We start from the raw sequence: 287351 nt of genomic DNA on the forward strand, positions 1-287351 counted from the left end.
GTCTGACTCTTCATGACCCCATGGACCAGAGCACGCCAGGCACTCCTGTCTTCGCTGCATCAACTACCGTAAGTGTTTTAAATTTGTTGTTAGCTTCCCTGAGCCCGGTTTTCTGAACTGGGAAGGGCGGGGTATAAATAAAAAAATATTATTATTTATTATTTATGTCCAGTAGCAACAACAATTTTATTATTTGTACCCTAGCTATCCACCTGGGTTGCCCCACCCACTCTGGGCAGCTTCAAGCATATAGGAAATCATAACAAAACATTAAACATTAAAAACCTCCCAAAATGCTTTTATTTGGGGTTGCTGTCCTGTCTCTGCTGCGGATCACAGTGGACTCCTTTGAATCTCATTGTGTCTTAAAAATGTAAAGGACCCCTGACAGTTAAGTCCAGTCGCGAACGACTCTGGGGTTGTGGCGCTCATCTTGCTTTACTGGCCGACGGAGCCGACGTTTGTCCGCAGACAGTTTTTCCGGGTCATGTGGCCAGCATGACTAAGCCGCTTCTGGAGAAACCAGAGCAGCGCACGGAAACGCCATTGACCTTCCCGCCAGAGGGGTACCTATTTATCTACTTGCACTTGACGGGCTTTTGAACTGCTAGGTTGGCAGGAGCTGAGACAGAGAACTCACCCCATTGCGGGGATTCGAACTGCTGACCTTCCGATCGGCAAGCCCAAGAGGCTCAGTGGTTTAGACCACAGCACCACCCACGTCCCCATTGTGTCTTAGGTCTATGTGAAGCACTACGAATTGCGACTCCTTAGTCGCCTTTGATTGGACTTAACCATCCTGGGGTCCTTTACTCTCTTTTTTTTAACCTTACAAATTGCAGGGGCTTGGGCTCGATGAACCTCAAGGTCCTTTCCAACTCTGTGGATGCTGCTGTTGTCTGATCGTAGCTAAGCTCTGGAACTCACTGCCACAAGAGGCATTTATGGCCACCAATTTAGAATAATAGAATCACAGAATCGTAGGTCTTCCAGGACTCGCAGCCAAGATGGTCGTCAGGTATGGCACCTTCTCACTTTAATATTGCTCAACCAGAGTACATTTATATACCAACTTTGGCTTCCCAGCTTCATGGCTGGGTGAGGATTCGAACCCTGGTCTCCTAGGTCCTAGTCCAACACTCTAACCACTGCACCACATAGAACACTGGTGTCGTATCTTTCCAGGTTACATAACATTCAGATGATATAAAATACATCTTTGCAGCCCCAAAGCTAAAAGAAACAAAATGGCTTTTAATTACAAGAGCACAATGAGTTTTAAAGGAGACTCTTCTCTTCCATATGCATGTGAGAGCAGCAAGCAGCAGCCACACTCACTGCTGGATAGTTTGGGCACTAAGAGGATCCAATTCCCTCTCTCTTGAAGAAGCAGCCTTAATTTTCCATGAAGGATTATATATATTTTTTCCTCTAATATTTAAAAAGGGGCAGAAGTTAGCCAAAACCCCGTCCCTTCCTGCATTAGCTATCCATATCTGTCGGGAATTTGCTTTTTTACCATGCCAACTATAAAGCTGGGCATTTGTCCCACTTTAAAGCATGCTTGGACTGGAACAATTACCTTCTAGTCTGCATTACATTTTGAATCCAAGTTTAGGGCAAGCCTGGGAAAAATGTCATCTCTCACAATTGGGTTTTAATTGAGGACAGCAGCAGGCAAATTGATACTCTGAAGAGGCAATTAGTCCCATCTTGGCAACTCTCTTATAGCTGCTTCCGCAACAAATACCTAAGCTATCCATGGAGGTGATAAACCTGGGTTTAGGCCACTGGTTCCCACATATTTGGGGGTACCACCCCCTTGGTTCCATAAACTCACCCCCAGTACACCCTAGCCTATAAAAAACATTGTTCAGAAAAGTAGTTGGCAAGATCCACTTAGGAAGAGAACAATAAAATCCAAAACAGTAAAAACTAATCACATATCTATTCAAAATCCAGTTAAAACTATTTAGGTTAATTAATTCAACAAAATTGATTAGTTTGATCCAGTGAAGCGAACTTTTTGAAGTCAAGATCGTCATTTACAACTCCAGTGCCCCTCTGCTACTTACTCCTAGTTAATTCCATAGCACCCCACTAGTCTAGTGCCATGGGTAGGCAAACTAAGGCCCAGGGGCCAGATCCGGCCCAATCGCCTTCTAATCCGCCCCACGGACGGTCCAGGAATTGGTGTGTTTTTACATGAGTAGAATGTGTGTTTTTATTTAAAATGCATCTCTGGGTTATTTGTGGGGCATAGGAATTCATTCTCACCCCCCCCCCCAAAAAAAATATAGTCCAGCCCCCCACAAGGTCTGAGGGACAGTGGACCAGCCCCCTGCGGAAAAAGTTTGCTGACCCCTGGTAGGCTATACCACTTGGACCCTTGCATGGCTGAATACTCTTCCCTATAAAAGATATACAGTGGTACCTCAGGTTAAGTACTTAATTCGTTCCAGAGGTCTGTTCTTAACCTAAAACTGTTCTTCACCTGAAGCACCACTTTAGCTAATGGGGCCTTCTGCTGCCACTGCACCGCTGGAGCACGATTTCTGTTCTCATCCTGAAGCAAAGTTCCTAACCTGAAGCACTATTTCTGCGTTAGCGGAGTGTGTAACTTGAAGCGTATGTAACCTGAAGCGTATGTAACCTGAGGTACCACTATCAAGAAGGGTGCAAGCCTAGACTTAACTCCCGACATGTCTTTTTTAAATAAATGTAGAACATAATTTTTAACGGGGGTAAGCATTCACTCCCAGTTGAAATGCTGCAGCCCAGACAGCAGTTTACAGAGCTCAGTGCTAAGGCCAGAAGGATAGACCAAATTACCTGAGAGGTGAAAGGGAAACATTCTGATCCCAAACTGCTGTCATGGTCCGGCTAAATGCCGAGAAATGGTGGGAGGCACCAGCTGGGGAACCGCCAAGGGTAGGAGGTTTGAAGAGGGAGGAGCAGAGACAGGCGCGTTGGCATAGTCTCAGATTACTTGGGAAGAACCCAGTGAAGATTTGGGCAGCTGTCCGAAGGCCAGCTTCAGCCTCTACAACTGCAAGTCCTACTGAGAAGAGTCACCGTGCTCCTTAGGCCTGGCACCCCTGGGCAGACCTTGTTTCTTCTAATAAAGAGTTAAATTCACTTACTCAGTGTGATTTATTACTGACACCTGTTATTCCCCCCCCCCCATCCGTATAGTTAAAGCTATGGTTTTCCCAGTAGTGATGTATGGAAGTGAGAGTTGGACCATAAAGAAGGCTGATAGCCAAGGAATGAATGCTTTTGAATTATGGTGCTGGAGGAGACTCTAGAGAGTCCCATGGACTGCAAGAAGATCAAACCTCTCCATTCTGAAGGAAATCAGCCCTGAGTGCTCACTGGAAGGACAGATCGTGAAGCTGAGGCTCTAATACTTTGGCAACCTCATGAGAAGACTCCCTGGAAAAGACCCTGATGTTGGGAAAGATTGAGGGTACAAGGAGAAGGGGACAACAGAGGACGAGATGGTTGGACAGTGTTCTCGAAGATACCAGCATGAGTTTCACCAACAGACAGGAGTGCCTGGCGTGCTCTGGTCCATGGGGTCACGAAGAGTCAGACATGACTAAACGACTAAACAACAACAACTGCAAATAACCATGGATCACTTCATACAATGGTCAGACATAAATGTCAAGACATAGCATGAATGGCACAGGTGTTTCACAGCACACTGATCAGGAATAAGAAACCTGCAGATCTCCAGGAGTTCCAGATTCCATCGACCCCGAACCAACAAGGCCAAGTATTATGGAAGCTGTGGTTCAGTAACATCTGAAGGACCATGTATCCCCCAACCTTACCAAAGATCCTCGTTGCTCCCACCAGCCCCAGCCAGAATGATCAATTGTCAGGGATAACAGATATAGCCCCAAACCTCTGGAGGTTGGGAAAGGCTAGTATATAGCTGGAAAGGTTGGCATCTGTCTTTCTCAGGAGACAATGGAAGATAACACCTTTAGGAGTGAAGTCAAACTGCTCAAAGGTAACAGCACCTGGTAGCAGCTTGTGAAATAGCCCTCAGTTGGACTAAGTATCGTATTTTTCTGTCTATAAGACACCCCCATGTATAAGATGCCCCTATCTGGGGGGACTCTGATTTAAGAAAATGGGAGATCTATCCATTTATAAGACACCCCCAAATTTCAGACATTATTTTTTAGGGGGAAAACCTAGTCTTATACACAGAAAAATATGGCATTTCTTCTTGCTAAATGTATACAGTACTGATGTATTCTAGATGTCAGAGCTAAATAAAGTTCTATACTGTTTAGGTACTGGTAGTTCTGATCCTATAATTCCCAATAGAAAAGCTTCTGGTTTAGTTTTTTTTTTTTTTTTACAAATGTTATCTTAAACATCTTTTCCAATTCATTATACATCATTTCCCAGTAAGTTTTAACCTTATTACAAGACCACCACATATGAAAAAATGTACCTTTCTCTTTACATTTCCAACACTTTCTCGATTTTGATTTCTATTGTACGTTTTTGCCAGTCTACTAGGTGTTAGATACAATCTATAGAACATCTTCATATAATTTTCTCTTAAAACCATAACATGCTGCAAATTTTATATCCATATTAGTCGCTTCCATGCCAATATTCAGTGAGAATCCGTGGCTTGAGGTATATATCGAATATAGGGAAAGCGTGTGAGCACATCTAACCTACTTATTGCATTGTCTTCACCCTAGGGCACGGCTGGTGAAGCTGTTGCCCTCCAGATATTGTCGGATGAATATAACTCCCATCATTCTCAATCACTGGCCATGGTGGCTGGGGCTGATGGGAGTTGGAGTCCAACCACATCTGGAAGGTTACACGCTTTCGCTTCCTGTTCTAGCACAGAACCTTTACCCCCATAGCCCTAATTTAGCCCGGCAAGTCTCAGGGCTTGGACTGCAAACCACAGCCACGTTGCCCACAGCTGCCATCATGTGATCTGAAGATAAAATAATCCCTATTCTTCCAATGCATCAAGAAGTCCACACTTTTAAAATCTGGCGGCTTTCTCTAGATCCCCGCATGCGAACAGAAGGCAGCGCCGAGTTCGAAAGCTCCAACCTCTTCATGCAACAGATTGAGAGCATGCTTTATCAATTTCCCGATTCTTCCTCTGAATTGTCGGCTTCAAAAATGTTCGTCTGTAGAAGATTTATGCTCCAGCCTCACCAAAAAAAGCAATCCACCTTCATTGCGACGTCAGGTGACAGGTGGGCAGACTCAGGTTACCAAATTTAGGACTGAAGCTGTAATACCTTAACACCAAAATATTTCACTAAGTTTTTTTCAAACTTACAACGGAGAGATTTTGGATGTTACCATAACTGTGCATAGCTCTCATTTACATCAAAGAGGCTTTTGCACACACACCCTTTCTGTCTCTCTCTCTCTCTCTCTCGGTGTCTGAAGAATGTTTTTAATGAGATTGACATGCTGGCTGAGCGCATAAGACACTGTTGTTTACTTGTATTGCAGTCCAGCCACCCCTAGTTCCACATACCCAAAGAACCATGCCAGCTCTTTTCATGTAGGACTTTATTATAATATGATTTACAAACAGTTGGGATTCTTTGCCTGAAAATCCTTCACAGAATGACAGACCAATAATTTCGTCTCTCTAGAAAGGAAGCGGGATAAACTGCTTGCCAGAACAGCTTTTCTTCTTTACCTACAGAGAAAAACATTGCATTAAGGGAAGTTTGAATGTCACTCTGACGGGATCGGCAGCTTTGTTTACTAATTGCTAAATTGCTGCAGAACCTGAATGGTTTCTCATTTTCCCCTTGCTGTGTTAGTCCTTTCTTAAAAGTTTCATTTTTAAAATTCTAAACAGACCATGATAGCACTGTAAAACATTCCATAGAATGCAATGGACCTATTAAGTAATTTAAACTAGGGAAGCAGTCTTTACATCAAACTGATCTCAGTCTATTGAAACTTTTAAACTGTATAAAAGGCATTGTACAGTACGATAAAGGTATTTCTAATAGAAATGTTTATGCAACTAATTTTTTTTGGAAGACATCATCTCAGATGAGACATAAAGTATGTGTTGTTGTTTTTGTCAAAGCTATTGTCATATGAAAATGTGTACAGATTTTAGAGATCAATGCTTGTGGTTAATTGATTTCTGTTTCTTGAATCGGGTGACAGTCCTTTGCAAAAGGTAACTCACAAAAAGTAACTGTGGAAATATACCAGCAGATATGCCTATACTTCAAAGACCAGCCTGATCTGAAGGAAATCCTTTGCCTTTGTACAACGTGGTCATCGTAAGTGCCATGACCTAAGCTCAAGAAACTTTGCTGCCTGTTTCCTCAAAACACTTTCTAAACTCCCACTTTGCAGACACTTTAGGACAGGCTTCATGAGTAGGGAAGAGATGAGGCAGGACTATCTTTAAGAAAGAAACTGCCTTTCGATTATTTGCAACTCCGTAATTTCTTGAACTCCACTGATAATCCCACCTCAAGGATGAGACAACTGAACATCTTGCTGTGGAATTTTAAGTACAACTGCAGTGTAGTATTTCCAGAACATTTGAAGCTACGCATTTAAAGATAGTATCAAGCATGTCTCTACAACACCCTTCCACCATATCTCTCTAGCGTTGTCTAGAAAAACATTGCACTTTGATTTCATTTCTGCCAAATGCGTGGATTGATTTTAAGCAAAATTCTGCAGGATGCAAATATTCATGCAATACCAGACATTCATAAACAAGCACTTCTAGAACAAGCATCCTAAGTACTTTAACTACATTCTATTTTTTATTTATTTCACCACCCTTTACATCTATTTTCCAGCACCACTTTACCTGTTGACTTTGAACGACCCTCACTTTCTGATTACCCCTTAGTTCCTGGTTGTGGAATGGTAAAAAAAAAAAAAAAAAAACATGCAGTGAAGCAATTAGCAATGTAAATTAAGGCAAAACATGCAATGCATAGCAGAAACACTGTTGGAAGTCAGATCAACTAAAGAGATATACTGATTAACACATGGATTAAAGTCACAATTGCTTTCCATTATACAAAATGCCATTTTTCTCCAGCTTAATTGCATGATTTCAAGGCATGCTGAGGATGCACTTCTGCATTCTGTGGAGAGAGTTTGATCCAAAGGAAAGCTGCAGACTGAACTTTTCAGGGGGAAAAAGTTTAAGTCAGCATAGAGCCAACATAGGGAATTCACTGCCACGAGAGATGGAGACGGCCACTGACAGCCATCTAAACTAATGATTATTAACCATAATGGTTACATGGAGTTGCTGTGTTCAAAGGCAGCGTGCCATTGAATGTAAGTTGCTGGGGAGCAAAGACTACTGAAGGCTGTTGCATTCTGTTATTGTCTGTTGTCTTGCCAAAGGCAAGCAGGGTTCCTCTCCATTCTTCCTCACCCACCCAGGACCCAACAATGGGAACTTGGACGCAATGTGGCTAGTGTGCAGCCTTAATAAGCACCCTTCCAAAAAATACATGTGCATCAACTCAGGTGCAGGACACAGAGAAATATCCTGCAAGAAAACTCCAGTATTAGCCAACAACCACTGCTGTATGTTTGGAATTAACAGGGAGGGGGTGGTGTCAAACTGTGCCATGCATTGATCACTGATTTTTTTTAAGCATAAATGGAAAATTCGCTGCCCCATTCAACCGCACAGAACAGAAGACCTAAAGGTTGGAAACTCGTATGCCAATACTTACAGAGCAGCAGCACCAGAGATGATCTCAATAAGCTCCTTGGTGATGACAGCCTGGCGGGTGCGGTTGAATGTCAGAGTCAGCTTGTCAATCATCTCAGCTAGAAAGGGAGACGGGAGAAGGTCAATGACAAAAGTATCAATAAATCTTAAGCTACTCAACCATTTTACTTTGCCCACTGGTTTTAAGTAAAGAAGTGTTTTGAGTACGTTATATAATCTACTTTCTTGCTTGCTCAGAACCAAGGACTTAAATTACTTTAAACTTGAAATTTTGTAAATATTGCAAATCGCTGAATATGAAAGGGTACAGCATCAAGGATTCTACCAGCTACTTTCTGGGCCAAGGGCTAATTTCTATACTGTCTTTTCTATCCATAACAATTTCTGTTATAGCTTTCCATTATAATGAACTCTAGCAATACTGTCTTCAGGCAAGTGCAGTGCAATCCTATCTACAATGCTCAGAATCACGCCCTATTAACTTCAATGGTGCTTACTCCCAAGTAGGTGTGCCTAGGACTGAACAAAGCCAAGGTCTTTTTGTAAAGCAAATAACTAAAAGACAGCTATTCTAGCTGGTATGTAAACATGTGGGATGTGAAACTTATAGCAGTCAAGTACAACATTCCTACAGTGGACATGTTGGGGGATGTTTTGTACCACTCAGGAGAAAACTTCCTGTTTCCTCCTGAGCTGGGACAGACTTGAATTGCATTTGACTTGAATTGGATGAAGCCTATTCTGGGCAGAGGAGCAGACGTTCCTCTGTGTTGTTTTGTTCTTCTTTTTCTCCATTTTGTGGTTCTGTATGTTAGGTAAAGTGACTGCTCAGTTGCAGTCACTTGGAACCAGTTCCCTTATGGGGCAGTTTATATAGTTATATACTTGTGTAACCTAAGTCTGCCTTCAGGGATCTATCTGTGAACCTGAATGAATCTGTTACACTACTTTTATATTCAGTTTAATCAGATTCTCGTGTCTATTCTTTTTAAGAGGGATCAGAAGGGATCTTACCAGGAATCTTGAGTAGTGAGGCCCAGACGAGCCAGCAACAAGCTAACCGCTGTGTAATTTTAAAAGGGGGATGTTTGGAACTGTGCTAGGATATGGAACTTGCTAGCGCAAGTTCGGAAGGCTATCATTAAATAATATATCCTCTCCTGCCTCCCTAAACATCCCCACAAAACAGAATCTTGCCTGCTCTCCACTGGGCCTCTTATCTAAATTTTGGTAGTTTCTGCTTTTGCTGCTAACTTATCACTGTAAACTGCATGGAGAGTTCCTTACAAGCATTCTTGCTGGCATTGTCCATAGCAGTCATCCTTGCACTTTGCTCACTAGTAGTAGACTCCTTTAATGAGTAGTAGATGATGTTTGCCAATGTAAATTCCTGATAGTTTCGCAGGACATCTGCATCAATATCATCATAGATACTAAGGCTTTCTGAAAAACGAAGAACAATAATATAGGTGGCTTGTTAGTTAACATTTATCAGATACAGTAATAGCAAGCCAAACACATATATGATGGAATTTCAAAACCACTGCAGATTAGCAATGAGCTTTCTTTTTTTTTTAAAAAAAAAAAAAAGAAAAACACACAGGAAATCCTTAGCTTTCCAGCTATAAGCAATTTCTATTTTACAAAATTCAACTGGCACTTGCACACTGTTAGCTCTAATCTTGCCTTTTAAAAAGCAAAATAAGAGGCAAAGAATACAATAGTAATAATAATAATAGCAACGACAATGTGTCTATATACAGCATCGATAATTTTAGACCAAAATTCTTTGCTTCCTACCCACACAGTGTGTGCCACAGGGCAATGGTTTGGCCTTTTGCAATTAAGCACTTATGGAAACACAAACTTTAATCAGCATAAGAAGCAATTGCACACAAGGGGGGAATGCCCCTAAAAATACAGTTATTTACTAGCCAAAGTCTACTTACCAGCACCAGAAACAGTCTCAAGAGAATAGATGGGTTTCTCATCTGTCTTGTAGGAGATGACGGACCTAAAAGAAAAAGAAAGCTCTGCTGAACAGTTTTAGTGACATGGCTTGAGAAGATCTGCCTGCCAAATGTTAAAATCCAGATACACTTAAGCAGCATGCAGAATTTCCTCTATTATCCTGGTGGCGCTTGGAGCCACCAAACAGAAACCCACATTCAGACACCAAGCAGAAACCCACATTAAAACGCTAAACTATATTCAACTCTACTGACCTCTCTCTGCCCAAATCTTCTATTCCCCTTGAAAATGATGGAATTCATGCTTTCTCTTACCTGAACCGATTATAGATGACTGCTCCTTCATCAAATTCGTATCCAGAATTCAGCAGTTCCAAGGCAATGATTGACGCATCTCCAAAGGTGGGAGGCTTCCTCCCCACTTCCTTGAAGTTCAACAAGAAGTTCTTGCTGTGTGTCCTAAAACAAAAGCAAGCCCGCGTGTAAAGTAGACCCGGCCACAGCGAAACACGCTTGAGTTATTATCCAACTGCTACGAGTTCTATACGGGGCTGGTTTTGAGAAGCGCCCAGAAACTTCCCTTGGCCCATAAATGCAGCGGCTAATGAGGGCGGCACCCATTGCTAGTGTGATTCTCCCTTACTGAAATGATGGCATAGACAGGAATGTTTACGAATACCTAATGAAAGTTAATGATGATGATGGAGACAAATGCTCCCCACTAGGGACAGCATTCTGCAACTGGGGACCCACCACTGAAAAGGTCCTGTCGCAAGTTGGCACCGACTGGGCAACCCCCCGTGTTGGCACCACCACCAAGGTCTCCCCCCCCCCAGTACCCCTCCTCTTCTTTCTTTGTATTCCAGTCAACTGAGCACCTCCATCCTTTTCACCATCCACTACATTCTGGGGCTTAAACCTGCCTCAACCTTCCAGCTTCTGAGCAATTAAGCCTTAGCCCTCAAGCATAGGTGCAGTGATCCCATGGTCCTGTCGGATGCATCTACACATCAGCTCGCCCTCAGCAGTCTTCGGGTAAGTATCACTGCCTTACATAACAATTCTGAGCATATTCAGTTGCTCCTAAGACAGCGTTCTCAGAAGGAAGCTCATTGCAGCCTTTGGGATTAATGCAAAACTACCAGTGGAAAAGGACGCGGGTGGCACTGTGGGTTAAACCACAGGACCTAGGACTTGCTGATCAGAAGGTCGGCAGTTCAAATCCCTGCGACGGGGTGAGCTCCTGTTGCTCGGTCCCTGCTCCTGCCAACCTAGCAGTTCGAAAGCACGCCACTGCAAGTAGATAAATAGGTACCACACTGGCGGGAAGGTAAACGGCGTTTCCGTGCACTGCTCTGGTTCGCCAGAAGCGGCTTAGTCATGCTGGCCACATGACCCAGAAGCTGTATGCCGGCTCCCTCGGCCAATAAAGCGAGATGAGCGCCGCAACCCCAGACTCGGTCATGACTGGACCTAATGGACAGGGGTCCCTTTACCTTTTACCAGTGGAAAGCAAGGTTCAAATTCAAGGAAAGAGCTGCTGTTCCCCATTACCTCTGAAGTATGCCTCTCAGCTTGTCACCGATTCCGACTAACATGACCTCTTTACCCGCATCTGTGAGGGCGGTGACTTGGCTCTTGATATTTTTAGCCACAGAAGTGTGGATAGCACCACAGAGGCCACGATCGGAAGACACCCCTATGAGAAGATACTTCTTCTTGTCCTCAGGGGCCTTGATTTCCGCTTTTTCATAAAGAGCTAGTAAAGAGAAGAGGGGGCACAGCCAACAGCAGGCATCATTAGCAGCCATCAAAATACAGCGGCATCAAAAGATACGTGGTAGAACTTCCTTCCCGCCATCTGTCATGGATGCTTTAGCTGAGGTACCTGCATTGCGGGGGGTTGGACTAGATGACCCTTGGGTCCCTTCCAGCTCTAAGATTCTATGAACTACAGTACTTCCAATAAGAACCACTTCTACAAGAAATAATGCCCCACCACCTCTGTTACTTAATCAAATTCCAACAGACGGATCAAGATCATGCAACAGAAACTATGAGCTTCTTCAGTATGATTTACTTTTCTGCATTTTGAAAGCTTGTTGACGACCCAATGTTTGAGTTAGCAAAACTGTAGCACACACCATTTATGATTAAGTCACAGCCTACATGCTGTGACAGGGAACCAGGCAGAGGGCCTTCTCGGTAGTGGCACCCGCCCTGTGGAACGCCCTCCCACCAGATGTCAAAGAGAAAAACAACTACCAGACTTTTAGAAGACATCTGAAGGCAGTCCTGTTTAGGGAAGCTTTTAATGTTTAATAGACTATTGACTATTGTATTTTAATATTTTGTTGGAAGCCGCCCAGAGTGGCTGGGGAAACCCAGCCAGATGAGCAGGGTATAAATAAATAAATAATAATAATAATAATAATAATAATAATTCCATCAGCATGAAGGGACTGTTGCACCCCTAGTAACAGCAGGTGAGACACTATATGCAATCAAGGACAAAAAGAGTGCGAGGTATTTTCCGCACAAGCACAAAATATGTCAATGACAGAATACAATGTTCTGAAATTTTCATCTTAGCAACAAAAGCCACTCTCAAGTTTCTAGTCATGACCATATAGATAGGCTCTTGAGTGTGTGAGCAATACCTAGCAAAGTGTTTAAAACCAAAGGGGGCTCAGAGGTTTTTCCAATAGTGATGGGGTAGGTGGTTCAATATCTTGAATAGTTTCTTATCAACCCCCTTGTAGCAGAAATACTTTAAACAATGTAAAATTACAATGGCTTGTATCCAACAAAGTTCTTTGGTGACGCTTGCACAACATAACTTCAAATTCATTTCCCCTCCTGCCATGTCATCCCCCGCTCCCTGGTTCTGGGGGTTCCCAAACATATTTGCACTAATGGGACGACTTTGTTGGGAACAATCCAATATATAAAAATATGCTTGATTCCCATACATTAATGGAGGCTGCTGATTTCAGTCTATTTTGGTGTAGAATTTGGCTTGGCAGTTTGAATTTATTTAGAACAATATTTAATGTTGTTTTGGATTACTTTCTTTAAAACAAAACTTGGTACTGTATTTTATATTTGTATCATTTTTTTGAATTCTTTATGAGTTTTGTATTTTATTATTGTAAATTATTGTTCTCGAAGCTCCAAACATGAGTCTGACCAAACTGTGGGAGGCAGTGGAAGACAGGAGTGCCTGGCGTGCTCTGGTCCATGAGGTCACGAAGAGTCGGACACGACTAAACGACTAAACAACAATTGTAAATCACTTTAGGGCATCTCTCAATGTGTGAAGCAATATATAAAAGTAAACAAGAAAGGAGGTAGGGAACCTTTGGCTCTCCAGATGTTGTTCACTGGTCATGCTCGTTATGGCTGGAAGGAATTTAACATCTGGAGGACCACAGGCTCTTTATCTCTGCTTTAAAGGACCAGGGCTTTATAAATCTAGAGAAACATCAAACTTTTGAGCTAACTTAACGTATCATCGTTTCCAATGGCCCATAGCTAATGCAAATTTTAAAGATAATTTGCAAGTCTACTTAGAAGTAGTTCATCAGAAAGTTATAGGTCAGAAAAATATCCCTCCTGTTGGTTTCTGCTTTCTTCAGTGCAGCAAATGCTAGTCACAAGACAATGTTTACATTCCACAGTCAGAGTTATTGTTGGATTCCCATGGGAATGGGAGACTGGATGTGACGTACACTGGTTTCCTGTTTTTCAGTGTTCTGTTGTTTCTTTGTTAGAGAGGGAGTTGCTTCTCTGCTCTCACAGAGGCAAGATGTATGTCTGTATGCTCTCAGCATAGCTTGTAAATAAACTTCATCATGTAGCACATCACCTGCTTATCCTTTCGTTGCGTGACTACGCTCTGCTTGGGCTCAAGATAAGACGAGCCTGTATCAGCTCCAGATGGGCAGGAGCTGATCAAAATCTCACACCTCCCCCCCCCAAATCCCCCCCCCAATGATTTAAAGGCTATTCCTGAAGATCAGCCACAAGAAAGGCAACTTTGCTTACCCAATGCCCCGACTCCATAAACTCTGGCAGGCTTTAACTCTCTCTCTGCCCTGGAATACTTTGCTGCGGCAACCATCTTCATGGACTTGGTAATTTTCTGGATGTTCTTGATGGACTTTAAACGCCGGGTAACTGCACAGATGAGAGTGAATGAAGAAAGGGAGGATTTCAAAGAGACACTGAGAAAAAGAAGCATTAGAAAAGGATCTAATTGAGCACTGGTCTCTGTAACAAGTCAAAATCAACCCATCTGTAGAGCATTGGTGTTATGCAGCCAAATCTACCAGTGCAGGGATGAATAACCAGATGTTTGACTACAGTTCTCATCACCGCTGACCATTGTCTGTGCTGACAGGAGGAGGAGATGAACAGCATCTAGAAGATCACAGGTTTACCTTCTCTGCAGTCGTTTTTGACATTTCAGGGTATGCATCTAGAACAGAATACTTACTATCTTTCAAAGTTGCCATATTCCTGACTTGGACCCTGAAAAAACAAACACAAAACAGATACTTCGTGTCAGGGAACTGCCATCGGAGCCAAGAGTGGAGGTAAGGCTCCCCGACCATGCAGGAGAAGGGACCAGTAGAGGGAGAGAGAACACTCCCTTTGGGGAAGGTAATCAGCGTGACACCGGGGAGGAAGGGGATCAGGGAAGGACGTCGGAGAGAGGGCTCCAAGACTCTTCCACAGAGACCAGCGGGGAGAGTCCAGGACCTCCGCTGGCTACGCCTACTCTGCGCAGAAAACTTCCGCGCAGGGAGGCTAGGCGGAGACTGGGCGTCAAGGAATTTTTATGTTGGAAGAAGTTCAGGAAATGCCCACTGACGGATTCTGCCAGTGACTGACACAGCCATGGAGAAAGGGCTGTCCAGCCAGGGAAAGGTTTAGCCAGGCAACGTTGCCTAGAGCTTCAGCATCCTTTACGCACGAGCAACCCCAATTCCCATTATACTTCGTTTCTTTAAATGTTATTTCCCGCTGGTAGAACGGTGATTCACAGTTTTTCTAGGTTCAGAGGCACATCTGAAGGCCTAAAGAACTGCTGTAGGTACCAAAAAATAAATAAAAATAAAAATCACAGGTGGTACTTGGCAATAATAATAATAATAATAATAAAGCCAGCAGGCATCTGGGGAGAAAGACTTTGGCAATCCCACCTGCCACTGAACCAAATGTTTTTTTGACTATACGTGATTTTGGTTTTAGCTGCTATCCCTGGAATGTTAACCCCAGCGTAAGCTGAGAGTTGCCTGTATATATTTATCATATTCATATATATGCCAACAGCGAATTCATTCTCTGCAACCAAAACAGCCTCATCTATGCATAAGAGGCAGATACCAGCAGGCATGAGTGAGCCCCAAAGTTGGCAGATGTACAAAAATATATAAATGGGGGGGGGCCCGAATCCCCCAAAGGCAGCCTGATGTTCAGTAGTCACAAAGCACTGGTGCTTTGCTGTTACGGGAGTGGGACAGCTGAAACGCTGAACTAGGAATACTGCACACTGCAACATTTTGTTGCAGGGCCCACTTGCTATAGGTAGAAAGCTACGGAAACCCACAAACAGTAAAGCAAAGAGGCTGAAAAACAAGCTGGGACAAGTGGACAACCCATGCCAAAACGATTGGGCAGAAACCTTGACAGGAGGAGGGCAAAGGGAAAAGAGATATTTGGCGCAGATTTACGGGTGCGCCACCCTTGCCCCGCAAATCCCACCACACTCCTTAGACTGGCGGTGGAAATAATGCAGGTTAAGCGGCTGAAATAATGCAGATTAAGCATTGCAATGCAACAGCAAAATGCCTGGGGGAGGGGAGCAATTGAAAGATAATTCAAAACGCTGCCCCTTCCCAGGATGTGGAGAGGAGAGGAAAAGAAAAGAAGAGAAGAGGATGCAGGTGAAGCTTCACAGACCACCTGCTTTTTTCTTTTTCTGCATTCTGACGGGAAAATGCAACTAGCAGCCTGAAATGTAGAAAATTATAACCTTGAGAGGGAAGATATTGGAGGTTGAATGGGACATATCTGCTGCCTAATAATAATAATAATAGCAGCAGCAGCAGGTCAGGTTTCAACCGTGGCTCGTGGGACCTCTGAGCATGTGCAGAGTGCCTTCTCTCATTACCCCCTCGGAGCAGAAGGGCCTTCACCTACCATTGCGGCTGCGAGAGGGCTGCGGCGGCGGCGAAGGCGGCTCCCCGGGACAGCATGACGGCAGCGGCCTTTCCTCGTCTCCTTCCGTCCCCGCCTGCGGCCTCCCTTCTTCTCCTTCCTTCCCTCGCGCGCTGCCCGCCCGGACCCGGCGGCTTGAAGGTCAGAGAGCCACCACCGCGCATGCGCCGCAAGAGCTCCACCTCGGGCGCGGGGCGAATGGTAAGGAGGAGAAGGACACGGCGGGCGAGGGGAAAAGACAGCTTCCGGGTGAAAGGGCGCCGGAATTTGGAGCCTCGCTCTACGTTCGTCTCTATGGTCCGCCACAAGGGCAAACCGGTCGGGTTTTACCTCTTCCGGACTCTACGGTTTAAACCTCTTATGCCGCGCAGGGGTGGACCATAGAGATGAGGGGCGAGAGCGGCCCTTCTCCCACGTGATCCCATAGAGATGGTCCATAAATAAATAAATAAATTTCAGTATCTGAATACATTGTACGTACGTGTTTGTGTATAAATACATTATAGATTAAATACACTAGATCTATAGGTAGAGAGATGCGCATTTGATATATCTATCAAATATTTTTAGTCATATAATATATCGTAGCTGTCAACCTTTCCCTTTTCTTGCGAGGAATCCTATTCGGAATAAGGGAATTTCCCTTAAAAAAAGGGAAACGTTGACAGCTATGAGACATATATATATATATGTCTATATATATATATATAGACTAAAAACATTTGTTAGATATATCTATATAGACATCCAGACTGCGCATCTATAGATCTAGTGCATTTAATATTAAATTTAATAAATGTTATATTTAATATATAAAAATATTTCACATCTATAATCTATAATGTGTGTGTGTGTGTGTGTGTGTGTGTGTGTGTGTATATATATATATATATATGAAGGATATGTAGACTAAATACATTTGATAGATATATGATAGATATATAGATCAGCTGTTTGCCACTTCTTTTAGCAAAAAAAGAGGGATACCGGTAATTATAAGAATTGCTTTAACAGTGCAACTGAGCCGTATCAAGGCCAGGCCCTATTGAAAACCCTCTATTCCAACGGGTCGGCTCTGAGTGTGACTGTGCATCACCCAATAACAATTATATTAAAAAACCCGCATGCTAGAAAGGTGTTTAAAAAACCGCATCTCCTTCCACTGCTGCAAGTGTTGGCGTCCTTCTTGCTGCAGCCGCCCTTATGTCCAAATTTGGAACCGGAAGTCAGCGTCTCTCTACCCCTCTACCCTTTCGGTCGCTCCCGTTCTATGGGCATGAGGGATGGTTATATTCGTCACTTCCGCTTCCGGCCCTTCCTAAGAGGGGGAGAGAACCCGGAAGCGGCTCTGGTTTGTTGTTCGTTTGCTGCCCTGTCGCTCCGCCGCCGCCGCCGCCGCCGCCGCCATGGGGAAGACGGACTTCCTGAGCCCCAAGGCCATCGCCAACCGCATCAAGTCGAAGGGGCTGCAGAAGCTGCGCTGGTACTGCCAGATGTGCCAGAAGCAGTGCCGGGATGAGGTGAGAGAGGAAGGGGTTTTTTTTTGGGGGGGGGAGGCGTGTTGTGTGGAAGGGTGCCCAGTAGAGCCTCCAGAGCCAGGCGCAGCATATCTGTTTCGTGTTTTATCACCACTGCCATCATCATCATCATTATTATTTTATCTTATTTACCACCCTTTGCCAAATACCCCAGGGCGGTTCACAACAGAAAAAAGAAAATACAAAGCCAGAACGCAAAATACAGTGGTACCTCGGGTTACATACGCTTTAGGTTACAGACTCCGCTAACCCAGAAATAGTACCTCGGGTTAAGAACTTTGCTTCAGGATGAGAACAGAAATCGTGCAGCAGCGGCATCAGGAGGCCCCATTAGCTAAAGTGGTGCTTCAGGTTAAGAACAGTTTCAGGTTAAGAACAGCTCTCCGGAACGAATTAAGTACGTAACCAGAGGTACCACTGTACATAACAAAAGGAGAAACTAAAACAAAGCATTAATATCCCCGTTGTTGTTTAGTTGTGTCCGACTCTTCATGACCCCATGGGCCAGAGCACGCCAGGCACTCCTGTCTTCCACTGCCTCCCGCAGTTTGGTCAAACTCATGCTGGTAGCTTCAAGAACACCATCCAACCATCTCATTCTCTGTCATCCCCTTCTCCTTGTGCCCTCCATCTTTCCCAACATCAGGGTCTTTTCCAGGGAGTCTTCTCTTCTCATGAGGTGGCCAAAGTATTGGAGCCTCAGCTTCAGAATCTGTCCTTCCAGTGAGCACTCAGGGCTGATTTCCTTCAGAATGGAGAGGTTTGATCTTCTTGCAGTCCATGGGACTCTCAAGAGTCTCCTCCAGCACCATAATTCAAAAGCATCAATTCCTCGGCGATCAGCCTTCTTTATGGTCCAGCTCTCACTTCCGTACATCACTACTGGGAAAACCATAGCTTTAACTTTACAGACCTTTGTCGGCAAGGTGATGTCTCTGCTTTTGAAGATGTTATTATTATTATTTTATTTGCCACCCTTTGTCCAAATATCCCAGGGCGGTTCACAACAGAAAAAAAGAAAATACAAAGCGAGAACGCAAAATACATAACAAAAGCAGACACGAAAATGAAGCATTCATATCCCCACCCACCCACAAACATTTGAAAAGCTGCAGAATTTAAAAATCTATTTGACCGACAGACAAAGCTTCGCAGGTATGTTGCCCCTGGACACGGGAGCTCTGCTTGACATTAATGGCTCATCACCTTTGCAAGAAAGGACTCTTGTGTATCTTCTGGAGTTGTTCTTGAGTAAGATATGCTTTGGAAATCCGCTCAGGTTAAATATCTCTGATAATTTAGGATACCGTACACCCTTGGAACTTACAACATTACGGCCTTTGGCTAATTAAATCATCTACGACCTTTTAAACTATCTGTGAAGGTGGGGATTATTGTTTTTGTTACTATGGTGTGTATTTTTGTGTTTTACATTGTAAACTGCCCTGTGATATATGGATGAAGGATGGTATAGACCTTTAATAAATATGCAGTAATGATGATATCCTGTGAACCGCCCTGAGACCCCCAAGTATAGGGTGGTATTTAAAAGCAATTACTGTAGTAGTAGTAGTAGTAGTAGTAGTAGTACAGTGGTGCCCCGCAAGACGAATGCCTCGCAAGATGAAAAACTCACTAGACGAAAGGGTTTTGCGGTTTTTGAGCTGCTTCGCAAGACAAATTTCCCTATGGGCTTGCTTCGCAAGACGAAAACGTCTTGCAAGTTTGTTTCCTTTTTCTTAACACCGTTAATACAGTTGCGACTTGACTTCGAGGAGCAACTCATAGAACGCGGTGTGGTAGCCTTTTTTGAGGTTTTTGGTGATTTTTGAAGCTTTTCCAAAACTTCCGACACGTGCTTCGCAAGACGAAAAATTCGCTAGACGAAAAAACTCGCGGAATGAATTAATTTCGTCTTGCGAGGCACCACTGTAACATAAAATATTTGTGTCTGGGTACGAAAGCCGTAAGCAACGTCCTTCCAGAAAATGATCAAGGAAAACGCTTCACACATTTTGCATTTCCACCTAAAGTTTTATTGTGGGGTTTTTTAAATGCAGGTTGCTTGTCATCTCTGAGTACAACCGTCTTTTTACATTTCCCTCCTAGAATGGCTTTAAATGCCATTGTATGTCAGAATCTCACCAGCGACAGCTGCTGCTGGCATCTGAAGATCCTCAGCAATTCATGGATTATTTTTCAGAGTGAGTTTGGCCACTATATTGGCACTGTTTTTACTGCTGTTTGTTAATTATTGTTATATATTATAATCATACAAAGGCATATCACGGAATTCAGTGCGATACTAGGGAAATCATTTGGTCAGTGCATGTTTTTCAGCTTGCCTCACAGAATAATTTTCCACCTTTACTTTTCCTGCATGGTGTTCTGTTCTGCAATTTTTTGTAGATTTGACCTGCATCCATAAACTTTTACAACACTTTCTAGAAAAAGAAAAACCTTAGATACCAGGACAAAAAACAATTAAGCAAGCAGCACAACCTTTTCAGTGTGGTGATTTGCACATACAAAGAACTTTCAATATGTGGATGGTTGTTGAATGAAACTGGAGCATAGTGGAGGCTTCCCACTATGCTTCCCACTATGGGGAATTGATCTACCCTTATGTGATTGGGACCAAGTAATCTTCCTGTTCATGTGCCAGAGTTTCAGTATAATGAAGAGATCAAAGTCACATCCAGCTCTTACCTAGGAAGAGTTCTGTGTTACTCAGAAGCTAGCATATTTGCACACAAATGGAAGCAGTTATCTTCATATCTGATTTTGGTCAGACATACATTTGCTGCAATTGTCCCTTTTATATTTCCCTAGGGAATTCCGGAATGATTTCTTAGAACTTCTCAGAAGAAGATTTGGTAAATCACTTGGTTGGAACAGAATCACATTTCTTAAAATTCAGAGTTCTTTCTATCTAACTTCAGACTTGTTATTAAGAGCCTTTTTTCCCTTCTAGGAACAAAGAGGGTCCACAATAATATAGTATATAATGAATATATTAGTCACCGAGAACACATCCATATGAATGCTACCCAATGGGAAACTCTGACGGATTTTACCAAGTGGCTAGGGAGAGAAGGTAATTCTGTCTTCTGTTTGTGAGTGGATGGCTTCAAAAAGGAAACCAAGAAACACCTAGGAATTCTGGTGTTGAAAATGTCTGAGAGCATTACCTTGCTGTTGCGAATTATTCTATCTTTCATTCCGTTGTTCCAAATTCATCTAATCCAAAGGGACAGTGTCATATAATGGATAGTTGGGCACAGGCTTAATCTTTTTTAAAAAAAGCAGCAACACGTTACTAGTACTTAATGATTGTGACAGTATGTTTGAAAGTGTGCAAGTAATGGTCTAGCCGTTACGATGGGTCTCAAGCCCTCAATGTGTTAGGGATTTTCCCCACATACAAATACAGTGGTACCTCTACTTACGTTCACCTCCTGTTACGTATCCTTCAGGATATGTACACGGCAAATCTGGAAGTATTATTCCGGGTTTTGCCGCATGTGCAGAAGCGCTCTACCGCGCCGCGTGCATGAGCCGAAGCACTCTGTCACCACGCTCGCATGTGCAGAAGCGGTCCCCCTGGTTGCAGAAACCTCAGGATCTGACCCGAGCTCCGGAACGGATCCCGTCTGCCACCGGAGGTACCACTGTACAGAGGCTCTGGTGGATTGAGCATATGAGACCAAAAGTGGGTCCAACAGTCAAGAAGGCGGTTTCTGCACATGTTGTAAAAGGAAGCAAGGGGCAGATGGGGCTCATCAACCTGGGAAAGTAGCCCATTAGGAGCAGGAAAGCTCTGATCCTAAACCTCCACTGCCTTGTGAAATATCTTCAAGAGAAATAACCCTACACAAATCTGGAGCAGAGTCCCTAAGACAGTTGGATGGCGCCTTGTATGCCTCCTTCTGGCAACTCCTGCAGCCATGCTGGTGCCAAATGTCTTGCTCTGCTTTCCTTTGGACTACAGTTGTGCCCCGCAAGACGAATGCCTCGCAAGACGGAAAATTCGCTAGACGAAAGGGTTTTCCGTTTTGGAGGTGCTTCGCAAAACAAATTTCCTATGGGCTTGCTTCGTAAGACGAAAATGTCTTGCGAGTTCCTGCGGGTTTTTTTCCCCTCCCCCCTTTTTCTCAAGCCGCTAAGCCGCTTATCAGCTGATCCTAAGCCGCTTATCAGCTGATCCGCTAAGCCGCTTATCCGCTAAGCCGCTTAACAGCTGAGCCGCTAAGCCGCTAATGGTCTTGCTTCGCAAGACGAAAAAACCGCAAGACGAAGAGACTCGCAGAACGGATTCTTTTCGTCTTGCGAGGCACCACTATACATCAGCAAGGCCAAGAGAGGGGATCTTGTCGTCTGGGGAGCTCAGGACCTCCAGACACACTCCCAGGCTTGTGCCCTGGGGAGGTCACTTCGGTGTTGCTAACACAGTGGTTTGACTTCACACGGTTTGACCCTCTCTAGACAGGTGGATTCATAACCCTTGAAGGTTGGGCAGTGCTAGCTTGGGATGATGGGAACTGTAGTCCAAAACTCCTGGAGGGTACCATGTTGGGGAAGTCTGGTGCATACACTTGTAACCATCTTACAGTGCAGATGGCCAGGTGTGGGAGAAGAGGGAATTGATTTGCAGCTGAAAGAAGGGTTATGGGCCCTCTCTTGGGTTTGTAACTGGGAAGAGATTTGAACTGGAGGTTTTTGGCTCATTCCCTTATTGCCCAGTACAGTACCCCAGCTCTCTTTAATACAGCAACAGAGATCTGATAGCTTGTCATGCCACAGCATCAACCTGTGACTAATTTTGTATTGACTGAAAAAGAGCATCTCAATTCCTGGACGTACATTGCTGTTTCTTGTTTCTGAACACCCATAAGCATTCTCTTGCTTTGTGTGTTCTTAAGGCTTCTGCAAAGTGGATGAAACTCCCAAAGGCTGGTACATCCAATATATCGACCGAGACCCCGAGACGATCCGTAGGCAGCAAGAGCAGGAGAAGAAAAAGAAACAGGACCTGGATGATGAAGAGAAAACGGCCCGATTCATTGAAGAACAAGTCCGGAGAGGCTTGGAGGGGAAAGAGCAGGTCTGCAAAGGTCTTTTCCATCAGATTCGAAGTGCATAGATTGGTCTTCTTATTTACCAGTAAGCAGCAGGAGTTGGCGTGGTGCAAACATTTCAGCAGGGGCACCAGCTTGGCTCTGTAGTACATTTGCAGCACATCAACTTGCCTGCTGCTTTGCCTCCCTATCTCTTGGTAATAATAATAATAATAATAATAATAATAATAATTTTTATTTATACCCCGCCCTCCCCAGCCAAGGCCAGGCTCAGGGCGGCTAACAAGCAATAATAAAAACAAGCTGAATGAATACAACTTAAAAACAAGATTAAAATACAACAATTAAAATATTGAAACATTAAAATATTAAAATGCAGCCTCATCACAGGAGGAGAAAGGAAAAAGAAAGAGGCAGAACAACTCTGTCTCACAGGCCCTGTGGAAAGAAATCAGATCCCGCAGGGTCCTGGTCTCATGAGGCAGAGCGTTCCACCAGGCCGGAGCCAGTGCTGAAAAGGCCCTGGCTCTGGTTGAAGCTAATCTGACTTCCTTAGGGCCCGGGACCACTAGGGTGTTGCTATTTATGGACCTTGAAGCTCTCTGTGGCGCATACCAGGAGAGGCGGTCCCGTAGGTACGAGGGTCCTAGGTAAGCAACAGTGACCCAGCTGCTGGGAGGGCAAGGCAGCCACAAGGCCGGTGAGCTGCAGACACACTGATAGAGTGCTCCTGACAGTGCCTTTGCACCTTGCTGACCTGCCTGCCACCTCCCTGCTCTCCTTCCCGATGAACAAAGGCGACCCACCTGCTGGGAAGCTAGCATAGTTGCTCTGCTCCACTGGCAAGTGGTTCCTGCGTTGGTGGCAACATCCACCATCATCCCTGTCTTCCCTTTCTTGATTCCCAATGCGTCCCTGACCTGTGACTTTCCCAGCTGCAGATCTTGCCACTTTCATCTGCCCAAAAGCCGCCTGTTCTCTAAAAGGGCTCCACTTAGTCCATAGAGTCTTGCTTAACTTCCCTCCTTCATCCTCGGTCACTGTTAAGTTTAAACTCCCAGAACTGCTCTGGCTTGTGTTCGTCAGTGGTGTGCTCAAGCCCTGAAGTGGCTCTGTTATCCTCTCGCAGGGAGAACCGGTCTACACAGAACTGAACAGAGAAAACGAGGAGGAGAAAGGTAAATGGATATGGAACCCTGTGATCTCCTCAGGCAAGGCTTTTGCGGGAACCAATTGGCAAGCCTGAGATTGAACTCATTGTCTGGAGAGCATGAACTAAGATGGAACATCTTTTTTTCCTTTATTTCAGTGGTATTTAATTTGTGCAAAGGAGCAAGCACTTCAACAGCGTCTCATTCCAAAACCAGGTCAGTGTCTTTCCAGTCTGCATCTTTTGTTTCTCATCTGCCCTTATTCGGACGGTGAATATTTTGCCAGTCGACAAGTTTGTTCCACGGGGTGCCCCCCATATCCTGACTTTTCTGCCTCTCCCTTCACACCTCAGAGAAAGGAGAACGACCTTTGGGATTGTACTCCAAGCCTAGGAATTGCTTCCCGGCGTGGCAATCTTGCCAGTTTATGTTTTCCTTAAAAAAATCTGGAACAGGTGTCAGCCTTCAGCATTGCACAGAACACGGGGTCAGCGTTGGAAGGGTAGAATTTCAAGACATCTCCTGTCCATCTCCCTGACTCTTTCCATAACTTCATTTCATGTCCCTATGGGCTCTTAACACCCTCCTACCTAAACCCAGTTGCACCATCAGCAACCTTCGTTTTCTGATCCTTGACCAGAAATGGAAGGGGTGGTTTGAAAATACGGGGAGAAATTCAACATCGTGCTCTTGCGATCATTCAGCCCTGTTGTACCAGCAAAAGCCCTTGTATTGCCTTCTACTGCTACGTCTGTTGAATCCAGACCATAGAATTGTATCCAGTGCTAGCCATACTCGGGGTACGCTTCATGTTACATAAGCTTCAGGTTACAGACTCTGCTAACCCAGAAATAGTGCTTCAGGTTAAGAACTTTGCTTCAGGATGAGAACAGAAATCGTGCTCCGGCGGCGCAGCAGCAGCGGGAGGCCCCATTAGCTAAAGTGGTGCTTCAGGTTAAGAACAGTTTCAGGTTAAGAACGGACCTCTGGAACGAATTAAGTACTTAACCTGAGGTGCCACTGTAATGGGAATATCTCGGGATACCTCTGGATGTGAACGGGATCTGTTCCGGAGCCCCATTCGCATCCTGAGCAGAACGCAACCTGCATCTCCACGTGTGCGGGTCGCGATTCGCCGCTTCTGTGCATGCGCATGATGTTTTGAGCGTCTGCACATGCACGGGCAGTGAAACCCGGAAGTAACCCATTCCATTACTTCCGGGTCACCGCGGAGCGCAACCTGAAAACACTCAACCTGAAGCGACTTTATTTTTTTTTTTATAAAATTTTTATTGGGTTTTCACATTTTATATAGACAAAAACAAAGACACAAAAAACAAATAAACACATAAACAAAAAAGAAAATAAGAAAACAACAACAAACATATATACTTTCCCGAAAATGTTATTTCCTAACCCTGGTCATTGACTTCCCCCTACCCCCTCCCTTGCATCCCCATTTCCAAATTTATGTCAGCAAATTGGCATTTCCCTGTCTTAATATTAGTCCTTTTATAAAAACAAACAAAATTATTTTTTTCTAAGTTGGACCTCAATTCCCTTCCAACGATTTCCCATTTTGTCTTGAATAATGATCTTTTTAACCAAATCCCATAATCATGAGTGTTGTTAGAACTTAATTTTTCCCTCCCTCCCATCCCCGGTTTGCGTCCCTTCCCAAAGCATGTCCAAAATAACAGTTCCTAGCCCGGGTTCCTCACGTCCGAGGCCCTCCAGTCTCTTTCAGTCCCTCTCCGCCGGTCTTGTTGGTAATCCTTTATGCCAGTCGTCACATCTCGAAAGAGTTCTTTCACCATCAATCCAAAGTCTCTTCCCATATTTGCAAACAGCTGCTGAAGAGTTTCCACAAGGCATGAATCTTGAAGGTAATCAAAGTCAGAGTCTATGTGGAGGCCCCGATTATATTTCTTTATTTTAAATTCCTTAATTTCATAGACTCCCAGGACCTCCACTTTCGTCTTCTGCATCTTTCGTGGATTTATAGTAGATTTGCTCCAATAATCTCCTTGTTTGTATTCCACAGGCGTCAGCTTCTGCTCTGTATTTTCCCACATCACTTCTTCTCTTTCTTGTTTTGTCTTCTCCTCTTCTTTTATTATCATTTCTGGTTCAGCTGTGGATTCTTTCTCATTGAGGTCCTCGTTACATTCAGCAGAACTACTTGTTTCAGAAGTCAAGGTCATCAATTGTTCACTCATAGCCGTAGTCTGCTCTTGTAAGATTCCAACCAAATAGAACATCCTTTCGATTTCTCCCAGTATCTTTCCATCCACAGCCATTGTAATTCCACAGAATTCCCTCTAGAGGGAATCTGGTTACTTAGTATTCTTTTCCCCAACAGTCCTTTGTCTTGTTATTGTTTCTTTATTTCCAACAATTTTAGATCAATTGTAACTCTTTTTAATCCAGAGGTAACTTAGGTAGCAATTTTCCACTATTAACAGTCCGTTTGACAGCTTTGACAGCTGTCAAACTCTGCACTTCTTAAACCAGCTCCAAAGCAGGACGCTCCCGGGCCCGGGAGGGGGGGTTGTTTACAACAGAACACAAAACATCCAACACTCCTCTCTCCTGCTCAAAATTTCCAAATCTTGGAAGTTACTGTCTTTTTTTTTTAAAACTCACCCTTTACAGGGTGGGCACTCCAGCTTAGTTCTTTTTTCGTTGCTCTAGATCGTCTGCAAGGTGGGGGGTGCGGACTTCCTTTTAGCACATCCCCCGATCGTCTCAAATTCAGTGGATAAATTTCTTAAAAGCCAAGTCCAAATTACTCACGGGTTGTTTTTTCAGCCGAATTTCAAGGAAGGAAGTCAGCGCTCTCCGGTCATGGCTCGCGGCTTCGCTCAGCAGAGGTAGCGATGGACTCTCAGTGCCACGCCACCCCCCGTATCCCCTCCGCAGCCTTTAAAAAGGCTCTTCGCGAATCAGGGGGGGCGCTTAAGGCACCCGCCGAGTCTTCAGTCCGCAGGCACCGCGCCTGCGGTTTTAAGGGTCCCCGTGTCGCCGGCACGGCAAAGACCCGTCCCCTGCTGAGCCGATTCCCTCCGGAGCCATTCCCAGATCGCGTCAACCCCGGAAGTAACCTGAAGCGACTTTAACCCAAGGTATGACTGTACCTAACATAGGCTCATTGATACCAGTAGGTCTGAGTAGAATTCCATTGAATTCAACCCTTATTCACTTGGGAACGGAATAAACGGAGCATGATAGGCAGAGGTACAGAGCAGCATTTAATGTCCCAGCACAGGACTTGAGTTTCTCAGTGGCAGTGGGATTGGCACTCTGCTGGGCCAATCAAGCTGCTTCTTGGAGAGGGGGTGGGCCCTTGCTGCCCCTGTTAAGTGTTATGTTTCCCTGAGAAAGCTTGCAGTCTAAGGCTGCAGGACTAGCCCCACTTATCTGAGAGTAAGCCCTGTTGAATTCACTAGGACTTAGCTTCTGTGTAGACAGGGGTGAGGTTTGCATTGTTTGTCTGTGTTCTCTTCTTTCAGCGCACTTGGATCCAGTGCATTGAAGGAGGCGGGAGCAGCACCCACAGTGAAGCGGAAAGAAACACCTCAGAATTCAGAGAAAGAGAAGAGGAAGAAGAAGAAAACAGCCCTCGATGAGATCATGGAGGTGCAGTGAGATGAAATTTGCAGAATTAAGTTGCAAATGCAAGAAAAAAAATAGGGAACAAAGCATGGAGATCTGCAAGAAACATAAAGCAGCCATGCAGGGTTAAGATTTTCATCTGAATAGCTTGGAAAAGCAGTGGCGTAGCGTGGGGGGTGCAGGGGGGGCCAGCCGCACCGGGCGCAACATCTGGGGGTTAGGGTTAGGGGGCGCAAATCCACGGGTTAGGGGGTGCAAATTACTTGCCTTGTCCCGGGTGCTGACAACCCACGCTACGCCACTGTGGAAAAGTAAGAGGTTTACACTTCACACTAATCCGTATCATGGCTTAGCACCAACCTGCGAGTTTCTAGAAAGGAGATTACAGCTGCTTTGCATTTTGCTCCTGCATTTTGTTAAGCCATGGTTTGGTGCATTGTTCAGATTTGGGCTTCTGGTTTCGCCCTTTTGGACAAACCACAACCCATAAACGTTAGGGCGGACCTAGATGGCAGCCCATCGTTGGTCTGGAGAGAGCTAACCCGGAGGAGCAAAGCAGTCCCTATCTCTTCTCCCAGAGCCCATTAATTCACGCTTCTCACTATAATAAGAAGCCCCCTTTCTCAAAAACACCAGCTCTCTCCGCACCTTGACTAAAATGTGACAGGACTACCGGGGGCATTGCTGCAGGGAAGTGTATGGAAAATATAATCCAGACTATAGGTTTTTTAAAAAGTTCAGATTCTCACGGTTGAAATGTTGAGGGGTGGGCTGGGGGAAGCATATCCCTATCAAGTGGGGTGTGGTCACATGTTGTTGGTGATAATCTTACCCCTCTGGAAGTCAAAAAAATCCATTCTTTGGGGGCTGGTTAATGCCCCTGTGATTCTGGACAAATCGAAACAACAGAGCATGTGCTTCTCCAGTGACTATATTATAGAGACATTTGTATTACCCTCATCTCCCCACTACTCCATAAGTAACCAGGGCTCATAGGACAATTCTATATTCCCCTGCTGCTTTCAGATACAGTGGTGCCTCGCAAGACGAAAAGAATTCGTTCCGCGAGTCTTTTCGTCTTGCGATGTTTTTCGTCTTGCGAAGCACGGTCTGTCGCAACTGCGCCTCTTCAAGTGGCTTTTTAAAAAAAGCACAAGACGTTTTCGTCTTGCGAAACAAGCCCATAGAGAAATTCGTCTAGCGAAGCAACACAAAACTGAAAAACCCTTTTGTCTAGCGAGTTTTTCGTCTTGCGAGGCATTCGTCTTGCGGGGCACCACTGTACCAGCTCTGCTATAACATATAATGTTGCCAGGTTCTGCATAGCAGCACTCAAAATTCGTTGGATGATGACCTGTGCCACAAACTGGATTTAATGAACACTCATATCAGAGTGATTTGTAAATTGATAGCCATAGGCTTTTATATACTAACCTTTTATGCTCTTCTGTTTAATGCTCTTTTTTTAAATACATTTTTATTAATTTTAACATGCAAATTATAAAACGTACCACACAAATTATGACATCTGTTTAATGCTCTTAACCCTTTTTATAGATTCTTTTAGCTGCTTTTAGAGTCTTATAGGTTTTGTATATATACCTTCTGTTTTAATAATTTTAGCTTTCCAAAACGTTTTACGTAAGGGACGCAGGTGGCGCTATGGGTTAAACCACAGAGCCTAGGACTTGCCGATCAGAAGGTCAGCGGTTCGAATCCCCGTGACGGGGTGAGCTCCCATTGCTCAGTCTCTGCTCCTGCCAACCTAGCAGTTCGAAAGCACGTCAAAGAGTCGGTCACGACTGGACCTAATGGTCATGGGTCCCTTTACCTTTTTCCAACGTTTTACAGATTTTAAATGATTGCAACCCCCCCCCCGCCACTTATGCTGATCTATGACCATAATAAAGATGGAAGCAGCACACTTTAAATATCATCCTTCTTTTGATCTTAAATTTGAACCAGTTGTGTGTCCTTTCCTCTCTTAGTTTGAGGAAGAGAAGAAGAAATCTTCCCGGACAGACCATTGGCTGCAGCCTGTAAGTATCCAAACGGGGACCCTATCATTCAGCGTGCAAGCTGCACTTTCACTTTCAGGCTGGTTCCATCCAAACGATACTCTTTGTGTCTGGGCCAAACAATGTGGAGTATTGGAAGGGTAGCACTTTATTTTTAATCTGGGTTCAGAATGAATTTTTTAAAAGTCGACTTTCAAGCCCCATAACTGCACGATGCATTTAAAGTAGCATGATGCCACTTTAAAGAGTCACGGCTTTCTTCAAAGAATGCTGGGAAGTGTAGTTCTTTGAGGGTGCTGGGAGTGCTAGTTTTCTGTGTGCATTAGGGAAAGGTGGACAATGGGACAAGGCCACACCAGCTGTGACCGCAGTCTGTGGCACAACAGTTAGCCAAATAAACACGGCCTCTGAGTTGCAGCCTAGGTCCTCCTGCAGTGCCTCACAGGCAGCATCTGCTGAAATCCATGAGAAATGAAAGGAGAGCAACCTACCTGAATGTATTTTGTCCTTTTAAAATCTCTTTCCCTCCCCCCATGAATCAGATGAATTTGTTTTAATTTGTAATTTGAATTGAACAAATGGGGGAAATTGCATGTGGTGGTAATATGAAGGGATTGAAGAATGCTTTTGTTTTGATTTATTTTTTGTATAATTTTTATTAGATTTTTCTACTTTACATTTTAGGATATTCATTTGAACAACCTTAAAATACCAATGACTTCCCTTCTCCTTCCATGGTTCAATTTGCATGCTGCAGATCCCTGCATATTTTACATAAACTAAACCATTCGGTGTTCCATTTTCACATCCATCAAAACCTATTTACACTGTTGAGTTTATCTTAATGCTGCCAACGTTTTCAAATGTTCACAGTTTTCACCCATATATTCATTACACATTTTCCAATCTTCTTTAAACATATATTGTTCCTGTTCTCTTATCCTATATGTTAAATCTGCAAGCTGCGCATAGTCCATCAGTTTAAGTTGCCATTCTTCTTTAGTTGGGACCTCACTTGTTTTCCATTTGGGGGCTAACAAAACACGGGCCGCGGTAGTGGCATACATAAATAGCCTTTCCTCCTCTCTCTTCTCCAGGAAATTGTGGTCAAAATTATAACAAAGAAACTGGGTGAGAAATACCACAAAAAGAAGGCAGTTGTCAAGGTGAGCCCGCCGGCCTTTTATCTGTCAGCAGACATGTTTGTTATGGTTCAGGGGGGAGGTATTTGGCGTGGTTGAAGCAGCGGTGCTGCGGGGCTCAGGGTTTTCCCAGACACTGATCTGCATTCCCACTGGGCTGCTGAGACATTAGGCAGGGATGGGGAACCTGTGCCCCCCCCCAATGTTGCTGCCATCATTCCTGGCCAAGCAAATCGGTCTCTTAAGCTTAAGCCAAGAAAAAGTATTGAATATCAATATACGTATCAAGGCTTTGAGATTAGACCACTGAAGAAGCCTGGAAAAGTACCGTATTTTTTGTCCTATAGGGCACACCGGCCCATAGGACGCACCTCGTTTTTTGGGGGGGAAATGAATTTTAAAAAAATATTCCCCCCCCCCGCCGCGGCTGCCGCCCCAAGCCTTGCGCACACCTGCCCGAAGCACGGGGCACCCTCCGGAGGGCTCCCCGTGCTTCGGGCGACAGGCTGCCGCCCCAAGCCTTGCGCGCTCGGCGGGACCTCCTGCCAGGCGCGCAAGGCTTGCGGACACTCGCCGGGGCTGCAGGCTGCTGCCCGCCAGCCTTGTGAGCCCGCGGGAACTCCCGCCGGGCTTGCAAGGCTTGCGGATAGCTTCCTGAAGGCTGGAGAGCGAGAGGGGTCGGTGCGCACCGATGCCTCTCGCTCTCCAGGCTTCAGTGAAAGCCTGCATTCGCCCCATAGGACGCACCCCGATTTCCCCTTCATTTTTGGAGGGGGAAAAGTGCGTCCTATGGGGCGAAAAATACGGTACCTTGGGAGTGTGCTACCAGCAAGCCCCAGTAAAAGGGCCTTATCGGGGGTGAACAGCGGCCTCTTGATTACTTTGACCGCCAGGGCGAAACAGGTGCAGAACTCCGGCACCCTGTCTAGAACTTCATTAACATCCATCTACAACTTCACTAGCATCTCTCAGTATTGTGAACAACATCAAACTTACCTTTTGTTGGTATCTTCATGAACTTACCTAAAAAGATAAAGAAAACAAAAGACTGAATTGAGCACTTGAAAAATCCATTGAAATCAGACATTATAAGTTCATCTTAGGTTGGGTAGTTCGTAAGTTTCTGTGGCTTTGCATAAGTGTTTGTATTTTTCTCAGAAGATTGATAAAGAATGCATAATCATTTTGGTAATTATTGTGTGTATATTAGTTGCCAACGTGTTGCATGAGTTGTACTACTTCTATCAGCAGTATTAGGGATGCGGGTGGCGCCGTGGGTTAAACCACAGAGCCTAGGACTTGCCAATCAGAAGGTCGGCAGTTCGAATCCCCGCGATGGGGTGAGCTCCCTTTGCTCGGTCCCTGCTCCTGCCAACCTAGCAGTTCGAAAGCACATCAAAGTGCAAGTAGATAAATAGGTACCACTCCGGCGGGAAGGTAAACGGCGTTTCTGTGCGCTGCTCTGGTTCGCCAGAAGCGGCTTTGTCATGCTGGCCACATGACCTGGAAGCTGTACGCCGGCTCCCTCGGCCAATAAAGTGAGATGAGCACCTCAACCCCAGAGTCAGCCACGACTGGACCTAATGGTACGACTGGACCGCAACCCCAGAGTCAGCCACGACTGGACCCTTTACCTTTATCAGCAGCACAGGTTGCATTTTTCTAGCATCATTTCTGGCCAGGCTGGGAGATGGAGGTCCAATAGCCCTGGGTGTGCTGCAGGTTCCACATTCATGAATCAGAGAGCCCCGGTAAAACCAGGCATTGGACCTACGAGGGCCGGGTTCATATCTAGTGCCTTTGGGAAAGCCAGGTACCATGGAAAATTTAAGTGCCTTGGGAAAGTTGCACTGCTGAGTCCCAAGTTTCCCATCTGACATGGGAGATCCACCGTTCCGTTCACCCACCTCACCCTGGCAACTGTTTCATTGCCTCTAGAGCAGTCATGTCCAAAGTCCGGCCCGGGGCCATTTGCGGCAGTGGAGAGGAGAGTGCTTTTAAGGAGAGAGGGAAGAAAAAGGGACACACACACACACACACTTCCTTTAAGATTTATTTGCTAGTCAAACCTCGTCAAGAGGTTTGTGCCAAGTTGGTGTTACGTTCCTGTTCATATTTTTTGAACTTAAAAGTTGACAGACAACCTTTATTACCAATAATATGTAATGTACTTTACAATGTTCCTAACGTATATTTCAGTTTCCTGGATTTTTTCCCATCTGGCCTTCAGATATGAAAGGCAGAGTGATTTAACACCTGTTTAGATTTGTCATCCATGTGACAAAATGGAAATGAATGCCGTTTGCAATTAACTTTGCATGAAATAGTTAATTTGCATTTTATTTAATTTGCATTTCATTTCAACGGTTCAAAGAATGTCAGGTAAAATGGTCGGCCCTCACGCACGTACACTTCATCAAATCTGGCTCTCTTTGAAAAATGTTTGGACACCCCTGCTCTAGAGAATGGGCCTTTTCTGCAGTGGCTCCCCATTTGTGGAATGCTGTTCCCAGAGAGGCTCGCTTGGCGCCATCACTACATGTCTTTAGGCAGCAGGTGGAAATAATAATAATAATAATAATAATAATAATAATAATAATAATAATTTATTATTTATACCCCGCCCATCTGGCTGGGTTTCCCCAGCCACTCTGGGCGGCTTCCAAAAGAATATTAAAATACTGTGATACATCAAACATTAAAAGCTTCCCTAAACAGGGCTGCCTTCAGATGTCTTCTAAAAGTCTGGTGGTTGTTGTTCTCTTTGACATCTGGTGGGAGGGCGTTCCACAGGGTGGGTGCTACTACCGAGAAGGCCCTCTGCCTGGTCCCCTGTAACTTGGTTTCTCACAATGAGGGAACCGCCAGAAGGCCCTCAGAGCTGAACCACAGTGTCCGGGTAGAACGATGGAGGTGGAGACGCTCCTTCAGGTATACTGGACCAAGGCCGTTTAGGGCTTTAAAGGTCAGCACCAACACTTTGAATTGTGCTTGAAAACGTACTGGGAGCCAATGTAGGTCTTTCAAGACCGGTGTTATATGGTCTCGGCGGCCTCTTTACCCAGGCCTTTAGCCATTAAATAATCTATAGCCCATTAAATTTCTGTGAGGGGACTGTTATGATTATTTTATTATTATGCTGTGTATTATGTTTTTACTATTATGCTGTGTAAATTATGTTCTTAGTGTTCTACACTGCCCTGGGATCTTTGGATAAAGGATGGTATATAAATTGAAATAATAATAATGATGATGATGATGATGATGTGCATTAATATTATAGGAAGTAATTGACAAATACACAGCAGTTGTCAAGGTGATTGACTCTGGAGATAAACTGAAGCTTGACCAAACGCATCTGGAGACGGTGATCCCAGCACCAGGTAAGCCGTCTCGCCAGACCAATAAGAGAAGACTTTGCTGGATCAGGCCCATCTAGTACCAACCAGATGAAAGCAGGATCTGAGCACAGTTTTTGCCTCCCAGGCTGCCTCTGGCACGGGAGATAGAGCCTGGCCAGAATGCCTAGTAGCCACCAACTTGAGATTTCCTATCCCCTAGACCAGACTTCTTAAACCTCGGCCCTCCAGATGTTTTTGGCCTACAACTCCCATGATCCCTAGCTAGCAGGACCAGTGGTCGGGGATGATGGGAATTGTAGTCTCAAAATATCTGGTGGGCCAAGGTGCTTTCTGTTGAATCCAACCACTTTAAAGCCCAGGTGGAGTGATACTAGATTGAAAGTTAGGCTATCAGTTAGCCCTTAATTTAAAATTGTAGCAGAGGGGGGAAATCTGTTTATGAAGTCAGTTGACAGACTTTCATAGACTAGATTAACACTGTTAAAACTGTGTTTATGGAAGACAATCTTACTCGGCTACGAGTGATCGCCAGAGAAGAAGGTTGTTTGTTTGTGATTGGCTGTGGCGGACTTTGTTTTCATGTGTGAGTGGGTGTTTTTTGGTGGGTGTTTTTGAATCAGATTAGCCATATTGATTTGTATGCTGTTGGTGGATTCTTGTCGTTGTCTTGTTGGGCTGTGGATGTGATAAAGGGGAGCCATACCGGGCTGAAGGCTGAAGTGGAAGACCACTTGTCCCCGTGTCAGTTTCAGTTTGTTGGTTAATTTTTCTAAGAAGGCTGTTTCCCATACTAGTTGGTACCATTGGTCCATGTTTACTCCCGATCAAATCCCACCTTCTCAACCTCCCCAATGCCAGAAGGCAGCAATGAAATTGGGAGATGGAGCTCTGTGAGCTCAGGCGACAGAATAATGTTTTGCATGCAGAAGAATCCAGTTACTAACCCCAGTGTCTGTGCATTCAGAAAAGACAGCATCAAGTTAGGCTGACCCAGGGTTTCACTCGATCTAAAGCAGATTCACATGTGTTCATGTTTCAGGCAAAAAGGTACTAGTTCTAAACGGGGGCTATAGAGGAAATGAAGCTACCCTAGAGAGCATCCATGAGAAAAAGTTTTCGGCAACGATACTCATTGAAACTGTAAGTATCTTTTCACCCCTGCTGTCTCATGGTGTGCTGTTTGGAACGTTAACAAGGCAGTCCTGTGCTTACTCAGAAGTAAGCCCTACTGTGTCCAGAGGGTCTTACTCCCAGGTAAATATTGCACAGGACTGCTGCCGAAGCCTCATTTTGGGTATTTTGGCACCATAAATGAAATATTAAAATATTCCCCAACCCAAAATGCACCCCCCCCTTAGAATAGAGCTCTTGATCAATCTTCTCACTAATCCTGCATAACGCTTTGCCAAGTCCCAGCCTAACCTGTGCATTTTTCCAAAGCTTGGCAAACTCCTAACATTTCAGCTTCTATTTACTGCTAATGTCGTTTTAAGATTTCTGTGTCATCAGTACTGTTTGCCTAATGGACGAAAGAATCTCTCTCCTTGCCTGTTTTTCTACCCTATTTTTCCTTTTCTGGTCACTTTAGTTTCCTGTGCTTTCCTCTTGAGTAAACAGTACAGTTTGGCAGGGATGGAGAGATTATGAAAAGAGCTCTGCTGGCTCAGACCAAATTCCCATCTAGCCTAGCAATCCTATTCAGCATCATTCGCAACTGATCACAAGGGTGGTATACTAACAGCCTTATCCAGCATTGTTTTTTTCTGATCCACTTTTAAAGCCGCCCAGGTCAGTGACCATCACCAAATTTTGTGGGAGAAAATTCCATAGTTCAGCTATCTGCTGCATGGAGAAGTATTTCTTCTTCTTTGCCTTGAATCTCCCACTATTCACCTCCGCTTTCTCTATACCATGCAGAATTTCATATCCTTCTTTCATTTCCCCCCCTTACTCACCTTTTATCTTCAAATTAAAGGTAAAGGGACCCCTGACCAGTAGGTCCAGTCGTGACCAACTCTGGGGTTGTGGCGCTCATCTCACTTTATTGCCCAGGGGAGCCGGTGTACAGCTTCCAGGTCATGTGGCCAGCATGACTAAGCCGCTTCTGGCGAACCAGAGCAGCGCACGGAAACACCGTTTACCTTCCCGCCGGAGCGATACCTATTTATCTACTTGCACTTTGACGTGCTTTCGAACTGCTAGGTTGGCAGGAGCAGGGACCGAGCAACGGGAGCTCACCCCATTGCGGGGATTCGAACCGCCGACCTTCTGATCGGCAAGTCCTAGGCTCTGTGGTTTAACCCACTGCACCACCCGCATCCCTTATCTTCAAATTAGGAAGCCCCAAATGTCCTAACATTTCCACATAAGCAAGTCTCTCTAGCAACTGCCTGACCGAAGGTTTCCTTTTGCCTGACTTCCCTTCCCAGGGACCTCTGAAAGGACGTAAAGTTGAAGGCATCCCCTATGAAGACATTTCCAAGTTGGCCTGAGATGATTGGAAGAGCAGACGGACTGGGAGGTACCCTACCTACAGATGCCTTGATGCACTCAACTCCACTGTGTCGGAGTTTTAGAACTTGTATTTTTAAAAAACCAGAATTTTATTTTATTTTTACGTAATGAACCGATGATTTTTTGTGGCTAAATCCCTTACACATCAAAATTCTGCAACAGTGTAATATTTAATTTCAACTTGTCCAGTGCATCTGATGGGAAGCAGTCATTCCATTAAGCCCTCTCTATAATCTGCTGCCAGCTATAAACAGTTGCAGCCTTCCAGTTGCCTTGTAGAATTATTGGAAGTCAACAAACAAGGAGTGATTCATCTGCCAAATGGGGTTAAAGGTCATGGGTGCAGATTTTGGCCTGCCTGGGAAGGGCTGGACTTATTTATGTACCGTTTGTGAAATATGATATCAAGGTAAATGACCCATCTCGTCTGTTCTCGAGCTGTCGCCCATGAATAGTTGAGTTAGAAGAGGAAGCAGTTCTCCGATGGTTTGCTTCCTCTTCTTTGCTTGCCCTGCCAGCCAGCTCAGTTTGTGGCTAAGCCCAAACCCCATTTCATTCTCCCAGCTAAGGGCGGTCTAGGAAAGAGGCACTTTTCAGGTGCTGGCTCAGTCCTCGCTTCAGTTTTTCTCATGTTCCCCCATCACCACCCTAATGTGATTACAGTGGTGCCTCGCAAGACGAAAAGAATCCGTTCCATGATTCTCTTCGTCTAGCGGTTTTTTCGTCTTGCGAAGCAAGCCCATTGACGGATTAGAGTATTTGCGCTATTAGCGGCTTTTAGCGGCTTATCAGCTTATCGGATCAGCTGATAAGCGGCTTAGTGGCTAAGAAAAAGGGGGGGAGGAAAAAACCCCCGCAGGAACTCACAAGACATTTTCATCTTGCGAAGCAAGCCCATAGGAGATTCGTTTTGCGAAGCACCTCCAAAACGGAAAACTCTTTCGTCTAGCGAGTTTTCCGTCTTGCGAGGCATTCGTCTTGCGGGGCACCACTGTAATGAAAGTACACTTGGAGGAATCCGCTCCCAGGTAACCCTGTGTTAGTCAGGTTATGGCAAAGAATACCCCATGGGAGAGTCTGCCTAGGATCCAAGGACAGTGGTACCTCGGTTTACGAACTTAATCTGTTCCTGAAGTCCGTTCTTAAACCAAATCCGTTCTTAAATGGAGGCGCACTTTCCCTAATGAGACCTCCCGCCACCGGTGCCCTTCCACTGTTCGACTTCTGTTTGTAGACCGAGGTAAAGTTCACACACTGGAACACTACCTCTGGTTTTGCGGAGTTCGTAAACTGAATAGTTCATAAACAGGGCTGTTCGTAAACTGAGGTAGCACTGTAGTTAAACACACGGGGTCCATGCTCGTCGCCGTTTCATGAGCTTTTACCTGATTTCCTTTTCTACAGCCCCTCGTCCTGCTGCAACATTGTCTCCTAAACAGTCTCTCAGCTGTTTGGAGGTCTTGAGGAGTAGCTGGGAGACATCCTCGAAACCCCCCCAGAAGGGGCACCCCATAGCCGTTTGGATCCTCTCGTCTGAACCCCTACCCCTTCCTTGGACGAAATGGGTGGTGTAACACAGGTGACACAGACGTTTATTTTTGGGAAATAGGGAATACGGCAGACCATCACCATGCTGTTTTCTGCATCTAGCCCTACACCCTCCCTTCAAAATGCTCCAGTAGTTTTGTAAAAAATGTATAATGACTTGTACAGTGATTTTTTTTTATGGCTGTTTAAAAATAAAAGAGAATATTTGACAGTGTGTCCTTTTTCCTCAACGCATTCACAACGATGGGACCTCCTCGAGTTAAGAATATATATTTCCGCCTCAGCAGACAGTGTGAAATAATTAGGAGGTTTTCTTTCCAATAAGCAGCTGGGCAAGCCAAATTTAATTTCAGAAAGAGGACCTGTGTTTACTCCCCACTAATTCAGTCCCCAAACGGCTCAGCGTTCATAAGTCCTCCTGAAGCAAATGTTGCCCTGTGTACATGTGTCAGGTGTGGGAAATGGGACTCAGACACAGCTCAGAGATCCATCTAGGAACCTCTGTATGTGTGGTGCTCTCAGCAGGGAAACATACCTGTCAGGAAACTGACATCAGAGCAACAGGCGAAGGAGAAGCTCTCTGATTCTGCAGGGGAAGGAACAAGCACTAGGGGGAGACGCAGCTTGATGGAGGGGGAAGGAAATCAGCGTAACACCAAGGAGCCAGGAGAGCAAATGGGAGAAGAGGTGGAAGGGCTCCGGGATTCTTCCTTGGAAGTCAGTGAGGAGAGCCCTGGTCCTCCACTACCCACACCCTCCTTGCGCAGGAGACTCCCGCGCAATGAGAAGTGGAGACGATTGGGAGTCAAACAACTCTTATGCTGGCAACGGTTTAAGAAACGCCCACAGACAGACTCTGCGAGCGACTGAGGCAGCCACGCTGAGATGGGCTGTGCAGTCAGGATGGTTTAACCCAGGCAGCCAAGCTCCAAAAGGGGCAGTTTACGCACGAGTAACTCCAAACCACTACAATACCTGTAGTGATTTAATGGATGTTTTAGTTTAGATTTGTAGCTAATACTGTGTGACTTCTGTCCCAGCTGCAGTGGTGGAAGCCCTGGAGGCTTCGCCAAAGAAACTAAACAGACGACATCATCCCCAAAAGGAAGCTTTTTATTCTCTTTGAAAAATACATTTTTCCTACCAGGACGGCTAATCTTCATATATATATGATGGCCATATCTTACTTGGCCTTATTTTCAAACTCCACAATGTATGCCAGTTGCTTTTCTGCTTTTCCACGACACCCAGAAAGGTTATGGAGGACCCTAGATATGAACAGAGAGGTGCTTGCTGTCTTTAGTGGGGAGAAGGTTTCATTGTGCTGGGGTAGGCAGTGCGGGATCTGCAGGCTGCATCTAGCCTGCCAGGGCTTTTCTCTTGGAAAAGGGCTTTTCACCTGGAAAGACAGGTTCACAAGCAAATCACCAGCGGGGTGGGTGGAGAAGAGCCTTGGCCAATCAGATGCTGGCCATCTCCTGCCTTTGCTTTAGGCCCACCCATCCTTTCAAGGATGCTTCGGATAGCTGTATAAAGTGGGGACAAGGTAATCTGTGTAGTGGCCGTCGAGAAAGCCCTTCCCACTGTTGTGCACGAACCAGCAACGGACAGCAGTCCCAAAGACACGGTCCAGGCGGTAGTCTTTCTGCACACCTCTGCAGGTAAAGCAAAATCAAATAAATAAAACCACTGGCATGCAACAAAGCTGAATGGAAGAATAGTTTTCTCATCGTCCTCACTAATCTGCGGTTGGCAGGATGCTGTTTGTTAGGGGGAAACGGTTTCAGAACCGTTTTAGGGTGTCAAAAAAGAGGAACCTTTCTTCACCTGCGGTGGGGCTGCCCAAGTCTGGAGGCTGGTTTGTCAAGGAATGACCAAAATACTCAAAACGTCCCAATCTAACTTCATAGCAGCTTTGTTTACTAAATCTATGGGACAATCAGTTGAAAAGTGTCAGCTCTCATGAACTCTTGACAAGGGTGCTGGTGGCTGGCAGAACTTCCATTTCCCCAAAATGGAAAACCTTGCAGGATTCAGAACTTTTGGTTCCGTATAAAAAGATGTGGAGTTCAGTTGAAAAAAGAACTCTTAAATTACATGTTTCCCAAAGCTTGGGAGGACCCTGAAAAAAAAACTGCCATGTGGTTGGATTTTATATTGTACACAACTCACAGCTTTCCTCCTCACTACAGTGTGAAATTTTGCCCCATCCTGTTCCACAATAAACCATGAACAAAGAGATTCACTGTGAGCAAAACTACATCTTCACATCCCATTCTGAGCATCTCTGAGGTTGAGAGGCTTTGGTTTCGGCTAACTCAAGTGGTTTACCTGGTGACAGTGAGTTTGTGGCCTTTCACTTCCATGGTAGCATCAGCTTTCCCCGGATCTTGTCCAGGCCGCTCATTATAGATGTGCACGTCTGGCTCCAGCATGAACTGCCCTGGTGGAGGAGAATCATCACTTGACATTAGGCGGTCCTGGGGGGCTGTGTGAGCCCCCCACAAGCACATTTGTAGACGTGGAAACACTCGTTAAAGAGGGTTACCCCTTGCACAACTATAACCCCGAAATATTTGCAGGCGGGAGTCATAACGGTTGCAGATCTAGCATAGCCATTGTTTCCCCAATCCATTTTACATTGAAAATGATGTGGGATCGGGGACCTGTTGTAAATGTAGTAAATGTTGCCAATTTAACCCTGTGAGCCATATACACTTACGACAGCTGGGAAGGGCCATGGCTCAGTGGCTGAGGCAGTGCCGGATTTACGTGTAAGCTAAACAAGCTATAGCTTAGGGCCCCACTCTCTTGGGGGCCCCCAAAAAAATTAAAGAAAAAAAATACCTGGATGTACATTTCCAAAATATAAGATAAAAAACAAATAAAATAAAACCTACATACAGCAACAGTTTTTTGTGTTGTGTAGGCTCCTATGACGTAAGTAATGGGCCCCACCTACTAGCCTGCTGCCTAAAATATCACTGGTTTGCTCATTTCTATATATAGGGTGCCTACATTTTGCATGGACTGTTATGTGCAAATGACTTTGGATACCTATTACTGTAGGTCCATAAATGACCAGATAGCATATATTCAACAGGAAAAAAAACAGTGGCAATTTGTTGTTGACAAAGGACAGCTGGACATATAAAGGGCCCCATTACCTTCAGTAGCTTAGGGCCTCATCAAACCTAAATCCGGTCCTGCCTGTGACCACAGTAACAACATTCAGAATGGTTCAGATGAGAATTCTGTTCTTCTAAAAGGGAACCCTCTTCTTTAACTTCTGCCCACCCTGGTTTTGAGCATTTCCTCTTTTCCCTAAAGCTCAAGGACCCATGTATACACAGCAACAAGCAGCACTGAACCACACTCCCTGCCTCCAAGGAGACTTTACCGATCAGGCCGTGCACGCTGGAGGAGAAGTTGCTTGCAGGAGGGACGTAGATTCCCAGGAAGTCAACATGGACTGGGTGCTTCTTCCATACACGGTGAAGCACAACCACAAAGGACAAGTCCCCATCCACCGTGATATTGACTTTGTTGTCGCTCTTCACAGAGACCAGCACTCTAGGAAAAACACCAAGTAGATGCATGAGTAGTGCGTTCTGAGTCTTCTACTCAGAAACACATTTGGTTGGGCTTTGGCCGTCTCATTGTGAACCAAACAGAAGCTAGCTGTCGTGTCCCGTAAACCTGTCAAACGCTGTCTTGGTTGCAACATGGTGTCATCATCCAAAGAGCAGCCTCACCCATATGGTGTAGAGCAGGCATCCCCAAACTCGGCCCTCCAGATGTTTTGGGACTACAACTCCCCTCATCCCTAGCAGGACCAGTAGTCAGAGGTGATGGGAATTGTAGTCCCAAAACATCTGGAGGGCCAAGTTTGGGGATGCCTGGTGTAGAGCAGGGATAGTCCATGTAGTGCTCTCCATATCTTTTGACGGACTACAACTCCCACCATTCCTAGCTGTGATGGCTGAGGCTGATGGGAATTGTAGTCCAACAACATCTGGAGGATTGCATGTTGACTGCCCTCGGTGTAGTGGCTAGAGTAGTGAATTTAAACAGCTATGAGGAGAATGGGACTTTCAGTCTTGGCAACTGATTTTCATGCAATATGAGCACCAGGAATGAGGTGCTCTGCTCATTAGGTCTGACAGTCAACCAAGTCTGTGGCTTTGCTGATAAAGAGTTAACTCCATCTTTGAGCTGTGTGATTACAAACCAGCACACACCTTATATAATAATAATAATAATTTATTATTTATACCCCGCCCATCTGCTGAGTTTCCCCAGCCACTCTGGGCGGCTTCCAATCGAGTGTTAAAAAAAATACAGAATTAAATATTTAAAACTTCCCTAAACAGGGCTGCCTTTTAAAGATAAGATAGCTGCTTATTTCCTTCACACCTGAAAGGAGGGCGTTCCACAGGGCGGGTGCCACTACCGAGAAGGCCCTCCGTCTGGTTCCCTGTAACCTCACTTCTCGCAATGAGGGAACCTCCAGCCCTCGGCGCTGGACCTCAGTGTCCGGGCAGAACGATGGGGTGGAGATGCTCCTTCAGGTATACAGAACAGAGGCCTTTTAGGGCTTTAAAGGTTAGCACCAACACTTTGAATTGTGCTCGGAAACGTACTGGGAGCCAATGCAGATCTGTATTGTGGCATTGCTGATTTGGGGGGCTCGCATAGTGCCATGCAAGTCTCTTTCCCTGCCCCACACCTGAGGCCGTTTATGACACCACCAGGTGGAGGGCAGGTGGGTGTGGGTTGGAATGCAAATACTCCAATAAAATTTCAGGAACACACACAGGCAACCTGCAGATCACTGTTGGGGCACACAACCTAAAATAACTCTCCCCCACCTAGGGAGATCAACAAGTCTAGGGAAGCCCTGATGCTCATCCGATTTCCCTATTACCTCCTTCGAATGAGGCTTCCTAAATTGGACCAGGAGAGGGATGTGGTGGAGGAGCCATCCTTCAAGCTGATGCCCTCAGTGCTGACTTCAATCTTCAAGCCTTTCTTTTCGAAATTGAACCCGATTTTGCCAAAGTAGGTATGTAGCTTGTTGTTCAATGGCTTTTTGGCCCCAACTAGCTGCCCATTGACAGCAATCCCTACAAAAGAGAAAGAAAGCAGTGTTGGCGTTTCTGCAGATGTACTGCAATCCAGGCTGGCCTTTTTTTGGTCTCTTAGAAGAGTTTGAAGAAGAGTTTGGATTTGATATCCCGCTTTATCACTCCCCTTAAGGAGTCTCAAAGCGGCTCACAATCTCCTTTCCCTTCCTCCCCCCCAACAAACACTCTGTAAGGTGAGTGAGGCTGAGAGACTTCAGAGAAGTGTGACTGGCCCAAGGTCACCCAGCAGCTGCATGTGGAGGAGCGGGGAAGCGAACCCGGTTCACCAGATTACAAGTCCACCGCTCTTAACCACTACACCACACTGGCTCTTACAATTTCATCCCCCTGAACGTTTCTGAACTCCCATGTTTCTATGACTGTTTCCAAATGCACAAAATAGCTGCAGAATGGCACTTTTTTCTCCCTTACCAGACTTGGCATCTGAAATTAAGTTCAGGATCACTCCAGGTTCGGAATCTATATTGAAGCAGATGTTCTTATGCTGCCTCGGCAGGTTGATGATGAAGTGGGGATCGTTGTCGACTACAGACAGAAACAAATGGTGTATGATCGATGCATGGGTGAGTACCAAAAGTATTTGCTAAGTAAAAAAATCTTCAATTGCTTATGCAATAGAATGTAATTAATAATAATAATAATAATAAATTTATTTGTACCCCTGCCACTCTGGGCAGCTCACAATTTGCATTGAGGTCCTTCCTAAAGCTGTCAATCTTCTGCAAAGAAGTTCTTAATCCAATGGTTCTCAAACCTTTTTTTGGCCACCTAAACCTTGGTTTCATGAACTCATCCACAGCGCCCCCTACCCTGTAAAAAGCCTTATCTAGAATAGCAGAAGCCACAGTAATAAGACAACAAAGCCCAAACAGTAACAATCAATTGGCCATTCATTCAAAATCCAGTTAAAACTATTTAGTTTAGTTAAGTCAACGAAAATGATGAACTTGATTCAGTGATGCCACCTTCGTAAAGTCTATTAGTCCCACCCAACCCCCACCTCTGTAACTGTGTTGACCCTTGGGGGGCAGTACCCCCCAGTTTGGGAATCACTGCCCAAAGCAATGGCTAAAGGGCAAAGACATAAGTGAGAATCAGACAGGCTGATCTCAAAACTGAACTGCAAAAGAGAATACACAGAGCAATCATGAATTACACCCCGCAATGCCACTCTTAAATCATGCCCTGTGTGACACACATTGCACCTGCAAATGGGTTTTTGCTATTTCCAAACTCTGCATTGCAGTGGTACCTCGGGTTACATATGCTTCAGGTTACATACGCTTCAGGTTACAGACTCCGCTAACCCAGAAATAGTGCTTCAGGTTAAGAACTTTGCTTCAGGATGAGAACAGAAATCGTGCTCCTGTGGCGCAGTGGCAGCAGGAGGCCCCATTAGCTAAAGTGGTGCTTCAGGTTAAGAACAGTTTCAGGTTAAGAACGGACCTGCAGAATGAATTAAGTACTTAACCCGAGGTACCACTGTAATTGAAAACAACCCCCCCACCCCACCCCAAAGGGAGCTCTAAGAGAAAACAAACTTTGCAATACCACCAACTTGATCTTGGAGCTTTTCGCTCCAGCGCTTTACAAATAACACCCAGTTTTGAGCCAATTGACTTGTCTATGCACCACTGTGGTGCCTCCAAAAACAAAACTATTTGGAAGTGGCAACAAACTTCCTTCTTTCGAATTGCTAGAATATGTGACTCCTCTGCAACGTGCGACCAACAAACCCCATCCTGAGCATCCGTTAAATTGTTCTCTGGATTTTAGGACCAAACAGAAAAGCGCACAATGTTAATTGCATGGAATCATTTAATGTGTCCGGTGTTCTTTAGCTATAGCAGCCACAGGTGCAAAAAAGAATTGGGATTGTGGCATGCAAGGAGTTAACCCTTTCCATGCTTCTGAAACCTCCCCCCACCCGAAGTTTTCTGCGGAGGGTAGCAGCTGTGGGGGAGAGCTTCATTGGCAAAGGAAGAGAGTTAAATATTTCCTCTCTGTGTACCCATCAGTGCTGGATTAGACAATGGGCAGACAAAGCACATCCAACTTCGCTGGACTAGCTTAAACCCCACAACAATATATTGTTATTCACATTTTATACTGTATTTTATGCTGCTTTTTGTTGCATCAATTAAGTGTTTTAAATTTGTTGTTAGCCACCCTGAGCCCAGTTTTCTGAACTCGGAAGGGTGGGGTATAAATAAATTATTATTATTATTATTATTATTATTATTATTATTATTATTATTATTACTCCACACTCTCCCCCCATAGATTTATTAAAGAAAGCACAGATTTATTGCAACACATGGAAAGATCCAATTTCCTCGCATCATTTCTATTTACGTATGTCAGTGGGAAGCCCCCTGGTTTAGCTGGGGATATGGAATAAAAAGAGAACATGTACACCCCAGGCTGAAACCAAGGGACACTCTTTCCCCTACTCAAATGTAGCCCCCTAAAAACTCTTTCGCTCCCATGTTCACATTCACCCCCGTACAGTGGTGGCAGAATGCAGGAAGATCAACAGTAGATGGCGCCAGAGCCAAGGGTAGAACGCAGGAAGACTGACAGTAGGTGGCGCCAGAGAGGCAACTATTTCTAGTTTTGCCTCTGCCCTCCTCCCAGCTGAGTTCAGAGACAGTGGGATGGAAATCCAGCACAGTATCTTCTACCTGCATGTATCCCGCTTTGAGGTAGGTTCTTTGTGCCCAAGGATGTGTTGGAATGACCAGGCTTGGACTGGCCTAAAAGTAAAGGTCCTGTTGTGGGAGAAGATCGGGGAAATATAATTATCCTTCTGGTCAGCAGCAATCTCTTTTTGGAAGAAGGAAATATTGTCAGAATGGAAACCGCAGCTGCGTTTCAGTTACGTACTCCTCGCAGCAGAGGTGTCCTTGGCAATACTGGAGGCGTTGGCCATAGAACGATGACTTAGAACCAACCACATCGTTAGTAACACACTAATTGCCATCTTCATTCATGGCCGGGCATTGTTTTCTTTATTTATCCCAAAAGCTAATGCTTTATGGGGGATATATCAGGGTAAGAAATAAATAAAATGTCCTATCTCAAAGATATCAGTAGTCTATGCAACAACGACAAACCCTGGTTTTATGTTGCCAGTATAAAAATTTCCTTATTCCACAATATAAAGCGGGATGTTCTTATGTCAATGCAGGCATAATTCTTGCATATTTCTTAGTTATGGCTGCTGCTGTTTTTTTTTTAAAAAAAACAACAACAACACCCAAATGCAATTAATTCTTGAAGTGTCTTTTTTTTTTTAAATGGCCCCATGCTCATTAAAAAATGGCCCATGTTTATATCACTGGAACAGAATGCATCATAATACTTTAAGTGTCAGTGGTCAATCAATGGGTTTTCCTGGACGCATGGGAACTGGGCAGCAAAATGTGTTGGAAAACCCAGACATAGCTGCAGTCTTAGCAGCTAGACAAGGCCCCTCATCACAGTTTCCTCCATTATGACAAGATGCATCTAAATCACAGTAAAGGTAAAGGGACCCCAGACTATTAGGTCCAGTCGTAACCGACTCTGGGGCTGTGGCGCTCATCTCGCTTTATTGGCCAAGGGAGCCAGCGTACAGCTTCCAGGTCATGTGGCCAGCATGACTAAGCCGCTTCTGGCGAACCAGAGCAGCACACGGAAACGCCGTTTACCTTCCTGCCGGAGCGGTACCTATTTATCTACTTGCACTTGACGTGCTTTCGAACTGCTAGGTTGGCAGGAGTAGGGACCGAGCAACGGGAGCTCACCCTGTTGTGGGGATTCGAACTGCCGACCTTCTGATCGGCAAGTCCTAGGCTCTGTGGTTTAACCCACTGCCCCACCCGCATCCCTTATCTTCAAATTAGGAAGCCCCAAATGTCCTAACATTTCCACATAAGCAAGTCCTAGGCTCTGTGGTTTAACCTACAGCACCACCCGTGTCCCTTAAATCACAGTAACTACAGTGGTGCCTCGCAAGACGAAATTAATTCGTTCCGCAAGTTTTTTCTTCTTGCGAGTTTTTCGTCTTGCGAAGCATGGTTTCCCATAGGAATGCATTGAAAATCAATCAATGCGTTCCTATGGAGACCCTCCGGGGACAGAGGGGAAGCGCTGCGTGCCTTCCCCTCTGTCCCCGGACCTGTTTAAAGCAAGGGGCGGCGGAGAGAAGATCGCTTCTCCCTGTTGCTGCCCCTTGGTTCAAAAGGGGTCCGGGGAGAGAGGGGAAGGCGCGCGCGCGCCTTCCCCCCTGTCCCCGGAGATTGCGGGGCTGGCAACGGGGAGAAGCGATCTTTTCCCCGCCGCCCCTTGCTTCAAAAGAGGTCCGAAGCAAGCCCATAGGGAAATGCGTCTTGCGAAGCGGCTAAGAAAATGAAAAACTCCTTCGTCTAGCGAGCTTTTCGTCTTCTGAGGCGTTCGTCTTGCGGGGCACCACTGTATTTCTAAATTAGCACACGCTCAGACGGCAGTAGAGAAGTAAGTTTTAATGCTCCTGTTGCTCTCTCTGGTTCTGTATCTAGATTTGGGCCGACAACCCTTCAGGCAGAGGACTTCCCTTCATAAAGGAGGACACACGGCCACCTTGAAGCGAGGAAACCCAGATGGCGATAAAAAAGGGGGGAGGGAAAGAGTCCAACATCTATTACCTGCATGTATGGCAGAAATAGTTGGACCCATGACAGCCGCTAACGGACCCTGAGGTTTCACCGTAGGTTTCGCCCAAGATGGGATGGAATTGTCAGTCGGTGCTGGGCCAATAACTAAGGATCCTGTTCAGATAAACCAGAAGATAACTGTCATGTGCAATTAGCGCATTGTCCACAGAGCGTTTGGGTTTCACTTTAACAGCCTCGGTCCAGTATACCTGAAGGAGCGTCTCCACCCCCATCATTCTGCCCTGACACTGAGGTCCAGCGCCGAGGGCCTTCTGGCGGTTCCCTCGCTGCGAGAAGCCAAGTTACAGGGAATCAGGCAGAGGGCCTTTTCGGTAGTGGCACCTGCCCTGTGGAACGCCCTCCCACCAGATGTCAAAGAGAACAACTACTACCAGACTTTTAGAAGTCATCTGAAGGCAGCCCTGTTTTGGGAAGTTTTTAATGTTTAACAGACCACTGTATTTTAATTTTTTGTTGGAAGCCGCCCAGAGTGGGGGTGGGGTATAAATAAATAAATAAATAAATAAATAAATAAATAAATAAACTAACTTAACGGTGCAGCTCTCATTTTAACATTATATAATAATAATAATTTATTATTTATACCCCGCCCATCTGGCTGGGTTTCCCCAGCCACTCTGGGCGGCTTCCAAAAGAATATTAAAATACTATTTGCATCGTTACCACAAATGTGCCCAACGCAGCCATTTTTATTTTTTTTTTTAAAAAAAGGAGTTAGCAGTGCAAACTTTGAAGCAGTAGAGGCTGGTCCATTTGGGTCAATGGGGCGCTGCTTCACCAACCCTCCCTCGGTTCACTCACAACCACTATGGAGGGTTTGCTCTGCTTATTGGCTTCCTCCCATTTAGTCTCAGTGTGGCTCCTGTGGAACTCAGCAGGGCAGAAGGGGGGACGGGACTAGAATTAAGACAGTGCCTCTGGCTCCAGCTGCTGTTGGTGTCCCTGCCTTCGGCCCAACTAACCTCAAAGGGCACCAGCCATCACTGCCTTGATGATGATGATGATGATGATGATGATGATGATAATAATAATAATAATAATAATAATAATAATAATAATAATAATAATAATTATACCCTGCCCTTTCCGGTTCAAAAGCCGGGCTCAGGGCGGCTAACAACAAATTTAAAACACTTTAAAACAATTATAAAAGCAGCATAAAATACAGTATAAAAACATGAATAACAATAAAAATCAAAAATCAGTTAGATAATCCCCAGGGCTAGCTGGCTGAATTGGTCCTACTTGGGCCAGCGAGGAGGCCAGGGGAGAATTAGCTGTGGGGTCTCAGAGCGGGTGATCTTCATAAAAGGGGAGGGAAGAGAAGGAAAATAAAAGATCAGGCTGAATTCAAATGAAAGGCCAGGCGGAATAGCTCTGTCTTACAGGCCCGACGGAAGGAAGTTAAATCCTGAAGGACCCTAGTCTCATGGGACGGAGCATTCCACCAGGTCGGAGCCATCACTGAGAAGGCCCTGGCCCTGGTGGAGGAAAGTCTGACTTCCTTAGGGCCCGGGACCTCTAAACTATGGTTATTCATGGACCTTAAGGTCCTCAGCGGGGCAGAGCAGGGGAAGCGGTCCCATAGATACGAGGGCCCTAAGCCACAAAGGGCTTTAAAGGTGCACGACCATAGCGTCACCTAGCAAGAGAATCCTTCTCTCCACCATAAGGGTGTGTTCGGACCAGGGCTGTCTTTAGCATATGCACTGCCGGGGTACAAAGACCCGCCCAGTGCCCCCAAATTTTGATGTAAGAGGGGGGCGCCAGATACGTTGATTCTGCAGCTCTTCCGCAAAAGAGAACGGAAATGACCCAGCAATCGTGGTCAACCGGTTGGACATCCCAGAGGGAGATAATTAAGAGCTTAGGTAGATTCAGCGGCAGGCACCTGGCGCCCCCGGAATTTGGCGCCCAGGTGCCCCGCACCCCTTGCACCCCAGGGAGAGATGGCCCCACCCGGGACAGCAAGAAGAGGAAGAGTCGTGCATCATAAACCTTTCTTTTTCTTTCTTTCTTCTTTCTTGCAATTGACCAGTATGCACATGGGCGTAGCCAGAATTTATGTTGGAAGGGGGGGGGGGGAGAACTCAGCTATCTGCCAAGTGATTGGTCAGTTAGTTTAAGTATTTTTATTTACCGTATTTACGTAAATCTAATGCGCCATCCAGTGGCGTAGCGTGGGGGGGTACAGGGGGGCCCCGGCCGCACCGGGCGCAACATCTGGGGGTTAGGGTTAGGGGGTGCAAATCCACGGGTTAGGGGGTGCAAATTACTTGCCTTGCCCCGGGTGCTGACAACCCACGCTACGCCACTGGCGCCATCGAATCTAACGCGCACCTCAGTTTTCAAAACCTTGAAACCCAGAAAGTATTTGCTATGTTAGCGGTGTTTTTCAAGCTTGCAATCGAATTTAATGCACCATCAAATCTAATGTGCATGCTAATTTTTGCGATGTAATTTGGCCGAAAAAAGGTGCGCAGTACATTTGAGTAAATACGGTATTTACTTGATTTAGGGGGGCAACTGCCCCCCTGCCGCCCTAGCTATGCTCATGGATGTACACATTTTACAAGATAAATAAAACCCTATTATAAAGGCCTTCTAAAACAATATAGGGCAATGTACTTAAGTTGTCAATCCCCCCCCCCTAATTCCCATCACAACTCAAGAGCCTGATGAGAAACAAGGTTTTTCATGCGTGTATTTCTTAAATCACCTCTGATAGAAACACAAACAATTCTGGTATATTGCATGATACATATAATATTATACACTCCAGGTATCCTGAAAGAAACCAGCACTTTGAAAGATGCATAACAACAAGGCATATACACATATAAAACGCATATGTGCTAATACTTGTGAAATTATGTTGCAGGACTGCAGGGCTACATGGGACTTGATTCTTCAATACATATAATATACTTTTGTATCTGTACCATTTTGCATATAATTAGTCAGGCTTTCCCCACCTTTGTTTTCATAGAATCATAGAATCATAGAGTTGGAAGAGACCACAAGGGCCATCGAGTCCAACCCCCTGCCAAGCAGCAGTACTCGGACAAAACTGGGTGCCCCATTGTGGGCAAAGCTCAGCAGGTTCCGTTGTTTATTTATTTTTAATTTCATGAAATATATGCACTGCTTGATTGCAAACAACAACCTCAAAGCAGTTTACAAAAAGGACAAATCAATAAAATTATGAGTGAAAACAGGCAGAACATTCAAAAAATGAAAAGCAGCAATAAACTAAAGAACACACCAGCATTCTAGATGCCCGGGTAAAAGTAAAAGTAAAGGGACCCCTGACCATTAGGTCCAGTAGTGACCGACTCTGGGGTTGCGGCACTCATCTCGCTTTACTGGCCGAGGGAGCCGGCGTACAGCTTCCGGGTCATGTGGCCAGCATGACTAAGCCACTTCTGGCGAACCAGAGCAGCGCATAGAAACGCCGTTTACCTTCCCGCCAAAGTGGTACCTATTTATCTACTTGCACTTTGATGTGCTTTTGAACTGCTAGGTTGGCAGGAGCAACAGAGCTCACCCCATCACGGGGATTCGAACCGCCGACCTTCTGATCGGCAAGTCCTAGGCTCTGTGGTTTAACCCACAGCGCCACCTGCGTCCCAGATGCCCAGGTAGGCTTGTCTAAAACAGAAATGCGCCAAAAAGAGTACACCTGCCAGATATCAATAGGCAGTGAGTTCCAAAGTGCAGGCACCGCCACACTAAAAGAATCAATTTCTTACGTATGACTTTGTCGGATCAGTAATGGTGCCGATTCTGCACTGTTCAAAACCCTTAACAGAAGTCAGGTGATGGTCCTTTAAAGCCCGTCTGAAACTCTGGAGAGAGTTACTGCTGGTCAGTGTAGACAACACTGAACCAAATGGGCCAATGATCAGACTTCTTTTGGCAGCTCCCTTGGCTCCTACATTTCTCAGATGGCCCCTGCCTCCTTGCTGAGACAACACCTTGCAAAGCTCAGCCAGCAGGGCCACTGGGATCAGACCAGTTTAGCTTCTCGCTTCCTTTTCCCCTGCAAAAAACCCCCAGGATCCAGCAAAGGATTTAAACCAGATTGCCACAAGAAATGAATATCTGGTGAAGAACAGCCGGTGAATGCCAGATTCTGCCTGGGTTCATTCCCATAATATCCAAGGCAACACAATGACCAAGTACAACAATGCGATGTCAATATAAACTCTTTATATAAGCTATACAGAACATTAAACAGTATGAAATATGCACTCTCTGCAAAACCAAATAAACAGAAATCTTATAAATCTCTGAAAGTCACAAAATATGCACTCTTGATGATTATCTATTGTATAGATTATATAGAGTTTATATTGACATCGCATTGTTGTACTTAGTCATCGTGTTGCCTTGGATATTACTGATACCGTTTGAAACACAGGGCTTTAATTGTTTGGGTTCATTCCTGAGCATAGGGCAGTATAGATGTGGCTTGCTCAAATCCTCTTTCCCCCCCAATACAGTGGTACCTTGGGTTACAGGCGCTTCAGGTTACAGACTCTGCTAACCCAGAAATAGTACCTCAAGTTAAGAACTTTGCTTCAGGATGAGAACAGAAATTGCACGGTGGCAGCGGGAGGCCCCATTAGCTAAAGTGGCACCTCAGGTTAAGAACAGTTTCAGGTTAAGAACGGACCTCTGGAACGAATTAAGTTCTTAACCCGAGGTACCACTGTACCAGAAGATAGACGTGCTGTTCTGAATAATACCTAACAGGAGTATTTTGAAACTGTTTGCCACTATTTGTGGGAGAGCAGCCAAAGCCAACATTTAGCGCCCCCTCAAAGATCAAGCCTTTGTTGCATTTGTTCCGCCAACAGGAAATCAAAGAACAGCGAGGAAATCTTTGGGCAGGGCCGGCCCAAGACATTTTGGCACCTGAGGCGAAAAACAAAACAAAATGGCGCTCCCTCTGGTCTCTGTTCTCCCACCCCAGGGAAGAGAGGGTGGAATAAAGATCTACATTGAGATCTGCTGCCAGTGGCGTAGCGTGGGGGGTGCACCGGGCGCAACATCTGGGGGTTAGGGTTAGGGGGCGCAAATCCACGGGTTAGGGGGCGCAAATTACTTGCCTTGCCCTGGGTGCTGACAACCCACGCTACGCCACTGTCTGCTGCCCCTGTGGATCCTGGCTGCCTAAGGTGTTTGTCTTCCCTTCCCCCTGCCCTTGATCACCTTGGTCACCCTCCTCTGCACACCTTCCAGCTTGTCAGCATCCTTCTTAAATTCTGGGGCCCAGAACTAGACATGGAATGTGTGGCTTACGGGACTGATAATGATCTAGTCCATGGGTAGGCAAACTAAGGCCCGGGGGACAGATCCAGCCCAATTGCCTTCTCAATCCGGCCCGCGGACGGTCCGGGAATCAGCATGTTTTTACATGAGTAGAATGTGTCCTTTTATTTAAAATGCATCTCTGGGTTATTTGTGGGGCATAGGAATTCACTCATTTCCCCCAAAAAAATATAGTCCAGCCCCCCACAAGGTCTGAGGGATGGTGGAACAGCCCCCTGCTGAAAAAGTTTGCTGACCCCTGATAGTCCAACCCTCTGCAATGCAGCAATCTCAACTCAAGCATCCATGACAGATGGCCACCCAACCTCTGCTTAAAAACCTCCAAGAAAGGAGAGTCCATAAGCTCCCAAGGGAGACCGTTCTATGGTTGAACAGCTCTTATCATCAGAAAGTCCTTTCTAAGGTTTGGTTGGAATCTCCTTTCTAGGATTTTGAATCCATTGGTTCACATATTACCCCTTGGAGCAGCGCAAAATAAGCTTTCTCCATTTGACAGCCTTGTAGATGTTTTAAGATGGCTATCAGATCACCTCTCGGCCTTCTCTTCTCCAGGTTAAATCACAATGGGCTTAATATCAGCGGCTTCCCCTGTCTTTAGGTTTTGCACTCTCCTCCCCCATATGGTCACTGCAGGGGGGGGGAGGGGGAGCGAGTGAGCACAATGCAGAGACCCATTTTCTCTTACCGGCATGTATGGCTGATGCCGTTGGGCCCATGAGGAGAGATGAAGGATCTTTTGCCCCGGATGTGGGCTTGGCCCAAGCTGGGATGGAATTCTCAGGCTTGGGGTGGCCAACAGCTAAAGCACCTGTAAGAAAAAGGGAATGAAATTACAACAGACCTACAAAAAGGTAAAGGACCCCTGGATGGTTAAGTCCAGTCAAAGGCGACTATGGGGTGTGGCGCTCATCTCGCTTTCAGGCCGAGGGAGCCGGCGTTTGTCCACAGACAGCTTTCCAGGTCATGTGGCCAGCATTACTAAACTGCTTCTGGTGCAATGGGACGCTGTGACGGAAACCAGAGCGCATGGAAATGCTGTTTACTTTCCCGTCTCAGCGATACCTAGTGTGATGGCCTGGGTTTCGGACTTAGAGGCTGAACCTGAGGAATCCCAGCCTGTACAGGATTCCCCGCCTCCAGAACCAGCTGAGCCGGGGCTGGGGCTTGAGCCTGAAGGGTCCTCACCTGCGCTGGATCCTCAGGTGCAGGCATCAGCCGAGTCTGCTCTGGCTCCTGAGGTGAGGGAGGACCCGTTGCCTGCAGGTGCTCCACTCTCAGCCCCGTCAGGGGAAGCGGAGGTTGCCTCTGGGTTCGGTAACCCTCCAGCCTCTCCTGAGCTGCAGAGGCTCAGGGCAGAGAGGCAGAGGGAACCAAGTTCCTGCAGGAGGAGTGTTAGCCTCCAGGCCAGGAGAGGCAAGTCACCAGAGGATTGGGGCAGATAAAAGCCAGCCAGCCCCAGTCCCAAGTTGCTGGAGCAACATTGTTGGTTGCTAGTTCTTGCCTGAATCCTGTCCTGCTTTTCTGCCAGAGCTTCTGACCGGCCCTGGCCCCCTGCTTGCATGCCTGTTCCTGACTTCACCCGACTCCCTGCCCTGCACCCAGCTTCAGCTACTACGGACTACCTCCACGTTGCACCTTCGACCACGGACCGGACTTGGACCTCGCCTCTCAGGCAAGCCACGGGACCAGCACATCTATTTATCTACTTGCACTTGACGTGCTTTCAAACTGCTAGGTTGGCAGGAGCTGGGACAGAGCAAGGGGAGCTTACCCCATTGCAGAGATTCGAACCGCCGACCTTCCGATCGGCAAGCCCAAGAGGCTCAGTGGTTGAGACCACAGCACTACCCACGTCCTTTACCTACAGACCTATGTAGCGCTGTGTCGTACCCTGACAACTGGGAATAGCATGGAACCAACCTGGGCAGCACCCTCTTTTGCGGTCTTGGGGCGAGTCGGCCAACATCAGCTCGTCTCCACTTGGGCTCTCAATCAACATCGCTGTGTATGGGGTCACAATGTGATGGTCCAAAGACATCTGCAAGATCTTCTTTGTGATGTTCCTTTTCAGGGCAGCCGTAGTGGCCAGGTTTCTAGGTGGTACAAAAACAAATTATCTTAAAGGCTGCCCCGTGGAAGATAGAACAAGCTTCTTTTCTCCTGCTCTGGAGGGTAGGACTCAAACCAAGTTGCAAGGAAGGAGATTTCCGATTCAACATTACAAAGAACTTTCCAACTGTTAGAGCTGTTTGACTGTGGAACGGTCTCCCTCACAAGCTTGCAGACTCTCCTTCCTTGGAGGCTTTTAAGGAGAAGTGGGATGGCCATTTGTCATGGATGCTTTAAAAGAGATTTCTGCCCCCCCCCCACCCTGGAATCTGCTGCAACCGGTCTGGGAAAATTAATGAGCAGACGCTTAGACTTGATTTCATCGGAACTGAGTGAAGATGGCGGCTGCCAGCAGCGAAAAGACCTTTGGATTGATTCGGCAGAAACACCAGTGTGTGAGGAGATGCTGCGAACTTATAGAGGGGGATCATAGACATAAAATCCACACAGAAACACATCATTGCTTGTTTCAACTCGCTTGTGGGAACAACTCAGAGGCTGTGAAAGAAGGAAGGTTAACAACAGGAAGATTTAAAGGAACCATCGGAAGTGACTATGAAAAGCAGTAGAAGTATGAGATGATCAGAACCCTCCGAACTTGAAGCATGGGAAGTCCTATTTAAAAAATTATAATTTGGCAGAATATTTGGATTCTTTGATATGTATATGTATAATTTGGAATATTTAATGTGATTTGATTGGATTGTTAAAGTGGAAAATTTAATAAAAATGAATTTAAAATAAAATAAAAGAGATTCCTGCATTGCAGGAGTTGGACTAGATGACCCTCGACTCGAAGTCCCTTCCCTTCTATGATTCTGTGATTCTATGAACCCTCTTCGCTACCAAGGGATGAGTGAATCTATCAAATTTTGTTTCTCTCCCTTTCATATCCATATCCATTTGTGAACTTTTTTTTTGGGGGGGGGATTTCTCAATCCGTTTCAGCTTACATGTTGCTTCTTAAAGGGTGACTTAAGCAAGTTTGTGTGTAAACTGAGCCAGTCACAATCCCACTCCACAGAATGCGTATTAACTGTACAGTTACAGATAGGTAGCCGTGTTGGTCTGCCATAGTCAAAATAAAAAAATTCCTTCCAGTAGCACCTTAAAGACCAACTAAGTTAGTTCTTGGTATGAGCTTTCGTGTGGATGCACACTTCTTCAGATACCCATAAGATACCCATAATCAGATACACATAATCACTAGTACTGGGTCTCAGCTAGCATTATTTCAGAGCTAGAATTACAGAAATTCTTTCTCTTCTGGGAAGGCTCTAAGAAATCCACTGAGTGCTTTCCTTCTCACCTCTCCGCCATCAGTTGGTTGATGGTAATGTAGGCCCACAGCTTTTCAGTGAATTTTGGGTCTGCGTGATTATCTTTGCTCAGGAACTCATCCAGTCCCTCAACATCGGCCAGAGTCTCCAAGACTAGCTGTGCATTGGACTAAAAATGGGGAAGAGAAATAAGAGAGATACAAAGAAAGAGATACAGAGAAACTTCCCCTCAGGTGCTATGTTGATGCAAATAAAGTGTTTCTTACCCATCCTTCAAAAACAGGAATGGGAAAATCGGTCCATTTCCAGTTTCTCCATTTTCCAATCAAAAGTTCAGTTTTTCACATTTCCACATTGGTTTGGGAATTCCTGATTTTAAAAGTCCTCAATAAAATCCATCAGCATTTTAGGGAGAATTGCTCCTAATATATGCACATTTTTATATGCAATTTTGGCTAATTTACTTATTTTTGCAAGCAATTTCCCCCGAATAAAATGCATCTGTTGCATGTTATTTTTGTTAGGATACGTATCTCACATATGTTTTGCCTAGTCTATGCATTTCTGTACATGTTGCAACAGCTGGAGAACTGCATTGCAGATGTGAATTTTGAAAGATGGCTGCAATTTGGTTTGCGTATCGTTTCAGGAAGTGTGAATTAGGTAAGTTCACCCGGTAAATAAAAAACTGATTGAAATTTCATCCCCACCCCTACTGAGAAAGCTCCCCACAGTGGCATAAACATCGGCACTGGGGATTGAGATAAATGGGCAAACCCTGTACTCACGGCAGTGGCTGTGATCATACTCTGCAAGTGTTGCACGTTTTCAGTGTCTACTTTTCCTGCGACCACAATCTCTGAGCCTCCAAAATAGTTCTGGAAAGTGTTGTGGGTGACATCGGACACCATTCCGTGCGGGTAGTTGAACTCCAGCTTTTTGAGAAGTGGCGTGGAGACTTGGTTGTAGAATTTCTGCAAAATCCAAGGAGGAAAAGAAGTGAGGACAGCTTGGTTTTTAAGAGAAACTTGCATCTCTAGCCAAATTGAGGAATTATGCAGAACTGGCCAAATTGACTTACAAATTGCAAGACAAGGACAACTGTGACTTCAATTTTTTGTAGGGGTTCCTCCAGGTGTCCTATTTTTAGTGTGCAACCATTCGACTGGCCAGCTAAACCAGGTAAGCGCAACTCCTTGCTTCTTGCTCGGTCCTGTATACCTGAAGGAGCGTCTCCACCCCCATCGTTCTGCCCGGACGCTGAGGTCCAGCGCCGAGGGCCTTCTGGCGGTTCCCTCATTGCAAGAAGTGAGGTTACAGGGAACCAGACAGAGGACTTTCTCGCTAGTGGTGCCCAGCCTGTGGAAATAAGCAGCTATCCTATCTTTAAAAGAGATCTGAAGGCAGCCCTGTTCAGGGAAGTTTTTAATATTTAATGCCGTACTGTTTTTAACACTTGATTGGGAGCTGCCCAGCGTGGCTGGGGAAACTCAGCCAGATGGGTGGGGTATAAATAATAAATTATTATTATTATTATTATTATTATTATTATTATTATTATTATTATTATTGCTCTCTCCTGTCCCTTATTCAGCAAACGTGAGAAAGAAGCACTTTCCCATAGCAATAAGCCTAGGGCTGCTAATGTCCTTTGTGCCATGATTCCTAAGTGTTTTCATAGCCAACTGGCTGGCTGCTGGGTGTTTGAAAACCAGAGGCAAGGGATTTCAACAGATAGATGGGACAACCCACCTGCCAGTCGTGAGACACCTGAATGTCATGTGATGGAGAGGCGGGTTTGCCTCACCAACTTGTCACAGTTATCTGGCCCCTCAAGCTAAAACACCTCTATTAGAAGAAAGGTCCTAATTGTATAAGCTGCTCAACAGTGGGACAGATTGCCTTGGGAATTGACGGGGTCACTTTCACAAGGTGTATTTTTAAACAGAGGCTGGATAGCCATCCATTCAGGGATCCTGAACTTCTTGCACCTGCAAGAAGTTAGTTTAGATGTCTTCCAACGACCCTTGCAAGTCTTTGGTTCTATTAAATCCAGATAATTTAACAGATAACCAGATGATAAGATGATGATGATGATTTTTGTAAAGAGGATGGATGTGTCATGTTTTCCTTTCATTCTCACCCTCCTTTGTGTTCCATGAAATTTTGTATAATGGGGAGAGAGGGTGGAAATTCACCTTCATTTGAGATGAGGTCTCCTGGTTCCCAAAAACCCTCTGGGCAACGCCATTGTTTTCATGAGCCAGCCTTTTCAGAAAATCATAATCCACGTCGAATCCGATACCAAGGCAGAACAAAGAGATATCGTCCCGAATGTTCTTCTTCACGTTCTTCTGAATTGTAGGCAGCTTAAGTTCTCCTGATGGGGAATGGAAAGGAAGGAAATGGTCACATTCACCCAGGACTGTTCCATTAAAGTGTTGCATGTGAGTCCCAAAATGAAGGAAAAGAATAAATCAAGATGCTGTTTCTTGGTAAAATGGTACCTTGGTTCTCAAACGCCTTGGTACTCAAACAACTTGGAACCCAAACACTGGAAACCCGGAAGTAAGTGTTCCGGTTCGTGAACTTTTTTCGGAAGCTGAATGTGCTCCATTTTGAGTGTTGCGCTTCCGATCTGAGTGCCGCACTTCTGTTTTGAGTGTTACGCTGTCTGTTTTTGCTATCTACTTTGCGTTTTCGTGGCTCTTTTTTGTTTCGTTTTTATGACTGTGTGGAACCCAGTTCAGCTACTGATTGATTGATTGATTGATTGATCATCTATTCCAGGGGTAGGCAACCTAAGGCCCATGGGCCACAAGCGGCCCACGGGGGGGTCATTTAATCGGTCCACGAGCCACCCCCAAACCGAGCCCCCCACTCAGTGAGTCCCCGCGCGCTGCGCTAAACGTGTCTGTGCAGACGCAGTCACTGGAAATCGCTGGCACTCACAGTCCGGCCCATGGAGGGATCTCCGCTGGAGTGAACTGGCCCGGGTGAGGTAAACCTTGTCGACCCCTGATCTATTCCGATCCCCTGCAATCACAGCTAAAGAATCCCTGATGGATTGGCCACCCAACCCAAAAAACCCCTTTGTGCTGTGATGCTCTCCCCAATGCTACCACATTATTTCTCTTCAGAGGGGATATAGCACAATAAAAGTGAGACAATCTCCCCCCTGCCCCCAAACGCTTGACCGCCCCAATAGCATCATGAGAACAAATATTCATGAATGGGCAATGGAAAGGATATTGTGTGTGTGCACATGCATGCATGCACACAACAGGTTTAACTGAACTCAGTGGTGCCACAGGCTAGTTAGTCATGTTTAGGACCACAAGGAGAAGGGGACGACAGAGGACGAGATGGTTCTATAGTGTTCTCGAAGCTACCAGCATGAGTTTGGCCAAACTGCGGGAAGCAGTGGAAGACAGGAGTGCCTGGCGTGCTCTGGTCCATGGGGTCACGAAGAGTCGGACACAAGTAAACGACTAAACAACAACAACAGGACCACATTGTAGACACAGGATTCTTACCAACGGTAGGATCTCCATCTGACACCAGCACGATCATGGATACAGAGTTTGGATCCAACAATCCTAGACTTGTAGCTTCATTTAAAATAAAGATGGCCCGGAGAAGGGCGTCGTTGATGTTTGTTCCTGTTTCAAAAAATGAGAAAGAGGCAATAAGCAGACAGATACAGAGGGAAATAGGCACATTTAAATCCTATTGAATTTAAGGACATCCCTATTTCCCCCAATCAATGGGAGAGTTACAGAGCAGTCCTATAGATGTTTACTCAAAGGTAAAGCCAAGTTCAGTGCGGCTTCAATGAGTTGAGTTCAATTGGGCTTACTTCCAGGTAAGTGAGCGTAGTATTGCAGGCATAGTATTCAGTGGGGCTTTCGGACCCTTAATTTTGGAGCACTGAATTCTGAGTACAATAATTTACTACTCCTCCTCTTCCTCGAGTTACAATTACCAGTGACCCTTAACGAACTACAGCAGCTAAAATGATTTCAGGGGGAGGAACACGCTTCAAATGTGCTTTACAAGTATACTGCGTACATAATCTGATTTAATGGATCATCACTGCAGATAGCTCAGCCGGTAGAGCATGAGGCTCTTAATCTCAGGGTTGTGGGTTTGAGCCCCACGGTGGGCAAAAGATTCCTGCGTTGCAGGAGGTTGGACTAGATGACCCTCATGGTCCCTCCCAACCCTGCCATTCCATGATTCTACGATCAGTCACTCCCAAATCATCCCGAGAGCAGAGCTAATGCTTAGCATTCTCAACAAACTACAAATCCAAGGATTCTTTGGGTGAAACTATTACAATTCAATTTGTATTTAAAGGATTATAGATCAGGCATCCCCAAACTCAGCCCTCCAGATGTTTTGGCCTACAACTCCCATGATCCCTAGCTAACAGGACCAGTGGTCAGGGATGATAGGAATTGTAGTCCAAAACATCTGGAGGGTTGAAGGTTGGGGGATGCCTCTTATAGAGCTTCCTTGTAGTGCAGGTGGATCCCAAGAACATGAGAACACAAGAAGAGGCTGCTGGATTAGACCAGAGACCCATGAAGTCTAGCATCCCATGTCGGCATCTCCACTCTGCCAAGCTGATAAAGCCTCATTTTCCTCCGGCCAAGCCTTCGGAATCACCTCCGACAAATAATTAACGACCTGAGCCTTTGATGAGGCCTCAGGCACGTTCCCCTTAAGCGGAGTTTCCAGCAGCATGCGGAAGTGATGAGATTTATGGCTACATTGCAAAGAGTTTTATTTCTAAGCTATGCAGACAGAAAAGACATCCTCTCTTTATGAAAGCAGAGAGCAATTGAACAACTAAGGAACAACGGAACAGGAAACCACTAACGTCACATCCTGTCTCCCGTCTCCCGTGAGACTTCCAACAGCCTAGAAGGTCTCTGGAATGTGAACAGAGTCCTGTGACTCCAAGCAGCTGCACAGTGGCAAACAGAAACTAACATCCCATTCTCACAGTGGCTGACCAGATGACTGTGAGAAACCTGCAAGCAGGATTCAAGCACAATAACACTCTCCTCCTCCTCTGGTTTCCAGCAACTGCTGTTCAGAAGCCTTGCTGCCTCCAACCGCATGCATGAGACTCTGTTGCTTATTTTTCTCTCATATATATTGGTGAAGTAGGGCTGCCTTCCCCAACATGATGCCCCTCCCCAGTGTGGTTGGACTCCAACTCCCACCAGCCCCAGTCCCCATGGCCAATGGTCAGGAATAAGGAGAACTGTAGTCCAAAACAGCTGGGGGGGCACCAGGTTGGGGAAGGCTGAACGAGAGCATGTCCTGCAAAAGGGGGTTACCCAAGATGGTGAGGCGTCTACAAATGGTGGGCATTCCCCTATTAAAATTTACTCCAAATCCCATCTCCTCCATCACCCTCTTCATGAAGCTCCAAGAAACGTTATCAAATGCTTTTTCTGCATCTATGAACATTAATGCTGCTTTTTTCTCATTTCTCACTTCCAGGTACTCTATAATATTCAATACATTTCTGATATTATCTTTAATTTGTCTGCCTGGAAGGAATCCAGCCTGGTCATGATGAATGAATTCTTTTTTAGAAAAATCATTCTATTTGTCAATACAAATACAAATAATTTATAATCATTATTTAATAATGAGATCTGCCTATAAATCTGCCTATAATTTTTTACTAACGTCACATCCAAATCTTGCTTTGGTATCAAAGTTATATAGGCCTCTTTCCATGTTTCCAGAACTTCTCCTGTTTTTAAAATCTTTCATTGTGTCTTTCAAAGGGTTCACCAGCTGCTCACTTAGTTTTTTGTAATATTTTGCTGTTATTCCATCTGGCACTGGAGATTTCGAGAGCAGGGCGTGTTTAGTCTGGGAATATAAGATTAAAGGGAGATGTCTTCAAAAAGGGAAAAGGATGTCATGGAGAAGATGGATTGGACTAGTTCACCGTTGCTCCAGTGATCTAAGTAATGCAAATTTAATAGAAACAAATTTCAGCTGAAAATTAAAAGCAAGAGCTTGCTTTGGGAGGTGATGGGTTTTTTCACCAGAAGCATTTCAACAGCCGAGAGATGACCTGCTACCAGCAATGCTGTGGTTTGAAGCTTCCTGTGCTGAGCAAGGGCTCGTGCACGATGATCTGCAAGATTCCCTCCGACTCTAATTGCTTCTATGATGCAGTCCATAAACCTACTTTGGGACCATGCTCACCTCCATTGGGATGGATCCCCTCAATGTACTTCTTTGCGGCTTCTGTCTCCGATCTGGAGGCTTGCACCAATTGGTCTCTCCAGCACCGGACGTTGTGGTTGAAGTCGACGACTGAAAATTGGTCTGCGGAGCGAAGTTCCCCTAGGATGGTTCTCATGGCTTCAACCGTCTGTAAAATGAACCGTTGCAGTGATAACTATGGTTGCTGCTCTCCATTCATATAACGTAAAACCATAGAACATTAATCCATTTCACAACTGTAGCACTGCATTGCCTACAATGACTGGCAGATACTGAATTTTGTTATATTTTGCAACTTAGCGAATTGTGCAATTTTCTTCATCTCGTGAGCTATCTGGACATCAACAATTGCGGCGATGATGACCTCAAATGCAATCCCTTGCCTATTTTCTCAGATGCAAAACCCACTGTCTTCAGTGGAGATTTCTCCCTTGTAAGGGTGTTTAAGATTATGGACTACATTTTTCATTATTAGGGGATAAATTTTAGTTTTAATGGGTCAGAGCTTACTGTGGTTGATGCACGGACACCTGACATGCCGCAAACCCTCTGGCATCTGTTTATATTTCAGGGATACAGGTATGCAGAGATGGCAGCTGGTCCCCCAGTGTTAACTCCTATGGAATCTCATAAACCCTGATGCGCACTTTCCCTTTCCATTAAAAACCTCTTAGAGGCATGAAAAAATAAACAACCCCGAACCGTTAACAGCTCCTTATCTTAACTCCTGTATCAAGCTCTTGCATTGTTAAAAGACCCCCCTCCGAAGTTTCTTATTAAGTTTTCCCAATTTTCACACATGCATTTCAATACATGATAATAACCTCCCCCCGACTTCCCAACCCCCTATTCCAAGGTGTTTCTGTTCCTCTCTGCTGTACTCTGCCTTCTATCTCTTAAACCTTAACAAAACTCCTGGAATCTTCAGTCCCTTCTGTTGTTTATAGTTCAAATCCTGATTGCGTGTTCATCATATACAGTGGTACCTCGGGTTACAGATGCTTCAGGTTACAGACGCTTCAGGTTACAGACTCCGCTAACCCAGAAATATTACCTCGGGTTAAGAACTTTGCTTCAGGATGAGAACAGAAATCGTGCTCCGGCGGCAGCGGGAGGCCCCATTAGCTAAAGTGGTACCTCAGGTTAAGAACAGTTTCAGGTTAAGAACGGACCTCCAGAACGAATTACCATAAGTTCTTAACCCGAGGTATCACTGTAATAATATTTCTTTAAATAATCTGGACATTCGGTGTTTTATTCCCCTCCAAACACACGTTACCTTTCACCAGGTCAAACTGATTCCATTGGTCTTTTTCACGAAGCTCTGCAAAATTTTGCCTCAGGCTAGATCAGAAACGAATGCCACCATCAGGCTGGAAAAAGGTTCCCCTGCCTCTGATTTCTTAAAAAAGCAGCAACAATGAAACCATCTTCTATCCAAAGGATGACACCTTGCCAAGATGGATGTCTTGTTGCTTCAGCCACTTACCTGCCTCATTTTCAATCCCCACATTGAACCGCTGACATCGATCACAAAGAGGATGTTTTTCGGAAGAGGATCCAGGTTTTCAGGAGCAAAGTAGTGGATAAAATACCCGTTGAAGATCTGCAAAATAAAAAGAAGGGACTCGGCTGTTTCCTAGAAAAGGAATATAGAAGGTACCGTATTTTTTGCTCTATAAGACTCACTTTTTCCCTCTTAAAAAGTAAGGGGAAATGTGTGTGCGTCTTATGGAGCGAATGCAGGCTGCGCAGCTATCCCAGAAGCCAGAACAGCAAGAGGGACTGCTGCTTTCACTGCGCAGCGATCCCTCTTGCTGTTCTGGCTTCTGGGATTCAGAATAATTTTTTTCTTATTTTCTTCCTCCCAAAACTAGGTGCATCTTATGGTCTGGTGCATCTTATAGAGCGAAAAATACGGTATTTTATTTTTGGAAGTTCTGAAATGGTCACGACTTCTGGCAACCCTTGTGGGTCATGAAATCAAAATAATAAGCAGTTATGTCTTGCTCATTCCTATGGAATATTTTAGCCTGTGTCTCCCCAAGCTGTTTGCTTTGGTGCCAGAGAGTCCAATTGATAGACGACTATCTAGCCCGCATTTCTAAGCATGCTCTTTAATGTGCTCCCCATCTGCAGAGCTAATGTACCTCCAGTTCGCCAGCTTTGCTGTCTCTGTTGACATCGTAAGTGACCACAAAATGGCCATCGACGGCTGTAGAAGAACAGGTGGGACACTTTCGTTGCTGGGCCACTGTTGGTTTGAAGGATACATGAGCCTTGAAGGAAGATCACAATGGCATAAGTGAGGCATTTTCATGCAACCGATTGTATTTGCATAAAGGTAAAGGGTAAAGGGACCCCTGACCATTAGGTCCAGTCGTGACCGACTCTGGGGTTGCAGTGCTCATCTCACTTTATTGGCCGAGGGAGCCGGCGTACAGCTTCCGGATCATGTGGCCAGTATTACTAAGCCGCTTCTGGCGAACCAGAGCAGCGCACGCTTATGCCGTTTACCTTCCCGCCAGAGCGGTACCTATTTATCTACTTGCACTTTGACGTGCTTTTGAACTGCTAGGTTGGCAGGAGCAGGGACCGAGCAACGGGAGCTCACCCCGTCATGGGGATTCAAACCGCCGACCTTCTGATCAGCAAGCCCTAGGCTCTTTGGTTTAACCAACAGTGCCACCTGTGTCCCCTTGTATTTGCATAAACCACAGCTATAATTTGAATGCAAAACCTGCGGGCAGTTTTAAAAGCTCTCCTTTCCCCTTTCAGTCCTGCATTTGCAGATGACGCAGAATTAAAAAAACAACTATCTGTCTATTCTAAATGTTTTTACACTGCCCCTCGGTTATATTCTCTGGATGGTTTCATGCAGTGCCATTTGGATAAACAAGCAATTTTATGCATGCATGGGTTTAAATAAATCCCAGATTGGGATTTCAGTTACAGGGGCTTTATTCCTCCCCCTCCAACTGCAATCTCAGTCTGGATTAGGCCCTTTAACATCAAAACAAATTTTCCTTCCATTGCAAAACTGTGGAGGATATAGAACAGGCATAGGCAAACTCGGGACTAAACTGCTTCTGGCGCAATGGAACATCATGATGGAAACCAAAGCACAGAGAAACACCCTTTACTTTCCTGCTGCAGTGGTACCTATTTATCTACTTGCACTGGTGTGCTCTCGAACTGCTAGGTTGGCAGGAGCTGGGACAGAGAAACAGGATCTCACCTCGCTGTGGGGATTCGAACCACTGGCCTTCTGATCGGCAAGCCCAAGAGGCTCAGTGGTTTAGACCACAGCGCCCTCCATCCGCATCCCTCATGACTAGTAATCATGACTAGTAGCCACTGGTCGCCTTAAACTCCATGAATGTGCCTAAACATTATTTAAAACCATCCAAAACTGCCTCATGAGGGGGTTCCATAGTGTAACTATGCACTACATGAAAAAGTACTTTCTTTTATCTGCCCCTGAACCTTCCAGGTTTCTAACATTTCTGAGGTTCACCAGTCTGGACTTTGTGGTCTTAAGGAGTGGTTCCTATTTAGATGGGGACAGCACTTCCTTCAAAACGTGGAAAGCCACCCGTTTGGGTTTGTGGATCCCTCCTGCTTCTCCTGCTGTGTGGGACCCTGTGTTCCCGCCCCCAGAATCCTGCCCCAACAGCAGCTCTGTTTCTCCCCCCAGGGAGACTGTCCCCATTACCTTTTTCTCTCCTTTGGAGATAGTATGGACACCTTCAAACTGGTCTCCAAGTGAACTGGGGACATGGACAAAGTGAAGGCCCTGAGGCTCGATGATGCGAACGTCCACCTGTGGTCACACAGTGCAGAGGAGTTTAGAAGCAACAAACAGAAACAGTGAAATAACAGGAACATCTCTAGAAAAATGTGGTGCATCTTTCCAAAGCATGCCAGGAAGAATCTCCGATTTAGGATGGCTTCAAAATTACGCTGCGTTTTGATGCATCTTAATATATTCTGATAATTGGGCATGATTTATATTTGTGTTTTGTTTTGTGTACATTGTTCAGAGATGCTTATTTGCGGCACTTCAAATGTGGAATTGCAATTAGTGTTTTTTTAATTATTTCATAAAATCAGTAGTAGCAGCAGCACAAGAAGAAGAAGAGTTTGGCTTTGATATCCTGCTTTATCACTACCTGAAGGAGTCTCAAAGCGGCTAACATTCTCCTTTCCCTTCCTCCCCCACAACAAACACTCTGTGAGGTGAGTGAGGCTGGGAGACTTCAGAGAAGTGTGACTAGCCCAAGGTCACCCAGCAGCTGCATGTGGAGGAGCGGAGACGCAAACCCGGTTCCCCAGATTATGAGTCTACTGCTCTTAACCACTACACCACACTGGCTCTCACAAGCATTCCTTTGGTTCGAACACGGAATTCGTGTTGTGTTACACAGATTCCTTTTTGTTGAGAGATTTCTGATGAAATATGACCACAAATTAAATTAACTAAGTCTTTAAAGTGGTGCTCCAAACCCACAATTCCAGCCCTGTCTTTTCGCTTTACCTCCAAGTGTTTGGCCAGCCTGCCTGGCTGAAGGGGGATAACATGTTCGTACGTTGATAGCTTCCTCCGAATTGGCTCTTGGTAATGGATTTCAAACTGGACTTTGGTTCCTCCTGGCACGTTGAGTTCAGCTTTGAAGTTCTCCATGTCCAGTGTGTTGCTCCTGAATTCAGTCATCAATACACACAGGGGAGGAGAAACACCCTAGCCCTTAACATGCCACAGAAATGCCAGCAGTAAATTGAGTCAGGGGCAAGTAGAGGACCCCAAACATCTCATAATAATCTTTGCACTTTAACATATTTTCCATTCAGTTCATCAGAAAACAAATCTTCCACACAACCATTTTATTTTATTTGATAACCAATTTAACCTTCTCTGCTAATCATATATGTTGCACCAGGCTTGGGAAAGCTTCCAGGCACCTCAAGATCATCTAGATAAGTGTTCATTGTTGGAGTTCCCCAGAAGTGGACTACAACTCCCATCATCTTCAGCTGATTGGGTGGACTACAACTCCCATGATCCTCAGCTGATTGGGTGGACTACAACTCCCATCATTCTCAGCTGATTGGGTGGACCACAACTCCCATCATCCCCAGCTGATTGGATGGACCACAATTCCCATAATCCTCAGTTGATTGGGACTATAACTCCCATCACCCTCAGCTGATTGGGTGGACCACAACTCCCATCATCCCCAGCTGATTGGATGGACCACAATTCCCATAATCCTCAGTTGATTGGGAGGACTATAACTCCCATCACCCTCAGCTGATTGGGTGGACTACAATTCCCATCATTCCCAGCTGATTGGGTGGACCACAACTCCCATCATCCCCAGCTGATTGGATGGACCACAATTCCCATAATCCTCAGTTGATTGGGACTATAACTCCCATCACCCTCAGCTGATTGGGTGGACTAAAATTCCCATCATTCCCAGCTGATTGGGTGGACCACAACTCCCATCATCCCCAGCTGATTGGATGGACCACAATTCCCATAATCCTCAGTTGATTGGGAGGACTATAACTCCCATCACCCTCAGCTGATTGGGTGGACTACAATTCCCATCATTCCCAGCTGATTGGGTGGACCACAACTCCCATCATCCCCAGCTGATTTCGCCAACAGTCAAGGGGGCGATGGAAGTTGTGGTCCAACAGCATCCGAGGACTCAAGATGACACTGATCCACATGACGAGTCGTCATGTGCCAGAAAATCAAATTAAAAATTAAAATTAAAAAGTGGGTGAAGCCAGGACACAAGGATTGCTCTGAGGCTTTTGGAGGACTGGTTCACCAGTCCCCTGACAAGCCAACATCTTGTGCTTCTGCCTTATTAAAAATAAGCTTATATGAACCGGGAATCAATGAGCTGGTTCTTTGCCATCCTTCTGGCATTCAAATATAAGGACTGCCTATGTGGATCAGACCAATATTGGCCAGAAATCTGTTTCCAACGGTGGTCAGCCAGTTGCCCCTAGAAATCTCTCAAACAGTTCATAATAGTGGTAGTTCTTTGAACAAGAAGGCTACAGACCTAAATATCACTCTGGCAGTGAACTCGGGAGGTTTGCAGAACTACAAGACATGTTTTTAAAAGCCCTAAGGGGTAACATCCCCCCTCCAAACCAAAACTGAGCATTGTAGCCATGGAAAGGGGGCATGGAATGGAGTATCCTGGAATAGGGAATGGCTGGCTGGCTGGCAGTCTGCACACCTGTTCGAAGGTGAGGATAAACCGGTAGTTATTTGTTGCAGGCTTAGCTTGCCATGTCTAGTGTTCACTGGGGCACCTATTGCCCATTAAGGTGACCAACACTTTTTATTCGAAAGCCATTTCTGCAGATGGTTCACTATGGCATTCCACAGAAATATGTTCTATAAGGCATTGATCGGCAACAGATTCCCCACTCCCCCAGAGCTCTCCCAATACTTCTGGGAGAGCTAAGCCTTTCTACCAATCTCTCCATCCATTTAAAATGGGCCTTTGGGTTTTGGAGACTGAGGCCCTCAAGGAGAGAATTCATCCTTTTAAATTTTATTCATTTGACTCCCACCTTTTTTTCCAAGGACCTCAAGATCCCTCCTCCCCATTTCACCCTCAAAACAACGACCCTGTGAGGTAGAGTTGGCCAACAGACACTGACTGGCCCAAGGTCACCAGGTAAACTTCATGGCAGAGCGGTGATTTGAAACCTGGTCTCCCAGCTCCTAGTCCATCACTCTAGATAGATAGATAGGTAGATAGGTAGATAGGTAGATAGGTAGATAGGTAGATAGGTAGATAGGTAGATAGGTAGATAGATAGATGATAGATAGATAGATAGATAGATGATAGATAGAGATAGATGATAGATAGATGATAGATAGAAGATAGATGACAGATAGAGAGATGAAAGATAGAGAGATGAAAGATAGATAGATGATAGATAGATGATAGATAGATAGATAGATGATAGGTGATCGAGATAGATAGATAGATAGATAGATAGATAGATAGATAGATACAGTGGTGCCTCGCAAGACGAAAAGAATCCGTTCTTGATTCTCTTCGTCTAGCGGTTTTTTCGTCTTGCAAAGCAAGCCCATTGACGGATTAGAGGATTAGTGCTATTAGCGCTATTAGCGGCTTTTAGCGGCTTTTAGCGGCTTAGCGGCTTAGCGGATCAGCTGATAAGCGGCTTATAGGCTTAGAAAAAGGGGGGGAGGGAAAAACCCCAGCAGGAACTCACAAGACATTTTCGTCTTGCGAAGCAAGCCCAAAGGAGATTTGTTTTGCGAAGCACCTCCAAAATGGAAAACTCTTTCGTCTAGCGAGTTTTCCGTCTTGCGAGGCATTCGTCTTGCGGGGCACCACTGTAGATATGAAGTCAGGTTCATACCTCAATATTCCTGCAGCTTTGCCTTTCGCCCTCGCTTGGGCATATTGACTTCTGGCTGCAGATTTTTCCTTCACGGAACTAGTGAATGTGATGCCGTTGACATTCCTGAGGGGCAGAAAGCCAGTCACAAACAAGGAATCTTATCAACAACTGCAAAGTACTTGGAAGGAGGAGAGGGCAATTTTCCTGTTTTTTCTACTTTTTCATATATATATATATATATATATATATATATATATAGCCAAAAATGATATCACCACAAACACAAATTTTCATCCATGCGTCCCTCAGCCTCCTGGAATGATAAGCTAAGCATGACAAAAATCCCATGACAATTTCTCTGACAATAATTTGACAGTTCTCAAAGGTGATTTCTTTTCTTGTTGGTTGATGGGGAATGGTACTGGAGGTGTGAGGAATGCAGGGGAATTCCTTTGTCACTGCAGCACGAGAAATACCTCTGAAGAATGATTGTGATCTGAAAGGAGAATGGCTGTGGTTCCCTCAGGTCCCAGGATGTGGAATAATGTGCCATCGGAATTTTTCTTGAAATAAATGTGCTTGTGGGAGGGGGGTGGGTATGGGTTTGTTTTGTTCTTGTTTTTATTATGTATTTTGTTTTTTGTATTTTGTATTTTTTTATCCTGAGATATTTGGATGAAGGGCAGTACATATACAAATAAATTAATAAAATTAAAAAGTGGTGTCTGTTTTTCTGCAGGAACCTCTAGTTCATGCCTGGTTCAAGTTTTTTTTTAAAGTAGTTTTTTTTTTTTTATAGGCGCTGGAAGCTGCCCAGAGTGACGGCGTATTATTATTATTATTATTATTATTATTAATAATAATAATAATAAAGTCATACCTCAGCTCTCAAACGCCTTGGGAGTCAAACATTTCGGCTCCCCAACAATCAAAATCCAGAAGTAATTGTTCCGGTTTTCGAACATTCTTTTGGAAGCCAAACGTCTGATGGGGCTTCCAATTGCCTGCAGGAGCTTCCTGCAGCCAATCAGAAGGCACGCTTTGGAAGTCAAATGTTTCAGGAGTCAAAGAGACTTCTGGAACAGATTCTGTTCGACCTCCGAGGTACGACTGTACCCTCAAGTCTCCCCACTCCTGCTATAGACAGTCAGCTGCACATATACCAACTGTTGGAAGCAGGCTAGCTCTTACTTACATGGTAAAGTTGTGAATGAAAGCCCCTTTGGGGATCTGAACATCAAAAACCAGGTTCTGTGGGTGTCTGGCTCGGTTTTCCACTTTGGTCCTCACCATCGTGTTGGCCAGTCGAGATGTGATGGTGGACTGGACCGTGTAGCTATGGAGGATTATGTTGTCATCGCCCGCCACCTGGAGGAATCAACATATTTGGACAGGAGTCAGAGAAGGGACAGGTGCAACTCCAAATACAGTGGTACCTCGGTTTACGAACTTAATCCGTTCTGGAAGTCCGTTCTTAAACCGAAACTGTTCTTAAACTGAGGCACACTTTCCATAATGAGGCCTCCTGTCACTGGTGCCCTTCCACCATTCGGATTCCGTTCTTAGACTGAGGTAAAGTTCGCAAACCAGAACACTACCTCCGGTTTTGTGGTGTTCGTAAACCAAATCGTTTGTAAACAGGACTTCGTAAACAGGACTTCAACCGAGGTACCACTGTACGCATATCCCTAGAACTTTCCCCAAGGGATGCTTTGATTCTCTCATGGTTGAGCAACTGGATCCCTTGCTTAAATCCATCAGGGCTCTTGGTGGCGTACAGAACAAACATGCTGCACGGTCCCTTAGTTGGAGGATTCTCGGTCTACGTTGGATGACACAGACAGAAGTGAACAAGAAGTAAAGGCATCATAGAAAAAAAGGCAAATGGAAGCTATGGGGAATGACAGTGCCGGAGTTACGTATAAGCTAAACAAGTTATAGCTTAGGGCCCCACTCTCTTGGGGGGCCCCCAAAAAATTAAAGGAAAAAACCTGGATGTACATTTCCAAGATAAAAAACAAATTACTCTGATAAAATATGTATTTTGTTATGTGCAAATGGCTTTAGATACCTATTAGGTCCATAAATGACCATATAGCATATAGTCAACACACAAAAACAGTGACAATTTGTTGTTGACAAAGGACAGCTGGACATATAAAGGGCCCCATTACCTTCAGCAGCTTAGGGCCTCATCAAACCTAAATCCAGCCCTGGGGAATGGTCAGCTCAGCTTATTATCTCTAGGGTGGGGAGATTCGGAGAAGGTTTGCCAAGTGATGCACTTGTTTTGAGAAGCCTTTCCTGAATCAGTCCAGGCTAGAGATCATCATCTGAGCTGACTGTGCCCCTATATTCACTGAGGATCTTGAGAAGGCGGTAAGGAACCCATGGCATGTTGCTGGACTTCAGCTGCCACCAGCCCCAGCAATGAGTGATCATGAGAAGGTTTGTGAAAGTAGACAGAGATGGATCTGTTGTCAGAGGGGTCCCAAAATGAGGACTGGCCACATGAGAAGGCGCCGAGAGCCAAATCGAGCCACTGCCACCCCAGGTGTCTATTTATTCAACAGGCATAATCATCTAAACCTCTAAGCTGTTTACATAACATATAGAATGTACGTTACAATTACGGGTGAAATCAGATGGTAAAAAACAACAACCCATAAGTTAACCTACAGTTTTGCAAGATATACCGTATTTTTCGCTCTATAGTACGCACTTTTTCCCCTCCAAAAATGAAGGGGAAATGTGTGTGCGTCCTATGGAGCGAATGCAGGCTCCTTGGCTTCGCGGCGACGTGCCTGTCCTGGAAGCCGAAGGAGGAACAGAAGGGTCTCCTTCTGTTCAGCTTCGCTGAAGGGTGCTGCGCCTTTTCCCTCTCTGCGCAGCGCCTCTCCTGTGAAGGAGAGGCGCTGCGCAGAGAGAGAGAGAAGGCGCAGCACCCCTTGAGCAACGCGCCTATCAAGCGAAGCCCGAGGAGGAACAGAAGGTTCTCCTTCTGTTCCTTCTCCAGCTTTGCTGAAGGGCGCTGCGCCTTCTCCCTCTCTGCGCAGCGCCTCTCCTGTGAAGCAGAGGCGCTGCGCAGAGAGAGAGAAGGCGCAGCGCCCCTTGAGCAACGCGCCTGTCCTGGAAGCCGAAGGAGGAACAGAAGAGTCTCCTTCTGTTCCTTCTCCAGCTTCGCTGAAGGGGCGCTGCCTCCTCTCCTTCTCTGCACAGCGCCTCTCCTGTGAAGGAGAGGCGCTGCGCAGAGAGAGAGAGAAGGCGCAGCGCCCCTTGAACGACACGCCTGTCATGCGAAGCCGGAGGAGGAACAGAAGGGACTCCTTCTGTTCCTCCTCCCGCTTCACAGCGACGCGCCTGTCCAGCGAAGCCCGAGGAGGAACAGAAGGGTCTCCTTCTGTTCCTTCTCCAGCTTCGCTGAAGGGTGCTGCGCCTTCTCCCTTTCTGCGCAGCACCTTTCCTGTGAAGGAGGGGTGCTGCACAGAGAGAGAGAAGGTGCAGTGCCCCTTCAGCGACGCGTCTATCCTGGCTTCTGCCTTAGCCCTGCGCAGCCTCTTCGGGCAGGGGGAGCCTTCATCCCACGACCCTGAAGAGGCTTGGCGCGGTTATCCCAGCAGCCAGAACAGCCACACGGTATCCCAGAAGCCAGATCCCTCTTGCTGTTCTGGCTTCTGGGGTTCAGAATAATTTTTTCTTGTTTTCCGCCTCCCAAAACTAGGTGCGCCCTATGGTCCGGTGCGCCCTATGGTGCGAAAAATACGGTAAATAAAATCAGTGGTCTTATAAACATACGTGACAATATAAAACCGCACAACAGATTGCATATTAAAATAAAATGGCGTATAGAAATATATTGATTGCAGGCTAATAACAAAAGACTGTAAAATCCTGTAATTATGTTCTGGAAAGAAAAATACAAGTGCCTTATGACGTGCTCCCGCCTGAGGTGAGGCGCTTTGTCAATCTGCATTCCAGCCTCCTAGGACAATATTGTGCAACTGTTTCCAAACCCTAGCTGGTTAATATCCTGGTACCTAGATCAAGGGGTTGGGGGGGGGGACTCTGAACAAACAGTGGGATTGATCTCCTGCTAATGGTTAACTGGGTCGAGGGTGGGGGCAGGAAATTATAGAAGAGAAAGAGGAAAAATCAATAGGCAGGCTCACCAATTCTCCTGAGTCGTCATCACCGGATGTGCTTCTCTGGGGTGGGGAGGGGGAGTTGAATGAAATGAGAACCAAGACTTAGACTTCATACTTGTATAAATACAGTGCCATATATACGTATAAGCTAAACACTCTCTTGGGGGCCCCAAAAAAATTTAAAGGAAAAAAACCTGGATGTACATTTCCAAAATATAAGATAAAAAACAAATAAAGTGAAACCTACATAACAGCAACAGTGTTTTGTGTTGTGTAGGCTCCTATGATGTAAGTCAGGCTTCCTTAACCTCAGCCCTCCAGATGTTTTTGGCCTACAACTCCCATGATCCCTAGCTAGCAGGACCAGTGGTCAGGGATGATGGGAATTGTAGTCTCAAAACATCTGGAGGGCCGAGGTCGAGGAAGCCTGATGTAAGTAATGGGCTCCACCTGCTAGCCTGCTCCCTAAAAAAATCACTGGTTTGCTATTATTATTTCACGTTATAGCAAGTTTCTAGAGACTAGATTATGAGTCTTTGTAAATTGTGTTTCTAAAGGAACTTTTGTTATTGCCGAATGCCAATGTGTTTGCATTATTAAGTTTGTTATGGATAAAAAATCATTTTAAGTTAGAGCTTAATAATTATTTCACTGTTAATATACCGGTACTTCTTCTTAATTGTATTTCACTGTTAATATACTTATTCTTAATTGTATTTCATTTCCACAATTACTTTGATAAAATACATGTTTTGTTATGTGCAAATGGCTTTAGATACCTATTACCTCCATAAATTACCATATGGTATATATTCGACACGAAAAACAGCGACAATTTGTTGTTGACAAAGGACAGTCCCATTACCTTCATCAGCGTAGGGCCTCATCAAACCTAAATCCAGCCCTATATAAATACCTTGGGTTAAAAATGGTTGAATGAATAGTAACATACACAGCTGCCTTATACCAGGGGCCCACCTAGACCACTGGTCTACACTGTCTACACTGATTGGCAGAAGTTCAGAGTCTCAGGCAGAGGAAGGTCTATCATCTAGCTGATCCTTTTTAAACTGGAATTGACTCAGAGCCCTCCGGCACACAAAGCTTGTGTGAATGTAAGAACCTAAAGAACTTCAGAAGACACACAAGGTCACACGTCCTGTTCTCACAATAGCCAGTCAGATGCCTCCAACGTAGGTCAGAAAAAAGTTTTATTGTCCTTTTAATGTTCTGTTGGGAGCTGATTCCCCAGAGTGGCTGGGGAAGCCCAGCCAGATGGGCGGGGTATAAAATAATAATAAAACAACAACAACAACAACAACAACAACGCCCGTCCAACTTGCATCTGGCATTGAGAAACAGAGAACCTGCAGCACTGGAGGTGGCAAGCTTGATTCATTTATTCATGTTTGGTGGGAATGCCCTTATTTTGAAAACTTTTGGGATAGAGTACAGTGGTGCCCCGCAAGACGAATGCCTCGCAAGACGGAAAACTCGCTAGACGAAAGAGTTTTCCGTTTCGGAGGTGCTTTGCAAAATGAATTTCCTATGGGCTTGCTTCGCAAGACGACAATGTCTTGCGAGTTTCTGCTGGTTTTTTCCCTCCCCCCCTTTTTCTAAGCCGCTAAGCCGCTTATCAGCTGATCCGATCAGCAGATTAGCTGCTAAAAGCCGCTAATAGTGTTAATCTGCTAATCCTTCAATGGGCTTGCTTCGCAAGACGAAAAAACCGCTAGACGAAGAGAATCACAGAACGGATTCTTTTCGTCTTGCGAGGCACCACTGTATTCTCCATTATACCTGCAATTACAGGCCAACCCATTTCTCCGAATCCTGCCTTAGCCCAACTGTCTTTGGACATAGACTTAGGCTTCAGCCTGCGCCACAGCAAACTAGTCGGCTTCTAACTGACCGCAGCATGATTAGCTCAGCAACGGAAGAACCAGCCTGAAATACCCCTGAATATATGGGGAAATAATATCTGGGATATAGCAATGTCTGAGCATCTCACCAGACATAAAAAGGTAAAGGGACCCCTGGACATTAGGTCCAGTTGTGGCCGACTTTGGGGTTGCGGCGCTCATCTCGCTTTACTGGCCGAGGGAGCCGGCGTACAGCTTCCGGGTCATGTGGCCAGCATGACTAAGCCGCTTCTGGCGAACCAGAGCAGCACATAGAAATGCCATTTACCTTCCCGACAGAGCGGTACCTATTTATCTACTTGCACTTTGATGTACTTTCGAACTGCTAGGTTGGCAGGAGCAGGGACCGAGCAATGGGAACTCATCCTGTTGCGGGGATTCGAACCGCCAACCTTCTGATCGGCAAGCCCTAGGCTCTGTGGTTTAACCCACAGCGCCACCCACGTCCCTTTCACCAGATATAGGAGGGCCATTAAAGGCATAATGAATAGAGACACCTTTCAAGAAACATGGTCCCCTTTCTTTAACTATGTTAATGACCGAAATCTCAAGACTTTTTTATACCAAAACGTTCAATATTCTCAGTGGAGGGGTTACGTTGAGTAATATGTTTTAATGCTGAATATGTAAGTGTATGTCTAGAGACAATGGATAAAACAAACTTCATTAGATGTACTGCTGGAAAAGTGTTTAATGGTTCTTGCATTTGCATTTGTTTAAAAACCAAGTAAAAAAATGTTTGTTAGAAAAAGAAAAAACCACTCGAGGGAGTGCAACATTCCAAGAGCAGATCACCTCACAGGATTTAAGTAATAATAATATAATAATAATAATTTATTATTTATACCCCGCCCATCTGGCTGAGTTTCCCCAGCCAATCTGGGGTATCAGCTCCCAACAGAAAATTAAAAGCACAATAATACGTCAAATATTAAGAACTTCCCTAAACAGGCCTGCCTGCAGATGTCTTCTAAGATAAATTATTTGCTTTGCAAGGTATCTATTCTGTTTTTCTCCTCCTCTTCATTATACGTCTTTCCCTTCTGTGCTTTGTAAAATAAGTAAATAAGTGAGCAATTTGTACCTGGTATCTGCCATGGTGCAGAGCGGATCTCGCAGAGAACCCATCAATCTTCACATCAACCAGATCCTAGGGAAAAAACCAATGCCAAGATCAGGGGAGCAAGGTATGTGTTCAGTTCAAGACACACCAATGGTGAACTTACCACCCGAAAGCGAATGAAGACGGTCAAGCTAACGGAGGCTGCAAGCAACCCAAGATGACTAGACAACAGCAATTCGCTTTGTGTAGGATGCACAATTGATGTGCATTTGTTACTCCCGTTGCGTACTGATCTGCAAAACGTTATGCCTAGCTGGACTATCAAGAATCAGAGAGTGTTGTCCTGGGATTTGGGATGGAGGAGACATTTGGTTCGGTGCACATTTAAATCTATCAAATCTGTGCTTTCCAAAATGATACGCAAGCCGAAACACATCTAAAACTCTGAAATTTGCACATATCCGAATTTTGCAATGGTGCCAAAACTTTAGAAGTCGGCTACTAACGAGAGAATATACCCTCGCCAAGAACACGCAGATGCAGAAGCATGAATCCCCATCCGATTGAGGCCCCATTTAAAGCCTTGTTATACCACGTTAGCGGCCATGGCTTCCTGCAAGGAATCCTGGGAGTTGTAGTTCATTCAGGGTGCTGAGAACTGTTGGGAGACTCCTATTCAGAGACATCACCTTGCCAACAAAGGTCCGTATAGTTAAAGCTATGGTTTTCCCAGTAGTGATGTATGGAAGTGAGACCTGGACCATAAAGAAGGCTGATTGCCGAAGAATGGATGCTTTTGAATTATGGTGCTGGAGGAGACTCTTGAGAGTCCCATGAACTGCAAGAAGACCAAACCTCTCCATTCTGAAGGAAATCAGCCCTGAGTGCTCACTGGAAGGACAGATCCTGAAGCTGAGGCTCCAATACTTTGGCCACCTCATGAGAAGAGAAGACTCCCTGGGAAAGACCCTGATGTTGGGAAAGATTGAGAGCACAAGGAGAAGGGGATGACAGAGGACGAGATGGTTGGACAGTGTTCTCGAAGCTACCAGCATGAGTTGGACCAAACTGCGGGAGGCAGTGGAAGACAGGAGTGCCTGGCATGCTCTGGTCCATGGGGTCACGAAGAGTCGGACACGACTAAACAACAACAATTTCCTTCACAGACCTATAATTCCCAGAGCTCACTGGGAAGATGGATGGATTTTTCAAGCACTCTGAGAACTGTTGTTCCGTAGGGTGATCTCGGGCTAATCATAACTTTTTGGCCTTGACTACCTCACAGGGCTATTGAGAGGAGGACCCTGTATTCTGTTTTGAGGTCCTTTGAGAATCGGTCAGATAATAATAATAATAATAATAATAATAATAATAATAATAATAATAACAACAACAACAACAACAACAACAACAACAACAACAACCCACTCAGTGTTAATATTACTAACAGAAGCCTTTTTCACCCCACTCTTCTGCTGGAAAAGAGACTCCCAGGACGACTTATCACAGAGAAGGCAATCCTTGCCCTCATGCTCATAATTTAAGAGACTTGACCAAAGAGACAAGAGGAAAAGGGAATGAGAGAGGAGGAGGTAAAAAGCAAACTCGGGTATATGTATAGAATCGCACTGCCAGCTGGTTAAATTGGTTCTATCTTACTTAAAGCAACTGTGCTGATTAAGTCAGCAGAGTCCTGTTCCTATTAGCCCCAATGAATGAGCAGGGCTTACTTCTGCGTAGACCTGTAAGAGGCTTGCGCCGTAAAGTTCGTACGAAAGAAAGAGCAGAGGGAGAAATGAAGGCAACCTGTTCCTTGTTTTCCTCCGTAGATTTAGGATGTTGTGGCCTAGGATGGAAATGGACGCTTACCTCTGGGTTTTCTTCGATGATTAAATCAAAGCCCCGTATTTCCAAAGCAAACAGCAAAACAAAGAAATAAGCGAGAGGCTTCATTTTGTCGCTTTCCTGAGAACGGCAAGCATAAAGGCTGGGTGGAGGGTGTCTCTGCTCTGCCGAACCAAGTTCAAGGAGGAGTTAAAAACAGCTGCCGAAGGCTCTCTAGTATTTTGAAGGCTCTTTAGAAATGCTAACTTTGGTCGGACTCGGGCAAATATTTGCCCGCTAACGCAAGTGGGGGCACAGGTTAGGGGTTGTGCAAACAGCAGCTTCTCCATGCCGGCATCCTCTGATAATGGCTCCGCTTTGGATAGGCTCTGCTCCGCTTCTCTTTGTAGCTTTCGCCCTCTACCTCTGGACTGAGTCATGTGCTATTATGGGAGAGCAGCCTGGCCATGGCACAGGATGGGGTGGAGAGGGAAGAACAAGAGGGGGTGGGGTGGAAACATGCTGCAAAGGAGAACACCAAAGAACAGGGGTGGCCTAGCTGGTAACATCCATGGAAGGATCTTCTAGTCCATGGGTAGGCAAACCAAGGCCTGGGGGCCAGATCCGGCCCAATCACCTTCTCAATCCGGCCCGCGGACGATCCAAGAATCAGCTTGTTTTCACATGAGAAGAATGTGTCCTTTTATTTCAAATGCATCTCTGGGTTATTTGTGGGGCCTGCCTGGTGTTTTGACATGAGTAGAATGTGTGCTTTTATTTAAAATGCATCTCTGGGTTATTTGTGGGGCATAGGAATCCATTCATTTCCCCCCCAAAAAATATAGTCCGGCCCCCCACAAGGTCTGAGGGACAGTGGACCGGCCCCCTGCTGAAAAAGTTTGCTGACCCCTATTCTAGTTAATAGACATCAGTTGGACCTGCAGCAGAATGTTGCAGTGCAGGAACCCGGCCACACCGTTCTTTTTTCCTCCCCTGCAGTAGTTGGTCAACATTCAGTGGCCACTGAGCATGCTCAGTGGGGGAGTGGGAAGTCCAATTCAGACAGCCCCTAAGTGTCAAAAGCCCTCTTCCAGCTATTTGAAGGAACCAGAAATTACAGGTGCACAAGGGGCTGATGGGGCCAAAGGCAGGGAATCGTAGAGTTGGAAGGGAATCTCAGCTACAGCATCCAGGACAGATGGCCACCCAATCTCTGCTTAAAAACCTTCAAGGAAGGAGAGTTCGCCTCCTGAGGGAGTCCATCCCGCTGTCAAACAGCTCTTGCCCTCAGAACATTCTTCCTGTTCATTGGTCGGAATCTCATTTCTTGTAACTTGAAGCCATTGGTTCACATCCTACCCTCCAGAGTAAGAGAAAACAAGCTTGCTCCATCTCCCATGTGTGTTGTTGTTGTTTAGTCAGTTAGTCGTGTCCGACTCTTCGTGACCCCCTGGACCAGAGCACGCCAGGCACTCCTGTCTTCCATTGCCTCCCACAGTTTGGTCAAACTCATGCTGGTGGTTTGAGAACACTGTCCAAGCATCTCATCCTCTGTCATCCCCTTCTCCTTGTGCCCTCCATCTTTCCCAACATGAGGGTCTTTTCCAGGGAGTCTTCTCTTCTCATGAGGTGGCCAAAGTACTGGAGCCTCAGCTTCAGGATCTGTCCAGTGAGCACTCAGGGCTGATTTCCTTCAGAATGGATAGGTTTGATCATGGGACTCTCAAGAGTCTCCTCCAGCACCAGAATTCAAAAGCATCCATTCTTTGGCGATCAACGTTCTTTATGGTCCAGCTCTCACTTCCATACATCACTACTGGGAAAACCATAGCTTTTAATATACGGACCTTTGTCAGCAAGGTGATGTCTCTTCTTTTTAAGATGCTGTCTAGGTTTGTCATTGCTTTTCTCCCAAGAATCTTCCATGTGAAGGCCCTTCAAATATTTGACGATGGCATTCATATCACCTCTTAGTCTTCTCTTCTCCAGGCTAAACATACCCAACTTCATCAGCTGTTCTCTCACAAGGCTTGGTTTCCAGAACTTTCATCATGGTGAATTTTTATTTTATAATCACCTAAAAAGTGGAAGAAAACTGGATTATCAAAGGCAAATCCGTGTGAGCCCATATACCAGGGATGGGGGAATCCTGTGGTTCGCCAGAGATTAGTGGACTCCAACTCCCATCAACTGCTGCCAGCATCAGCAATAGCCGGGCATGATGGGAGTTGTGGTTTCTGGAGGGCCACAGGGTCCCTACCTTACAGGGCAGAAAAGTCCCATGGGAAACTTAGCAAAACAAATGCTGTCAGACCAACTTATTTGCGTGTGATGGCAGTACTTACCCAGGGCACCACTAGGTGGCGTGATGTGCTCAGTTATAGTTCAAAGGCGGGGAAAATAATTTAGCTACGGATTTCACATTATGTACAGTGGTACCTCGGGTTACAGACGCTTCAGGTTGCAGACGCTTCAGGTTACCAACTCCGCTAACCCAGAAATAGTACCTCGGGTTAAGAACCTTGCTTCAGGATGAGAACAAAAATCATGCTCTGGCAGCGCGGCAGCAGCAGGAGGCCCCATTAGCTAAAGTGGTGCTTCAGGTTAAGAACAGTTTCAGGTTAAGAACGGACCTCTAGAATGAATTAAGTACTTAACCCGAGGTACCACTGTACTTGTGTTGTTTAGTTGTTTAGTCATTTAGTCGTGGCCGATTCTTCGTGACCCCATGGACCAGAGCACGCCAGGCACTCCTGTCTTCCACTGCCTCCCGCAGTTTGGTCAAACTCATGCTGGTAGCTTCGAGACCACTGTCCAACCATCTCGTCCTCTGTCATCCCCTTCTCCTTGTGCCCTCCATCTTTCCCAACATCAGGGTCTTTTCCAGGGAGTCTTCTCTTCTCATGAGGTGGCCAAAGTCTTGGAGCCTCAGCTTCAGGATCTGTCCTTCCAGTGAGCACTCAGGGCTGATTTCCTTAAGAATGGAGGTTTGATCTTCTTGCAGTCCACGGGACTCTCAAGAGTCTCCTCCATCACCAGAATTCAAAAGCATCAATTCTTCGGCGATCAGCCTTCTTTATGGTCCAGCTCTCACTTCCATACATCACTACTGGGAAAACCATAGCTTTAACTATATGGACCTTTGTCAGCAAGGTGGTGTCTCTGCTTTTTTGTACTTGTATTTTCAAATAAAGCAATCTAGCTCCAGATTTTGTTCCCTTTGATCCCATGGCATTCCCAGAACTTGCATAAACAAACAACACACTCCAACTCTAGAAGCCCCCACACATGTGAACCCAGAAACCTCCTCTCTATGATCTTGGCTCCAGATTCCTGAGTAAGAAATAAATAAATCTGTCAGTTTTAGTTTCTCTGCATTTGTTGTTTTTCTGATCGCAAGTCCGGTTCTTCACATTTCCACATCAGTCTGTGAGTTTGTTTAGTTTTTAAAAAATAATAAATGTTCTCATGGCAATGCACTGGCTTTTAAAAATTATTATTACTACCTGTCCTTCCCTGTAAGCTCCCAGGGCAGGTCGCACATTAAATAAAAACCATATTAAAAAGCATTTAAAACAACTTGTGACTTACAACCATAAAAGTAAGATGGGTCCTAAAAGCACATTTGTGTATGTAATCTTGCCTTACAGAGATATTTTTGCGAAGCGATTTCACCTAATATAATGCATTCTTTCTGGTCTGTTCACTAATAGATGCATTTTATACATACTTATAGGGACGCGGGTGGTGCTGTGGGTTAAACCACAGAGCCTAGGGCTTGCCAATCAGAAGGTAGGCGGTTCGAATCCCCGCGACGGGGTGAGCTCCCGTTGCTCGGTCCCTGCTCCTGCCCACCTAGAAGTTCGAAAGCACGTCAAAGTGCAAGTAGATCAATAGGTACTGCTCCGGCGGGAAGGTAAACAGCGTTTCCGTGCACTGCTCTGGCTCGCCAGAAGCGGCTTAGTCATGCTGGCCACATGACCCGGAAGCTGTACGCCGACTCCCTCGGCCAATAAAGCGAGATGAGCGCCGCAACCCCAGAGTCGGTCATGACTGGACCTAATGGTCAGGGGCCCCTTTACCTTTACCTTATACATACTTATGCACATCCAAGGATATACTTTTTGTTTTGTTCTTTACATATTACTTGACTGGAGAACTGCGTTGCAAAATCTGAAGATGTGTGGTATTCAAAGGATGGCTCAATTTCGATTTACATTCCTTGTTGGCATCCATCTGTCTTGGGAGACAATGGAGGAGTGTGCCGTTGTCAAACTTTTGGAAGGTTGCAGCACCTGCTGTGCCTGTAGAGACTGATATGGCAGAGACATGTTTTGTTGCAGCTGGGGCAGGCAAAGGCGCCCAGCTGTGCTGCTGCAGATGTACAATGGCGTTTCTTCCAGTGGTCCTTCCTCCTGTGGTCAGATAGTGTGAATTAGGTAGGTTCACCTTGAATGCAAATGGAATCAAATTCCTCCCTACTCCCGAGGAGACCTCCAGCTACTCTGCTCTCTCTGTGCCGTTGCAAACGTTGCGAGTACTTTCAAGCATAACTCATAGAACAGTTTTGTCTCCTGCACAAATTTGTTTTGAATTGGTAAATACTGCAGTCATTTTTTAAAAAAGTTATGGGGGAAATGTCAGGTGTGCATGCAGGAGCCAGGCCCTGTGACGAATAGGACTTTGCAGGACTGAGGTCTTCCTAAGTTTGTTCTGAAGAGGCAAGGCGCAGCTTCTTGCATCCTTGCTTCTTGATCCTCGGACCCCTGACTTTGTGACTCCTTGCTTCCTGACCCTTGGACCCTTGTCTTTCTGACTCCTGGCTTCTGGCCCATTCCTGCTCCCACACCACTATCTTGCTCTGGTCCCAACGTCCCCAGCCGGGACTTCGATTGCCCATGAACTGGACCGTGACAGGAAATTACACTACAAAACAAGCTATACAATAAACAATCAAACAGACCCCCCCAAAAAAAACAGGAGCAAGAAACATCAGCAGCAAAACATGCCACCAATTTCAAAATCATTAGCAATCACATTTCATGCTCCTCATATTGATTTTTTGCCACCTTCAACCACTGTTAAGGACACAAGAACACTCCAGGTTGGGGGTTATCTGGTCAGTTGGCAATGGTGCTGATAGCAAGCTTCGTGCAAGCCTGGGAATAAATTCACAAGAGGAATTCCTATTCAGTTTCCTGCAGTTGTTTCCCCTGCTGGTATGGAACTGGCTCCGAGGCAGAAATAACAGCTGGTTGCATGATTAGCCGGCAAGTCAGGACAGAGTGTGTGGGTGGGTGGGTGTTCTTATTTGACCTCCAAGAGAGCTGGCAACCTTTTTTGGGCTGGCCTTGGCCCAGGACTGACCAGTTGCCGACAACTAATGTGGAAAGGCAGGTGATGGCACAAGCAGCTCACTGTCACTTTGGAGTGGAAACGTGTTCAGATGTTTCATTCTGGAGCATGCAGGCCACTTTGCAGGGCGCAGCTCTTGCGCCGAGCCCTGCAGACACGCCACATGGCCGAGCATGTACTCATTCATGTAACACACCTGTTTGTTTGGGCACAGTTTTGTTCCTTGGGAGCAGCCAAAGAGCAGAAACAAGCTCACATCCGCATGTTCTCGTTTGTAAAGTGAGCAGTGCCAAACAAAACAGACACTCAAAAGCTGTTCTTGACTATCAAAAGGAGAGAGGGAGATGAGAGAGAAAGAAGAGGAATGGCTCTCAGTGGCAGATCATCTGTTTTGCATGCAGAAGGTCCCGGGTTCAAATCCTGGCAACTAAGCAGAACTAGGACAGACCCTGATCTAGAATCCTGGACAGCCTCTGCCAGTCAGTGAAGACGTTACTGAACTGGATGGACCAACGGTCTGACTTGGTATAATTTATTTATTTATTTATTTATTTATTTATTTATTTATTGAATTTATATGCCACCCTTTCATCAAAAGATCTCAGGGCGGTCCACAAGATAAAAACATGAGGTAAAGCACAACTAAAACAGAAACAACAAAACAAGAACCGTCCTCCCACAAACACATTTAAAAGGCTGTAAGAATATTAATCAGCCAAAGGCTTGGTTGAAAAGGAAGAGCATTCTACAAACAGGGGGCCACTGCAGAAAAGGCCCTTTCTCATGTGGGTACCCTCCAGACCTCAGGTGAAGGAGGCACGTGAAGAAGGGCCTCAGATGACGAATGCACAGTCCAGGTCAGTTTATAGGGTGGGGGGGAGGTTTTTGAGGGTCCTGAGTTGTTTAAGCCAGCTTCCTATGTTTCTAGGGGAACGTGAGAATTGCTTGTTGTTAAGTTGTGGGTGAACATATCAGACGACACAGCGATTCTTCAAACAGCTCTTGTTTATTCACAGACCCAGAACAGAACTGAACTGAAGGGTTCCGCCAGCCTGCTTATATAGAGCTCCACTACAACGCAACAGTAACAACTTTCTGTAACTATCCAATCACTGAACATCACTTTCAATTCCTTATTTGCATATGTGGACCTGAGTGAAAACTATCTACAGTATCCCCCTGCTGGCCCAGGGTGAGAACTTCAGTACATAACAGTTGTCATGATACACCAGTCCTCCTCTGAGCCGACAATGCAGAAAGCTTCCTTTCCTTCAGCTACTTTTGGTGGATGTGGAAGAAGAGAGAATCATAGAATCATAGAATCATAGAACCATAGAGTTGGAATAGACCACAAGGGCCATCGAGTCCAACCCCCTGCCAAGCAGGAAACACCATCAGAGCACTCCTGACATATGGTTGTCAAGCCTCTGCTTAAAGACCTCCAAAGCAGGAGACTCCACCACACTCCTTGGCAGCAAATTCCACTGTCGAACAGCTCTTACTGTCAGGAAGTTCTTCCTAATGTTTAGGTGGAATCTTCTTTCTTGTAGTTTGGATCCATTGCTCCGTGGCCGCTTCTCTGGAGCAGCAGAAAACAACCTTTCTCCCTCCTCTATGTGACATCCTTTTATATATTTGAACATGGCTATCATATCACCCCTTAACCTCCTCTTCTCCAGGCTAAACATGCCCAGCTCCCTTAGCCGTTCCTCATAAGGCATCGTTTCCAGGCCTTTGACCATTTTGGTTGCCCTCCTCTGGACACTTTCCAGTTTGTCAGTGTCCTTCTTGAACTGTGGTGCCCAGAACTGGACACAGTACTCCAGGTGAGGTCTGACCAGAGCAGAATACAGTGGCACTATTACTTCCCTTGATCTAGATGCTATACTCCTATTGATGCAGCCCAGAATTGCATTGGCTTTTTTAGCTGCCGCGTCACACTGTTGGCTCATGTCAAGTTTGTGGTCAACCAAGACTCCTAGATCCTTTTCACATGTACTGCTCTCAAGCCAGGTGTCCCCCATCTTGTATTTGTGCCTCTCATTTTTTTTTGCCCAAGTGCAATACTTTACATTTCTCCCTGTTAAAATTTCTCCCTGTTAAAAAGAGAGGCTAGGACCTGCCGGGTTTCCCACAATTAATTCCTGCAGAAGGCTGCCTAGTTATTTCCATGAGGATAGGTGATGGGGCTCGGTTCTGCTGGAAGCTGTGGCCTGTAATCCCAGGGCGAAGTAAGCGATAACAGCACTCTTCACATGCACCAAGGCACCACCTTAGCCTTACCTTACATCACCCAGAGCTTTCAGCCTGATGCTGGGAGCACGTAAGAAGAGCCTTGGTGGATCAGGCCAGTATCTTGGTCTTACAGGGCCCAACCGGATGTTTGAGGGAAACCCGAAAGCAGGACATGAGCACATCTGGGACCAGGGATGAGAAAATCTGTCAATACCAGTTTCTCATTTCCCCCCCAAATACAGCTTTCCGCACTTCCCCACCAGTTTTTAAAAAGCCACTATGAAAATTCACACAATGCTACACAAACATCTGTTTGCACATCTTTGCAAGCCGTTCCCTGCAAGACAATGCACATTCGTGTGCCATTGTAAACAATATAGCCACTTGTGTGTATGCACTGTATATGCATTCCTGCGCACATTCCTTTGCATTGCAAAATTTGGAACAGCGTGGATTTTGGTGGGCAGCCTTGTTTTCGGCTTGTGGACTCTTTAGGAAAGTGCAGAACAGGTGGGCTCACCTTTAAATGCAAACTGAATCGAATCCCACCCCCTCCCTTCTCCCTAACTGAGCTGAATCTGGAAGAAATGAAACCCAGAATCTTGGCCGAAGCAAGCGCTGCTCCTGAGCAACTAGACTTTATCAGGAAATCCAGCAAGATCAGCTTGTGTTTCCCCTTTCTGGTAAATTAAACTTGAGCGAGGAAACCCCAGGCTTGCCTATGAACTCTGGCAGAAGGGCTGGGTCCAGGGGAGGAGAGTAGGGCGAGGCGAGCAGCCAAGCAGACTGCTGTCAGATGCTTCCCCCATCGCAGTGAGCGGCAGGCTGAAGCCGCAGCAAATACCTCCCCCCTTCCACAACTTCCCCATCTTTTCCCACCCAGTTTCTCTAATTTTGGCTTGTGTTTTCCACCATGATCTGGCTGGTATGGCTTTGCTGTCGTCTCTCAGCCGTTTCTGCACAGCAAGATCCCGAACTCCTAGCCAGGGACCTAGAAGAAGCTGAGATTTTGGATTACAACCTCATTGACAATGTAAGATCTTTTTTAATTAATAATAATAATAATAATAATAATAATAATAATAATGGTTTTATTATTGCTGTGGGTGTGTGGCCAGATTATAGGAGACTGTTAACGGGCAGGGAGCAGAATAACTGAGAAAGGGTGTGTGGAGCTCAGCTCTTGTGACTTGAAGAGAAATCCGACATAATTTAGCAAGCAAAGCTTTTCTCCTAGCCCAGTGGGTAAAGGTTCGCTGGTTTTCTTCCTGCGTGTCCAGCTGCTGATAAAATAAAAGGGTGGGGTAGCTGAAAAAAATTGAAAAGTGGCAAGCTTAATTAAAGAAGAAAAGACATTCGCAATTGTCCCATATATGCAGAGTTGGCAAGTTTAGCCTCTAAAAGGGTTCCCTTATCATATAATAAGAGTTCTATGGGAAATGCAGCCAGCTGCTCCCATTTCTTGCAGCGCTTTATAATAATAATACAATAATAATTTATTATTTACGGTATACCTCGCCCATCTGGCTGGGTTTCCGAAGTCATGCTGGGCGGCTTCCAACAAAATATTAAAATACAATAGTCTATTAAACATTAAAAGCTTCCCTAAACAGGGCTGCCTTCAGATGTCTTCTAAAAGTCTGGTGGTTGTTGTTCTCTTTGACATCTGCTGGGAGGGCGTTCCACAGGGCGGGTGCCACTACTAAGAAGGCCCTCTGCCTGGTTCCCTGTAACTTTGCTTCTCGCAGTGAGGGAACTGCCAGAAGGCCCTCGGCGCTGGACCTCAGCGTCCGGGCAGAACAATGGGGGTGGAGACGCTCCTTCAGGTATACTGGACCGAGGCCATTTAGGGCTTTAAGGTTCAACACCAACACTGTGAATTGTGCTCGGAAACTGACTGGGAGCCAGTGTAGGTCTTTCAAGACCGGTGTTATGTGGTCTCGGCGGCTGCCCCCAGTCACCAGTCTAGCTGCCGCATTCTGGATTAGTTGTAGTTTCCGGGTCACCTTCAAAGGGAGCCCCACATAGAGCACATTGCAGTAGTCCAAGCGGGAGATAACTAGAGTATGCACAACTCTGGCGAGACAGTCCACATGGTTCTTTCACAGAACCATAGAATTGTAGAGTTGGAAGGGACCTCTGATGATCATCTAGTCCAACCCCCTGAAGTGCAGGAATCTCAGCTAAAGAAAACCCTAACTTTGGAGGGGTGATAGTCACACCTGGCAAATAAATAAACCAATATGCACACTTAAGGTGCAGGAGGACCCCATTCTTGAAGGCTGGATTTGATAGCCCTGCTTAAACATGAATGATGCCACCACAAGTAGCTAAATAAAACCTCCCTTTTCAACTGCAGTATATCTTGCTACTGAGGACAAACAGCTGTGGACGTTCATCGCCCGGCTTGGATGCTTCCTGTAGCCCTCTCTGCTTGCTTAATATAGTTTCCTTGCCTCTCAGTTTTTTTCTGTGCTGAAGGATAACTGAGATATCTGAGCCAGTGTGGTGTAGTGGTTAAGAGCAGTGGACTCGTAATCTGGGGAACCAGGTTCGATTCCCCGTTCCTCCACATGCAGCTGCTGGGTGACCTTGGGCCAGTCACACTTCTCTGAAGTCTCTCAGCCTCACTCACCTCACAGAGTGTTTGTTGTGGGGGAGGAAGGGAAGGAGATTGTTAGCTGCTTTGAGACTCCTTCGGGTAGTGATAAAGCGGGATATCAAACCCAAACTCATCTATTATACTGTGATTCTTTTTGGGGGCAGGGGTTTGCTGTATATTGCCCTGCAACCCATCCTGATGATTGACATTTTGGAATTTCAATCAATCTGGCTCGTCAGAATACTAGGCTTCAGCTGGGATCCTATGCACACTTACTCGAGAGTAAGGCCCACTCATCCTGATGAGACTTTCTCCCAGGTAGACATAGGACTTTACTGTAAATAGACCTCTAGGAAGACTGTCCTTCCATTCCCAACTCTCTCAGAAGCCAAGGTCAGAATGCTCAAATATCCCTTCGTCCGTCTTGGGGTTGCACCTCGCCCCTTCGGACAATTTCGAGGTGCAATCTCTGGTATCCACGGGTTGTTTTCTCAGCTTCCATAGATTCTCTGTGTTTTGTTTGGGATCTCATGCAAAGCGAGGGGCGTGTTGTCCTTTACACCGCAGGAACACCTAACTAAACAAGCCTGAGGAATTCACTAGGAAATCTTGGGTTGAAAGGCAGGTGAGAGGCAAACACTTTTACCGTGGGGGGAAAAATAGGTGATCTGGAGGTGATCTGGAGGTTCTCCGGAGGCTATTGGACACCAAGTCCCATCAGCCCCAGCTATCAAGGGCAACAGGCAGGGGATGATGGGAGTTGGAGTCCAATAGCATCTTGAGGGACCACCTGCAAGTTGCCCACCACAGGCTTAACCCTTTCCATGCCCACTGCTTTCCCTCTGCAATTCTGCCACTGGCCCCAGGGGCAATTTTCAGTATGTTTTACCTATGCATCTTTCGTGAGAGGCGACTCCCTTTGGGAGAGCAGCTGAAAGGAGGGCTTGAAGCAGAACAGCAGCGGGCTGGGCAAGGGTTAGGCAATCCTTATCCTCCCCCCTCCTGGCTGCTTAAGGCAGCCACTTAATGGTAAAGGGACCCCTGACCATTAGGTCCATTCGCGGACGACTCTGGGGTTGCGGCGCTCATCTCGCTTTATTGGCCGAGGGAGCCGGCATACAGCTTGCGGGTCATGTGGCCAGCAGGACTAAGCCGCTTCCGGCGAACCAGAGCAGCGCACGGAAATGCCGTTTACCTTCCCGCCAGAGTGGTACCTATTTATCTACTTGCACTTTTGATGTGCTTTCGAACTGCTAGGTGTTCTTCAGCATACAAGTACTCCCTGGTGTGTGTGTGTGAGAGAGAGAACAGCAATTTTGTTTACATGACCAACAGCACTCATGCTTGGACACTGGAAACAGAAGGAATAATGGTGGCAGTGAAGCACTCGTTGCATTTTGCAGGAAGAGCAAACATTACCTGAATGGTTTCATACCATTTGCGTGGCAAGTTCCACAAACCTCTTGCAGTCTTCAGCAGTCTTACTCTCCTGTAAGAGTCGTGAATCTGGGCCCATAACCTGTTGTTGGGATACTGCCAGGGAGATGGAGGCATCAGGCAGGCCCCCAAGTTGTCTCTGGACAATCACCGGTCTCCCGTGGAACAGCATCAGTCAATTAGTGACACGAGCCTCAGAGACTTTCCAAGACCCGTGCACACCCTTTCAGCGGAGTGTAAGTCTCCACAATGAAAGATGCAGACAGGAGAGCACATTTACAGCTTTATTCTACGTAGTCAGAACAAAGGAAAAACATGACTGCTTGCCTCTGTGTCCAGGAAAACAGCCAGAATACAAAAGCTATATACAAACGGAAGTTCCCAGCAGACAGTGCTGGGAGTAAACAGGCATGTGATACACAACAATCATGCCTGACCCTTTTAAGGTGGAATGAAACTATATCCTAACACTGCCCCCCCCCACGTGGACACAATGATTAAGGTTAATGGGCTAAATAAGGCCGCAACTTTATTAGTTACAGGTGATGAGCGGTATTGGCTTAGGCATTGGTCCTAACCAACTATATCCGGCTTCAGCCCGTCTGCTAGAAGTCCGGGAAGGGTTAACCACCAGTAGGGGGAGTCCTGCTAATGCACATCAACTAGGAACTCCCCCGGAGTCACCGCTAGGAGGTGTGCCTTAGGCCCTCACCTCCATAGGCTTCGGGCAGGGCCACACCCCCTGGAATCCTTTATCGGACTACCCTTCAATATGTGGGGCAGGTGATGGCGCTACCTCCCCTCTTCCATCTACAGAACAATACCAATGCCTAACCGCCAATACCAAGAAAGTTGTGGCGATTTGCTACGAGGTAGGTGAAAACCAAGTGGCTGGTGCCAATTTGCCAAGTGGAAAAATTCTTACCAGGCCCCTCAATGGTGACCAACCAAGGTCCATAGCAAGTTCAAGGAACAAAACCTTAAAGGGCGGGAGGGTGGGAAACAGGAACAGCTGATAGGCAGGAAAAGAGGGAGATCCCCAGCCATGCCTGCGTTAAATAGGGCAGGCCACGCCCCCAGAGCCAGCCGATTGGCTGGCCAGGAGGTGACGCGGCCAGGGATTCCCCCAATCGTGCAGGGGCTGGGCTCCAGCCGCCATGCACATGGTGGGGCCGTGACACCCGCAATCCCACCTCCTCTGCAGGGCGGAAGTGGCTTTGGGGTACAGTTAATGTGACTAAAGTTGTTTACAGTGTATTCATCAAAGGCAAGGAACTGAAACTATGGAACCCCCTTCCACAGGACCAAACTGGATGGATTTAAAACAGGATTAGACAAAGTCATGGAAGAAGGAGCTACCAATGGTTATTTGCCACAATGGCTCTGCCCTTCCTCCACAGTAGTAGTAGTAGTAGTAGTAATTTTATTTATACCTCACTCTCCCCGGCCAGAGCCAGGCTCAGGGCAGCTAACACCAGTAAAATCACAATAAAAACATAATAGGGGAAGTGGGGAAACCAATTTAAGATACAGGTTAAAATGCAGTTTAAAATGCAGCCTCATTTTAAAAGTAGCCCATAGATCAAAACCATAAGGGAAAGGAAACATAAGGGTCAGACTGAGTCCAAACCAAAGGCCAGGCGGAACAGCTCTGTCTCGCAGGCCCTGCGGAAAGATGTCAAGTCCCGCAGGGCCCTAGTCTCTTGTGGCAGAGCGTTCCACCAAGTCGGGGCCAGTACTGAAAAGGCCCTGGCCCTGGTTGAGACCAGTCTAACCACCTTGCAACCTGGGACCTCCAAAATGTTGTCATTTGTGGACCTTAAGGTCCTCCGTGGGGCAGACCAGGAGAGGCGGTCCCGTAGGTACGAGGGTCCTAGGCCGCATAGGGCTTTAAAGTAGTGCTTCTGAATACCAGTTGCTGGAAACCACAGGAGGCGAGAGGGGTCTTGTGTTCGAATCCTGCTTGTGGCTTCCCACAGACATCTGGCTGGCCACAGACTCTCCTTACGTTCTTATATCCCCACGTCCAGATGTTGTTGGACTCCAACTCCCATCGTCTCCAGCCAGTCTGGTCAGTGGGGAGGGAGGATGAGAGTTGAATTCCAGCCACATCTGAAAGGTTTCAGGTCCATGCGGATTGCCTGAAATAGTTTTACAGAACTCTGTTTCCTATTTGCAATATTTTGGAATCTGGACCCAGGTTTCCCCAGCCCAGTCGAGGGGACTTTACTCCCCCGGTTCATTCTATATTTAAGTCAGAGAAGCATTTCCAAATCCAGGGGATTTCTCTGCAATCAAAACGGGGTTGCAGAACTACATTTGAGAGATCAGCTTATTGCTGGCTGGGCGGGAGACATTGCAAAGGAATGACTTGGCCGTAGGATATATTAACGTCATTCACTTTTCCGCCCCGGGGCAGAAATAAACAAATGCCCACACTTGTTGCCAGGGGTTGTTGTGGTAGCGCTGGTTAACATCATCTGTTCCAGCGAGAGGTTTATAAAGCTGTCAGCCCGGCCCGCTGCTTTGATCACATGCCCCTCCTGTGGGTTATTGCTTTGCAAGGACAGAAATGCAATCTGCAAAACGGTCCGGCAATTGCGTTTTCTACACATCTGCTCTGCAGGTCTTGTTTCTTAGCAGAAAGTTCTACAGAAAGCGCCACCGGGTCAGCCAGGCGTAAGCCAAATTGCTGATAGGTCTGCCCTCTGGGGTTTTTCACTGGGGAATTATTTTTTATTTATTGTTGTTGTTTAGTTGTTTAGTCGTGTCCGACTCTTCGTGACCCCATGGACCAGAGCACGCCAGGCACTCCTGTCTTCCACTGCCTCCCGCAGTTTAGTCAAACTCATGCTGGTAGCTTCGAGAACACTGTCCAACCATCTCGTCCTCTGTCGTCCCCTTCTCCTTGTGCCCTCCTTCTTTCCCAACATCAGGGTCTTTTCCAGGGAGTCTTCTCTTCTCATGAGGTGGCCAAAGTATTGGAGCCTCAGCTTCAGGATCTGTCCTTCCAGTGAGCACTCAGGGCTGCTTTCCTTCAGAATGGATAGGTTTGATCTTCTTGCAGTCCATGGGACTCTCAAGAGTCTCCTCCAGCACCAGAATTCAAAAGCATCAATTCTTCGGCGATCAGCCTTCTTTATGGTCCAGCTCTCACTTCTAAACATCACTACTGGGAAAACCATAGCTTTAACTATACGGACCTTTGTCAGCAAGGTGATGTCTCTGCTTTTTAAGATGCTGTCTAGGTTTGTCATTGCATACTTTGCACCAAAATCACTTCCATTCTGTGATCACTTCCATTGTGTGTCTGCAAGAGAATGTTGGAAACAGATGCAGAGGAGGTATAATAATAATAATAATAATAATAATAATAATAATAATAATAATAATAATAATAATTTATTTATACCCCGCCCATCTAGCTGGGCTTCTCCAGCCACTCTGGGCGGCTTCCAACAAAATATTAAAATACAGTAATGCATCAAACATTAAAAGCTTCCCTAAACAGGGCTGCCTTCAGATGTCTTCTAAAAGTCTGGTAGTTGTTCCTTTCTTTGACATCTGGTGGGAGGGCGTTCCACAGGGCAGGAGCCACTACCAAGAAGGCCCTCTGCCTGGTAACTTGGCTTCTCACAGTGAGGGAACCGCCAGAAGACTTTCAGAGCTGGACCTCAGTGTCTGGGCTGAATGATGGGGGTGGAGACGCTCCTTCAGATATACTGGACCGAGGCCGTTTGTGTATTTTGACACTGGGGAATGCGTGACTTAGCTGTAGCATCTTGGCATTCCAGCCTCCATGTAAACAGTCATAAAAATCTCATTTCTGGGAGGCAAATCAGCAGATATAAATTGACAGCAAGGAAAAGTGTAGGTTGGGTGGGAGGCAAAATATACCCTTACATTCCTGAAGTTCCTGTTCCTTTTCACCAGGGATAGGGGGAAAGGGCTTACTGTTCACTTTTAAGAGGGAGATTCTGTAGAAACACTTTCCCTGAACACAATCCTTTCTTCCTTGCCAGAACATTGCACATAATTTGCGAAATTCAGATTGCACCCTCATCAGGAAGAACTTCATAACAGTAAGAGCTGTTGGACAGGAGAAGACTCCCTTGGGAGGTGGTGGGCTCTCCTTTCCTTGGAGGTTTTTCAGCAAAGGGTGGGTGGCCATCTGTCATGGATGCTTTAGATGAGATTCTTACATTGCAGGGGGTTGGACTAGATGACCCTTGGTCCCTTCCAACTCTACAGTTCTATGATTCTATTATATATGTGAGTGCCTGGATGCAGTTGGAGGATGGATGGCGGCTAACAGATTGAGGTTGAATCCTGACAAGGCAGAAGTATTGTTTTGGGGGGACAGGAGGTGGCCAGGTGTGGAGGACTCCCTGGTCCTGAATAGGGTAACTGTGCCCCTGAAGGACCAGGTGCGCAGCCCGGGAGTCATTCTGGACTCACAGCTGTCCATGGAGGCGCAGGTCAATTCTGTGTCCAGGGCAGCTGTTTATCAGCTCCATCTGGTACGCAGGCTGAGACCCTATCTGCCCGCAGTCTGTCTCGCCAGAGTGGTGCATGCTCTGGTTATCTCCCGCTTGGACTACTGCAATGCGCTCTATGTGGGGCTACCTTTGAAGGTGACCCGGAAACTACAACTAATCCAGAATGCAGCAGCTAGACTGGGAGCTGCCGCTGAGACCACATAACACCAGTCTTGAAAGATCTACACTGGCTCCCAGTACGTTTCTGAGCACAATTCAAAGTGTTGGTGCTGACCTTGAAAGCCCTAAACAGCCTCGGCCTAGTATACTTAAAGGAGCGTCTCCACCCCCATCGTTCTGCCCGGACACTGAGGTCCAGCTGTGAGGGCCTTCTGGCAGTTCCCTCACTGTGTGAAGCCAAGTTACAGGGAACCAGGCAGAGGGCCTTCTCAGTAGTGGCACCCGCCCTGTGGAATGCCCTCCCACCAGATGTCAAAGAGAAGAACAACTACCAGACTTTTAGAAGACATCTGAAGGCAGGCCTGTTTAGGGAAGCTTTTAATGTTTAATATACTATTGATCAAACTGCGGGAGGCAGTGGAGGACAGAAGTGCCTGGCGTGCTCTGGTCCATGGGGTCATGAAGAGTCGGACACGACTAAACGACTAAACAACAACAACAATACTATTGTATTTTAATATTTTGTCGGAAGCCGCCCAGTGTGGCTGGGGAAACCCAGCCAGATGGGCGGGGTATAAATAATAAATTTATATTATTATTATTATATTATATTATATTATATTATATTATATTATATTATATTATATTATATTATATTATATTATATTATATTATATTATATTATATTATTCTAACCTCTGCTTAAAAACCTCTGAGGATGGAGGGTCCACCACGTCTCAAGGGCATCTGTTTCACAGTCCAATGGCTCTCACTGTCTAAATCCATATAATCCAATGTTCCTATATCAGTGCCTCTGTTTTGGGGCCTGCCATTAAGATCATCCAGCTAGTTACAACTGCTGAGACCAAGCAGGAGGGAGCTGACAGGCAGAATCACCCTCTGGGCTGGCTGGCTGTAAGCAAGAAGGCAGGCAGGCAGCTGGGGGCTGCCTGAGGGCAGACTGAGGTGGTGGGGCAGCCCCCCTAGGGATGCCGTGTGTTGAAGAGCAAAAAAAGAGGACACATTTGCAGACTTCTACTTTCAACTATGGATCTCTATATCAACTCTACCCATGGAAAAAAGAGGACGTGCCCTGGGAAAAGAGGACCTATGGCAACCATTCAGTGAATGGACCAGCCTGCATTGCTACATGCGCCACCTAAAAGCAACTGTCCAAGTTAAGCTTCCTATGTAGGAGAAAGCCGTCCTTCAGATCCCATTCAGGACCTTAAAGACTAAGACCAGAAAGCTGAATTGTGCTTGGAAATGAGCTGGCAATCTGCCAACTGGTTTGAGAACTGGTGAGGTGCCTTCTGTTCAGCTAGTTACAGTCAACGGTCTTGCTGCAGTTAAAGCCAATATGGTGTAGCCAGTGCTGGATTTACGTATAAGCTAAACAAGCTATAGCTTAGGGCCCCACTCTCTTGGGGACCCCCCCAAAAAAATTCAGTATTAATATACTTCTTAATTGTACAGTGGTGCCTCGCAAGACAAAAAGAATCCGTTCTGTGATTCTCTTCGTCTAGCGGTTTTTTCGTCTTGCGAAGCAAGCCCATTGACGGATTAGTGGATTAGCGCTATTAGCGGCTTTTAGCGGCTTATCTGCTGATCGGATCAGCTGATAAGCGGCTTAGCGGCTTAGAAAAAGGGGGGAAGGGGGAAAAAACCGCAGGAACTCACAAGACATTGTCATCTTGCGAAGCAAGCCCATAGGAAATTCGTTTTGTGAAGCACCTCCAAAATGGAAAACTCTTTCGTCTAGCGAGTTTTCCGTCTTGCGAGGCATTCGTCTTGCGGGGCACCACTGTATTTCAGTTCAACAATTACCTTGATAAAATACACATTTTGTTATGTGCAACTGGCTTCAGATACCTATTAGGTCCATAAATTACCATATAGCATATATTCAACACAAAAAAACAGCAATAATTTGTTGTTGACAGCTGCCCATATAAAGGGCCTCATTACCTTCAGCAGCTTAGGGCTGTGATAGGAATTTTGAAGTCTTAGATATATGTTAAATGTTCATAAGTGTACCAACCAAGCACGTACATAGATCAGCACAGGAGGACCGACCTGAAACAATTTTTGAAAACCATTTTTGGTTCCCAAACTGACCAAATGTTTTCCCTGCAAGGAGGGAGGGGGGTCAGGGAGCCTCCCCATTGTCTCAGGAATTGAGTAATCCGCATTTTAATGGGTGACAGACTATCAGGAAAGACAATCAGGAAAGGCAATCAGATAACCTGGCAAACAGGAAAAACAACATTCAAATTTCTGTTTTAGACCACCTTTCTATGATGTAGGTATGATGTATGGAGGGGTGGTCTTGAGCTCCAGGGCAGGGAATTTAAAATGTCTATATAAGGCCTTGTGCCCCATTGTTCTGGGTTCTCCTCCTCTCCTGCGTGTGAGGGGAGCACCCTGTTGCAACAGATCAATAAAGATCAGGCTTACTAGCTGCTTTGCTTCTCAATATTCTCTGGTTGGCCTCTGTTCTTTTCTCCTACCAATAGGGAACCTACGTAAGGACTCTATATGGGCTCTTGGATACCCCATAAGGGGAAAAGGGCAGATTTTGTTTACAACAGGGCCTCATCAAACCTAAATCCAGCCCTGGGAGTAGTGGACAATTGTTATAACTATTATTATTTATTAAATTTGTACACTGCCCTCCAGCCATAGATCTCCAGGACCTGGGAGACTAAGTTTCAAATCTCCACCCAGCCATGAAGTTCTCTGGGTGTTCTTGGTCCAATCACACATTCTCTGCCACAACAGGGTTGTGATGAGGGTAAAACAGGGAGAGCAATGTACCCCTTCCCCTTGAGCTCCTTCGAGAAAAGAGAGAGGGCTATAAGTGCAATAAATAAATAAATAAATAAATATGAAAACATCTCAGAAACAACAGCTGTTCCAAGGCAGTCCCATGTATAACAGATCAGTGGGGTCTTATCTGTATTTTACCAGAGCATGGATTGCAGTAGCACGGCTGCAACGTGACTTACAAAATTCTAAAAGGTTCCCTGCGTAGCTGGCTGTGTGTGTGTGTGTGTGTGTGTGTGTGCACTTTATAGCTTGGCTTTGCGCCAAGGACCATGCATTCCTTAGCTGGACTGCTGCACGTTCCAGCATTCAAACCAGGACACAACCCGGCGATAACTTGGCAATACAATCACAATTCCATTTTCGCAGCTTTGTCCTGTGAAGTTGTTTGCTTTCAAGCGCACGTGTGTGTGTATAAATATAAGGAGAACTTGATGGTTAAACAAGCAATCGCTCATTACAAAACTGTCCATGACTGCAACTGTTTATTTCTCAGTTAAAATGATTTCTTTCCTTCACCAGGGATTGCCAGTGTGCTATCCATGACTCCTAGTGGTATAATAAATGGAGAAATACTTGCACTATTACGCTTTCTCCATGCCACGCATAATTTGTGCAAACTTCCATTGTGTTTCTTCTTACTCACTTTTTCTCTAAACTAAAAATTCCGAAATGGGGCAACCATCCCTTGCAGAGAAGTGCAAGAAATCTTCATTCCATAATAGTTCAGTTGGTAGAACATGAGACTCTTAATCTTGGGAGACTCAGCTTCATTAGAAATATATAAAAAATGTCCAGTAGCACCTAGGAGACCAACTAAGTTTGTTCGGGGTATAAGTTTTTGTATGCATGCAGACTTCTTCAGATACACTGAAACAGAAGTCACCAGACCCTTATATATAGTGGGAGGGTGGGGTGGGGGTTTTCTCAGGAGGGTAGTAGGAGATGGGTGATTGACTCAATGGATATGGAAAACCTGCTGACGACTGTTAACGACTGCAATTAGTCCTACAGCAAAAAGCAAGGGATAGTACGCAGATGACCAAAAATAGCTTTAGCATATGTAAAGGTAAAGGGACCCATGACCATTAGGTCCAGTTGCGAACGAGTCTGGGGTTTCTGTGCTCATCTTGCTTTACTGGCCAAGGGAGCCGGCGTACAGCTTCCGGGCCATGTGGCCAGCATGACTAAACCGCTTCTGGCGAACCAGAGCAGCACACAGAATCACCATTTACCTTCCTGCTGGAGTGGTACCTATTTATCTACTTGCAGTTTGACGTGCTTTCAAACTGCTAGGTTGGCAGGATAGCATATGTAATGAGACAAAAATCCAATATCTCAATTCAGACCAGGTCTCTCCATAGTTTTCAGTTTAGTGAGAAGTTGTAATTCAGCAACTTCTCTTTCAAGTCTGCTTCTGAAATTCTTTTTGAATTCTGAAATCAGCTTCGTTAGGTTTGTGTTTCTAAAACATGCGTTATAACACTGTGACACCAGATGGTGCTGTGGAGTCCCATCTTTTGGCAATGTGATTTCCCATGATGAGGTTTACAACACATTTTCCTGAAACCATTTTTTTTTGTGTGTGTAGATCCAGCCAGGATTGTGGGTTCAAGTGCCACGTCGGCCAAAAATATTCCTGCATTGCAGATGGTTAGACTAGATGACTCTTGTGGCCCCTTCCAACTCTGTGCTTCTCTCCATCTCAGATGCAGAGATCTCTTTCTGCATGATACTTCCTTGGTGTGATCTCTTTTTTTGCCTGCCTTTTGGCCACCTTGTTAACATTCTTGATTTCCTTGCAACAAATCTTTCTTCAGCACCTGCTACATTGTTATTTCTGAAAAGGAAACCACAATTGTGGGGACCTTACGTTTCTGGAAGTCCCGGAGGGTGAATGGGGCTGGCCTGAGTTTGGGACCCCCAGTAGGACATAGTTTCCTTAAGGTCCTTGCCGAGATTATGGATAGAGTTGAACCCGTGTCAAGCTCCATGCAGCACAGGGGTCCCTCTATCTGTACCTCTACATAAATTTTCTCTACGTTGGGGTGGGGCAACTGGTATACCTGGAAGTCCGTGAGCTCCGTCGAGTTGCCTTGGTGCATTGGGCCCCAGGACCTGAGGCTCTTGGATCAGTCATCTGATGCCTGGAGTTGGGTGGGCCAAGCCCGACACACCTGGGCGATGTGTCCCGATTTTCTGCACTGCCTGCACTCTGCGTTGCGGAAACCTGCAGACCAATCAGACTGCTACATTTTTCTAGGACCAGTCAGACTGCTACATTGTTCTAGGACCAACCAGACTGCTGCATTTTGGATCCTATTGTTCTAGGACCAATCAGACTGCTGCATTTTGGATCCTATTCAACTCAGTACATAACAACAATGAATAACAGTGTCCCTACCTTTACAGGTTGCTCGAAGAGTCCCAAGGCATAACCGGTTTCTGCAGAGATTGGTAGGTTCACAGTGCTTACTATTTCCCTACAAAAAGCTGTTGTCTTTGCAAGAAAAGAAAGGATGAGTTTGCAAGTTTGTTTGCTTGTTTTGTTCCCAATATTTCTAGACTTCTTTTCACCATAGTGGGTCACAAAACAGTTCAAACAGCAATCCATAGATCAACTCATCCACCAAAGTAATATGACGCTTAAAACAAACAAAAACTGCAGGTGCAAACATAAAGCGCAACTTACTTAAGTCTCCTGCTGAAATGGAAAGGTCCTCATCAAGTATCTGAAGTTCAACAGGGGGACTTGTCTGATCTTGGCTGGGAGAGAGTTGCACAGAATTGGGGCCACAACAGCTCCTGGTAGAGATAAGCTGTACATCTAAACCACTGGTTGCAAGTAACAGAGACTCCCTCTGAGGATCTCAGTGATCGGGTAGGGAAATGAAGTCCTCAAGATGTCCTGGACTCATGTTGTTAAGACTTGCAGATTAATACAAGAACCTTGAGCTTGGCAGGTAACTTATGTGCAAGCTCTTAAGCACCGGAGTTACGAGCCGGCAACATTCTGTGTTGCAACAGCAGAGATCATTCAGTTTGTAACTTAAGGGTTAACCCTGTTAGTGTCAAACTCAACTAGCCAAGGGGGGAGATGGGTGTAAGTGTTGCTTAGCAACCAGGCAGCATGACATGAGGCACTCTGATTGGCTGTTTAGTTCAGAAGGAGTTTCCTTCTCTATGCATCTACACGAGGAATCCCAAACTCAGCCTTCCAGATGTTTTGGGACTACAATTCCCATCATCCCCGACCACTGATCCTGTTAGCTAGGGATGATGGGAGTTGTAGTCCCAAAACAACTGGAGGGCTGAGTTTGGGGATGCCTGATCTACACAATCATGTGGGGAGACACCTGTACTACACCTGAGGGTTTCAATATGTTTCTGGACTCCCATCAGCCCTTTCAGCATGGCCAGTGGAGCCAAGGGGGTTGTGCGATTTGTAGTCTTGCAAAACCTGGAGCATATCAGGTTCCCAATCCCTGGCTTACTATTAAGAAAACCTCAAAGCAGTTTTTAAAAAACAACAAAAAACTGGGGAGGGGAAGGAACACACATTACAACCATTTGAAAAAGTGCAATTATCAGAAGATGCACATTTGGAAATAATTACGAGCAATTATGCCACACCCACCGGGGGTAGCAGAACATAAGAGGAGAAAGTTGGATATCCCCAGCAGTGTAGAAAACCAATTGCCCTTCTGCTCGTGGTGTTTGGAACCACCCATCCGGAATCAATGATCTTGAGGAACGTGCCACGTCCTGACTTCACCTTTCATGAATGATTTGCAATTGCTAAGCTGAGCTCCCCGCCTTTCACAAACTTCCATTCACACCCAAGGAGACTCCAACACTCCTTTGCCTATGGGCCTTTCATGCAGGGATTTGCTTGGCAGTCTGTTATGAATGAAAGCCGTTTTACTCAAAGCTCAGAGAGCTGTAATGGATTGCTGGCGGTGCATCGACACGTTGCGATGCCGCTAAGGAATGGCTGCTCTCTTCCAACAGGAGACCAGGCCCCGGATGTCTAAATTCTCGGTGAGATCCACAATCATTTCGCGCTATGCATTTACGACCGTCTCCTGCACTTTGGTGAACAGCGGATCGGAGCCCAGGGAAGGCCAGTTTGAGATGCAGATACCCATCACCGCCTTCATCTCCAATTTTACCATGTAGGTGAGAGGTTTTGCTGAGCCTGTGGCTAGGAAGGAAGGGATTCACATTGCATTTACAGACAAGACATATTTGCACTTTCTGAAATGATAACACACCCTCCCCCCCAAAAAACCCCCAGCACACCAAATTTCTGGAATTTGATCTCGCAATAGAATGTAGGGATACCTTTTCATATACAGTGGTACCTCTGTTTACGAACTTAATCCATTTCGGAAGTCCGTTCTTAAACCGAAACTGTTCTTAAACTAATGAGGTCTCCTGCCACAGGTGCCCTTCCACTGTTCGGATTCTGTTCTTAGACTGGGGTAAAGTTCGCAAACCAGGACACTATTTCCGGTTTTGCAGAGTTTATAAACTGAATCGTTCTTAAACAGGACTGTTCTGAAGCCAAGGCACCACTGTACATCGTGGTGAGATGTAGTGCATTCAGGTATTCCAGCATTTATATAAACCAGTTTTCCCCAAAGTTTTTTCTTGGCCACTGCCTCTTGGTTCCATACACTCATCCCTAGTGCCCCCCCTTGTTTAGTTGTTTAGTCATGTCCGACTCTTTGTGACCCCCTGGACCAGAGCACACTAGGCACTCCTGTCTTCCACTGCCTCCCTCAGTTTGGTCAAACTCATGTTGGTAGCTTCGAGAACACTGTCCAACCATCTCGTCCTCTGTCGTTCCCTTCTCCTTGTGCCCTCAATCTTTCCCAACATCAGGGTCTTTTCCAGGGAGTCTTCTCTTCTCATGAGGTGGCCAAAGTCTTGGAGCCTCAGCTTCAGGATCTGTCCTTCCAATGAGCACTCAGGGCTGCTTTCCTTCAGAATGGAGAGGTTTGATCTTCTTGCAGTCCATGGGACTCTCAAGAGTCTCCTCCAGCACCAGAATTCAAAAGCATCAATTCTTCAGCAATCAACCTTCTTTATGGTCCAGCTCTCACTTCCATACATCACTACTGGGAAAACCATAGCTTCAACTATACGGGCCTTTGTTGGCAAGGTGATGTCTCTGCTTTTTAAGTGCCCCCTACCCGATAAAAAAATGTTATTCAGAATAGCAGTTTGCATGATCCGCTAAGGACGATAACACAATAATATTCAAACCGGTAATAATTAATTGCACATCTTATAAAAAAACCCCAACAGTTTGTCTTTACTCCCGATGGTGCAATCTTCTACTGCCTCTCGAGACACATGGATGACAGCAATATTCAGAATCCAATACAAATTATTTAGTGTACTTAATTCATCAAAACTGATGAACATGATGTATTGATACCTGCTTTTCAAAGTCTGATAGTCAAGCACACCTCCAACATCTGCCTGGTACCACATTACTTCTTTTGCACCCCTCCCAGGTTATCCCACGGCCTCCCCCCAGCCCAGTTTGGGAACTCCTGCCAGAAGTAGTCATATTACGTCATTCAAAAATACTCACCGTACTTAAATAACCAGTTTTCACACTAGAAAGGAGATTTTGATGGCCGTTTTGTATGAAGGCTGGAATGCCCAGGTGTAAACTTGACCACTTAGCTACATGGCTGTGTGGCCTACTTTGCAGAAACAGTCCTTTATTTGACGGTGAAGAACCTTAAGTGGGGAAAAGCTGGGATGGGGAGAGTTTGAAATTGTCTATCAGCAGCCGGCGAAGAAGGCACACAGGCCAATGGGTCACAGACAATCCTCACAATGGTGAGATGCGATGCATCTGGGAATTCCAGCCTTCCTATAAAAACAGTCATAAAAATCTCCTTTCTGGTGGAAAAAATATTTCAGATTTTTTAAAATGACAGTTTTATAAGAAGGCTGGAATGCCCACCCAGCTGCAGTGCTTCTTACCACCACAAGGAAAGCTGTGGCTGGCAGAATCCACTCGATCCTATGCTAATATTCTCTCCCCCCCCAATTTTTTATTGGTTTTCCAAATTTACAACAAACACAGATAAAAAAATTACAATATTAAAAGGAAAAAACCAAACAGCCATATAGACACCTATCTGTTGAGAGCCCAATTTAGTTTTCATTGTTAAATGACTTCCTCAAATCCCCCCTAACTGAGTTTCCATAGATCTCATTGTAGCAGTTTTCCAATACAGTGGTACCTCGGGTTACATACGCTTCAGGTTACAGACTCCGCTAACCCAGAAATAGTGCTTCAGATTAAGAACTTTGCTTCAGGATGAGAACAGAAATCATGCTCCGTCGGCGCGGCAGCAGGCCCCATTAGCTAAAGTGGTGCTTCAGGTTAAGAACGGTTTCAGGTTAAGTACGGACCTCCGGAATGACTTAAGTACTTAACCCAAGGTACCACTGTATCCACTTTCTAATAAAATTAACTTAATCAAGTTGCTATCTTTCTTTCTCCTCATAATATTTTCAGTCCATAATGTTATACAATTCAACATATTTTACTCCTAGGCCAATTTGGTACTTACAAATAGTTCTACTTATGTTATGTTGGAATATCTAGCTAAATAGTCCTTAAATTTCTTCCAATCTTCTTGACGTATCTCCTCTTTCTGATTGCGGATTCTTCCAGTCAGGTCGGCTGGGTCTAGAAAGTCCATCATCTTCATCTGCCATTCCTCCACTGTTGGTATTTCTTGCAGTTTCCAGTTTTTAGCTAACAAAATTCTTGCTGCAGTTGTGGCATACAAAAACAATCTAACATCTTTTCTGGGCAATTCCAATCCTATTATTCCAAGTAGAAAGGCTTCTGGTTTTTTAATAAATGTATATTTCAACAGCTAACATTCTCTCTTTCGTGGCTCCAGGGTCATCGGTGAGAGGGTTTACCACGGGAAAGTAATCGGGAAGGACCAGAAGTACGGGGGCACGGACAGAAAGAACAGATATTCGAGACCCACAGATAACGGGTAGGTATTGCAAAGAGAGGGGCAAACCTCCTGCCATTTGATGTGTTCCAGGTCTTACTGGGGGACTAGACCCATCTTATCTGGTCTCTGGGCAGATTTCTAAGGGGAAATCCTGGCAAATTAATGTGGAAATGCAAAGGTGAAAAAGGGGGTGGATCATTACTTACAAGGCAATGCAAGGGTTTCACTCTTTCCATTTCTTTTTTTTTTTTTTAAACCTGTTTCAAAGCTTCAGAAACCACCCAGCTGTTTGCAGTTTGGAGTGGCTTGCATGTGAGACATCTTGTCACCATGCCTCAATGAAAACTTTCAAGGCAGGATTCAGGCACATTCCAGCCTGTCAAAATCCTTATTAAATGGTGGTACCCAGAATTGGACGCAGGACTCCAGGTGAGGTCTGATGAAAGCAGAATTGAGCGATACAGTTACTTCCCTTGATCTGGGCACTATACTTGTGTTGACACAGCCCAGAATAGCATTAGCGTTGGTCCATCTACTCAGCATTGTCGAAACTGACTGGTAGCAGCTCTCCATGGATTTCAGATGGGAAATTCCCAGCAGATGTCAGGGATTAAACCAGAGACCTTCTGCATGTGAAATATGTAGGAATGGATTTAGGAGAGGACTTATTATTTAGTTATTATCCTTCCTTGCTCACATGAGTGAGATCAGCAGAGTACCATCCTTTGCAGCTTTAAACTTGGAAGCTAAAACAAGGCTGATAATAATAATAATAATAATAATAATAATAATAATAATAATTTATACCCCGCCCATCTGGCTGGGTTTCCCCAGCTACTCTGGACAGCTCCCAATAGAATATTCACATGATAAAACGTCAAACATTAAAAACTTCCCTAAACAGGGCTGCCTTCAGATGCTTTCTAAAACTCAGGTAGTTGTTTATTTCCTTGACATCTGACGGGAGGGCGTTCCACAGGGTGGGCACCACTACTGAGAAGGCCCTCTGCCTGATTTAACCTTCTAGAAACAATAATCCAGGTTACTTTATGGCAAACCGGATTTCCCCTGTTATTTTCCCTTTTCTCCCCCTTAAAAATAACAACCAAACAGAAAATGTTTTGTGAAGAAATAAAAGTAGTATTTACTTACATAAGCTAGGTCTTGAAGCAGCAGCAAAAGGAAGGCAGGTTTATGATTACCATCTAAGTTTTAAAAAAGTAAAGGTAAAGGGACCCCTGACAGTTAAGTCCAGTCGCAGACGACTCTGGGGTTGCGGCATTCATCTCGCTTTACAGGCCGAGGGAGCCGGCGTTTGTCCGCAGACAGTTTTTCTGGGTCATGTGGCCAGCATGACTAAGCCGCTTCTGGTGCAACAGAACACCGACACCAGAGCAGCGCATGGAAATGCCATTTACCTTCCGACCTATTTATCTACTTGCACTTTAATGTGCTTTCAAACTGCTAGGTTGGCAGGAGCCAGGACCAAGCAACGGGAGCTCACCCCATCATGGGGATTCGAACTGCCGACCTTCTGATCAGCAGGCCTCAAAGGCTCAGTGGTTTAGACCACAGCGCCACCCGCATCCCCACCGTCTAAGTTACAAAAGTACAAAATCTGTGTTGGAAATGGTGTCTGAGCTGCAGAGCTCAGGCATGCACATGTGGTCAGCTTGGAGGCATGAGGAAGAAAAAAAGAGATGCCTGGGCAGGAAGGAAGGATGTAGTGTTACAGCTTCCTGCCAAGGCAGACAAAGGAAGTGATCTCACAGAGCTCTCTCTAGCAAATTTTACAGGAAAGCTCTGTGAGCTTTAGCCCTTCATGTGCCTATCTGGCAAAATATGAATTGTTGGTTTGACTGCAACGAAGGCCCACAAAACAGATGCTGTACCATTGAACTGTGGCTGCTTTGATGGCTACCACCTCCTCCTGGCTTTTGAGTCCAAAGTAGTCTCCTTTCTGCCCTTTTGCCTTTGTGGGGGATGAGGTGCTAAGTATATGAAAATACACGCCCTGTTGAAACCCACATGCTAACTGCACCTTTGAATTCTCCTGGTAGGGAACACAGAGTTGAGACATTCAAAGCCTCCGGAACAATTCCCCGGAAAACGGAAGCCGTCTTCCTACTGCACTATGAGGAGCTTTTGCAGAGACGGTTGGGGAAGTATCAGTACACGGTCAGCATCCGGCCTCAGCAGCTGGTAGGGAAGCTACGGGTGGAGGTGAACATCCTTGAAAATTCGGGCATCGTCTCTCTGGAAGTCTTGCCTCTTCAAAACAGCAAGAGCAGGGGCAATGGGAGCAGCGAAGGTGAGTAGAACTTAACACGGGGGCAAGGAACGCTTTTCAGCCAAGTGTGCTGGGCATGGGGGGTAACCAGAGCAATGCGGTCCAGGTCCAGTCCCAAATCCAAGGGTTCCGCGAGGAGTCAGTCCAACAGGGCCAAGGCAGGACACCAGGCAGGTTCTGGAAAACTTAGGATCTCAGGCAGGTTCTGGCCTACAGCAATGTCGCTCCCACAACCTGGGGCAGGGTCTGACAGCCTTTTATCTTTGTCGGGGTAATGACTAGTCCTGATCCCTGGTGACTCACCTCACTGTCTCACCCAAAGGCGAGCACTCCTCCTGCGAGTAATAATAATTAATAATAATAATAATAATAATAATAATAATAATAATAATAATAATTTATTTATACCCCGCCCATCTGGCTGAGTTTCCCCAGCCACTCTGGGCGGCTTCCAATCAAGTATTAAAAACAATACAGCATTAAATATTAAAAACATCCCTGAACAGGGCTGCCTTCAGATGTATTTTAAAGATAGGATAGCTACTTATTTCCTTCACATCTGAAGGGAGGGTGTTCCCCAGGATGGGCGCCACTACTGAGAAGGCCCTCTGTCTGGTTCCCTGTAACCTTACTTCTCGCAGTGAGGGAACTGCCAAAGTCCCTTGGCGCTGGATCTCAGTGTCCGGGCTGAAAGATGGGGGTGGAGACGCTTCTTCAGGTATACAGGACCGAGGTCGTTTAGGGCTTTAAAGGTCAGCACCAACACTGTGAATTGTGCTTGGAAACGTACTGGGAGCCAATGCAGATCTCTCAGAACCCGGCGGCCACTCCCAGTCACCAGTCTAGCTGCCACATTCTGGATTAATTACAGTTTCCGGGTCACCTTCAAAGGTAGCCCCACGTAGAGCGCATTGCAGTAGTCCAAGCGGGAGATAACTAGAGCAGACCTGAGTCTCTGCAGCTCGGGAGACATCGGTGGGTTACTAGACCCACGGGCCACCTCAGCTTCTCCTGACCCAATTGGTAGTGGAGCAGCTGTAAGTGATGTCCCAGCTGAAGGCAATGAGGTAATCCCAGCATCTGGAGCCAGGGCAGGCTCAGGCCCCTGACTTGGCCCAGCTGGTGCTTGTTGCAGGGGAACCTGTGCAGACTGGGACTCTTCAGGATCAAGTCCCAGACTTGGTTCAGATGATGCCTGAGGCAAAGGATCCAGTGCAGACCGAGACTCCTCTGGTTCCGAGCCCGAGTCCCAGGCCATCACACCAGGGGCCAAATTCTGTTCTAGGCAATCTCTGAGGGGGCAGCTGGGAGAGGAGGGCTTGGCCAGAGGCAACCTTGACCTCTGTACAGTGGGCTACTTTCTTCATCTAGGCAAGCAAGAGGCACTATCAGAGTTCAAGGAAATCTCAAAAATATGTATACGCACAGGTCCCTCTTACTGAACACAATGCGTTCCCAGGAAACGGTTAATTCACTGAGGGTTTGCTTAGCGGGCTGATGGCTTCCTTCATTTCCTATGGGAGCATTTCCAATCCATGGTTTCTCCACCTCTGCCACCGCCATGGTTTCTTCCAAAAATGGCAACCAGCCAACCAGCAAAAGAGAGGCAAAAGACACCCTGGTTTGTCCAATCTGTTCTGCTCCTGATTTGTCCGTTCTCGCTTTCTGCTCCCTCTTTCCATGGCTCTTGCCCACAAGTGGCCACAGTTGACTAGCAGGGCACAAACCAGTAAGGAAGATGGCAAGCTCCATCTGTTCGGATATCTGAATCAGCTGTGCAGGTAGCAAGGTCTGGGTATAATTTTTTGTGTCTGGATAAGTGAAATTTTGCATAGACTTATAGCAGGGCGTGCGTGCGTTTTGCAAATCTGCAGACACAAAATTGTGTATTAGGAGAAAGTGGCCCAGTGCCGTTGCCATTAGAGATTCAGCGGATGCCTTCTGTGCCAGCTTTTAAATGCCCACTGAGAACTTTTCTATTCCACCAGCCCTATACAGGCAATTAAGAATACTTCCTTCCGCAATGATTAAATGTCTGGTTTTTACTATTTTAATGATTTTTATTATATGGTTTTTATTGTTGCAAACCACTTCAATGAATGCTTTGCGACACAGTGGTATACAAATATTTTAGCAAATTAGTAGATGTGCACCCCACCTGGATTTTAAATAAATAAATCAGAAACGGGTGCAGAAATTTGTGGAACTGAATCTAAGTTTGAAAGAAGAAAACCCCCTGAGAGAAACCAAAATTGACCAGTTAGAATTGGGAAGTTTTTAATGTTTGATATTTTACTATGTTTTATATATCCTGTAAGCTGCCAAGAGTGGCTGCGGAAACTCAGCCAGATGGGTGGGGTATAAATAATAATAAAATTATTATTATTATTATTATTATTATTATTATTATTATTATTATTATTACCTACTATCCAGCACTGCCAACCTCACAGGGTTGTTGTGAGGTTCGAGTGGAGAGATGCATGTCACCCTGTCGTAGGAAGGGATGGAAACGTAAACAGAGAAATAAAATACTTTTCGGCATCTGAGAACGATTCTCTCTGACTCCTGATCTCCTCCTGGGAACGTGCTTATTTTAAGCAAATTGTTTTTTCCATCTGGCTGTGCCAAATCGCATAGGAAGTACAGCTGCTCTACAGTGATGGAAATCCCCCCGTTTGCCAAAAGCAGTAGCCAGCAGGCGACGCAGAGGCATTCTGCCACTCCTCTGTGTTTCCCTGCCCATAGTTTTCATTGTTCCTTTGTACACTGGCAGCTCTGCGGGAAAGGATGAGGACGCGGTCGCTTAGCCTAGCAGACACCGTCCTAAATTAGCAAGGCTGTCTTGCTAAATGACCCAAGGTGGGGATTGAACCTGTGGCGTGTGCCAACGCTCAGATTTCAAGAACAGCAGCCTGTGTCTGTTGCAAGAAATTCGGTGGCATTAAACTATCCGGCGGTCTTTTCCAAGATCCCATCCTCACTTCTTGCTGTGTTGGAGTCAAACAAGATGTCACATGGCAGATGGGTGTAATACTCTCTTTGCTGCAGCCGCCTTCACAATGGAAAACAACTGTGGGTGTTTATGATCTTGAGAATCCAACAAAAAAAATCCCTTTCCCTCCAGTCATTTCCCATTCAAAATCCCACTCTTAAAACTTCCTTTCCATGCATTGGAAAGGGACTGTAATCTTCCTCTGGAGATGGAAGGTAGTCATCATGTTCTGCTTATAAGATGCTCAGATGGACTCAGGACTCAGTTCTACAGCTGCAAATGCAATGTTTTAAGTGCATTAGACAAATGTGACACTAGATGGTGAGCTTATGGCAAATTCGATATATTTTTCAAAACTTTTTTTTAAAAGCGTTTTCACAGCATTTTTTATATGTGTCTAGATTCCACCCCTGTCTCTGGATGCAGGGATGGGAGTAAATTTGACTCCGTTCTCATTTAAAGGTGAACCTGTCTAATTTGAACTCTTTGAGGCAACACGTGAACCGAAACGCAACCGTCCTTCAAAATTCACACTTTGCCAAATTTAGAATGCAGTTCTCCAGCCAAATAGTGTGCACCAAAAGTCACACGCTGGGTTTAATTGTGCATGAAATTGCATATATATATATATATATATATATGCAGGTTTTGGTGTCTTCGGGTGTCTTCCCGTGTAAGAGTCGGGGTGTCTGTGCGACGTTTCGACGAGGTCTCACTCGTCATCTTCAGGCTGGTGCTTTCGGCTTCTTGTTACTGTAACAAGAAGCCGAAAGCACCAGCCTGAAGATGACGAGTGAGACCTCGTCGAAACGTCGCACAGACACCCCGACTCTTACACGGGAAGACACCCGAAGACACCAAAACCTGCATTCCTGTACCCGTGAAAATCTACGAAAGCATATATATATATATATATATATATATATAATGTGTGTGTGTGTGTGTGTGTGTGTGTGTGTGTTAAGGCAGCAGTTCTCAACCTGTTGGTCCCCAGATGTTGTTGGACTACAACTCCCATCATTCCTGACCACTGGTCATGCTGGCTAGTAATGATGGGAGTTGTAGTCCAACAACATCTGTGGACTCACAGGTTGAGAAACACCGGGTTAAGGGAACACGCAGACATGCATTGTTTAAGGGGAAATTGCTGTGCAAAAATTTATATAAAAATTGCATACAAAACTGTGCCACACAGTTGTGTATGACGGGAAATTCACCTTTAAGTGCTTGTGGATTCTTACGAGGGTTTTTAGACGTGAATGGAAATGTATGGAGAACTGAACTTAGGAATGGAAACTGAGAGAAACCAGAACTGAGGGGTTCACTTGTCCCAATTCCCCTCCACATTGAACTCCTTCTCCACTCATGAAAAGGGCTCCTCTAGTCTTCCTCTGCAGATAGCAAATCTGTTTCCTTCATGAACTTTCCCTGATGGACCCTTAAATTAAGATCCACCTTGCTTGCTTTTACATCAATTGCACATCAATTGCACCCACACGTCCCGGAAACCCTCTATTAATGAGGGATAGAAAAATGCTACGTCTTGAACAAGAAGAGGAATAATAAATAATAATAAATTTTTATTTATACCTCGCCCTTCCCGGTTCAGAAAACTGGGCTCAGGGCAGCTAACAACAAATTTAAAACACTTAATTGATGCAACAGCATAAAATACAGTATAGAACGTGAATAACAATAAATTCAGAATTCAAAAATCAATTTAGGGGGGAAATCCATCCAATAAACATTGATCACCAGGGCTAGCTGGCTAAATTAGTCCTGTTTGGGCCAGCGAGGGGACCAGGGGAGAATTAGCTGTCAGGAAGGACTGACGATGAAATAGTTGGCTGCAAATGGACAGCTCTCTTCGTAAGATACGTGCGAACCCAGCTATTTTGTTTTCCCCAGGCAGGAAACTTGCAAGCCACCAACTTTTGGAAAACTGTTTTCTGAGCCAGGCAGGTGTTGGGCTATTAAAAATTAGTTATTATAATGATTTGGGCTGCCACCAACAAAATGATGGATAGGAAACTGAAGCCAGTATGTTTTGCCCTTTTGGATGATCTCATGCCCAGGCTTTATTCCAGATGACATCAAAAGTCCAGAGTTCCTCTCTCCATCCCTGCTGAAATGTCATTTTATTCTCAGCTATAGATGGACGAAGAACTTTTTGATGGTGAGAACTCCTCAACAGCAGGGCTGGCTCTCTCAGAAGGTGGTGGACTCTCCTTCCTTGGACGTTTTTAAGCCGAGGTTGGGTGGCCACCTGTCATTGATGCTTTAGATGAGATTCCTGCATTGCCAAGGGGTTTGGACTAGATGACCCTCGGGAGTCCCTTCCAACTCTATAATTCTATGAAATTAGATTCAGTTCACATTTAAAGTTGAACTTACCCAATTTGCAATGAGCTACTTATCCGTAAGGACGTGGGTGGTGCTGTGGGTTAAACCACAGAGCCTAGGGCTTGCTGTTCAGAAGGTCGGTGGGTCGAATCCCCATGACGGGGTGAGCTCCCGTTGCTCGGTCCCTGCTCCTGCCAACCTAGCAGTTCAAAAGCACATCAAAGTGCAAGTAGAGAAATAAGTACCGCTCCAGCGGGAAGGTAAACGGCGTTTCCGTGCGCTGCTCTGGTTCTCCAGAAGTGGATTAGTCATGCTGGCCACATGACCCGGAAGCTGTATGCTGGCTCCCTCGGCCAGTAAAGCGAGATGAGCGCCGCAACCCCAGAGTCAGCCACGACTGGACCTAATGGTCAGGGGTCCCTTTACCTTTACCTTTACCTTTACTTATCTGACGCTTGCCTCGCAATTCTCCAGCTGGTTGCCATATGTCCTCTTTTTCCAGGACATGTCCTCTTTTTCCAGGTAGAGTTGCTGTAGCAATGAATAGTTAAAAGCAGAAGTAGGCAAATGTGTCCCATTTTTTGCTTCAAATTATGGCAACCCTAAAGGTGTACCAGAATGTATATACTACAGTAAGGTGTGCACAATATGCATATATCGCTGGAAATGTCATACAAAAATGCAATCAATTAGAGAAAATTGTCTTGTCAAAAATGTGTCTGTTAGGCAAGGCAGCATACGGATATGTGTATATTAGGAGACTTTTGCACTAAACTGTTGCATTCAAATTTTCATTAAAAAAAATTGTGCAGAACCAGTTTTAAGGTTGGAAAACAACAACCAAGTGCTCTTTGAATTTTGCACCACCGTTTTTGACAGTAATAATCATAAAATTATAGAGTTGGAAGGATCCCAAAGCAATGCAGGGATCAATTAAGGGCCAGAGTTATAACAAACAAACTTGCTGCAGGGTTCCAGAGTCAGCAATACAAGTGGGTACTGCGACAAAATGTTACAGCATGCTGTGATCTTGTTTACGAAGCTTGTCATAGGTACTTAACGGTGTGTTTCCCCACCAGATGACATCTCTCCGCCACCCTCGACGGTGGTTGGCCAGACAAAAACTTTAGCCAAGGTGACCTTCAGTCCCAACGTTGTCCAGCAATCCAAAATCGCACGGAATGGCGTCCTGGGAGATTTTGTTGTCAGATACGACGTCAACAGGGAACTGAGTGTTGGAGATGTCCAGGTAGCATGGCCTGCCGTTCGTTTCATTATTTGCTGTGCAATTCGTGAAATTGATTTCTGAAGGGAAAAGGCTACCTGGCCAACACAGTGCAAATTGGCATGGGTGGGTTGGTAGATTTAAGCCTCCTGGGAAATTCCAGAAGCAATGCATGATTAAAACTGTAAATTATGGAAGGCCTAGGAGGGGGCTGGCGGTGCTGGTGTCAACCTCTCTTAATGTATCAATTCAACAGTATCCCTCGTTGACCACTCCTAATTTTTAAGCGTTGTCCCTTTCTGATAGTCTCCTGAGAATTACTTACTGTATCTGTGTGTACATACCTCCAGTAAAGTCTTGTGAGGAACTGAGAACATATTGGGGAAAACTTGACCACCTACTCGAAAGTATAGACTCTTTGTCACCCAACCCTCGGCTTGTCTTGGGAGGCGACGTCAATGCCTGGATCAGCCTTGTTTCCCCACAAAATACAATATTATCTGGACTAAACTTGGAGGACGAACCTGAAATCTGTCAGAGGGCAGCAATGGACACCACCTCTAACCACGCTGGGAAATAACTTTGTGAACTTATAATTAAGCATAACCCTTTGTTATGCAATGGGCACGGTCAAGGGGATAGAGATAATCTCTTCCTTTCCCCAAAGTTTGAACTTGCCTGTAACAGCAACTAGTTCCTAGAAGCTGCTATTCAAACCTGGATCAGACCCCGCCAGTTACCTTGTAGTCATGGATCTGAAGGTACGGACAGTTTGCTGAGATCTAAGCAACGCCCAGCTCTTTGGCTGATAACTGGAGACTGAGGCTCATTGCGATTGGTAGGACAGGAAGGAGGGAGGTGAACAGTAGGTGGCGCCGGAGCCAGCAACAAACAGAACCAACCAATTCTGATTTGCTCTATTCTTCCCATTCTGTTGGAAGATTCGGGAAAGATGAAAAAGCACATAGTTAAACTGATGAACCCGCTTTCAAAGGAGGCAGTTTTGGGGCACCAACCTAGATGGCTTTTGAAGAAGATTAGAGAAATTCAATAGGCTCTTCCTATGCTCTTAATGGACCAGTTTTCACTGCCTTTCCCCAGAGTTTTGCAGTGACACCTGGGCTGCTAGCATGTGCTGGACCCGGGGGGGGGGGTTTACCGAGAGGCGTGGTCAGAGTCCGGTCCTGGCTCGAGGGTCTGGAGACTGTCCACCAAGGGCGAAGCGGGGTCCAAAGCAAGAAACCGGGTGTGGTCAGGAACTCCGAAAGAACAGGTCTGGGTGCTGGAAGAAACAGGTTTCCAACGTCGTTGCTCCCGCAACCTGGGACTGGGCTGACTGGCCTTTATCTCTTCTGAGGCCTGGGGCGGTCCTGGCCCACAGGTGACCCGCCTTTCCTGGCCTTAAGGCGAGCACTCCTCCTCAGAGAACTTAGTTCCCTCCGCCTCTCTGCCCTGAGCCTCTGCAGCTCAGGAGAGGCTGGAGGGTTATTGGACCCAGAGGCAGCCTCACCTTTCCCTGACAGAGCTGGGAGAGGAGTACCTGTATGCAATGGGTCCTCAATCACCTCTGGAGCCAGAGTGGATACATCTGGTGTCTGCTCCTGAGGACCCGGCACAGGCGCAGGCCCTTCAGATTCAAGGCCCTGCCCTGGCTCAGCCGGCCCTGGAGGCGGGGACTCCTGTGCAGGCTGGGACTCCTCAGGTTCAGCCTCTGAATCAGATTCCCAGGCCATCACGTAGCATCTCTTAGGTGTTACACCTGGCCTGCTAGCATTTCTTAGGCTTGGCTGCCTGGGACTTCCTGGGTCTGAAGTTCTAACAAGGTGGTTGGCTCCTGATTTCTTTCTTTCTCATCCCACCAGGTTTTGAATGGATACTTTGTGCACTATTTTGCTCCCAAAGACCTCCCTCCATTGCCGAAGAACGTGGTGTTTGTGCTCGACAGCAGCGCCTCCATGGTGGGAACCAAGCTGAGGCAGGTGAGAGTCTGGGGTTCTGGCAATTCGTTACCCTGACCCTCTGCCTGATGACATCACAGCTCTCTCCTGGGGGAGAAAGTGTTGGACCTGCATTCCCACTGCGTTTGGTGAATGTTGTTGTTTAGTCGTTTAGTCGTGTCCGACTCTTCGTGACCCCCTGGACCAGAGCACGCCAGGCACTCCTGTCTTCCACTGCCTCCCGCAGTTGGGTCAAACTCATGCTGGTAGCTTCGAGAACACCGTCCCACCATCTCGTTCTCTGTCGTCCCCTTCTCCTTGTTCCCTCCATCTTTCCCAACATCAAGGTCTTTTCCAGGGAGTCTTCTCTTCTCATGAGGTGGCCCAAGTATTGGAGCCTCAGCTTCAGGACCTGTCCTTCCAGTGAGCACTCAGGGCTGATTTCCTTAAGAATGGAGAGTTTTGATCTCGTTGCAGTCCATGGGACTCTCAAGAGTCTCCTCCAGCACCAGAATTCAAAAGCATCCATTCTTTGGCGATCAGCCTTCTTTATGGTTTGGTGAATCGATGGGAGTAAAGGAAATTCCTTTCTGATGATCTAGGGATGAAGGAAGTCCTGCTAGAACAGAGGCAGTTGGTGTTGTGTCTTGCATCAGATTGTGTTGCTCTGGAGTAATTTGCATGGATCAAAGGGGTCTTTCACCTCTCTGGTTCCCCTAAACTCACTCCCCAAAGTTAAGCAGTGGTTAATTAAGCCCATGTTGCTGAACAGGGCAGAAATGAACAACTAAAGGCTTAGCCACCTATGGCTGGGAACAATGGATTAAGTCTTTTTCCAGCCAGGAGTTGGTGTGAACAGGCCAGCTCTGTCTTAGGTCAGGGATTAACCTTTGCAAGCACTTTTACTTTCCTCCTGATGGGGCTCGGATTAGGAGGAGGGTTGGTTTGCATGGTACAGTCTCAGGTTAACCCTCAAAGAGCTGTGCTCAAACGCCAGCAGTGAGCTTTGAACTTGCTGCTTTTATTTTTTTTTAAGGTGTGTGTGTCCTTAAATGGTGCGCTGAGTCGTTGTCATAAAGCATGAAGACAGCAAAACATATATGTATAATGTTTTCGGGAGGGAGGAACTTAAGGGGTTTGCCACCCCAAGAACCACCAGATAAGGAACATATTGCAAAGGCTGTTAACTATACAACTTTTAGAAGACATCTGAAGTCAGCTCAGTATAGAGAAGTTGTTGATGTTTGATGTTTTATTGAGCTTTTATATTTTTTGGAAGCCACCCAGCGTGCCTGGGGCAACCCAGTCAGATAGGTGGAGTATAATAATAATAATAATAATAATAATAATAATAATAATAATAGACATGAACAGCGCTTATGCCACATTGGTATCATGTGTTTAAAATGCTATGATACCACTGCTATGTCACTTTAACAGCCATGGCTTCCCCAAAAAAATTATGGGAGCTGTAGTTTAAGGGTGCTGAGAGTTGCTAGGAAACCCTGCTACCCTCAGGCTTCATAAGGGGGGGGGGGTTTAACGTTAACCCCTTTTCCCATGCTGTAGTCCCAATGAAAATTGCAAACAACAACAACAATAACCCACACCTCATCCTATTAGTCCTTGGAGGAATTGTGATCCTCCTAGAATCGTAAAATTTTAGTGTTGTAAGGGACCCTGAAGGTCAACTGATACAACCTCCTTTAATGAAGGAATCTTTTGCTCAATGTGGGACGAGGGGGATCTAACCCAGGCATAGGCAAGCTTCGGCCCTCCAGATCTTTTGGCCTACAACTCCCATGACCCCTAGCTAACAGGACCAGTGGTCAGGGATGATGGGAATTATAGTCCAAAACATCTGGAGGGCCGAAGCTTGCCTATGCCTGATCTAACCCTTCTGCCCCTGATGAAAATTTCACAACCAAGGCAGCAATGAAACCTTCCTTCCAGCAGGGGGCAGTGCTCATTAGGACTGGTTGGGCAGAAGGCAGGGAGCTCAACACTCGGTGGCGCTAGAGCACGCAGTGACTGGTTGTTGGAATGACAGCAGGCTAGTGGTGGGTGTCTGGCTGAGGGCAGACTTGTGTTGGTAGGGCATAGCGCCACTCACTCTAAAAGACAAGCCTCCACCACTTCCCTCTCTGGGATGAACTACACTTTTGGGGGAAGGAGCCATTTTAATTGGAACTACAGCAGGGACGCGGGTGGCGCCTAGGACTTGCCAATCAGAAGGTCGGTGGTTCGAATCCTCACGACGGGGTGAGCTCCTGTTGCTCGATCCCGGCTCCTGCCAACCTAGCAGTTCGAAAGCACGCCAGTGCAAGTAGATAAATAGGTACCGCTCCGGCGGGAAGGTAAACGGTGTTTCCGTGCCCTGCTCTGGTTCGCCAGAAGCGGCTTAGTCATGCTGGCCACATGACCCGGAAGCTGTACGCTGGCTCCCTCGGCCAATAAAGCGAGATGAGCGCCGCAACCCCAGAATCGGCCACTACTGGACCTAATGGTCAGGGGTCCCTTTACCTTTACCTTTACCTTTACAGCAGGAATAAGGAATAAAACCCCGATTCCCCACCCCACTGTTATTTTCAAACTATATTTGATCATTGCAACCACACAATAAGCATCATGTCTAGGTGCCATGTTTGCTAGGAAGCGATTTTAAGGGCAGAAGGCAAGAATACAGAAATGGGCTTATCTCTACAGCTAGACGCAGGTCCTGTTTCTTTCCTGGGAGTGCAATCTAGGAAGTTGGAACAAAGCCCTTATTATCGGAGGCCCTGGGGAAGCTTTGCTCCCTTCAGTTCTGCACACTTTGCTGGAGGGGAAAGCGATAGCGCAAACGAGGGAGTGTGAAGACGGGAAGAGGAATGTGAGATGTGCGGAGAAAGGCAGATTTCAAGTTTTGGAAATGGGCTGGAGGTTAAATTTAAAATACAGATAGCCTGCCTGGTGGGATGATTAGAAAACTGCCCGGACTGCGGAAGGTGTTTGGGGCAAAAGGTTATCCGCATGGCTTTTTGGCAGGAGTTCTGCGCCTTCCAGGGATGGGTGCCAGGTAGACATTCAATCGGAGACGCTTCCTGCACGTTTAAATCTTCCAGGAAATGAGGGAGAGCATTTGTTGATTTATTTTGCTGTTAAAGACACTGGAGATATGGCTTTTAAAAAGGGTGACGGTTTTAGAATTTGAGGTCACCCCATGCAGTTGGTTTAGCAGGATAAAATGAAATGAACTACTGTATGCCTCTTTTCCGAGGTGAAATAAATTTATGGGATACGAAATCTGCCCTTATTCCCTTATGGGGGACGCAAGAGCCCTTATAAAGTCCTTTGTAGGTTCTCGATTGGTCAGAGAAAAGAACAGAGGCCAACCAGAGAATATTGAGAAGCAAAGCAGCTAGTAAGCCTGATCTTTATTGATCTGTTGCAACAGGGTGCTCCCCTCACACGCAGGAGAAGGAGGAGGACTCTGAACCAAGGTATGCCCGCCCTTATATAAACATTTTAAATTGCCCACCCTGGAGTCCAAGACCACCCCCCAGACAAATCATACCTACATCACAGAAGGGGCAGTCTACAACAGAAATCTGAGTGCGTTGCTTCCCTCCTGTCTGGCAGGTTACCTGTTAATGCTTACTTGATTGGATACCCTGGGGAGCATAGCCAGTCTTTTATAATGATAAATACTTAGTTCCTGAGCCAGGTCACAGGCTCACCCTATTCATACACAGACATACCCTTAAGACAGGATTTGTGAAGGAAAAGACAATGGGGAGGCTCCCCAACCTCCTCCCTCCTTGCAGAAAAAACATTTGGTCAGTTTGGAAGTGAAAATGGTTTCAGGGTGGTCCTCCTGGGATGCTCCAGACATGTGGTCCACACAGCTATGTATGCGCTTGGTTGGTACATTTATGAATAATATATATATATATATATATATATATATATATATATATATATATAATCTCAAAACACAAGAACCTCAGCCAGCCAGTATATACAGTGCTGAGTCGGTATATAAAGCAGCTTCCTGTGTTCCTAAGTTTCTTTGGCCCGGCTCTGCTTACAGAATGGCAAGATAATAGTCACCTAACATGCAAAGGAAAGTGGTCCTTAGCCTCCGAGTGGATGAAAGGAGATGGACGAGGCACCAGAATGGGGTTATTGTTGCCAGGCCATTACTTCATAGGAAGTTTGCTGTGTGAGGCAAAGCGAGTGCGTTCTGAACAGCTGAACTCTTGTGTTCCTATGAACTGACTTGACTTCCACTTCCCAGCAAGGGCCACCTCCCCGCCCCCAACCCCCGGCCCACGCTGCGTAACAACGGAGGGATTGTGTGAGACAAATATCACCAACAACGGCTCCCATTTCAGAAGGACCTCCGTCTGGCCTGATGCCGTCACCTCAGCTTCCGGGAATGAGCCTGTCACTAGTTTGGACAGGTGGAAAGCGCCCAGTTAGCATTATCCCAACTGCCTTTGGTCTCCACGACGTGGTCCAGAAATGGAGAACCTAGGGCACTCCAGTGAGCTGGGCATGTTTAGCCTGGAGAAGAGGAGGTTAAGGGGTGATATGATAGCCATGTTCAAATATATAAAAGGATGTCACATAGAGGAGGGAGAAAGGTTGTTTTCTGCTGCTCCAGAGAAGCGGACACGGAGCAATGGATCCAAACTACAAGAAAGAAGATTCCACCTAAACATTAGGAAGAATTTCCTGACAGTAAGAGCTGTTTGACAGTGGAATTTGCTGCCAAGGAGTGTGGTGGAGTCTCCTACTTTGGAGGTCTTTAAGCAGAGGCTTGACAACCATATGTCAGGAGTGCTCTGGTGGTGTTTCCTGCTTGGCAGGGGGTTGGACTCGATGGCCCTTGTGGTCTCTTCCAACTCTATGATTCTATTCTATGATTCAGTGGTTGTTGAGCTCCAACTTCCATCAGCCCCAGACAGCAAATGGTCAGAGGTACAGTGGTACCTCGCAAGACGAACGCCTCGCAAGACGGAAAACCCGCTAGACGAAAGGGTTTTCCGTTTTGGAGGCGCTTCGCAAGACGAATTTCCCTATGGGCTTGCTTCGCAAGACGACAGCCCATAGGGAAATATCCGGGACAGCGGGGAAGCGCAGCGCGTCTTCCCCACTGTCCTCGGACCTCCTCCGAAGCCGGGCGGCGGGGCGGGAACACCTTCTGAAGGCGGGCGGGGGGCGAAAGTCTTTGCTCCCCCCTGCCTGCCTGTCCCGGAGGGCTTTTGAAGGCAGGCGGGGGGGAGCAAAGACTTTCGCCCCCTGCCCGCCTTCAGAAGAGGTCCAGGACCTCTTCTGAAGGCGGGCGGGGGGTGAAAGTCTTTGTCCCCCCTGCCTGCCTTCCCAGGGGCTTTTAAATCGCCCCGGACAGCGGAGAAGTCCTCCGCTGTCCCAGGGCGATTTTAAAATGCCGCCCGCCAGCATTTTAAGATCGCCCGGACAGCGGAGAAGTCCTCCGCTGTCCCGGGGTTTTTAAAAATGCTGGGGGTGGGAAGAAAAGCCCTTGCCCCCCCCCAGCCTTCAGAAGAGGTCCGGGGACAGACTGTCCCCGGACCTGGTCTGAAGGCGGTTTCCCTAGGAACGCATTAATTGATTTTCAATGCATTCCTATGGGAAACCGTGCATCGCAAGACGAAAGACTCGCAAGACGAAGAGACTTGCGGAACGAATTAATTTCGTCTTGCGAGGCACCACTGTAACAGGATCTGGAGTACAACGACGTCTGGAATACTACATGTGCTGAGGAATTACAAGCAGGGTTAAACGATGTATGATTGAATGATTATTGAACAGTTGCAACAGGGTGTTCCCCTCACAAACAGGAAAGGAGGAGGACCCAGAACCAAGGTGTGCCCACCCCTATATAGACATTTTAAATTGCCTTCCCTGGAGCTCAAGACCACCCCCAGAAACTTCATACATACATCACAGAAGGGGTGTAGGTCAAGACCACCCCCACAAACACCATACCTACATCACAGAAAAGGTGGTCTACAACAGAAATTTGAATCTTGTTGTTTTTCCTGTCTGTCAGGTTATCTGATGTCTTCTCTGATTGCCTTTCCTGCCCATTGCTTTGAGATGTTGATTTCCCAATTCCTGAGACAATGGGAAGACTCCCTCACCCCCTCCCTCCTTGCAGAGAAAACATTTGGTCAGTTTGCGAGTCAAAATGGTTATATATATATATATATATATATTTGCTTTCGTAGATTTTCACGGGTACAGGAATGCAGGTTTTGGTGTCTTCGGGTGTCTTCCCGTGTAAGAGTCGGGGTGTCTGTGCGACGTTTCGACGAGGTCTCACTCGTCATCTTCAGGCTGGTGCTTTCGGCTTCTTGTTACTGGAACAGAGCAGAATCTGGTGTTTGAGTTCCTATAAATACTGATATATATATATATATATATATATATATGCATTATATATATATATAATATATATATATATATAATATATATATATGCATGCTGTTTTTTAGTCGTTTAGTCATGTCCAACTCTTCGTGACCCCATGGACCAGAGCACGCCAGACATTCCTGTCTTCCACTGCCTCCCGCAAACTCATGCAAACTCATGTTTGCAGCTTTGAGAACACTGTCCAACCATCTTGTCCTGTCGTCCCCTTCTCCTTGTGCCCTCAATCTTTCCCAACATCAGGGTCTTTTCCAGGGAGTCTTCTCTTCTCACGAGTATCTCTTCTCAAAGTATTGGAACCTCAGCTTCACGATCACAGAATCGTGAAGTACACAGAATCACTAGTACCGGGACTCAGTTGGCATTATTTCAGAGCTAGAATTACAGAAATTCTTCCTTTTCCGGGAAGTCTCTAAGAAATCCACTGAGTGCTTTCCTTCTCACCTCTCAGCCAACAGTTGGTTGATGGTAATGTAGGCAACAGCTTTTCAGTGAATTTTGGCTCTGCATGATTATCTTTGTCCTTCCAGTGAGCACTCAGGGCTGATTTCCTTCAGAATGGAGAGGTTTGATCTTCTTGCAGTCCATAGGACTCTCAAGAGTCTCCTCCAGCACCATTATTCAAAAGCATCCATTCTTCGGCGATCAGCCTTCTTTGTGGTCCAGCTCTCATTCCATACATCACTACTGGGAAAACCATAGCTTTTACTATATGGACCTTTGTCAGCAAGGTGATGTCTCTGCTTTTTAAGATGCTGTCTAGGTTTGTCATTGCTTTTCTCCCAAGAAGCAGGTGTCTTTTTATTTCGTGACTGCTGTCACCATCTGCAGTGATACCCATGACCTTAAATTTTTTATTTCAACAGAATGCTTGACTAGATGACTTTTTGACCACACCCTTTCTTATGGTCTTATGTCTCCATTTCTGAAATGGAGCACTGAGGCTGGAGATAGAATGGGTTCCTCAAAAAGCCACACGGCATGTACATGAGCAAGGATTTCAACCAAAACTAGTGTCTCGGGCCTGTGTCCAAAATGCTCCCCAGTGAATCACATCAGTGCTGGAAAAGTTTCTTTTAAAAAGCACAGACACAAAACCCCCCCTCCATTGTCCTTGATAGCCCTTGGATCCGACCCCAAGGTCGCCAGCTGGAGAGATGACTCCAGATTCCATTGCGGTGGGTAATGTGTTTTGCCATGACATCATCAGCTTCCATTCGAGATCACAAGGGAAGTTGAACAGAGACGACTAAGATGTTTCGGATGCTCTCCAAATTTATCCTTGCATCTGGGACCAAGAAGCCTTCAATATTTGAAGATGGAAAGGGAATGGACTTGGCACGGGGCTCTTCAGGGAAGCTGTTGTGTTAAATATCGGATTGCAGGCAGCAATCATTTAGCACTTGAATCTGTCAAATTATATAAGCCCAAATGTAGAAAACGTTCATCTGGGTGGACGTTTTTCACTTTGGGCTCTTTCATCGCAGGCGCCTTGAAAATATTATTATTATAATTCATTTTATTTCTATACTGCTTTATATTTTTAAGGGGGGGGGGAATCTAAAAGCGGTTTACAACCTACATTAAAAGATCAAAACAAAGCATTACAGAAGAAAATCCAATATACATTCAAAGCAACATGATTAACAGGGAACTGAAAATATCACCTTAAACATTTCAAAACATGGCATTGCTAAAGGAGGTCAAATATAAAATACACATATATCTATTTATTTTTTAAAAATGTATTTTTTATTAAAGATTTTCTTGATTTACAAATGTATGTGCAATGTCTCTCTCTCTCTCTCTCATATTTTTTCCCCCTGTAACTTTTTTTTTTTTTTTACAAATCGATTTCATTTGTTGAGGCATTAGGAAGAATAGGGGGAAAGATGAGTGGGGGTGGGGTCGGGTGGCGATGTTTCTATTATACTTAATATATGTGGGGATTTGTGTCAGCGTTGCTTGTGCAGGTTCTCTGCTCTTCACTTGTGTTCCTTTGGTGGCGAGAGAGGTTGGGGTTGGCCGAGGGTGTGGCTGTTCATTTCTGGTTGGCTGTGGTGGTCTTTGTTTTCGTGTGTGAGTGGGGTGGGTGGGTGTTTTGGATCAGGTTAGCCGTATTGATTTGTATGCCGTTGGTGGATTTTTGTCATTGTCTTGTTGGGCTGTGTATGTGATAAAGGGAGCCATACCGGGGTGAAGGTGTCTTCTTCTACAGTGGTACCTCGCAAGACGAATGCCTTGCAAGACGAAAAACTCGTAAGACGAAAGAGTTTTTCGTTTTTTGAGTTGCTTCGCAAGACAAATTTCCCTATGGGCTTGCTTCGCAAGACGAAAACGTCTTGCAAGTTTGTTTCCTTTTTCTTAAAACCGTTAATACCCAGGGTGCATTGCTTGAAGAGGTGCTTCGCAAGACGAAAAATTCGCAAGACGAAAAAACTCACAGAACGAATTAACTTCGTCTTGCGAGGCACCACTGTATTTGTCCCTGTATCTAGTGTAAATATACATCCAGGTTGCATCTCTCGTTTCAGACCAAAGATGCCCTCTTCACTATTCTCCAGGATTTAAGGCCTGAGGATCACTTCAATATTATTGGCTTCTCCAATCGAATCAAGGTTTGGCAACAAGACCAGCTGGTGCCCGTGACTCTCAACAACATAAGAGATGCCAAGATCTACATCCATAACATGTCACCTACTGGAGGTACTCCTGGTGTCAAGGGGCCACTATTCCCTTGATCTAGATTCTGTACTCCTGTTGATGCAGCCCAGAATTGCATTGGCTTTTTTAGGTTCTGTGAACATAAGGCCACCATGACTAGTGGCTATGGAGAGTCCTCCATGAATTTGTCTTAATTCCCTTTTGTGAAAATCCACATGTCATACACAGACAAGTGAAAATGAAGTTTGCCTTTTCCTGGAACGCTAGGAAAGACTCTCGGTCCTCCAAAAAAGAGACACTGTTACGAGCCTCTAGATATTGGCTCATCACAGGAGGGAATAATTTTTGGCTTGTACCATGCAGAGCTGTGAAGCCAAGGGGTAGGGTGGAATCAACTTGGTTGTTGACACACGCATACTGAAAGAATTAGCTTTCTCGCCCAGTGGGACATTTCCAAAGAATCTTAGGTAGCTTTAGTCCAACCATGGAACAGCAAACTCAGCACTGATGTACCTTATGTTAATATTTTGTTTAAAGGGGGGGGATAGATCGATAGAAGGAGATTTCACTGGAAGACTTATCCAGGTTTGGGACAAGCACTCTTTGGTGAGAGAGCTCCAGCAGAGATTTTGAATCACAAAACGTGCAGCAAGGTAAAGCATGGAAATATAGGCTGTTAGACCAGAGCTTTCCAAACTTTTCATGTTGGTGACACATTTTTTAGACATGCATCATTTTGCGACACATTCAGTCGGCGGTTTGAATCCCCGCGATGGGGTGAGCTCCAGTTGCTTGGTCCCTGCTCCTGCCCATCTAGCTGTTCAAAAGTACGTCAAAGTGCAAGTAGATAAATAGGTACTGCTCCGGCGGGAAGGTAAATGGCATTTCCGTGCGCTGCTCTGGTTTGCCAGAAGCAGCTTAGTCATGCTGGCCACATGACCTGGAAGCTGTACGCCGGCTCCCTCGGCCAGTAAAGCGAGATGAGCACCGCAACCCCAGAGTCGGTCACGACTGGACCTAATGGTCAGGGGTCCCTTTACCTTTACCCTTTTAGTTCAGTTTTACTAGCGGACCAAAAGTTAAACTAATCCTTTTCCAGCCCCGGGAGGAGTGTGTGGAGCATTCGCAAAACACACCTACACACTGCAGCCGACACACTGCAATCGTGACACATAGTTTGGAAAGCTCTGTGTTAGACCTTTTAAGTTGCTTTCAAAACTACCCACTTACCACATGCTGGGTAAGTTAAAAATGGTTTACTTACAAACGCTTCAAAGGTCAGATTCATGTGTTTTTCCATACAGCAGCAAGAAAACACAGGCAGTATCAGTGGCGGAGGAAGGGGCTGAGCAACTAAGTCCCTATTCCCCGTGCCCCAAAAGGTTAATTCTGCTGTGTCTTCCTAGGCACAAACATCAATGGAGCCCTGCAAATCAGCACACAGATCCTCAATGACTACATCACCCAGAACGACATTGAAGCTCGGAGCGTCTCCTTGATCATCTTCCTGACGGACGGGCGGCCGACAGTTGGAGAGACGAAGTCCGCCAAGATCGTCAGCAACACCAAAGAGGCCATCCGCAACAGGTTCTGCCTCTTCACCATCGGCATCGGCAACGACGTGGACTACCAACTATTGGAGAGGCTGGCGCTGGAGAATTGCGGGATGACGCGGCGGATACGGGAAGACGAGGATGCTGCCGCACAGCTGAAAGGGTAAGTGGAGAAAACGGAACTAGTTTTAGCCCTGGCTGTTTGGATGTTCTGCTTGCCGGGCGCAAATCCAGCTGTGGACTTTGGTGGGGCCGGGGCACTTTCACGAGGCAGTTTGTTGCGGACTCGTTGCTGCTCGTAGCGACGTAGGAAGTTGCAGAGTCGAACCGTTGGTCAGCCTATTTTTTATTTTTATTTAAATTAAGTACATATACATATCCATATTGGGACCTGGGTGGCGCTGTGGGTTAAACCACAGAGCCTAGGGCTTGCCGATCAGAAGGTCGGCGGTTCAAATCCCCGCGATGGGGTGAGCTCCCGTTGCTCAGTCCCTGCTCCTGCCAACCTAGCAGTTCAAAAGCATGTCAAAGTACAAGTAGATAAATAGGTACCGCCCCAGCGGGAAGGTAAACGGTGTTTCCGTGCGCTGCTCTGGTTTGTCAGAAGTGGCTTAGTCATGCTGGCCACATGACCCGGAAGCTGAACGCCGGCTCCCTTGGCCAGTAAAGCGAGATGAGCGCCGCAACCCCAGAGTCGGCCACGACTGGACCTAATGGTCAGGGGTTCCTTTACCTTTACATATCCATATTACATATACAAACGAAGTAGAAGAAAGAAAGAAAGAAAGAGAAAGAAAGAAAGAAAGAAAGAAAGAAAGAAAGAAAGAAAGAAAGAAAGAAAATATAAAGAAAAGAAATACTAAAAGAAAAATACTCTCAGATACACATCTTATATAAGGAATACAAGCCATCTTATGGTCCTCTTCTATTTTAATAATATCTCCTTTTGCTACTTCTGACTTCTGGTTTCCTGTGGGGTTAATAATAATAATAATAATAATAATAATAATAATAATAATAATAATTTATTATTTCTACTCCGCCCATCTGGCTGGGTTTCCTCAGCCATTCTGGACGGCTTCCAACAGAAGGTTAAAAATACATTAATCTACACTATTTTTTATTTTATTTTTTAATAATAATTTTTTTATTAGTTTTCAGTTACAACAATCCAATAACAATGCCTCATTATAACAATGCCAAATTAATAATAGCAATCACTGAGATGCCAAATTATACAATCTCGGTGCCCCCCCCCCCCCGGTGCTAGAATTAATGGTTTGATGATTTACTTTATTTCTGCGTTCCAAACTCTTATAAATTTCAATTACGCTCCAGTCAAGATACCAATCCCTTATATCGCAACTGCAGTTTAAATGACTTCCGTTCGTATCGACACATTACATGATTTGTACACCTACAGAGGTGATGCATTCAAACTCACTCCTTCCTGTGTGTGGCAATTATTCTGTCCATAATGTTTCTTCCCGTCCCCATAGAATATTATGTCTGTCTTTTGCCAGTTCTTGCTGGGCTAGTGTCCCATTGTTGTTTCAGAAGTTCTCCATTCCTCCGTCCCTGCTTCATTGTTTTGCAACTTCAGCAGCAGCTGCAAAAGTCACACTGTCTCCATAAAAACCCTGTCTCTGCCATCTTTCTCTCTCAGCCTGGGAAAGGAGAGCAAGCTGTCAAACTTCAAAAAACTTCCGCAAGGCAGTTTGTGCTGCTCGTAGGGACATAGGTAGTTGGCGAGTCAGACCACTGGTCTGTAATAAACTAAAATCTGCCCTGATTCCCTTTTGGGGGACACAAGAGCCCTTATAGAGTCCTTTGCAGATTCTCCATCGGTCGGAGAAAATAACAGAGGCCAACCAGAGAATATTGAGAAGCAAAGCAGCTAGTAAGCCTGATCTTTCTTCAACTGTTGCAACAGGGTGCTCCCCTCACTGGTGTGCTTTCAAACTGCTAGGTTGGCAGGAGCTGGGACAGAGCAATGGGAGCTCACCCCGTCACGGGGATTCGAACCGCCGACCTTCTGATCGGCAAGCCCAAGAGGCTCAATGGTTTAGACCACAGCGCTGCACAAGTTAGGAATCTGATGCAGGGCTATTATATTTGTTATCTGCTCTGTTTCAGTTCCACCCTTGGAACTACCCGCCACTGGTTTTACCAATGTACCTCTCTGGTTGTGTGACTTCACATTTCCTTGGTTAACAACGCTCTGTTGTGCCTTTGTCTCTGACTCAGACACAGCTTCAATCTGTCCTTGATCGTTTACAACAGCAACATATGCTAGGTTAGCAAACTCCTTTGAATACCTCTTGGGTGGTACACCCTTCGTTGCTCTCTCAGACCTACGTAAGAGCTGCTGCTCTTCTCTGCTTTCTGGTTCAGCCTCTGAACACTCTGGAGAACCAGTATTAAGCTTTATCAGTGGTTTATCTTCCTCTTCTGAGGGTCTAGTCATTATTTGAGATTTCCTCTCAATGACTGTGACAGCTGAGCTGTCTGAGCTATCAGTGTCATCATCATCAGTACCACTGAACTCAATATGATCAAACTCATCATCATCATCATCAGAATCATCTGTGGAAAAAGTTTGAACAATCACTCTCTCTCGTTCGGGAGCACTCTCTAGAAACTTTGTGAGAATCACCTGACCAGATTCAGACAAAATTACTCTGTAGAGACCTTTTTCATAGCCTACAAAGATGCCTCTGGCATTCTTTACCCCACTTGGAGCTTCTGTTCTCACATGAGACCCGAAAACCTTAAAATAGGCAACAGAAGGTTTTCTATTAAACAGCTTCTCAAAAGGAGAACATCCCAACTCTGTTGAGACTTTTCTCAACCACACATGAAGATAGGACGCTAAAGATTCGGCCCAATAATCATGTGGTAAATGTGAACTTAGCAATTGCGCATGCATCCCCTTTTGCAATTCTTTGTTCACCCTGACACAGACACATTTCTTCCATGCTTCTTCGGAAGTAGCAAGTTTGTGTCTTATCCCTTTCTCATCCAGGAACCTCTGGAAATCCTGTAAAAGAAAAACTGGCTTGTCATCTGTGAAAAGACAATCAATGTTAGCATCATGCATACTTTTAACCTTGTCACAAAACTCCTGAAACTTTTCTAAAGTTTCCTGCGGTTTCTTCATCATATAAACCCAAGAATAATTAGTGTAACAATCAACACACACAAGGTAATATTTTGCTCCGCCTCTAGATGGTTCTAAAGGACCAATCACATCAGCATACACCCGCTGAAAAGCTCTGTGGACCTTCGTAGCCACCTTCTTGGTGTTCACACTGGTCACACCTGCAAGAGAAATTTCGTTAGAATCAGAAGTATTACATTTTATGTAATCACTTTGATCAAATGTCAACAAATACAGTCCATCTTTCTCTTTGGCAGTAAGAAACAGTTCTCCATCTTTGTAGATCTTGCATCTTTTAGCATCATAGTACAGTTTTAGTCCCTTCTTTGCAATCTGCGAAGCACTCAGCAGACTAAATTTCAGTTCTGGAACCAGGTAAACATCGCTTATAGTCAAGTTCAGACTTTCAAGATACACAGTTCCAATTCCGGTCGCTTCCAGTTCTTGACCGTTGGCTTGTTTCACAGTGAAGCTTTGCTTCTTCAACGTCGAAAACAGTTCTCTGTGTGGGCAGAGGTGCTTCGTGGCGCCGGTATCGATTATGAATGCGTTCCCAACTTCTGGCGTGGTTCCTTTCGCCATCATAGCCTTTGCAGGTTTCATCTGGCACTTGGTACGGCTTTTGCTTGACGCCTCAGGCTTCGTAGAGCTGTTCTTGGCTCCTTTTGACTGTCGCGGCTTCTTACAGTTTCGCTGTAGATGCCCAGTCTGTCCACAATTGTAGCATCGGACAGCACTCAATGCTACAGCATCACCAGCAGTGGGAAGATTTGAACTCTGTTCTTGCCTCCCTCTGTCCTTCACTTCCAGTGCAGCAAGTCTGTCGTGTTCGTTCAGGACGACGGCAGACACTCTTTCCGCGGTTAACTGCACGGCAGGTAGGGAACCAAGCTGACTGGCAACAACCTTGTAGGTCCGGTTCAGGCTGTTTATCATCATGAAGCAAAACACTTCCTCCTGAAGACGGAAATTGCGTTCCACCATCTGTTGACGCAGAAACTTCATCTCTGTCAGGTGCGCTTGAACATCTCCATCAGGCGCTAATCTCAGATTGGTCAACTTCTCAAAATACAGCAACGCTGAAGAACCAGCATCTCTCTGATGCGTTGTACGCAGCGCGTTCCAAACCTCTTGCGCAAATTCCAAATGCTGTATATGCACAAGCTGCTCATCTGAGACACACAGAATTATAGCAGTCCTAGCCTTCACATTCTGTGACTCCCAAGCACGCGTTGGTGCTGCTGGGATGGGATTCTCAATCACCCCAAACAGTCTCTGATTCTGCAGCATAGCCTTCATCTTTACAGACCAAGATGAATAATTGTCATTGGTCAGGAGGGGTGGAGAAGGCAAACCTCCCCCCTTCTTGGCATCCATTTTGAGTCCTTGCATTGACTCTGAAACACAAGCCTCTAAAATCCAATAGCTGGCTTGTTTACTCTCTTGACACCTGGCAACTCTGACACTGGCTGCGTTGGAAAGTCCCTTCCAGCAGTTCGTGAGGACCTAGTCATAACAAAACTTTGCTTTCGCTTCTCTGAAGCATAGTCTGACTTCCAGCCCTCTCGAGTAACTTTCCATTTCTCCTCTCTGAGGCACAGCCTTCTGAAGGACGTTGCCTAGCAACAGCGCATTCCTTTCCTCGAACAGGAAACCACAAGAATGCCTGGTATGCAGTCCTCTTCTAAGTTGGAGCTGCTTTCCCACACTCGCTCCTCCGTGAAGCAGAGAATGAATCATTCTGCATTCACTCTTTTAAGCCCTTAAAAGTCTCATACCTTGAGTATCGGCTTGGCTGTCAGCTTCTTCTGGTCAGCTTCTGGCTGCAGAGAATCAGCCTCTCAAATCAGGCTTCCATGGAGCAGAGGAGGACAATTCACCAACCTCTCATCCAGATGTCCGATGGACAGCAACCATCCTCTGCTACCACTGTTGGAATTCTGCCTGGGTCAGAGGAATGTGCCACAGCGTAGGCACCGGCAGATATTCCTGTCGACCTCCCCGCGTCTCCACTCTGCTGATAAGCAGGCGAGGTCCCGGCGATTCATCTCAGATGTGTGAGAGGAACACACCGTTCATCCTCTCTCCCCTTTGGTGTCCCCCAGGAGGGGATAGAAGCAGACAGAAAACTATTTACATCTTTTATTTCTGTCTCTCATATCAGTACAGAGAAACATGTCTGTACTCGACAACAGCAAGAAGAAACTCCTCCCATGTACTTCCAGTACAGGTTATATGACACACACACACTGAGCTAACATCCGGTGCTCAGTACAGAATGGACTGCCCCTTTGTTTCCATGGCAACAGTCACAAACATCCTGTCTGGCTTTCCAGCCACAAGCAGCTGACTGAGCTGCTGGAGCCTTTGCTTGCTGCAGCATTGGTGCTTTATGGTAACAGTAAGGACGCCTGTCTGCTTCCACTATGCTCTGCTTATATATCAGTAATGTCGCCCCTTGGAGCTTCTTAATAACAAACTGTACCTACCTATGCAGATTCTATGACGAGATCGGTACGCCTCTTCTTTCCGACATCCGGATCGATTACCCTACAGACAGCGTGGAGCAAGTGACCCAGAACCTCTTCCCCAACTACTTCAATGGCTCTGAAATTGTCATTGCCGGGAAGCTCTTCAACAAGACAGCTGACCGCTTACATGTGGAGGTGACAGCCAGCAACAGCGACAAGTATGTCCTTCTGAAAACGGACGTGGCCGTAGACCTCTCTGGCAAAAACCACATTGGACTAGCCTCCAGTGGTGCCGAAGACCCCACGGATGATCAGAACTACGTCGAACGGACTTGGAGCTACCTCACCATCAAGGAGCTGATGACCTCCTGGCTGAAGAGCGACGACAGTGAGGAGAAGGAGACCTTGAGGGAGAGAGCCGAGAAGCTGGCCCTTGCGTACAATTTCGTCACCCCCTTCACCACGCTGAAGATGAAGGAGCTTGCGAGCCAGGCGGACCTCCCAAAGGAGGTTTACACCGGCCCATCAACCGAAGGAGTTGGGGAGATCGTACAGGGACTTCAAGGTCACAGGGCACCATCAGGTAAGCATGATGCGTATTTTCTTATGTTCTGAATGGTTTGCAGGTATTATGTCAAACGATGTGGGAATGCAATGTGTCTGTCACCATGCAGTTTAGTTGTGGTCTTGGTTTGAAGAAGAGGAGGAGTTTGGATTTGATATCCCACTTTATCACTACCCGAAGGAGTCTCAAAGCGGCTGACAATCTCCTTTCCCTTCCTCCCCCACAACAAACACTCTGTGAGGTGAGTGAGGCTGAGAGACTTCAGAGAAGTGTGTCTGGCCCAAGGTCACCCAGCAGCTGCATGTGGAGGAGTGGGAAGCAAACCCGGTTCCCCAGATTACGAGTCCACCGCTCTTAACCACTACACCACACTGGCTCTTCTCACACTGGTTCTTCAAGTTTTGGCCTTTATGTAGCCTATTCACATACAAGGAGAAGGTTTCAGCAGGCTGGGGAACCCCAAGGCTTGCAGAAGTTTGGGAAATATATGGTGGGGGCAGAGGTCCCAAAACAGCCCTGGGAAGGCTGAGTGGCCATGGAAATCAGACCGATCATTGGGTGGGGAGAGTAGAAAACTCGATGGCAGGGGGAATTAAATGGAGAACTGTGGAGCAGGCAATGTCATTTAAGTCCCACATAAACGGATTCATTTAAATTGAGCCACAACTACCGTATTGGCCTGGATATAAGCCACGCCCAAATATAAGCCACACCTTTAAAATTCAAAGGGGGGGGAGAGAAAAAAAGACAATACAGTGGTACCTTGGGTTACGTTACCTTTGTGTAACATAATTTCGAGTTACAAATGCGTCAAACCCAGAAGTGTATACTTCCAGATTTTGCCGCACACACATGCGCAGAAGCACTCTGTGCGCTTCGTGCATGCGCAGAAGCGGCGCCTCCGGATGCGGACTTTTCAGGGTAAGTACGGACCCCAGGGAAGAATTAAGTTCATACAGTGGTACCTCAGGTTAAGAACTTAATTCTTTCTGGGGGCCTCCTGCTGCTGCTGCGCCACCACTGCACAATTTCTGTTCTCATCCTGAAGCAAAGTTCTTAACCCAAGGTACTATTTCTGGGTTAGCGGAGTCTGTAATCTGAAGCATCTGTAACCTGAAGCGTCTGTAACCCGAGGTACCACTGTATACCCAAATATAAGCCGCTCCCTTAATATTCTGCAGGCACGCACACCCGTTCTGTTTTACCGTATGTCTGTTTCAGCATCAATATCGTAAAAGCCAATTTTTGTAAGGTTGCGAATTCAAGCCGCACTTTAACTTTTCACAGTCAGTATTTGGGGGAAAAATTGAGGCTTATATTCAGGCCAATACGGTATATTGTTGCAATTCCATTTTTGCTACCATTAAAGCTTGAAAGGACAAAAGAAAAATACAGTGTACAGAAATAAGCACCGAATATTAAGCATTTTTCTAAAACACAGAAATTAAAGAAGAGAAGGGAAAAGGAGGGAAACTTCAGATAGTTGTGATTCTTGCATTGCAGTAGGTTGGCTCTTTGAGTCAACTCTACAATTCTATGATATTCTTTGGACAAAAGGGAACCTTAAATTACAGTATGAAATAGACATGTTATTGCTTATCATGTTTGTTTTCTCCTCCCTGTTTTCTCCTGGCTATCTAGGGCCTGTTGTTGCAAAGCCAGCGAAACAGAAAGTTGAAGTCACGAAAACATCAGGTAAGTCCCTTAGCAAGGCAGGTCGTTCCCGTTCAGCATATTCTCTTAACTTAGCACAAACTTTCTGGAAGTGTCTTAACAGTTTCCTCCAAAAGGCGTTGGTACACTGAGCAAGCAGGACTCTTTTGAGTGCAGGAGAATATTACCAAGAAGGCCTTGGATCTCGTCACCATTCATGAGACCTCAGACAAGTTGGGTTGTTGTTGTTTAGGCGTTTAGGCATTTCCGACTCTTCGTGACCCCATGGACCAGAGCACACTAGGCACTCCTGTCTTCCACTGCCTCCCACAGATTGGTCAAACTCGTGCTGGTAGCTTCGGGAACACTGTCCAACCATCTCGTCCTCTGTCGTCCCCTTCTCCTTGTGCCAATATCAGGGTCTTTTCCAGGGAGTCTTCTCTTCTCATGAGGTGGCCAAAGTATTGGAGCTTCAGCTTCACGATCTGTTCTTCCAGTGAGCACTCAGGGCTGATTTCCTTAAGAATGGATGCGTTTGATCTTCTTGCAGTCCATGGGACTCTCAAGAGTCTCCTCCAGCACCATAATTCAAAAGCATAAATTCTTTGGCGATCAGCCTTCTTTATGGTCCAGCTCTCACTTCCATACATCACTACTGGGAAAACCATAGCTTTAACTATAAGGACCTTTGTTGGCAAGGTGATGTCTCTGCTTTTTAAGATGCTGTCTAGGTTTGTCATTGCTTTCTTCCCAAGAAGCAGGCATCTTTTAATTTCATGACTGCTGTCACCATCTGCAGTGATCATGGAGCCCAAGAAAGTAAAATCTCTCACTGCCTCCATTTCTTCCAAGTTGGGTTGGGAGTACCTTAAACTGTGACCCCTCATCTGCTGGTCTCAAGGAACAAAGTGTAACATGGAAGAGTCGTCCCCATATGTTGGTGGCGGATTGGGCCACCAGTTTTGACCCAGAAGTGAACACAACTTGGATTTCACTTATATGGCAGCAAAACAATTCAATAACTGAAGTGCTTTCCTTTCGTTGGCTGTTTTGAGCTTTGTGTAGAAATGTCACAATGGGGTTGTTCAACGTTACATGCGCAAGAGTAGCATGAGCCTCATGTGTATAAATCTAAATCAAATAAGTGTTGGAAATGGAAAGTGTTTTTTATCATATGTGGTGGTCTTGTAGTAATGTTTACTGGGAAATGATATATAATGTAATGAAAAGGATGTTTAAAATAACCTTTGTAGGAAACAAACACTAGATGCTTTTCTTTTGGGAATTATAGGGACAGAACTACCTAAAATGTATAGAAATCTATTCATGTATGCTACTACAGTGCGAGAATGTTACTTGCCCATAAGTGGAAAGAAGCAGAAGTCCCGGCAAAGGAAGAATGAATACAGAAGCTTATAGAATTTGCAGAAATGGTGAAACTTACCGGAAGAATAAGAAATCAAAACAACAAACTTTTTATGAAAGAATGGAAATAGTTTATTGAATATTTACAGATAAATTGTAAACAGATAAGGACATTGGCAAGATTATAAACCTGCAGTTTTATAGTGAGTTTATATTTAAAGTAGATGAATAAATGAGGAAATTAAGATAACTTGGATATGCAGATGGTATTAAAAATAAATTTAAGGAACTGCAGAAAAAGGGGGAAGGAAGTTGAGTTCTGAAATGTCAAAATGATTGTAAATTCAGTGAAATGTCGAAATCTGAAAAGCATAAATATTTTTTTAAAGGGGTGTGGATTGAGCCTCAACTCTTCACCCCTTTTCTGCTAAATGCCCAATGACCTCCTTCTGCCTATCCTGCTTCAAGACAAACCATAGTTTGTTTCTTTGTTTCATCCAAAACATGGCAGACTATGGTTTGTGCACACAACCAAGATTGGAAGCTAGAGTGAGCTTGAGGCTCGTTCCAAGCTGCATCAGATAAAACCCACAAAAACATCTGCCCCAATCGTAGTCTTGAAGGCATCTCAAATTCATCAACAGTAGTCTATTGTGGATGGTCTTCTTTGGAGTCGTACCTATGGTCTAGTTTGTTTTTCCTTTTAGGAAAACCTTACCCCCAAAGCTACAAAATGTTCATGGTGATGCTGGTGATGGAGGGGAGAAGCAAGAGGTCTCTCCTCAAATGGGGTGGCATTTTTGTTTGGGGCTGTGTGTGCTGGTTTGGGTGGGAGCCTTGAAATCTGCAACTCCATAATTATTATTATTTAATTCTTGTCTTTCCAGCGGATGGGGACCCTCATTTTGTCGTCGATTTCCCCTTGAGCAAGCTAACGGTCTGCTTCAACATTGACGGGGAGCCAGGAGACATCCTCAGATTGGTTTCCGACCATAAGAACTCTGGTATGTTGGAAGAAGAAAGAAATGTTTAGTTTCTGTATCAGCAGAGCTAGATTAAACAGTTAAGTCCAGTCGCGGACGACTCTGGGGTTGCGGTGCTCATCTCGCTCTATAGGCCAAGGGAGCCAGCGTTTGTCCGCAGACAGCTTCCGGGTCATGTGGCCAGCATAACTAAGCCACTTCTGGTGAACCAGAGCAGCACACGGAAATGCCTTTTAGCTTCCTGCTGGAGTGGTACCTATTTATCTAATTGTACTTTGACGTGCTTTCAAACTGCTAGGTGGGCAGGAGCAGGGACCAAGCAATGGGACCTTCTGATCGGCAAGCGCTAGGCTCTGTGGTTTAACCCACCCACACTTCTTAAAGGGTGACTTAAGCAAGTTTGCCTTTAAACTGAGCCAGTCACAATCCCACTCCACAGAATGCATACTAACTGTACAGTACACGGAATCACTAGTACCGGGTCTCAGTTAGCATTATTTCAGAGCTAGAATTACAGAAATTCTCCCTTTTCCGGGAAGGCTCTAAGAAATCCATTGGGTGCTTTCCTTCTCACCTCTCAGCCAACAGTTGGTTGATGGTAATGTAGGCAACAGCTTTTCAGTGAATTTTGGCTCTGCATGATTATCTTTGTCCTTCCAGTGAGCACTCAGGGCTGATTTCCTTCAGAATGGAGACTCTCATGGGTCTCCTCCAGCACCAGAATTCAAAAGCATCCATTCTTTGGTGATCAGCTTTCTTTATGGTCCAGCTCTCACTTCCATACATCACTACCATACATCATTGAACATAGCTGTCAACTTTTCCCTTTTCTTGCGAGGAATCCTATTCAGAATAAGGGAATTTCCCTTTAAAAAGGGGAAACGTTGACAGCTATGTCATGGAATGTCTGTGTGGATTTGGACCCTTGTGTTCCCCCGTCCCCCGTCCCCAATTCCTTTGGTACAGTTTGCCTCCAGAAGCAGATTAAATCAAGGCGATGGGAGCTCTTAAGTTAAAATGTTTCAGTCCTAATGGTTTTAGAGGTCTTGAGCTTCTGATCTGGCCTGGAATTCCTAAGCAGCTGTGATTTGTAAGAGGATTATTTATATGGCAGCAAAGTTCTTGACCAGCCAGGGCAGTGGGGGGGGGGGTGACCACGAGAGTGAGGAAGGCAAGGCAACCATAGATTTACAAAAGAGAAGGCAAACAAGACCTTTAAGAGGAATCTATCTAATGACCTCTCCCTTGTTCCACTCACTCCATAATTCAGTGTACTTCATTAGTTGGATAGTTAAATTAATTATTATTGTTGTTGTTGTTTATTTGTACCCCACCCATCTGGCTGGGTCTCCCCAGCCACTCTGGGCGGCTTCCAACAAAGATTAAAAATACATTAACATGTCACACATTAAAAACTTCCCTGAACAGGGAATTTGTATAGTTTTGTTCAACTGAATGTCTGGGAGGGAATATTCTGTGGCTTGGCAGCTTCTACATACAGCTTGGATCGAATTTTGTTTGTTACACTGATGCTGAAGCCGCATTTTATTTTATTTTTTCCCTATAGTTTTTATTAAATTTTCTGTTTTACATTTTGGAATATTCATTTAAACAACCTTAAAATTCCAGCATTGCAAGGGGTTGGAAGAGACAATATTTGGGGTTTCTTCCAACTCTGCAATTTCAGTGTCTCAGAAATCCAATTCATGTGTTGCAGACTCTACAAAAGCTTGTCTTTCCTGAACGTTCCTCTTGACTCAGTATCCAAACCGTTTCCTTTTGACTCTTCCTTGCCCCTTAAGGTGTGACCGTGAATGGCCAGCTGGTGGGAGCCCCTGCCCCTCGTAGAGGCCACAAGAAGCAAAGAACCTACTTCAGAAGCATCACCATTCTCAGCAACAAACCAGAACGGTCCTACCTGGAGGTCACTCCCACGAAGGTCATCATGGATGATGGGAAGAGGCTTATCCTGCCTTGCGACCGCAGCGCCACAGTAGCAAGCAGGAACCTCGAGGTGTCCATTGCGGCCCGTTCCAACGTCACCGTGGCCATAAGGGGCACGGTCGGTTTCGTCGTTCTGATCCACCACTACAAGAACCCCGCTCCCTACCAAAAGGATCATCTGGGCTTCTACATCTCCAACAGCCGAGGCCTTTCCCCAAGCTCCCATGGGCTGATCGGTAAGAGGGAAACACTCTGAGAACGTATGGTGCCAGGCCATGGAGCCTAAATTAGAGCGGATGTTCCAGCTTATCCCAGCACCGTCTCCAGGAATTAGGGACAGGGAACTTCAAAGTGGGAAGCAGAAGATCCCAATTGTACAAGAATGAGTTGGTACATTGCCTATCATAGGACCTAGGACCCTCGTACCTCCGGGACCGCCTCTCCCGGTATGTCCCACAGAGGACCTTAAGGTCCATAAATAGCAACACCCTAGTGGTCCTGGGCCCTAAGGAAGTTAGATTAGCCTCAACCAGAGCACAGGGCCTTTTCAACACTGGCTCCAGCCTGGTGGAACGCTCTGTCTCATGAGACCAGGGCCCTGCAGGATCTGATTTCTTTCCACAGGGCCTGTAAGACAGAGTTGTTCCGCCTGGCCTTTGGCTTGGAGCCAGTTTGATTCCCTCCCCCTCTTTCTTTTTCCTTTCTCCTCCTGTGATAAGGCTGCATTTTAATGTTTTAATGTTGTATTTTAATCTTGTTTTTAAGTTGTATTCAATCAACTTGTTTTTATTATTGGTTGTTAGCCGCCCTGAGCCCGGCCTTGGCTGAGGAGGGCGGGGTATAAATAAAATTTATTATTATTATTATCCTTTTAAGAATGAGGCAAATGGGAGACTTCTGGTTCGCTGCAGCGGCAATGGCGGCGTGTTCCGTGTTGTCCGCTTAAAGGACAGCACGGTTCTGGCGGCTAGAGCTTTGGGGGTGAGCGCCGGGGCTAGGCACCCCCCCAAAAAAAACTCCCCACAGAGGAGTGGGGATCCTAGGGGTCCAGCAGTGCACGTGAACTTGCCCTCCTGTGCCCCCCCAGCTGCCGTTTTTGCGCTTTTAAGAATAAGGCAAATGGGGACCTGCAACAAAATGTTGCAACGTAGAATGCTTCTGTTCAGGGTTATTGCTCCTCCTTCAATTCCCTCTCCTGTTCTCTCCCCGTTCCCCACCCCCCAAGTTAGCATTTAGTGGCCACTCAGCATGGGAGGTATACCTCTCTAGGATTCCCCCCGCCCCAAAGATCTTTGGAATTCTTGCAATCCTTGGGGTTCCACCAAGCCACACTTTTGCAGCAGAGGGCTAGTGTTTTGGCTACCTAAGGGGCGAGAGAGCATCCTTCTTTTATTTATTTATTACATTATCCTACCACATTCATGTTTTCGGAATATATCCCAGCTATAAAGAATCCTGTGTCAGTGGTGGTTGGGTGATAGACCTTTGACTCTTTTTGCATCTAAAAACTAATCACGCTATAGTTTTAATAGAGGAGGTTACAGGACTTAGTGAGCAGGAAGAGGCTGTGGCAGATAGCAGTCCAGAATCAGAGGCAGATGCAAAAGAGGAGGGGGGCCAAGAGGCAGAGACGAGTCAAATTGTGCTGGTCCCGAGGGTTAACCATGCAGCGAGGTTCGAGTCCAGTCCAAGGTCGAGGGTGCGGTATGGAGGCTGTCCGTCAAAGCTGAAGTGGGATCCAAATCAGGGAGTCAGGTGAGGTCAGGAACTCTGGCAGAAGAGCAGGACAGGGTGCAGGCAGGAACAGGCTACTAACAACGTTGCTCCCACAGCCTGGGACTGGGGCTGGCTGGCTTTTATCTGCCCCGAGGCATAGGGCAGCCCCGATCGTCTGGTGACTCGCCTCTCCTGGCCTGGAGGCAAGCACTCCTCCTGCGAGAACTTAGTTCCCTCCGCCTCTCTGCCCTGAGCCTCTGCAGCTCAGGAGAGGCTGGAGGGTTATTAGACCCAGAGGCAACCTCCGCTTCCCCTGACGGGGCTGAGAGTGGAGCACCTGCAGGCAATGGGTCCTCCATCACCTCAGGAGCCAGAGCAGACTCAGCTGGTGCTTGCACCCAAGGATCCAGCATAGGTGAGGACCCTTCAGGCTCAGGCCCCAGCCCCGGCTCAGCTGGTTCTGGAGGCAGGGACTTCTGTGCAGGCTGGGATTCCTCAGGTTCAGCCTCCGAGTTCGAATCCCAGGCCATCACACAAATTTGCGAAGAAGCCGAGGTGTCTCCTCCTGCTGCTGTGACTAGCTCCCCCACCCCGGTCTCCCAGGACCAGAAGAGGTAGGAAGAGGTAGGAAGAGAGACAGGCATGCTGGGGGAGTCTCAGATTGCCTAGGAAGGACCCGGGGGAGGAGGACAACTGTGGGAAGGCAAGGACCTTCAGTCCCAACTGTGTCATAGGTGCAAGATCCACTGGGACAAACTGCTGTGTTCAGTAGGACTGCCCCCGAGTCGACCTTGTTTCCTTGAATAAAGAGTTAACTTCACAGACGTGGTGTGATTTATTGCTGAAAAATCTTCCCCTCTGTTCTAAGGGGAGGATGTGTCACACGGCAGGAGCCACCACAGTGAAGGCCCTGCTATGAGTGACTCCAAGATGACTTAAAATAAAAAAATTCCTTCCAGTAGCACCTTAAAGACCAACTAAGTTAGTTCTTGGTATGAGCTTTCGTGTGCATGCACACTTCTTCAGATACACTGAAACAGAAGTTGCCAGATCCTTCTATATAGTGAGAAGGTGGGGAGGGGTATTACTCAGAAGGGTGGTGGGAATGGGAGATTGGCAGATAGCTGAGATGAGCCTGTTGATGACTCTTAACGATTGCAATAGGTCTTACAGGAAAAGGCAAGGGGTGAGAAGGTGAAAAACGGCTTAGTCATGTATAATGAGATAAGAATCCAATGTCTTTGTTCAGACCAGGTCTCTCCATGGTTTTAAGTTTGGTAATGAGTTGCAATTCAGCAGCTTCTCTTTCCAGTCTATTTCTGAAATTCCTTTGTAGTAAAACAGCTACTTTGAGATCTTGTATAGAATGTCCTGGGAGATTGAAGTGTTCTCCTACTGGTTTCTCTGTTTTGTGATTCTTGATGTCAGATTTATGTCCGTTTATTCTTTGGCGTAAGGTTTGGCCTGTTTGTCCAATATAGAGTGTGTACATCAAGAACTAATATAGAGAGCTGAAGGACACTGTTGGCATTTGATGGCATACATCAAATGTACATCAAGAAGTGTACATCAAGAACTAACTAAGTTGTACATCAAGAACTAACTTGGTCTTTAAGGTGCTACTGGAAGGAATTTTTTTATTTTGACTATGGCAGACCAACACAGCTACCTATCTGTTCCAAGATGACTGCAAGACTTATCTGTATTCATACCTCTGACAAGCTCTCCCTTTCCTCCTACACAGGCCAGTTCTTACACCAAGACGTTAAGCTCACTACCCCAGAGCCTCTTGGGGAGAGACACCAAATGTCCAGTGGGAACCTAACGAAAATCATGGACATAAATGCTGGGAACACATTAGAGCTGAAAGGGCGCTTGATTCCCGTTGTATGGAAGCAGAGGAAGATCTACAATGGCGAACAGGAAGTGGACTGCTGGTTTGCCAAGAACAACGCAGAGAAACTGATCGACGGGGCCTATAAGGATTACTTGGCTTCTCACCCTTTTGACACAGGGACTAGCTCCTTGACGGAAAACCAACTCTGAGGAGAAAAAGAACCCCACTTGCTTTTTGACACATAGGAAGCCACCCGGTCCCGAGGCGATTCCTGCACTTTGACAGCGTTTTGTAAAGCCAAAGAAATCAAGATTTGTTTCAAAAGGAATTCCATTTATACAAGACAGCTGCCTGCTCTCTGGTTCACTAAAGGACATTTTCCCGAGTGACTATAATAAGGTCTAATGTGGACTTTTAAAAAAGAAAGGAACAATAAAAGATTGCGAATATTGTCCGCGGTGCCCGTAATACAGGAAATAGCTTACAGAATGTGGGCTATTTCATTCAAATGAACGATTTTTAAAAGTGCCTATTTTTGACCTCCACAGTTCTGGTGCTATGCTTTCATTGAGTCTGAAAGGTCACAAACCAGCCCAAATGAAGCACTTTTAATAGATCCCGTTGATTTCATCAAGCAAGGTTAATTTCTCCCTTGAGATCAATGGGATTTAAATGCCCTTCGCTTCAATTGAATCATGCCTATCACAATCAAACCGGTGGGGAGAGTGTCTTCCTGTGTTTGCATGCAGAAGGTTCCCAGTCCAATCCCCAACCATGTCCAGATATGGCTGGGAATGTCTCCCTGTCTGAAACCCTAGAGGGTTGCTGCCAGTCCGTGTAAGCACTACTGAGCTAGATGGACCAATGGTCTGACTTACTATAAGGCAGTTTTCCATGTTGTAGTTAAGAATAAGAATGCAAGTCCATGCACAGCTCAATTTACACCATCTTCTTCTTCTTCTTTGGCGATCACTCGTAGCCGAGTAAGATTGTCTTCCATAAACACGGTTTTAACAGTGAGTCCGTAAGTGACTGTGGAGGCCAATTCTGGATCCACACGTCCTTCCACAGTGGGGACATTCATGTAGATGCAGGCAACAGAAAGCTCCTTTCAAGTGTCTCCTTTGACTCAGAACAGAACATTTTTGGTAGCGTGGTTTCCAAATCTGTTGCCCTCCAGTTACTAACTTTCTTGTGAAAAGAGGCTTCTATTTCCCTGCCTCATTCCTCAGGGCACTTTAGAATTTTCCCCCACGTGGTGCTTTGAATTCATCTTATTATTTATCATATTATAAACTCCCTTCTCCAGTACTGTGCAGCCTCCCTGGCTGCCTGAACTTGTTGATCTGTGAACGCTCCAGGGGAGGAGATACCTCTTGCTGTGTTCCCCTAGGTCAGGCATCCCCAAACTTGGCCCTCCAGATGTTTTGGGACTACAACTCCCATCAACCCTGGCTAACAGGACCATCATTCAGGGATGATGGGAATTGTAGTCCCAAAACATTTGGAGGGCTGAGTTTGGGGATGCCTGCCCTAGGCTTTCGTTGAAAGGTGTGCAGCTGGGGAGGCTGATGAATGCAGACCACTGGCGGGATGATTTGCAGAACGAAACAATGGTACACTCACACACAAAAATCACCCACCTGAAAATGATGGTAAGCTCAATACTACCCCTGCCCATGATAATCCCACTGGATTTTTCTCTCCTTTGATAATTCTGCAGTGCAATTTCTTTTAACATTCACTGAGGAAGATTTTTGTGGGAGACTAGATTTAGGAAAGTGTTTGTGTAATATCCTTACAAATCCCTTTGTGATGTCTGTCAATATATTAATTCAATTTTACTGAGGCTAAAAAAGGAAATGCAGCCCCACAAAACACACTGAGCCGACTGCATCCCGACATTCCAGGTTCCAATCTATTGTTTGATTGTGCAGTGTGCAGACCTCTGAAGATCTGACATGCTGTGTATCCACAGGTCCAGTGGAAACCAGCACTTAGCCTCCAGTCCTCCTTGGAAAACAGACTCACCCCGGTGACATGTGAATAATAAAGGAAAGGGTGTCTCTGACAATGTGCAGAGTGTTTGTTTGTTTGTTTGTTTGTTTGTTTGTTTGTTTGTTTTGCTGCATTGGGTTATCACAGGTGCTCAGACTTGGGGCCAGAGTTTCCAGTTCATTTTCCAGATAAGCTTGAATGTAGATAGCCCCTCTGCTGGAAAAATTAAAACTGGGTGGACCCTGAATCCAATCAGCGACAGACCAACAGAAGTATAGTGTCCCAATCAAGGTAATAGGTAAAGGGTAAAGGGACCCCTGACCATTAGGTCCAGTCGTGACCAACTCTGGGGTTGCGGCGCTCTTATCGCTTTACTGGCTGAGGGAGCCGGCGTACAGCTTCCGAGTCATGTGGCCAGCATGACTAAGCCACTTCTGGCAAACCAGAGTAGCGCACGGAAACACCATTTACCTTCCCGCTGGAGCGGTACCTATTTATCTACTTGCACTTTGACGTGCTTTTGAACTGCTAGGTTGGCAGGAGCAGGGACTGAGCAACGGGAGCTCCAATGGGATCCAGCGGGTGGTGCTGTGGGTTAAACCACAGAGCCTAGGACTTGCCGATCAGAAGGTCGGCGGTTCGAATCCCTGCGACGGGGTGAGCTCCCGTTGCTTGGTCCCTGCTCCTGCCAACCTAGCAGTTCGAAAGCACAACAAAGTGCAAGTAGATAAATAGGTACCACTCGCAGGAAGGTAAACGGCGTTTCCGTGCACTGCTCTGGTTCGCCAGAAGCGGCTTAGTCATGCTGGCCACATGACCTGGAAGCTGTATGCCGGCTCCCTCAGCCAATAAAGCGAGATGAGCGCCGCAACTCCAGAGTCAGCCACTACTGGACTTAATGGCCAGGGGTCCCTTTACCTTTTAATATTAACGTGCATTTACCAAACTCACAGCTTTTTGGGAACTGAACCGCAACTCTCCTCTGAAATTTGCAATTCCTCGGATTTTGTTGCACGCCTCTCCAAATGAAAGTTTCTACATGCATATGCTAGGTGATATTTTGCACACACAAAAAGGGTACCTTGGGATAAATGGGGATGCTTATATTTCCACCCAGCTCGGGGGTGAGTCTAGAGCACTCCGTTAGAGCATGTTAAAAAGCATCCAGTACTGTCACAGGTAACAGGGAGACCCTGAGGAGCTGCAGCCAATCAATGCTAGCAAAGCTCCACAAACCAATATATCAGTCTCCCACCACAGCCCCCTGGTATCCTCCAGAGGTTGTGGACTTCACCTCCCATCAGCCCTGGCCAAGATGGCCCATAGTCAAGGATGCTGGGAACTGTAGTCCAACCAATGACCTAGTAGAAAGAAGCTTCCCTTGTTTAGGGTCTGTGGCTGTGTTGGCCGAAATCCCATAGCAGTTACCAGTACAGTGGTACCTTTAGCTACGAACTTAATTCGTTCCGGAGGTCCGTCCTTAACCTGAAACTGTTCTTAACTAGAGGCTTGCTTTCACTAATGGGGCCTCTTGCTGCCGCTGCGCCGCTGGCACACAATTTCTGTTCTCATCCTGGGGCAAAGTTCTCAACTCGAGGTAACTCTTCCAGGTTAGCGGAGTTTGCAACCTGAAGCGTTTGTAACCTGAGGCATTTGTAACTCAAGGTACCACTGTATATCCTCTGCTGTCTTCAGAAATGACCAACCCTGCATGACCAGCTAGAAACCCCAAATTGGGGAAACTGTATTGCTCTGTAAGAGAGAATCCGATAGATTCTTAGGAACTCATTTAGTAGGGCAAAGGTATTAAGCATCCCATTACAGTGATACCTTGGTTCTCAAACTTAATCCGTTCCAGAAGTCCATTCCAAAACCAAAGCGTTCCAAAACCAAGGTGCGCTTGCCCATAAAAGCAATGCAAAATGGATTAATCCATTCCAGACTTTTAAAAACAACCCCTAAAACAGCAATTTACTATCTAACGAGACCATTGATCCATAAAATGAAAGCAATAAACAATGTACTGCAGTCACACAATCAATAAATCAGGAGCTGAATGGGGTTCCACAGAGTCACAAGAACAAAACAAAAGCTGCAAAAACAAAAATACAAAATAAATAGCAAAAACAGACAGACCTCAGCATAGCACTCAGAACAGAAGTGTGGCACTCATTTGGAAGTGTGGCACTCAAAATGGAGAATGTTCAGCTTCCGAAAAAGGTTCGCAAACCGGAACACTTACTTCCGGGTTTGCAGTATTGGGGTTTCAAGTTCTTTGACTACTAAGCCGTTCGAAAACCAAGGTACCACTTTATTGCAATGTGCTTCCTTCCACAGTGGTGCTTCAAACCCAAAGGCTCCCAGTGAAGGAAGTCTGGTTCACAGAATTGTACAGTTGGAAGGGACTACTAGGACCTTTTGCCTAACATGGGGCTCGAACCCCCAACCCTGAGATTAAGAGTCTCACGCTTTACCAACTGAGCTATCCCAGAGCTTCCAGGTCGCACCAACCTTCTTTGGCTCAAGGCGTTTCAGTGCCGTTGACCTTCCCTGGGGCTGTGAACATGTTTTTACAGATGTGAGGGCTTGTTTTCTTCCCTGTGCCAGGCCCCTGGGGAGAAAAAGCTGGAAACTGGGCCAAAATACGAAGGATGACAGCAGTAGGCTGGGGAAAGAATGTGTTTGTTCCTTCCTAGGAGTCAACAGAAGCAGCACAAAACTCGGATAAGCTGTGCTATTAAAGAAGTGGGGAGGAGGTTAGGAATGGGCCCATTCTGTCTGCAGGATGCATTTTTGTTCTGACTGCCTTCTCTTCAGTGTTGAGGGGCATATCACAAAATATACCATAAATGTGAACCGCTGGCCGCTAACGTACCTGCTTGGTGCATGCTTCATTAGCACGGCAGGCATAAATTTTAATTTATTCAATGCATGGAAGATGATGAAGGTGGTTTGCTTTTTCCCATGACTTCTCCTATGCTGGTGCAGAAGTCATAGCTGTCAACATTTCCCTTTTTTAAATCCGAATAGGATTCCTCGCAAGAAAAGGGAAAAGTTGACAGCTATGGCAGAAGTCACAGAATGTGCACGACCTTCCTCGCCTTGCGACCCATCCAATTTTACTGCCCGCACCTGCTGTAAATAGTTTCCTCTTGCAAGTACTAACTTTTGTTGTTGTTGTTTAGTCATTTAGTCATGTCCGATTCTTCGTGACCCCATGGACCAGAGCACGCCAGGCACTCCTGTCTTCCACTGCCTCCTGCAGTTTGGTCAAACTCATGTTGGTAGCTTCGAGAACACTGTCCAACCATCTCGTCCTCTGTCATCCCCTTCTCCTTGTGCCCTCCATCTTTCCCAACATCAGGGTCTTTTACAGGGAGTCTTCTCTTCTCATGAAGCGGCCAAAGTCTTGGAGCCTCAGCTTCAGGATCTGCCCTTCCAGTGAGCACTCAGGGCTGATTTCCTTCAGAATGGATCGGTTTGATCTTCTTGCAGTCCATGGGACTCTCAAGAGTCTCCTCCAGCACCAGAATTCAAAAGCATCCATTCTTCGGCGATCAGCCTTCTTTATGGTCCAGCTCTGACTTCCATACATCACTACTGGGAAAACCATAGCTTTAACCATATGGACCTTTGTCGGCAAGGTGGTGTCTCTGCTTTTTATAAATATCCTATTTGTCCCTGCTGTTTTGGAAGGATTTTCAATTTTTTAAAAAGAGAAAAGATCAGCCAGCAACAGCAATGCTGAGAGATTCTTCCAAGCCAACAGGCCCCAGCAAGCCTGGAATTCAAGGAAGCAATCTCACTCCCACTGAACCCTGCCTAGATTTTAATTGTTTCCAGGTTTCAACTCAAGGATTCCTCTCAATGGGAAATTTTACATTGAGGGGAGGGAGCCCCAGGGCTAGGGTCTAAGTTGTTGTTGTTTAGTTGTTTAGTCGTGTCCAACCCTTCATGACCCCATGGACCAGAGCACGCCAGGCACTCCTGTCTTCCACTGCTCCCCTCAGTTTGGTCAAACTCATGCTGGTAGCTTCGAGAACACTGTCCAACCATCTTGTCCTCTGTCTTCCCCTTCTCCTTGTGCCCAACATCTTTCCCAACATCAGGGTCTTTTCCAGGGAGTCTTCTCTTCTCATGAGGTGGCCAAAGTATTGGAGCCTCAGCTTCACGATCTGTCCTTCCAGTGAGCACTCTGGGCTGATTTCCTTCAGAATGGATACATTTGATCTTCTTGCAGTCCATGGGACTCTCAAGAGTCTCCTCCAGCACCATAATTCAAAAGCATCCATTCTTTGGCGATCAGCCTTCTTTATGGTCCAGCTCTGACTTCCATACATCACTACTGGGAAAACCATAGCTTTAACTATACGGACCTTTGTCGGCAAGGCGATGTCTCTGCTTTTTAAGATGCTGTCTAGTACAGGGTCTAAGTACAGCCCCCCAACTGGCCCTTGAAGCAAGTAGTGTAGAGGCAAATGCAGATGTGCAAAGTTCCTTCATGATCATGCCCTTTCTGTTATATGCAATAATCTTAATAACTATGCAGTAATAACAATTAGGAATGACCAGTTCAGATCTCCATGTGCTGCCTGTTAAACAGATCTACTCTTTTCTGTGCAAGGATATGGGCAGAAGATATTGGACCGCTCCAATATCTTCCTGCAGAATGACTTACTGCTAAGTTGTGTTTTCCATGAAGTTCCACGGAAGGTAACAGAACTTGCAACCCGTTCTCATTTAACTGAAGTACCTCGTCTTTTCAGCTTTCCTAAATGCTTAGCTTTGGTGCACACAGCGACTGAAAAGCTCCCCTTTCATGCTGGTTGGGTGGCTTCTAGTACACTGGAGATGGTGTTTTTTTGTTTTAGCTACACAAGGGTCCACACACCAAGGGTTGTATCTAGTTCTATTCAGAGTAAACCCCCTGAATAGTAACTTGGGTCCACTAATTTGAGTGGGCCTACTCTGCTGGATACAACCCAAAGAATATGGGATTCAGTTCTCCTTCCAGGCACTGATCTACCTCCCAAAGCCTCCTGCTCAAGAAATCTTCTTGCTGCAAAACAAACCAACATTCCAGCCCAACAACAGAATAATTAGAGAATGAGCAATGAGGTGCATTTAAGGAATTGGAAGTAACTCTGCTGCCAGGCCAAAAATTGGCTCCTTGCCGCGAAAGGATGGAGGCACACCTAGATGATCCGCTAACGTTTTAATTGTACTCACTGGCCTGGATACAGCGAGCAAATTAAGAGAGAATTATTTATCATTTAGGCGTCTTTCTGCCAGATGCCCAATGCTGCAATATTTCTCCCTTCCTTGGAGACATGATTTAGGCTTGCTAAAAGTCACACTAGCTTGCACAAGCACACATTTCTGCAAAGGGAAGCACAATTTATAAATAGCAAGGGGTGTGGCGGTCAAGTGTTATTCCGTTGCAGATGCCTCCCTAGAATTCCTGGGGCCCAGGGCAAAAAACCTAAGTGATGCCTCTCCCATGCTCTGTTAAGCTGTAAAATAAAATAAAGTCAGGCACCCTAAATTCTGCCACCTGAGGCAAGCTGTCCAATCCTGCCTAGTGACAGGGCCCCTCCTTCCTCATCAGAACTGAGGAATCTGCCACCCTTCAATTGCTGCTGGGCTCCAACTCCCATCAGTGCCAACCAGCATGGCAAGCAGTCAGGGATGATGGGAGTTGTAGTCAGGGGAGCCCCAGGTTCCCTATCCCTGCCAGAAGGGAATCTGACATACCAGAGGCAGGGAACTGTGGCCCTCCGGATGTTGTTGGACTACAACTCCCATCATCCCTGACTACTGGCCATGGCAGCTGGGGCTGATGGGAGCTGGAATCCAACAACATCTGGAGGGCCATAAGGGAGCCAGCATGGTGTAGTGGTTAAGAGTGGTGGACTCGTAATCTGATGAACGGGGTTTGCATCTCCGCTCCACCACATGCAGCTGCTGGGTGACCTTGGGCCAGTCACACTTCTCTGAAGTCTCTCAGCCCCACTCACCTCACAGAGTGTTTGTTGTGGAGGAGGAAGGGAAAGGAGATTGTTAGCTGCTTTGAGACTCGTTAAGGGGAGTGAAAGGCGGGATATCAAATCCAAACTCTTCTTCTTCCCCCATCCTGTACCAAGGCAGACCCCGCAACAGAACTCCGGCATGCACAAAAAGCATTGCACTAAGAACTTGAATTTTGCAAACAAAACTATACGAGTGTATGCAGTTTTGTTTAGCATGTACAGTGGTGCCTCGCAAGACGAAAAGAATCCGTTCCGTGATTCTCTTCGTCTAGCAGTTTTTTCGTCTTGCGAAGCAAGCCCATTGACGGATTAGAGGATTAGCGCTATTAGCGACTTTTAGCGGCTTAGAAAAAGGGGGGGTAGGGGAAAAAAACCCGCAGGAACTCGCAAGACATTTTCGTCTTGCGAAGCAAGCCCATAGGAGATTCGTTTTGCGAAGCACCTCCAAAACGGAAAACTCTTTCATCTAGCGAGTTTTCTGTCTTGCAAGGCACTCGTCTTGCGGGGCACCATTGTACCGTTTTGTGACTGCAATGTTTTCTCCCTCCCTTAATTTAGGTTTCCCTTGGGCGCTGTCAAGGGTGCTCTGTAGCCAAAGGAATGCATGTCAAAGATAGCATAGAGACCTACGCACACAATCTAGGGTCTAGGCAGCTATTCCAGGTCTGCAGTTGCAGCAACAGGGGGCCACTCCCCCTCCACGCGTTTATGTACCTTCCCTTGACGGGCTACACACATGTAACCAGAGACTATGCCTGCATGGAAACTTCCTCTGCTCCTCTCTTTTCAGTTCCCTCCTGGTTCTGGGAGACAGTGGTGCAGGAGAGGGCGGGGAAGTACCTGCTCCTTCACTTAGATAGATAATTTATTATGGTCGGAGACCAGCTTACAAAACACACTTGGGGGTACAATCCCAGAAGGAAAACAAACATTTAAAACAATGTACAACAATAAATTTAAAATTTATAAATGTGATAAGCGTATAGACACTTAAAACTTTAAGATAAGCTACCGCAGAGAGATGACCCAGAGTCACACATGGAACCGAGTTTGGGGATTTTCTTAACGGACTAGTTTGGGTTGGGGGATGGTCTGTGCCTACAGATCTGTACACAGAATCTGGCGACCATCCGGGTCGTCTTATGATCTTTGCCTAACAGGAACAGGTCAACTTTTGCTTTTCCGGGAGGTCAGCGTGCCTCACCAGCAGGGGATCAATCAATGGTCTCACTACGTGCCTCTTCATAAAAGGGACATCTAAAGAACAAGTGCTCTGGGCTTCCTATGTCCCCCAATGAACAGGCACAAAGTCTCGGAGCATATGGGACTTTTTAAAAGGATCCTTCCAGGACCGGCGAGGGCAGAGCCAAGCTTCTGGCGAGTGTAAAAGCCCTTCTTGCATTTTTGGATACGAGAAAGAAGAGATCTGCTGCCGGTGCAGCTATATATCTCTCGATTTCTCCAATTTTATAGTCGGGGCACCTTGAGCAGTCCTGTTGTCTCTCGGTGTCTATGAGTCTTTGCCTGACCGTAGCTTTTGCCTGGCCCAACCTGGCTCCTTCACTTGCCTGGCCTCCCTCCCTCTGCTCCACCCTCCAAACCATCCTGTCCTCCACCCTCCAGCTCTGAAGCTTCCCCTGCTTCTGACTCTTGCCTCCTGACCGGTACAGCTCCCCAAAAATCACTGGCCCCCTCTCCCAAGTCAGACTCCATCCCTTCTTCCCCCAGGATCTACTGTATTTTTTGCTCCATAAGACACACCTGACCATAAGACGCACCTAGTTTTTAAGAGGAGGAAAACAAGAAAAAAAATCTGAACGAAACAGTGGATGTATGATTTTTGTGGTTCATGCTGTGGCCACAGCCATGATATGTGATTTGACGGTGAGTTTGGGGTAGCCCAATGCAAAAATCCTGAGAATCCATGTGGATCTGTGCCATTGCGGCCCCACGAAACAGTGGATGCGTGATTTTTTGATGCAGGCTATAGCCATGGACATGCTGTGTGGTCTGATGATGAATTTGGGGTGACCCAGTGCCAAAATCCTGAGGATCCATGTGCTTTTACCTCCCCCCTCCCAGGCAGCCTCCTTTATCTCTAGAGTCCCTTATCCCTCCCAATCGCTTGCTGATCAGCTGCTCAGCGGTTTCATTTCAACACCCCCTTCCCTCTTTCTAAAAGAAAAAAGGCATGATCTGCTTTTCTCCCCTGGGCAATTTGGCTCCAGGGACCACGCATTCGCTCCATAAGACGCAAGACATTTGCCCTTACTTTTTAGGAGGAAAAAAGTGCATCTTATGGAGCAAAAAATACGGTACTTAGCAGCATCCAGCCAGCCCCTCACAGGTGCCTGGCATGGAAAACTAGATGATGTCGCCCTCTTATTACAGAGATTCTGAAACCATCCTGCCATTGGGAATGGGTGGATTTTGCGTACAGAACCCAACATGAAGAAAAAGTTTCTCCTGAGGTTTACTGTTATGGAACAGTTTCCGCTCAGGAACAATCCAACTTTTGGATAACCAGCAACCAAACACTCAGAATAGACTCCCCTCAAGAGACGATTCAAAGGACAAGCATGGCTTCCAAATACGAGGAAAGTTTAAATATCAGATATTTATTACACTTCTTATAATAAAAGCGTAAAAAAGCAACAACAGTTGAGTCGAGATTAGTCCTCAGGCTTTGTGTTTACAAAATAGAGTTTGCAACCTGATTTATTTATTTTTACGAGTGATCTGTGTGCAGATATACGAGTGATCTGTACAGTTTGCGTGCCAGAAGAGTCCGCTCCAGAAATACAATCTTGATTCTTTCAAGGATGCAGTGTTAGCATTCGGACCCAAACAAAATCTGCCACCAGCTGGCCAGCCAGAATCAAGTCAATCAAGTCAATCTCATTTGCATGAGCACAGCTCAGGAGCACAAAATGCAACCAACAATATAATCTTCTGTTGATCAAATACCTGACACCATACTCCCGAGAAAAGGCCAGGAATGATGGAGAATCCCACGCGCATTATCACTTTTGGATGCAATGGGATGGCGCCACCTTGTGATCCTCATTTAAATGCATAATTGCCACAGACACTCCACTTCCCCGGAAAACCAAAGATGGGTGCATCATTTATGAAGCATCCTTATTGAAGGTCTCTCAGTTGCTACTGTCCCCTCCTTTTGGCTCAGCTCGCAATCCCCATTTAAACCAAAACCGGGTGGTCCAATGGTCTTGTCGTCAAATTCACTCGGAGGAGAGATCCTGACTGTTCCTGGTCACTTGCAGAATGGTCAAAATCCACAGCCGGACACAGCAGCACCTGCAAAACCAAGGCAGAAAACCAAGATGCCAACTTAATTCTTATTTCATTTATATAGTGCCTTTTTTTAATCGTAACGGGTCACCGTGTATTGCACATTTTAAATCAGGGAATGTTTCAATGGGGTTGTTTTATTGTGTATCTTAATTAATGCTTCATATTTTTAATGTTTGTGTAACGTAGCCCATCTAGGAGAAGGAAGACTCTGATCCTAAACTGTTGCAGCCACACTCATTTGTGAGAAAGGCTTCGGGACTAAAACCTGAGGAACAATCCATACTCGCTGCCTTGTGGGACAATTTTGGGAAAAGGAAATCCTATGGAGTAAACCCTACCTACACAGATTAAAAACTTAAAAATATTCATTTTTTTTATTTACCTACCGTTTGCTATAATAAAACCTTTAAGTGACTAACAAAAAACCCCCCATTAAAATAATCAATAAGAGACTGTTAAAAACAGGCATTTAAAATATAACAGTAAGCTTAGTAAAGGTAAAGGGTAAAGGGACCCCTGACCATTAGGTCCAGTCATGGCCGACTCTGGGGTTGTGGTGCTCATCTCGCTTCATTGGCTAAGGGAGCCGGCGTACAGCTTCCGGGTCATGTGGCCAGAATGACTAAGCCGCTTCTGGCGAACCAAAGCAGCGCACGGAAATGGCATTTATCTTCCCGCTGGAGTGGTATCTATTTATTTACTTGCACTTTGATGTGCTTTCGAACTGCTAGGTTGGCAGGAGCAGGGACGAGCAATGGGAGGTCACCCCGTCGCGGGGATTCGAACCGCCGACCTTCTGATCAGCAAACCCTAGGCTCTGTGGTTTAACCCACAGCGCCACCCGCGTCCCTTAACAGTAAGCTTAAAACAAATTAAAACACATGCCGAGCAAATTTGATCACCACACTGACCCGCCCATGGCCATCAAAAACGGATGGATAGTTCTGTAATTCTGATGCTGTTGCAGAAAGATTCAGCTTAATGGCATTCCCTGCATTGCCCCAATTTATTTAACCACCGTACAATCCTATACACGTCTATTCAGAAGCAAGTCCCATTGAGTTCAACAGGGGTTTTACTTGCAAGGTGCACAGGACTGTTTAGAGAACGTAACGCAAACATTCAGCAGAGTGCCTTGAAAGCTCACCCCCGGAAAAACAGGGTAGTTAACAATGTACCAACAGCTCTTCTTGGCTCCAGCACAAATGACTGTTTGTTCTATTCTTGTCTACCTCCCAAAGTTGCACGTTCATTTGCAGAAAACGGAACAATAGGATCTGCCCGTGTTTTAGTTACTGTTAAGGCTGCAATTGGCAGGAAGGCCGAGGGTGGGGGTGGGGAGGAGGCAGCCCCTATGATGACCAGAAAGCTAAAGAGGAAATACAAACACAGTGAACATCCTCCCATTTAAGGAGGAAGTGGGAGAGGATGGCAAACACCACAGTATGTGATGCCTAAAGTTGTAAGGGGGGGAGGAAGCCTTGCAGGATCAGGCCAGTGACCTACCAATTTCTCACAGTGGCCAAGCAGACTCCAAGGTAGGGTCAGCAAACTTTTTCAGCAGGGGCCGGTCCACTGTCCCTCAGACCTTGTGGGGGGCTGGACTATATTTTTTTTTGGGGGGGGGGAATGAAGAATTCCTATGCCCCACAAATAACCCAGAGATGCATTTTAAATAAAAGGACACATTCTACTCATGTAAAAACACACAGATTCCCAGACCGTCCGCAGGCTGGATTGAGAAGGTGATTGGGCTGGATCCGGCCCCCGGGCCTTAGTTTGCCTACCCATGCTCTAAGGGGAAGAATGGAAGCTGGATCTGAGCTTAACAGTTCGCTCCTGGCTTGCAATTTCCAGCAATTGCCATTCAGAGGTGACAGTAAATACAAAATGTAGCCATGAATTTGCCAAAAGATAAAGGTGAAGGGACCCCTGGCTGTTAGGTCCAGTCGTGGCCAACTCTGGGGTTGTGGCGCTCATCTCGCTTTATTGGCCAAGGGAGACGGCGTACAGCTTCCGGGTCATGTGGCCAGCATGACTAAGCCACTTCTGGCGAACCAGAGCAGTGCACAGAAATGCCGTTTACCTTCCCGCCGGAGCTGTACTTATTTATCTACTTGCGCTGGTGTGCTTTTGAACTGCTAGGTTGGCAGGAGCTGGGACAGAGCAACGTGAGCTTACCCCGTCGCGGGGATTCGAACTGCCGACCTTCTGATCAGGAAGTCCTAGGCTCTGTGGTTTAGACCAGTGTTTTTCAACCTTTTTTGGGCAAAGGCGCACTTGTTTCATGAAAAAAATCACGAGGCACACCACCACTGTGTGCGGAGAGGGAGATGTCAGAGCCCCGCTGCTCTCTATGGCGAATCGGATGAGAGCAGACCCCCTGTCCGCTCTCATCCGATCCCATCCGATCTGATCCCCACCCAGGATGGATGGAAAATAGGGTGGACACAGTCCGGCGCCCGCCTAGTGGGCAAAAATTTGACTTTTTTTATAAAAAAAAATCTTTCGAATTTTTCAATTTTTCCCACGGCACACTAGGCAACATCTCGCGGCACACTAGTGTGCCGCGGAACAGTGGTTGAAAAACACTGGTTTAGACCACAGCACCACCCGCATCCCTTTGATGAATTTGCCTATTCCTCTTTAAAGCCATCCAAGGTGGTGGGCATCCCTTGGGAGTGAGTTCCACTGTTTAACTATATGCTGTGTGAATAATTGTTTCCCCCTTCTGTCTGCCCTAAGTCTTGTCAAGCCAGTCAGTCAGTCCCCCTTTCCCAAGGAATTCTGGGAAATGGAGCACTGTGAGGGGAAACGGGGTCTCAGCACCCTTATCAAGCTACAGCTCCCAGGATCCTCTGGGGGAAAGACGTGACGCAGCAGTTCTCAACCTGTGGGTCCCCAGATGTTGTTGGACTACAACTCCCATCATCCCTGAGCTCTGGCCTTGCTAGCTAGGGGTGATGGGAGTTGTAGTCCAACAACATCTGGGGACCCACAGGTTGAGAAAGGCTGGTTTAAAGCAATATAATACTCCTGTCCTCCTAGTGGCGCAGCAATAAAAGGGCTAGCACATTTACAAAGCTAAGCAGGATCTAGGGTGGTTTCAAACTGGGTGGGGGACTGAGTGTTGAGATTCTGGCATTGCAGGGGGTATGACTAGACGACCCTTGGTGTTCCAGGAAGGCCACCTCAGGGCTGCTAACACAGTGATTTGTTTTCACCTGTGGAGACATACTCCATTGTCTCTTGAGAAAGATGGGTGCAAAAAACCCACTCAATATTATTATTATTATTATTATTATTATTATTATGTTTCTAAAGGTACAATTTCTAGGCAGGTTTTGCATATTTCTCCTTCCAGAATGGGCAGCAAGCCTGACATTTATTTCCTTGCGAAGGAAAGCAAAGGAAATGCTTCTCTCGATTTCCTTTTTTAAAAGTAGCAATTATGGAGCTCAGGCAGGACTGCATGAATATTTGGTCTGCTCCTATTCAAGCCTTGCAGGAACTGTATACTTGCCCCCTCTGCAGAACTCTGCACTGCGAAGAATGGAGAGCTTTATTTCAAAGATAGGACCTGAAATCTAAGTGGGGTGGATAGCAATTGGCGCCTGCTTGCAGCCAGACCTGATCAATGCGGATAAAGCTCTTGAGGTACTTGACCAGAAGTGAAGCCAGGAATACAGGTAAAAAAATAAAAGTCTCTACTGTACATCTCTTTGAGGAGCAGGAGGAGAAACTGAAGGGAAATCTGTTCCAAGTATTTTCAGCTGAGTGAGCAAAGGAGAACTATGATTAAGATCGACCTCAACCAATCCTTCACATTCCAGAGGGTCCACTTGCACCCTGCTATAACTAAAATTTCTGCGGCTGTTGTTTGTTTTAAACTGTTTTTAAGCAGCGGTTCTCAACCTGTGGGTCACCAGATGTTGTTGGACTACAACTCCCATCATCCCTGATGCAGTGGCGTAGCGTGGGTTGTCAGCACCCGGGGCAAGGCAAGTAATTTGCGCTCCCTAACCCGTGGATTTGCGGCCCCTAACCCGTGGATTTGCACCCCCTAACCCGTGGATTTGAGCCCCCTAACCCCCAGATGTTGCACCCGGTGCGGCCGGCCCCCCCTGCACCCCCACGCTACGCCACTGCCCTGATGTCATGTACTGAGTTGAATAGGATCCAAAAGGCAGCAGTCTGATTGGTCCTAGAACAATAGGATTCAGAATGCAGCAGTCTGATTGGTCCTAGAACAATAGGATTCAGAATGCAGCAGTCTGATTGGTCCTAGAACAATAGGGTCCAGAATGCAGCAGTCTGATTGGTCCACAGGAGCCACCCAATCCAGCTCCAGGTGGAAGTGAATCCGCAACCAGATTGGCCTACAGGTGGATCCCAGAATTAGCCAATCACATGGGGCCCATTGTGTAAATAATGTATATAAAGCAGACATTCTGGGGGAAACTTCCATTCCTCCTCACTACTATGAGCTGAATAAAGAGCATGATATCCACTCTCGACTCCAAGTATATTTCACCTGAGCTCTGGCCTTACTAGCTAAGGGTGATGAGAGTTGTAGTTCAACAATATCTGGGGACCCACAGGCTGAGAAAGGCTGGTTTTTAAGGCTCAATTTTTAATTTTTGCAAGCTGCTCTGGACAGAGTGAAGATCTCTCTATACAGTAGACAGAGGCAGAGAGCCAACCACTGTCTACTGCAACTAGGAGGTCTCCTCCTCTTCCTTCCAGCTAGAATTTGTACATTGCCAAAGACCTGAATTTTCAAGACAAACACACGCAGTCCCTGGAAACCGACAGGAGCGAGGTTAAATGACACAGACAACGATCAACTACCCTCGTTATGCCCTTTGACCACAATGCATATGCAAACAGAGACATGGGATGCCACAAACACAACCTCCCCAGGGGCCCAAGTTGTGTTAGCAAAGGCCGAGAACAAAGACCTGCCGGAAAAATATTATGGATCTTTTCCTTTGAACTTGCAACGAAGGTCGTGGAGGACACTGAGCTGAGAGGAAGAGCTTCCTTGCCTGCTTTTGGGAACAACAGGAAGATTTTGACCTGCCTGGTTAGTGTCCATTGCCTGCATTGAGTTTTCCAATGTGGGGTGGGGATTTCCCCCCACTTTTCTTAAGATTTCTTCCTTGCACCAATTCAGTGAGTCACCACCGCTCATTTTATGGCGGAAAATTGAGAACTTCTATTTCATCCTTTGCCAACCAGATGCCCTGCAGAAGTTCTGGAACATGAGGGAGTACAGGGACCAGGAGTTGTACTTCAAAATATCTGGAGGTTTTACTAGGATTTTAAAGGATGTTTGGCTTGTGCTGGATAGCGGAGCAATGCCCGTTTTTAGAATCTTGTGCTTGATGCACACAAAATCATCTGGACTTTCTTTTCCTTTTAGAAAATCTTTTCCTTTTACAAAGGCAAAGCGACCCCTGACATTTAGGTCCAGTCGTGACCGACTCTGGGGTTGCGGCGCTCATCTCGCTTTATTGGCCGAGGGAGCCGGCATACAGCTTCCGGGTCATGTGGCCAGCATGACTAAGCTGCTTCTGGCGAACCAGAGCAGCGCACAGAAATGCCGTTTACCTTCCCACCAGAGAGGTACCTATTTATCTACTTGCACTTTGACGTGCTTGCGAACTGCTAGGTTGGCAGGAGCAGGGACCGAGCAACGGGAGCTCACACCGTCGCGGGGATTCGAACCGCCGACCTTCTGATCGGCAAGTCCTAGGCTCTGTGGTTTAACCCACAGCGCCACCTGCGTCCCTCTTTTCCTTTTAGCTTCTTTTTAAAAGAAAAGAGAAAGGGCAAGAGGGAGCATTTAATGCTGTGAAAATGTTGGGGAAATCCTCAGAAGGACTTCGGCAAACAGGACGGCCACTATCCCAGAGGACAGAATCTCCGCACTGTGCACAACCAGTTACAGATAGGTAGCCGTGTTGGTCTGCCATAGTCAAAATAAAAAAATTCCTTCCAGTAGCACCTTAAAGACCAACTAAGTTAGTTCTTGGTATGAGCTTTCGTGTGCATGCACACTTCTTCAGATACACTGAAACAGAAGTTGCCAGATCCTTCTATATAGTCGTTAAGAGTCGTCAACAGGCTCATCTCAGCTATCTGCCAATCTCCCATTCCCACCACCCTTCTGAGTAATACCCCTCCCCACTTTCTCACTATATAGAAGGATCTGGCAACTTCTGTTTCAGTGTATCTGAAGAAGTGTGCATGCACACGAAAGCTCATACCAAGAACTAACTTAGTTGGTCTTTAAGGTGCTACTGGAAGGAATTTTTTTTATTTTGTGCACAACCAGTTATTCAAAAGACATCTCAGGCGACATTTGCATCATACATTTAAAGCAGTGTCATGCCAGTTTTTGTAAGACATCTTGACTCCCAGTTCTCTGGGGGAAAGGCGGAATAAAAATGATAATAAAAAGGTAACAGAATTAAGGGACGCACAATTTGATGGGTTTTCTGTTCTCACCTGGTATTCTTCATCCCGCAAAGCTCGTGAGATTTCCATCACTCCACTGATTTCAAAGCTTTCTTTCTTCTTGTGCTTCTTCATGATCAAGCTGTCCACTACCCAGAACATAACAGCCTTAAAAAGAGAGAAAAACAAAGGGGGGGGGGACTATTAATACAGTCGTACCTTGGTTTTCAAACAGCTTAGTTCTCGAACGTTTTGGCTCCTGAACACCGCAAACCGGGAAATGAGTGTTCCGGTTTGCGAATGTTCTTTGGAACCTGGAACCTGCAGTTTCTGATTGGCAGCAGGAGCCTCCTGCAGCCAATCAGAAGCCGCCCTTTGGTTTCCAAATGTTTTGGAAGTCGAACGGACTTCTGGAACAGATTCCGTTCAACTTCCGAGGTACAACTGTACTTGAAGAACAGAGGGGCAGACATTAGGTTCTGTACTTCCAGGGCGGAAAACCTGAAATTCTTCGCAGGAGATGGGTATATTTTGTTGCTGCTGTTGTTCAGTTTTGGGTCCCCACTAAAATGTAAGGAAGATTCCATGTCAGGACAGTGGTACCTCAGGTTACAGATGCTTCAGGTTACAGACTCCACTAACCCAGAAATAGTACCTCGGGTTAGGAACTTTGCTTCAGGATGAGAACAGAAATCGTGCTCTGGCAGTGCAGCGGCGGTGGGAGGCCCCATTAGCTAAAGTGGTACCTCAGGTTAAGAACAGTTTCAGGTTAAGAACGGACCTCCAGAATGAATTATCTTATTTTTCGCTCTATAAGATGCACCAGACCATAAGATGCACCTAGTTTTTGGAGGAGGAAAACAAGAAAAAAAATATTCTGAATCTCAGACGCCAGAACAGCAAGAGGGATAGCTGTGCAGCCTGCATTCACCCCATAAGACGCACACACACATTTCCCCTTACTTTTTAGGAGGGAAAAAGTGAGTCTTATAGAGCAAAAAATATGGTAAGTTCTTAACCCGAGGTACCACTGTCCCCCCCCCCAAAAAAAAGCAAGAAAAGAACAAGCAGCCCCCAGACACATAAAACAAAAGCCAGCGTTTTGGAGGGTGGAGCAAATCCATTCATGGTTCCCTGGCAGGACTTCAAGGAACTCCTTTACAAAAAGCAAAAGTTAAGAGTGACTGATCAGAAACAATGCCATCCTGTGTTTCTTCTAAGCATTTGAACCGAATGCTCTCCTGCCACAGGGCTCTGACATCAGAGACATACCGCTGTAACAGGGGCATAGTGTAGGGGGTGCAAGAGAGACTGTGGCCCCGGGCACAGATTTTTTAGGGGGCGTGAAGCGGGCACCCTCATGCAGGCGCCCCCCAGCACAGCACAGCCTGGCGCTCCTGGTCTGGCGTTGGGGAAACCAATGCTTGCGGAAAGGAGCTCCAGGCCGTGCTGTGCTGGGGGCCTGGTGTGGGGGCACTTGCTTTGCGCCTGCCAAGTGCTGCATCGGCTGCCCAGCGAGCGGCAGGGGGCACAGCATGTGGTTGTCGTGTCACCGCACCACTGTCCCCAAGCGGAATTGCAAGGCTTGATTCTGGGGAAGCTGGCGCGAGAAGGGTGAGACAGGCGTGCCGATCGGGGCTGGTGTGGCCTTGATGGGGGCTGGGCAGGCGAGGTGGGCTCTGTTTGTGCCCTGCCCCTGGCATGGGCACACATGTGCGCACGCACACACACAACCGCACACACAAACACTCCGTCGCTGCACTGTAAACGAAGACTTATTTCTCGTGAAGTGGTCCCCAACTACAATATCAGCACAAATACTGATGGTAGAGGTAAAACTGAGTTTTGGTCGAGAAAACAGCTACAACCCCCAACAAACCGGGATTGAAACCGGGAAAGGGGATGGGGTGGGGTTTGGGGATCCAAAGGGTGTATAATTATAATTTGTCTTTTTCTTTTTATTCTGTTTTGTTATCAGTATGAAAAGTGGGGAATTCGTGGAAGGGAATTTGGGTCGACTTTAGAAAAAAGGATTTAAGAATGAGTATTGAGGTATAAATTTTGAGGTTTATAAGGTAAAATTGGTTTTTTAAAATGAATTAAGTATAAAAAGGTTAAAAACTGGGGATAAGAACTTGTTGAATTTACAATTTGAATTGGAATATAAGAAGGGGAGGTGCGGGGAAGTCAGGGAAATATGTTATAGAAAATAAGGATTGTAAACTGTATATGTTTTTAATTTTTCTTTTTGTTTTCTCTTTTTGGCTTTTTCTTTTTAAAATGGAAAATTCTTAATAAATACTTATTAAAAAAAAAGAGAGAGAAAACAGCTGCAACCCACTCAACTTATATGATCCCAAAACGCTTTGTTGCAAATTAAAGACTGTCTCGGTTTCGAAAAGCAGGTAATAAATGGTAGCAAGAAATTAGTTCATAATGAGCTTACATAGTAACACCATGTGCCAAATCTTTATATGCCCCTCCCCGGCTGACGGCTTCCTACTGCTCTGCCAGTTATAAGAGCAGATGAAAAGATTTCCCATAAATGCTCTACGTTTTCTTCTTTTTTAAAAAACAACTACCGTTCGATTTGTCATTTGATAGAACAAGCTGGGGTGCAGATAGCAGCTTCCTGGTTTTTTTTACTAGTGTGTTTTTATAGCTCCGGTCCAATCCCCTTTAAAAATAATTCTGCTCTGTCAGATATGCAAAAAAGCCAGCACCCTTAAACCAGATACAGTGGTACCTCTGGTTACATACGCTTTAGGTTACATACGCTTCAGGTTACAGACTCCACTAACCCAGAAATAGTGCTTCAGGTTAAGAACTTTGCTTCAGGATGAGAACAGAAATCGTGCTCCGGTGGTGCCAGGAGGCCCCATTAGCTAAAGTGGTGCTTCAGGTTAAGAACAGTTTCAGGTTAAGTACGGACCTCCAGAACGAATTAAGTACTTAACCCGAGGTACCACTGTACTGTCATCACTACTTGTGCTTGTATTATATATCCTTTAGATTTTTGCAGACATGCAAAATGCCTGTTATTTTCCAAACTCTTGCTTCTTATTGAAGAGAATTTGAGAATGCAACGTTCTGGTTTTGTTGCCTTGCCAAGAGGTCTCCGGATTACGGAATTCGTGGGTTCTGGTCAGTCTCCTCCCACCTCTTTCCCCCAGGCCTCAGAGCAAAAAGAGAGGGGTATTTGTTTCAACCTCAGCATCAGCTTCTCAGCTTCAGAAAGAGCCAATCGCCATTGCTCTGTGGCAGAGAACCTGTTTCATATGCAGAAGGTATTGATTGCTGGCACCTCCAGATATGGCTGAGAGCCCTGACCGAAATCCTGTTGCCAGTCAGCATAGCCAATACCGACCTAGATTGACCCACAGTCTCCACTCAGCATAAGGAGGGTTTCCTATGTCATCATGAACCAGTATGGCATCGCTACCAATGAATAATGGACAAATCTGTCAATTTCAGTCTCTCTCTGTTTCTCATGTTTGTCTTTAAAGCTCAGTTCTCCATCTCAGTTTGTGGATTTATTTATTTTTCAGTCTGCACGAAAATGCACTTGCACTTTTATCTGTAACCCCCTTTTCAGTCCTGCCAGGGAAAAAGGCAGGGTATAAATAAATATACAGTGGTACCTCAGGTTACATACGCTTCAGGTTACAGACTCCGCTAACCCAGAAATAGTGCTTCAGGTTAAGAACTTTGCTTCAGGATGAGAACAGAAATCGGGCTCCGGCGTCGTGGCGGCAGCAGGAGGCTCCATTAGCTAAAGTGGTGCTTCAGGTTAAGACAGTTTCAGGTTAAGAACAGATGTCCAGAACAAATTAAGTACTTAACCTGAGGTACCACTGTAGTTTACATTTATATTTATTTAGTGCTAATTTCTCCCTCACATTTTGATAAGCAGTTTGCCCTAGTAGACGCAGAGCTGTAGCTAGGTGATCTTGCGCCCCTGGCAGAACCGTCCAGATTGCGCCCCCCAGCCAAGAAAAATAGGGGAACCCCTCCCTCATATCATATAACGACCCTCTATTAAAAACCTTTTCTTATAAGGCAATAATCAATATTTTTTATTTATACACATACTTATGGGCATATTTTAGCCGATTTTGCACCCTGCCCTCACCTGCACCCATGGCAGGGGCCTTCCTCACCACCCCTTAGCTATGGCCCTGAGTGGACGTATTTTTGCAAAGCAATTTCACCCAGTATAATGCACTTCCATTACACTGTTTTGCACAGATCTATGCATTTCTAATGCACACTTTGACCCAGGGCATGTACTTAATCTAGAATCATAGAATCATAGAGTTGGAAGAGACCGCAAGGGCCATTGAGTCCAACCCCCTGCCAAGCAGGAAACACCATCAGAGCACTCCTGACATATGGTTGTCAAGCCTCTGCTTAAAGACCTGCAAAGAAGAGAGACTCCACCACACTCCTTGGCAGCAAATTCCACTGTCAAACAGCTCTTACTGTCAGGAAGTTCTTCCTAATGTTTAGGTGGAATCTTCTTTCTTGTAGTTTGGATCCATTGCTCCGTGTCCGCTTCTCTGGAGCAGCAGAAAACAACTTTTCTCCCTCCTCTATGTGACATCCTTTTATATATTTGAACATGGCTATCATCATCTAGGCATTACGTGCTTGAAGAGAGCAAGTTCTGAAGGACGACTGTGTCTCAGCACACTTCCCCACCCCCCAGCAAGTGTGAATTAGGTATGTGTGCCTTTAAATATAGCAGAATCAAAGTTCTCCCCGATTCATGCCTCCAGTCCACCTGGCTTTCCTCAGAGCCTAGCCACCACCTCATATTTCCAAAGGCTGAGGTCTTCCTCCACATCAGTATTTTATCACAGGGTGAAAATCCCCCTCCCCCAGCCGCTTCAAGATTGCAGCGTCAAAACAGACATAAAGCTCAAGATTTCCTCCCAGAAGTTACTCACGTTGACTATAAAAGGAACCACAAGCATCACCAACACCAGCTCCAGCTGTGGATCAGGAATGTAGTTCAGAAGAATCTCTTGAAGCTGGAGAAGGCATAAAATACCACACACCTTTCAAAGAGATTAAATGCATCTTGCATCCTTACTAAACAAGGTCTGGTCCATGTGATCCCCTTCAGATGTTAGGTAGGACTACAAATCCCGTCATCCCTGCCCACACTATCTAGAGAGGAAAGGATACGTTTACAGTTGAGGACATTCGCAAATGTGCCCTTGCCAAGTCTGAAAACATTACAACTGGCTACGCGCAGAGTTGGCGAGTTTCAAGCCCAGCAGTTCAGGAAATCTAGAACCCAAGTTGTTCGCGATTTTTCTTTCGTCTCACAATGATCTACAGATTTTTAAACCGCAGCCACGCATTACACTCAGCCGTCCCCAGACCACTTGGGAATGCGTTTGCAACAATGTGCGAATCAGGGATGTGGTGTAGTGGTTAAGAGCGGTAGTCTCATAATCGGGGGAACCGGGTTCGCGTCTCTGCTCCTCCACATGCAGCTGACCTTGGGCCAGTCACACTTCTCTGAAGTCTCCCAGCCTCACTCACCTCGCAGAGTGTTTGTTGTGGGGGAGGAAGGGAAAGGAGAATGTTAGCCGCTTTGAGACTCCTGAAGGGGAGTGAAAGGCGGGATATCAAATCCAAACTCCTCCTCCTCCTCTTCTTCTTCTTCTTCATGGTGGTTAAAGGTAAAGGAACCCCCTGACCATTAGGTCCAGTCGCAGACGACTCTGGGGTTGCAGCACTCATCTCGCTTTATTGGCCGAGGAAGCCAGCGTACAGCTTCCGGGTCATGTGGCCAGCATGACTAAGCCGCTTCTGGCGAACCAGAGCAGCACACGGAAACGCCGTTTACCTTCCCGCCAGAGTGGTACCTATTTATCTACTTGCACTTTGATGTGCTTTTGAACTGCTAGGTTGACAGGAGCAGGGACCGAGCAACGGGAGCTCACCCCGTCGCAGGGATTCAAACCGCCGACCTTCTGATTGGCAAGTCTTAGGCTCTGTGGTTTAACCCACAGCACCACCCGCATCCCTATAGTTTTCCCTATTCCTTCCTTGTGAGCAGATCCACAGGTTAAAAACAAACCCAGGGCTTCAGGTGTCACGTCTGTTGCTCAAAGGAAAGCATCACAAAGCTTATACCCAGAACAAACTTAGTTGGTCTCTAAGGTGCTACTGCACAGGTTTTTTTTTACAAATTCACCCATTAGCCATGCATGAAAGTATGGGCGACTCCACTGAATCTAACCCAAGAAGTATCTCTAGCAGGGGTCAGCAAACTTTTTCAGCAGGGGCCGGTCCACTGTCCCTCAGTGGGGGGCCGGACTATATTTTGGGGGGGAAATGAACAAATTCCTGTGCCCCACAAATAACCCAGAGATGCATTTTAACTAAAAGCACACATTCTACTCATGTAAAAACACGCTGATTCCCTGACCGTCCGTGGGCCGGATTGAGAAGGCGATTGGGCCGGATCCAGCCCCCGGGCCTTAGTTTGCCTATCCATGCTCTAGACTAACAGTATCATACCGCTTTAAGCAGTTAGGGCTGGGAATTCTGGGAATTGTAGTTTAAGAAGGGTGCTGAGAGTTGTTTGGAGACCCCCTCTTCCCCTTACAGACCTACAATACCCAGAGTTCCCTAGAAAGAGGGATTGTTTGTTTCGCCACTCAGAACACTGCAGCTCCCTTATCCAATGATAGTTCCCAGGATTTGGGACGGCTTGTTCCCCTCCCTGTCCTCAGGCCAAGCCTTTTCTGCCTCCTCTTTTGGAATAGTTCACATACACCTTTCTTACCTTCGTCCAGCCAGGAATGAGCAAGACAAGGCCAACTGTCGTCTTCTCAAAGACCATAATCAACAGGTAGAGGATGCATTGTCCAATCCAAGCAGCTGCTTGTGGAGGATCACCTGGAAGAAAACGAAACGATGGAGGTGAACCCCAAGTCCGTGGGCCTACAAAAGAATAGGCAAAGCTGACAAGGAAGCCAATCACCCAACAGCACTCAACAACCACCTGCTGCTTTTTCTTTTACACTGATGCATACCTGCAAGACAACAGAGAGCCGTTGTAGTACAGTGGTTAGAGTGTTGGACTAGGACCTGGTAGATAAAGATAAAGGGGCCCCTGACCATTAGGTCCAGTCGCGGACGACTCTGGGGTTGCGGCGCTCATCTCGCTCTACTGGCCGAGGGAGCTGGCGTACAGCTTCCAGGTCATGTGGCCAGCATGACTAAGCCGCTTTTGGCGAACCAGAGCAGCGCACAGAAACGTCGTTTACCTTCCCGCTGGAGCGGTACCTATTTATCTACTTGCACTTTGACGTCCTTTCGAACTGCTAGGTTGGCAGGAGCTGGGACAGAGCAACGGGAGGTCACCCCGTCGCGGGGATTCGAACCACCAACCTTCTGATCGGCAAGCCCTAGGCTCTGTGGTTTAACCCACAGCGCCACCCGTGTCTCTTAGGACCTGGTAGACCAGGGTTCAAATCCCTACACAGTCCACTGGGTACACTTGGGCCCAGACACTTACTCTCAGTCTAAACTGCCTCACAGGGCTGTTGTGAGAATAAAGTGGGGAGGAGGAGGAGGACTATTAAGTGTCAGGGACAGGGCAGAGGAGGAATGATGGAGACCGCCGCCCCCCAGCCTGAACCTTCCGGAGAAGAAGACAACAGTTCAGAATTATAACAGGGGTTTTTGAGGGAGGTCACAGTTCAGAGGCAGATGAGGGGGGAAAGCTGGGAAATAATGGGAGGAGGAGGAGGAGGAGAGAAGAGTAAGAGTTTGGATTTGATATCCCGCTTTATCACTACCCTAAGGAGTCTCAAAGTGGCTAACATTCTCCTTTCCCTTCCTCCCCCACAACAAACACTCTGTGAGGTGAGTGAGGCTGAGAGACTTCAGAGAAGTGTGACTGGCCCAAGGTCACCCAGCAGCTGCATGTGGAGGAGCGGGGAAGCGAATATGGTTCACCAGATTATGAGTCTACCATTCTTAACCACTACACCACACTGGTGGAGAAGGAGGAAGAGGAAGAGGAAGCACCAGTGGGGCGACAGCTGATGTACACAGTGTCTTTAGAAAGCATTCCAGACCAGCCCCCTCTCCCAGCACCCAGCAAGCCTTGAAAGCAGGAGAGCAAAAAGCTCAAAGGCAGAGGGCACTTTCCAGCACCCATAGAGATGGTGAATGAGGAAGTGCAAGAGACACCATCAAAATCTTAGGGAAATTCTGGGCCCTTGGAGAGTCTCCTATCTTGAGGATCTGAAACACCAGAAGCTGTGAGGGTTTGCTGGCATGTAACCAGCCACCTTTAATTATGTAGGCAGGACGAGTGAGAAGAACATTGTAAGCAGCAAGAAATGAGAATTTATTCAGGCATTCTGAAATAACTGTGTTATGAAGAAAAGCATTCAACCTCGTTCAAAAGAAAATCCAGATGTTCTCTTGCGGGGATAAAAAGACGGTTGCTACATTTCCAAAAGTTACGTAAGATTTAGAAGCAACCCAGTGGCTCACTGACGTCAACTCTTTGCACAAAGAGCAAATTCTGGAGAGTCAGTGCACTGGTGTGGAGACTAGCGCTGCAGAGACTTGGGTCCAAGTGGGTGCCGAGTTTTGTGCGAGAAGCCGTGCGCCCTCCTTGCCCTATTTTGCTTTGTGAGAGAAAGAAGACAGTGCCGTTGTGTGCTTCAGAGCACAATTCAAAGTGTTGGTGCTGACCTTTAAAGCCCGTAATGGCTTCTGCCCTGTCTACCTGAAGGAGCGTCTCCACCTCCATCATCCAGCCTGGACACTGAGGCATAGCTGTCAACGTTTCCCTTTTTTAAGGGAAATTCCCTTATTCCGAATAGGATTCCTCACAAGAAAAGGGAAAAGTTGACAGCTATGAATTATACACCTTCCGTGCACAATTCAAAGTGTTGGTGCTGACCTTTAAAGCCCTAAATGGCCTCAGTCCTGTATACCTGAAGGAACATCTCCACCCCCATCGTTCTGCCCGGACACTGAGGTCCAGCTCCGAGGGCCTTCTGGCGGTTCCCTCATTGCGAGAAGTGAAGCTACAGGGAACCAGGCAGAGGGCCTTCTCGGTAGCGGCACCCTCTCTATGGAACGCCCTCCCGTCAGATGCCATAACTATATAACCCTTAGAAGACATCTGGTACAGTGGTACCTCGGGTTACATACGCTTCAGGTTACAGACTCTGCTAACCCAGAGTTAAGAACTTTGCTTCAGGATGCGAACAGAAATCGCGCGACAGCAGCGGGAGGCCCCATTAGCTAAAGTGGTGCTTCAGGTTAAGAACAGTTTCAAGTTAAGAACGGACCTCTGGAACGAATTAAGTACTTAACCCAAGGTACCACTGTATAGGGAAGTTCTCAATGTTTGAGGTTTTATTATGTTTTATGTGTGATGGAAGCTGCCCAGAGTGGCGGGGGTAACCCGGTCAGATGGATGGGGTTCAAATAATATTATTGTTATTGTATCTGGCCCCGCCCATTATCTCCCCCCCAATAATTTTTATTGGTTTTTTTACATATTCTTTCTTTCCATACATTCATCAATATATAAACCTTTTTGCTCTGCTGAGCTGTGACCTCCTTCTCTCCCTTCAGTTGATATCCCTTATCACTTTCTTTTCACGTATTTTATCGTCACATTTTATCTATTTTACAGTGTAGGAGTTACTTCAATCCTGCTAGTGTTTTTAAGTTTTTGCAGCTGTCCTTTAAATACTCAATAAATTTACTCCAATTGTCCTGGAATCTCTGGCCATCCTGGTTCCAAATCCTTCCGGTCAGTTTGGCTAGTTCCGCATAGTCTGTCATTTTCGACTGCCACTCCACAATGGTAGGAACTTCTTGTGATTTCCAATTGGAAATGGGCCTCAACCGTTATCAGCAAATGGCCCTCAGAACATTAACCCCAGAAGGTTAATGTGGCCCTCAGGCTGAAAAAAGATTCCCTGCCGCTGAATGATGTAATGACATTAACATCATTCAGGCATTGCACAAAACACAGACATAGGCTCAAATGGTCAGGGTCATGGGCAAAAAAAACCCCCTTGTCTTCCATGGCCGTGAGAGAGAACAAATGGATTGTTTCCCTTCTGCACTTGAACTCTGCTTCTCTTGAGCTCGTAATCTACTCCCTGCCAGTGCGCAGTGACCCTTGAAGAAGAAAAGGTTAGCTAACAGGAAAAAAAGAAAGACAGACAAACCCACAACAAAACTACAGGGGCCTTTAAACATCTCACAGCTGTTCCAACGCCACTAAACATTTCCAGATGCAATGTCAAGCTCGGGTGCAAATGATGTGCTGTGTAAATTTAAAAAAAACCAGCATAGCTGCCCACCTGCTACTGCCAACTGGGATGGGAAAAGCACTGCAGATACAACCAAGTTCTCTCTCTGCTTGCAACCACATAAAACAAGTTTTGCACCCCTCAAAACGGTCAGTTATTCACTGCGGCATCAGCGCAAAGAACAGATGTCCCCAAAGATCTGAACACTGGAAGAGAAGGGGGTAATGAAGATTTAGAGGCACGAAGACATCTGCAAAATATTTTCTTGCGAAAAAGAAGAGGGTTGCAAATGAAGTGTTTATGGGAGAATTTATAGGCCAGGGTCCAGAAGAAATGGGGGAAATTAGTTTGCATGCCTGAGGGAGCTCTGGGTTTCTGTTTCTCCAACCCCAGTCCTGCTGTCCTCCCTTCCCAGTGCAGGGTATGGTGTTTGGGGATCTGGGCGGACCCCCAAACTGTTTGTGTGATGTGCCAGTGGGGGGGGTGTGTTATTCCAGGGCAATTGAAAATCCCACAAGACTGGAGGCCTTTGTGTTTGGCTAGGGGTGGAGAATAATGTCTGGGCTGCCTTTTTAAGCACATTGACCTAATTACGACCTCCTGGACTAATGATACCTGGGCCGGAACAAATTACCCTTTGGATTCTGCACATTTTGCAAAATAGTTGTTTTTATTTATTTTTTAAAGGACCAAAATACATTTTAAAAACCACTGCATTTTAGGATGAAATACGTCAAGACCATGGGTAGGCAAACTAAGGCCCACGGACCAGATCCGGTCCAATCGCCTTCTAAATCCAGCCCACAGACAGTCCGGGAATCAGCATGAGTAGAATGTGTGCTTTTATTTAAAATGCACCTCTGGGTTATTTGTGGAGCATAGGAATTTGTTCATTTTCCCCCCTTCAAAATATAGTCCGGCCCACCACAAGGTCTGAGGGACAGTGGACCGGCCCCCTGCTGAAAAAGTTTGCTGACCCCTGGTCAAGACGGACAGACAGAAAGAGCTTTTTACTACAGATATTTTGGAATAAATATACATTCCCTTGCCCCCCCCATCTTTCTTTTAAATCTTAGGTGGGTTCTTTTTCTTTTTGAATTGTTTGGTTGTGTACTTTTCCGGTCTGTATTTCTGTTTTTTTATTTGCATCTGGGTTTGTAGAGCCAATATTCCTTCATCCATCTCTTCATAAACATAAGGGCTAGAAACCTGTTTCCTGTATGTCTGTATTATATGTGGAAAGAATGAAAGCTGACATCCTCAGGAAGCTGAGTTACGTTCTGCGCTTATAAGTGCTTCTGACACTCCTAAGGAATTGCAGCACATTCTACAAAACATCCTTGGTCAGTGCCAATAGTCGAAGTGTCTATTTACAAAAATAGAAATATGTCACAGCGATGCACACTAAATAGGCAAAAACCGTCCACAAGTTATGATTCACTTGAACCTTTTCTTGGCTCCTTTTCCAAATGCAATGCCTAAAAAGGAACGTGCACAAAAGGCTCAAAAACCCAACAAACCCACGTACCTTAAAACAGATACAACAACGATAGCAGAAAACGGTAAGACCTGCAAGAAAAATTGCTATTGATAACTGTTTTGTTATCCAAGCTGATGGAGCAACTAGAATTCACCTTAAATGACCAACAAGTTTATTATGCCACAAGTGTAAGGAAACTACGCTTTCTGAGTTCTTCAGAGCACATCCCCTAATACTATGGTTCCCCCATGGACCACATGAAAATTGCTGAGGGTCTTAGCGGACCACTTCATAATTCTTCCGTTCACTGTAGCACCTGTAATGTGCTGTGCTAGATGATGCATGATTTTTAATTACTGTATATTTTTCCAGACACACTGCAGGAAACCTGGATGATGCTCACAGGCCACAGTTTAGGAACTGCTGCCCTCAATGAACTTGCTGCCTTTTAAGGCACCACAAGGTTTTTGTTGTTGTTGTTTAGTTGTTTAGTCGTGTCCGACCCCATGGACCAGAGCACGCCAGGCACTCCTGTCTTCCACTGCCTCCCGCAGTTTGGTCAAACTCATGCTGGTAGCTTCGAGAACACTATCCAACCATCTCGTCCTCTGTCGTCCCCTTCTCCTTGTGCCCTCCATCTTTCCCAACATCAGGGTCTTTTCAAGGGAGTCTTCTCTTCTCATGAGGTGGCCAAAGTCTTGAAGCCTCAGTTTCAGGATCTGTCCTTCCAGTGAGCACTCAGGGCTGATTTCCTTCAGAATGGATAGGTTTGATTTTCTTGCAGTCCATGGGACTCTCAAGAGTCTCCTCCAGCACCATAATTCAAAAGCATCAATTTTTCAGCGATCAGCCTTCTTTATGTTCCAGCTCTCACTTCCATACATCACTACTGGGAAAACCATAGCTTTAACTATACAGACCTTTGTTGGCAAGGTGATGTCTCTGCTTTTTAAGATGCTGTCTAGGTTTGTCATTGCTTTTCTCCCAAGAAGCGGGCGTCTTTTAATTTCATGACTGCTGTCACCATCTGCAGTGATCATGTAGTAAAATCTCTCACTGCCTCCATTTCTTCCCCTTCTATTTGCCAGGAGGTGATGGGACCAGTGGCCACGATCTTCGTTTTTTTGATCTTGAGCTTCAGACCATATTTTGCGCTCTCCTCTTTCATCCTCAATAAAGGTTCTTTAATTCCTCCTCACTTTCTGCATTATTATTTATCCGCTTCTGCTGTAGCGGGCGATCACAGCTTCCCCTCTGGAAATTAGTAACTGAAAACATTTTGACCTGCCAGTAAAAATGCAGCCAAAGGCCTGTTGGGGGCTTTGCTTGCCCAAGCCCCCCACTCAGGAACAAAAGTGTGCATTAGCAATGACAAATTTGGAAAATACTGAGAAAGCCGAACAGAGTTATCGGCCCCTAGACAGCAAACCATATGAGTTTTAGCCAGGTCAATCAGCAAACTGCTCCGTAGTTTCTTCTGCACTTAGCAGGAGGAGAAACTGATTCAGCAACTCATTTCCAAGCAGGGCTGTCTGTATTCTATAGATATCTTACGCTATTATTATTATTATTATTATTATTATTATTATTATTATTATTATTTAAATGCACTGAGCACTGCTTGAAACGGGAATGGCTGGCCCGTGTAAAAATGCGGCCCATCCCGTTCCTTGAGTTATGCTGCGAGGAAGCAGACTGTTTCTGGCAGAGACTGAAAAAGAAGCTGAGATGAAACCACATGTTTTTCAAAGTCAAGAGTCCGAGCCAGCCCCCAAAATATCATCTCTCCCCAAAGGCTGCACATGCATCAAGTGGAAAGAGGGATGAGACAGAGGAAAGGCAGGGAAAGGGTTTGTTTAGCACTTGGGCCTGCCTAAGAAACAAGGGCTGGTGCTTTTAGACTTTGGAGAAGCGAAATCCAATGGCATCTGTAAGAGAAATGATGGGAAAGTCACTGGACCATCTTCCTAGTTCATCCCTGTTGTTCAGTGCCAAGTGGCTGGGCAGAGAAGAAGTAGGACGCTCCACTACCAATGGCCGTGTCCGCACTAAACCTTCGCACAACTTTTACTGAGATGGCAACAAGTGGAAGATCTCTGGGACAACATGAGCGAAACACTTTTTGAGCCATTAAAGGTGTGTTTATGCAGTTTTAAAAAATTGGGAAAAGATATATAATGAGTTGAAGAAAATGTTTAAAATGACATTTCTTAAAAAACCAGAAGCATTTTTGTTAGGGATTGTAGGACAAGACCTGCCAAGGACGACAAAGAATTTATTTATGTATGCAACAACAGCGGCAAGAGTCTTGATAGCACAAGGATGGAAGAATGAGGAAACCCCAACAAAAGAACAGTGGCAAGAGAAATTGACAAACTACACAGAATTGGCTAAACTGACTGTCAGGGAACTGACATTGGAGCTAGAGGCGGAGGGAAGGCTCTCAAATGATGCTGGAGAAGGGCCCAGCAGGGAGAGAGGCAGCTCAGCAGATGGGGAAGCAAATCGGCGCTACACCAGGGATAAAGGGGGGCAGATGGGGGAATCGGCGAGAGGGCTCCAGGACTCTTCACCGGACACCAGCGGGGAGAGCACGGGTCCTCCGCTACCCACGCCCTCCCTGCACAGAAGACTTCCGCACAGAGAGAGTAGGAGGAGCCTTGGCGTCAAACAGCTTTTATGCTGGAAAAGGTTTAAGAAACGCCCGCTGACGGATTCTGCTAGCGACTGAGGCAGCCACGAAGTGAAGGGCTGTCCAGACAGAAAGGTTTAACCAGGCAACATAGCCAGGAGAGGCGGCAACTTACGCACGAGCAATCCATACTCATTACACTGACATACCAACTGCGAGGCAAGGACAACTGTGACTTTAAAGAAGAATGGGAACTTTTCACAAACTATTTAAAAAGAACAAAATGAACTGGACTCCTTGGTAGGTTTTGAATAAACATACACAAATTTATTGATTGATAACATGGTGAACAGATAATGTAAGGACTTGTATAATTTTATAATATGCAGAGAATAATATGTGCTGAGAAATCAGAGAGAGGAGCTGAGGGAAGTCTTTGGGGGAGGGGAGGGAGGGTTTGAGGGGAAAGGGGGGAAAGAATGAATATGATACATTTTGATATGTTGTTATGTTGAAAATGCTAATAAAAACATTTATAAAAAATAAAAATAAAGGTGTGTTTATGCAAAATACAACACAGTGGAACGGTCTCCCTTGGGAGTGGCGCAGCGGAAGCGTGCTGGGCCCATAACCTGTTGCTAGGATACTGCCAGGGAGACAAAGTCCATCATGGCCCCAAGCCATGGAAATACGCAGGCTGTGACACAAACATCCTGCTCCCTTTTAAGGTGGAACAGAAATATCCTAACAGGCTCTCCAGCCTTGGAGGTTTTTAAGCAGAGGTTGGACGGCCATCTGTCCTTGATGCTTTAGCTGAGATTCCCCTGCATTGCAGGGGGTTGGACTAGATGACCCTTGGGGTCCCTTCAGACTCTACAATTCAATAGGTAATGACATAAGAGGAGCCTGCTGGGTCGGCGCAACCAGTGACAGATGACTCATTAGGGCAAACTGGGCACTGCGCCCCACCAACCTTAGACTGCTCTCAGCCAGTTCCCACCTGCCTGTCGACTTACCTATGACCAGTCAGGAGGGTTTTAACACAAGAGATGGCCTTGTATCAAGTCCAACCACATCTAGATCAGTATCGTCTTCACCAGGGGTCCCCAGACTAAGGCCCACGGGCAAGATAGGGCCCAAGGGACTCATTTATCTGGCTCGCGGCGACCCCCACTGCCGCCACCTCCTCTTACCGATGCTGTGCTGCACGGCTGCCCACTTCCGGATCAGAGGAGCACCGGAAATAGCTTGTGCGCATGCGCAAGCATGATTTGCGCATGTGCAAGCGTTATTTCCGGTGCACATCTGGGTTGGAGGAGGCCTGTGCACATGCACACAAGCTATTTCCGGTGCTCCTCCTGTTAGTTTCTGTTTGCCACTGTGCAGCTGCTTAGAGTCACAAGGCTCTGTTTACATTCCAGAGACAGTCCAGACTATTGGAAGTCTCACGGGAGACTAGAGACGGATGTGACATTACTGGTTTCCTGTTTCCTTTGTTCCTTTGTTCGGTTGCTCTCTGCTTTCATAGAGAGAGGATGTACATTTCTTTGCTGTCTGCGTGGTAAGAAATAAAGCATAGCGATGTAGCCATAAATCTCATCGCTTCCCTGTGCTGGATTCTCTGCTGAATGGGGGAACGTGCCTGAGGCCTTATCAAAGGCTCAGGTCGTTAATTATTCGTCGGGAGGCGATTCCGAAGGACTCGGAGGAAGATGAACTTTATCAGCTTGGCCAAGCGGAGATCCCGACACCTCCGACCTGGAAGTGCACCGGAAATAGCGTGTGCGCATGTGTATGGGCATGTGCTCCCCCGTCCTCTGGCCTGCCGCACAATCGGAACTGGAGACACCGGCCCGAGGCGCAGTAAGTTTGCTGACCCCTGGTCTTCACTGACTGGCAGCAGGGCAACTCTTCACACAGGGGGCAATTCCTAGCCCTACCCGAAAGTGCCGGGACTTGAACCCAGGACCTTGCGCATGCAAAGCAGGGGCTCTACCACTGAGCTATGGTCCTTTCCGGCAGACGGCTCTGCCTGTGGCTGGCTCTGGCGCCCCCTGCTGGTGGTCTTCCTACCATCCACAGCACAAGTACCATTGAGCACCCATTGCCACCACTGTCTGCAGCAAAGACGAGTCCCAAATCTCAGCTTCCATCTTTCCTAGCTCGTTTCTCCACTGCCCTCCAGGACCAAAACTTCTCCTCCGGGGTGCACACGCACTTCCCAGGAGATGGTGGAATTTGACTGCCTTGTAAGGGAGCGTTGCTACTTTTGCTATGAGCTGCACCCTGGGATTATTTTTAATCCGCCGCGATTCCAAGGCGCTGAGCAAGCAGCAGCCCCAGAGATTAGCCTGCCTGATTTACTGAGTCTTTGTGTGAAACTGTGCAAACTCACGTCCATATCGGAAGACGCACGAGCAGCTATAAAAGACAGCAAAGGCTGGAAAAAAGCCCAGAGAACAGTTACTCCTCTGCACAAAGCACAAAAGCCAATATTGAAAGGTCACTTGCATTTAAAGGGGGAGAGCTTTGCTTGACATCTTGGCAAAGGAGGCCGTGCATTGAAGATGAATGATGCCCTTGCGTCACGCGGTACAGGCAACAGAATTGAACAGGCAGGCCATTTGCCCTCGATGCTTTGGCTGGACAGAGAGCGCTTCACAGAAGCATAGAGTCTGAAGGGACCCAAGGGTCATCTAGCCCAACCCGAAGCAAGGCAGGTATCACAGCTAAAGCATCCATGACAGATGGTTGCTGGTTTTCCTCAGAAACACTTGAAATCAAGACAACAGTCCAGATTAGGGGTCAGCAAACTTTTTCAGCAGGGGGCCGGTCCACTGTCCCTCAGACCTTGGGGGGGGGGCAGACTATATTTTGAAAAAAATAAATGAATGAATTCCTATGCCCCACAAATAACCCAGAGAGGCATTTTAAATAAAAGGACACATTCTACTCATGTAAAAACACGCTGATTCCCGGAGCGTCCGTGGGCCAGATTGAGAAGGCAATTGGGCCAGATCCGGCCCCCAGGCCTTAGTTTGCCTACCCATGGTTCAGATAGTTCAATCCAAGTAATTTTTATATTTTTTAATATGCTTAGATCTCACCTTTCTCTCTTCCCGCCCCCAGTGTCAGGTGTGTGTGCAGGAACCAGGCCCTGTGACCAATAGGACTTTGCAGGACTGGGGCCTTCATAAGTTTGTTCTGAAGAGGCACAGATGAGGCCGATTGGTAACTCACAGTACCTGGTGGCAAGAGCCTGGAAGGGATATAAGGTCAGCATTTCCCTTTGGCTCTTTGCCGCAGGAACACGCTTCCTGCCTTGCTGCGTTTGACTCCCTGCTTCTTGATCCTTGGACCCCTGACTTCGTGACTCCTTGTTCCTCGGACCCTTGACTTCATGACTCCTTGTTCCTTGATCTTCGGACCCCTGACTTCGTGACTCCTTGTTTCCTGGCCCTCGGACTCTTGGCTTCCTGACTCCTGGCTCTCTGACCCCCTGACTCCTGGCTTCTGGACCCCTGTTCCTGCTCCCACCCCGCCATCTTGACCCCTGTCCCGACGTCCCCAGCTCAGACTTCAATCGCCCATGAACCGGGCTGTGACACCCCGCCCTGAGAGATCTTGGCAGCGTACATGTTTCTCTCTTCCAATGTAATTCCACAACAGCCCTGTGAAGTTGTCTAGGTGCCGAGATGAGGAGGGAGTGGGGTTCAGATGACTGGGGGTTGAGCCTGGGACCGTAGAGCACGGGACTCTTAATTTCAGGGTTGTGGGTTCGAACCCCACGTTGGGTGAAAGATTCCTTCATTGCAGGGGGTTGGACTAGATGACCCATGGGGTCCCTTGCGACTCAACAATTCTATAATCTTCAGCATCGAAGTAAAACTCAGCTGAACAACACACAGCACCGTTTAGCAACCCAATATCAGGGTGAGCAGGAATATTTTTAATTTCTCCTCAATGTTAATAAGGGGGGAGGAGGGCATGCACCTCACCAGGGAGGACATTCAACAAGCAGAAAACCACCACCAAGGAGGCCCTGCCTTGCCTGAAAAAAAAACCTTTTGATGGTCCCACACAGAGATATGTGTCCCCATCAGCCTCCAAAGGTCTGCAAACAGGTTTGCCTGCCAGCAAATTCGCGACGCTGGGTTTTTAAAAGGAGGCAGGTGTTTCCCTATCTTGATTGCTCATGCTTCAAAAATCTCCATGGAGGGTAGGGGTGGGGAGAGCAGAAGATGGGGAGGAAGAATGATTTCTTTTTGAAGCCAAACAAAAATGGTTAAGAACTCATTTTGGCTGCTCTTTGGGGAATAGGAATTGTGATGGAAATGTTTGAACGCCGCCATGACAACAGGCCAGAATCAACACACACACACACACACACACACACACACACACACACACACACGGGCCTTCGGTTCAAAATCCAGCAACCGAAAGAAAAGACTCATGTTTCCCACAGCCCAAACACAAACCTGATCACGGAAGATGCTTGAACAGTCTTAAGTCAACCGGGCGCCCTCTAAACTATAGCTCCCTCCCTCCCACCCCCACCCCAGGCAGCTGTACTGGCTTTGCCTGGAAAAGGAGACAAATAACTAAATATTTTTAAGTTTTGAAAAGGATCGGAAACCCTAATTTGTCCTAGCCAATGTTTTGCTCTCAGCTTCATCTTCTAGTTCCTGAGATTTTAACCAGTCACAGTCTCACATGTTTTCAACAAGCCCACCCTGTCTTTGCAATCTTAGGGGCTGGGTGCTTGGGCTTTATTTTGTTTTTAGTGCACACTTTTAAACACTTCTTTTTAAAAAGCATTTCAAAACTGCTTGATCTTTTAAAACCACCTATGTATACAAAAACAGAGCATAAAAGCAGCGTTATAAAAACCAAGGTACAGCATGAAGGAGTATTATAAACACTGATTAGGGCTGGTTTTCAACATTGCAATATGTCACCAACGAAACATCGCAATATGCTGATGTAACGCGATGTCTGAAATAAGGATGGAGAAATGTAGAGCCATTGGGTGCTGTGCCGGATTTACGTATAAGATACACAAACTATAGCTTAGGGCCCCACTATCTTGGGGCCCCCAAAAAAATGTAAAGGAAAAACACCTGGATGTACATTTCCAAAATATAAGATAAAAAAACAAATAAAATAAAACCTACATACAGCAACAGTGTTTTGTGTTGTGTAGGCTCCTATGACGTAAGTAATGGGCTCCGCCTTCTAGCCTGCTCCCTAAAATATTGCTCATTTTGCTCATTTCTATATATAGGGTGCCTACATTCTGCATGGACTGGTTGCATGGCAACATGTGCAAATGGCTTGAGATACCTATTAAAGGTAAAGGGACCCCTGACCATTAGGTCCAGTTATGACCGACTCTGGGGTTGCAGCGCTCATCTCGCTTTACTGGCTGAGGGAGCCGGTGTACAGCTTCCGTGCCATGGGCCAGCATGACTAAGCCGCTTCTGGCGAACCAGAGCAGCAGAGGGAAACGCCGTTTACCTTCCCACTGGAGTGGTACCTATTTATCTACTTGCACTGGTGTTCTTTCAAACTGCTAGGTTGGCAGGAGCTGGTACAGAGCCACAGGAGCTCACTCCGTCGCGGGGATTCGAACTGCCGACCTTCCGATCGGCAAGCCCTAGGCTCTGTGGTTTAACCCACAGCTCCACCCGTGTCCCTATTAGGTCCACGAATTACCAGATAGCATATATTCAGCACACAAAAACAGTGGCTATTTGTTGCTGACAAAGGACAGCTGGACATACAAAGGGCCCCAATACCTTCAGCAGCTTAGGGCCTCATCAAACCTAAATCTAGCCTGGTTGGATGGCTTCACGGTTTTCCCCACATTGTGATTTTTGCACAGCACACAAACGCGCGTCATGATTCGCGACATATTGCCAGGTCAAAAATTCCGAAACCGATATCACTATATGGCCTTCAAACAGGTTTCAGATGATATATTGCTATATCGCCCAGCCGTAGCACAGATAAAAAAACAGGAATTCAGAAAGAATGCCACAGATCAGGAAAGCCTGGGCAGAAAGAGATGCTTTTGCTGAGTTGGCTGAGGCGAGCCAGAGGGGAAGGCTATGCAGGGCAATGGTAGAAAATGGACTGCTTTGAGTTCACTGCCATGTGATATTTCGGCAAGGATGGTTTTGGCAAGAACTAGAACCATCAGATTTTGAATTCTGGTGCTGGAGGAGACTCTTGAGAGTCCCATGGACTGCAAGAAGATCAAACTTCTCCATTCTGAAGGAAATCAGCCCTGAGTGCTCACTGGAAGAACAGATCCTGAAGCTGAGACTCCAAGACTTTGGCCACCTCATGAGAAGAGAAGACTCCCTGGAAAAGACCCTGATGTTGGGAAAGATGGAGGGCACAAGGAGAAGGGGACGACAGAGGACAAGATGGTGGGACAGTGTTCTCGAAGCTACCAACATGAGTTTGACCAAACTGCGGGAGGCAGTGGAAGACAGGAGTGCCTGGCCTGCTCTGGTCCATGGAGTCACGAAGGGTCGGACGCAACTAAACGACTAAACAACAACAGAACCTCCAGACACTTTTTATGATTTGGGTTTGTTTGTTTTTACGACACATACAACAGAGCCACCATTTTCAAGACAACTCTCCTCACAAGCCCGGGAAATCTCAATGATACTTTATCATCTGACTGTGGGAGTGGCCCAAAGGGCCACAATAAATGTGACAATGTGTACCCCTGGAAATCCTTGAGTGCACTTCTAACAGGGAAGTTATGGTAACCTGTTGCTTTATGAAACTGATGATTTTGCATGTTGCCGTCACCGCCTCCCCCAAAATTGGGGCAGAAATACAGCTAATATGTGAATTACAAAGATACAGCCAAAAGCTAGAACATAAGTTGCTACGTGGTGCAAATGGCTACACGTAGGTTCCCAACATCCACACTAACACAATGTAACAGAACACGGTGGGAATCAGAACTTAATCAGCAGGAATTGCCAGTGCTTATTGCGCATGTGTATTAAACATGAAATGAGGTAATGATGTACAGTCATCTCTCGGGTTAAAGTCGCTTCAGGTTGAGCGTTTTCAGGTTCCGCGACGACCTGGAAGTAACGGAACGGGTTACTTCCGGGTTTTGCTGCTCGCGCATACGCTCAAAATGATGCCACGCGCATGTGCAGAAGCAGCGAATCACAACCTGCACATGCACAGACGTGGGTTGCGTTCTGCTCATGTTGCGAACGGGGCTCTGGAATGGATCCTGTTCGCATCCAGAGGTACCACTGCATATGATTGGTGGAAACTGAAATGCTTTGTTTGAAATTTTATAAATACCACTGCCTGGACCACCGGGCAGGGTTGCATAGCTGTCAACTTTTCCCTTTTCTTGCAAGGAATTCTATTCGGAATAAGGGAATTTCCCTTAGAAAAGGGAAAATGTTGACAGCTATGCGGGGTTGCAGTTTTGCAGAACGATCCGACTGTAACTTATTGCTTTGCAAGAAACAATGGACTCTTAACTCCTCACGTCTCTGAGTTTTATTGGCGTAAACTCAGAAGATGCTATTTTCTGGCCCGTTCCATTTAGCCAGTAAGAACAGTACCAGCTCCCCTAAAGGTAAAGGTACCCCTGCCCGTACGGGCCAGTCATGTCCGACTCTAGGGTTGCGTGCTCATCTAGCTCTAGAGGCCGTGAGCCGGCGCCGTCCGAAGACACTTCTGGGTCACGTGGCCAGCGTGACGAAGCTGCTCTGGCGAGCCAGTACCAGCGCAGCACACGGAAATGCCGTTTACCTTCCCGCTATAAAGCGGTCCCTATTTATCTACTTGCACTTAGGGGTGCTTTCGAACTGCTAGGTGGGCAGGAGCTGGGGTCGAACGACAGGAGCTCACCCCGCCGCGGGGATTCGAACCGCCAACCATACGATCAGCAAGTCCTAGGCACTGAGGTTTTACCCACAGCGCCACCCACGTCCCCACCAGCTCCCCTACTAACATCCAAAAAGGTGTTTGCAACATGATAACACTAATAGTCTTTACTTGGACTTTACTTTAACCCCTGCGCAACTGTACTCATTTTGCATGCCTATTTGTGGTGTTGTTTTAATCTTTTAATATTTGCCTGTTATAATTGCTCTCCCTGTCGTATATATGTTATAAAATGAAATGTAAACTGGGGGTGGGGTGGGGTGGGGGGGTGCTCTTTAAGTATCAGGACTGACAATTTATCTCACATCAGGCAAAGTGAGGTTTAAGAGCTGTCCGTGAAGTTAGATTTCACATTTGGTAGGAACTGCTGCCACCCAGTGGAACCATAAGGAGAAGTTGCCACAAAAAAAGACCATTTCAGAACAGACCAAAATTAAGCAGTGTTTTGTAATTTCAAGGGTGTGTCTTTCGCAAGGGGTTGGACTAGATGATCCTTGTGGTACCCCTTCCAACTCAACAATTCTATGAAAGCGTCTTCTCTGAATCTTGCCACATAATTCTGGGCAGGAAGACAACTTCACTTGAGTACATGTCCCTTGTTATTGGGTCAAAACAAGTTAAGGAAAGGAGGAGGAGAAGAAGAAGAAGAAGAAGAAGAAGAAGAAGAAGAAGAAGAAGAGGAGGAGGAGGAGGAGGAGTTTGGATTTGATATCCCGCTTTATCACTACCCTAAGGAGTCTCAAAGTAGCTCACAATCTCCTTTCCCTTCCTCCCCCACAACAAACACTCTGTGAGGTGAGTGTGACTAGCCCAAGGTCAAGGTCAAGGTTCCCTTTCTGGGTCATGTGGCCAGCATGACTAAACTGCTTCTGGTGCAATGGGACACCGTGATGGAAGCCAGAGTGCACGGAAACACCGTTTACCTTCCTGCCACAATGGTACCTATTTATCTACTTGCACTGGTGTGCTTTCAAACTGCTAGGTTGGCAGGAGCTGGGACAGAGCAATGGGAGCTCACCCCATTGTGCGGATTCGAACCGCCAACCATCTGAAGTAGATTGGTCTCGACTTACCATACTCCCCGAAGACAAGATGCATGCATTTCCGACCCTCCACAACCCAGGACACCATTTTAACGCCGAACCAAATTAACAGCATCCCCAAAGTGGCGTCCAGGATGAAATTCATCAGGTAGCTGTAATAAAAAAATACAACTGTTTTTTAGCGGTTCTTATTCTTATCTGTAAGCCGCCTTGAGTCCCAATGAAGGGGGGGAGTGGGGTATAGGTAAATACATAAATTAAATAAAATAAAAACCCATGTGAACACTCCAGAACACACGCAAAACTCCCACCATTTCTGCCCAAGGCTTTAATCAGGGTGGATTTGATTTAAATCAAGTCACTTTAAATAAGGTTTTTAAATTATTCGTCAGTAAGACTTGATTTAAATCATTTCTTTTTACAGAAATACTCATTCTTGCTGGTATCATATTAATATTGACAACCAGATGAAGGTTTCAATTTTAATAATAATAATAATAATAAATTTTATTTATATCCCGCCCTCCCCAGCCGAAGCCGGGCTCAGGGCGGCTAACAATTTTGGGAATAATAGATTTTCAGAGTAGTTTTTACAGTTATATCAAAAATTACTGATTTGGTTATACTATTAGAAATACACAGACAGATAATTATGAAATTATTATGAGGTTTAATAAGTTAACTGTTTATATTTGGACAACTTTTCTGCTATACTTTATTGGAAGGAGAAAAATAATCATTTCCTTAATAACAATTTAAACAATTTATTTAACTAAAACAAGAAACATTGTAGCATATGTATCCATGTTTGCTAACTGATGTGGTTAAACAAAACAAAAAACAAAAAAACCTAGACTGAGTTTTAGCATACATGAAAAACTTTAAACTATAATTTAACTTCAATAGAAAACTCTCTTTAGAAAAAAATTCCTCCAAAAGCTTTTTATTTTAAAAATCCAATTTAAATTTTAAAAAATCTGATTTAAATAAAAAATAAAATCTGATTTTTAAATATATATTTTTTTTAAAATAATAATAATAATAATTGATTTTTATCCACCCTGGCTTTAATGCATAAATCAGATTGGTACCTGGGAGGGGCTCAGGTTACAAAGTGAAACATATACTTAAGAGATATGGATACCCAGCTAAGCACAAGCTAAACTGTTGTTCTGCCAAGTGACACACACAAACTCCTGGACCGTCCTTTCGAAAAAGCAGGTTAGCACAGCTCTTAGCATGGTGAGCATGGAACTGGGTGAGCAAACAGCACTCCTTCAAGTGGGTTGGGTCTTGAGGTCTTCTTGCGCTGGCATCTCAACATCCTTGGGAGCTCAGCATCCTATTTACCCTCAGCTGTCTCCCTCGAAGGAGGCTCCTTGACGACAGCAGAGTGTCAGGTGTGGCTCCACACAAGCACTTCCTGGTGTCTGAAGCAGTGGCGTAGCGTGGGTTGTCAGCACCCGGGGCAAGGCAAGTAATTTGCGCCCCCTAACCCGTGGATTTGCGCCCCCTAACCAGTGGATTTGCGCCCCCTAACCCTAACCCCCAGATGTTGCACCCGGTGCAGCCGGCCCCCCCTGCACTCCCCATGCTACGCCACTGGCGAGCACCTCCTAAGCATGTGCAGAGCGCCTCCCTCCGCCCCCGCCACGCGGTGCTCAGCCTGCGCGTGGGCAGGCCCTTTGCGTCACGCGCGCTTGGCAATCCCCGGCACCTCTCCTCTCCTCTCTCTCTCCCTGGAGAAATGAAGCAGTGACCCGACAAGGAGTAGCAAAGGATGGGTGTGTTTCGTCCCTGATCCGGATGAGATCAAGGCGCCGGCAACGGGAAGGAGGCGGGGGAGAAGCAGGAGCAGGCCAGCCGGGGCTGCTCCAGACTCCCCCCCATCTCCCGCATCGCCACTGGAGGGGTCATGGAGGCACTGAGCCCGGGAGGTGGGTAGCCAGCCAGGGCGCACCTACCCAACCTCGCCGTGCCCAGGCGCGCTGCTCTCTCCAGCTTCCTCCCAGCCGGGCCAGCGGCTCCACCTCTTCCTTTGCCTCTTTGAGCCACTTTATTCCCAGCAAGCGATTAGCAGGCTCGGATTGGATCCTGCGGCAGGCGGCGCCTCCACCTCCTCCTCCTCCCGGAGGAGCTTTGCTGCTGCTGCTGCTGCGTGGCTCTTTTCCCTCCACCGACGGCGCGCTGCGCCTTGGAGAGGTTCCCGCTTCCTCGAGGGGGGCCGGCCAAACGGAGACGACGACCCCCCACCCCAAACAAGCCTCGATTGCTTGTCCCTTCCCTCTGGACTCGCGCCCCCCAGATGTTGCGCCCGGTGCGGCCGGCACCCCTGGCACCCCCCACACTACTCCACTGGTCTGAAGTCATGGGGATGGAACACCCCTCTGCCAACCTGCCCCACCAGGGACCCAGTTCTCCATTCCCTAGACCACTGGCCTTCTCCTCCTCTGGTTCAGACACATCAAGGGCAGTGTTCGAAATTAGCCAGGCGCCAGGAGCATTTTGCATCTATCGGCCACTTGCGACTAAGTGAAGTTGCCCGGGCCACCAGGATTGTGCCTGACATCTCCACCATCTTGGGATCATTGGATCTGGACTGTTTTCACAAACTAATACCCCGTCCTGCAGAATGCTATCTGTTATATTTTATCTGCACAATCGGAATGAATTTCCGGAACCAAATTGCTTTTTCTCTGCAGCCTGACTTAGGCGGAGATCACTCTCCACCAGGTGTTCCCCAGTTCCAAACATGCACTGCCCCGAAAGATAGACCCACTGCTATGGGCTGGCTGGACGAAGAGGTGCATTGGAGGTACCAGCTGGGGAACCCCCAAAGGAAGAGGGTGTCAGGTGTGCGTGCAGGAGCCAGGCCCTGTGACCAACAGGACTTTGCAGGACTGGGGCCTTCCTAAGTTTGTTCTCAAGAGGCAAGGCGCGGCCGCACAGGTGAGGCCGATTGGTAACTCACAGCACCTGGTGGCAAGAGCTGGGAAGGGATATAAGGTCAGCATTTCCCTTTGGCTCTTTGCAGCAGGAACACGCTTCCTTCCTTGCTGTGTTTGACTTCTTGCTTCTTGATCCTTGAACCTCAGCTTCGTGACTCCCTGCTTCTTGATCCTCAGACCCCTGACTTCGTGACTCCCTGCTTCTTGATCCTCGGACCCCTGACTTTGTAACTCCTTGCTTCCTGACCCTCGGACCCTTGGCTTCTTGACTCCCGACTCTCTGACCCTCGGACGCTTGGCTTCCTGGCTTCCGGACCCCCATTCCTGCTCCCACCCCGCCATCTTTTCCCCGGTCCTGACATTCCCTGCTGGGACTTTGATCGCCCATGAACCGGACCGTGACAGAGGGCTCAGAGCCCGGGAAGTGGTGGTGGGACGGCATTGAGTGCTCAGAGGAAGAAGGCGGGGATAAGGTCTCGGAAGCTGAAGAGGCAACAGGGCTTAGTGAGCAGGAAGAGTCTGTGGCAGAGAGCAGTCCAGAATCAGAGGGGGACCAAGAGGCAGAGTGGAGGCAGGTTGTTGAAGCTAGAGAGTCTCTTCCTCTTGCTGGGACCAGCTCCCTTTCTCCCCGGTCTCCTAGAAAACGAAGAGGAATGAAGAAGGTGGAGCAATGAGAAAATAGGCGAAGGAGCCTGAGATTGCTTGGGAAGGACCCAGGGGGAGAAGGAGTCTTAGGGAGTGGTGGGAACGTGGGGACATTGTGTGAGAAATAATATATTGTTGCCTCTTCATTGTTTATGAAATAAGATGTTTTATCCAAACATTTATTACAGTCTACATTTCGATCTATGTTGTTGTTGTTGTTTAGTAGTTTAGTCGTGTCCGACTCTTCGTGTCCCCATGGACCAGAGCACGCCAGGCACTCCTGTCTTCCACTGCCTCCCGCAGTTTGGTCAGACTCATGTTTGTGGCTTCAAGAACACTGTCCAACCATCTCGTCCTCTGTCATCCCCTTCTCCTTGTGCCCTCCATCTTTCCCAACATCAGGGTCTTTTCCAGGGAGTCTTCTGTTCTCATGAGGTGGCCAAAGTGTTGGAGCCTTAGCTTCAGGATCTGTCCTTCCAGTGAGCACTCAGGGCTGCTTTCCTTCAGAATGGAGGTTTGATCTTCTTGCAGTCCATGGGACTCTCAAGAGTCTCCTCCAGCACCATAATTCAAAAGCATCAATTCTTCGGCGATCAGCCTTCTTTATGGTCCAGCTCTCACTTCCATACATCACTACTGGGAAAACCATAGCTTTAACTATATGGACCTTTGTTGGCAAGGTGATGTCTCTGCTTTTTAATCTATAGGTTGGCTATTTTTGAATAAGATGCTTCTAAGCAATTCTTTACCCTTACACTTGCAATTATTTCCCTTACATTGATTCTGTTTTATGCTTTATTTGCTTCTCATATAAAGAACAGATGCCTGCTAGGCGAATAGTGAGTACAGAAACCGACAGCTTAGAACTGATAAAAGTAACCACAAGTCAACCCCAGGATATGAAGGAGACAGATTAGAAAAGTGATGTATCTCCAAGACACCAAACATCTCACACTTGCAAGGTACACATTGTAAGACACACAAAGGATGTAGCTTTGCGGTTGTGAACATGAACATGGGAACCGCACATATCTATGCCTGTTGGTTAATACCTGTCTTTATCAGATAAAGAAACTGGCTTGAACTTGTATTAGGGACAGACAATGGCTAAGGCACAAAAGTAGAGCAGTTTGTGGTCAGTGAGTAGGTAATGAAGACCACCCTGCAATACAGATATGTCAGGAAAAAGCAGCAATGCGAGAGCGAGCTGCAAGTTGCTGGAATGCAAAACAGGATGTTGATGTTTGGGGCTGTACTATTGGAACAAAGGGGCAGTCTATTCACTGTACTGAGCACCGGATGTTAGCTCAGAGTGTCATCTGACCTGTACTGGAAGTACAGGGGTGGAGTTTCTCTCTCTACTGTTGGAGACTGGAGAGTGCAGACGTGTTTCTCTGTACTGCTGCAATGACAGAAATAAAGACATGTAAATAGATTTCTGTCTGTCTCTTTTCCCCTCCCTGAGGGATGCAGGGAGGAGGGAGGAGAGGTGTGTCCCTCTCACGCTGAGTGGGATCGCCGATAGTGACCTTGCCTGTATCCTGCCGGGAGACGCAGACGGGGAGGTCAACAAGGATCTCAAGCCGAATGCCTGGAGAATGGCCAGTTACCTCTGACTGCGGCCTCAGAATCCGACATTCTGCTGATGGGTCAATAAAATAATCTAAGGGGGCTCTTGACCATATTTGTACAATGATTAGCAGGGGAAATGGGATGATATTATGTTAATAAAACAAAGAAGACATGCTGTGGTTTCTGTATCTTGGTGTGCCTGTTCTGTACTCAGGTTACCAGCTTGCAAGCGTATTCGATAAAGCTTTCCTATTTCACCAAACTTGTTCAAGATCATTTTATTAAGGATCCAGAAGACCTTAAGTCTTGATGGACCATTTTTCATATATAACACCTTGCAACTGCCTCATTGGGGCAACACCTCCTGAGAAGAGCTGTGGTGATCACTAGACCTGAGCTGTTTCGGTTTCCTTGGAGAGTTAACTTCACAGACACGGGGTGCTTTATGGCTGACCTGAGCCTGACTCCAGCCCCCGACGCCCACCCAGGTCCATTCACATGCAAAGCCAAACTCACAGAGAGCAGGGGTCTTCTTCAGTCAGGTCAGACAGGAAGACGTTGGCAAAGTGGATGAAAAGGGCGCCTATGGCTTGCTTCGATGTATCGTAAAACCTTCAAAGAGTTTGGAACGCATTGTTATTATATATTGAACTTTTTAAGTCGCTCGCTACACAACAAAGCCTCTGAGTGACTTACAACATACTGTAATACAGAGGTTTTTTCAATTTTTTTTTTAAAAGGAAAAACAAAGTGATCTCACCATATTTTCCAGGGTCGCCTCTCTCCTTTCGGTTCCTTAAATCGTTTTACTGTAAAGAAAGACAAACATTTTAATGGCTGTAGAAGAAGAAGAAGAAGAGTTTGGATTTGATATCCCGCCTTTCACTCCCCTTCAGGAGTCTCAAAGCGGCTAATATTCTCCTTTCCCTTCCTCCCCCACAACAAGCACTCTGTGAGGTGAGTGAGGTGAGTGGGGCTGAGAGACTTCAGAGAAGTGTGACTGGCCCAAGGTCACCCAGCAGCTGCATGTGGAGGAGCGGAGACACGAACCCGGTTTCCCAGATTACGTGACTACCGCTCTTAACCACTACACCACACTGGTTCTCACTAAGAAAGGGCAGGGGGACGGTTCTGTAAAATAATAATAATAATAATAATAATAATAATAATAATAATAATAATAATAATATATTATTTATACCCCAACCTTCTGGCTGGGTTTCCCCAGCCACTATGGGCGGCTTCCAGCAAAATATTAAAACACAGTAATTCATCAAATGTTAAAAGCTTCCCTAAACAGGGCTGCCTTCAGATGTCTTCTAAAAGTCAGATAGTTGTTTATTTCCTTGACATCTGATGGGAGGGTGTTCCACAGGGTGGGCGCCACCACTGAGAAGGCCCTCTGTCTGGTTCCCTGTAGCTATGCTTCTCGCAGTGAGGGAACTGCCAGAAGGCCCTCGGAGCTGGACCTCCGTGTCCGGTAAAATGGTGGGGTGGAGATGCTCCTTCAGGTATGCTGGACTAAGGCTGTTTAGGGCTTTAAAGCTCAGCACCAACACTTTGAATTGTGCTCAGAAACGTACTGGGAGCCAGTGTAGGTCTTTCAAGACCGGTGTTATGTGGTCTCGGCGGCCGCTCCCAGTCACCAGTCTAGCTGCCGCATTCTGGATTAGTTGTAGTTTCTGGGTCATCTTCAAAGGTAGCCCAACGTAGAGCGCATTGCAGTAGTCCAAGCAGGAGATAACCAGAGAATGCACCACTTTGGCAAGGCAGCGCACAGGCAGGTAGGGTCTCAGCCTGCGTACAGATGGAGCTGCCCTGGACACAGAATTGACCTGTGCCTCCATGGACAGCTGTGAGCCCAAAATGACTCCCAGGCTGCACACCTGGTCCTTCAGGGGCACAGTTACCCCATTCAGGACCAGGACATCTGGTTGGCCACCACAAGAAAGGGATGCTGGGATACTGGACTGATCCAGCAGGGTCCACTGTTCTTAGTGTCAACCAGAAGGACAGTAAACAAAGATTCATCAACAGGTCAAGGTTTGCTTCAGGGACTTCTGGGCTCAAGGATCACAAGGGGTCACGAAGAGTCGGACACGACTAAACAACTAAACAACAACAACTTCCTCCCACAGAACTAAATGGGAACCCATTCAGTTTTATGGCAGAAGCCACAGGAAGTCGGTTTCACTAAGCAGCATTCTGCTAGCAAATCAGGGTGAGGAAGCGATGAACCTGGTTCTTAGCTAGCCAGGAGATCCGAGGATAACACACACACAAACACAGATCCTCTCTTTCTGGAAAATGACACAAAATACAGTTGTTGAGGGTGATAAGATGACAACTTTGAAAGGAGGAGAGTTAATGATGTGCAGCCTTGTTGAGCAGGTCTTGTCAGGCCTCATTAGATTTAAGAGAGTTATCAGAGACGGTGTAATTATCACAGGCAGTAAAACGGCTGCATTAAAAGATAAAAGGGAGTATGAGAGAGAAAATAATTAACTGCTTAATAGGGCATTAATTCTGAGATGGCGCTGCACTGGAGAGCGCCAGCCAAGATTATGGGGGCTTAAGGGGGCCATGGGATCCATTTCATTTTGCTTGACCTAAAAAGTTGGGGGGGGGGGCGCGTCAGATGCACATCAAAGCAATTCTGGGATGCCGCTGTGGAATCAGCATCTTCAACGGAGGGCATCGTGAGGACAACACACACACTTGAAATTTGATGGTTTCAGATGACAAGGGGTACCGTATTTTTCGCTCTGTAAGACGCACCAGACCACAAGACACATCTAGTTTTTGGAGGAGGAAAACAAGAAAAAAAAATATTCTCAGAAGCCAGAACAGCAAGAGGGATCGCTGCGCAGTGAAAGCAGCAATCCCTCTTGCTGTTCTGGCTTCTGGGATAGCTGTGCAGCCTGCATTCGCGCCATAAGACGCACACACATCTCCCCTTACTTTTTAGGAGGGAAAAAGTGAGTCTTATAGAGCAAAAAATATGGTATTTCTTGTGTACGTTTGAGAGGGTTCTGAAAAACTTAAATCAGGTTGTTGCTGGATGACATCTCTAATGATCTTTGAAGGTTGTTGTTGTTGTTGTTGTTGTTGTTGTTGTTATTATTATTATTTTCCTTGCAGATTCTTATAGGAACAGGGGAAGCACCTTTGTACCAGGTCCAATCCTTAGTTCTGCCCTGGGCCCCTTTCAGAGGAATGGCAGAATGATGGGTTTCCATAGGTGGTTTCCTTGCAAAGTTTTAAAAAACCTTTAGTTTTAGCCTTATTCTATGGGCCACTCCAACTGGGCTTAGCTTTTCCTTGCTTTGGGGGGGGGGACAGGATGGGTGTATACTGCAACATATCACTGATGCAATTAAACCACATTTGTGATTAATTTATACCAGACTCTCCACTTATCGTTCTGCTTTGTTAGATGTTCTGCAATGTTTCATCAATATTTCCTCTGTTGGCTGTTCTGCAACAGCTTCTGCATTATTTCTGTATGGAGCGGCACTCTCGTACAGCAAAAGCAGGACCCCTCCCTCTAATCAGAACATTTGTGGCATGAAAGGTCACAGGATTTTAGCAGGAAATGACAGGACACACACTTATTACGAAGAAAGCGGTGTGACCATCTTGGAAAATCTACAGGTGCGAGTGGGATTAAAAGCAGTATCGTAGATCACTGCCACATAACATCACGAGCACAAATCATGATGAATGTTCAATAAAAAGGACATCTGGAGAGGCCGTATGTGTACTTTCCTATTCTCCCTGGGACCCAGAGTCCTTCTGTGAACCATTTAAATTCATTTCAGTTGCAACTCTGAGGCGGTGGCACTTTGTTTCTGCTTCAGGTTCACCCACCGAGATGAAATTTCAACCCCAAATTTACAAGTCCGCGTAGAACAGGACTGTTCACTCTGCAGTGCCTACTTAGTGCATTAACACTAAACTGCAGTTTAACAAATTAACTACAAGTTGTCCCACTGATGATAAAGCAAGCCATGACTTCTTTTTCCAAAGTTTGGTTTGGTCTTCCAATGCTCTTGCCTCTTGTCTCTGTGGCTTGGTGAACATCTGGGGTGGGGTAGCCAAACAAATTGTGCTTAAGGGAGGGAGCTAGATCTACAAATACCACCACGCAGTATTAGAAACTTAGATATACAACGTAGGTGCCAAACGTCTTCTTAAACCAAGGGTGAAGTCGACAAAATGGAAAGTCTTGGACAAGATGGCTCTACAGTCCTTTTTCTCGAATGATGCATTCTCGAATGATTGATTCTCAGTTAAATACTCCAATACTTTGGCCACCTCATGAGAAGAGAAGACTCCCTGGAAAAGACCCTGATGTTGGGAAAGATGGAGGGCACAAGGAGAAGGGGACGACAGAGGACGAGATGGTGGGACAGTGTTCTTGAAGCTACCAGCATGAGTTTGACCAAACTGCGGGAGGCAGTGGAAGACAGGAGTGCCTGGCGTGCTCTGGTCCATGAGGTCACAAAGAGTCGGACACGACTAAACGACTAAACAACAGCAACAACATAATAAGTTTGTTTAGTGTTCTGGTTTGTGTTTGTAAGCATTGCATTTATCAATAAAAGTTAAAAAAAAACAAAATACAACAGCACTCTCCTCTTCTTGTGGTTTCCAGCAATTGGTACTCAGAAGCTCTTAATGCCTCTGACTGCGGAATGCACAAAAGGAAAACACATGCAAGATGTGGATTTCTGTGCTTATCCACATCTCCAGCTCAAAACAGAGCCCTCAGTCAGGGACATATGCAGACACAGGACTTGCCCGCAGGGCCCTGGCCCACTCAGCCGATGAACTAGCCCCCTCCCCTCTTTGCATTCTTAGCTTCACCAACGCCACTCATCCAGATGGCTGAGTTTTGTAGAACAATGCAAGGCAACTGACTCAGCAGCTGCGTGGCGGAGTCCCGGGAGCAACACATGGCAAGACAAACAGCTAGGATGGACTTGGTGCATCTGGCAAAAGAGCAAAACCCAGGGGGTGCTGGGTGGGGGGAAATGTTTAGGACGCTCAGATAATAGGCAAAGTTTACGATCCAGGTTTAGGATGCATGCATGCCCTAGCTGTGAGACCAGCTTATCTCCTCACTTTTGGCCCCTTAAAACAGCAACGGCTCTTGCTACTTACAAGTCCAAGCCTTAAACAGAAGCTAAGTTTCTATGCCTCTTGACAGACCTGAATATGTGATACCCCCAGAAGATTCCACCATGGCCCTCAGTGATTAAAACAGAAGCACAAAGGAATAACTTTCATGTCTGGGGAGAAGCTGGGACAGCATGTCATTACATGCTAAGATTACCCTTTAGGAGGCCAAGGGTACATAAACCATTTGGAGATTTCTCTTTTTCTGATAAGTGACTAATAAAGTCACATAAATTAATAATAATAACAACGTCAGGCCAGAGCCCATTAGGACAAAATTAAGGCACCCTAATATTCAGTCAGACTAAGATGCAACATCAAAATTCCAGCCCATCAGTCCTTCATCGGTCTAACCTCAACTCCTCAACAAGGCGGACCAAATAGATCTGGAATACTGTGTCCAGTTCTGGGCGTCACAATTTAAGAAGGATTTTGACAAGCTGGAAGGTGTTCAGAGGAAGGCAACCAAGATGGTCAAGGGTCTTGAAAGCAAGACTTAAGAGGAACGGTTGAGGGAACTCAGTATGTTTAGACTGGCTAAGAGGAAACTTGAGAGGAGATATGAGAGCCATCTTCAAATATCTCAAGGGCTGTCACATGGAAGATGGAGCAAGCTTGTTTTCTCCTGCTCTGGAGGGTAGAATTTGTACCAGTGGCTTCAAGAAAGGAGATTCCAACTTTTCTGACAATAAGAGTGGTTCAAGAGTGGAACCGTCTCTCCTGAGAGGTGGTGGACTCTCTTTCCTTGAACGTTTTGGGTGGCCATCTGCCATGGATGCTTTACTTGAGATTCCTGAATCGCAGGGGGTTGGACTAGATGACCCTCAGGGTCCCTTCCAACTCTACAATCCTAACATTCTAGGTGCAGCTTTTCTAAATACTTGCATTAAAGATAATAACACACACACACACTGCTTTTTGTTCGGGAGTACCATCACCTCTTTTTTTGAGACAGCAGCAATCATTTTGTGCTGCCACCAACAACACTCCGATCAAGACAGGAATTGCCAGCACTTTTCTATGAAAAACCCCACTAACTGCTGGATTAATTAAGGGCACTTTTTTGATTGATTGCAAGGTTTTTAATGATTTCATCTGACTGATATTTAGGGGGGTAGGGAACCTGTTTTGGAGTCAGAGGCGCAAGATGGCTGGAGGATGGGGCAGCAGGCAGGTGGACTGGAAAGGGTCACTCTGAGGAGGGATAAAGGATGGAGGGGCAAGAGGAGACCACTTCAAAAAAGGCAGGTTGAATGGCCAGGTGTTGGAGGTGCTTCTCAAACATATGGGATTTCGGTGCATCCGACTTTTGCCTTTTGCTGCATCTTCTCCACCGAAAGTGTCCTTTCGAGAACACCAAGGTTGCAGGTTCAATCCCTGTATGGACCAGCTGCATATTCCTGTGTTGCAGGGAGTTGGACTAGATGATCCTTGGGGGTCCCTTCCAACTCTACAGTTCTATGATTCTATGATTCTATGAAAGGATCCACAGAGCCTTGCTGTTGGAGGTTGGGATTCCAGCAACACTCAATAACTTAACTGCTGCCCCTGGACAAACTAACTACCTTTGCAGGATAAAGGTAAAGGGACCCCTGACCATTAGGTCCACTTGTGACCGACTCTGGGGTTGCGGCGCTCATCTCACTTTATTGGCCGAGGGAGCCAGTGTACAGCTTCCGGGTCATGTGGCCAGCAGGACTAAGCCGCTTCTGGCGAACCAGAGCAGCGCACGGAAACACCGTTTACCTTCCCGACGGAGTGGTACCTATTTATCTAATTGCACTGTGTGCTTTCAAACTGCTAGGTTGGCAGGAGCAGGGACCGAGCAACGCAGGGATTAGAACCGCCAACCTTCTGATCGGCAAGTCCTAGGCTCTGTGGTTTAACCCACAGCGCCACCCGCGTCCCACCTTTGCAGGATAGGTGAGGGGGAAAGTAGAAGAAAAAGAAGGGATGAGGAACAGAAAAAAAAGAAACAACCAGAGAGAAGAAAGAGGGGGAAAAGAGGGGGAGAGGAACAAACAAATAAAAACTGGAGTTTTTGTGTCAGTGTTGCGAGGATAGGTTTTTCATTTGTCTGTTTATTTGTTTCCGAACATATACTAAGCAAAAGAATGAAAGATCATTACTTGCCTTCTTTCTTCCAGATTTTCTCCCCTGCCACCCTAAACCTCACAATATCTACGACACCAGTGTCTCACACCAAATGCAACTGACCCGTAGAAAGGACTCTACAAATGGAAAACAGAGATGTTGCATGTACCCTTGTTAACTACGGAAATCCTTTAATAAAAAGAAATTAAAATAAAAGGTGGAGAACAGAGAGGGTGGAGAATAGAGGAACAGAAACGGAGGAGAGGAGAGAAAAGGGAGAATGAAGAAATGGGGGGAAAGGAGGAAAAGACAGAATCGTAGAACGGTAGAGTCGGAGAGGAACATGAGAGGCATCTAGTCCAGCCCCGCGCAAAGCAGGAACCTTTCTGCCCAGCGAGGGATTCGAACCCAGGACACTGGATCTTGTTCAGGAAAAGTGGGGAGGAAAAGGTAAAAGGAGAAAGGGTCAGAGGGAGGTGTAAGGCAGTCAGGCAGGCAGGCAAGGGCTCCACTTACGCATGAGGGTGCTGAAGGCCACCACGGCCAGCAGCGCCTGCACCAGCACCCCGAAGCGGTCCAGCAGCGCCCCGTTGTCGCAGCCGTGCGGGCGGCTCTTCGCCTGGGTGCCGTTGGCGCCCGGCAGCCTCTCGGGCAGCGGCGGAGACAGCGGCAGCAGCGGACGGGCGGGCGCTTCAGGGCGCAGCAGCAGCGCCATCCCGGCCGGCGGAGCCTCCCCGACGAGGCGAGCGCAACGCCGCGCGTCCGCCTTCCTCCGCCCCGAACAAAGGCTGGCGCCGCCGCGGGCTCAGAGGGGGAGGGAGGCGGCTCCTGTAGCTGCTTCCCCCGGGAAGGGGCCGGGCGCCAGGGGGCAACGCCCCCGCGGGGGAAAGGAGCCGTGGGGGTGGGGCGAGGGGTCAGCGGAGACCCTTAGACGCCGAGGGGTGGGGCGCTAAGACCATCTGGGCCCCTAAGACCAGGCAGAGGCAAATCCCGGCCCTCCAGATGTTTGGGACTACAATTCCCATCATCCCTAGCTAGCAGGACCAGTGGTCAGGGATGATGGGAGTTGTAGTCCCAAACATCTGGAGGGCCAGAATTTGCCTATGCCTGGTCTTGGGGGGGGGGGGTCCAGCTCAGATGGTCTTGGTGCCCCTAAGACCAGGCATAGGCAAATCCCGGCCCTCCAGATGTTTGGGACTACAATTTCCATCATTCCTAGCTAGCCGGACCAGTGGTCAGGGATGGTGGGAATTGTAGCCCCAAACATCTGGAGGGCCGGAGTTTGCCTATGGCTGCCTAAGACCTTACTCCAGCCTTTCTCAACCTGTGGGTCCCCAGATGTTGTTGAACTACAACTCCCATCACCCCTAGCTAGCAAGGCCAGAGCTCAGGGATGATGGGAGTTGTAGTCCAACAACATCTGGGGACCCACGGGTTGAGGACCGCTGCCTTACTCCTTTACCCGACGATTTGGGCTTTACCCTCCTCTCCCAGCCTCTCCCTCCATCCCTGGAGAGGGTGCGCAAAGCAGGGCTGGGAATGTGACCCAGGTAAAATAAAGCCTAGTTTTGCCCCTGCCCCAGCAGCTGGCATAACCTCTTGTCATAACCTTCTAAAACCATGTTGTGATTTTGAAGTCACAATAAGCTAACCACAATCTTGTCTTGCCCTTGCTTTTTATCTCTTGTTCTGATAAATTATTAGTTTAGCCTTTCTTCTCTTCTAAGATGTAAGTCACCATGTGTGATGCTTTCTTCCTCTTTAGCTGTACCATTCTTTCAATTTAGCAGGAAAAAAACCAGGATCCTGGGGAAGGCTTCAGTTACATTCTTATCAGGGTATATGATAGGGGTCACCAACACAGTGCCCACATGTGACAATATACCCTCCAGGAACTCCTAGGGCAACCACAAAAGGTCTCGGTAAATATCCCATCCAAAACTCGCAGTGCATAAGAGATGGTTTGCTTTTCCTGCTCAGCTCCTGCTTGCACTGACTCTGGCTGGATCTACACACAAGAAAACCCCGCTATAAATAAGTTATAAATTAAATTGTTGTAACAAAAGATTAAAAAAAAGCTCTATGTAAAACCGCATAGACAAAGTTTTGTTCTCCACAGCGCCATCTGGTGTTGCCTGTTTATAACGCGGTTATAGCATTGCAACATGGCTAATGTAGCTGAGGCCTCTGTCTCTCCTGCACTGAGTACAAGCCACACTTTTCACTGGCCAGACTTTTCACTGGATGCCAGAACTGAACACCCACCATTCAGAACAGAGGAGAGACTCGCAGGCTTCTCTCTCCGTGAACGGACATAGCAGTAGGTGCCCTTCCCACCATTGATGAGGCAACTGTTGTAGGGAGAGGATTTTGAAGTTGAAGCTGAATTAGAAATTGTTCAACGTTTTACTCCCAAATGAACTTAATTTAGTGTGCATTCAGTTCATATTGGGATGACTGACTCAATTACCTATTGGTTCCCATTATTAGTGTTCAAAGTGTGCAGCGTTTAGCTGGTAAAGGTAAAGGGACCCCTGACCATTAGGTCCAGTCGTGACCGACTCTGGGGTTGCGGCGCTCATCTCGCTTTATTGGCTGAGAGAGCCGGCGTACAGCTTCTGGGTCATATGGCCAGCATGACTAAGCCGCTTCTGGCGAACCAGAGCAGCACACTGAAACGCCATTTTACCTTCCCGCTGGAGTGGTACCTATTTATCTACTTGCACTTTGACGTGCTTTCGAACTGCTAGGTTGGCAGGAGCAGGGACCGAGCAATGGGAGCTCACCCCGTCGCGGGGATTCGAACCACTGACCTTCTGATTGGCAAGTCCTAGGCTCTGTGGTTTAGACCACTGTGACACCGCGCATTTGGCTGGTACATCTGGTTAAAAGAGTAGACTTCACCTGTTTGTTATCACAAACGCACACAGATGCTTGTAGGTAATTAAGTTGTTTATTGTAGGAAATACATTTCTAGGATATAAGAGGTTTCTTATTCTAGTCTAACTGTATAGAGAAGAACAAGCCAGCCATCCTGGCTCCTTTGTTCTCTCAGAGGACAGTTCAAAGATAACGTCTCATCTTGAGATCCAGGAGAGAAGTTTGAGGAGGAGGAAGCTGTAAATGGGATGCAACCTAAGTCCTATCAGTCTAAACAACAAAGTGATAGATAGAGAGGTCAGCATACAGATAAAGATACAGGGATAGTCTGAGACTCTGGAGGCTCCTTACGCTTATCTGTCTCAACTCCACTCAAGGAAAGTGGCATCCAAATTCCCAGCTGTTAAGTTGTGGCTGAACATATCAGACACAGCGATTCTTCAGGCAGCTCTTGTTTATTCACAGGCCAGAACAGAACAGAACTGAACTGAAGGGTTCAGCCAGCCTGCTTATATAGAGCTCAACTACAACACGACAGTAACAACTTTCTGTAACCATCCAATCACTGAACATCACTTTCAATTCCTTATTTGCATATGTGGACCTGAGTGAAAACTATCTACAGCATCCCCCTGCTGGCCCAGGGTGAGAACTTCAGTACATAGCACCAGCACTTCACATGGCAATTGTGGGAACCATTTTCAGGTGCAGCTCAGAGATTTTTGAACTAATGGAGTGAACTTTGTGAAACCGGACTGGGTCATTCCAAGCACTGCAACATATCACATCATTCAGCGGTTACCCAAAAAGATGCAGTGGCAGCAATAGTTACAGGGTGGTCCTTGGAGGCCGAATCTGCCGTCTCCTTGGTGGGCATCTTGGTGTACTGAGTTGAATAGGATCCAAAAGGCAGCAGTCTGATTGGTCCTAGAACAATAGGATCCAGAATGCAGCAGTCTGATTGGTCCTAGAACAATAGGATTTAGAATGCAGCAGTCTGATTGGTCCTAGAACAATAGGATCCAGAATGCAGCAGTCTGATTGGTCCTAGAACAATAGGATCCAGAATGCAGCAGTCTGATTGGTCCTAGAACAATAGGATTCAGAATGCAGCAGTCTGATTGGTCCTAGAATAATAGGATCCAGAATGCAGCAGTCTGATTGGTCCTAGAACAATAGGATCCAGAATGCAGCAGTCTGATTGTTCCGCAGGAGCCACCCAATCCTACTCCAGGTAGAAGTGAATCCGCAACCTGATTGGCCTACAGGAGAATCCCGGAATTAGCCAATCACGTGGGGCCCATTGTGTAAATAACGTATATAAAGCAGACATTTTGTGGGAACTTCCATTCCTCACTACCATGAGCTGAATAAAGGGCATGATATCCACACTCAACTCGGAGTATATTTCACCGATTCTGCAGCAGCCTCGGTGAACAGAAGACACTTCTGATCTTCTCCCTCCCTTGTAAATTTTGCCCCTTCATCCCTGGCTGATGGGGGCGCGGCACCATTTTGTGGCTCCCCTCAGGTGCCCAAATGTCTTGGGCTGGCCCTGCTCTATTACAGTACATTTAAAGGTAAAGGGACCCCTTACCATTAGGTCCAATTGTGGCTGACTCTGGGGTTGTGGCGTTCATCTCGCTTTATTGGCCAAGGGAGCCAGCGTATAGCTTCCAGGTCGTGGCCAGCATGACTAAGCCGCTTCTGGCAAACCAGAGCAGCGCATGGAAATGCCATTTACCTTCCCGCTGGAGCGGTACCTATTTATCTACTTGCACTTTGACATGCTTTCAAACTGCTAGGTGGGCAGGACAGGAGCAGGGACCGAGCAACGGGACCTCACCCGGTTGTGGGGATTCGAACCGCCGACCTTCTGATCGGCAAGCCCTAGGCTCTGTGGTTTAGACCACAGTGCCACTTACTCGAATCTAATGTGCACCTTTGGGGGGGGGGAATTACGTTGTGAAAATTAAGGTACGTATTAGATTTGATGGTGCATTAGACTCAAGTAAATACTAAATACTGTATATGTGAAGCTTCACCCATCAGTTGCTTCAGATGTCTTGCAAAAGCACGGGGGTTTTTGCACAAAATTTCCCTGACCTATGAGATTGGACTCTGTTATGATTCCTGTTTCCACAGTACTGGGTTGTTGTTTTGCTTACAGTAGAACCTCGGTTGTCGAACATAATCCATGCCGGAAGACTGTTCGAAACGTTCGACAACTGAGGTGCAATTGCCGGTCAGCAAAATCCATTGAAAAAAGCCGTTCGACTTCCTAGGCATGTTCGAAAATGGAAGCATTCACTTCCAGGTTGTTGGCGTTCGAAAGCCAAAACGTTCGACTTCCAAAGCATTTGACAACCAAGGTTCCACTGTATTTTGGTTTGCCACTTAGATTTTTGTTTTAATTGAGCAGTTTAGAAATGCTTTTAAAGAAATAAACAAAAGATAAAAGCTCTAAAATGGAAGAAGCCGGTTAAGGGTGTAAAATTGGAGGGGTGCCCCCTAAATTTGGTTTTCTACTATAAACCTTCCCTTTTTTCCTGCACTCCTCCAGCAGCAGCTTTTAGGATGCCCTCGTCTCTAAGCCGCAGACGTCTTCTTGCTTCGCACAGTGACAGAGGTTTCCTTTTGGTCTCTTGACAGATCCATCATGCCTTAACTCCACGCAGACGTCTGGCTTACATTCTCACCGGTTCACGTGTCAAAACAATCCCATCTTGCCCTGTGAAATACAGGATTTCCTTTGCCGAAGGAGAAATATCATTCCGGGGACCTGTTGGCCACTTGGACCTTTGCCAGAGAGTTAAAAGCCATTTCCCTCTCATCTTAGCACTGAAGTTTCTTGGCAGCGGCAGCAGCACAGATATTTGGGTTTGGGCTGAGGGGATGATAAGCCGGTTTCTGTGCAAACTCACACACCATTTTTTCCCAGCCTCCATTCAGGCAAGCACAAGTATAAAACTATAAAAATATAATATACACCCACTATTAAAAGATTCCTCTGAATCTCTGAATTTCCCACCTTCCCCTCCATAGGTCCCGTCATCAAACCTTCTCTACTGCATCTTTTTCAATAATCCATCTTTTATACAACTCCATTATCTCCATAGTTCTCACTACATTACAAGTGTCATTGCAATCCTGCTAGTGTTTCCATCTGCTTACAATGGTCTCCAAGATAACTTATACTTTCCCCCTATTCTTTGTTGAAGTTTTGGTCTTCTTGGTTCCTGAGCTTTCCAGTCAATTTTGCCATTTTGGCATAGTCCAACAGTTTAATTTGCCATTCCTCTCTGGTAGGGACTTTATCTCATTGTGAGAAGTGAGGTTACAGGGAACCAGGCAGAGGGCCTTCTCAGTGGTGGCACCCGGCCTGTGGAACGCCCTCCTATCTGATGTCAAAGAGACAAACAACTACCTGACATTGAGAAAACAACTGAAGGCAGCCCTGTTCAGGGTTTTTAATGTGTGACATTTTAATGTATTTTTAATCTTTGTTGGAAGCTGCCCAGAGTGGCTGGGGAAACCCAGCCAGATGGGCGGGGTACAAAGAAATTATATTATTATTATTATTATTATTATTATTATTATTATTTTCTTTCCATCTCCAGGCAAGGATCTTTTTGCCCAGCTTGGGACTCGAACCCACAGCCCTGAGATTAAGAGTCTCATGCTCTACCAACTGAGCTATTGGGAGAAGAACCACGAACACTGCCTAGAGCTCTTGGAGGGAAGGTGGGGTATTAATAATAATAATAATAATAATAATAATAATAATAATAATAATAATTTATTTGTACCCCAGCCACTCTGGGTGGCTTCCACAGAGACCAAAAATACACTAAAATATCACACATTAAAACTTCCCTGAACAGGGCTGCCTTAAGATGTCTTCTGAATGTCAGGTAGTTGTTTATCTCTTTGACATCTGCTGGGAGGGCGTTCCACTGGGCGGGGGCCACCACCGAGAAGGCCCTCTGCCTGGTTCCCTGTAACCTCACTTCTCGCAGCGAGGGAACCGCCAGAAGGCCCTCGGCGCTGGACCTCAGTGTCTGGGCAGAACGATGGGGGTGGAGACGCTCCTTCAGATATACTGGGCCGAGGCCATTTAGGGCTTTAAAGGTCAACACCAACACTTTGAATTGTGCTCAGAAATGTAGAGAGAGGAAGAATAAACCAAGAACAACTGATGGAATCCATAAAGGAAAAATATATGAAGTGCCCAGTCGCTCGGCTGCTATCTAGGTTGCTTAGGAACCAGCAATGCAACTCAGTTGAGAGGCAGTGTGAGCTAACAATAGGAAGCCCACTCCTCACCCTTCTGTTCAAGCTTATGCAATGAAATATTCCCAGTGCCATGGCAATAGCAGTGAGGGACTCATGCGGTCCACACCCCAAGGCTGGCTGTAAGGATGAGCAAAATGGCAAGAAAATAGCTCAGTCGGTAGAGCACGAGACTCCTGACCTCAGGGTCGTGTGGGTTCGAGCCCCCATGTTGGTCAAAAAGATTCCTGCATTGCAGGGGGTTGGACTAGATGACCCTTAGGATCCCTTCCAATTCTTTGATTCTGGGACCGGCTGGTCTGCTGAAACTTCTGAGGCTGCCAGCTTCCCCAGACAAGGTGCACACGCCCTTAGCTTGCCTTCAAACATCCTGCAGAATCGCTGGTGGTGGTGCTGAACTGGCCTAGGCAGAAGGAGCTCTCAATGGGTAAGGGCAGGGGCAGGTAACCTGAGGCCCGGGGGCCGGATGCGGCCCATTCGCCTTCCCAATCCGGCCCACAGACGGTCCGGGAATCAGTGTGTTTTTACATGAGCAGAATGTGCCCTTTTATTTAAAATGCATTTCTGGGTTATTTGTGGGGCATAGGAATTCGTCCATTTTTTCCTTCAAAATATAGTCCGGCCCACTACATGGTCTGAGGGACGTGGACCGACCCATGGCTGAAAAAGTTTGCTGACCCCTGGGTAAGAGGAACCCCTGGGCTGAACTTCATGGGTCGCCATCCTCCCCTTTGCTATGTTGGTGCAATGTGAACAATGGGTTAAATTACGCAGTACTTGGTGTTGTGACGTCTTGAGGAGCGCTCCCTCTATATCTAGAGGCTGTGAGATAAGGGTGCGGGGGGGGGCAGGTGGCAGAAGCATGGCCCCCGCTTAGCTCTGGTTGCAAGGGCTGGCCTGGCCTGGCCGGCTCCATTCATCTTCTGTGGCCCACCCCTGCCTGGCATGAATCTGCACCACCCCGGGCACCAGCAAACACTGCTACATCACTGAAAGAAGTGCCAGAGTGGGTGGTCCTGTGCTAAGGTCAAGGCTTTCTGGGACATTATTTACAATGAATTAAAAAAAAGTAATAATGTGTTGATCAACTGGGGCTGGATCCAGCAGCTACCAAGTTGATTATTCTGATTGTTCTTTATAGCAGGGTAGGAGAACTGGGGGGGGGGGGATAACACCTATATGCTAAATACATTAATTCTGGTAATGGTATGGTCAGGGATTTAGGGATGCAGGTGGCACTGTGGATTAAACCACAGAGCCTAGGACTTGCCAATCAAAAGGTCAGCGGTTTGAATCCCTGCGATGGAGTGAGCTCCCGTTGCTCGGTCCCTGCTCCTGCCAACCTAGCGGTTCGATAGCATGTCAAAGTGCAAGTAGATAAATAGGTACTGCTCCGGCAGGAAGGCAAACGGTGGTTCTGTGTGCTGCTCTGGTTCGCCAGAAGCGGCTTAGTCATGCTGGCCACATGACCCGGAAGCTGTATGCCGGCTCCCTCAGCCAATAAAGCGACATGAGCGCCGCAACCCCAGAGTCGGTCACGACTGGACCTCTAATGGTCAGGGGTCCCTTTACCATTACCTGCCCACTATTGATGTGCAGCCTCAGATAGGCGGCCCAGAAAGAAATGTGAGCCACAGGCTGGAAAAGACTCCCCACCCCTGCCTTAAAGATTGGTAACAAATAACAAAAAGGATGTGAAGTTGCATCCGTTTCCACTTTAAAGCAGATATTAATCCCCAGCAGGTGGTGCTGTGATGTCAGTGTTTAGCCAGCTCATCTGATCTCTCTTTGCTACAGTGACGGCTTAAACACGAGCTTTTCGAAGGTTGTGCAAAAAGGGGAAGGCCACAAGTGGCAACGATCTAATTTCCATGGATGAAATCTTCTGGTATAGCTGGGGCACAAACAGGGAGCCCAGTGAACCTGCCGTGGCAAAAGCCAAACTTCAGCAAAAGGGACAATTGATAAATTCTGCTTTGTGCAATTTAGATCCAACCTAGTTTCATCCATCATGGAACTCGTTTAAGCTACCGACCCAAAATATGCTACAGCTAAAAATTTGGGGAGAAATTTGATTCAGTTCAAATTCACAGATGAACCTACCTAATTCACATTTTCCAAAGCGGTACGCAAACTGAAACTGAGCCATTGTTTGGAATTTGCACTGCTACAAGTTTTGCAACACCCTTCGGCCAAGTAATGTGTCCAAAATTGTGCACACCAGGGCAAAGTGAGAATACAAATGCCCGTGTGAATGAAAAGAACATGGAAAAACGCTTTCTATCAGGAAACATTGCTTTGTAGATTTATGTACATTTGGCAAAATTGCGTGCAAAATGGGAATGAATTTTCCTGCAAACTTTTCTTTCTTAAAAACAAAAACCATACTGATATGAGTATGTGGAACAAGGAACTTAAGACTGCAAAAGTTGAAATTGACCTTTTCTCTGTCTCTCTTGCAAGGTGTCTACATCACACCCCACCAGGTAAAGAAATGATCTTGCTTGCTAGTCCTAAATTGTGTGGCTGTTCTTTGAAAGTTTGACCTGATATAGTAAATGGGTTTCTCAAAGTGCTGAGGGCTGGATGAAGTTTACGCCCACAAAGACAGCGTTGTGTTTATATCAGGCACAGATGCATCTCTGCCTTTTGTCTCTCACCCAGAAGGTAACCCCAAAAGCATATTCTCCCCTGCCCCATTTTTCCAAGCTCAATGATTGACAGTAATAATGTGTTGATCAACTGGGGCTGGATCCAGCAGCTTCCAAGTTGATTATTCTGATTGCTCTTTATAGCAGGGTAGGAGAACTGGGGAGATAACACCTGTATACTAAATACATTAATTCTGGTAATGGTATGCTCAGGGCTTTAGGGACACGGGTGGTACTGTGGGTTAAACCACAGAGCCTAGGATTTGCCAGTCAGAAGGTCAGCGGTTCAGATCCCACAACGGGGTGAGCTCCCGTTGCTTGGTCCCTGCTCCTGCCAACCTAGCAGTTCAAAAGCATGTCAAAGTGCAAGTAGATAAATAGGTACCGCTCCGGCGGGAAGGTAAACGGCGTTTCCGTGCGCTGCTCTGGTTCGCCAGAAGCGGCTTAGTCCTGCTGGCCACATGACCCGGAAGCTGTACACCGGCTCCCTCGGCCAATAAAGCGAGATGAGTGCCGCAACCCCAGAGTCAGTCACGACTGGACCTAATGGTCAGGGGTCCCTTTACCTTTTACCTAACTGGATGGATGCAGAAACCACAGCTCAGCGTGCGTACAAATGCACTCAAAACATACCAGGTTCAATTCGAAATATTGCTAATCCAAAGAATCTCAGTGGTGAGACTGTGGGAGACCCCTCTCGACCCCCTCTGAGGTTGGCTCTCCAGATGTCTCACATCAGGCCCAACCAGCCTGGACAAAGATCAGGGGTGATCAGAGCCCAGCAACATCTTGGGAGGGGGGGGACACACTGTTGAATTGATAGTCCTGGCCCAGATGTGGACCAGTGGGCCAAATCCATCTAATGAAGCAGCAGCATCTCAGCAGCTTCATCCTTTGGGGAAATGACCATAGCTCTGTGGAAGAACATTGGCTTTGCCAGCAGAATCCCTGGCATCTGCAGGCAGGGCTGCAAATGTCCCTTGCTGAAATCCTGGAGAGGTGCTGCCCGTCAGTGTAGACATTACTGGGCGAGATGGATTCCATGTAAGACAGCTTCCAGTGCTCCACCGCAGGTCTCTAGATAACCTTCAAGGTGCTTCTGGATTCTTGTGAGTCCACAGAAAGCTGGGAAATGTCTCTGGAGACACCCTACTGTAGCTACGTGGTGGGTGGGAAGAAACCGCAGGAGCAACGGAGATAAAATAAGGGATGGGCTGCTCTAATCTTACTAAGCACAAGGCAATGGTCAACAGAAAATAGGTGAAGAAGAGGCAGCAACACAGCTTTCTCAGCAGTGACAAATGTGGTCTTTTTTTGCCAGCGATAACTCCTTGCAATTATTTTCCTGCGATAACCAGTTTCCTGTCTGCTGGGTTAGAGGAGTTGCGAGAGAGATTAGGCTTGGACCCTTAACTGAGCACCCCCTAACTTTGTCCCACAGGACTTAATGGGAGCCCCTGAGCTTATTCTACCCCAACAATTCTGCCCCTTCATCCAAATATTCTATTCTTATCCATGAGTTTCCCAATTTCCTGTGATCGTACTGGAAGAGGCGTGACCCTTTGGGGGTTGTTTGCTTGTTCCCATGCCTGCTTGTTTACTGACCGGTTGCAATACCTTCCTGACTTTTTGCCAAAGCACTAAAGAAGATTTTCGGTTTGAAAGTGATGTGCAAACAGTGGAATTGCCACACTCCGAAAGGAAGAGTGAACGGGAAGGGAAGAGTTAAATACATATTTGCACGCATGCTTCTCAGAAATTCACACACATGAAGTGCACATATGTTATATGCACTCTGAAATAATAATAATAATTTATTATTTGTACCCCGCCCATCTGGCTGGGTTTCCCCAGCCACTCTGGGTGGCTTCCAACAAAGATGAAAAATACACTAAAATGTCACATATTAAAAACTTCCCTGAATGTCTTCTGAATGTCAGGTAGTTGTTTATCGCTTTGACATCTGATGGGAGGGCGTTCCACAGGGCGGGTGCCACTACCGAGAAGGCCCTCTGCCTGGTTCCCTGTAACTTGGACTCTCGCAGTGAGGGAACCGCCAGAAGGCCCTCGGAGCTGGACCTCAGTGTCTGGACAGAACGATGGGGGTGGAGACGCTCCTTCAGATATACTGGACCGAGGCCGTTTAGGGCTTTAAAGGTCAGCACCAACACTTTGAATTGTGCTTGGAAACATACTCGGAAATGTCCTAGTGACATGGTTGGACTATTCTGCCAACATTGTAATTTTTCTATTTATCAGTCCTAAAAGTGTTTTTCTAAAAACTGAAATCTCTTGAGTGTATGAACCCCAATCTTATTACTCTGCAGAATTCAGTAACGGAACTTGCTTTCTGATTTTTAAATAATGCAATACTCTGACCCCCCCTTCCAGGTGGGGAGTGAGTGACAAAGTCCAATTGAACAGAATTTTTGCTTCCCTGTAAATAAGTGTAAAATTAAGATCTGACAGGCCCAACGCTGAGCACTATTCGCTCCCAGCCCAATCTTTTGCCTGCTTACTCAGGAGTCCTTCTCATGGCATTCAAATAAGTCACCGAAAACGTCACAGTGCAAAATCATACATAACTCCTCAGGAGTAAGTCCCAATACCCCTCACATAAGGGTGGTTGTGTTTGTGTATCTTTGTGGTTGACCTGTTTCTAAAAATGTTGCATTTACCAAGTAGTAAACTCATAAGCAATCTCACTTGAAAATGAAATTTTACTCACGAGCAAAACGTTGTGTTTAATTATTATGGGTCGTTTCCAACATTGGACCTACTTAGCGCAGAGACCCACTGAAGTTATTGGACATGCCTAACTTAGATTTAAGGGATGCAGGTGGCGCTGTGGTCTAAACCACTGATCCTAGGGCTTGCCTACCGGAAGGTCGACGGTTCAAATCCCCGCGACGGGGTGAGCTCCCGTTGCTCGGTCCCTGCTCCTGCCAACCTAGCAGTTCAAAAGCACGTCAAAGTGCAAGTAGATAAATAGGTACCACTCCGGTGGGAAGGTAAATGGCGTTTCCGTGTGCTGCTCTGGTTTTGCCAGAAGCGGCTTAGACCTGCTGGCCACATGACCCGGAAAAAATTGTCTGCGGATAAACGCCGGCTCCCTCGGCCAGTAAAGCGAGTTGAGCGCCACAACCCCAGAGTTGTTCGCAACTGGACTTAACTGTCAGGGGTCCTTTACCTTTACTTTAACTTAGATTTATTCATTTCCAAGAGTTTCCCCCCCATGAGTACAACAGAGCTAAATACAACCCTGTGGTTATTTCTACGGATTAGTTGCCACACAAAAAAAATTCACCGGGTCACCAACAACCACAAAGTAGTAATAGTAGTACAGTAGTAGTAATAATAATAATAATAATAATAATAATAACTAATATAATAACTAATGTAATTAATATAAGACAGCTCAGTCTGTCGAGAATGAGACTTTATCTCAGGGTCGTGGGTTCAAGCCACATGTTGGGCAAAAGAAACCTGATTTGAAGGGGTTGGACTAGATGACCCTTGTGCCCCTTCCAACTCTATAATTCTATTATTCTATGAAGACAACAACATCAGGTGGCCCTTTCAGAGAGTCACCGCACAATCCTAAGCATGCTAACCCAGAAGGAAATCCTATTGAATTCTGTGGAGCACCTTACTCTCAGGTAAGTGGGTTTAGGACTCAGTGGCGTAGTGTGGGTTGTCAGCACCCGGGGCAAGGCAAGTAATTTGCACCCCCTAACCCGTGGATTTGCGCCCCCTAACCCTAACCCCCAGATGTTGCGCCCGGTGCAGCCGGCCCCCCCTGCACCCCCATGCTACGCCACTGTTAGGACTGCAGCCTTAACAGCCAAGGCTTGGTGTATAAACCTTAAAACAATAAAATAAAATTCAGTGAAATATTCAGTGAAAATAAAATTCAGTGAAATAAAATCCCAGTCTCAGACTGCAATCCCCATTTAGGATTGTGCTGTAAAACTGCTTTTGGGGATTCCACCCCTATTACTCATGCCTGCACACAGCTGCGAAATGGGTTCAATATTAAACCCCTTGGAAGGCGTCCCGACTAAACCCGCAACAAGACGGGACTTCATCCCGAAGCGCGCCTCCTTCGGGCGTGCAAAGCTGTCCCGCTTACTCGGGAGTAAGACTCATCTCTCCCATTCCGCGGGGGAATTTGCACGACGGGGACCGGAGACGCTGCGGGCGCACGGTGCGCGCTCGTGTTTGGCAACTGTGCCGGGGGATAAAAAAAAAAAAAGGTCAGCGAAGGAGCCGGCGCGCACCCTGGCACACGCTCACACACACATAGGCGCACACACGCCAAGTACAAGCGAGTGCGAGGCATGCGCATTGAGCGGATGCCATATTGGAAGGAGTGTGGAGCAGCGGCGGCGGCGGCGGCAGCGAGCGAGGCGGACGCGGATCGCGCTGGCGGGCGGCTGGCGCGGCGGGGGCTGCGCCCCTTCGACGCGGGGGAGGGATCGCCGGGGAGGGAAACTTCGCGCAGGTAAGGCGCGGCCCCGCGCAGCGGCGCGCGGACCTACCCGGGCTGCATCTAACGGAAGGTGGGGTTTTTCCCCCTCTCCCCCCTTTTTTCTTACGGAGGATGGACCGATCGCGGTGGGTTTTTTGGGGGGAGGCGGCTTCTCTCTCCCCCCCCCCGATTTTTTGGGTTTATTAGCATGCGTTCTGCTTTGCGCAGAAAAAGCTGACAAGCACCCCCCTAAAAAGCAAGTTATTGCAAAGTGATTTTTTTTTTTTTTGGATGTGTTTTAATCTCGCCGTTCTGCTCGAAGTCCGTCGTCCCCGCTTCGAATGCGCAGCCCGATCCTGTGCACGCTTACTCGGAAGTAGTAAAAGTGCCTCTCTCGTCTTTCCTCCTGCCTGAGGTTCCAGGCGGGCCGTGCTATCCTATGCATGTTAACTCGGAAATCAGCCCTTCCAAGTTCAGGGTTCTCCTACGTATTGTTGTGCGCCCGATCCTACGCATGGAGTTCTAGGTGCGCCTAAACCCGCGCTTGATTGTGGATGACATCACGCTGGGGTGCATTTATTGGGGGAGGTGTTGCGATCCAATATGCACGCTTTTTTTCCTAGGGTGGTCTGATCCATTGCATGCAACTGGACCTACTTCTGCGTAAAGATGCATCGGGTCGGCTGCTGGTTGTGTGTGCGCGCGCGGGCGGGCGCGCATTTTTCTCTGTGTTGAGGTATTCTTTTTCCTTTTGCAAGGCACGTTTTTGGATCTGTGCCCTAGCGAGTAGAGATGAGCGGAATGCGCGGCTCGTGTTTAATGTCATCGCGTGGATACTCCAGTTCCTATTTGGAAACGCGCCAGATTAACCGAAGACTGCCCCCCTACCTTTGGGGGGGGGCCCTGCTTATCTCATAAAAAAAAAATCTAATGTGATCTCGGCTTAGAATTTACTGAAAGAAAGAAAAAAGAAAAAAATACAATTTTTGAGTCAGTTTCATGGAGCGGGGGAGGGAGGGACGGGAAACTGAGACGGATCAATGGAAGACAGATTATTAGATATGGGTATAAAATCGCCCCAAACTAATTCCCGGCCCCTCCCCCCTTCATTGATTTAGTTCCCTTTATGTAACTGCGGTATAAATGGGTATTTAAAGAGGTTTGTCAGTTTCAACATGGCGGGTTTCAGGCTTCTCTACAAACTGAAAATAAACACGTCGTCCCCCCCCCCCAAAGTGGAGTAGAGGAAGGCGGAGAAATGTGTGTGTTCCAGTGTAATCTACGGCATCCTATGTAGGCACATTACTTGGGCGTAAATCCTGCGGAAATCTCTGGGGCTCCTGAGTAAGCATCTTTAGGATCCGGCTAGGATAGAGCTAGTTCCGGCTGCGATCCTAAAGACGCCGGCAGCCCGAGTTCTCTAACCTGCTGATTTTCTCGCGATCTGCTTGGGGGCGGCGGCGGTTAGAGCCGTGCAGCGCAACGCAATCCTATACATGCGCACTCAAAACTATGGATTGCACCCTCGGTTCCTCCTGGCGCGGTACGGTTTACTTCGGAGTAAGCTACACCGGATCCAACTGCAGGCAAGTGTCACTGCAACTAGGCAGACGGCCCGATCCTGGCTGCCTCAGAAGCGCACTCCCCCATTGTATCCTATGGCGCTTGCTCCGGAGTAAATGATCGCAAGTTTGGACTGAGTACAGTTCTGCATCTGCTTTTGGTTTCGGGCTCGTTTGTTGGCCAGGGATCCGTGCGGGCTGTAGCTCACAACTGCGCAACATCTGTTTGGCATGCAGACGGTTCAGTGCCTGCCATTGAAATCTTGGAGAGTCGCTGCCGGTCAGTGCCTGTTGGGTCCAACTATCTCAGCAGTATGGGCACTGACTGGCAGCGGCTGCAGGGGTGAAGCCCTGCACAACAAGTTGGGATTTACATCCAAGTAAAGGAGATGCTTTATTTATTTTTCTTAAACTTTACAAGAAAGGAGATTCCCGACTAAACACCAGGAAGACTTTTCTGACTGTAAGAGCTCTTCGCCAGCGGAACGGTCTCCTACTAGAGCTGATGGGCTCGCCTTCCTCGGAGGTTCTTAAGCAGAGGTTGGATTGCAGGTCTAACTGTATAAGGCTGCAGGATGTCCCCCGTTGTGGATGCTTTAGTTGAGATACCTGCCTTGCACGGGGGTTGGACTAGATGATCCTTGGAGGATCCCTTCCACCTCTACAATCATTGGATTCTAAGTAGACGTGGGCTGCGCACGTAGAGCTGGCAGGATCCTACCCATTTAAGATCTTATCTGCGGGAAAGCGCGTTAACGATCGACAGAGACCAAAGTCTGGGTGAGGACGCAGGGAGCGAAGCAGGCGGTGATGGTGTGGACTTTGGATCCGAATTTTTGGGGGGAGATCAGCCAAGATAGCCGTCGAATCACGGACTGGTCGGTCTCTTACTCTTGCGGAAAAACAGCAGGCTGAGCTTTTTATGAAGATGTGCCTCCGGGTTCTGGAGAAAGTCTTTGCTTGCTAGTCTGATCCCATCGTCAAGATGCAAAAAGCTTCTGGACTCCAGGGACCTTGGAAGTTGCTTTTTAACCAAGTCTAAACCATTGGAGCCAGCACTGTCTACTCTGACTGGCAGAGGCATTGGGATGCCGGAGACTGCGCCCATAAAGCTATGGAGGCGCTGCCCCACCGACCTCAGTCTACCCCCGCCTTCCTTCTTGCTTACAACCAGTGCCCTCCTCCTTTCAGTTATGCGCTGAGAGGCAGTGTCACCTAATGGGACTTGAGAGACACAGCTTCTTGGGTGACCTTGGGTCAGGCACCCATCTCCCAGCCAGACCTACCGCACAGGGCTGTTGTGAGAATGAAGGACCATCTGCACCATATTGAGCTCCTAAATAAACAGATAGATGATGATAGAGCAGAACTCCGCAGTGAATAAGACAAAATTAGCGCGAGTGGGCTCAGCGTCTCATTGGCTCTGGCGCCCCCTGCTGTTGGGCTCCCTGCCTTCTGCCCTATCAGTTCCAATGGGTACCAACTATTACAAGTCCTTTACAAATTGGAAGATGGGAAACTGCCTTGGACTAAGCCAATCCGGATTGAGCGTTATCTCTCGCCGCTCTCCATCGGGCTCCGGGCTGTCATATTCCCAGTTTTTACCTGGAGAGATATAGGGGATCCAAACTCCTGCGTGGAAAGCAGTGTCCGCTGCCCCAAATTTTGCTCTCCAAAAAAACGCATGCGGTTATGATGGGCAGCCGGGCCACGTTTTCTGGAAGGTCGAGCCTCTTTTGCCAACCCTTTGCGGTGACTACTCAGAAGTAAAAAAAAGCCCTCTCTGCGCTTGGAAAGGCTTGATCCCGGGTATGTTTGCAGGATTGCAACCTGCGTGGCCCCCAAGCGGTGTTTGTGTGTGCGCGCGCGCATCGCAGCCTTGTAGTTGGGTTACTCTGAGCAGGGTTGCAACACTACGCGCGTTTCCTTGCTTTTTAACTGCGCCCGATCCTACTACGCATGTTAGCTCGGTACCGAGGATTTGCGGGGCTGACTCCGAAGCAAAGCGCGCAATGCACGATCCTGTGTGAAAGTCCTTAGAAGCAAGCCCATTGCGTTTAGTGGCCTTTACTCCCGAGTTACCTTACGCAAAGAAGACTTGCATGCGTAAATGTTTGTTGAGGACGTAAAAAGAATGCAACTACTTAAAACAACAACGACAACAACCCCGCAATCCGATCCTATGCACTCCCTTACTCGCGGGTAGACCCCATTGAACTGAGACTTGTTTCCGAGGAAGCATGTCTGCGCTGGGAGGAGAGACGGGCGAGGAGGAAAAGGGAAAAGCGCCGCGCGGCTGAAGTTGCGCGGCGCTGCGCGAGCGCCTTCCTCTCTGGATCGGCGCAAGGAGCGCCTCGCACGAGAGCCCCGCCCTCTCTGCGTGGTAGAAAAGAAAGTGGATTTCTAAAATTATAATTCTAAAGGCGCTGGTGGGCGGCAGTCTTCTTTAAAAGCAGGGCGGAATTTCTCGCCGTTTGCTAGAGAACGAGGGTTGGGAACTTTTCCCAAAGTCATGTTTTGAGTCACTTTGCAAAAATAAAATTAAAAAAATGGAGGAGTGGGTGACTCGTGCACTAGGACATTATATATATATAATCTCGCAGATTGATCACCAGCCAACAGTGAGGCTAAGGGGGAGTCGATTTTCAGTTGTGTTGCTGGAACGGTTTTTGGTTTTGGAAGAACTTTCTGCGTTTCCTTCTTTTGCAAATTCCCATCAGCAACAAGGCAGGGGAGCCTTTTCTGTGTAAGTGGATCTGCCGCCTGCGGGATTGGATTGCAAAGCCTCGACAGAGGTCACCCTTTGCAGCCATCTGCTGTTGGAGGCACACCACATCTGCACCAGATGTGCAAGTTTCCCCCTTTTTAAAAAAATCCTCCTCAGCCAGTTGTTTCCCAGGACTTGGAGAGCCGCTACCCTTTCACAGCCTCTTCAGACTTAAAACTGGGCGTAAGGCATCACTCTTGTTTGCAAAAACGTTCGCCTTCTATGTCGTGAAAATGTTGAGATTCTCAACCCTCCAACGAGTGGTGCAGCAATAAAACTGCTAGCACCTTTGCAAAGCTAAGCAAGGTCTGATGTGGTTTCAAATTGGATGGGGAACTGCGCACGGTCTAGGGGGGAGCAGATGGAGCAAATAATAAAAAAATACTTAACTATGTATGGAAGTGAAAGCTGGACCATAAAGAAGGCTGATTGCCGAAGAATGGATGCTTTTGAATTCTGGTGCTGGAGGAGACTCTTGAGAGTCCCATGGACTGCAAGAAGATCAAACCTCTCCATTCTGAAGGAAATCAGCCCTGAGTGCTCACTGGAAGGACAGATCCTGAAGCTGAGGCTCCAATACTTTGGCCACCTCATGAGAAGAGAAGACTTCCTGGAAAAGACCCTGATGTTGGGAAAGATGGAGGGCACAAGGAGAAGGGGACGGCAGAGGACGAGATGGTTGGACAGTGTTCTCGAAGCTACCGGCATGAGTTTGACCAAACTGTGGGAGGCAGTGGAAGACAGGAGTGCCTGGCGTGCTCTGGTCCATGGGTCAAGAGTCGGACACGACTAAACAACAACAACAACTAAAAAAGAAAGAAATATTTGAAATTGAAATGCTCCCTGTGGTCACTTGGGTGCATATTCTAGCAACGCAAGTAGAATCATAGAATCATAGAATCATAGAGTTGGAAGAGACCACAAGGGCCATCGAGTCCAACCCCCTGCCAAGCAGGAAACGTAGCTCGGTTCTGGAACAGGACGGGTGAGTGTCCTGCCCCCGCCCAACATAAATCCTGGCTACACCCATGTTGAGATTCCTGCATTGCATGGGGTTAGACTAGATGACCCTTGGAAGTCCCTTCCAACTCTACAATTCTATGAACCCTCATCACTAGGGATTTTATGTGAATCTCAGTTGTGAGTGATTCAATTGCCTCAAATGCAGACGTACCAGAGGCCTCTGTTGTAAGGAGGAAAGGCTGGAGCAGCAACTCATGCAGAGATGCGTTGGGCAGACTCCTCTGGGAGGGAAGTAAATCTGGCTGTGTCTCAGCACCCAGAGTGACAGAGTCACACCTAATGCAGTAAAAGGTAGCAGAATCGCCCACCTCTCAAAGCAGCTGGTTTTCGGAAGGAAGCAAGTTCAGAACGGTAACTCATCGCAGAGACACAGTGGGCAGCCTCTTCTCTGGGTGGCTCCTTTGGACTCACAGCGCCTTTAAACTTATGTAGTTGACTCCTCACAGCATCCCTGTGTGAGGGGGGTGGCTGGAAGGGGAGCCTGGAGGGGAAATTCATCCCAGAAAGGATCATGTTGACAAAAGAGAATCTGCGAAAGTTGGGTGGAGGAGTTAGGCTGGGACCCACCTGTGTGAGCAGGTCCATGCTCTCCTCTTTCCAAGACCACAAAGCTTCGAGTGTCTCACCCCGAGGCTCTGTGTTCGAATCTCGGCATAGCCAAAGGATGACAGAGGAGAATACTGTTTCTATTGGAGTGCCAAGAAAGGGCTTGCAGCAGCAATCTAATTTTCAAAGGCTTTCAAAGCAAACTTGGTCCGGACGTGTGGCTAATTAAATAGCTGCAAGTCATTGCAGAAAAAAAGCTTTTTGGGAAGGCGTGTGGGAATTGTATCTGTGAAAAAGGACTTTCTACCCTGGTTGAAACAAAATAAAAAAATTCCTTCCAGTGGCACCTTAGACACCAACTAAGTTTGTTACTGGTATGTGCTTTCGTGTGCATGGTATCTGAAGAAGTGTGCATTCACAGGAAAGCTCATACCAATAACAAACTTAGTTGATCTCCGAGGTGTCGCTGGAAGGAATTTTTTTATTTTGTTTTGACTACGGCAGACCAACATGGCTACCTACCTCTTACTACCCTGGTGTTGCTGCTGATTCCAGAGAGGACCGCTCACATGGGGGTAGAATATATTTTTGGTTCTTCGGGCTGAACATAACCTCTGCAAGGATCTCTGGGGATTCTGCTGGGTAAGGATGGAGAGCTCTGTCATGAGACGCTTAATCTCAGAGTTATGAGTTCGAGTCCTACCCTGGGCATTGCAGGGAGTTGGAGTACATGACCCTTGTTCTCCCTTCCTCCTGCAAAGTTCTATGATTCTATTATTCCTTTCAGCGGCATCATCAGGGTGGGGGTAAAGCGCAGAAGTCTGGGGCTCAGCAGACTGAGCAGAAGCCCCTTGCAACACAGGGCTGGATTAACCACATGTTCAAATAACCCTTATTAATGTCGAAAGTGTTGCCCCCCCATAAGCCCGCCCGTAAGTCCAGAGTCTAAAATTTCCAAACCACCCCACGCCTCCTTTTATTTTTTGTTAAAAGCACATGAGTTTTCAGTAAAGATTTCTAGCGCTTCACCACTTCAAATGCTTGCCGATATTAAATTAAAAGCTAGAAAAGAACAGCACAGGAATGTTAGGGGTGGAAAAGGATTCCTCCAAGTTCTTTCAGTCGGTTCTTAAGAAAGTGGGAGCAGGAGAGAGGAAAAGGAACTCATTTCCCCCCGAACTGGCACAATATTTTGTAATATGCTGCAATGCTTTAATCTATTAATTGGTTTTGTGAATCATAAACATGGTTAATTATGGGCATCCTTTCAGCTGATTATACACTTTTAGGAAGTCCCCATTTTAAAATAGGCATCTCTGCCTCCCTTTTTTTTAACACCTAGGGAGGAACAGCCCATTCTTTTATTTATTTTACTTTTCACATAAGCATGAAAGTTTCTTTATAATGAACGGTACTGTTGTTTATTTTATTTTCCTGTAATTTTTGATATCAACTTGGAAAGAAATTAATACAATATGTTAAAATGACACAGCATAACATAAGCTCCCTCAGGTACCCTGTTCCCAAGCCATAGAAGCGCTTTTCAAGCTGAGTACTTAGAATTGTGCTTGGAAACAAATTTCTTGAAAGTAGGGATGCAGGTGGTGCTGTGGGTTAAACCACAGAGCCTAGGACTTGCCGATCAGAAGGTTGGCGGTTCGAATCCCCGTGACGGGGTGAGCTCCTGTTGCTCGGTCCCTGCTCCTGTCCACCTAGCAGTCTGAAAGCACGTCAAAGTGCAAGTAGATTAATAGGTACTGCTCCGGCGGGAAGGTAAACGGTGTTTCCATGCGCTGCTCTGGTTCGCCAGAAGCGGCTTAGTCATGCTGGCCACATGACCCGGAGGTTGTACGCCGGCTCCCTTGGCCAATAAAGCAAGATGAGCGCCGCAACCCCAGAGTCGGCCACGACTGGACCTAATGGTCAGGGGTCCCTTTACCTTTACCGTATTTCTTGAAGGGGAAATTTCATGTGTAGATTTCTCTCTCTCTCTCACACACACACCCTTAATGACAAACTTCACCAGTGGAGGTTTTCTGTGCCATGTACAACTGTAAACAGAGGTGAACCCACTTCTCCTTTGCTTCTTACAATCCTATATACACCCTTTTCAGATTTCTTGAAATCCATCTGCCTCTTCTCCATTTCCAGAGAGATGGGTATGGGGATTGCTGTGGTTAAGATAGCTTGTCTCCCATTCTAAGGGATCACTTTCCATAAGTCATTTAAAAAGCATCATTTTAAAAGCAACCGCACTCCTTGCTTTGAAACTATTGTTTTCACCTGCATGTAAATGTATGCAAATTGAATCCCTCAATGAATCAAACAAAATTCATATGCTTGATTAAAGACTCTTTAAAGCTGAGTGATGGACTTCATAATGTGTGCTACAGTCCAAACTTCATTTCGCAGGTAGAAGGAGTGCTTTTTTTAAAACTGGAGCCAAAATAGCTAGCGGTTAACAGAAGTCAGCTATGGTTTATTGGGGTTTATAGAATCCTAAGCTTGGAAATGGACCAAAAAGACACCTAGCCAACGCAGAAAATCTGCTACATCCTGGGCTGCATATACCATATTTTTTGCTCTATAAGACTCACTTTTTCCCTCCTAAAAAGTAAGGGGAAATGTGTGTGCGTCTTATGGAGCGAATGCAGGCTGCACAGCTATCCCAGAAGCCAGAACAGCAAGAGGGATTGCTGCTTTCACTGCGCAGCGATCCCTCTTGCTGTTCTGGCTTCTGAGATTCAGAATATTTTTTTCTTGTTTTCCTCCTCCAAGAACTAGGTGCGTCTTGCGGTCTGGTGCGTCTTATAGAGCGAAAAATACGGTACGTTGCTTTAAAAACTCCGATCATTAAACCTGCTCTGGGAGGGTGCAAGTAATTCAGCTCAATGAATTCATGGAGAAATAGGTTTTCTTTGGGATGTATTAGAACAGCAACTGCATTGCAATCATAGAATCCTAGAGCTGGAAGGGATCACGAGGGTCATCTATTCCAACCCCCTGCAAGGCAGGAATCTTTCTGCCCAATGCGGGGCTCGAACCCACAACCTCGAGACAAAGAATCTCGTGCTCCGCCAACTGTGTTTCATTTGGCCGGCCTTTTTATCCAAATTAATTTGCATCTCCTGGACTGAAACACATAGCAAAACATGATTTTTATTTATGGATCCTTCATTGCTCTCAAAAAACTTTTCTTTTCTCTTAGGCTGTCGGCTAATTAAATAATCCATAGCCTTTAAAAATATGTGGGGTGCATGTGTGTGTATGTTAATGTTTTTGTTTTATTACTATGTTCCCCCCCAAGATAACATATATACATAATTCCCAAAATTCCTCACATAAAATATAATATCTAAATTACAACAGCTGCTTAATTATACACTTAATTGTAAAACCCACTACCCACCACTTTCCTCCACAGCAATTTGACTTCTTTATATTTCTTTCTACCTTTCCCCCTTCCATTCTATAATAAATTATTTTTGTTACATTCTGAATGTTCCTTCTTTCTTTCTCGGTTTTGTTATTGCTTACATTTTTTATTCTAAGCCCGTTAGCATGTCATTTTCAGAACAATATTTTGACATACAATCTTTGAAATACTTCCACTCCATTCTGAACTTTTGATTTGATTGATATCTTATAATTGAAGTTAATTTTGCCAATTCTATATACTCACCTAAATGGAAATCTCAGGACACACTAACAAAGGAAGAGTAGATTTGTAAATGTTTTATTACTATGTTATGCATTTTTGTGGTTTTATATTGTAAACCACCCTGTGATTCTCGGTTGAAGGACAGTCTAGAAATCACCACCATCATCATCATCTTGCAGTACTATTCTCGGCTCAAAAACTTGCCCAAACTGCATTTACAGATGGCCATTCAACCTCTGCTTAAAAAACATCCACGGAAGGAGAGCCCACCACCTCGCGAGGAAACTGTCAGAAAGAGCATCTTTCACAAACTCCTTTCTTGTAACTTGAAGCTGTGGGTTCGAGTCCAGTGATAATGCAGAGCCATATGCTGTTTTTAGCGCGTTTCGTAACTTGACGTTTATATGAGTGCAGTTTATAAATATTATACATGAGTCATACCTCATGTTACGTTTGCTTCAGGTTGAGCGTTTTCATATATATATATATATATATATATATATATATATATATATATATGCTTTCGTAGATTTTCACGGGTACAGGAATGCAGGTTTTGGTGTCTTCGGGTGTCTTCCCGTGTAAGAGTCGGGGTGTCTGTGCGACGTTTCGACGAGGTCTCACTCGTCATCTTCAGGCTGGTGCTTTCGGCTTCTTGTTACTGGAACAGAGCAGAATCTGGTGTTTGAGTTCCTATAAATACTGTTGAGGGGTGTGGTGTATAGCCTCCAACGTTCTGGGCAGAGAGGAAGTTCCTAGATTAGTGTGCCTTTTCTTCTTTTGTTCCTTAATTACTTGAGGGATATCTTGAGTGATTTCATGAGTGATATTCTGAATACCACTGGGTGGGTCATTAAGTGTAGATTAGTTGCTAAAGCTTTCGTGTCTTGACCTCTTGAGCTTGTGAAGAGTTTTTCTGAGAAGATGGCTGTGCTGCATTTAGTTGTGCTCTGGCTTGGCTTCGTGTATAGGGGCGAGCTGTGGTTTTGTGCCTTGTGCCAGCCAGATCTGTGTAGGGATTGCAGGGGGGTGCAGCATCCGGAGGTGCCACTATAGTTTGGCTACTGGATGGAGTCTGTGATATGTCTGTGGAGAGGGTCTGGGTTTGGGTCTGGTGTGGTTGATTGGTGACGGCGTTCTGTGTGCCTCTGGTTCTGGTGTCGGTTTTTGTGGGGAGGGCTAATTTCCAGATGTCTGGCAGGCGGGACGTGTCGTCACGCTTGTTCATGTTGTGAGGGTGTTTCTCTATCTCGATGGCTTCCATGATTATTCTCTTGTGGTGATGTTCCATGTTAAAGAGCAATTTGGAATCTGCAAAATTAATTTCGTGTCCTGTTTCTTTCATGTGTTGGAAAAGAGAGGAAGTTTTTTCTTCTTTTTTGACGGCATTCTTGTGTTCTGCGATACGTGCATTTATTCGTCTGTTTGTTTGTCCAATGTACGTGGCTGGGCAGACTTTGCAGGGTATTTCATAGACCCCTTGGTTTTCCAGCTGGATTTTGTCTTTTGGGTTTCTGAGGATATTGGCTATTTTTTGGTTGGTGCAGAAGGCTGTTTTGATATTGTGTTTATGGAGGATTTTGCTGATTTTGTCTGTAGTGCCCTTGATATAAGGAAGGAGGGCCATGCCATTGTTTTCTTCTGTGTCTTGGTTTTTGGGGGGTGTTTCTTTTTGGATTAGCTTCGTAACCCTGTTTTTCTGGTATCCATTGGCGATTAACACATTTGAGAGATTCTGTAACTCAGTTGTCAAGTGGTCTTTGTCAGCCAGGCGTTTGGTTCTGGAGATGAGAGTCTTGGCTACGGAGTTTATTTGTGCAGGGTGGTGGTGTGATTGTGCATGTAAGTAGCGGTTGGTGTGTGTTTTTTTCCGGTAGATAGTGTGTCCTAGGGAGCCATCAGGTTTTTTGTAGATTAGGACGTCAAGAAAGGGGAGTTGGTTGTTGTCTTCTATTTCCATAGTGAATTGTATTTTGGGGTGTAGGCTGTTGAGATGTGTGAGGAAGCTATCTAGTTTTTCTTTCCCGTGTGGCCAAATTACAAAGGTGTCGTCAACATATCTGAGCCAAAGTTTGGGTTTGTGTTCTGACTTGTCTAAAGCATTGGTTTCAAAGTGTTCCATGTACAAATTTGCGATGACCGGTGAGAGGGGTGATCCCATAGGTGCTCCTTCTATCTGTTTGTATCTTTGTCCATTGTGGATGAAGTACGTGTTGGTTAGGCAGTGGTTGGTCAGGTCCAGGATGTATTTGGGGGGGTTGTATTTGTTTTGAATGGCTGTCAAGGCTTCATTAATGGGCACTTGAGTGAAGAGAGATACAACATCGAAGCTCACAAGTAGGTCATCGGGATGTAGGTATTGCTTCTTTATTGTTTCTATGAACTGGAAGGAGTTAGTAACGTGTGAAGCGATGGATTCTGCATAGGGCTGAAGTTGCTTAGCGAGAAATTTAGCGAGATTTTGTAGAGGTGAGCCTATGGAGCTGACTATTGGTCTGAGTGGTGTTCCTTCTTTGTGTATCTTGGGGAGACCGTAGAGTTTGGGGCATCTGGATGATTTTTCTCTGGGGATGATTCTTAGCTGGATTTCTTCACTGATAGGAGAGGCTTTTATTTTGGATTTGGTGGTTTTTTCCAGATAGGTGGTGGGATCTGTTTTTATAGGTTGGTAGGTAGGGTCTTGGAGTAGATTTGATAGTTTTGCTTGGTAGTCCGATGTGTTCATCACAACAGTGGCGTTGCCTTTGTCTGCTGGGAGAATGATTATGTTGTTGTCTTTCCTCAGGTTGGTGAGTGCTTTCTGTTCTTCTTTGTGTAAATTGCTTCTGGGTGGTTTGCTGGAGCAGAGGATGTTGGTGACTTCAAGTCTGATTTTATTGGCTTCATCTGGGTCGATTTTGGTCAGGCTAGCTTCGACTCCACATATGATGTTTTCCGTGGGGATGCGTCTCCTGACAGGATCCTCACCCCAACTGAAACCAAAGTACTCTCCAAAGGTTTCAACTTTGCAGTCGCCCCGAGACGCATCCCCACGGAAAACATCATATGCGGAGTCGAAGCTAGCCTGACCAAAATCGACCCAGATGAAGCCAATAAAATCAGACTTGAAGTCACCAACATCCTCTGCTCCAGCAAACCACCCAGAAGCAATTTACACAAAGAAGAACAGAAAGCACTCACCAACCTGAGGAAAGACAACAACATAATCATTCTCCCAGCAGACAAAGGCAACGCCACTGTTGTGATGAACACATCGGACTACCAAGCAAAACTATCAAATCTACTCCAAGACCCTACCTACCAACCTATAAAAACAGATCCCACCACCTATCTGGAAAAAACCACCAAATCCAAAATAAAAGCCTCTCCTATCAGTGAAGAAATCCAGCTAAGAATCATCCCCAGAGAAAAATCATCCAGATGCCCCAAACTCTACGGTCTCCCCAAGATACACAAAGAAGGAACACCACTCAGACCAATAGTCAGCTCCATAGGCTCACCTCTACAAAATCTCGCTAAATTTCTCGCTAAGCAACTTCAGCCCTATGCAGAATCCATCGCTTCACACGTTACTAACTCCTTCCAGTTCATAGAAACAATAAAGAAACAATACCTACATCCCGATGACCTACTTGTGAGCTTGGATGTTGTATCTCTCTTCACTCAAGTACCCATTAATGAAGCCTTGACAGCCATTCAAAACAAATACAACCCCCCCAAATACATCCTGGACCTGACCAACCACTGCCTAACCAACACGTACTTCATCCACAATGGACAAAGATACAAACAGATAGAAGGAGCACCTATGGGATCACCCCTCTCACCGGTCATCGCAAATTTGTACATGGAACACTTTGAAACCAATGCTTTAGACAAGTCAGAACACAAACCCAAACTTTGGCTCAGATATGTTGACGACACCTTTGTAATTTGGCCACACGGGAAAGAAAAACTAGATAGCTTCCTCACACATCTCAACAGCCTACACCCCAAAATACAATTCACTATGGAAATAGAAGACAACAACCAACTCCCCTTTCTTGACGTCCTAATCTACAAAAAACCTGATGGCTCCCTAGGACACACTATCTACCGGAAAAAAACACACACCAACCGCTACTTACATGCACAATCACACCACCACCCTGCACAAATAAACTCCGTAGCCAAGACTCTCATCTCCAGAACCAAACGCCTGGCTGACAAAGACCACTTGACAACTGAGTTACAGAATCTCTCAAATGTGTTAATCGCCAATGGATACCAGAAAAACAGGGTTACGAAGCTAATCCAAAAAGAAACACCCCCCAAAAACCAAGACACAGAAGAAAACAATGGCATGGCCCTCCTTCCTTATATCAAGGGCACTACAGACAAAATCAGCAAAATCCTCCATAAACACAATATCAAAACAGCCTTCTGCACCAACCAAAAAATAGCCAATATCCTCAGAAACCCAAAAGACAAAATCCAGCTGGAAAACCAAGGGGTCTATGAAATACCCTGCAAAGTCTGCCCAGCCACGTACATTGGACAAACAAACAGACGAATAAATGCACGTATCGCAGAACACAAGAATGCCGTCAAAAAAGAAGAAAAAACTTCCTCTCTTTTCCAACACATGAAAGAAACAGGACACGAAATTAATTTTGCAGATTCCAAATTGCTCTTTAACATGGAACATCACCACAAGAGAATAATCATGGAAGCCATCGAGATAGAGAAACACCCTCACAACATGAACAAGCGTGACGACACGTCCCGCCTGCCAGACATCTGGAAATTAGCCCTCCCCACAAAAACCGACACCAGAACCAGAGGCACACAGAACGCCGTCACCAATCAACCACACCAGACCCAAACCCAGACCCTCTCCACAGACATATCACAGACTCCATCCAGTAGCCAAACTATAGTGGCACCTCCGGATGCTGCACCCCCCTGCAATCCCTACACAGATCTGGCTGGCACAAGGCACAAAACCACAGCTCGCCCCTATACACGAAGCCAAGCCAGAGCACAACTAAATGCAGCACAGCCATCTTCTCAGAAAAACTCTTCACAAGCTCAAGAGGTCAAGACACGAAAGCTTTAGCAACTAATCTACACTTAATGACCCACCCAGTGGTATTCAGAATATCACTCATGAAATCACTCAAGATATCCCTCAAGTAATTAAGGAACAAAAGAAGAAAAGGCACACTAATCTAGGAACTTCCTCTCTGCCCAGAACGTTGGAGGCTATACACCACACCCCTCAACAGTATTTATAGGAACTCAAACACCAGACTCTGCTCTGTTCCAGTAACAAGAAGCCGAAAGCACCAGCCTGAAGATGACGAGTGAGACCTCATCGAAACGTCGCACAGACACCCCGACTCTTACACGGGAAGACACCCGAAGACACCAAAACCTGCATATATGTGTGTGTGTATATACATATATATATATGCAGGTTTTGGTGTCTTCGGGTGTCTTCCCGTGTAAGAGTCGGGGTGTCTGTGCGACGTTTCGACGAGGTCTCACTCGTCATCTTCAGGCTGGTGCTTTCGGCTTCTTGTTACTGGAACAGAGCAGAGTCTGGTGTTTGAGTTCCTATAAATACTGTTGAGGGGTGTGGTGTTTATAGGGACTCAAACACCAGACTCTGCTCTGTTCCAGTAACAAGAAGCCGAAAGCACCAGCCTGAAGATGACGAGTGAGACCTCGTCGAAACGTCGCACAGACACCCCGACTCTTACACGGGAAGACACCCGAAGACACCAAAACCTGCATTCCTGTACCCGTGAAAATCTACGAAAGCAAATATATATATATGTGTATATATATATATGTATATATATATATAAACACCCTCACAACATGAACAAGCGTGACGACACGTCCCGCCTGCCTGACATCTGGAAATTAGCCCTCCCCACAAAAACCGACACCAGAACCAGAGGCACACAGAACGCCGTCACCAATCAACCACACCAGACCCAAACCCAGACCCTCTCCACAGACATATTACAGACTCCATCCAGTAGCCAAACTATAGTGGCACCTCCGGATGCTGCACCCCCCTGCAATCCCTACACAGATCTGGCTGGCACAAGGCACAAAATTACAGCTCGCCCCTATACACGAAGCCAAGCCAGAGCACAACTAAATGCAGCACAGCCATCTTCTCAGAAAAACTCTTCACAAGCTCAAGAGGTCAAGACACGAAAGCTTTAGCAACTAATCTACACTTAATGACCCACCCAATGGTATTCAGAATATCACTCATGAAATCACTCAAGATATCCCTCAAGTAATTAAGGAACAAAAGAAGAAAAGGCACACTAATCTAGGAACTTCCTCTCTGCCCAGAACGTTGGAGGCTATACACCACACCCCTCAACAGTATTTATAGGAACTCAAACACCAGATTCTGCTCTGTTCCAGTAACAAGAAGCCGAAAGCACCAGCCTGAAGATGACGAGTGAGACCTCGTCGAAACGTCGCCCAGACACCCCGACTCTTACACGGGAAGACACCCGAAGACACCAAAACCTGCATTCCTGTACCCGTGAAAATCTACGAAAGCAAATATATGTGTGTGTGTGTATATATATATATATATATATATATATATATATATATATATATGTGTGTGTGTATATGTATATATTTGTGTGTGTATATATATATATATGTGTGTGTGTGTATATATATATATGTAAATTTTATTGATTTTAACATATAATTTATAAAATGTACCATAAAACGTATCACTTATACAATCTTTTTAGACTTCCATCAGCACCTCTGATGATCCACCTTTTTAACCACTTCTTATGCCATTCTTAACTTTATATTGCCTTTGCATCTCTTAACAAATCGTCCTCCCCCTTATCCATTTTTGCAAAACTTCCAATAATACTCCTCACAAAACGTCTTACAAACCTACAAACGTCGTCTGATCTTCACAAATACTTTTCAGATAGTCCATCAATTTACTCTTCTGTGAATTTCTGGTCCCGCCGGTTTCGAATCCTTCCTGTTAGTTTATCTAGTTCTGCATAGTCCATTAACTTCATCCTCCATTCTTCAATCGTCGGTAATTCTTCTTGCTTCCATTTCTGGGCCAATAATATTCTTGCTGCTGTTATTGCATGTTAAAAGAGCTTACATTCATTTCTATTTATATCACGCCCAACAATGCCTCGTAAAAATGCTTCTGGTTTCTTTATAAATGTATAACAGGTTGAGCATTTTCAGGTTGCTTCCCGCGGCGACTCGGAAGTACCGGGTTACTTCTGGGTTTCGCCCCATGCGCAGACGCACAAAATGACGTCATGCGCAGAAGCGGCGAATCGCGACACGCGCAGATGCGGGTTGCGTTCTGCTCATGTTGCAAATGGGCCTCCAGAACGGATCCCGTTCGCAACCAGAGGTACCACAGTATAACCTTTGACAACAAGAGTCACAGAAACCTCGTGTCAGAGGAGGTTCCAAACTTCAGAGGAGGTCTGGGGCTTGCACTTATAGCTGGAAGCAGGAGGGACCCCCAAGCTGGTGAGCCTGGCGATTGGGACCCCTGCATAGGATGATGGCTGTGTGGGAGTGTTGGGAGAGGGCAGGAGACAAGTTTGTCATGCACCCATGGCCATCATACCATAGCTGCAACGTCAAGGGACGACTCCTATGATAGACTTCTCTGCAAGCAGCCTCTGGAAATTCTGTGTCTCCACGTTTATTTGTCGACAGAGAAATCAAGAGGGGCTGCGCCACTGAATTTCTTCAGCGGGGGGGTGAGAAATTCTCCCATCAGTTTTTTGCAGGCGGGGATCGCCGTTAGTGGCGGCAGTTTGCGCAGCTTATATCTCTCTCCGCCCCCCACACTCAGCATTTTTTTGTGGAGGGAGATGTTTCAATTTTAGAGAAATGGTACAAAGTTAGGAACAAAACTCACCTGTCAGGTGGCGGTAAGGGACCTGGCAACCCCAAATGTTTGGCCAAGGCCGGACAAAATTTGTTTGCCCTGGATCACGTGGCTAGGTCTGGACTCTTGATTGGACGGGATTGGACTAGATCCGTTCCCACTCTGCAATTCTATGATTCTAAGAATCTGCAAAGTCAGAACGTGTTTCTAAGTGGGAAAGGTCTGTCCCCCCCCATCCTCACCATCTTCTGCCACAAATTACCCAGAAGCTTTCAGGGTATCTCGTCACTCAAGCCAATGTTGGTGGTACTCTTGAGTAGATTCATTGAGGTTAATGGGCATGATGACTTAAGTTAGGACCATTCATTTTGGTGGGGTTGCTCCAAGTATATTTGGAGATAATCTTTTGCTCTGAGGGCCAGGTGATGTGAAAGAGAGCAGAGGGAGGGAAATGTAGATTGATTACTGAAAGGTCTTCTTTCTCGCCACAGGAAGGCTGTGCTTCGTGATGATGAATTAGGACTCAGAGAATCCTTTCTCTGAGCAATGGAGACAAGAGGGTCTGTGATCTTCAGCATGACTGAGACTCGGCGCCTTTCCTTGGACGAAAATACAGACCTAGCCAACGGAGATGCTGAACAGTTTGATTCAGGTGGGCTTTTTATTTTTGGCTAAGCTTTATGAGCTGGTGTACTGTAGCAGTTAAGATGATGATGATGATGATGATGATTTTATCTATACCCCACCCTCCCCAGCCAAGACCAGGCCCAGGGCGGCTAACGCCAGATATAAAAACAATTGATTAAAATACAACTTAGAAACAAGATTAAAGTACAACATTAAATTGCAGCCACATTTCAGTAGAAACTCAAATCAAAAACTTTTGGGGGATGAAAACGTCAACTCTTCACCAAGGCCAACTATCCAGACTGGTCGTACGTGGGCCAGAAAAAAGCCAGCCAACAAGTGTTGGAAGGAGCCATGTGTGGCTAGATTCAAGTCCCTACTCAGCTGTGAAGGTCGCCAGGCAACCTTGAGCCAATCCCAAACTCTTGGCCTAGCCTACCTCACAGGGATGTTGTGATTAGTGGCAGGCTAGGGGAGAACAGTAACACTCTGCCCTGACCAATCGGAAGAGAGCTGGGATATAAATAAATACAGCTAATACACAGGGATGGAGAAATCTGTGCATTTTGGTTGCTCTCCATTTCCCAATTTTAAATTCGCTTCCCTGCATCAGTTTGAAATTATTATTATTGTTATTATTAAAAGTTCTCACAAAATGTTAAGGAAAGTGGGGTATGTGAAGTTGCTCATTAATGCTCGGCTCCTGGGCAGCAGGCCCACATGGTCACTGCTTTCCCCAACCACCCGGTGAGGCATAGCACATTTTGAAAGTACTTCTCACAGCGCATTGTTAAACTATGGAATTCCCTCCCACTGGCCGCAGGGATGGTCACCAGCATAAAGGTAAAGGGAACCCTGACCATTAGGTCCAGTCATGGCAGACTCTGGAGTTGCAGCGCTCATCTTGCTTTATTGGCCGAGGGAGCCGGCGTACAGCTTCCGGGTCATGTGGCCAGCATGACTAAGCCGCTTCTGGCGAACCAGAGCAGCGCACGGAAACACCGTTTACCTTCCCGCCGGAGCAGTACCTATTTATCTACTTGCACTTTGACGTGCTTTCGAACTGCTAGGTTGGCAGGAGCAGGGACCGAGCAACGGGAGCTTAACCTGGTGTGGGGATTCGAACCTCCGACCTTCTGATCGGCAAGTCCTAGGCTCTGTGGTTTAACCCACAGCGCCACCCGCATCCCTGGTCACCACCTAGATGGCTTTAAAAGAGGGTTAGACAAATTCATGGAGGAGAGGACCATCTCAGGCTGCTCGTGTGCTCTGCCTCCACACTTCTGAATACCAGTCACTGGAAGCCGTAGGAGGAGGGGGGGGTCTTGTGTTCGAATCCTGCTTGCCGGTTTCCCACAGGCATCTGGTTGGCCACTGTGAGAACAGGATTCTGGACTAGATGGGCCATTGGCCTGATTCAGCAGACTCTTCTTATGCTCTTATGCTGATTTAAATTCTAGATTTATTTTATTTTATTTTATTTTTAAAATTGAATCTATACATGTACAGCCATACCTCGGGTTGAAGTAGCTTCAAGTTACCGTATTTTTCGCCCTATAGGGCGCACTGGCCCATAGGGCGCACTTAGGGTTTTTTTTGGGGGGGGAATAAAGGGGAAAAATTATTCCCCCCCCCAGGCGCGGGGCTGGGGCGGGGGAAGCCCGACTTTTCCCCGACCCCAGCCCCCAGAACAGGCTGCTATCCACAAGCCTTGGGAGCCCGCTGGAACTCCCGCCGGGCTCCCCAGGCTTGTGGATATCTGCCTGAAGACCGGGGCGCTCTGCTCAGCACGCCCCGGGCTTCGGGCTGCAGGCTGCTGTCCGCAAGCCTTGGGAGCCCGGCGGGAAGTCGCGCCGGGCTCCGCAGGCTTGCGGATAGCTTCCTGAAGCCTGCATTTGCCCCATAGGACGCACACACATTTCACCTTCATTTTTGGAGGGGAAAAAGTACGTCCTATAGGGCGAAAAATACGGTAAGTATTTTCGGGTTGCGCTCTCTGGCGACCTGGGAGTAACGGAGCGCGTTACTTCTGGGTTTCGCCTCTCGCGCATGCGCAGACGCTCAAAATGATGTCACGCGCATGCGCAGAAGTGGCGAAACGCGACCTGCGCACATGTTATGTTTACTTCAGGATGCAAATGGGGCTCCGGAATGGATCCCGTTCGTATCCAGAGGTACCACTGTACATTAGCACACACAAAATTTATGCAAATCTTTTGTGCCTTTCTCCTTTGTTTCCTGTGGCGATACATTCCCTCTTTTTTTGATGATGTAGAAAAGGCTAGCCTAACAGAAGCCCACCTTTTCGTGGAGCAGACAGAGTTGACTAAGTACCAGAGCTGATAAACAGCTAATGTTGTGCCACTAAACGTATTAGAGAAGCAAGGAAAGTGACTGAAAGGCAACTAAGCAAAGCTATTCAAATCTGCTTCTAATGAGCCTATTCGCTCATTCTTCATTTTCTCACATAACTTGTACAACACAAGACCTCCTTGCTGACTTGAACACATAACATATGTGTTTTTGTTTTATAGTGTGGTGTAGTGGTTAAGAGTGGTAGTCACGTAATCTGGGAAACCGGGTTCGTGTCTCCGCTCCTCCACATGCAGCTGCTGGGTGACCTTGGGCCAGTCACACTTCTTTCAAGTCTCTCAGCCCCACTCACCCCACAGAGTGTTTGTTGTGGGGGAGGAAGGGAAAGGAGAATGTTAGGCGCTTTGAGACTCCTTAAAGGGAGTGAAAGGCGGGATATCAAATCCAAACTCTTCTTCTTCTTCTATTAAGCAGATGAAAGTTCAAATTCCGAAGACGTTGATTTCAACTGGGATGAATACTTGGAAGAGACAGGATCTTGCGCTGCCCCTCACACTTCGTTTAAGCACGTAGGTATTTTTTGCCTGGTGTTTCTGGTCCTCATTACCAATGATGAAACCTTGAAAACAGTGTTAGAAACTCAGATATCTCAGCCAGGTGCCAAATGGCTCCTTAAACCAGTTGCCAAAACAGAATGTCTAGTTGCCATTTTGGGGGCAAGAGAGCTTTAAAGTCTTACTTTTCAAATGACTGGGATTGATTCTCAGTTAAACATCTGGCAAGTTCAGATGACGACCTTGAGCTCCGTTGAGAAGAAGAAAAGTCACTTGATCCAGGGACGGTTCACATGAATATTGGCCCATTCTGACCTCTTTTCTTAATGGTGACTGCTCCTGCTCCAGAAATCTGATTGTGCAGATAAAATATAACAGATAGATTTCTACAGGATGGGATATGAGTGTGTGGAAACAGTCCAGATCCAATGATCCCCAGATGGTGGAGTTGTCAGGCACAATCCTGGCACCCAGGGATCTTCTCTTGGTCGCAGGCCGTCGAAAACCAGGTGCAAAATGTTCCTGACACTTGGCTAATTTCGAACACTGCTTGAAAACATGGTGCCTAGTTAGACACTGGAATCCGCTCCCATGAGCGGTAACGATACCCACCAATGCAAACGGCTTTTCAGTGTGCACCTCCACAGGCACATACCTCCACATGTGGTGGGAGTGCTCCAAAATCCATTGTGGACAACAGCCACACGAGAAATATGGAAAATAACTAAGCAAGTATTAGACATCACCCCAGAATTGGCCCTACTAAACATCTTCCAAGACAACAATGCCCATTTACACCACAAAGAACTCATAACCCTCCTACTTGCAGCAGCCAGAAACACCATAACCAGACACTGGAGAGACCTGTCAGGAGTAAGCATGGACCAATGGTACCAAATAGTATGGGAAACAGCCCTACTAGAAAAATTAACTAATAAACTGAAACTGACATGGGGACAAACAGAAGAAGGCGCCTTCACCCCGGTATGGCTCCCCTTTATCACATCACAGCCCAACAAGACAATGACAATAATCCACCAACAACATACAAATCAATACGGCTAACCTGATCCAAAACACCCACCCACCTCGCTCACACATGAAAACAAAGATCACCACAGCCAATCACAAACAAACAACCACACCCTAGGCCAACCCCAACCTCTCTCACCACCAAAGGAACACAAGTGAACAGCACAAGCAACGCTGACACCGAGTCCTACATGTTGGGATACTGCCAGGGAAATAAAGTCCATCATGGCCCCAAGCCGTCTGCCGGATGATCCATCGATCTCCCGTAGGCACGCAGTATCAGCTATTAGCGACATGAGTTTCTAGGGGAAAAAAACTTGCCACATTCTAGAGCCCATTCACACTCTATCAGCAGATAATGCACAGCCAAAAGTTGCACGCAGGAGAGCATTATTTACAAGCTTTATTCAGCGTTGATCAGAACAGAGAAAAACATGACTGCCTGCGACAGTGTCTCCGACAGAGAGAGAAACGAAAGCAATAGCAAACATAAACATCCTGTGAACAGGACATGCGCAGACTCTGACTCACAAAGCCTGCTCCCTTTTAAGGTGGAACGGAAATATCCTAACACTACATACATTAAGCATAACAGAAACATTGCCACCCACCCCCACCCATTTTCCCTCCCTCCACCCCCTTTTTTTCCCTCCCCCTAATGTCTCAACAAATGAAATGGTTTTGTAAAAATATTACACGGAAAAAATACAAGAGACATTACACAAACTTCTGTAAAACAAGATAATCTTCAATGTGTTAGACAAATTCACGGAGGATAAGGCTATGTTCTAGCACCGCTGCCTGAGGCAGTATTTTTCTGAATACCAGTTATTCAGAGTGCACCTGAGAATGCTGTTGCTCTCAGGTCTTGCTTGTGGAAAGCCCACAGGCCTATGGTTAACTACTGTGAGAAGGGATGTGGGTGGCGCTGTGGTCTAAACCACTGAGCCTCTTGGGCTTGCCTGTCAGAAGGTTGGCGGTTCGAATCCCCGCAATGGGGTGAGCTCCCGTTGCTCGGTCCCAGCTCCTGCCAACCTAGCAGTTCGAAAGCATACCAGTGCAAGTAGATAAACAGATGTACTACTGCAGCAGGAAGCAATACAGCGTCAGACAATACTAGGTCTAGAAACATTTAGACCTGCACATTTGTAAAGGCTGTTCTAATAATAACAGTAATAGTAATAGTAATAATAGTGATAAAAAAAAATATTTATACCCTGCCCTCCCTGGCCAGAACCGGGCTCAGGGCGGCTAACACCAGTAAAATTACAATAGAAACATAATAGGGGGCAAAACAAAACAAAACAAAATAAAAACCCAATTTAAAATACAGGTTAAAATGCTATTTAAAAAGCAGCCTCATTTTAAAAGTAGCCCATAGATCAAAACCATAAGGGGAGGGAAACATAAGGGTCAGACTGAGTCCGAACCAAAGGCCAGGCGGAACAGCTCTGTCTTGCAGGCCCTGCAGAAATAAATCAAGTCCCGCAGGGCCCTAGTCTCTTGTGACAGAGCGTTCCACCATGTCGGGGCCAGTACTGAAAAGGCCCTAGCCCTAGTTGAGACCAATCTAACCACCTTGTGACTTGTGATCTCCAAAATGTTGTCATTTGTGGACCTTAAGGTCCTCCGCGGGGCATACCAGGAGAGGCGGTCCCGTAGGTACGAGGGTCCTAGGCTGCATAGGGCTTTAAAGTCAAAACCAGCACCTTAAACCTGACCCTGTACTCCACTGGGAGCCAGTGCAGCTGGTAAAGCACTGGATGAATGTGATCCCGCAGCAAGGACCCCGTAAGGAGCCTCGCCGCGGCATTCTGCTCCTGCTGGAGTTCTAGAGGAATTGTATCTTGCTTCCTTCTTGTTCCTTAAGCTAAAGCAACCCTGTTTCTTTCTCCTTTTGGGGAAGGTGGAAGTCAGCCTCCAGAGCAGTTTCCAACCTGGCATGAAGCTAGAAGTGGCCAACAAACACAACCCAGAGACCTACTGGGTGGCAACTATCATCACCACATGCGGACAGCTCTTGCTGCTGCGTTACTGCGGCTACGAAGACGACCGCAGAGCTGATTTCTGGTGCGACGTGATGACAGCCGATCTCCACCCTGTGGGTTGGTGCACCCAGAACAACAAAGTTCTCATGCCTCCAAATGGTAAGTCTGGCATCTTGATACGGATATGTTGGCCAAGATCTTCCACTTTCTAGGGATGCGTTGTGCCTCTGCCAGTGTGTAGTGGGTAAGAGCGGTAGTCTCGTAATCTGGGGAACTGGGTTCGCGTCTCCGCTCTTCCACACGCAGCTGCTGGATGACCTTGGGCCAGTCACACTTCTCTGAAGTCTCTCAGCCCCACTCACCTCACAGAGTGTTTGTTGTGGGGGAGGAAGGGAAAGGAGAATGTTAGCCGCTTTGAGACTCCTTAAAGGGAGTGAAAAGCGGGATATCAAATCCAAACTCTTCTTCTTCTTCTTCTGCCTGCAAATTTTGATCATCGGCAAGCTACGTCGGGCTGAAACGAACTGCCACCGCAAAAATTACTTCAGTGTAGAAGGGCCATAGCTTAGGATTGCTGTAGGGGTGGAGGAGAAATGTGATTAATTCATTCATTTATTGAACGGTGAGCTCCCGTTGCTCAGTCCCTGCTCCTGCCAACCTAGCAGTTTGAAAGCACATCAAAGTTCCCTATCCCTCCACTAGCACTCTGTTCTTGGCTTGTCAACAGTGTGGTGTAGTGGTTAGAGTGTTGTACTCTGACCAGGGATTCCAGGGTTCAAATCCTCCCTCAGCCATGAAGCTCTCTGGACCAGCCATAGTCTCTGCCCAACCTGCCCCACAGTTGTGGGGAAGACAACATGGGGTACAGAGGTATCATGTAGGTTGGTGAGAGTGTGGTGCTGATAACGTCAAAGTTGCAGGTTCGATTCCTGCGTATTCCTGCATTGCAAGGGGCTTGGACTAGAAGTCTGGGTTTCCCAAACTTGGGACTCCAACTGTTTTTGGACTACAATTCCCATCATCCCTGCCCACTGGTCTTGCTAGCTACGGATGATGGGAGTTGTAGTCCAAAAACAGCCGGGGACCCAAGTTTGGGAAACCTTGGATTAGATGATCCTCAGGGTCTCAACTCTACAGTTCTACGTCCACCAGTTTGAGCGCCTTGGAAGAAACGTAGGATATGAACGACATGATAAATAAATTCCCATCATAGGTGGCAAATGCCCAAGACATTTTGCTCTTCTGGGCAAAGGACTGGATGGTGCCCCATCCATATTCTGCATACAGAATCCAACTGGAATGAAAAGCTGCCTCACTTTGCCCAGTGATAGAGCCGGCCCTGGGCATGGGCTTGCCATAGCTTACGAGCTTCGTGGTAAACAACCAGAGGAATATAGGAAGTTTCCTTCTACCAGTTAAGACCATTGGTCTATCTACCTCAGTAGATAGCATGCCAGAGTGGTGCATGCTCTGGTTATCTCCCGCTTGGACTACTGCAATGCGCTCTATGTGGGGCTACCTTTGAAGGTGACCCGGAAACTGCAACTAATCCAGAATGCGGCAGCTAGACTGGTGACTGGGAGTGGCCGCCAAGACCACATAATACCAGTCCTGAGAGACCTACAATGGCTCCCAGTACGTTTCTGAGCACAATTCAAAGTGTTGGTGCTGACCTTTAAAGCCCTAAATTTAAAGCCTCGGCCCAGTATACCTGAAGGAGCATCTCCACCCCCATCATTCTACCCAGACACTGAGGTCCAGCGCTGAGGACCTTCTGGCGGTTCCCTCACTGTGAGAAGCCAAGTTACGGGGAACCAGGCAGAGGGCCTTCTCGGTAGTGGCGCCCGCCCTGTGGAACGCCCTCCCACCAGATGTCAAAGAGAAGAACAACTACCAGACTTTTAGAAGACATCTGAAGGCAGCCCTGTTTAGGGAAGCTTTTAATGTTTAATAGGTTATTGTATTTTAGTATTCTTTTGGAAGCCGCCCAGAGTAGCTGGGGAAACCTAGCCAGATGTGTGGGGTATAAATAATATATTATTATTATTATTATTATTATTATTATTATTATTATTATTATTATTGGCAACTCTGACTGGCAGCGGCTCTCCAAGGTTTCTGACAGGGAGTTTTCCCCAATCCTGCCTGGAGATGGCGGGGATTGAATTGGGGACGTTCTGCCCCCAGCCCTGCTTCATCGAAAGAAATTTGACTGCCCTGTGCAACAACTTCCAAATAATTTGCGAGCAGACCAGGCAAGAAGTGGTGTGAAATGCCCGGACTTCATCCAAACAGCAGGCGCCAAATGAACGGCATTTAATGACTTCTAAGTAATATTGTGGCTGCAGCCAAATACCGAGTGGAAATTTATGGAAGATTTAATGAATGAATATTTTGCGCCCGTTCAGTTCTTCTCGGGTAGTAAATGATTTAGCAGTGTGCAAAGGAGCCACCTTCAGGGTTTGTTTAGGTTTTTAAATTGAACTAATTTAATCAACTTCTTCAGTCAGGCTTGATATTGGATTCTTTCTGCATGCTGTACTGTATTTAAAGATTGTTGGGGACTCTCCGCCCCTTTCTCCTCTTTCAGATTAAATAATAATAATATGGATTTATTTTCATTTATTTTTTTGATTAGAAAGCTTGGAAGAATTTGTTTCTCTAATTGTTTTTCCATAAGCTAAGTTACTGATTTTGGAGATCAGTTGCTGGTTTTTTTGTTGTTTTTTTTTGGGGGGGGATGAGCTGAATCTGCTGAGGATATTGATTAGATCATGTTGACTAAAAGACAACAACAGCTTTTTTACATTGGGGGGGAGCGGCATATAAATCAAAATAATGATGACGGGGAAATAAAAAGATCTCGGTGCCCAAGAGATATTGGGGTTTGTGCTGAGCTAGCTTCTTGGAGGGAATATTCCAAAAAGCGGTGTCACCACTGAAAAGTCCCCGCCTCATCATTGCAGAGCTGAGATGGGGAATCTGCACTCTCTGGGTGGGGGCCTAGTGGTGACTGGTGCCCTTTTAAGGTAGGACGCGGGTGGCGCTGTGGGTTAAACCACAGAGCCTAGGACTTGCCGATCAGAAGGTCATGGTTCGAATCCCCGCGATGCGGTGAGTTCCCGTTGCTCAGTCTCTGCTCCTGCCAACCTAGCAGTTCGAAAGCATGTCTAAATGCAAGTAGATAAATAGGTACCGCTCCAGCGGGAAGGTAAACAGCGTTTCCGTATGCTGCTCTGGTTCGCCACAAGCGGCTTAGTCATGCTGGCCACATGACCCGGAAGCTGTACGCTGGCTCCCTCGGCCAGTAAAGCGAGATGAGCGCCACAACCCCAGAGTCGTCCGCAACTGGACCTAATGGTCAGGGGTCCCTTTACCTTTACCTTTAAGGCAGGCAGCAAGGGGATTGGCAGGAAGACTCTGGGGAGGAAGCACCAAGAGTGAGAGAAGGAGTGAGAGAAAGACCAAGAGTGTCTTGCATTGGAGAAGTACAAGCAGTGAAGTCATCTTGCAAGTGACCAGTTCAAGCGAGGGGTGGAGGGGACAGGGGGGAAAATCCAGATCTGCAGGATAAAAAGCGAGGTGGAATGCTGGAAGATCCATGGCAGATGAACTCAAGTACACGCAGAACACAGTGTTAACCATCAACCTGGAAAATTTTGAAAGAGTTAGACAAATTCTTTTTTTAAAAAGTATTTTTTTATTCGGGCTTATAGAAAAAGATGCAAAACTTAATATCAAATATCTTTTCCCTTTTTTTACAAACTAAGGCTTTGATCTAAATAATTTTTAAAAAATAAGGGTGGGAGAGGAATAGAGAAAGAGAGAAATAAAGAAAAAGAAGTAGAAAAGAGAGAGAGAAAGAAATAAAATCAAGAAGGCAAGAGACATCCGATTTTTCATCTGTCCGCTATATATAAACAATACAGTCCTACCTTGGAAGTCGAACGGAATTCCAAAATATTTGGAAACCAAAGTGTGGCTTCTGATTGGCTGCAGGAAGCTCCTGCAGCCAATCAGAAGCCGCAAAAGCCCCATCGGATGGCCGGGCTCCGAAAATAGTTTGCAAACCGGAACAGTCACTTCTGGGTTTGCTGCGTTGGGGAGCCGAAACGTTAGAGAACTAAGCTGTTCGAAAACCAAGGTATGAATGTACAGTGGTACCTCGGGTTACATACGCTTCAGGTTACATATGCTTCAGGTTACAGATTCCGCTAACCCAGAAATAGTGCTTCAGGTTAAGAACTTTGCTTCAGGATGAGAACAGAAATTGCGCAGCGGTGGCAGCGGGAGGCCCCATTAGCTAAAGTGGTGCTTCAGGTTAAGAACAGTTTCAGGTTAAAAACGGACCTCCGGAACGAATTCAGTTCTTAACCCGAGGTACCACTGTATTCACTTCACCCACTCCAATATAACACCCAACAAAGCCACTTCAGTCCTCAAATCCAAATGTCATCATTTCAAATTCTTAAATTCTTAAAGATTCTTAAAGGTAGAAGAAAGTGAAGGGTTGGGACAGAAAGAGAGGGAGCTCTGCAGTCCTCACTATGCTTCAAACTTTGCCCACCAATTTTGGTTTAGGATCTGTTCCCTCCATTGGCTACTGATGCGACGCTTCCTGTGGGTAAGCAGCAACCCTTTCCCCACCGCAAGTGTGGTAGACTTTACTGAGCTACAGGGGCCATTGGGCTGACTCTATTTGACAGCTTGCTGCGCAGGCCTGAACTCGTTTAATGAACACGGTTGGCAGTCCCTTGGAGCACTGCGTGCGCCGATCTCCTCCTCGTGAAAAACCTCCTTCCTTTTTTTAAACGGCATGCTCATGGCAGGCTACAGATGGACTGTGCCTGTCGTAAAAAATAAGGAGGCTCAGATTTATGGGACGCTCGGAATGAATAACTGCGCTCTGGGAGGCAGTGAAACCGTTTTAATGAAATGACCCTGCACTATATGAAAATATCCACTCACCAACACCGCCTTTATGACAGCTGGGAAGTTGATTTTGGGAGGAAACAAAGGGAGATGAAGAGGATTTATTGTGCTATCGCCCTGCATGGTGCAACATACATATCAATTATATGAGGGGAGACGGGGGATTATTTAATAGACATAAATAAATGCTATGGGACGCGGGTGGCGCTGTGGGTTAAACCACAGAGCCTAGGGCTTGCCGATCAGAAGGTCAGTGGTTCGAATCCCCACGACGGGGTGAGCTCCTGTTGCTCGTCCCTGCTCCTGCCAACCTAGCAGTTCAAAAGCACGTCAAAGTGCAAGTAGATAAATAGGTACCACTCTGGCGGGAAGGTAAATGGTGTTTCCGTGCGCTGCTCTGGTTCGCCAGAAGCGGCTTAGTCATGCTGGCCACATGACCCGGAAGCTGTACGCCGGCTCCCTCAGCCAATAAAGCGAGATGAGTGCCGCAACCCCAGAGTCGGTCACATCAGGGGACCCTTTACCTTTACCTAAATAAATGCTACTCCGCGGCATGAGGAAAGGAAATAAAGCTCTCTGCCACAAACAGCTTACAATCTCAAGCTTGAAGAAAGTATAAAGGACATGGCAACAGGGAGTTGAAGACTGATGCACCCACATCTAATATCTAAGGAGGGGGTATCACCCCCCAATACCTTAACTTGTAACTATTTAGGGCCTGGAAGCACCAATAAATCTTTGGCTGTGTGCTCTCCCAAGACCACATTCCCAGCATGTTTGTACTTCTGTCTCAGCGACGTCTACGCTGGCTTGGTTCTAAACCACTGAGCCTCTTGGGCTTGCGGATCGGAAGGTCGGCAGTTCGAATCCCCGCAACGGGGTGAGCTCCCGTTGCTCGGTCCCAGCTCCTGCCAACCTAGCAGTTCAAAAGCAGGCCGGCGCAAGTAGATAAATAGGTACCGCTCTGGCGGGAAGGAAAACAGCATTTCCATGCACTGCTCTGGTTTCAGTGTTCCGTTGCGCTAGAAGCGGCTCAGTCCTGCCGGCCACATGACCCGGAAAGCTGTCTGTTGCCAAACGCCGGCTCCCTTGGCCTGAAAGCGAGATGAGCGCCGCAACCCCATAGTCGCCTTGGACTGGACTTAACCGTCCAGGGGTCTTTTAACCTGTCCACAGAATGGTTCCGCTCCTTCCTCCTGGGCCGTGTTCAGAAAGTGGTGGTGGGGGATGAGTGTTCAGACCTCTGGGCCCTCACTTGTGGGGTGCCTCAGGGTTCTGTCCTCTCCCCCATGCTTTTCAACATCTACATGCAGCTGCTGGGAGAGATCATCGGGGTTTGGGCTGGGTGTTCATCAGTATGCGGATGATACCTAGCTCTACCTCTATTTCAAATCAGAACAAGTGAAGGCGGTGACGGTCCTGTGTGAGTGTCTGGAAGCGGTTGAAGGATGGATGGCAGCTAACAGATTGAGATTGAATCCTGACAAGACAGAAGTACTGTTTCTGGGGGACAGGAGGCGGGAAGGTGTGGAGGATTCCCTGGTCTTGAATGGGGTAACTGTGCCCCCTGAAGGACCAGGTGCGCAGCCTGGGAGTCATTTTGGACTCACAGCTGTTCATGGAGGCACAGGTTAAATCCGTGTCCAGGGCAGCTGTCTACCAACTCCACCTGGTACGCAGGCTGAGACCCTACCTGCCCGCGGACTGTCTCGCCAGAGTGGTGCATGCTCTGGTTATCTCCTGCTTGGACTACTGCAATGTGCTCTACGTGGGGCTACCTTTGAAGGTGACCCGGAAACTACAACTAATCCAGAATGCAGCAGCCAGACTGGTGACTGGGAGTGGCTGCCGAGACCATATAACACTGGTCTTGAAAGACCTACATTGGCTCCCAGTACGTTTCCGAGCACAATTCAAAGTGTTGGTGCTGACCTTTAAAGCCCTAAACGGCCTCGGTCCAGTATACCTGAAGGAGCGTCTCCACCCCCATCATTCAGCCCGGACGCTGAGGTCCAGCACCGAGGGCCTTCTGGCGGTTCCCTCACTGCGGGAAGCCAAGTTACAGGGAACCAGGCAGAGGGCCTTCTTGGTAGTGGCGCCCTCCCTGTGGAACGCCCTTCCACCAGATGTCAAAGAGAACAACTACTAGACTTTTAAAAGACATCTGAAGGCAGCCTTGTTTAGGGAAGCTTTTAATGTTTGATGCATTACTGTATTTTAATATTTTGTTGGAAGCCGCCCAGAGTGGCTGTGTATAAATAATAAATTATTATTATTATTATTAAAGCTGCTAGCTGGCAACGTTCCTTCTCCTTTCTGCCCCAAGCAGCCAAGATCAGGCTTGGTTAAGTTCAAAGCCCTGACGAAATTTCCTTCCCAGCGGCAAATGTTGCTCTAATGAACTTAACTATTGACCTTTGATACACAGAAGTAAGCAGCCTAACTAGACAAGGCTCAGAGGCAACGGGGAGAGCAAGCCTTAAGTCTGTAGGGGGAAAGAAGGTCCCATTTATCTGCGTGAACCTTTCAGCTAATGCAGCACTTTATTTCCATGGCCATAAAATTGCTAATTCCTCTGGAGACGCTATTCAAAGATAGCATTGTGTAATACCGTACGGTTTGTTATTATTTTAATTTTTTTCTTTTTTCTTTTACAAGGGATGAGAGCAGTCACCTTTGCATTTCCCCCCCACCCCCCTAGTTTAAATAGATTTACACAAAGCTCTAAAAGCAGAAATGTAATAAGCAATACACATGTTCCGGATAAGGTGAGTTTAATCACAGAGGCGCTGATAGACCGAAAGAGTGTCTGGAATAAAGCACTGCTCTGTTAACAGGGCAGAAATTCGGCATATTTATATATGTAGTCCAGCAACACCTGGACAAGAGCAGAGTATAACCTGCCGAGAAAATAACAGTTCATTTCCTGATATCAGACCTTTTTTTGGGGGGGGGTGGAGTCTTTATTGGGGGGGGGATATTATCAGTCCCTTAAGTCACACATTCCATGTCTAGTTCTGGACATAGATGTCAACTCCCCCCCCCTTTTTAAAGGGAAATTCCCTTATTCCGAATAGGATTCCTCGCAAGAAAAGGGAAAAGTTGACAGCTATGGTTCTGGGCCCCACAATTTAAGAAGGGTGTTGACAAGCTGGAAAGTGTGCAGAGGAGGGTGAACAAGATGATCAAGGGCAGGGGTAGGCAAACTAAGGCCCCGGGGGCCGGATGTGGCCCAATCGCCTTCTCAATCCGGCCCGCGGATGGTCCAGGAATCAGTGTGCTTTTACACGAGTAGAATGTGTGCTTTTATTTAAAATGCATCTCTGGGGTATTTGCAGGGCCTGCCTGGCGTTTTTACATGAGTAGAATAAGTGCTTTGATTTAATAACATCTCTGGGTTATTTGTGGGGCATAGGAATTCGTTCATATATTTTTTCCAAAATATAGTCCGGCCCCACACAAGGTCTGAGGGACGTTGGACCGGCCCACAACTGAAAAAGGCTGCTGACCCCCAATCAAGGGTCTGGAAACCATGCCTTATGAGGAATGGTCGAGGGAGCTGGGTGTGTTTAGCTTGGAAAAGAGGAGACTGAGAAGAGATAGGAGAGTCATCTTCAGATATCTCACACGGAAGAGGAAGCAAGCCTGTTTTCTCCTGCTCTGGAGGGTAGGACTCGAACCCAGGGCTGCAAGTTACAACAAGGGAGATTCCGACTCCACATCGGGGATAACTTTAGCTGTTTGACAGTGGGGAGATGGTGGACTCTCCTTCCTTGGAGGTTTTTAAGCAGAGGTTGGATGGTTGTCTGCCATGGATGCTTGAGCTGAGATTCCTGCATTTCAGGGGGTTGGACTAGATGACCCTTGGGTCCTTTCCAACTCCACCTATGTTCCTATGAATGGTTCCTGCTGTTGCACTTCTAGCAAGCCAGGCAAAGGGTGCAGCTCTGCCCTGCCCCATTGGTGCCCCTGCCCCACCTGTTTCTGACCTCCCTGCCTTCTTCTGCCCTACCAGTCGCAATAGACACCAGCCACCATCCTATATTAGCTGATGCTCTTCCCTGGTTGGAGCGAGAGTATCTTAGCGGCTGGGCCTGGCTCCCTCGCCAGTGTCTTCCCCCTTGAAGAACCAGCTGGGTGACAAGTTAATTAAATAGCTCATTTGTAATGGTTACATTTTGCTGCTTTGTTTAGGCCTTGTCATACAATCGGTCCCCTTCAGCCGGTAAATGATGCTATCTATTGATTCTCTGTGCTGGTAACATTTACAGCCTTTTGTCATCTGCTGTTTCCTTGATGGATCTGCCGGTAGCTGCTAATGTCGGAGCCTGGATATAAATCCAGCCTTGTTGCTTGTTGCTTTTTTAAATCCTCTTATCCCCGCAGTTTTGGCCGACACTTTCACTGCTGCTAACGCAATCCCTCTGGAGAGCTCCTGTCACCTCGCAAATCCCAATTTGTAACCTTGTAATGTGTGGTGCTCATGCACATGCCCTCCCAACACCTTGAAGGCGAAAACCAAGACGCCATGTTCCCTGATGCCATCTTCCTGTTTTGTAATTGCGAGAGAACGGTGGCCATTTTGGGCGCTGTGATCGCACGTGATTTCGCACTGCAATATCCTCCTGGGAAAAACAACAACTTTTTAGTGGGGTGGGGGAGAAATTGCGGCGTGAAATCATGGGAGATCACAATGTCCAATATGGCCACCTTTCTCTCACGATAAAAAACGGGGTGTCCATGTTTTTCTGGGGTACGGGATGTCCACATTTTTTGGGGTATGCATGCCTGGCTCACACCTAAATCCATGCAGTGCTAGGAGCAACTAATTTCCCCAGGGACACTCATTGGTACTTTTTACTGCTGAATTTCCCTTCCCCCCTTATTTATTTATTTTCATGGATTTACTGCCTTTCTTCCACCATGGAAACTCAAGTGACTTGGGACGGATGGTACCTGCAAACCATAGTTTACTGGGCCGAGATTGTGATGGGTCATAGAATTTGGAAGCTACCTCGTATAGTCTGCCTCTATGTTTCGGTCTAGCCTTATTACGGGTCAGAATCTGTTGCCTTAGCTAATCATGTGCTCACTTTGCTTTCCCAGCTATCAAGGAGAAATATTCGGACTGGACGGCGTTCCTCATACGTGATTTGACGGGCTCGCGAACGGCGCCTGCAAATTTACTGGAAGGCGTATGTATTGAGTTAATATATCCTCTTGAGTGCTACAGTGTTTGTGGTGGTACGATTATTTAAGCCTGTAAAATTGACTCCCCTCTCCTCGCTTTTTAGCCCAGATCTGGCCAGGTGGCGGGTGAGAAGGAAAGCATTGATTGTTTGCATGTGGGTCATCTAAGATAGGCACAACTTTTAAGTGCAATTACATTCTTAAGTGATCGGATTCTAGGCTATTGGAGCGGTGGAGGGGAGGCAAACAGTTCCAGAGTTTCTTATTTGGGTTTCTTTCAATGCATGGAAGCAAGACATTCTATGCTTGTTTGCAATTCCTTTTCACAGTAATGACCTTTGCAGAGACATCGACCTGGTTGGACTAGATGACCGCTGGGGTCCCTTCCACCTCCACAATTCTATGATTCCATTCTTGGTGCCACACAGAGAGATGCAAATCTGGGCATGCACCACAGTGTGTGGCTTGCTAATGCACTGCAGGAGCAATGAATATTCTCAATGCCTTGTGGTGTGCTTTCAGTAAAGTGAGCCCTGGATATTCCTTACGATGGATATTCCACTTTTTTAAATAAAAAGGCCTCTAGCTCTTTATTTTCCTGAGAAATACGCAGGCAGTACATTCTGTCCAGCTGCTCAATTCAACTCAATCCCAGTGTTTATTCTCCCCAGTGACACCCACTGCATTTTATTGGAGTATTTAATATACCCCATAGCTTTTAATTTTAACAGACCAAGCGGCTTGCATTTCAGTCTCTGCTGGTTTTGAGGTGCACTAACTTTCATCTCCTCCCCACGATCACCACCGCTACAATACTTATGGCTCCAGGCCTGTTTCACAGTTTGCTATCCGAATTGGTAGTTTACTTGCTAGAATTACTTGCGTTGTTTGCTCAATAGTCAGGAGTGAGGATCAGGCGGGAGTGTGTGTGTGTGTGTGTGTGTGCAAATTGTAACTGGTGCCAGATATTATTATTTAATGACAATTATTATCACCATCACTGCTTATCAGTTTAGCAAAAAGGCTGTCTAGAGTCGGTGCTTCCTTACGGGATCCTTTTGCTGTAGAAATGGATGCTCAAGGCAGAGTTGATTATTGTCTATAGACATCCTGCTCTCCTTCTATTCCCCCCATTCCTCACCTAAGAGTTTTAATCAGGCAAACCCCAAACCAACAGGCATGTCAAAACACATAGAATGTGTTTTTAGCAGGACAGGCATCATAGTCAGTGGCGTAGCGTGGGTTGTCAGCACCCGGGGCAAGGCAAGTAATTTGCGCCCCCTAACCCATGGATTTGCGCCCCCTAACCCTAACCCCCAGATGTTGCGCCCGGTGCGGCCGGCCCCCCCTGCACCCCCCATTCTACGCCACTGATCACAGTTGTTGCAGGTTCCGTCCTGTACCCCCAAAACACCCCTTCATAACGTTCCCCGGATATTCTTACGAGCATCTGGAAATTGTCATGTTAAAAACATTCAAGATTTTGCAGATTGGATGCTTACGTTTCAAAAATGATTTTATTTATTTTGGTAAAGGGCTGAACCAGGTGCTGCTTTAACAGCTTGTTTAGCGACCACCTTTTTTGTTTTTAAAAATACAATTAATTAATTAACAGGCACATGGGATTGGGGTTAATTGGGACTGCAGTTTGCCAGTCCCTCCCCTCCCTAGTTGCAATACTACTTGCAGTGATCCCCACAAGCAAATTATTCATTAGAAAAACAGCTGTCATTGGCACTAATGGAAGTTGTCATTATAATGCTTTTGCCATGCTAGAGGACTTCATTGGGATTCTGGTTGGGGCGTGAAGGATGAATCCTCTCTTTCCCACATGCTACAGTCTCTACAAAAATCCCTTTGACACACACATACCTGGTCCTTTTTTAAAAACAAAAAAACACAGGTGTGTTTGCTGAACACGCTATGAAAATAATGTCTGGTTCGTTCTTCACATTTGCTGACACACACGTGTGTGCATGCACATGCACACCCTAAAGGCCATACGTAGCTCATCCTTTAAAAAATAATAATGTAAATCTAATTCAGAAATCAACACCCAGAATCCAGTGGCTACTGGTAGGGTGGAAGGTTGGGAGGTGGACAGTAGGTGGCGCCAGAGCCGATGGCACGTAGAGCCAGCTCATTCTAGTTTTGCCCCTGTCCTTCTCCGCCCTTCTGCTGAGTTCTGCAAGCGCAACACTGGGACTTAAGGAGGAGGACATTGGCAGGCAGGGTCACCCCCTGGAGTATTTGTAAGTAAGAAAACAGGGCAGGTGAGGGCTATTGGGGGGCAAACGGAAGATGGCTGGGCAGTAGCCTATTTCTCCAAATAGACCAGCCTCTGCTGCCGGGATCTGAATATATGTGTGACTTTGCAAGGTGAACATTTAAAAGCTCACTCCTTTTCCCTAAGCATTTCCTTGTCACAGCTCCCCACAGCTAAGACCGCTTATTTTATTTTCACATAATCTGATTCCTGGGATATTAATAATTTTTTTTAATGGGGGGAAGTGAGTTGTTTTTGAAACAAATAATTGTCGAGCATTAAGCACAGTTAATTTCTCTTCCTGTTTTTTCCTTTTTTCTTTTTCTTTTGCGTTTGGAATGTATGACTGGGTTAAAATTAGGAGGAAGGAGAGACCGCTGGGATAAAGGTGAAGAAAAGCCATCATCCAACCGCATACACACACACACACAAAATATAGAATAAAAAAAATAAAATATATAAATCTTCTGCTGTCTCTGTTACCGTGAGAAGACTTCGCATAAAGTTTAAAATAAGGAGTTTTGCTTCTGTTTAAACAGCCTCTGCGAGGGAAAAACCCTGTAGACCTCATTACAGTTGATTCCTTAATAGAGCTTCAGGATTCCCAGAGTCCCTTTCAATACTGGATAGTTAGTGTTCTTGAGAATGTTGGAGGAAGATTACGCCTTCGCTATGTGGGATTGGAGGAGACTGAATCCTATGACCAGTGGTTGTTTTACTTGGATTACAGACTTCGACCAGTTGGTTGGTGTCAAGAGAATAAGTACAGACTGGATCCACCCGCAGGTAAAAATTTTAAAAAAGCAGAAATAAGTTTCTTAATACTGCAAATGTTATAGGGCAGGACCATGCCTGCCTGCGGTTGATGAATAGTATAATATGCTTTAAATGTATGGTACCTACATGGCCTTAGTTTGCTGTTACAGGTAACTCACAACTTACGCACATTTAAGTTGCATACGTTTTGCACAATTGGCAAAAGGAATTAAAAGTGGGCATAAAAGGATTAAGTGTCCGAGGGGGAAAGGACTTTGGCAACCTCACCCGCCATTGAACCTAAGGTGTTTAGACCATACATGATTTTGCTATCCCCAGAACGTAAGAGTAGGGCTGGGCGATATCTGGTTTTCAGCTAAACATCACAATATACCAATAAATCATGACATCTGAAATAAGGACGGGGCTATGTAGAGGCATTGGCTGGCTTCATAGTTTCCCCCCACATCGTGATTTTTGCATAGCGCACACACGCACACGTCATGATTTGCGATATACAGTGGACACTCGGGTTGCGAACGTGATCCATTTGGGAGGCACGTTCACAACCTGCAGTGCTGCGTCCGCGCATGCGCGGGTTGCGCTTCTGCGCATGCACAAAGCGCAATTTAGCGCTTCTGCACGAGCGCCAAAACCTGGAAGTAAACCGTTCCAGTACAGTGTTACCTCGGGTTACATACGTTTCAGATTACATACGCTTCAGGTTACACACTCCACTAAGCCAGAAATAGTGCTTCAGGTTAAGAACTTTGCTTCAGGATAAGAACAGAAATCGGGCTCCAGCAGCACAGCGGCAGCAGGAGGCCCCATTAGCTAAAGTGGTGCTTCAGGTTAAGAAGAGTTTCAGGTTAAGTACGGACCTCCAGAACGAATTAAGTACTTAACCCGAGGTACTACTCTACTTCCAGGTTTCGGCGTGTCCGTAACCCGAAAACACACAACCTAAAGCGTCTGTAACCTGAGGTGTGACTGTATTGCCAGGTCAAAAGTTATGAAACCGATATCACGATACGGACTTGGAACCTGTTTGGGACGATATATCAATATATTGCCCAGCCCTAGTTGAGAGTCGCCTGTATTGTGCTTTGACTACCAGAAAGATGCTTGTGGGATCTTCTGCCTCGGGCGGCAAAATAACTTGGCAGGCCTTGGGCATGCACTTCGACTTAATGGGGTGAGAGGCCATTCACTGCTCTGTCTCAAGCCGCAAAATGTCTTGGGCAGGTATTGGACCCTCACAAATCAGTTCAAGTTGCAGGTGAGCTCAGTGTTTATCCCAGAGGTGCTGCAAACAGGTGATAACAGTGTTAAAGTGTATTTCGGGCCGAGTGCCAAAACTTTGCCCTATTGTCTTCATTAACAGATTTGCTGACCTTGATTCTAGGAGCAGTGGGGAGAGAGCTTTAGCTTCACTTAGTAGGAGAGGCTGCTTATCTCTCCCATCATGTTGTATTCTGGGGCGTGCAGTTTTGTGGGAGTGCAGTGAGGCAAGAGATTGCCCCAGAAGTAAAGGCTTTATTTTAATCTCACTTTCCTCCTGTGAATGGATTTACAGGCGTTTAAAGAAAAGCCCGCAGTGAATTGCTTAAAAGCACTGAGTGAGGCAGCCAATGCAATTTTCCCGCCCCCTTGATTTACGGTTTTTGTACTTTGCAAAGCACGTTCATCAGTTGAGTCCTCGGGGCAGCTTAAAAGCAGGTTGCTGTGTGGGTCTGTTGGGACAAATCTGGTAAAATCTACCAGGTGTGCAAATGAGGCCTATATGAGTGAGTGTGTGTGTGAGAGAGAGAGGGGGGGGGGGAGAGGGAGAGAACGAGAACCCGGTAAAGTGGCCCACCTAGGAGAAAGCAAACTCTGATCCTAAATTTCCTCTCCTTTTTGGGATATCTTTGGGAGAAGAAAAGGCTAAGGCATGAACGCTACACAAATCTGCAGTGGATTCCCTAAGGATGGCACCTTGTATGCCTCCTTTTGCCAACTCCTGCAGCCAAGCTGGTACCAAATTTATCTTTCTTTTGGCTCACACCAGCAATGCCAAGACAAGGATCTTGTTGTCTGGGCAGTCCAGGACTTCCATACATAGTGCCCAGGTTTGCGCCCCAGGGAAACCACTTCGGTGCTGCTAATGCGGCGGTTTGACTTCACCCCTGGAGGCTCACTCCATTGCGTCTTGGGACAGACGGATGCCAACCACGTATTTGCAGACCCAGAACTTGAATGAAGCATTGCAGAGTGTTAATATACACTGTGTCAACGTCCATGTGATTTCTGATGTGGTTTGTTTTAGAAATCTGTTCTCTGAAGACTGTGTCTGAATGGCATTCTGCTCTGGATAAAGCCCTGATTGAGGCAGCACAAGTTCCCCTCCCTATGGAAGTGTTTAAGGTAGGATCTGCTATTCCCTTTTCAGCCGAAACAACAGCCGGTTTGAATTTCGGTGGCATCACTGTATTGGGCCCCTGATTCTCGTATCAGACTCTTCCATATTTGTTCGGAGAAAGGAATGGGGGAATGGGCTTCGTGGAGACTGCCAACTCCTTGCTTGATGCTACTTTCTCCATAGTTCTATTACTGCTGCCGCCATTTTGAACCCTGGGCCTGTCCCTCCATGGGTTGCCTGTTGAAGCCATCTTTGCAAATTCCAGCCTACAGCCACCCCCAACTTTGGTGCCCTCCAGTTTTGTGGACTCCACCGACCATCAGCACCAGACGACTGGTCAGGGTTGTTGGGAGTTGTAGTTCAATGTGCCTGGATGATGCCAAGTTGGGAGAGGCTAGAATGGGCACTTATAACCTTGCCGTTTCCATGCCTAGTGTTGTCGTTTCACTGAGAGAAAGCTTGCCTAATCTCCTAACACCATGTCAGACCTTGGATCCATCTAGCTTTGTACTGTGCAGTGGCGTAGCGCAGAGGGCCCCAGGCACAAAATTTGAGAGGAGGGCACAACCCACTCAGGCACCAGCATTGGCCGACCTGGCTCCCCCCCGTGTGAGCAAGCAGGCGGCACAGCACGACCCTGCTTGGCTCTGGTGGCGGGGCACTCCATCCGCATTGGTGGCTTGCCTGCCCCGGGTGCCAGCAACCCCTGCTATGCCACTGGTACTGTATGCATTGAACTGCTGCATCTGCCCCAAGGTTTTGTGTTTTCGGTTTGCGTATTGTTTCGGGAAAATGTGAATTAGTGTCCTGGGCAGGCTGGAGGCAGAGGGATTGTGGGAGGCACCGTTGGGGGGGAAAACCCGCCCTGGCAATGGGAAGAGGCTCAGAGCCAGGGGAGTGATGCTGGGAAAGACTTCCTCGAAAGCATTGCTGAGACCACTAGGCCTGAGCTGTGGTTTGTTTCCTTGAATAAAGATCCAACTTCACTGGCCTCAAGCGACTTATTTATTTTTGCTGCTGGCTCCAGCCCTGACAATTAGGTGAATTCGCTTTAATATCTGATCTAGGCCGTGCTCCCTTCCCCGCTTCCATCCCTAGATCTCAGCCCGCATTTCTTGTGTGGCGAGTTCTCGCCCCCCCCCCCCGTGGAAATATAGACACATGACACAATTATTTAAGGTTAATGGGCTAAATATGGCCACAACTTTATTGGTTACAGGTGATGAGCAGTATTGGCTTAGGCATTGGTCCTAACCGACTATCCGGCTTCAGGAACAGCTGGTATGCGGGAAAAGAGGGAGATCCCCGGCCGCACCTGCGTTTAAATCGGGCGGGCCATGCCCCCAAAGCCAGCCGATTGGCTGGCCAGAGGGTGACACGGCCAGGGATTCTCCCAATCGCACGGGGGGGGGGGCGTGACGCCCGCAATCCCGCCTCCTCTGCAGGGCGAAAGTGGCTTTTCCAGCAATTTAAAACCCACTATTTTAAAAACAGTTAAATAGCAGTCGCAGGAACAGGGTGGCTTCTCAAACATTTGCCAGTAGCTTCGTAGCGAAGGGGTCAGATGCAACTCTGTGGAGAGAAGGCAGTAGCTTCCCCAAAAATCCTGTTTCCTGCATCTTGCCTTCCCTTCCCTTCTTACTTTTGTTTGGATTTGAGTTTCTTGCCAGCTATGCCCTGTCAAAGCAATAAATTCTCACCTTGAGCCGCCTGGCTTGTGAGTTCAGTTTCCCCTGCGGTGAGGATATATATCGGTATGGAAAATTCTGCAGGTTTAATAAAAGAAGAAGGTGATGAATTGCAAACAAGTGCACTCTATCCTACAAGACCTTTACAATAAGCTCTGAGTGGGGGTGTGGGAGTGTGTTATTGCTCCTGCTTTCAAAAAACACTTGGTTCCTGTGAAGAATGGGGAGTGGAATTAGTAGCATCAAGAATACTGTCGTTGCTTCAACGCAGGTCAGTGATGGAAGTGGTCCTCTTCCTTTTGATGAAAACCAGGCTGTTGGAAAGCAATAGTTTTCCAGTGGTGGGAAACCACACAAAATTGGCGCATAATTGGAGGGGAGAGAGGTCAGTGCTGTGTTTGGAAGCGCAAAATGTGTGGCTTCTGGAATCGAATCCTTTCAATTGCAGAGTCCTGCAGACTCACTTAAATGTGACCCCCCCCAGAAAGGTTGGGGACACCAACAGCCCGCCGCTGCCTTCGGCATTTGAAAGCAACGATTCTTGATTTATTTCATTTTGTCTAAACACCATTTTAGCCCACCCTTCATCGCAAAGTGAGCTGGAGAACCATTTTTAAAAACCAAATGTATTACAATCAGTAATCATAGAACGAGCAAGTGAAACACCAAAGAACAACTAGGATAGCATTATTATTATTATTATTATTATTATTATTATTATTATTATTATACCCCGCCCATCTGGCTGGGTTTCCCTAGCCACACTGGGCGGCTTTCAGCAGAATATAGAAACAATATAAATATAAATGGTTAGCTAATAGCCCAGCAAACGCCCTAGTGAATCGTCTAATTTGCAATCAATTAAATTACCTAACCCTGGTCTATATATTACATGAGTATTTCATAGAACGCTTTGTTTATACAGATGAACCTAGGAGCTTTGAGATGCAAAGATGCCACAGAGTGGCTGGGGAAACCCAGTCAGATGAATCATAGAATCACACAAGGGTAGAATTGGGAGGGATCCTGAGGGTCATCTAGTCCAACCCCCTGCAAGACCGCATACATCCCCTCCTTCCTATTTTATCCTCAAAACAACCCTGAGAGGTAGGCTGAGCTGAGAGGCAGTGACTGGCCCGAGGTCTCCCAGTGAGCTCTGGGTGGCCGAGTGGAAATTTGAACCCTGGTCTCCCAGGTCTTATAGTCCAGCCCAGGGGTCAGCAACCTTTTTCAGCTGTGGGCCGGTCCACTGTCCCTCAGACCTTGTGGGGGGCTGGACTATATTTTGAATAAAAAAAATATGAACGAATTCCCATGCCCCACAAATAACTCAGAGATGCATTTTAAATAAAAGGACACATTCTACTCATGTAAAAACACCAGGCAGGCCCCACAAATAACCCAGAGATGCACTTTAAATAAAAGGACACATCCTGCTCCTGTAAAAACACACTGATTCCCAGACCATCTGGGGGCCGGATTGAGAAGACGATTGGGCCGCATCCGGCCCCCGGGCCTTAGTTTGCCTTCCCCTGGTCCAGCCCTTTAACCGCTAGACTATACAGTGGTGCCTCGCAAGACGAAAAGAATCTGTTCTGTGATTCTCTTCGTCTAGCGGTTTTTTCGTCTTGCGAAGCAAGCCCATTGACTGATTAGCGGATTAGCGCTATTAGCGGCTTTTAGCGGCTTTTAGCGGCTTATCTGCTGATCGGATCAGCTGATAAGTGGCTTAGAAAAAGGGGGGGGAGGAAAAAAATCCTGCAGGAACTCGCAAGACATTGTCGTTTTGCGAAGCACCTCCAAAACGGAAAACTCTTTCGTCTAGCGAGTTTTCCGTCTTGCGAGGCATTCATCTTGCGGGGCACCACTGTACTGGCTCTCAAGTCTCTTAAGTACAAATTGGTAAGAGGGGTTAAGTATCACACAATCACATATATCTGCTATGTCGTATTGAAAGTAAAGGACCGGTGTTTGATGCACCATGTGGGATCCATGAGACCCTACTTTCTTTTTTGTCTCAAGAGTAACGAGAAAGAAAGAGAAGTCTTATTATCTGCCACTGATGTGCGCCAAGGAATTCAGAGAGCAATCCATCATGGCTGCGTGTCAATTTGAGCCTAATAGCAATTAAAAGCTTTCTGTCCGCTCCAGTGAAATGTATCCTTCAGAAATTATGTAGATTAATTGGCGTCTTGAAAGGGAGCATATGTTTGCCGTCTCATTCGTTCCTCTGAATCTGAGACAGGCTGGTAAAAGGTTCGCCGGGACGGAGCGTATTTGAAGCCACCTTCTCACGCTTCCCGTTAAACTGGGGCCCATCACCCTGGGAAGGCCATCTAAGAGAAGGAAAACCCTGATCCTAAGCCTCTGCCGCCTAGGTGGATATCTTTGGGAGGAGAAAATGCTCAGGAATAAACCCTACACAAATCTGGAGTGGAGTATTAGACGCCTTGTATGCCTCCTTCCGGTACGTGGATGGCGCTGTGGGTTAAACTACAGGGCCTAGGACTTGTCCATCAGAAGGTCGGCGGTTCGAATCCCCGCAACGGGGTGAGCTCCCGTTGCTCGGTCCCTGCTCCTGCCCACCTAGCAGTTTGAAAGCACGTCAAAGTGCAAGTAGATAAATAGGTACCGCTCTGGCGGGAAGGTAAACGGCGTTTCCGTGCGCTGCTCTGGTTCGCCAGAAGCGGCTTAGTCATGCTGGTCACATGACCCGGAAGCTGTACACAGGCTCCCTCGGCCAATAAAGCGAGATGAGCGCCGCAACTCCAGAGTCGGTCACGACTGGACCTAATGGTCAGGGGTCTCTTTACTTTTACTTTATGCCTCCTTCCAGCTATGCTAGCTCAGCTACAAGATCTTGGAGAAGGAGTCTGAAAGGGCAGAAGTTAACATCCCCCTGCCCTTAAGGAGAGTCCATATGTACATGTTAAACAGATTAATAAATTGTTCTGTGCGCACACACAAATACTTTCATGTGGCGTGAGGGCGCAACATGTATATATTATTTAGTTGTTGAAAGTTGAGAACATTGAGGCTAGGAATATTATCACAAGCTTCTACAGTGGTACCCCGCAAGACGAACGCCTCGCAAGATGGAAAACCCACTAGACGAAAGGGTTTTCCGTTTTGGAGGCGCTTCGCAAAACGATTTTCCCTATGGGCTTGCTTCGCAAGACGACAGCCCATAGGGAAATCTCCGGGACAGCGGGGAAGCGCAGCGCGTCTTCCCCACTGTCCTCGGACCTCCTCCCGCCGCCGGCTTCGGAACGAAGCTCCGATGTCGGGGGGGGGGAACGCCTCCTCCCGCCGCGCGGCATCGGAACGAAGCTCCGATGCCGGGCGGGGGGGGAAGCCTCCTCCCGCCGCCCGGCATCGGAATGAAGCTGTATAGCCTACATATAGTAGGGGCATTTGAAATGAGAGTCGTCAAAGGGATCTCTATTTAAAAGTAGGAGTTGGCAAATGTGGCCTCTTTTTAGCGCTTCAAAATATGGCAACCCTAGTAATGTAGCGGTTTGGCTTCACCCCTGGTGGCAAACTCCATTATCTCTTGAGACTGACGGATGCCAAGAAAAGGGGATGTAACTAAGGCAGGATGGAGAACAGAAGATACCAGGCCCATGTAGCTATGGTGGGCCCACAACCGACCCCAGGGATTCAGATAAATGGTGCTTGCTCCCCACTTGAACTCCACTGAGCCTCTTGGGCTTGCCAATCGGAAGGTCGGCGGTTCGAATCCCTGTGACGGGGTGAGCTCCCGTTGCTCTGTCCCTGCTCCTGCCAACCTAGCAGTTCAAAAGCACACCAGTGCAAGTAGATAAATAGGTACCGCTCCGGTGGGAAGGTCAACAGCATTTCCGTGTACTCTGGCTTCCGTCACAGTGTCCCATTGTGCCAGACGCGGTTTAGTCATGCAGGCTACATGACCCGGAAAGCTGCCTGTCGACAAACGCCGGCTCCCTCGGTCTGAAAGCGAGATGAGCGCTGCAACCCCATAGTCGCCTTTGACCGGACTTAACCATCCAGGGGTCCTTTACCTTTTTTACCTAATCACCTTCTGAGCTTCGGGGACAAAGCCTTGGATTTATTTGTTTTTGTTTCATAGGACCATGACGACTTGAGGAACCACCTGTTCACAGTGGGCATGAAATTGGAGGCAGTGGATATGAAAGATCCATGTAGGATTTGTCCCGCTACAATATCTAAGGTGAGAAATTTAAAATGGGGGAAGGCAGGGGGTTGGACTAGATGACCCTTGGGTCCCTTCCAATTCTAAAATGATGTGATTCTAACACAGATGGAAAATAATAATAATAATAATAATAATAATAATAATAATAATAATAATAATAATAATTTCTTCCCTTCCCTGTGAGGTCCTAGGGTGGGTTATTAGTGGTAAGCTCAATGGTGGGGGCACTTTTACCAAACTTTCCTTCAGCCAAAAAGAGCGCTCCCACTTTATTTATTAATTATATTGCATTTCTACCCCACCTTTTCCTCCAAGGCGCTCCAGGTGACTTATGTGGTTCTCCCCCTCCCCATTTTATCCTCACAACAGCCCTATGAGGTAGATTTCGGATCTGAAGTGTGAAAATTGCAGACCTACTTTTGCTGATGAGTATCCTGAACCTAGTATTTTTCTGTGCAAAATGAAAGGAAAACACAAGGCCGGTCCCTGAACAGAGTTCACATTCGTTCTGTGTGTGTCGATGGCAGGGGTTTTTCCTTAATGCAGAACTGTTTGGTTCCCTCCAGGTTTTTAACAACCATTTTGTTCAAGTAACCATCGACGACCTCCGTCCCGAAGGGAGCGCAGCCTCCATGATTTGCCATGCCGATTCCTTGGGGATCATGCCAGTACAGTGGTGCCTTAAAAACGGAGTCCACCTGACACCGCCCAAAGGTCTGTATGTATATATATATATATATAGCTCTCTCTGGGCAAAAAGTCTTTCAGAGTGCTACGGTGCCCTGGCTAGTCCACAGTTCGTTTCGGTTTTGATAGTGGGTTTCAGGGTTGCGTAACCCAGGACGTGAGACGTGGAAGAAGCCCATAAGTGCTGCCTGCTGAATCTGGAGAGAGGGACTCAGCCATGAAGCTCCCAGATATTTACTGTATTTTTCTGTGTATAAGGCAATGCTTTTTGCTAAGAAAAAATTAGGCAAAAATTGGATGTTGTCTTATCATAGCTGTCAGTTTCCAGATTGGAAAATAAGGGACCAGCAGCCTCGAAAATAAGGGTTCAGCAGCCAAAATGAGGGATTTTGCTTAGCTTATACAGAAATCCGGCACTGATGGAGCCATGCTGCTTTGGCTGCCACTGACTGTGTTTTGCAGGGGGTCGGACTAGATGATCCCAAGGGTCTACAACTCCGACCAAAGAAGAGTGGTAGACAAAACTGATGAACGACATCGAGATGGCAAAGCTTACAGGAAGAATTAGAAACCAGGAAGAGGACCTCTTTAATAAAGAATGGGGAAAGTTTATAATTTATTTGAAAAGCTATTGTAAAGAGTTACATACATTGGTAGGATTGACAGAAAACTTGTACTAAAAAATTTAACTATGGATGGACAAATGATTTATAAAAATAGAGTTAGTAAAGGGATGCAGAGGGGGAAATCACTACATTAAGATACTGCACTGGTTGGAGGGTCTGCTAAGCAGCATGTCGGGGCTGCCATCGTCCTGGCACAAGGAGTTCCATCAGCCCTTCCCCGCCCGAGAGGGAGGGAGGGAGAGAGACTCTCACCCATGCCGCCCGCGAGCCCGGCATGAAGCGGTTGCGGCGCCGCCACGGCCCCAAAGTGCCACCCTTCTGCGTCCCTCCCCATCTCCTCCTCTTCCACGTCCCTCAGGCCGCCTCCTCAGCTGCCGCCGCCTCTGGCTTTCCCTGGCAGCATGGTGGAAGTCTCACAAGAGAGGGGCTGCCTGCCTGCCCGCCCGCCGCCACCCGTCTCCTCACAACGCACCCCTGAGACGGAAAAGGGAGAGACGGAAACGCGGCAGCTCGTGCGCGCTCTCTCTCTCACGGCGGAAGACCCCGAGCCGCTGCTTCCCTCCCGAGCCGGACGAGCATGAAACCCAGGAAATTTAAGGGACGTCATCAATAAGGGACAGCAGCGGGACACGGCACTGGGATAAGGGAGTTTCCTGCCAAATAAGGGACGGTTGACAGCTATGCGTCTTATACATAGATAGTGAATGAAAAGGGAGGACATGCGATTAATGGCAGTGGCGATTGGGCAGGCGATTGGTGGCTGTGGCAAGGCCTGCTGGCGATTGGCTGTTGCTGCAGCAATTGGGCAGGCGATTAGTGGCTGCGGCGGGTGGGTTGGTGGTGGTGGCGAGCAGACAATTGGCAGCTGTGGCGAGGCGTGCGATCGGCAGTGGCTGTGGCAAGCGATCAGCGGTGGTGGGCAGGTGGGCTAAAGTGACCTCCCCCATCCTTCTGAAAACCTAAACAGCTTAATTTCTTAATTTTGGGCCTCTTATACATGGGGCCGTCTTATACACAGGAAAATACTGTATGTTTGAGAACTGGTATGGTGTATCTCAGAGTCGCCAGCCTTTCTTGGGGACGCCTTTTTGCAATAACAAATTGGAGAAGCTGTTGGAATACCGCAACCAAGCACACACCGCAATCTGTTTTAATAGCAACTGCAGAATTACCTCTTTCAGCAAGGGAAAGGCATTCAGGAGCACCAGGAAAGACTCGCAGTGGTGACTCCTTGCATAGTGGGTCAAGTTTTGGCTTAATGCTAGAGAAACCTGGCATCATCGCTAAGCCTAACTCAGTGTGTCTCTTAAGTCTAACCCACCCTACCTGACAGGGTGGTTGTGAGGATAATATTTGGGGGGCAGAAGCATCTATTCCCCCCCATAAGCTTTATTGCCATTATTAACAACCCAAAAGTGCAATGGCAGTGTCTCGCACCACATACAAAACAAGCGAGTCACAAGAGAGATAGTTTCATTGCAGTTGAACTTCCAGTTCTAGGGTTCTGTGAAATGGTGACACAACAATATCTTTCAAGACATCCTTATTTTTCCGAGCTAGTCTAGAAAGTGACACCTAAACCCAATTAATAAATAAATTCTGCTTTATTATACAGTGGTACCTCGGGTTAAGTACTTAATTCGTTCCGGAGGTCCGTACTTAACCTGAAACTGTTCTTAACCTGAAGCACCACTTTAGCTAATGGGGCCTCCTGCTGCCGCCGCGCCGCCAGAGCACAATTTCTGTTCTCATCCTGAAGCAAAGTTCTTAACCTGAAGCACTATTTCTGGGTTAGTGGAGTCTGTAACCTGAAGCATATGTAACCTGAAGTGTATGTAACCTGAAGCGTATCTAACCTGAGGTACCACTGTACCAACACGGCCTGCTTTGGGGGCTGGTTTTCTGGGGACGGGTAGGGCTAGACTGCATGTTTTTCCTAAATTGAATTTACCCCTTTTGCCTGGAGGCAGATTTAATATACATTCCTTCCCTGCTATTAAACAACTGGAAGAAGAATTGTGCGGGTTCCCTGGGGCCAAAAATAGACCCATGTGCTCTCTCTGTTTGGTGCCAGCCAGCAAATGCATCTCCATTAACTGCCAGCAAGTGTAAGCACTGAGCTGGCACTGCTTATATTTACTAAGCTGGATTTATAGACCTCTTTTCTTTCTTTCTTAAACATTAAGAGCTATTGCGCCCTTTTATGAGCTATTTAAGGGGAGGGAGCATTTCCTCAAGGATTACAGCACGTTGCAGAGAACGCTCAGCTATGCGCTCGAATGTAATCATGCGCCGCTCCTTGACTGCACGCTCTTGCCAGCATCTGAAATCTTAACACGGGCCGCTGCAGTTAATAAAACATTTAGCTGGTTATAAAAGGGCAGCTAGCCTCCAACATCTAACACCTGCTGCCTGAGGTTGATGGGAGTTGTAGTAGTAGTAGTAGTAGTAGTAGTAATAATAATAATAATAATAATAATAATAATAATAATAATAATACAGTGGTACCTCAGGTTAAGTACTTAATTTGTTCTGGAGCTCCATTCTTAACCTGAAACTGTTCTTAACCTGAAGCACCACTTTAGCTAATGGGGCCTCCTGCTGCCGCCGCACGATTTCTGTTCTCATCCTGAAGCAAAGTTCTTAACCTGAAGCACTATTTCTGGGTTAGCGGAGTGTGTAACCTGAAGCGTATTTAATCTGAAGCGTATGTAACCCGAGGTACCACTGTAATAATTTATTATTTATACCCCGTCCATCTGGCTGGGTTTCCCCAGCTACTCTGGGTGGCTTCCAACAAAACACTAAAATACAATAACCTCTTAAACATTAAAAGCTTCCCTAAACAGGGCTGCCTTTAGATGTCTTCTAAAAGTTTGGTAGTTATTTTTCTCTTTGACATCTGGTGGGAGGGCGTTCCACAGGGCGGGTGCCACCACCGAAAAGGCCCTCTGCCTGGTTCCCTGTAACTTGGCTATTTGCAGCGAGGGAACCGCCAGAAGGCCCTCGGCGCTGGACCTCAGTGTCCGGGCTGAATTATGGGGGTGGAGACGCTCCTTCAGGTATATTTCAGGTAGTACAACGCACCTGAACTGCACCCAGTTGGAGAAGGGCTGACTTCAGGCATGACCACAGTCCAAAATTGCAATAAGTGTGCGGGTGGAAGAACAGTGAAGACAGCTGCAGCAGATCCAGCTGCCAAAGAGGCAAGCCGCCGTTCTTCAAAGGGACCTTGACAGTGGGAACTTTTTGGTACCCAGAATCATAGAACTGCAGAACGCAAAGGGATCCCTGGGTCATCTAGTCCAACCCCCTGCTGCAATGCAGGAATCACAGCTAAAGCATCCATGACAGATGGCCATCCAACCTCTGCTTTAAAACCTCCAAGGAAGGAGAGTCGTCACCTTCCAAGCTGCCAAACTGCTTTTACCGTCCAGAATTTCTTCCTAATGTTTAGTTGGAATCTCATTTGAACCCGTTGGTTCAAATCCTACCCACTGAGCAGCTTCTAACAAATTATTAAATCACAGAAAAACATCTAATATTAAAAACTTCCCTATACAGGACTGCTTTCAGACGTCTTCTAAAAGCCATATAGTTCTAGTATTTATCTGTTTGACATCCGATGGGAGGGCGTTCCGGAGGGTGGGTGCCACTACCGAGAAGGCCCTGTAACTTCACTTCTCGCAGTGAGGGAACTGCCAGAAGGCCCTCGGAGCTGGATCTCACTGTCTCGGCTGAACGATGTCCTCCTTATGTCCTTATATTCAGTGCTAGAAAAGAAGAGGTGCCAGAACTCAGCATGAACTCACCTCTGTTTTCTTATAACGGCAAAGGCGCCCACCAGAGAGGGGCCCGAACTGAGTTCCGGCGAGATGAGACTGAAAAATAAAGCCCTGTTTATATTCTTATGCGTTGTCTTGCAGGTTATTCCAGCCAGGACTTTGACTGGGCAGATTACCAGAAGCAATGTGGAACTGAAGCAGCTCCCCAGTTCTGCTTCAGAAATGTAAGATACCGTTTTCCTTTTCTAAAAAAGGTTTATTGATTTAATTGATACAGATTTATTTATTTATTTATTTATTTGGCCGGCTGCAAAAGTAACAAAGGGGGGAATCTTCCATCTTCTGACACTAATGCAAATATCCCATCGATATGTAAATTGATATAGGCACCCCATGTGTCCAAATCTAGTGAGAGCCACTGTGATGTAGTGGTTAGAGTGTTGGACTAGGAGCTGGGAGACCAGGGTTCGAATCCCTGCTCATCCATGAAACCTGCCGGATCCCAGTCCCAGTCTCTCAGCCTAACCTACCTCACAGGGTTGTTGTGGGACGATAAAATGGGAAGAGAACCATCAATGCCTCGTTGAGCTCCTTGAAGGAAAGATGAAGCATAGTAAAGGTAAAGGGACCTCTGACCATTAGGTCCAGTCGTGGCCGACTCTGGGGTTGCAGCGCTCATCTCGCTTTATTGGCCGAGGGAGCCGGCGTACAGCTTCCGGGTCATGCACCACCCGTGTCCCTAAGATGAAGCATAAATATGATTAAAGACCCATACGACATTGATGAACGCAAGCTGTGCATTCAGACTGCGTTTCTTTTATATCTACTAATCCCACACCGGCCTCTTCGTTTGCTGGTTCTTAGCTTCTGCCTTTCAGCACCACGAACTACGCAGCAGGGACTGCTTAAACAATGGGGGTGGAGTGGGAGAAGGAAGTGCATCATTTATCTTTTTAAAAATAACAACAACACAACAACAACATAGCATCCCTGCCTGGGCATTTGAGCCTCTGGCCTGGTGGGGAAATGTATGTGGTGGACAAAATAGGGAGGCCGGAAGCAGCCCAGAGACTGGGGTCCACCAAAGTGATGCTCCCTAGATTCTGCTGGACTCCATTTCCCATAAACCCTAGGTAGAATGGCCCCTGACCAAAAGGATGATGGGAGATAATAATAATAATAATAATAATAATAATAATAATAATAATAATAATAATAATAATAATAATTTATTATTTGTACCCCGCCCATCTGGCTGGGTATCCCCAGCCACTCTGGGCGGCTTCCATAGAAACCAAAAAACACTAAAATATCATACATTAAAAACTTCCCTGAACAGGGCTGCCATAAGATGTCTTCTGAATGTCAGGTAGTTGTTTATCGTTTTGACATCTGATGGGAGGGCGTTCCACAGGGCGGGCGCCACTACCGAAAAGGCCCTCTGTCTGGTTCCCTGTAACCTCTCTTCTCGCAATGAGGGAACTGCCAGAAGGCCCTCGGCGCTGGACCTCAGTGTGCGGGCAGAACGATGGGGGTGGAGACGCTCCTTCAGGTATACTGGGCCGAGGCTGTTTAGGGCTTTAAAGGTCAACACCAGCACTTTGAATTGTGCTCGGAAACGTACCGGGAGCCAATGTAGGTCTTTCAAGACCGGTGTTATGTGGTCTCGATGTAGTCCCAAGCAACATCTGCAGGCCACTACATTGGTTACCCCTGCTAGGGAGCATTCAGAAGTTTTGTTTCCCCGAGCGCAGGAAACTGCCGGACACCGAGTTGGTCCATTGGACTCCGTTGCCCTGGTGTCGTCTACTCTGAAGGACAGCTCCAGGCAGAGACAAACCATTGCTCACCCTCCTTCCCAAGATCCTTTTCAACTGGAAACTTTTTGGATGGGACCCAGAACTGGGTGGAGTTGCCTAGAGTTCCCCTTCGAGGAGGAGTTGGAGGAAAAATAGGAGCAGAGTAGGAAACATAGGGACCTTCCTTATACCTGGTCCATCCAGGTCAGTGCTGTCTACACAGACTGGCAGCCACTCTCCTGGGCTTTGGGTAGGGGGCATCCCCAGTCCCACTTGCAGGTGTTAGGGATTGAAACAGGGAGCTTCTACATCTGGGATCCCCAAACTCGGCCCTCCAGGTGTTTTGGGACTACAACTCCCATCATCCCTAACTAACAGGACCAGTAGTCAGGGATGATGGGAATTGTAGTCCCAAAACAGCTGGAGGGCTGAGTTTGGGGGTGCCTGTTATACATGATTGGCTTCACCAATGAGCTTCAGGTTCTGCCTTCTCTTGGTCAGCTGTTAGGATTCTATAATCATTTCCCTCTCTCTTATTTGAGGGTTAAAAAAAGCTCTTTTTCTCACTCCTTGCTTCCCTTGCCACCCGTAGCTTGAGTTTTCCTTTCCTGTAAAGCTGGGCTGCATTATCTCTGCCTTCCTTTCTGTTTCTTACAGTAAGATTGTGGGAGAGAAATTTGAGTCCGTTCATCTTTCAGGGAGCACCCACCTAATTTGTACTTCCCAGATCACATTTTCGCTTCTTATAATTTTGTGATGCTGTTCGCCAACCAAAGAATGGTCGCAGAAATGCGTATTAGGGCAAACTAACATGGAAAAACGCATTATAATAGGGGAAATGGCTTGCAGGAAGTGTTTGCGTCAAGAGAAACCTGTAGCTTTGTCAAATATAAAATCACAGTGTAGCTTTGCTGTCTAATCCATCATAGAAATGTTGCAAGGCGATAAGGTAACTGATCTGAGTGTTTTAAAACAACTGGCCATTATTTGACACAATATGAAAGGTCAAAATGCATGTGAACTTTTGTGCCGGTGTGTTTGTTTTGTAAAACTTTTTCAAACCGGTGAAGGAACGGGGCAAAATGAACTTGACATTTGGAACAAGTGAGAAACTTAGTGGAACCAAAGTGGTCAGATTATTCCATCCACATCAATGCATGTCCTTTTTAAAAGAATATTCAGCTGCTCCCTTAGTCACCGTCAGTTTATTTATATATACCACACTTTCCACGAATACATTTCTGCTCAAAATGATTCATGGAAAATTAACAGCCTAAATAAAAACCCATAGTGCTATAACATAATGCTTAACAGCTCCTCAGTGAACACTTTGTTCTATTACATCAGAACTGTTATTGAGCATAGAGCTAACATATCGAATACCTTTGCAGTCCAAGGAAGCCTCAAAGCTGTTGGCATTGGGGCTTAGCAACCCCCCCCCAAAAAAAAATCCCTTCAAAACTTTAATGGTGCTAAGAATTGCTAGGAGACCCCTGTTCCCCTCACAGAATTTCAGTTCCCAGAGTTCCCTGGGAAGAGGGATCGATTGGTTGATAAACCAATGATGTTTACCTGTCTCATTTTGCCCATGAGGAATTGGCACTCTATGAAGGAAATAGGGGTCTCCCAGCAACACTCAGCACCTTAAACGGGGGGGGGGTGACTACACTTCCCAGGATTCTTTGCAGGGAAACTCAGCCAGATGGGCGGGGTATAAATAAATTATTATTATTATTATTATCACTATTATTATTATTATTATTATTATTATTATTATTATTATTATTTGCTATTTAAAGTGGTGCAATAGTGTTTTAAATGTCTGGTGCTCAAAAGGTCAGGAATTGCCCTTAAAGTTCTTCTGGTAACAGCCATTGCATGAAGGCAACTATGGCAGGCGTGTGGGTATAATTTATATATATTTTATTTATTTGGACACAGTTTTGGATTTGGGCTGAACGTGGCGCTCTCCAGTTTTCCCTTTAGCCAGCCGCATGAGATCCTCTTCAAATCAGTCCCCATTAATCTCTGCACTCTTTTAAGCAGCCTTGCACGGTGGTGATTTATGAATGTCTTATTAACGAAGTTCAGGTTGCAGACCCTCAACATTTAATGGCTTTGCTTAGAATCATAGAATCATAGAGTTGGAAGAGACCACAAGGGCCATCGAGTCCAACCCCCTGCCAAGCAGGAAACACCATCAGAGCACTCCTGACATATGGTTGTCAAGCCTCTGCTTAAAGACCTCCAAAGAAGGAGACTCCACCACACTTAGCCTGCATGCAGTAGGAACTGGTGCACCTTCAATGGTTCAGGATCAATATTTTTTAGCCATTCTCTCTCCCCCGCCCTCCATCCGAGGTAAATCTCAATATCTATCAAATGAGCGCCACAAAACAACTTGAGGATTGTACTATATTCTGTCATTTGTTCAGTTGAGGAAATATTACATTGGTGACAAAGGCCAAGCGATTGTATGGCGAGGGCCAGCTTCTCAGATCAAACGTAAATTTCGTGCTTGGAAGCATTGACACATCTCAATCATTTGGTTAAAGGTAAAGGGACCCCTGACCATTAGGTCCAGTCGTGGCCGACTCTGGGGTTGCGGCGCTCATCTCGCTTTACTGGCCGAGGGAGCCAGCGTACAGCTTCCAGGTCATGTGGCCAGCATGACTAAGCCACTTCTGGCGAACCAGAGCAGCGCACGGAAACACCGTTTACCTTCCCGCCGGAGTGGTACCTATTTATCTACTTGCACTTTGACGTGCTTTCAAACTGCTAGGTTGGCAGGAGCAGGGACTGAGCAATGGGAGCTCACCCCGTCGCGGGGATTCGAACTGCCGACCTTCTGATTGGCAAGTCCTAGGCTCTGTGCTTTAACCCACCGTGCCACCCTGTCATCCTTTGGTTAGTTATTTGTAATTGCAGTTCTTGCAGTTATCAACAAAAACATTGAACACCTGTTGAACCAGAAGTGTTAGGGGAATGGACCTATTCCAGATGAGCATCCAGCCCTCTTTTAAGCTGCCGTCAATGTCCTGAAAACTAGACAAAGCGCTCCTATCTGCACAAGGGCCAAAGGGTACAAAACTAAGGCTATGTGGCTGCCTCTTTCAGGTATCCTTCAGCCGAGGCTTTACGAAAAACATGAAGCTAGAAGCCGTGAACCCCAAGAACCAGGCTGAAATCTGTGTGGCTTCCGTCATCTCAGTAAAAGGGAGGTTAATGTGGCTCCGCTTGGAAGGTAAGTTAGAATATCTACTATATTTTGTAGTTTTCAATGGGCGGCGGCCTTATCGGCTTAGGGCGTGGGTCGGCAACAGAGCGCCCATGGGCACCCATGCGCCCTCAGAGGCCTTCACTGGTACCTGTGGGATTCTGTAGAAATTGGGCTTGAAGGAAGCCTTCTGTCAACTGTTGTGCAATGTATACTTCTGGAATACCTGCAATGTATACTTCTGGAATACCTGCAACATATTCACTTGCAGAGAAGAAAAGAAGGCTTTGTTTAATCTTAATTGTGGTGGGGAGATCTCAGCTGGGGAGGAAGGAGTCAGCACACACCCCACTGCGCCACGTTAGGGGGTATTTTTCCTAGTTGCCGTTAAAGAAGAAGAAGCTGCCATTTTGTCTGACTCGACTGGTGGCGCAGAAACTATGTTTGCTGCAGAGCTGATCTCTTAGCTGGGCTCACTGCACCTCCTTGTCCCGCTTTGTCTCCTCCTCCCCCCAAACCCCAATCACCACTTTAGCAGCGTTATTTTCAGCTGAATTGTTTCCAGGTTGGGCCCAAGATTGTAAGCGGTGATTGGCCGCTTGATTGTTGGGGAGGGGGGAGAGAATGCCTAAAATCGCTCAGCTGTCGGAACGAAGTGCGAGCAGTTGTGTTCTGCATTCTGGTGGGTGAGCGATTTTAGGCAACCCCCCCCCCCAAAACAATTAAGCAGCCAATCGCCGCCTACAATCTCAGGCTCGCGCCACAAAACCATTCGCGTGTCCCCGCTCAGCACTACCCGTGTATAAATTTTGAACCTCATTTTTGGGTCAAAGAAGCTCGTCTTATACACAGAAAAATACGGTATTGTGATGTTGGCATCTGTATATGTAACCTGAATGCTGTTGTGCTAGCACTCTCTCTCTCTCTCTCTCTATATATATATATATATATATATCAGAATTTTTTTAATGCAGCAGCCTTGTTTATCTTTAGGGCCTCATATGATGAAAGGATATTTTGGAACAGAGAGATTATTCCTTGCTGCATGTCTTACCCTTTTGAGATGGAGGAGACGACTTCTGCTGCCGCCTTCCTGACTTTCAAATGGCATAATAAATTTGCTTTTATAGGTTCACAGGTGCCTGCTTCAGAATACATCGTCGATGTGGAGTCGATGAACATATTCCCAGTTGGCTGGTGTGAAGCGAATGCTTACAAGCTCTCGACGCCACATAAAGCCGTGTGTAAGTACACGAAAGAGCAAAATTTGGGCTGTTAACCTTTACTGTGTTGCTTCAGCAGCTAGGCCTTAGTTGGCGGAAGGCGAAGCGATTCGGCAAGCTTCCGGGCTGTTGCTGCTTTCATAGAATCATAGAATCATAGAGTTGGAAGAGACCACAAGGGCCATTGAGTCCAACCCCCTGCCAAGCAGGAAACACCATCAGAGCACTCCTGACATATGGTTGTCAAGCCTCTGCTTAAAGACCTCCAAAGAAGGAGACTCCACCACACTCCTTGGCAGCAAATTCCACTGTCAAACAGCTCTTACGGTCAGGAAGTTCTTCCTAATGTTTAGGTGGAATCTTCTTGTAGTTTGGATCCATTGCTCCGTGTCCGCTTCTCTGGAGCAGCAGAAAACAACCTTTCTCCCTCCTCTATGTGACATCCTTTTATATATTTGAACATGGCTATCATATCACCCCTTAACCTCCTCTTCTCCAGGCTAAACATGCCCAGCTCCCTTAGCCATTCCTCATAAGGCATCGTTTCCAGGCCTTTGACCATTTTGGTTGCCCTCCTCTGGACACGTTCCAGTTTGTCAGTGTCCTTCTTGAACTGTGGTGCCCAGAACTGGACACAGTACTCCAGGAGGGAGAGGGATGGGAGAGGGATGAGGATGGGAGAGGGATGAGGATGAGTACTCCAGGAGGGAGAGGGATGCAGTCACAGCCTTGCAAATTGTGCGATTATAGTTGGTTGGGAACCTGGCACAGCAAAACCCACTTCTGTTGATGCAGCCTAGAATAGCATTCACTTTTTTTGCTGCTGCATCACCCTGTTGACTCATGTTAAGCTTGTGGTCCACCAAGACCCCAGTATCCTTTTCACATATACCTTGGTTCTCAAATTTAATCCCTTCTGGAAGTCTGTTCCAAAACCAAAGCATTCCAAAACCAAGGTGCACTTTCCCATAAAAAGTAATGCAAAACGGATTGATCCGTTCCAGACTTTTAAAAACAACCCCTAAAACAGCAATTTAACATGAAATTTACTCTCTAACAAGACCATTGATCCATAAAATGAAAGCAAGAAACAATGTACTGCAGTCACACAATCAATCAGTAGCTGAACTGGGTTCCACACAATCACAAAAACAAAACAAAAAGTGCCGCAAAAACGAAAACACGAAATAGATAGCAAAAACAGACCCCTCAGCGTGGCACTCAAAATGGAAGTGTGGCGCTCAAATTGGAAGCATAACATTCAAATCGGAAGTATAACACTCAAAATGGAAGCGTGGCACTCAAAACGGAGCACGTTCAGCTTTCGAAAAAAGTTTGCAATCCGGAACAATTACTTCTGGGTTTGCAGAGTTTGGGTTCCAAGTTGTTTGAGTACCAAGGCATTTGAGAACCAAGGTACTACTGTACTGCTAGTAAGTCAGGTGCCCCTCTGAGATATACTCAGCGTCGCAAAGTGATTTCATGCTCTTTATTCAGCTCATAGTGGTGAGGAGGAATGAATGAAAGTCCCCTCAAAGTATCTGCTTTATATACATTATTTACACAATGGGCTGCACATGATTGGCTAATTCTGGAATTCTACTGTAAGCCAATCAGGTTGTGGATTCACTTGTATCTGGAGCATGATTGGGTGGTTCCTGCCAACCAATCATACTGCTGCATTGTTCTAGGACCAATCAGACTGCTTCAGTTTGGATCCTATTCAACTCAGTACATAACACCCTCCATCCTCTATTTGTGCAACTGGTTCATCCTGCCTCTGTGCAGGACTTGACATTTGTCCCTATTGAAATTCCTTTTGTTCGTTTGGGCCCAGTTCTCCAGCAGCCCCAAAGATGGATCTCTCACCTCGACCCTAGCTTGACCCCGTGGGGCTGCATTTCCCTAGGCGCCTACTCCTTGAGCAAAGAAAAAAATCATCTCATGGGAGCAGGCTGACAACTGTATTTTAAAATAAATTGTTGGGGAATAAGGTGGTTGAAAACAATGCGAAGGAACTATGGGCTATTAGTTTGCTGTTTGGTGGGTCAGGATGGGACATAGCTTGCCTGTTGAATGTAAAATACAGAATGGAACAAACGGCAAGCCTTCCACAGAAATTTGCAGGTCATGTTGGAAAATACGAAGAGCAAAACACATTCGGCTTTTAAAATCAAGGAGCTATCCCCAATTTGGGAGAACACAACAGAGGCAGAAGTACACAGCCTTCATTGCTATTAATACATTAAGTGAATAAAGACACCAGGGGTAATCAAGCATGCAAAATCCAGCAGCGTAATAAGATTGTTGGTGTATTATTAAAGTACAGCTCCTGTAAAAACAAGATGAGTGATCCTGTGGAGAGTCTTTCAGCCTGCTTCTTAATGAAGCTGAAGCCTAATTGTTTGCCGCTCACACAGTTAAGCAAGCCAGCATTTAATATCTCAGTCAGTGCAGTTATGTCAAAGAGGTGTCCATGTTACTGGGGCTGCGTATACAAACAGCTACAACTCCCAGCACCCTTAGGAAACTATATTTCCCAGGATTAGGGGGTAGCCAGATGCTTTAATAATAATAATTATAATTATAATACAGACCTTGTTTTGCTGCCCCGGCCACTAGCCGAAAAGGACGCAGAGCAAAGTGCTGCATCTGTGCATGCGCACGGAACGGTTTGCGCTTCTGCACATGCGCAATGCACAATTTAGCGCTTCTGCGTGAGCGGCAAACCCAGAAATAACCTGTTGCAGTATTTCCGGGTTTGCCGCGGAGGTTCGCCGGAATGGACGCTAGACAAGGCGGATGTTCATGGAGGTATTACTGTAATAATAATGATAATAATAATAATAATAATTTATTATTTAAAGCCCATCCATCTGGGTGACATCTGCTGGGAGGGCGTTCCACAGGGCAGGCACCACTACTGAGCAGGCCCTCTGCCTGGTTCCCTGTAGCCTCACTTTTCACAGTGAGGGAACTGCCAGAAGGCCCTCGGTGCTGGACCTCAGTGTCCAGGCTGGACGATGGGGGTGGAGACGCTCCTTCAGGTATACTGGGCCGAGGCCGTTTAGGGCTTTAAAGGTCAGCACCAACACTTTGAATTGTGCTCGGAAACTTTAAAAGTTTGGTGTGTGCATACAGCCTAATTTGCAGCCCGCATAACACCTGGTATGCAGTGTGAACTTCATTGTGTGTGATAGCATTATGTTAAGATCTTAAGTGAAAATTCTCAAAGGATAATTTTTTGGCTCTGAAACCGGAGAGTGGGAGATTTGGGGCAGGTGCAGCGAACATGGACGTTGCTGATATTTTGGAGTCCCCTGACGTTACTCTTGTTTGAACGAAGAGTCAACAGTGTGACGCGGCAGCTAAAAAAGCCAATGCAATTCTGGGCTGCATCAATAGGAGTATAGCATCTAGATCAAGGGAAGTAATAGTGCCACTGTATTCTGCTCTGGTCAGACCTCACCTGGAGTACTGTGTCCAGTTCTGGGCACCACAATTCAAGAAGGACACTGACAAACTGGAACGTGTCCAGAGGAGGGCAACCAAAATGGTCAAAGGCCTGGAAACGATGCCTTATGAGGAACGGCTAAGGGAGCTGGGCATGTTTAGCCTGGAGAAGAGGAGGTTAAGGGGTGATATGATAGCCATGTTCAAATATATAAAAGGATGTCACATAGAGGAGGGAGAAAGGTTGTTTTCTGCTGCTCCAGAGAAGCGGACACGGAGCAATGGATCCAAACTACAAGAAAGAAGATTCCACCTAAACATTAGGAAGAACTTCCTGACAGTAAGAGCTGTTCGACAGTGGAATTTGCTGCCAAGGAGTGTGGTGGAGTGTCCTCCTTTGGAGGTCTTTAAGCAGAGGCTTGACAACCATATGTCAGGAGTGCTCTGATGGTGTTTCCTGCTTGGCAGGGGGTTGGACTCGATGGCCCTTGTGGGCTCTTCCAACTCTATGAAGAGTGCAACAGAAATGCTAACCAAAGCCTAACAAAATGCCTGGAGGGCCACAGGTTCCCCATCCGTGCCTAGCACAGTGCAGTTCATAAAATTGACAGCTGTTTGTCGTAACCGCTGCATTGATCTTCCATGTACAGAGGCAGAACCTATGTGGGTGCCAAACCCTTGGAGGTTTGTGGAGGGTCAGGCTGGGCTTGTAAACTTCTCCACCAGGTCTACTTGGCCATGTTTGGGGACCAAATGAACTTCTAATTTGATCCAGCAAAGCAGTTATTATGTGCTGGGGGGGGGGGGATCTGGTCTTTCTTGCAGATTTGACGCCCCCCCCCCCCCCGCCGAGAACAGAATCTGTTAGACATTTACAAGCCTGCATTACCAAAATTGTGTTGTTCTCGCTCTCTCGCTCTGCAGTGCAAAGGAAGAGGAAGATTGCCGTCGTGCAGCCCGAAAAGCAGTAAGTAGGCACTTAAAATGTAAATAACACAGCAGCTTTAATATGTAAATAATAAATAAGATTTGCAGCTAAGCCAAACGGCAGTCGTGCTGAAGTTTACAGCACAGGGCGTGCATAGATATTCTCCTTAAAATGATGCCTGTGCGCATGGTCAGAATGCGCATTGTCTGACTTGGGTGAGCACAGATTTGCGTGTTTTCATCTGCAGATCTTAAGGGGATGTCTAAAAAAAACCCTCATGTATTGGTTCTGTCTGAATGGGCAGGCGGGGTGGGTGGGCAGAATTCGATCCCCCTACCCACCTTGCGGGACGCGGGTGGCGCTGTGGGTTAAACCACTGAGCCTCTTGGGCTTGCCGATCAGAAGGTCGGCGGTTCGAATCCCCGCGACAGGGTGAGCTCCCGTTGCTCGGTCCCTGCTCCTGCCAACCTAGCAGTTCGAAAGCACGTCAAAGTGCCAAGTAGATAAATAGGTACCACTCCAGCGGGAAGGTAAACGGCGTTTCTGTGTGCTGCTCTGGTTCGCCAGAAGCGGCTTTGTCATGCTGGCCACATGACCCGGAAGCTGTACGCTGGCTCCCTCAGCCAATAAAGCAAGATGAGCGCCGCAACCCCAGAGTCGGCCACGACTGGACCTAATGGTCAGGGGTCCCTTTACCCACCTTGTGTCAGGGACTTGAGCCTGCTGATACTCTCCTTGTAGGGAAGGCGGGGCAGTCTACCATTTGGCGACCAGAGCAGGTTTAAGTCTCTTGTGTTAATTCACAATTCCCTAAACAGCTTAAGCCCAACATACCTTTACAGCTCTCTGATTCCTTATTCTCCACCTCGATTGCCAAAATCTGTTGATGGGGTGTTTTTGGTGCTCCTCCATGTCTCTGGGGTTCCAGGGACCCAAGCTTTTAGTGTGCGGAACTCCTTGCCACTAGAAACTTCCTGGGATTTGTTCCTGCTTTCTTTAAGACATCTTTTTTAAAAACGGCACTGTGTAGACAGGCCCTTGAAACATGATTAAAAAACAAAACATAAACCAGTCTTTTCTGATGTCATTGTAGCGGTGACTTTTTTATGTTACAGAGTGCCTTGTTAGATTTGCTATGAAAGTGCAGTTTGTCACCGTACAGATAAAATAAATAATAATAATAACGTAAGGGAACATAACTCGTAACCTTAACGTTGGAAATGTGAAGAGGCCGCAATGAATAAATATGACATCTTTTCGACAGGCAGCCCTGATCCACCCTCAGGTTTCACAGAATTTTAATGTAGGTTTTTGTCATCCATCAGGTTACCACACGGAGAGCCTGTGGAGAAAAAAATTCACGAGCCATGCATGCTTCCACAGACAGACGCAATAGGTGAGTTTTTTGGGTGCTGTTAAATGAACCTTGTGGGCATGGAAGCAATTACATCAGGGTTGGAGAACTTGTGGCCTTTTAGACATTGTTGGACTACAGATCCCAGTGTTCCCTGCCAGCATAGCCAATGGTCAGGAATAATGGGAGTTGTAGTCTTATAGCATCTGGGAAGCAGCAAGGTTCTTCATCTGTGCTTTACATGAATCCTGACCATTATGGGCACCACTGTACCACCATTAAATGTTCCTGTAATTAGCATTTTAATTTTGGCTCACTCCTCAGATTTAGCACTCGTGGCTAAATCTGTGGGTTAAACCACAGAGCTTAGGACTTGCCAATCAGAAGGTCGGCAGTTCGAATCCCTGCGACGGGATGAGCTCCCGTTGCCCGGTCCCTGCTCCTGCCAACCTAGCAGTTCGAAAGCACGTCAAAGTGCAAGTAGATAAATAGGTACCACTCCGGCAGGCAGATAAACGCGTTTCCGTGCACTGCTCTGGTTCGCCAGAAGCGGCTTAGTCATGCTGGCCACATGACCCGGAAGCTGTACGCTGGCTCCCTCGGCCAGTAAAGTAAGATGAGCGCCGCAACCCCAGAGTCAGTCACAACTAGACCTAATGGTCAGGGGTCCCTTTACCTTTACCTTTAGGACCTCCAAATGGGGCAGATGTCACCTGTATTGCAGATATGTCACCTGTATTGCAGATATTAATATTGCACAACCCCTTTATCACCTGTATTGCAGATATTAATATTGCACAACTTGAAGCAATAGGATGACTCCTCTTGGATGAACAAAAACTGACTCCTCTTGGAATAAAAAATTGTTCAGACCCAAAATATGGTTCCAAAGCTTTACTAACAGAACTTATTTCAAAACATAATAATCAATGTTGCATCCAAAGAGTGGTGTAATATCATGAGCATGTCAGGCACAGGTTCATCTTCTTGCAAATTTGAAATAGCTCCAAGCAGAACTAAAATCAAAAGTCTGCCTCTCTCCACTAGCCTCTCTCCATTAGCCTGGAACTGTTTTCTGTGCAGGAGAGACCTCATAATCACATCCTTTGCTCTATGTGGCTCCCAGAGAAAGACTCAAAGGTCCTTCCCTTCAAAATGGAGATTTGCAACTGAATAACCCTCTCCTGTGATCTAAAGTTAAGCACCACATTGAGAGCTAGCGGAGAACATCCTATGTTCATTATCAACCGATTTAGGTGCTCAGAGAGCTCTTCTTAGCTTCAGTGGAATTTCCCCAACCAGCAGTAGACATATAGAGCATACCCAGAGTTATTTTCCATTTCAGTGCACAATTCAGCATTTATACTTCACAACCTGCCCCAGCTATGAGGACAGCCCCTATCACACTCACTCAGAGAGAGAAGCTTTTCGCACCTCTGTTCAGAGCAGACGGGAGGGAAGGTGTATAATCCTGGCATCCAGTGAAATGTGGGGGTGTTTAAGGGGGTGTCTTCAATGTAGGAGAAGCTGTGCCAGTGCAAAGAGGAATAACAAACAGTTGCTGGTACATTTTGGAGGGGATATGTCCTGAGGCCTTTCAAGGGCACTGTAGGAGGTACTGGGGGTGGGACAGTGGTGCCCACGGGCTCCAGATTGGCAATCCTAGTTGCTTGTTCTTCTTTCCAATATGCTGGATGATGATGATGATAATAATAACAACAACAACAATTTATTACTTATACCCCACTCATCTAGCTGGGTTTCCCTAGCCACTCTGGGCAGCTTCCAACAGAATATTAAAATACAATAACCTATTAAACATTAAAAGCTTCCCTAAAGAGGGCTGCCTTCAGATGCCTTCTGAAAGTCTAGTACAGTGGTACCTCGGGTTAAGGGCTTAATTCGTTCCGGAGGTCCATTCTTAACCTGAAACTATTCTTAACCTGAAGCACCACTTTAGCTAATGGGGCCTCCCGCTGCCGCCACGCCACCGGAGCACGATTTCTGTTCTTATCCTGAAGTAAAGTTCTTATCCTGAAGCACCATTTCTGGGTTAGCGGAGTCTGTAAGCTGAAGCGTATGTAACCTGAAGTGTATGTAACCCGAGGTACCACTGTAGTTGTTTTTCTCTTTGACATCTGATGGGAGGGCTTTCCACAGGGCGGGTGCCACTACCGAGAAGGCCCTCTGCCTGGTTCCCTGTAACCTCTCTTCTCGCAATGAGGGAACTGCCAGAAGGCCCTCAGCGCTGGATCTCAGTGTCCGGGTAGAACGATGGGGGTGGAGACGCTCCTTCAGATATACTGGACCGAGGCCGTTTAGGGCTTTAAAGGTCAGCACCAACACTTTGAACTGTGCTCGGAAACATACTAGGAGCCACTGTAGGTCTTTCAAGACCGGTGTTATATGGTCTCGGATGGTAGCTAGAAGAGAGAAAAAGTTGCTCAGTGAGGATGCAGGAGGAATGTTGGACAATGTGCTTCTTCTCTGCAGGTACCATCAATGGGAGATACAGCTGCCCTGCGCTGTTCATCAATCACCGCTGTTTCTCAGGACCACACCTGAACAAAGGAAGATTGGCCGAGCTGCCTCAGTCTGTTGGCCCGGGCAAGTGCGTGCTGGTTCTTAAAGAGGTGAGGGTTGTGTTGAAGGGATGGGGCCGAAATTCATAGAATTGGAAGGGACCACGAGGGTCATCTACTCCAACCCCCTGCAATGCAAGAATCTGTCTGCCCATTTGGGGCTCGAACCCACAACCTTGAGAGAAAGAATCTCCTGCTCCACCCACTGTGTTTCGTTTGGCCGGCCTTTTTATCCAAATGGATTTGTATCTCCTGGACTGAAACAACATGATTTTCCTTATGGATCGTTCATTGCTCTCAAAAAATCTTTTCTCTCAGGCCGTCGGCTAATTAAATAATCCATGGCCTTTTAAAATGTGTTGGGCGTGTGTGTGTGTTAATGTTTTTGTTTAAAAATGTTATGCATTTTTGTGGTTTTATATTGTAAACCACCCTGCGATCCTCGGGTGAAGGGCAGTCCAGAAACCGTCATCTTGCAATACTGTTCTCGGCTCAAAAAGTGCACCAAACTGCATTTTAAAAGAATTGTATTTGGGGATGAAATGTGTCTAAAAAGGCATATATAAATATCCAACTCAGTATTAATCTTTGGGTGGATTAATGCAGAAACAGAAGGAAGATTGACCTTTCCAACTCGGCCATTCCATGATTCTTTTTTTTATTAATTTTTTTAAACATATCATTTTCAACAAATATAAAACATACTTTTATATCTTATACAGGTGTGTTTTTTTTACTTCCATGAATCTCATCTGAAAATTTTCCAATCTTTTCCACTTAATTTGCATTTCTTAATTTCACTATTACATTTAAATATCATAACTAATGTCTCCCTTCTTTATCTTCTTTACAATATTTCATATATTCCTCCTTACAAAACTTCTTCTAGTCCTACTAGTGTAATTTGTTGATTACAGTTGCTCTTCAAATAGTTCCATTCCATGATTCTAAAGGTAAAGGGACCCCTGACCATTGCGTCCAGTCGTGGCCGACTCTGGGGTTGCGGCGCTCATCTTGCTTTATTGGCCGAGGGAGCCGCCGTACAGCTTCCCGGTCATGTGGCCAGCATGACTAAGCCACTTCTGGCGAACCAGAGCAGCGCACAGAAACGCCGTTTACCTTCCCGCCGGAGGGGTACCTATTTATCTACTTGCACTTTGACATGCTTTCAAACTGCTAGGTTGGCAGGAGCAGGGACTGAGCAACGGGAGCTCACCCCGTTGCGGGCATTCGAACCGCCAACCTTCTGATCGGCAAGCCCTAGGCTCTGTGGTTTAACCCACAGCACCACCCACGTCCCTTCCATGATTCTAAGAAGTCCCAAATGCTATGATCTCTCTATATCCTCCATCCTCCATTTTGCTTTCTTTGGGCAGGTCCTGAGCATGGTGATCAACTCTGCTTACAAACCCGGGAGTGTATTGCGGGAGCTGCAGCTTGTTGAAGACCCCAGGTGGAATTTCCAGGAGGAGACCCTCAAAGCAAAGTAAGGGATACTTTCGCTTCCTCCTTTTAAACTTGGGGGTGGCGTTGAGCAGGGATGAGGGTCCGCTTTTCTGCTGTGATGAGGCTGGAGAAGACGCCCAGTCTGTTTGCTTCCATCCTCCCTCAATCCTGCTCGTTTGGAATCCATCCCTGGTGTGGCCGCAGGAGGGTGGGATTGAGAGCAGTGTAGCATAGCGGTTAGAGCGTCAGACTAGGTCCCTGGAGACCAGGGTTTTAACCCCAAAGGAAGCTTCAGTGGTAGTTATGTATGTGACTGCACCCATCCATGAGTGTTTTATACCCCACAGAAACTTCCTCTATGCTTCCCATCTACACCGGTTGGTTTTGCATTGTGTATTTGTATTGTGTATTTGTATTTGTATTGCGGTTCGAATCCCCGTGACGGGGTGAGCTCCCGTTGCTCGGTCCTTGCTCCTGCCAACCTAGCAGTTTGAAAGCACATCAAAGTGCAAGTAGATAAATAGGTACCACTCCAGCGGGAAGGTAAATGGTGTTTCCGTGCGCTGCTCTGGTTCGCCAGAAGCGGCTTAGTCATGCTGGCCACATGACCCGGAAGCTGTACGCCGGCTCCCTCGGCAGGTAAAGCGAGATGAGCGCCGCAACCCCAGAGTCGGTCACGACTGGATCTAATGGTCAGGGGTCCCTTTACCTTTACCCTAAGGTCTGGGAACTTGCTTTTTTTAAAAAAAACCAAAACACATGTAAATGGTCTTTGCTTCTTTTGCATGAAATTCTGCATTCTGCGCATCATTACTTTGGATGTGCACGCAATGAGATAGCAGGGCTGGCTGTAAATCCCTATTGTGAACAAGGCAATCTGGGCATTCTGGCTGTCTAAGATTGGTGGTGGGTCCCCCCCCCTTCGAAGTTCTCTTATGTGGGTCATTACTTTGGAAATCTTTGATCCTTGCCCCTTTAGCGTCGGTTGTAATACATTTAATTAGAAAAGCAAAATGGATTTTACTTGTGGAATCCTTAATGCTACAATTGACGCAAAGCCCAGTGAACTTTAAAGTCTTGCAGCGCCGCTGGCTAATAGCTTCTGATGTGGGGGGTTGGGCTTTTTTATTGCTCAAAGGTAGCTGGCGAAATGAAAGTCTCGTTGGAGCAACGATTATGCTGTTAATAATATGGATATCCAGGGTGACATCATTCAATCCAGTGGTCTTTTTACTAGCAGGCGGAGAAGTCTTGCATGCTGTAAAATCAGTGGTAGGGAACCTTCAGCCCTCGAGTTTAATCAGCCTCCGCCCCACCACATTTGGCCCAGGCACCTGTTTATTTGTTTGCTTGCTTGTTTGCTGCTTTGTTGCAAAGCTGTGTCCACTTCCCTTGATTATATTGCATAAAGGTAAAGGGACCCCTGACCATTAGGTCCAGTCTTGGCCGACTCTGGGGTTGCGGCGCTCATCTCGCTTTATTGGCCGAGGGAGCCGGTGTACAGCTTCCGGGTCATGTGGCCAGCAGGACTAAGCCGCTTCTGGCGAACCAGAGCAGCGCACGGAAACGGCGTTTACCTTCCCGCCGGAATGGTACCTATTTATCTACTTGCACTTTGACGTGCTTTCAAACTGCTAGGTTGGCAGGAGCAGGGACCGGGCAACGGGAGCTCCCTCCGTCGCAGGGATTCAAACCGCCGACCTTCTGATCGGCAAGTCCTAGGCTCTGTGGTTTAACCCACAGCACCACCCGCGTCCCTATATATTGCATAGAATTGGAAGGGACGACCAGAGCTATCTAGTGCAACACTCTGCAATGCAGGAATCGTTCGCCTAGTCTCACAACATTTGTATACAGTCGACTCTCAGCTCATGCGAGGTTTACATTTTGGAGATTTCAGCTCATAAAGCCAAGCTTGTTTATATTTTATGTATTTATTTAGTAAATTTGTATACCGCCCTTCATTCTGGAACAAATAATATAAGAAATGGTCAGTAAACAAGAAACAAAAAACCCCTGCACATAGTAAAAACAACAACCCAATGTTCAAAAATTAGAATCAGCAGTAATCTAAAAGCAGATTAAAACACATGTCAACATTCCATGTCTGGGTAGGGTTGCCTAAACAAAAAATGTTTTAAGGAGGCACTGAAAAGAGTCCAGCGAAGGCATCGGTCTGATTTCCATAGGCAGGGAGTTCCAGAGAGTGCTGCCACACTGCAAGATCAATTTCTGCCACATACAGAATATTATGTGGCACCTGTAACAGGGCAAGTTCTCTAAGGGGTTGAATGGACACCTATGGGGTTAAACAATATTCACCTGATGTCACGTGTGATGTCAGATTTTGATTTTCCTCTTCCCCCCTCTGTCATTTTCCCCTTGTGCCTTGCATTTTTTAATTTTAATTTTTAAGATTGTGAGCTTGCATGTAGGGACTGTCTTGTTTTGACTGTATTTAAGCTGCTCTGGGAGTCTTTTTTGCTGAAGAGGAAGGTATAAATGCTCCAGATAGATAGATGATAGATAGATAGATAGATAGATAGATAGATAGATAGATAGATAGATATGGCTGGACCATAAGGGGGTTTGCAGCAACTGGGCTTTGCATCCACCAGCAGCCATCTGATCTGTTGCTGCTTGCAAAATGCTGCACCCTTGCCCACAAAATTTGATTTCAAATATTGAACCCTGGAGAGTCACTGCCAGCCAGGGTAGGCAGGTGCCGAGCTAGCTGGGCCCGTGACCTGTGTAACGTTTGCCGTGTTGCGACAACCCACCCGCACAGGTACAGAGGCAAAACCTACAGGGCCACAGTCAAGATTGTCCGCACGTCTGATCAAGTCCTGGATTTCTGCCGGAGAGTTTGCGCTAAGCTGGAATGCTGCCCGAATTTATTCAGCCCCATCCCAGTTACTGAAGCCTGCCCGGAAAACTGCTCCGTTCACACCAAAACGAAATACAGTGAGTATGATGGAACTGCATTGGCTCGTGGAAGTTCCCTGCCAACTTGCCCAGTTATCTTTGGGGACAGATGGAACGTTTCGTGTTCAGAAAGAGGAAATATGACCCCTTTCCCTAAAATCTATAAGATGAGAATGTTTAAAACTCTCCAGCAGGCCAAAAGTTGAAATGAATGCGGCCTCCAATTCCGCTGTGAGAATAGCACCAATAAACCTTGTTTGCTGACCATTAGCTCACCGGTGGAACACTGGCTTTGCATGCAGAAGGTCCCAGGTGCCTGATAAGGCAGATTCCTATGTTGCTCCTTGCCTCCCTGGGAATTTAATTGGGTGGTTGAGAGAGTCTGGGTAGGTCAACAGAGCAAAGCAGCAATGAGCCAAAGAGCGGGAAGAAGCTAAGCTGGTACAGTGGTGCCCCGCAAGACGAATGCCTCGCAAGACGAAAAACTCGCTAGACGAAAGGGTTTTGTGTTTTTTGAGCTGCTTCGCAAGACGAATTTCCCTATGGGCTTGCTTCGCAAGACGAAAACGTCTTGCAAGTTTGTTTCCTTTTTCTTAACACCGTTAATACAGTTGCGACTTGACTTCGAGGAGCAACTCATAGAACGTGGTGTGGTAGCCTTTTTTGAGGTTTTTGAAGACTTTGGTGATTTTTGAAGCTTTTCCAAAACTTTCTCGACACCATGTTTCGCAAGACGAAAAATTCGCTAGGCGAAAAAACTCGCGGAACGAATTAATTTCGTCTTGCGAGGCACCACTGTATGAGGAACCTGTGACCCTTCAGATGTAACCCTCCCAACATCCCTGACTGTTGGCCGTGTTGCCTGGGACAGGTGAGAGCCGAGGTTCAGCTGTGGACATCTGCAGTCAAACCTAGACATGCTAGTTAGTATATGAAGGGGTTAAGGTCACAGAGTTCTAATTTGCTAGAGTAAGTTCGGTGATGTCACATCCCCTCTTCTCCTGAGAGGGAGGAAGGCTTGTTTCCTGTTCCTTCTCTCTCTCATTCTCTTTCCCTATTTACTCTGCAAGTAACAGAGGCAGAAATGCCTCACCTTAGCTCTCTGCCTCAGACACGTGTCTGAGGCTGCCTTTGCTATATTTCACTACCCAAGAACATTTGCCTGCATTTCTTATTGTTGCACAAAGGCTAATGCCTGACCGTGACCTCAGATTAAGTAAGTACAGCCTTTTTAAACTTACTTCGGAGTGTGGTCTGTTTCATTGCATGAGGGTGAGGAAGGGGGCCAGCCACCTTAGGCAGCTGGAACATAATGAACGAAGGTTTAATAACCTATTCTTACGCTCATTTAATCTGCCTCAACGATGGGATTTAAACTCTGTAATGTGCAAGCCCTGTTTATAACAGGCATCAGCCACCCCACCCCCCTTTATTAATTAATTTGCATCCTCTGTAGATGATTAAATAATATATCCTCTGGCAGATTCCCATCACGAACAACATCTGGAGGGCCACAGGTGACAATGAACACAGGTTAGGATGACTAAATACAGTCATACCTCGGGTTACAGGTGCTTCGGGTTGCGCGATTTCGGGTTGCACAGAACCCAGAAGTACTGGAACGGGTTACCTCTGGGTTTTGATGTTTGTGCATGCGCAGAAGCATTAAATCACGCTTTGCGCATGCGCAGAAGCACCGAATCGCAACCCACGCATGTGCAGACACAGCGCTGCGGATTGCGAACGTGCTTCCCGCATGGAACACGTTCGCAACCCGAGCGTCCAATGTAGTGGAATGAACAGTTGAACCTTTTGCACATCCCTAGCACTAAAGAGCTGTTTAGCACCGATCAGCCACTTAGTCTCAGTCAGCTGCTAAGGAATGTCCCGAAATCATGAGAGTATAGTGTTATCCCCCTGCCGTTGCTGCCTGGATTAGCTCCATGGGCTTAGGTTAGTTCGGCGACTAACCAGGTGTATTTTTGATGTTCGTCTTCCACTCCAGCTTATTATTGTGGAAAGAGGAGGAAAGTCATCAAGGCTCCAGCTGGAGAAAACAACAACCGCAGCCCAGAGAGCAGGCATGGCAAGCCAGCCAGGCGCAGGAAGATTCAGAAGCCCATTCCAGCGCAAAGGAAGAGTCAGCCATCTATAACAGACCTAGCGGAATCCGCGGAGGTGAATTTTTGGATTAAAAAATCTTATTTCTTTCAAAAGCAAATTGTCAGTGGAACGTGAGTTGATAGAGCCTCGAGGAGGTAGAGGGGAAGGTGCAATATCAGGAATGATTTCTCATTTTGTCTTTTAAACTCTTTCTCCCTGCTAGTAGAAAGCTAGCATATCATGGAAAGTGCTAGGGCCTTTCCCTAAGGTAGCTTTTGCAAGCCTGCCAGATTTGCAGTTCCTAAATCAGTAAGCAGACAGGAACGAAACTGCCCTGCAAAATTCACACACCTCCAAAAATTGCAATGCACTTATCCAAGTAAACAGTGTGCACGATAATGTGTTTATTAGTTAAATCAGCCTACAGAGCCACATTAAATTTGGCAGAGGCAAGAGGTAGCTTTCAGAAATGCATATATCGGCCATGATTGCACACACAAAAATGTGCATATTTGGAGAAATCAGCACCAAAAATGCATGTGATTATTTTTGTGCATAATTTTATCGTGAATAAGTGGAAATGGGCAAATTGGACTTTAAGTTGGGGAAATAAGAAACCGGAACAATTATCACACTTTGTGACTTATTATCTAATTTATAAACTACTTACATGTCTAAATGGCTTTTAATTGGATTCCAAGAATGAAAACAATTATAAAATTCTTATGAAGTAAGTATTATTTGGGGAACAACCTTCGCTCAGCTTCCTCTTTCCCCCACAAAAACATACATTCCTGATAACTTATGAATTCAGGACTGCTTGAACAGCACCATCCACCCAGTTCATATTACCTCAGTTTCATTGCCGTTTGTGTCTTTGACCCCTGTGGAAACCCAACTCCCTGCAGGAAAGCGACGAGGAGGAACCCGAGGCCCTGGACGACGAGACGTGGAGTGAAGAGACCAGCCCAGAGCTACAAGATGACCAGACAGACGTCTCCTCGGCTGAGCTGCCTGCAGCCAAGCCTGCGAGCACAATGAGGCTGCGCAGCAGTGCTGACCTGGACCGAATCTCTCGCAGTGGGAGGAGCAGGCGAGCCCGGAAAACCTTGGCTGTCTTATGCGCCAAAGGGCAGAAAAGGGCTCGGTTCAGACAGGTGAGGTTTTGGACCCCTTTCTCATGTCACCAATGTTTCCGGCATGCTCCGGTTGCTACTGGAGCGGTTTAATAACTGCAGCAAGACTCCCGCTTGGACTCCAGCAATGCGCTCTACGTGGGGCTACCTTTGAAGGTGACCCGGAAACTACAACTAATCCAGAATGCGGCAGCCAGACTGGTGACTGGGAGCGGCCGCCGAGACCATATAACACCGGTCTTGAAAGACCTACACTGGCTCCCAGTACGTTTCCGAGCACAATTCAAAGTGTTGGTGCTGACCTTTAAAGCCCTAAACGGCCTCGGTCCTGTATACCTGAAGGAGCATCTCCACCTCCATCATTCAGCCCGGACACTGAGGTCTAATGCCGAGGGCCTTCTGGCGGTTCCCTCGCTGCAAATAGCCAAGTTACAGGGAACCAGGCAGAGGGCCTTCTCAGTAGTGGCACCCGCCCTGTGGAACCCCCTTCCACCAGATGTCAAAGAGAAAAGTAACTATCAAACTTTTTGAAGACATCTGAAGGCAGCCCTGTTTAGGGAAGCTTTTAATGTTTAATAGGTTATTGTATTTTAGTGTTTTGTTGGAAGCCGCCCAGAGTGGCCGGGGAAACCCAGCCAGATGGGTGGGGTATAAATAATAAATTATTATTATTATTATTATTATTATTATTGTTATTATTGTTATTGTTATTATGGCAGGAGACTGGGTTAGATAAGCCACAGGATCCCATCCATTTCTGCAATTCTGTTTTTATATATTTATTTGCCCTCTTAGGTGATGAAGCCAGAGCCGGAACAGAAGCTTGTGCTGGAGAGCAACCCGTTGGAATGGACTGTCACAGACGTGGTGAAGTTCATCAAGATGACCGACTGTGCCCCTCTTGCCAAAATATTTCAGGAGCAGGTGGGCCGTTCTTCATTCTACCGCTTCTTCTGTGTCAGGGCTGAGAGTTGATTCCAGATCGTCTGAGGTTGCAATTTCTACTGAACATAATTCCCACCCCCCAGGTTTGCCTTCATGCGCTCATTTTGCTTGTGATGCCTCCTCCTGCTGCAACAAGCTCTCCTCCCTCCCCCTGGCAGCTCCCAGAACCAGAAGAGGTATGAAAAGGGAGGAGGAGAGGTTGGCTATACACAGGCATAGTCTCCAATCGCCTGGGGAAAGCCCTGGAGAGAGGAGGGGACTTTCAGTGTCGGCAACTCGATTTTCACGGAATAACACCGCTGGGAGTGAGCTGCTATGTGTTTTTGCTATAAATTTTGTTGTCTAGTCGTGTCCGACTCTTTGTGACTCCATGGACCAGAGCACGCCAGGCACTCCTGTCTTCCACTGCCTCCCACAGTTTGGTCAAACTCATGCTGGTAGCTTCGAGAACACTGTCCAGCCATCTCGTCCGCTGTCGTCCCCTTCTCCTTGTGCCCTCCATCTTTCCCAACATCAGGAACTTTTCCAGGGAGTCTTCTCTTCTCATAAGGTGGCCAAAGTCTTGGAGCCTCAGCTTCAGGATCTGTCCTTCCAGTGAGCACTCAGGGCTGATTTCCTTCAGAATGGAGAGGTTTGATCTTCTTGCAGTCCATGGGACTCTCAAGAGTCTCCTCCAGCACCAAAATTCAAAAGCATCCATTCTTTGGCGATCAGCCTTCTTTATGGTCCAGCTCTCACTTCCATACATCACTACTGGGAAAACCATAGGTTTAACTATACGGACCTTTGTTGGCAAGGTGATGTCTCTGCTTTTTAAGATGCTGTCTATGTTTGTCATCGCTTTTCTCCCAAGAAGCAGGCGTCTTAATTTTGTGGCTGCTGTCACCATCTGCAGTGATCATGGAGCCCAAGAAAGTAAAATCTCTCACTGCCTCCATTTCTTCCCCTTCTTTTTGCCAGGAGGTGATGGGACCAGCGGCCATGATCTTCGTTTTTTTTATGTTGAGCTTCAGACCATATTTTGCGCTCTCCTCTTTCACCCTCATTAAAAGGTTCTTTAATTCACCCTCATTTTCTGCCATCAAGGTTGTGTCATCTGCATATCTGAGGTTGTTGATATTTCTTCCGGCCATCTTAATTCCGGCTTGGGATTCATCCAGCCCAGCCTTTAACTCCAACTTTGAATGGTGTGATTACTGACTGGCACGCTCCTGTGCCACAGTTTTTTGAAATTGCGGCATACATTTTAAAAAAATAAAAAATCACGAATGTTTCTTCTCCTTTCTGCAGGACATTGACGGCCAAGCTCTCCTCTTGCTGACCCTGCCGACCGTCCAGGAGTGCATGGACCTCAAACTCGGTCCCGCCATCAAGCTGTGCCACCAGATTGAACGGGTCAAACTGGCTTTCTATGCCCAGTACGCCAACTGACCACGCCGATTGCCACTTTCCCGTCTCCGTGACTTTCGTTCCAAGGTTGTGCCTGGCTCTCCCGACCCCGAACCCTTTTGGAAGCGCTGATAAAATATATATTGCGGGGAAGAAGGTGGCAGCACAGCTGCTTACTCACGAGTAGGCTGGCCTGCAGCTGGGGCATTGGGGTGGGGCTGAGTAAGGGCTGTAAGGCTCCAGGCTCCTTCTGAGAGATTATGAGCCTCAAAGAGAGTCAGGTGAAGGGGTAAGATACGGAGTGTTAGGCAGAGGAGCCCTCCAGATGGATGGTTTTTTTGTTTGTTCGTTTTTGGGGGTGTTTTTTTGCAGATGCATTCTGCAACTTGTCCCTGATTCATTAAGATTGCATTAGTGATGGATTTATACCAAACCATACACATACCATTCTGCTTCATGAGTTGTTCTGACATGCTTTCCCCAGCGTTGGGCACTTTTGCACTATAGCACAGCTAAAAGAAGAAAAATACCCACCCAGAACATTTGCGGCATAGAAAAGGGATGTGCATAAGCTCGCAAGGGCTGGACTTTGCAGTAGAAAACCTCTGGCAGAAAAGAAATGAGATGACGAGGATGACACTCGCTTTCTCAAATCGAGCTTGCTTTCCCGTCGCCGTAAGCGCTGGGGTTATTTCGTGTGTTGATTTGCTGTTCTCGGCAACCAATATCCACTATTCCAAAGCACACACAAGAGCACCATTTTGAATGACTTCGCTTGACAGGGGAAAGAGGGGTCTTGAAGGCAGGGCGGCTGTCATTTGGGCCTGATCCTTGCGGTGCAATTTCCCTGGCCGAGTAATTGTGTACAGAAACGCATGCGCTGAGTTGAAGCGTGCAGAAATGAGAAGGAAAGCTCACAAAACTGGTTCACCGCGGGGGAAGCTGCGTTGCAAAAAAAATGTGTGCTAAACTGCATAGGGAAGAAGTCGGCAGGACGGATTTTTCAGGAGGACTCAAATCACCAGCTGGTGTGTTAAAAGCGCGAGAGCCGAATTTGAGATCGGAAAAAAGAGAAATTGAGAGAAGCTGAAATGGACGGGCCCGGCCATTCCTAGTTTCCAACCACTGTGCAAGGTTAAAGGTCCAAATCGTACAAACCGTTTTGCACTGCAGAGCATTGAGGGATACCCGCTTCCCCGACTCCTACAGCCAGTGGCTGAGGAAGCTGCTTGGGCACGTGGGGCGAGCCGCCCATAGGGGCAGGATACACCCCGGTGCCTCCAGAGTCTGCCTGCCTCCTCCCACTTTGCCACCCTACAGCTGGGGGGGGGGCAGCAGGCGAACCATTCGGGCAACGCGGAGCTTTCAGGCGCCCAAGCCACTGTGTCACTCCCAGGGGAGATGCGTGGCTCAGGCGCGCTGCAGGCCGTGCGATGAGTGCCGCCCGCATTTTGTCACCCCCCTCAGTGGTGACACCCGGGATGGACCGCACCCCCCTTTCTCCAGCCCTGCCTCCAGCCACAGGCAGCCTGCTTGCTCCACTCCAACAGAGCACATGTGTAGCCGTGTGGGCTACAGGAGCATCACTTTTTCTTAAAAGCCAACATCCCAACATGCCACTCTTATGGAAGGGATGGGAGAGTTGGGCGCATTGAATCTAGTCCTTCCTCACTCTCAGGCAGCTCGTTAGAAGGCTCCCAGGCTTTTTAAAGGGCCAGTGTGCTTTTAGCCCTTGTTCCCGGCTCGGACTGTATAGACTCTCCTTCATCAGAGGAGATTTTAAAGCAGAGGTTGGATGGCCATCAGTCAGGGATTCTTTAGCTGTGATTCCTTCATTACAGGGGTTTGGTTTAGATGACCCCGTAGGGTCCCTCCCAGCGCTCTATGAAAACACAAGAATTGGATTCGTTTGCATTATTAAACTTTTCTGTCCGTGCCCTGTTGTTTTTCTTGTTACTAGCAGGAGGATGGAAGCCTCCCATCATCAGATGCGAATGTTCGACACCAGCATCGAAGTTTCAAGGCTGCAT

At 46.5% G+C, this 287351-nt stretch overlaps 6 protein-coding genes across 12 annotated transcripts in view; 3 read left to right on the forward strand and 3 right to left on the reverse strand.

Annotated features, from left to right (window-relative positions):
- Window positions 1-5562: 5562 nt before the first annotated feature.
- ATP5F1C (ATP synthase F1 subunit gamma) lies at window positions 5563-16118 on the reverse strand (the record flags this gene model as incomplete). Of its 3 annotated transcripts, XM_082239230.1 has the most annotated exons (10): window positions 15925-16118; window positions 14216-14250; window positions 13765-13896; window positions 11272-11476; window positions 10033-10176; window positions 9697-9761; window positions 9035-9190; window positions 7749-7845; window positions 6860-6904; window positions 5563-5710 (listed from the first exon to the last, which is right to left on the reverse strand). In XM_082239230.1, exons 1-9 carry the CDS (start codon window positions 16104-16106, stop codon window positions 6898-6900), a joined length of 1023 nt encoding a protein of 340 aa, XP_082095356.1. In that variant the 5' UTR covers window positions 16107-16118. The 3 variants fall into 3 exon arrangements, with proteins under 3 accessions (XP_082095356.1, XP_082095357.1, XP_082095358.1); XM_082239231.1 differs by lacking the exon at window positions 6860-6904 and having other exon boundaries at window positions 15925-16112; XM_082239232.1 differs by lacking the exons at window positions 5563-5710; window positions 6860-6904 and having other exon boundaries at window positions 7745-7845; window positions 15925-16117.
- Window positions 16119-17261: 1143 nt separating this feature from the next.
- Window positions 17262-38119, forward strand: KIN (Kin17 DNA and RNA binding protein). 2 transcript variants are annotated; one of them, XR_014223698.1, is made up of 14 exons: window positions 17262-17462; window positions 19590-19684; window positions 20313-20356; window positions 20455-20577; window positions 22403-22584; window positions 23688-23736; window positions 23868-23925; window positions 27222-27348; window positions 29313-29363; window positions 30440-30508; window positions 33768-33867; window positions 34886-34986; window positions 36276-37025; window positions 37375-38119. XR_014223698.1 is itself a non-coding variant. In XM_082239179.1 (14 exons), the coding sequence occupies exons 1-13, from the start codon at window positions 17349-17351 to the stop codon at window positions 36336-36338; spliced, it is 1176 nt and encodes a 391-aa protein (XP_082095305.1). In that variant the 5' UTR covers window positions 17262-17348; the 3' UTR covers window positions 36339-36367; window positions 37765-38119. The 2 variants fall into 2 exon arrangements, 1 of the variants encoding a protein (XP_082095305.1); XM_082239179.1 differs by having other exon boundaries at window positions 36276-36367; window positions 37765-38119.
- Window positions 38120-39003: 884 nt separating this feature from the next.
- ITIH2 (inter-alpha-trypsin inhibitor heavy chain 2) lies at window positions 39004-79354 on the reverse strand. Of its 2 annotated transcripts, XM_082238788.1 has the most exons (23): window positions 79149-79353; window positions 77301-77366; window positions 74319-74354; window positions 71345-71517; window positions 70168-70272; window positions 67277-67439; window positions 66455-66562; window positions 64890-65018; window positions 64229-64345; window positions 62719-62887; window positions 60015-60140; window positions 58677-58858; window positions 57267-57452; window positions 56508-56647; window positions 55010-55182; window positions 53775-53897; window positions 47723-47845; window positions 45740-45826; window positions 43467-43580; window positions 42836-43034; window positions 41309-41481; window positions 40240-40351; window positions 39004-39563 (listed from the first exon to the last, which is right to left on the reverse strand). In XM_082238788.1, the coding sequence occupies exons 1-23, from the start codon at window positions 79230-79232 to the stop codon at window positions 39416-39418; spliced, it is 3036 nt and encodes a 1011-aa protein (XP_082094914.1). In that variant the 5' UTR covers window positions 79233-79353; the 3' UTR covers window positions 39004-39415. The 2 variants fall into 2 exon arrangements, with proteins under 2 accessions (XP_082094914.1, XP_082094915.1); XM_082238789.1 differs by lacking the exons at window positions 45740-45826; window positions 47723-47845 and having other exon boundaries at window positions 79149-79354.
- An 8119-nt stretch (window positions 79355-87473) lies between these two features.
- Window positions 87474-144433, forward strand: ITIH5 (inter-alpha-trypsin inhibitor heavy chain 5). The gene is made up of 14 exons (XM_082238795.1): window positions 87474-87726; window positions 100629-100673; window positions 102228-102391; window positions 105158-105259; window positions 107281-107531; window positions 113928-114097; window positions 115936-116052; window positions 124983-125154; window positions 126519-126828; window positions 132323-132879; window positions 134503-134556; window positions 136767-136883; window positions 138665-139042; window positions 142267-144433. Exons 1-14 carry the CDS (start codon window positions 87607-87609, stop codon window positions 142566-142568), a joined length of 2859 nt encoding a protein of 952 aa, XP_082094921.1. The 5' UTR covers window positions 87474-87606; the 3' UTR covers window positions 142569-144433.
- Window positions 144434-153138: 8705 nt separating this feature from the next.
- Window positions 153139-196730, reverse strand: LOC309542443 (store-operated calcium entry regulator STIMATE-like; the record flags this gene model as incomplete). The annotated part of the gene is made up of 8 exons (XM_082241243.1): window positions 153139-153704; window positions 160215-160331; window positions 165113-165196; window positions 166969-167081; window positions 183606-183727; window positions 189257-189352; window positions 189501-189549; window positions 196532-196730. 8 exons carry the CDS (start codon window positions 196728-196730, stop codon window positions 153588-153590), a joined length of 897 nt encoding a protein of 298 aa, XP_082097369.1. The 3' UTR covers window positions 153139-153587.
- A 13517-nt stretch (window positions 196731-210247) lies between these two features.
- SFMBT2 (Scm like with four mbt domains 2) overlaps window positions 210248-287351 on the forward strand; it is a 77578-nt gene continuing 474 nt past the window's right edge. The window contains exons 1-21 of one of the 3 annotated variants that reach the window (XM_082238804.1): window positions 210248-210343; window positions 228273-228433; window positions 231196-231290; window positions 234214-234454; window positions 244334-244422; window positions 247223-247469; window positions 249748-249845; window positions 255637-255738; window positions 256290-256437; window positions 260963-261045; window positions 265738-265864; window positions 266968-267081; window positions 271438-271480; window positions 272767-272837; window positions 275289-275428; window positions 276754-276863; window positions 279612-279787; window positions 281754-281926; window positions 282760-283008; window positions 283783-283911; window positions 285223-287351. The exon at window positions 285223-287351 is cut by the window's right edge and continues 474 nt beyond it. In XM_082238804.1, coding sequence (XP_082094930.1) covers window positions 228328-228433; window positions 231196-231290; window positions 234214-234454; window positions 244334-244422; window positions 247223-247469; window positions 249748-249845; window positions 255637-255738; window positions 256290-256437; window positions 260963-261045; window positions 265738-265864; window positions 266968-267081; window positions 271438-271480; window positions 272767-272837; window positions 275289-275428; window positions 276754-276863; window positions 279612-279787; window positions 281754-281926; window positions 282760-283008; window positions 283783-283911; window positions 285223-285363 — 2682 coding nt within the window. In that variant the 5' untranslated portion in view covers window positions 210248-210343; window positions 228273-228327 and the 3' untranslated portion in view covers window positions 285364-287351. Of the gene's footprint in view, window positions 210344-227273; window positions 228434-231195; window positions 231291-234213; window positions 234455-244333; window positions 244423-247222; window positions 247470-249747; window positions 249846-255636; window positions 255739-256289; window positions 256438-260962; window positions 261046-265737; window positions 265865-266967; window positions 267082-271437; window positions 271481-272766; window positions 272838-275288; window positions 275429-276753; window positions 276864-279611; window positions 279788-281753; window positions 281927-282759; window positions 283009-283782; window positions 283912-285222 lie in introns of those variants that run through there. The other 2 variants (XM_082238803.1, XM_082238805.1) reach the window with 2 other exon arrangements.

Source organism: Podarcis vaucheri, assembly GCF_965113315.1.
Source record: "Podarcis vaucheri genome assembly, chromosome: 10".
Lineage (NCBI taxonomy): Eukaryota > Metazoa > Chordata > Lepidosauria > Squamata > Lacertidae > Podarcis > Podarcis vaucheri.

What these genes read in the sequence shown, in the direction of transcription:
- KIN (XM_082239179.1), top strand. Translation starts at nt 17,349, where the DNA reads ATGGGGAAGACGGACTTCCTGAGCCCCAAGGCCATCGCCAACCGCATC. An exon ending in CCCTCGATGAGATCATGGAG is followed by an intron (nt 27,349 to 29,312) that starts GTGCAGTGAGAT and finishes TTCCTCTCTTAG; the next exon opens with TTTGAGGAAGAGAAGAAGAA. An exon ending in CAGACCATTGGCTGCAGCCT is followed by an intron (nt 29,364 to 30,439) that starts GTAAGTATCCAA and finishes TCTCTTCTCCAG; the next exon opens with GAAATTGTGGTCAAAATTAT.
- ITIH2 (XM_082238788.1), bottom strand. Translation starts at nt 79,232, where the DNA reads ATGAAGCCTCTCGCTTATTTCTTTGTTTTGCTGTTTGCTTTGGAAATA. An exon ending in GCAAAGCTGGCGAACTGGAG is followed by an intron (nt 64,346 to 64,889) that starts GTACATTAGCTC and finishes TTTATTTTGCAG; the next exon opens with ATCTTCAACGGGTATTTTAT. An exon ending in AGACCTCATCTCAAATGAAG is followed by an intron (nt 57,453 to 58,676) that starts GTGAATTTCCAC and finishes TGGATTTTGCAG; the next exon opens with AAATTCTACAACCAAGTCTC.
- ITIH5 (XM_082238795.1), top strand. Translation starts at nt 87,607, where the DNA reads ATGATCTGGCTGGTATGGCTTTGCTGTCGTCTCTCAGCCGTTTCTGCA. An exon ending in TAACATGTCACCTACTGGAG is followed by an intron (nt 125,155 to 126,518) that starts GTACTCCTGGTG and finishes GTGTCTTCCTAG; the next exon opens with GCACAAACATCAATGGAGCC. An exon ending in AGGTCACAGGGCACCATCAG is followed by an intron (nt 132,880 to 134,502) that starts GTAAGCATGATG and finishes CTGGCTATCTAG; the next exon opens with GGCCTGTTGTTGCAAAGCCA.